This window comes from Diplodia seriata, assembly GCF_021436955.1.
Source record: "Diplodia seriata strain FDS-637 chromosome Unknown scaffold_1, whole genome shotgun sequence".
NCBI classification, from domain to species: domain Eukaryota; kingdom Fungi; phylum Ascomycota; class Dothideomycetes; order Botryosphaeriales; family Botryosphaeriaceae; genus Diplodia; species Diplodia seriata.
The window spans coordinates 3,021,739-3,292,420 of record NW_027117308.1 but is presented as its reverse complement, the minus strand read 5'-3'; the positions used below and the strand labels follow the sequence as shown (position 1 = coordinate 3,292,420).

General features: G+C 55.2%; 68 protein-coding genes and 2 non-coding genes across 70 annotated transcripts; 37 read left to right on the top strand and 33 right to left on the bottom strand.

Annotated features, from left to right (window-relative positions):
• Positions 1 to 26,570: 26,570 nt before the first annotated feature.
• On the bottom strand, positions 26,571 to 28,446 carry SIT2 (Siderochrome iron transporter 2; the record flags this gene model as incomplete). The annotated part of the gene is made up of 2 exons (XM_066772453.1): positions 26,571 to 28,119; positions 28,169 to 28,446. The coding sequence occupies 2 exons, from the start codon at positions 28,444 to 28,446 to the stop codon at positions 26,571 to 26,573; spliced, it is 1,827 nt and encodes a 608-aa protein (XP_066637732.1).
• Positions 28,447 to 30,716: 2,270 nt separating this feature from the next.
• SLS55_000947 (uncharacterized protein) lies at positions 30,717 to 32,507 on the bottom strand (the record flags this gene model as incomplete). The annotated part of the gene is made up of 2 exons (XM_066772452.1): positions 30,717 to 32,282; positions 32,340 to 32,507. The coding sequence occupies 2 exons, from the start codon at positions 32,505 to 32,507 to the stop codon at positions 30,717 to 30,719; spliced, it is 1,734 nt and encodes a 577-aa protein (XP_066637731.1).
• Positions 32,508 to 33,712: 1,205 nt separating this feature from the next.
• On the top strand, positions 33,713 to 34,100 carry SLS55_000946 (uncharacterized protein; the record flags this gene model as incomplete). Its single annotated transcript, XM_066772451.1, has 2 exons — positions 33,713 to 33,720; positions 33,890 to 34,100. 2 exons carry the CDS (start codon positions 33,713 to 33,715, stop codon positions 34,098 to 34,100), a joined length of 219 nt encoding a protein of 72 aa, XP_066637730.1.
• Positions 34,101 to 34,177: 77 nt separating this feature from the next.
• Positions 34,178 to 34,731, top strand: SLS55_000945 (uncharacterized protein; the record flags this gene model as incomplete). The annotated part of the gene is made up of 2 exons (XM_066772450.1): positions 34,178 to 34,381; positions 34,438 to 34,731. 2 exons carry the CDS (start codon positions 34,178 to 34,180, stop codon positions 34,729 to 34,731), a joined length of 498 nt encoding a protein of 165 aa, XP_066637729.1.
• A 5,965-nt stretch (positions 34,732 to 40,696) lies between these two features.
• Positions 40,697 to 42,494, bottom strand: SLS55_000944 (uncharacterized protein; the record flags this gene model as incomplete). Its single annotated transcript, XM_066772449.1, has 4 exons — positions 40,697 to 41,118; positions 41,950 to 42,049; positions 42,103 to 42,219; positions 42,270 to 42,494. The coding sequence occupies 4 exons, from the start codon at positions 42,492 to 42,494 to the stop codon at positions 40,697 to 40,699; spliced, it is 864 nt and encodes a 287-aa protein (XP_066637728.1).
• A 2,581-nt stretch (positions 42,495 to 45,075) lies between these two features.
• SLS55_000943 (uncharacterized protein) lies at positions 45,076 to 49,195 on the top strand (the record flags this gene model as incomplete). The annotated part of the gene is made up of 4 exons (XM_066772448.1): positions 45,076 to 45,903; positions 45,990 to 46,793; positions 46,849 to 49,113; positions 49,169 to 49,195. The coding sequence occupies 4 exons, from the start codon at positions 45,076 to 45,078 to the stop codon at positions 49,193 to 49,195; spliced, it is 3,924 nt and encodes a 1,307-aa protein (XP_066637727.1).
• Positions 49,196 to 49,266: 71 nt separating this feature from the next.
• SLS55_000942 (uncharacterized protein) lies at positions 49,267 to 54,800 on the bottom strand (the record flags this gene model as incomplete). Its single annotated transcript, XM_066772447.1, has 3 exons — positions 49,267 to 50,954; positions 52,043 to 54,343; positions 54,794 to 54,800. The coding sequence occupies 3 exons, from the start codon at positions 54,798 to 54,800 to the stop codon at positions 49,267 to 49,269; spliced, it is 3,996 nt and encodes a 1,331-aa protein (XP_066637726.1).
• Positions 54,801 to 55,889: 1,089 nt separating this feature from the next.
• On the bottom strand, positions 55,890 to 58,340 carry SLS55_000941 (uncharacterized protein; the record flags this gene model as incomplete). The annotated part of the gene is made up of 1 exon (XM_066772446.1): positions 55,890 to 58,340. One exon carries the CDS (start codon positions 58,338 to 58,340, stop codon positions 55,890 to 55,892), a length of 2,451 nt encoding a protein of 816 aa, XP_066637725.1.
• Positions 58,341 to 58,720: 380 nt separating this feature from the next.
• Positions 58,721 to 59,492, bottom strand: SLS55_000940 (uncharacterized protein; the record flags this gene model as incomplete). The annotated part of the gene is made up of 2 exons (XM_066772445.1): positions 58,721 to 59,433; positions 59,489 to 59,492. The coding sequence occupies 2 exons, from the start codon at positions 59,490 to 59,492 to the stop codon at positions 58,721 to 58,723; spliced, it is 717 nt and encodes a 238-aa protein (XP_066637724.1).
• A 2,304-nt stretch (positions 59,493 to 61,796) lies between these two features.
• On the bottom strand, positions 61,797 to 63,057 carry SLS55_000939 (uncharacterized protein; the record flags this gene model as incomplete). The annotated part of the gene is made up of 6 exons (XM_066772444.1): positions 61,797 to 61,883; positions 61,934 to 62,270; positions 62,321 to 62,418; positions 62,670 to 62,736; positions 62,788 to 62,963; positions 63,025 to 63,057. The coding sequence occupies 6 exons, from the start codon at positions 63,055 to 63,057 to the stop codon at positions 61,797 to 61,799; spliced, it is 798 nt and encodes a 265-aa protein (XP_066637723.1).
• A 4,381-nt stretch (positions 63,058 to 67,438) lies between these two features.
• SLS55_000938 (uncharacterized protein) lies at positions 67,439 to 69,621 on the bottom strand (the record flags this gene model as incomplete). The annotated part of the gene is made up of 2 exons (XM_066772443.1): positions 67,439 to 69,259; positions 69,313 to 69,621. 2 exons carry the CDS (start codon positions 69,619 to 69,621, stop codon positions 67,439 to 67,441), a joined length of 2,130 nt encoding a protein of 709 aa, XP_066637722.1.
• A 3,124-nt stretch (positions 69,622 to 72,745) lies between these two features.
• Positions 72,746 to 75,106, bottom strand: SLS55_000937 (uncharacterized protein; the record flags this gene model as incomplete). The annotated part of the gene is made up of 2 exons (XM_066772442.1): positions 72,746 to 73,914; positions 74,485 to 75,106. The coding sequence occupies 2 exons, from the start codon at positions 75,104 to 75,106 to the stop codon at positions 72,746 to 72,748; spliced, it is 1,791 nt and encodes a 596-aa protein (XP_066637721.1).
• Positions 75,107 to 75,749: 643 nt separating this feature from the next.
• Positions 75,750 to 76,442, top strand: SLS55_000936 (uncharacterized protein; the record flags this gene model as incomplete). Its single annotated transcript, XM_066772441.1, has 2 exons — positions 75,750 to 75,885; positions 75,940 to 76,442. The coding sequence occupies 2 exons, from the start codon at positions 75,750 to 75,752 to the stop codon at positions 76,440 to 76,442; spliced, it is 639 nt and encodes a 212-aa protein (XP_066637720.1).
• A 680-nt stretch (positions 76,443 to 77,122) lies between these two features.
• SLS55_000935 (uncharacterized protein) lies at positions 77,123 to 78,698 on the top strand (the record flags this gene model as incomplete). Its single annotated transcript, XM_066772440.1, has 4 exons — positions 77,123 to 77,126; positions 77,201 to 77,464; positions 77,520 to 77,533; positions 77,592 to 78,698. 4 exons carry the CDS (start codon positions 77,123 to 77,125, stop codon positions 78,696 to 78,698), a joined length of 1,389 nt encoding a protein of 462 aa, XP_066637719.1.
• A 2,484-nt stretch (positions 78,699 to 81,182) lies between these two features.
• On the top strand, positions 81,183 to 84,457 carry SLS55_000934 (uncharacterized protein; the record flags this gene model as incomplete). Its single annotated transcript, XM_066772439.1, has 6 exons — positions 81,183 to 81,206; positions 81,259 to 81,383; positions 81,433 to 82,004; positions 82,094 to 82,862; positions 83,891 to 84,012; positions 84,081 to 84,457. The coding sequence occupies 6 exons, from the start codon at positions 81,183 to 81,185 to the stop codon at positions 84,455 to 84,457; spliced, it is 1,989 nt and encodes a 662-aa protein (XP_066637718.1).
• A 386-nt stretch (positions 84,458 to 84,843) lies between these two features.
• Positions 84,844 to 85,754, top strand: SLS55_000933 (uncharacterized protein; the record flags this gene model as incomplete). Its single annotated transcript, XM_066772438.1, has 2 exons — positions 84,844 to 84,849; positions 85,275 to 85,754. The coding sequence occupies 2 exons, from the start codon at positions 84,844 to 84,846 to the stop codon at positions 85,752 to 85,754; spliced, it is 486 nt and encodes a 161-aa protein (XP_066637717.1).
• A 329-nt stretch (positions 85,755 to 86,083) lies between these two features.
• SLS55_000932 (uncharacterized protein) lies at positions 86,084 to 88,693 on the top strand (the record flags this gene model as incomplete). The annotated part of the gene is made up of 7 exons (XM_066772437.1): positions 86,084 to 86,368; positions 86,417 to 86,511; positions 86,561 to 86,772; positions 86,878 to 87,527; positions 87,762 to 88,250; positions 88,331 to 88,357; positions 88,409 to 88,693. 7 exons carry the CDS (start codon positions 86,084 to 86,086, stop codon positions 88,691 to 88,693), a joined length of 2,043 nt encoding a protein of 680 aa, XP_066637716.1.
• A 1,989-nt stretch (positions 88,694 to 90,682) lies between these two features.
• Positions 90,683 to 92,019, bottom strand: SLS55_000931 (uncharacterized protein; the record flags this gene model as incomplete). Its single annotated transcript, XM_066772436.1, has 2 exons — positions 90,683 to 91,544; positions 91,607 to 92,019. 2 exons carry the CDS (start codon positions 92,017 to 92,019, stop codon positions 90,683 to 90,685), a joined length of 1,275 nt encoding a protein of 424 aa, XP_066637715.1.
• Positions 92,020 to 92,666: 647 nt separating this feature from the next.
• Positions 92,667 to 94,655, bottom strand: SLS55_000930 (uncharacterized protein; the record flags this gene model as incomplete). The annotated part of the gene is made up of 1 exon (XM_066772435.1): positions 92,667 to 94,655. The coding sequence occupies one exon, from the start codon at positions 94,653 to 94,655 to the stop codon at positions 92,667 to 92,669; it is 1,989 nt and encodes a 662-aa protein (XP_066637714.1).
• Positions 94,656 to 95,996: 1,341 nt separating this feature from the next.
• SLS55_000929 (uncharacterized protein) lies at positions 95,997 to 96,953 on the top strand (the record flags this gene model as incomplete). Its single annotated transcript, XM_066772434.1, has 2 exons — positions 95,997 to 96,002; positions 96,444 to 96,953. 2 exons carry the CDS (start codon positions 95,997 to 95,999, stop codon positions 96,951 to 96,953), a joined length of 516 nt encoding a protein of 171 aa, XP_066637713.1.
• A 248-nt stretch (positions 96,954 to 97,201) lies between these two features.
• Positions 97,202 to 97,829, bottom strand: SLS55_000928 (uncharacterized protein; the record flags this gene model as incomplete). Its single annotated transcript, XM_066772433.1, has 2 exons — positions 97,202 to 97,235; positions 97,288 to 97,829. 2 exons carry the CDS (start codon positions 97,827 to 97,829, stop codon positions 97,202 to 97,204), a joined length of 576 nt encoding a protein of 191 aa, XP_066637712.1.
• Positions 97,830 to 98,772: 943 nt separating this feature from the next.
• MIA40 (Oxidoreductase) lies at positions 98,773 to 99,649 on the bottom strand (the record flags this gene model as incomplete). Its single annotated transcript, XM_066772432.1, has 3 exons — positions 98,773 to 98,941; positions 99,001 to 99,373; positions 99,448 to 99,649. 3 exons carry the CDS (start codon positions 99,647 to 99,649, stop codon positions 98,773 to 98,775), a joined length of 744 nt encoding a protein of 247 aa, XP_066637711.1.
• Positions 99,650 to 99,996: 347 nt separating this feature from the next.
• On the top strand, positions 99,997 to 100,084 carry SLS55_000926. Its single transcript has one exon. It is a non-coding gene; the product is annotated as a tRNA-Gly (tRNA).
• Positions 100,085 to 101,889: 1,805 nt separating this feature from the next.
• On the top strand, positions 101,890 to 103,674 carry SLS55_000925 (uncharacterized protein; the record flags this gene model as incomplete). Its single annotated transcript, XM_066772431.1, has 3 exons — positions 101,890 to 102,031; positions 102,078 to 102,476; positions 102,545 to 103,674. 3 exons carry the CDS (start codon positions 101,890 to 101,892, stop codon positions 103,672 to 103,674), a joined length of 1,671 nt encoding a protein of 556 aa, XP_066637710.1.
• Positions 103,675 to 104,570: 896 nt separating this feature from the next.
• Positions 104,571 to 106,625, bottom strand: SLS55_000924 (uncharacterized protein; the record flags this gene model as incomplete). Its single annotated transcript, XM_066772430.1, has 6 exons — positions 104,571 to 105,144; positions 105,252 to 105,408; positions 105,734 to 105,979; positions 106,084 to 106,102; positions 106,224 to 106,347; positions 106,468 to 106,625. 6 exons carry the CDS (start codon positions 106,623 to 106,625, stop codon positions 104,571 to 104,573), a joined length of 1,278 nt encoding a protein of 425 aa, XP_066637709.1.
• Positions 106,626 to 107,689: 1,064 nt separating this feature from the next.
• SLS55_000923 (uncharacterized protein) lies at positions 107,690 to 109,533 on the bottom strand (the record flags this gene model as incomplete). The annotated part of the gene is made up of 7 exons (XM_066772429.1): positions 107,690 to 107,843; positions 107,901 to 108,061; positions 108,118 to 108,388; positions 108,435 to 108,548; positions 108,602 to 108,782; positions 108,831 to 109,223; positions 109,518 to 109,533. The coding sequence occupies 7 exons, from the start codon at positions 109,531 to 109,533 to the stop codon at positions 107,690 to 107,692; spliced, it is 1,290 nt and encodes a 429-aa protein (XP_066637708.1).
• An 849-nt stretch (positions 109,534 to 110,382) lies between these two features.
• On the top strand, positions 110,383 to 111,673 carry END3 (endocytosis defective-related protein; the record flags this gene model as incomplete). Its single annotated transcript, XM_066772428.1, has 2 exons — positions 110,383 to 110,622; positions 110,699 to 111,673. The coding sequence occupies 2 exons, from the start codon at positions 110,383 to 110,385 to the stop codon at positions 111,671 to 111,673; spliced, it is 1,215 nt and encodes a 404-aa protein (XP_066637707.1).
• Positions 111,674 to 112,253: 580 nt separating this feature from the next.
• Positions 112,254 to 114,914, top strand: IRC5 (putative ATPase; the record flags this gene model as incomplete). Its single annotated transcript, XM_066772427.1, has 1 exon — positions 112,254 to 114,914. One exon carries the CDS (start codon positions 112,254 to 112,256, stop codon positions 114,912 to 114,914), a length of 2,661 nt encoding a protein of 886 aa, XP_066637706.1.
• A 2,448-nt stretch (positions 114,915 to 117,362) lies between these two features.
• SLS55_000920 lies at positions 117,363 to 117,434 on the top strand. Its single transcript has one exon. It is a non-coding gene; the product is annotated as a tRNA-Arg (tRNA).
• Positions 117,435 to 118,372: 938 nt separating this feature from the next.
• Positions 118,373 to 120,877, bottom strand: SSE1 (adenyl-nucleotide exchange factor sse1; the record flags this gene model as incomplete). Its single annotated transcript, XM_066772426.1, has 4 exons — positions 118,373 to 118,663; positions 118,716 to 120,663; positions 120,718 to 120,749; positions 120,803 to 120,877. The coding sequence occupies 4 exons, from the start codon at positions 120,875 to 120,877 to the stop codon at positions 118,373 to 118,375; spliced, it is 2,346 nt and encodes a 781-aa protein (XP_066637705.1).
• Positions 120,878 to 121,966: 1,089 nt separating this feature from the next.
• On the top strand, positions 121,967 to 123,833 carry SLS55_000918 (uncharacterized protein; the record flags this gene model as incomplete). Its single annotated transcript, XM_066772425.1, has 3 exons — positions 121,967 to 122,068; positions 122,129 to 123,355; positions 123,417 to 123,833. The coding sequence occupies 3 exons, from the start codon at positions 121,967 to 121,969 to the stop codon at positions 123,831 to 123,833; spliced, it is 1,746 nt and encodes a 581-aa protein (XP_066637704.1).
• Positions 123,834 to 125,103: 1,270 nt separating this feature from the next.
• SLS55_000917 (uncharacterized protein) lies at positions 125,104 to 125,909 on the bottom strand (the record flags this gene model as incomplete). Its single annotated transcript, XM_066772424.1, has 2 exons — positions 125,104 to 125,799; positions 125,904 to 125,909. 2 exons carry the CDS (start codon positions 125,907 to 125,909, stop codon positions 125,104 to 125,106), a joined length of 702 nt encoding a protein of 233 aa, XP_066637703.1.
• Positions 125,910 to 126,222: 313 nt separating this feature from the next.
• Positions 126,223 to 128,089, top strand: PRS1 (ribose-phosphate pyrophosphokinase 1; the record flags this gene model as incomplete). The annotated part of the gene is made up of 5 exons (XM_066772423.1): positions 126,223 to 126,355; positions 126,407 to 126,458; positions 126,513 to 126,586; positions 126,637 to 127,409; positions 127,463 to 128,089. The coding sequence occupies 5 exons, from the start codon at positions 126,223 to 126,225 to the stop codon at positions 128,087 to 128,089; spliced, it is 1,659 nt and encodes a 552-aa protein (XP_066637702.1).
• A 3,202-nt stretch (positions 128,090 to 131,291) lies between these two features.
• On the bottom strand, positions 131,292 to 132,229 carry GZF3 (GATA zinc finger protein 3; the record flags this gene model as incomplete). The annotated part of the gene is made up of 2 exons (XM_066772422.1): positions 131,292 to 131,954; positions 132,011 to 132,229. The coding sequence occupies 2 exons, from the start codon at positions 132,227 to 132,229 to the stop codon at positions 131,292 to 131,294; spliced, it is 882 nt and encodes a 293-aa protein (XP_066637701.1).
• Positions 132,230 to 132,757: 528 nt separating this feature from the next.
• SLS55_000914 (uncharacterized protein) lies at positions 132,758 to 133,291 on the bottom strand (the record flags this gene model as incomplete). Its single annotated transcript, XM_066772421.1, has 2 exons — positions 132,758 to 133,024; positions 133,256 to 133,291. 2 exons carry the CDS (start codon positions 133,289 to 133,291, stop codon positions 132,758 to 132,760), a joined length of 303 nt encoding a protein of 100 aa, XP_066637700.1.
• A 1,302-nt stretch (positions 133,292 to 134,593) lies between these two features.
• Positions 134,594 to 136,818, top strand: lsb6 (Phosphatidylinositol 4-kinase LSB6; the record flags this gene model as incomplete). Its single annotated transcript, XM_066772420.1, has 2 exons — positions 134,594 to 135,988; positions 136,144 to 136,818. The coding sequence occupies 2 exons, from the start codon at positions 134,594 to 134,596 to the stop codon at positions 136,816 to 136,818; spliced, it is 2,070 nt and encodes a 689-aa protein (XP_066637699.1).
• Positions 136,819 to 137,893: 1,075 nt separating this feature from the next.
• SLS55_000912 (uncharacterized protein) lies at positions 137,894 to 141,251 on the top strand (the record flags this gene model as incomplete). Its single annotated transcript, XM_066772419.1, has 2 exons — positions 137,894 to 138,434; positions 138,490 to 141,251. 2 exons carry the CDS (start codon positions 137,894 to 137,896, stop codon positions 141,249 to 141,251), a joined length of 3,303 nt encoding a protein of 1,100 aa, XP_066637698.1.
• A 1,619-nt stretch (positions 141,252 to 142,870) lies between these two features.
• MCM3 (MCM DNA helicase complex subunit) lies at positions 142,871 to 145,777 on the bottom strand (the record flags this gene model as incomplete). Its single annotated transcript, XM_066772418.1, has 6 exons — positions 142,871 to 145,225; positions 145,274 to 145,379; positions 145,431 to 145,477; positions 145,529 to 145,580; positions 145,636 to 145,654; positions 145,705 to 145,777. The coding sequence occupies 6 exons, from the start codon at positions 145,775 to 145,777 to the stop codon at positions 142,871 to 142,873; spliced, it is 2,652 nt and encodes an 883-aa protein (XP_066637697.1).
• A 609-nt stretch (positions 145,778 to 146,386) lies between these two features.
• On the bottom strand, positions 146,387 to 146,791 carry YOG1 (Zinc-type alcohol dehydrogenase-like protein YogA; the record flags this gene model as incomplete). The annotated part of the gene is made up of 2 exons (XM_066772417.1): positions 146,387 to 146,683; positions 146,783 to 146,791. The coding sequence occupies 2 exons, from the start codon at positions 146,789 to 146,791 to the stop codon at positions 146,387 to 146,389; spliced, it is 306 nt and encodes a 101-aa protein (XP_066637696.1).
• Positions 146,792 to 148,047: 1,256 nt separating this feature from the next.
• Positions 148,048 to 150,953, bottom strand: SLS55_000909 (uncharacterized protein; the record flags this gene model as incomplete). Its single annotated transcript, XM_066772416.1, has 3 exons — positions 148,048 to 148,062; positions 148,449 to 150,465; positions 150,517 to 150,953. The coding sequence occupies 3 exons, from the start codon at positions 150,951 to 150,953 to the stop codon at positions 148,048 to 148,050; spliced, it is 2,469 nt and encodes an 822-aa protein (XP_066637695.1).
• A 331-nt stretch (positions 150,954 to 151,284) lies between these two features.
• On the bottom strand, positions 151,285 to 152,253 carry SLS55_000908 (uncharacterized protein; the record flags this gene model as incomplete). Its single annotated transcript, XM_066772415.1, has 1 exon — positions 151,285 to 152,253. The coding sequence occupies one exon, from the start codon at positions 152,251 to 152,253 to the stop codon at positions 151,285 to 151,287; it is 969 nt and encodes a 322-aa protein (XP_066637694.1).
• A 1,272-nt stretch (positions 152,254 to 153,525) lies between these two features.
• SLS55_000907 (uncharacterized protein) lies at positions 153,526 to 155,951 on the top strand (the record flags this gene model as incomplete). The annotated part of the gene is made up of 6 exons (XM_066772414.1): positions 153,526 to 153,735; positions 153,798 to 153,889; positions 153,945 to 154,038; positions 154,362 to 154,444; positions 154,518 to 155,679; positions 155,736 to 155,951. 6 exons carry the CDS (start codon positions 153,526 to 153,528, stop codon positions 155,949 to 155,951), a joined length of 1,857 nt encoding a protein of 618 aa, XP_066637693.1.
• A 1,154-nt stretch (positions 155,952 to 157,105) lies between these two features.
• Positions 157,106 to 159,122, top strand: SLS55_000906 (uncharacterized protein; the record flags this gene model as incomplete). Its single annotated transcript, XM_066772413.1, has 7 exons — positions 157,106 to 157,268; positions 157,328 to 157,439; positions 157,508 to 157,634; positions 157,705 to 157,862; positions 157,921 to 158,100; positions 158,166 to 158,800; positions 158,884 to 159,122. The coding sequence occupies 7 exons, from the start codon at positions 157,106 to 157,108 to the stop codon at positions 159,120 to 159,122; spliced, it is 1,614 nt and encodes a 537-aa protein (XP_066637692.1).
• An 892-nt stretch (positions 159,123 to 160,014) lies between these two features.
• On the top strand, positions 160,015 to 161,489 carry SLS55_000905 (uncharacterized protein; the record flags this gene model as incomplete). The annotated part of the gene is made up of 2 exons (XM_066772412.1): positions 160,015 to 160,022; positions 160,238 to 161,489. 2 exons carry the CDS (start codon positions 160,015 to 160,017, stop codon positions 161,487 to 161,489), a joined length of 1,260 nt encoding a protein of 419 aa, XP_066637691.1.
• A 744-nt stretch (positions 161,490 to 162,233) lies between these two features.
• SLS55_000904 (uncharacterized protein) lies at positions 162,234 to 162,991 on the bottom strand (the record flags this gene model as incomplete). The annotated part of the gene is made up of 2 exons (XM_066772411.1): positions 162,234 to 162,558; positions 162,954 to 162,991. 2 exons carry the CDS (start codon positions 162,989 to 162,991, stop codon positions 162,234 to 162,236), a joined length of 363 nt encoding a protein of 120 aa, XP_066637690.1.
• Positions 162,992 to 164,838: 1,847 nt separating this feature from the next.
• Positions 164,839 to 166,825, top strand: SLS55_000903 (uncharacterized protein; the record flags this gene model as incomplete). Its single annotated transcript, XM_066772410.1, has 8 exons — positions 164,839 to 164,942; positions 164,995 to 165,189; positions 165,249 to 165,684; positions 165,737 to 165,763; positions 165,820 to 165,916; positions 165,985 to 166,252; positions 166,314 to 166,478; positions 166,738 to 166,825. The coding sequence occupies 8 exons, from the start codon at positions 164,839 to 164,841 to the stop codon at positions 166,823 to 166,825; spliced, it is 1,380 nt and encodes a 459-aa protein (XP_066637689.1).
• A 798-nt stretch (positions 166,826 to 167,623) lies between these two features.
• On the bottom strand, positions 167,624 to 168,315 carry RPS19A (40S ribosomal protein eS19; the record flags this gene model as incomplete). Its single annotated transcript, XM_066772409.1, has 5 exons — positions 167,624 to 167,912; positions 167,968 to 167,999; positions 168,058 to 168,086; positions 168,169 to 168,207; positions 168,261 to 168,315. The coding sequence occupies 5 exons, from the start codon at positions 168,313 to 168,315 to the stop codon at positions 167,624 to 167,626; spliced, it is 444 nt and encodes a 147-aa protein (XP_066637688.1).
• A 1,225-nt stretch (positions 168,316 to 169,540) lies between these two features.
• Positions 169,541 to 170,033, top strand: SLS55_000901 (uncharacterized protein; the record flags this gene model as incomplete). Its single annotated transcript, XM_066772408.1, has 2 exons — positions 169,541 to 169,810; positions 169,866 to 170,033. The coding sequence occupies 2 exons, from the start codon at positions 169,541 to 169,543 to the stop codon at positions 170,031 to 170,033; spliced, it is 438 nt and encodes a 145-aa protein (XP_066637687.1).
• Positions 170,034 to 170,078: 45 nt separating this feature from the next.
• On the bottom strand, positions 170,079 to 171,806 carry SLS55_000900 (uncharacterized protein; the record flags this gene model as incomplete). The annotated part of the gene is made up of 1 exon (XM_066772407.1): positions 170,079 to 171,806. The coding sequence occupies one exon, from the start codon at positions 171,804 to 171,806 to the stop codon at positions 170,079 to 170,081; it is 1,728 nt and encodes a 575-aa protein (XP_066637686.1).
• Positions 171,807 to 172,328: 522 nt separating this feature from the next.
• Positions 172,329 to 175,119, top strand: SLS55_000899 (uncharacterized protein; the record flags this gene model as incomplete). Its single annotated transcript, XM_066772406.1, has 2 exons — positions 172,329 to 175,025; positions 175,096 to 175,119. The coding sequence occupies 2 exons, from the start codon at positions 172,329 to 172,331 to the stop codon at positions 175,117 to 175,119; spliced, it is 2,721 nt and encodes a 906-aa protein (XP_066637685.1).
• Positions 175,120 to 177,466: 2,347 nt separating this feature from the next.
• On the bottom strand, positions 177,467 to 178,678 carry SLS55_000898 (uncharacterized protein; the record flags this gene model as incomplete). The annotated part of the gene is made up of 1 exon (XM_066772405.1): positions 177,467 to 178,678. The coding sequence occupies one exon, from the start codon at positions 178,676 to 178,678 to the stop codon at positions 177,467 to 177,469; it is 1,212 nt and encodes a 403-aa protein (XP_066637684.1).
• Positions 178,679 to 183,461: 4,783 nt separating this feature from the next.
• SLS55_000897 (uncharacterized protein) lies at positions 183,462 to 186,448 on the top strand (the record flags this gene model as incomplete). Its single annotated transcript, XM_066772404.1, has 3 exons — positions 183,462 to 183,548; positions 183,601 to 183,767; positions 183,820 to 186,448. The coding sequence occupies 3 exons, from the start codon at positions 183,462 to 183,464 to the stop codon at positions 186,446 to 186,448; spliced, it is 2,883 nt and encodes a 960-aa protein (XP_066637683.1).
• A 2,165-nt stretch (positions 186,449 to 188,613) lies between these two features.
• SLS55_000896 (uncharacterized protein) lies at positions 188,614 to 190,229 on the top strand (the record flags this gene model as incomplete). Its single annotated transcript, XM_066772403.1, has 7 exons — positions 188,614 to 188,676; positions 188,861 to 188,953; positions 189,006 to 189,128; positions 189,361 to 189,402; positions 189,474 to 189,634; positions 189,755 to 189,980; positions 190,059 to 190,229. The coding sequence occupies 7 exons, from the start codon at positions 188,614 to 188,616 to the stop codon at positions 190,227 to 190,229; spliced, it is 879 nt and encodes a 292-aa protein (XP_066637682.1).
• A 5,042-nt stretch (positions 190,230 to 195,271) lies between these two features.
• Positions 195,272 to 196,173, bottom strand: SLS55_000895 (uncharacterized protein; the record flags this gene model as incomplete). Its single annotated transcript, XM_066772402.1, has 2 exons — positions 195,272 to 195,679; positions 195,745 to 196,173. 2 exons carry the CDS (start codon positions 196,171 to 196,173, stop codon positions 195,272 to 195,274), a joined length of 837 nt encoding a protein of 278 aa, XP_066637681.1.
• A 1,401-nt stretch (positions 196,174 to 197,574) lies between these two features.
• Positions 197,575 to 198,777, bottom strand: SLS55_000894 (uncharacterized protein; the record flags this gene model as incomplete). The annotated part of the gene is made up of 1 exon (XM_066772401.1): positions 197,575 to 198,777. The coding sequence occupies one exon, from the start codon at positions 198,775 to 198,777 to the stop codon at positions 197,575 to 197,577; it is 1,203 nt and encodes a 400-aa protein (XP_066637680.1).
• Positions 198,778 to 200,834: 2,057 nt separating this feature from the next.
• On the bottom strand, positions 200,835 to 202,445 carry SLS55_000893 (uncharacterized protein; the record flags this gene model as incomplete). The annotated part of the gene is made up of 3 exons (XM_066772400.1): positions 200,835 to 201,630; positions 201,691 to 202,132; positions 202,304 to 202,445. 3 exons carry the CDS (start codon positions 202,443 to 202,445, stop codon positions 200,835 to 200,837), a joined length of 1,380 nt encoding a protein of 459 aa, XP_066637679.1.
• A 7,963-nt stretch (positions 202,446 to 210,408) lies between these two features.
• SLS55_000892 (uncharacterized protein) lies at positions 210,409 to 212,838 on the top strand (the record flags this gene model as incomplete). The annotated part of the gene is made up of 1 exon (XM_066772399.1): positions 210,409 to 212,838. The coding sequence occupies one exon, from the start codon at positions 210,409 to 210,411 to the stop codon at positions 212,836 to 212,838; it is 2,430 nt and encodes an 809-aa protein (XP_066637678.1).
• Positions 212,839 to 215,051: 2,213 nt separating this feature from the next.
• SLS55_000891 (uncharacterized protein) lies at positions 215,052 to 216,870 on the bottom strand (the record flags this gene model as incomplete). Its single annotated transcript, XM_066772398.1, has 3 exons — positions 215,052 to 216,256; positions 216,307 to 216,679; positions 216,730 to 216,870. 3 exons carry the CDS (start codon positions 216,868 to 216,870, stop codon positions 215,052 to 215,054), a joined length of 1,719 nt encoding a protein of 572 aa, XP_066637677.1.
• Positions 216,871 to 217,879: 1,009 nt separating this feature from the next.
• On the top strand, positions 217,880 to 220,180 carry SLS55_000890 (uncharacterized protein; the record flags this gene model as incomplete). Its single annotated transcript, XM_066772397.1, has 2 exons — positions 217,880 to 218,134; positions 218,216 to 220,180. 2 exons carry the CDS (start codon positions 217,880 to 217,882, stop codon positions 220,178 to 220,180), a joined length of 2,220 nt encoding a protein of 739 aa, XP_066637676.1.
• Positions 220,181 to 228,599: 8,419 nt separating this feature from the next.
• SLS55_000889 (uncharacterized protein) lies at positions 228,600 to 229,841 on the top strand (the record flags this gene model as incomplete). The annotated part of the gene is made up of 1 exon (XM_066772396.1): positions 228,600 to 229,841. One exon carries the CDS (start codon positions 228,600 to 228,602, stop codon positions 229,839 to 229,841), a length of 1,242 nt encoding a protein of 413 aa, XP_066637675.1.
• Positions 229,842 to 230,081: 240 nt separating this feature from the next.
• On the top strand, positions 230,082 to 233,673 carry PMS1 (ATP-binding mismatch repair protein; the record flags this gene model as incomplete). The annotated part of the gene is made up of 5 exons (XM_066772395.1): positions 230,082 to 230,114; positions 230,173 to 230,254; positions 230,324 to 230,410; positions 230,465 to 230,843; positions 230,892 to 233,673. 5 exons carry the CDS (start codon positions 230,082 to 230,084, stop codon positions 233,671 to 233,673), a joined length of 3,363 nt encoding a protein of 1,120 aa, XP_066637674.1.
• A 1,646-nt stretch (positions 233,674 to 235,319) lies between these two features.
• Positions 235,320 to 237,717, top strand: SLS55_000887 (uncharacterized protein; the record flags this gene model as incomplete). Its single annotated transcript, XM_066772394.1, has 3 exons — positions 235,320 to 236,620; positions 236,680 to 236,948; positions 237,005 to 237,717. The coding sequence occupies 3 exons, from the start codon at positions 235,320 to 235,322 to the stop codon at positions 237,715 to 237,717; spliced, it is 2,283 nt and encodes a 760-aa protein (XP_066637673.1).
• A 209-nt stretch (positions 237,718 to 237,926) lies between these two features.
• Positions 237,927 to 238,656, top strand: MNAT1 (CDK-activating kinase assembly factor MAT1; the record flags this gene model as incomplete). Its single annotated transcript, XM_066772393.1, has 2 exons — positions 237,927 to 238,218; positions 238,616 to 238,656. The coding sequence occupies 2 exons, from the start codon at positions 237,927 to 237,929 to the stop codon at positions 238,654 to 238,656; spliced, it is 333 nt and encodes a 110-aa protein (XP_066637672.1).
• Positions 238,657 to 238,865: 209 nt separating this feature from the next.
• On the bottom strand, positions 238,866 to 240,314 carry SLS55_000885 (uncharacterized protein; the record flags this gene model as incomplete). Its single annotated transcript, XM_066772392.1, has 1 exon — positions 238,866 to 240,314. The coding sequence occupies one exon, from the start codon at positions 240,312 to 240,314 to the stop codon at positions 238,866 to 238,868; it is 1,449 nt and encodes a 482-aa protein (XP_066637671.1).
• Positions 240,315 to 243,042: 2,728 nt separating this feature from the next.
• Positions 243,043 to 246,393, top strand: TEF3 (translational elongation factor EF-1 alpha; the record flags this gene model as incomplete). Its single annotated transcript, XM_066772391.1, has 3 exons — positions 243,043 to 243,230; positions 243,334 to 246,285; positions 246,342 to 246,393. The coding sequence occupies 3 exons, from the start codon at positions 243,043 to 243,045 to the stop codon at positions 246,391 to 246,393; spliced, it is 3,192 nt and encodes a 1,063-aa protein (XP_066637670.1).
• A 3,132-nt stretch (positions 246,394 to 249,525) lies between these two features.
• On the bottom strand, positions 249,526 to 249,983 carry SLS55_000883 (uncharacterized protein; the record flags this gene model as incomplete). The annotated part of the gene is made up of 4 exons (XM_066772390.1): positions 249,526 to 249,613; positions 249,758 to 249,826; positions 249,878 to 249,918; positions 249,969 to 249,983. 4 exons carry the CDS (start codon positions 249,981 to 249,983, stop codon positions 249,526 to 249,528), a joined length of 213 nt encoding a protein of 70 aa, XP_066637669.1.
• Positions 249,984 to 250,545: 562 nt separating this feature from the next.
• On the top strand, positions 250,546 to 254,215 carry BMS1 (Glycoside hydrolase 2 (Mannanase, beta-galactosidase); the record flags this gene model as incomplete). Its single annotated transcript, XM_066772389.1, has 4 exons — positions 250,546 to 250,606; positions 250,661 to 250,731; positions 250,783 to 250,872; positions 250,928 to 254,215. 4 exons carry the CDS (start codon positions 250,546 to 250,548, stop codon positions 254,213 to 254,215), a joined length of 3,510 nt encoding a protein of 1,169 aa, XP_066637668.1.
• Positions 254,216 to 258,855: 4,640 nt separating this feature from the next.
• Positions 258,856 to 260,649, top strand: ACH1 (acetyl-CoA hydrolase; the record flags this gene model as incomplete). The annotated part of the gene is made up of 4 exons (XM_066772388.1): positions 258,856 to 258,998; positions 259,054 to 259,780; positions 259,871 to 260,350; positions 260,422 to 260,649. The coding sequence occupies 4 exons, from the start codon at positions 258,856 to 258,858 to the stop codon at positions 260,647 to 260,649; spliced, it is 1,578 nt and encodes a 525-aa protein (XP_066637667.1).
• Positions 260,650 to 264,378: 3,729 nt separating this feature from the next.
• On the top strand, positions 264,379 to 265,596 carry SLS55_000880 (uncharacterized protein; the record flags this gene model as incomplete). Its single annotated transcript, XM_066772387.1, has 1 exon — positions 264,379 to 265,596. One exon carries the CDS (start codon positions 264,379 to 264,381, stop codon positions 265,594 to 265,596), a length of 1,218 nt encoding a protein of 405 aa, XP_066637666.1.
• Positions 265,597 to 265,808: 212 nt separating this feature from the next.
• On the top strand, positions 265,809 to 266,753 carry SLS55_000879 (uncharacterized protein; the record flags this gene model as incomplete). The annotated part of the gene is made up of 2 exons (XM_066772386.1): positions 265,809 to 266,464; positions 266,543 to 266,753. 2 exons carry the CDS (start codon positions 265,809 to 265,811, stop codon positions 266,751 to 266,753), a joined length of 867 nt encoding a protein of 288 aa, XP_066637665.1.
• Positions 266,754 to 270,682: the final 3,929 nt, after the last annotated feature.

Genomic DNA, 270,682 nt, shown 5'->3' with positions numbered 1-270,682 from the left:
TAGTTATAATCTAGTGTGTCTTTTCTTAAGGGCATTATTATTTAATGCTATTTATTAAGGGCATTATAAGGTATGCCCTTAGTAGAGGGTACTAGTAGGTTGTACGTAACCTCGGCGCTTCGGGCAGTTTCCGAAATTTCGACTTTCGGCTTCTAGCGCTACTAAGCGGTCGTAATAACCGCCTTACTTACGTTCGTACCTTCGCGCCTATTTTCTACTTTCTAGATCCCGTATTTCTTATAGGACTATAATTCGACTAGATTATTAAGTCTCTACGGCTCTACTTCCCGCGCGATCTTTTCGTTACGTATAGTCTTTCGTTCTTCTTAGGTCTCCTATGGGCGTTCTTTCCGTGCGGGCTTTAGCTACTATCTAGGCTTAGTCCCGTAGGCGCTAAGTTCCCCTACGCCCGTTCTTTCTATGCGGGATTTCTACCTATACGGCTTTGCCGTCCGTAGGGCTTATTAGTTCTTATAGTGCTTTCTCCCGTATAGGCTTTTAGCCCTTAGGGTTATAAAGCCCTTATACCCTAGGGTTCGTAATAAAATCTCTTTATTATTTCTAAGTAAATCTCTCTTTAAAGATAATACTTATTTATTATTATTTATTTATCTTCGTTATCTTATTATACTATAGTATTTATCTTATTATTTTATACTTCTCTACTCTTAGGCTTATTAAGCGTAATAGTCTAATATTCTACTATATATAGTATCGTTACTACTTAGACTATAAATATTTCTATAGCGAGCGGCGAATCTACGATCCGCTTAGTCGGCCTTTACTAAGATACTAAATATAAATAGATTATCTATTAATAATAGTAGATTTACTAGTTACTAAATTTATTATTACGTAAATAGATTACCCTTATATATTAATAATATTACTATTAATATAAATAGTATTTATATTATAAATAAGGCTACGTAGCTATAAGACACGTCGATAAATAGAGAATTAAATAGTAAAAGAAGATATATTCGTAGCTAATTAATAGATAAATTTATAAAGAGAGAAAGTCTATAAATTATCTTCGTATAAAAAGTTTTCTTTTCTTCGCGCTCGGGCCGCCTACGAGCCTTTAGCGGGCTATCTAAAAACCGTTAGTAGTTCGAGTATTTCGGCCTTCGGCCTAGTTAACTATCTATAGATTACCGGCGTATAATAGTATTCTTCTCTTAAAAGAAATCGTTTTTAGGCTCTAAACGTCTTATTAAAAAAATCTATCTACTAATCGTTCGAGCGAACGAAAAAAAATATTATAGAAAAAAAGTACGTTTAGCTACCGTAAAGTCGTATCTTACGCGTTACTTATATATATTAGCGTCTAGCGAAAACGCTTCGCGTAGTCTATTTAAAGTTTTATCTTCTTAGATTTTCTTTTTTTTCTCTTAGTAGTACGTAGAAGATTAGCGCTAAGGCCGTTAATAGCGGCTCGCGGCGCTATTTATAGTACGGCGACTATAGCTAGTTACTAATATTAGTATTATAATTAGTTATTTAGCCGCTATATCGTTTTATATCTTTAGCGTCGCGTATTTTTTTTCTTAGCGTATACTTTTAGTCTTTTCTTAGAGTCTTAGAAGTAGTATTTTCGTCTTAGTAGATTACGCGGCCTACTATTTAGCGCCGAGTTATTTTTATATTTCGCGGTATCGTCTAGCGGGTAAGACTTTATCTTCGCCGTATTTAAAAGTACGACGTCTAGCGCTAGATCGTCTTCGTATTTAATAGTATTAGAGAATAGATCGAGCTCTATCTTTAATATATTTAAAAACGCGACGTCTAGCGCCGAGTCGTCTTCGTACTTAATAATATCGAAGATAGACTAAGCTCTATTTTTAATATACTTAAAAACGTAGTATCTAGTACTAGATCGCCTTCGTACTTATAGTATTAAGAGGCGAGTCAAGCTCTATCTTTAATATATTTAAAAACGTACTTTTTATCTTAACTTATTTAGTTTATTTTAAAGATATTTCGTCGCTTTACTTTTAAGTCTTATTAGCTCTATTAAATTCGTTTCGTTATCGCGCGCGTCTCTATTTTCTCTAGACTTTAAGCGGGTACTTCTCGCGCTCTATTCTTCTTTTTAAAGAGATAGAAGCTTAAATAATAGAAGATAAATCTCTTACGTCGTCTAAATAGCTACGCGCCTTCGCGGTATTTATATATAATAGATACTCTAATAGTCGTAGCTATACGTATTACGCGCGTAACTAGTTTTTCTTAGATAGTAGAGCTAGTATTTAGTAATCGAATATAAAGTTTAGTACGTAGACGTTAGATTATTATTAGCTTAGTAACGAACGCGATATTTATCTCGCGGTTTCGCTTTATCTTTACTTCTTTTTTATACTTTATAAACTTATCTACTTCGCTTCGAACTATCTATTATATCTTACTTTTTTACTTTACTACTTTAGCGTCTTTCTAGCTTCTTAGCCTTTACTCTACTTAGCTATTCTACTCTACGTCTTAGTTTCGGCTTTCTTTTAGACTAGTTTTACTTAGTTATTTTACGTACTTCTTAGTAGTATTAAGCTTACTTTTAGCTTTACGTAGCTCTTACGTATTTACGATATTTTCTCTCTTACTTTAGTAAAGTACTAGATAGTATTTTACTTTCTTATTAGATTTCTAGTGGTTTTAGATCGTTTAATCGTTTTATCTTATATCTTTAGATAAGTAAGTTCTATTTATTTTTTACGTAGCTTAATACTAACTCGCGTATATAGATATATTAAACTCGTTCTCGAGCGGCTTTTAGCGTACGTAAAAGCGCGAGCGCCTAAAGCGTAAGTATTTAAAGCGTAAGCGTTTGCTCGCTTTATCGTTAGTTAATCGTTACGACGGCTCTTTAGACTTAGCTTTACTAACTACGTTCGCCCGCGATTTAGGCTTTTATATTAACTAGCGCTTTACTCTTAGTTCTTTTATAATATCGTCGTCTACTCGGCCTACGAAATTAATTAAGACGCTAGATAACGTATCGATACTAAATATTTTTACTACTTTATAGTCTACTTTAGTCGCTTTAAACGCCCTTACGTTAAGCTCTAGTATCGAGAAAGATATCTCGTTCGCCTTTAAAGACGAGAAGATAGATAAAGATAAAGATAAAGATAAAGAGAAAAATATCTAGATTTTTAGTTATTTAGCTTTAACGGCGTTAAGGTCTTTTAGTTAGTCTATAATAACGCGCGCTATTATTATTTTTAAGAAGACTAAGTTAGTCTTATTCTTAAATTATTTTAAGAAGACTTTCTCGCGAAAGCGTTCGTCTATTAAGCTAACTATAGCTAGTAAAATAACGAAGGCTTCGTCTTTAAAGCGTATTACTAAGTCGTCGCGTAAGGCGTCGCCGTCTAAATTAGCGGCTACTAAGATATTAGCTTCTCGTAAGGCTATTACTAGTAGTACTATTACTAATAAGATTAAGAATCTTTAGATTAAGCTAGTTAACTTTAAGTTAAACTCTTTAGTATTCGCGTCTAAGATACTTATCTTATTCTTTTAAAAGTAGTATAAGCTTAAGGCTCGCTTCGCGTCGCGCGTTTACTTTAAAAATATAGACGCGTTACTATAAATACTTAGCGTTATTAATATAGCTTTAGTCTTAGAGCTTTTACTACCGCTCTACTATCGTTATTTAAACTATTAGATAGCGACTAACTTAAACGATCTTAAGACGGCGTTTCTACGGCTCTTTAACTAGTATAACGACTATTTATATATAGCTAACTATAGTTATTATAGCGCTATTAGTAAGTCTTACGTTATGTCTACGCCGAAGTTACGTCGTATCGATAACTTACTCGTTATATTACGAAATATATTAGCGATAAACTATCTAAATAATAACGATATCGTCGATTAGGCTACGTAGTACTAGCGCTATTAAAATAATATTTACGCTACGTATAAATACGCGTATCGTCTATATCGCGTCTAAAGAGTCTATAATAGAATATTAAAGAGCGATATCGAGGCGGCGAGTAGTTATAAGACGTATAGCTACGCTCGCGTAGTATTTATAGAGATAGTCTAAAAGCGCTATAAGATAAGCTACTTCTTCTTATTTATACTACTTATTCGCTTTACTAACGGCGTTATTTTTTATATATAGCTTAGTATTAGCTAGCGCGGCTTATAGCGTCCCGCTAACGTAGTAGTCTACTTATAAATAAAGAAAGATTAGCTCTATTATACGATTAAAGATAAAAAGTAGTAGAATCTACGCTAGTATTACGTAGGCTAGATACTCTAAACGTTTAGAAGTTTAAGATCGTTAAGTCTTCGACGTTTCGCTAAAGACTTATTAATACGGCTAGACTTTACTAGCCTTAAAATTAATCTTAATACTAAGATTAATCGTAGTTCTCGTAAGAATCGTAAGATAAGGGCCGCTTTAGCTATCTTATAAGATAGTAGTTTTTTTCTTTTTTTCTTAAGTTTTTACGTCTATTAATACTTACGAAGGGCTAGTAAAATATTAGCGATTTAGTTTTTATTTATAATTTAGTATATAAAACTAGAGGGCTTTTCTCTTCTTTACTTCTTTAGTAGGGCGCGGGTTTAGATTCTCTTTAGAAATAATAATATTTACTAGCTATCTCTTCTTATTACTAAGTTTAAACCTTCTATAATATAATTTTTTAAAGTTTTTTTCTTTCGTCTTACGGCTATACCGCGATACTCGTAGGCTCTAAACGCTTTTTATAGATAAGCGTTATCTAGTTATAGGTCTAGTATTAAAGGCTATCTATTTTTTCTACTATTCTATCGGCTTCGCCTCTTATCTTTAGCTTAGACTTTCTTATTAAAAGAACGTTTACGTCGCTTTACTAGAGATACTTCGGGCGCTAAAGCGTCTTAAAACGTCGATAAATATTTTTTCTTTCTCGACGAGTTTTATTCGCGCTACGAGCTAGTTATTTTTAACGAGTTTACTACGTTCGCGCGATTCTTATACGTCTATAGTAACTTTTAGTAGTTTTTAAGTTTATTCTCGTACTTTTATTCGTTATACTCTAGAGGCTAGTCTTTTTACTAGACGAGGTACTACGGTTTTTCTCGCTTATTTATATAGCTTACGATATCTTTAACTTTCTAGTAGTCGTCGTCGTCGATCTTATCTATCGACGACGGCTAAAAGCCGAGCCGCGGTCGATACTTCTTAAGAAGTACGATGTTAAATACTAAGTAGAGTTTAGAGAGTTATACTAGTAGATTAAAACGATACGCCGCCTTACTAATACGCTCTAGTATTCTAAACGGCCTAAAGTACTTATAATTAAGTTTTTTATAGAGCCGCTTAGTATAAATATTACGTACTAAGAGTAAAACTTCGTCTTCGACGATAAATTATATAGTCTATTAATAACGATTATAGTACTTTACTTAGATCTTCTACGCGAGTCTTAAGTATTTCGCTACTCTCTTATAAAAGTTATATAGGCGGCGAAGATATTTTTTTATAATAAACGCTATAAACTTATCGTTCGTTAGATTCGCGCTATCTTTTTTTCTTATAGCGGTCTCTTTCGAGACGCTATTAGAGAAATTAAGTAGTACGCCTATTATAAGTTCGATAGACAAAACCTTTATAACGAAGTAGACCTTACTATTATATATAAAGAAAGCGTATAGTAATAGCGTAGCCTAGTTAAATTACTTTTAATTTACGTATATACGTAGATACGCTTCGAGCTTTTAGTTTTATCTTTTCGTCTAGCCGTCGATCTACGAGTAGAACGTAGTGCTTATCTTTCTTTATATCTTTAAATAGAAGTAAAACGTCTATTAGTACGTACTAATAAAGATACTTTTACGATTCGATACTATACTATTCGAGACGCTAATCTTTAAAAATACGTAAGTTTTAAGAAGTTTCGTAAGCGTAACGGCGTCGATTATCTTATAAATAAAAAAGTAGTAGACGAGCTTAGTAAATTAATCTATAAATACGAGAATCGCGTTATATATCTTTTTATTAAAATCTACGAACTCTAAAAAATTCGTAATAAAGTTTATAAAGTAGTAACGCTAGGCCTACGTAGATATAAGTAGAGGCTAAAGTATATTATACGGCGTATATTATTAGCTCTTATATCTTTAGTACGCGTTATATAAGTTAATATACTAGCGAATATTCTTTCGAAGCGTTAACTAGTCGTATTTAGCGCGTACGACGGCTAGTATTTAGTTAATATTAAAGTATTTCTTAAGCTAGTTATTATAGTTACGTATAAAAATCTTCGTCTTAAGCGATACGTAGTTTAGAATATATACGCGTTCGTCTTTATAAAAAACGCCGTTAGCGTCGATCTTATAAAAGTCTTCGGCGGGTCTTTAGTAAATCTTTAGATTCTTACGAATTTTCGCGAGCTAGATATTCTTAACTTACGCTTCGCGAATAAGCTTAAGAAGATCTTTTAGAGCGTTAAAAAATATTATTTTAGCTATAGCGGCTACCGCTACTATACGCCGTAATATAAGGCTTTATATAATATTTACGCTAGCGAATATCGTCGCGATATATTTTAGCGGCGTCGTAGGTTTGTTATAAGAAGATCGCGGTTAAAGGTCTATTCTTAACTTATTCGCGCCTTCGATCGTCGTAGAGATAGCGAGCGTTCTATCGACGAAGCTAGTTTAAAGCTCTAGCGGCTTTAAAGATATAATAGTATTCTAGAAAATATATTCGCCTTCGAGTCGTAACTTCTACTATAATATAAATAGTATAACTTTAAGATACTTTCTCTTAATATTATTCTTAAAGCCGTTTACGTAGTTCGGCCGCTATAAGATAAAATCGATCGAGTTACTTACGCCGGGCTTATATTCGATATTAAAATCGAACTTAGCTAGTTCTTTAGCGTAGCGGGCCTATCGCGCGGATAAAGTCTTAGTAGTTATAAAGTAATAAAGATTATTATAGTTTAATAGTACGCGGATTACTTATAAAACGTAGGCGAGAAAGTATCGCTATTTTATAAAGTAACGAATAATCGCGAGAAGTTTTTTATTATACGTATTATAGTTAAGCTCTACTTTAGTAAACTTCTTACTAAGATACGTAATCGAAAACTAGTAGATTTAATTATCTTTCGCTAAATACGACTAAAGTAAAATGCTAGCGTATATTACGTTCGATACGTTTATAATAAGTATTAGAGAAAGACTAGAATCGTAGTAGTAAAGTAATAATAAGTATAAGAACGCGTCGCGTAGCTTACGAAAGACTAATATAGTATTAGCTAACTACTTTTAGAGCTAGTACTAGCGCGTAGGTCTTCTCTTTATTATCTTCTTAGTAACCTTCGGCGGAGAGCGTACGGCTTTATAAAGAAGTTCGTATAGAGGCCGCGTAATCTTTAAGTAGTTCTAAATAAACCGTTAATAAAAGTTCGTAAATTCGAGAAAGACCTATATATTTTAATAGAACTTAGATTTAGACTATTTCTAGATCGCTACTATACGACGAGGGTCTATCGTAACTTTTAAAGAGATAATAAGAAATTCTAGAAACTCTACTAACGTTATATAAAAGATATACTTAAAGCTTTTTACGTATAGACTCTAGTTACGTAGGCGTTATAATATTTACTTAACGTACTTCTTATATTTCTCGATCGTTTATAAGAAGATTAGAATATCGTTAAAATATATAATATACGTATAATCTATTAGCTTCTTAAGAGCGCCGTAGATATACCGCTAAAAAGTAGCGGGCGCGTTAGCGAGGCTAAACGGTATTATATTATACTTAAATAAGCCGAAACGTATTTTAAATATCGTCTTTTACTTATTACCGACGCGGATACGAATACGATAGTACGTATCTTAAAGATTTAGCTTAGTAAATACGCTAGCGCCGCTTAGGCGTTATAGTAGCGTATTTACGAGTAGTAGTAAATATCGATCTTTTATAGTAACTCTATTAAGCCCTTAGTAATCGACGTAAAGTCGTATAATTTTATCTATCTTTAATATAAATAGTATTAAGACATTCGTAAAAAACTTATTAAGGCGAATCTAGCTCTTTATAGTCGCGGTTTTAATATACTTCTAAAGAGTCTCGAGTTCTTTCTATAAGAGGTTATAGATTAAAAGCTAAAAAGACCGCTAGTTCTTCTTTAGCTTAATAGTATAGTCGTGCTTAAAGTATTAAATAGGCGTTCTAGCTATTTTATTTAAAAAGATATTCTTATACTCTACGTAATTCTTCGGCTAGCCGTCGGCGGTACGTAGATACGCTACGAGAGTTAATACGGCGCTCGATAGCTAGTCTAGATTAAGATATACTACGTAAGCGTCGGCTACGCGGCTTTAAACGATAATTATACGTACTATTTTTAAATTTAAGGTTTAAGAAAGATCTAGTTATTAATTATCGTCTATTATAGTAGATTTATTCTCGTTCTCTATTTCTTCGACGTACTATCGTATCTAGAATATCTTCTAAGAAAAGAAGACTACTAGATATATATAAAGACTAGTAAAATTAAAGGCGTATATCGTCTCGCCTAGCTTATACTTAGTAACGAACTCTTTTAGCGAAGCGATAGTAACGCGTTAGAAGTTCGCTATATCTTAAATAAAAGTTCTATTATAAAATAAAATTATCGAATCGGCTTTCTAAAGCTAGTCTTATTTAAGAATAAGGTCGTAATCTTTAAACGAGGTACTTTAATAGGTCTATAGACCTACTATCTTTAAAGTACCCGCGAAGTCTTTAGTAGTAATAGTTATCTAGTAGACTTACTAAAGATCTATAGAGTAGTTATTAAGAAAGCGTATATTCGAGCGGCGAGCTTATAGATTAAAGATAAGGCCTAGACGTTACGCTAGATTCGCTTTAATTAAATTTAGTTTACTATCGCTATTATAAAGTATTCGTAGTAGAATATCTTCGTTAATACTAAGAATATATATATTAATTATAATACGCTTAGCTTCTCTCGTAGAGATTAGCTCTAAGCGTAGCTATAAGAGGCTCGCTACGAGGGCTAGTTTTTTTTCTTTAGCTTACTAAAGAATCTCTACTACTAATAAAGTTTAGATTTATATTTATCGGCGTTAGCGTCGCCTTAAGGCTTCGTTTAATCTACGCTAGTAATAGACTACTAGAACTCTCTATTATTTTTAGATTAGTTACTTAAGACGAGTCTCTTCTTTATACTATTCTAATTCTTTTAGAAGTTAGAATAGCGCTAGCGTTTCGTCTTTATTACTTCGTCTTTAAAGAGTAGGTCTAAGCGAAGAATTTACTTCGCGTTATAATACTTCTTTATAAATTTATTTTTAATAGTAATAGTTTTTAGTATTTAAAGCTCGTATAGCTTCTTATAAAGACTAGATAAAACTATCTATACGAGAAATTTAAGATATCTAGTAGCCGACGTCGACGCGTTAGATAATTATTATCTATCGCGAATTAAGAAAAACTACTAGATATTAAACCGCGCGTCGTTCGCTATCTTATTCTTATAATATCGCTAGATATTCTCGAACCGACGTAGAACGAGATTAACGACTATCTACTAGAGAATATTCTTAAAGTTATTCTATAGAAGAGGTTCTTTAGCCTCGAACTTACGTAGCCGACGTCTCGCCTTCTATTAGAGTTCGAGCTAAAAGCTAAGTCTTTAGACTATCTAAAGAACCCGGCGCTCGTAGTTATAATACGTACGCGTAAGGTTAAACCTCTCTTCGTAGTCGGCGATCTAGTTATTAAACGCTCGTTAGTCTTTTTATTTTAGCTTTAAAGCTAATAATATCGAAAGATATCGTTACGAATAGTAGAAGATAAAAAGTAAATCTTATATATAATAATATTTAGGGCTCGTGCCTCTAAGAAGTACGATTCTATTTAACTACTTCGTAACTATCTAAACTAGAACTCTACTCTAAGATCTCTATTTAGAATTTTAATATAGAAATTTAATTCTAACTTATAATTCTAAAACCCGATTCTAACTTATAATCTAAAAACTCGATCTTAACTCGTAATTTAGAAACGAAATCTTATTTTACGATTTAAGAACGAGATCTTATACTCTAATCTAAAAACGAGATCTTATTTTATAATCTAAAAACGAAATTTTATCTTTTAATCTATACTCGTAATTTAGTATAGTAATATCGAATTCTTCTTTAAAAACTAATATCGTAATATCTTCTCGGCCTTCGTTTAATAGATTTTATCTATTAGATTCTCTTATAACTCGATAGCTCTATATAGTAGTAGTACGTAATCGTTATTTCGTTATTTCTTTAGTACGTAGCGGTTTACCTTCGCTACTATTACTTATTACGCGAAAAAATTTAAGGCCTACGCTAGAAATCTACGCTCGCTAGTTACTTAGTTACTAAAATAAGAAAAGAAAAAGAAGAAAATAGATTAAAATAGAGAAAATTTAAACGGTTTTTATTTTATTACTATGTAGCGGCCGTATTAACTACTATTATTAGTTTTTAAACTTATCTTACGAAATTAAAAAAAAGAGAAAACTAAATAGAAAAAGATAAGTTTCGTATCTATAGTATAGTTTAACGTCTCTATCTTTTAAAACAACTTTCGCGGCCTAGTATAACAGCGTTTACTAAGTTTTTAGCCTCTTAAATAGAAATTTTTAATTAAAGATTATTATCTATCGTAGTATTTTCGTTAGTTTTTAATACTACGCCGGTATAGTAGATCTATTTTTAATATTATACGCTAATTCTTTATTATCGATTAGTATTAGGCCGAGCTATTTTCTTAGTTTCTTAAATATCTTAGATACGATACTTTTTCTTATTAGATTCGTATTTATCTTTAGAATCTCTTTAATTTTAGCGTCGCTTAGTTTATTCTCGTATAATATCGCTACGTTAATAATATTTCGCGCGGTTTAAAATATATTTTACTTAGTCTCTCTCTTAGTCTTATTTATTACGTCGATAGCGGCTTTAGCTTTATTAACTATATCTTACGCTAACTTAATCGCTTTAACTAGTATTTCTTAGTTCTTTATAGTGGCGACTAGTATTACGGCCGATATCTAGTTCTTTATTAATATCTTCTAGACTAACTTTTTTATCTTAGTAACGCTTCTCTCGTACGTCTTATCTATTTATATAAGAATTTATAGCGCGAAGCGTAAGATTCGAGACTTCTTTTCTTATAATAATAGTAAGATAGACGTCGCTTAGTTTTTTAGCGTCTTATACTTAGATTAGATTTTACGTTTTAATATAAATATTACTAGTACTTTAGCTCTTATTCTTTCGTCTTATCTCTTAGCGAGCGAGCTCTTTAAAAGCTTAGCGAAGCTACTTTATATCGCTTCGGCCTTCGATTTTATTATTTTTAAGATTAAAGTTCTATTAATAATATTTTTAACTAAGACTATAATTTTCTTAAAGATTATCTTCTTAGCGTTCGTCGATATCTCTAAATTCTCTTAATTCTCGTTAACTTCGTCCGCGTAGTAGACTATATATATAGTATTACTACGAACGATAGTAGTAGTTATAGCCTCGTAGTCTCTCGCCTACTTTCTAAACTCGAAACCCGAGCTAAAAAACTTTAGTAGCGTTTCTACTACTATAATTCTATACTTTTTAAATACGTCGTCTAGAACGGCGCTTAGGCCGAAGAAGTTATTTATAGTAAGAGCTTTATTATATTCTACGTATATAAGTATTTAGAGAGCGATTTTCGCCCTTCTTTTTAATAAAGATTTCGTCGAGTTAAAGGTTTTAGTTAATATTAAAAAGTCTATCTACTTCGTTTTAGCTATAATCTATCGATACGATTACTTAGTCGAATAGATTACGAATTTCGCTATAGACTTAACTAGTATATAGCCGTTCTTATACCTACGATATAAGAATTACTAATTCTTAGTATATAGAACTTCTTAGTTCTATCTTTCGTAGTCTATTTCGTAGTAGTAGTTAGCTAGATCGACCGTATCTAGATCGTTAGTTATTACTATATAGAACTCTCTTTTCTTACTCGTTAAGTTAATCTACGGCTTTATCGTTCTTATCTTATTAATGTTCTAGAAGGCGTTCTCTACTTCTAGCGATTTTATAAATATATATTAATCGACCGCGGTATATTTAACGACTCCGCTAAGACGCTTAATTAAAGCTAGAGCTCTAAGCGGCTCTATACTCTTAATCGAATTACTCTTTATATTATAATTACTAGGCTAGTAAAGGTAGAGAACGAATAGCTTAATAATCTTAGTTTTTTTAATAAGCGCTAGCACTTAATATATAATATTAAATAATAATATAACGTAGGCTAAAGATAGATAGTTAGCAATAACTCTTATTAATATATTATATAGCGAGTAGCTTAATACTTCTAAAATATCGATTTTATACTTAAAGATATTACTTACTTAGAAACTTCTTATAATCGACTATCTATAGATATAGCCGAAAACTTATCGAGGAAATTAAAATTCGTTAGATACTATTATTTTATTATTCTCTTATAGCTCTTTAAGATTTTATAGAATTACTAGGCCTACGGCTTTCTCGTCGTCTTAGATTAGTAATTCTACTAAGCTAGCCGAGCGTTTACTTATTAAGAATATTAATACTACGTTTATATTCTACGTTTCGCGCGATGGCTTATTATTCTTAACTATAGCGTTAATATAGTTAAAAGCCTTCTAAAGAGTTACTTAGTTTAACGGCGATAGCGAAGGTTAGTTAGAAACGCGCTATCTCTTTTTCGTAGTAACCGCTTTAGCGTTTCTTCGATTTAGATACTTTTACGTTCTTTAGTCGAACTTTAGAACGCCGTAAGTTTCTAGATAAATCTTTTTAAAAGACTCGTAATTAAGCTTTCTAATAAGCTTAGAATAGTAGTATCTAAGAATTTATATTATTAACTCTATAAAAGCCGCCGTAAGCTCGTAGTTATACTAGATATTCGCGCGAATCGCGATCTACTTAGTTAAAGTACCGTATACTAGCTACTTAAGAAAGTTTAAGAGGTACTCTAATATATAATAATAGACTTATTAGTTCTTTTATTAGACTACTTTTCTTACTAGCGTTTCTCGCGCGCGATTCGATAAGACTATTATTATAAATAAAGTAGTACGCGCGCGTCTCTATTTCGCGATATCTTTTTTACCGCGCGCCTTTTAATCTTAAAAGCCGTAAAATTCTACGAATACGCTAAAAGACTAAAGAAAAATAAAGAAAAAATAAAAGAAAAATAGAGAAAAAATAACGAAAGAAACTAAATAAAACTATAAACGCTAACTTCTTCTATCTCGACTATAAAATTATACTACGCGTATCTAATACTCTATTTCTTTTAGATCTTATTTTTATATAGTAGCTTCTTCTATACCCGCGGTTTTATTTTTTCTCTAACTTTATTCTAGTTTTTAAAACGTCTTTTTCTCGCGCTTCTTCTCTATTACCGCTTCGTTAGATACGCTTTCTCGTACTTCTATACTAATTCTCTCGCCTTTGATAGCGCCTCTTTTACTATTTATATATTATAGGCCGAGCTCTATTCTTTTTATTATACTAGATATTTTTTTATCTTTCGCCCTCTTATTTCGGCTTCTCTTCTATCGAGAAGCCTAGCGATTTTATATAATAAATCTTCGGCGTTCTATTTTATAACTAGTTTTAGCTCTAGATACTTATTTTTTTCGTACGAATTCTTTTCTCTTAGTACCGATTCTAGATAGACTATAAATATTACTAGATAAATTCTTTATTTAAACGATATCTATAGCTCGTATACTAGATTATTAATCTTTTAACTAATAGTAAATAGTTCGATTCTTTAATACGAGAACTTTCTATTCGTATATTCTTTTATTTTATATTCTTAGTAAAGCCGTATAAATATCTAATCTTCTTTCTTTATTCTTAAAGACTTATATCTTTTATTATACCTTCTCTTTTAATCTATCGCCGCGAACGCGATCGTCTCTTAGATTTTTCTTTAAGCTATATCTCTTCTTAGCTCTCTATTTTATAGTATTTTCGCTATTATCGCTAAAGGATTAGTTCTCGCGTTTATATCTATAAGTAACTAGTTTAGAGTAAACCTCGTAGTCGTATTAACCGCGTTATTTATTAAGGCTTAGATATATAGTATTACGAACCCTAGGGCATAAGGGCTTTATAACTCTAAGGGCTAAAAGCCCGCACGGAAGAAAGCACTATAAGAACTAATAAGCCCTACGAACGGCAGAGCCGTATAGATAGAAATCCCGCACGGGAAGAACGGGCGTAGGGGAACTTAGCGCCTACGGGACTAAGTCTAGGCAGTAGCTAAAGCCCGTACGGGAAGAACGCCTATAGGGGACCTAAGAAGAACGGAAGACCATACGTAACGAAAAGATCGCGCGGGAAGCAGGGCCGTAGAGACTCGATAATCTAGTCGGATTATAGTCCCGTAAGAAATACGGGATCTAGAAAGTAGAAAATAGGCGCGAAGGTGCGAACGTAAGTAAGACGGTTATTACGATCGCTTAGCAGCGCTAGAAGCCGAAAGTCGGAATTCTAAAAACTATTCGAAGCGTCGAGGTTACGTGCGACCTACTAGTGCCCTCTACTAAGGGCACACCTTATAATGCCCTTAATAAATAGCATTAAATAATAATGCCCTTAAGAAAAGGCACACTAGATTATAACTAGCTTTTCTATAGTATATAGATATACTTTCTTAGCTAGCATCTTAACCCTTCGTAGTTAACTTAAAGTTCTAATTTAAACCTTATTAATTTAGAGGTAACCGGCTCTCTATATATCGCATAATTACGTAATACCTTCTTATCTAATTATTATTATCCTTCTCTTATCTCTTTAAGGTAAAACCTTCGGTTTAATCTACCTGCTAAGCGACTCCGAAGCTTAGTAGAAGAAGCCTACCGTTATATATAGTAATATCGTCGTCTATTCGATATTTAGGTATAATACGACGTAATAACGTATTACGATCTTAATCGTTTAATTCGTACGTTTTAATTAACCGTCCGCTTACGGGTAATATACGATAGTTATATACTAATTAATTCTAAGCCTTTTATAGACTTACTTCTAAAATTTAAAAGTAAACTTCGAATTACGGTCTATTATTTAGATTCTTAAAAATTTCTATCTATAGACTAGTACTTTTCTTATATATTTATCTATCTATTTTTCGGCTAACTAGTTTTTTTTTTCTTTAATTAGGAGAATCTTCTTCGTTACTTTATATATAATAGTTAATAGCGTGTTATAGACTTTCTAAGTCGATAGTAGTTAAACTATAAAATTTATCGTTTAGTATTTTTGCGGGCCTATTATATCTTAAATTAGCTATAATTTATCGTAGGGCGTATATCTCTTTATTAAATAGATCTAGTATATTAAATAGTACTTTAGATAAGTTCTTAACTTCTTAGCTAGTTTTCGAATTAAAAATTTTATTCTAATTTTATTATACGCTCGCTAGAACTCTTCGTAATACTAGTTATTATACGCTATCTAGAAGACTTCTTACTTAATAGAACTAGAAATATATAGTTTATATCTTCTATCTTTTAAGTCTACGTAGTAGATTAACTCGTTTCGTAGAAAAAACCTTAGACTCTATATAGCCTTCGACGCTTTATTAGCTTTCGAGCTCTTAGAATTATCTATATATAGCGTTCTTACTAGTTATCTTTAACGTACTCGTCGTCGGTCTTTTTATCTTTTTAATTTCGATAGTTCTACTAGTAGATTTAGTTTTAGACTTACTTCGAGTATTTCTTAATCGAGCCTTTCGCTTACTAGTTTTAGCGTTAATATCTTTTAATTCGTTTATTCTCTTAGCGTTTTTACGTTTTACGCCGCGGCGATTTTTAGCTTCTTTAGCGCGTTTAACTACTCTATCTTCGACTTCTATACTTTTTATCGTACGTTCTTCTCTATATTTTCTAGCGAATTATTATCTTTATTTACTATCTTTTACGCCGCTTCGTTATCTACGGCTTTATTTTAATCGTATTCTTCTATACGTTTTTACGCCGCTAATATCTCTACTAGATTCTCTCTAGCTCTTTTTTATACTTCTACCGCGTCTCTCTCTTTAATATCGGCTAATACCTCGAGTATTCTCTTTTAGTATAAGTCTTAATCGTAGTTCTACTAGATTCTCTTCTTTATCGCATTAAATATCTCTACTATCGCTATCGAGAAAACTCTAACCGAATCTAAGATTTCTTTAGACTATTCTAGTACTAGATTTTAGCGATCTTCGATTAATTAACTTAGTACGTTCGAGACTAGATACGTCTTACTAGAGCGGTAGAATATTTTAAGATTAAATTACGATATATATTAACTCGCTATTATAAGCTTTAGATTTATCTTATTTATAGCTAAGATAGTTTATAAGTTATAATACTACGTAATAAAAATAGCTACGTAGTAATCTATAAAGAAGTAGATACTCTTTCTTAATTTTATATAGAGTATATATTTCGCTTTTCGTAGCACTTATACGATATCGATAATTTCTAATTTCGTTAGCTAGTATCTTATTTTAGCTAATTTTAGAACTCGTAATAGAAAGATAATCGATTAAATAAAATCGTCGGTCTACGACTATATCTTTCTATTTTAAACGTTCGATTCTAGATCTTCTTTTACGTAGTATAGTAAGACTCCGAATTCTTACTTTAACGTATTAATATTTACGTATAGCCTTCTCTTTAAATTATAGTAGATTAACTATAATAAATTTCGTAAATACTCTTTAATTATCTTATAGGCCGCCTAGCGATTCTCTATAGAAACGACTTTTATACGTCTAGTATAAGTCTTTCGAGCGCTACTCTTTACTAGGCTAGACTTTAATAACGCCGTTTTATAATCGATAAGCGGTTTTACTATCTCGGCGTAATAAGAGATTTTAGACTATAGCTACTTTATAGCCTCGATCTAGTACTCTAGATTCTTTAATATCTTAAAAAAGAGTATATTTATTAGAGCCTTCGTTTTTTCTTTTATTAATTAGAGTTTAAATACGTTTATCCTCTATTCTAATAAGATAGTATATAGATAACCGACGAAACTCTTTTTAGAGTTTAGAGTAATTTCGAACTTATTTATCTTTTAAAATATCTTTTCGAGATAATCTAGATAATTCTCTAGTATTTTATTATAGATAGTTAAATCGTCGATATACGCTCTCGTAAACTCTCTATATTCTCGTAAAATCTAGTCTAGCTAGCGCTAAACGTACGTAACTAAGTTAATAAATTTTATAATCGTAACGTTAAACGACTTCTAGCCTTTATATAAGTTAACTATAAGCTTATAGCGATCTTACTTCTTAACCTTCTATTAATAAAAGAAGGCCGTTATATTTACTACTATTATATATCTAGCGCCTCTTACTACGCTAATAATATTCTCTTAAACTAGAAGAGAATATAAATCTTTCTAAATAATTTAATTTAATTCTTAAATATCTACGACGACCCTTAGCTTCTCCGCCTACTATTTATTTTTATAGATTTATCTCTACGCTACGAATATCGAAAATTCGAAAACGATATATTTTTTAGTTTAATATATCTTTTCTTACTTATATAGCTTATCGAACGTTTTATTAATCTATTCTTTATCTCTTATCGCTATTAGATAGATCTTTATAGATAGTTTTATATTATTCTTCTAATTCTTCTTTAAAGAAATTATTATAAGTCTTTCTTTTAGAATTTAGATAAAATCGTTCTTCTTCGTCTAGATCGTAAAGTACTTATTAACGACTTTAGCTAACGCTTCTATAGTTATTAATTTTTTATAGACGATTACTTCGTTTCTTAGACGAGTCTTCTTTTCGGGTTAAATTCGATCTACGTTAAAATCGATCGCTTTATAATTTAAACCTTTCGCGATTAACGTACGTACTAGCGATACGTCTACTATCGTTTCTATTAACTACTTTCGAGCTACTCGAATTAGCTCGTCGAAATTATTTCTTAATTATACTACTTTAGTTTTTACGTCTATTATATAGGCGTACGTAATTAGTTTTAAATTTAGACTACTTATCTTTTACGTCTACTCTAAAGTAGGGGTATACTCGAAATCTCTATTTTAGAGTAGAGTCTTAGTAAAATTTATTCGTACTAGTACTATCGTTCTAAATAAAATTATAGTTATCTTTTTTACTTTTACTCTTATTTCTCTTATCGATTCTTAGAACCTAGATTTAACTATAATTAGTATTTTAGCGCCCTTATAACTCTCTATTTTAAGCGTACTTCTTAGCGTATTAATAACGATCTCTTTTAGGCCCTAAATATCTATTTTTATTAGTAGGGCTTCTTAGATATCGTCGATAAAATAGACTTCGCGATAAAATATAGCTTTAATCTAAGATTCTTTCTTCTTAGCTTAAAATATAAAGAGTATTATTACGTATTTCGTACTAGTAAGCTTCTCTCTATTAATTTCTTAGAGTAGTATAGGCTACTTAGTCTTTAAAGCCTAGTATATAGTTTCGGCGGTTTAAAGATATACTTTATTTATTACGTTTATATTCGCTTCGATATTAATAATTATCTCTACTTTCTTCTTTCTATTACTAAGCTTAGCTATTGCGATTATAAAGTTTTAATTTTAAAACGCTATTTTAAAATTAGTCTTTAAAGCTACTTAGAATCTAATCGTAGTATTCGAATTAAAAGATACTTCTTTTAAAATTAGTACGGGCTTCTAAGATCGCGATCTTATATATAGTTAGATACTTTTCTTCGATAGCGCCTTTAATCTAGTTTTCTTAGTTTCTTTTAGATAGCTCTTACGAATATACGTATATATAGCGTTTTTAAACGGCTAGATTACGTCGTACTTCTTATAACGATACTTTTCTTTTATACTTTAACTTTAAGACTCTTTCTTCGTCGCGGCCTTTACTAGCTTTTACTTAATTACTTCTAGTTTCGATAGTTTTACGATGCTACCCTAGTAATTAGATACGAATAAAGTCTTTAATATCGTTTATAAGTAGCGTACGTATTCTTATACGCTATTAGTATCTATTTCTATAAAATTCTTCTCTTATTTAGACTTAAAGTAATTCTTTTACTTATCTTTCGACGCGCTTCTTTCTTCTATAGAATTCTTTTTAGCGTTTATATAGTAGGCTATTAACTTTCTCGTCTAATCTCTATTCTCTTTATTTCTATTTCTATTTCTTAATCTATTTCGATTTCTTTCTCTAGAATAATTTTTCTTTTTAGATTAAGCTCTTTCTTCTTCGCGATTTCTTTTCTACGAGCGAGCTTTCTTTTTAAAACGGTTTCGATCGCGGGGTAAAAAAGATCTTTAATCGCGATCGTTTGTTTTATAGATATTTCTTAATTAGTTACGACGTTTTTAATCGTTTATTTAAAAGACGTTTTTTAATCTTTCGCGATTCTCTTTACGCTTTCTTCGATATCGACCGCCGCGATTATTATTTTAGAAATTATAAGTTCTCTTACTTTCTCTATTTTCGCGTTCGTTAAATCTAGTCTCTTTCTATTCTTTAGGTCTTTTAGACCTTTTCGTCTATCTATTACTCTCCGCCGCTAGATTCGTTTATAAAATATATTAGTCTTTAGCACGCCGAATATATTAATTTACCGTAGTTATATCTAACGAAGTCTTTAGATCTTAACGTAGCTATACGTTAATTCTCTCGTAAGCTTAAAGTAGCTAGCCCTTAGTCGTAGTAATATCTATATTTTTTATAAAACGTATTACGTTTATAATAAAACGTTCTATAGACTATTTATCTTATACTTTTTAAAACCCGAAGCTTCTTTTTTAAAGTTCTCTCTAGGCCTTAAATAGACGTTTTCGAAATCTTAATATAAGTTTCTCTATTTATCTTTAAACTTTTTTATTCTCTTATAGAAACTTTCGTTTCTTAGATAAAAGCTAGCTCGTATATTAGACTTATACGATTTCTTTTAGATACTTATAGATATTTCTTCGTACTATTTTACTAGTCGTTAAGAGTAATTCAAACTCGATAGCTTCTACGAACTACTAAATATTACGATAGAATAACTTACTCTTTCGCTTAATTATATTATTATTATTATAGTCTCGTAACTTTATTAATAGATTAAAGTAGCCTACGTCTTTAGACTAAAAGCGCTATTCTTATCTACTTTCTTTTAAGTTCGAGTAGCTTCGCGTAGTACTTTACTTTTATTTTCTTACGCTTTTCTTTCTCTTCTTACGTAGAATTTCTACTAATAAAGCCTTTAGATTATTCTTAAATAAGCTCTTTCTTTTTTTTTAAGCGGTACGCTTATTCTTTCTCTCGCGCTCGTTCTCGAAACTTTCGCTAGATCTTAAATTATTATTTAACTACTCTATAGTCTTTCTCTTTTCGAATTTCGAATTTTTTTCTTTACGGGCATTCTAGCTATTCGAGACTTAGATTTAAACGAATAGTAGCGATATACTACTCTACTAAACTTATTCTAAAACGGGCGGCTATTCTTTCTTTAAATCTATTTTAGATAGTCGTTTCGTTCTCTTTATCTTCTTAATCGCTTTATTCGCCGCGTTCTTAAACGTCTCTTTAACTCTATCTAGTAGAGAGCTAATTTATTCTTTAAATAAGAAGACTAGCTTTATCTTCGCTTTCTTTAAAGCCTTATCGCGCGCTCGTTTTATTAGTAGACGTACTTACTCTTTAGTAAAAACCTTAGTTAAGAATTCTTAATTTTATCTCGTAGCCGAACTCTCTTCTTACTACTTTATAATTACGCTAACTATCAGATATTTAATTAGCTTAAAAGAAGATAGCGAGGTTTTAATAGACTACTAAAAAAAAGCTTATAATTCTAACTAAGCTAGCTTCGTAGAACTTTAAAATTATATTTAAAATTCTAGTCTATCGATTTTCGTTTCTAGTTTAGCGATCTTCTTAAATCTATCTAGTTTTAGAGCTAGAGGTTTCGGCGCTTTTTAACTTTTAGAAGATTAGTTTTTCGAATTAAACCTACTTTCTAACGGCTTAGTTAACTAGAATAAGCTAGAAGAATAAAAGAATTAGACTTTATTTTAAATTCTCTAGATTCTTTAGTTTAGATACTCTCTCTTTAAACGAAATAGTAGACTCTCGAAGCGGCTTACTCTTAGTCTATCGCTTACGTTAAATAATATTTTAGAATCTTATAGGCTTTCTTCTATAGCCTTCGCTTTCTAGGCGTACTACTTATTCGGCGTCGTTAACTATTTTAAATTCTCTCTCTTTAAGTTCGAAGTCGCTAGCTCTTTTTCTAACTACTACTTTAGTTAATTCTACGCTTATCGAAACTTCGATTATTCTTTCTAGAACTCGAACTAGTTAGAAATTTTCTCGACTTCTTATAAGAAGACTTTAGCCGCGATAAGAATCGGCTATTTATCGTTAATTTAAACGCTCTAATCTAGTAGATACGAAATAACTAGTATAGACTTTATAAAGAAACAAGTCTATCTTATATAGTCTTTAGTAGTTTAGAGTTTAATAGAACTTCTTCGCTAGTAACGTTTTACGATTACGACCGCCGCTAGAAGAGCGTTCTTAAACGATAACGTTACTAAAACTTTTTAATTTCGCTCGCTCTCGTTAGCGAAGTTTTAAAGACTATACGCGGTATAAATAAGTTTCTTTAATATCTTCGTCGTTATCGACTTTAAAGTAGCCGTTAGAGCTTAGTTACTTAGAGTAATAGTTAAATAAAACGACTTTCTAGACTAAGAGTCTTCGCCCTTAGTAGCTATTAAAAAAGCTACTTAGATTAGAGCTTATTCTTTTCGTTTAACGCGATAAGCGTTTCTTTCTTCTTTAGCTAGCTTATCTTACGTTTCTTAATCGAATCTCGTAAAACGCTACTTAGCTCGTTAAGGGCGCGGCCTTTAGTATTAAGAGATTCTAATAATTCTCTTACTACGTTCTTAGAGGTATAGTATTTCTCTAGTTCGAAAGAGGCTTACTATAAGTTAGTACTTTAAATAGTCTTCTTAGTACTCTTACGAGCTACGTTCGATTATTCTTTACTATAGCTAGTACTCGCGACGTAAGGCTAGCTCGTTAGTATAGGTTTTACTATATAAATAGGGCGTCGTAGAAAAGATAATTCTAAACTAAATAGTAGTTATAAAAGCGTAGGTTTAGATTCGTAGAATCGCTAGTAGAGAGAATTTCTAGTACGATTTTAAAGACGATTTTAGGTCTAGTAGCTTCGTATCTAGCGGTTTAGAATTTATTCTCGTAAATACTTTAACTTTTAGCTACTATCTAATATCGAAAGGCATCGTTACGAATAGTAGAAGATAAAAAGTAAATCTTATATATAATAATATCTAGAGCTTATATCTCTAAGAAGTATAATTTTATTTAATTACTTTATAACTATCTAAACTAGAACTCTACTTTAAGATCTTTATCTAAGATTTCGATATAGAAACCTAATTCTAACTTATAATTTTAAAACTCGATTCTAACTTATAATCTAGAAATTCGATCTTAACTCGTAATTTAAAAACAAGATCTTATTCTATAATCTAAGAATAAGATCTTATACTCTAATCTAGAAACGAAATCTTATTCTATAATCTAGAAATAAGATTCTATCTTCTAATCTATACTCGTAATTTAGTATAATAATATCGAATTCTTCTCTAAGAATCGATATTATAATAGCTAAGTTCTTAATAAGAAGATCGATACGCCGCTTAATAAAAATTAATATTATTTCGCTAATATCGTTATTTTAGCGCTCTATCTATAAAGCGCTCTTCGCGGCTATAGTCTTAAAAAGATTACGTAGGCTAGAATTATTAGCTAGAAATACGACGACCTACTTTATTAAGATAGACGAGTTAGCGTTACGCTTAACTTTCGCTAGCGCTAAGTTAAAGGCTCGACTTAACGTTTTAAAGACGCGCTATAAGTATAGTAGTTTATTAACGTCTTATTAGTTTACTTCGCTATTATTAAAGAGCGAGCGAATAAAAGACGTCTTATTATTAATAAGCTTTTTAACGAACCCGCTTTAATATTCTAGATTAGTAAGAGTTATACTAGAATTAAAGATTACGCTCTAGCGAAGCGCTTACGCTTAGCCGTAAATAATTCGTAGAAAGTTCGCTATTTCGATTAGTTATCTTTATCTAAAGAATTTAAGATAGATTTAAATATAAGACACGTTAATAAATAGAGAATTAAATAATAAAAGAAAATATATTTATAGCTAATTAATAGATAAATCTATAAGAAGAAAAAGCCTACGAATCGTCTTTATATAAAGAGTTTTCTTTTCTTCGCGTTTAGGCCGCCTACGAGCCTTCGGCGAGCTATTTAAGAATCGTTAATAGTTCGAGTATTTCGGCCTTCGGCCTAGTTAACTATCTATAGATTGCCGGCGTATAATAGTAGCTACGAATAGTACTTCGCTAGATAGCGTTTTACTAGATAGCGTTCGCTAAATAGCGTTCGCTAGATAGCGTTCGCTAAATAGCGCTTTATAAAGTAGTACTTTCTCTTTCTTCTAATTAATTACTATTTTTTTAATTAAGTAATCTTTTTTTTTCTTCTTTTTTTCTTCTTTCTTCGGGCTTACTACTACTACTATTATCGAATCTACTACTATATAAGATATAAGTAAATATCTTATATATTTATATATAGAAAATTTACTAACTATTCGTTATTCGTTATTCGTCGATTCGTTACGAACGTAGATAGAGAAGAAATATACGCGATTTATATATACGATAAAGTCTTATACTAACTATAGTACGCTTTTAAAAAATTTTACGTTATTAAATAATAGATAATCTATTAGTAACGATTTAAGTAATAGATAAACTATTAGTAACTATTTAGATAATAGATAAATTATTTAAATACGTAGCTATTTAATATTATTAATAGATTATCTACGCGTTAATAGTTCTACTATTATCTACTTTAACTAGTAGCTTCTATTTTATAGTAGAATATAAACGTTATAATGGCTAGATATAGTATTACTAGGTATTTTATTAAAAAGCACGGGCGCTAGGTACCCTAGTGCTTAATAGCTATAAGGACTATAAAGGCAGTTAATGCCTATTCTATTAAGCCTAGGAGGCAGCCTTCTTTAAAGGGGAGCGCCCACCATACCACGGTGCGGACATGACGTCGGGCGACAGGTGTCGATGGTCTGGGCTGACTTGGGAATCTCACGTGTCTTCCTGGCTTCGGAGCCACGGGTTACGATCAAAATCGGATCTCTCGGAACTGGGTTTACCTGGGCAATACCCTCTTTGCCTCCGCCCAGGACGGGTTTTGGTGCACACCAAATGTCCTTGCTTCCAATACACCCGAAGCTGCTTCGATGAATGGGGAGATCTGTTGTCATTGCATCTTGACGAGGGTTATGTAGAGGGCCGCAACTCTGACATGGAATATTTACGAGTGGGTCCGAGAGAGCCTGGGTACGCGGAAGTAATTGCTCTTTCCATCTTCGATGAGAAGGCTTACAAGATCAAACAAGATCCTCATTACGACATTGACCAGTCCAGGCACAACAGATCTGGCCATTTATCAGACGAGGAAGATTCTGACTCCAATCTCAACGGATTCAGAGACGAGGTTTCTGGTTACCAGTTGGACCGTTTGGGGGGCCCGACTGTCGGTGTGAATATCATGCTGATCAGACGTATTGATGGCGTGGCGTATAGGACAGGGCTTGGAACGATGCCCTTGGAGGCATGGCAGAGGGCGAAGCCTGTTTTCGAGACTATTGTACTCGGGTAGAAACGTTTCTTTGGTAGTGTTACTTCTTTTGGAGTATAATTTAAGGCCATGCGGCTAGATCCAAGGACGCGGGGGTGGTGCTGGCGTTGATGGCGGTGTTCCAGGATGCCGTGACGAGGGACGCAGTAGGCCAGGGGTTACGCGGTTGTCGCTTGCGGGGGCTGGTGTGGTACAAGCTGGGGTTGGAGGAAACGAAGGGTGGCCGTATTCGGGTGAGGGATACGTGGGTGGAGTGCTGTGAGGAGCGTGGTGGGGAGGAGTTGGCGGTGTCGATGACGGCTGCGGCGTTCGCCATGTTCTTTTTTGGGCACATATGTGGCGTTTCGGTTCGAGTTCTGAGGAGTTCGGAAATAGTAGTCCTGTTCTCGGGGCGGTGAAGTTTTTCTCGTGGAAGTGTGATCCTGCTCATGCTGCAGGGCGACGCGATGCCCCCGGAGACGATGCTGTTTGGTTTGAAGAGTTTATGCGTGGCAGGCTGCTTCACAAGCGGGGCCTGCCAGAGACGGCTTCTGCCGGGCCGTCGGGTGAACCACGTGTTCTTGTATAATGCAGAGACCAATGGTGGCCTAAGACCCCATTGATCTTGCACGCCTGATGGAACTTGGTGGGTGGAGCAAGTTTCGGTGGGCCACGGGAACGAGTACGGATCAGATAGCTCGTTTGGGACCACCTACGGCAACCTTCGGATCTAATCTCCGGCACCGGAAGCTTCTCTGAGCATGGTCGAGTGCCGTGGGCGGCCATTGGATCGTTGTCCGAGGGATACGAGGTGATGACGTTATGTCGATATTTATATCGGATCGGATCGGGAGAAACCCATCAACAGACCTCACCATGTATGCCGGCTGTAGTAACAATCTCTCCTTTTCACTTGTTTCAAGTGTCTCCAGGCTTCCGTACAGAGAACAATCACGATGTGGAAGAGTTCCTCCGTATTGCTTGATTTTTCAGAATCAACCAATCAATCCCTATAAGACCATTGTACCGCCAGTGACTATATTCCTCTAAGCATTATTTTGGTTATCTAGCTCAACTTATGCGTCGACCGTGTCGTACCTGCTTCTCGCTTGAATCCTCGGGCCCCATCTGAAGAAAACCAACGGAATCAGCGGCATCACGCTCGCGAAGAGGATGACCCATTGCGGCCACTGCCAGTTCTTGTATTGGGCGGCGAAGCCGCCGATGAAGGGGCTGCAGGAGGAGACGATGCATGTGTGCTGTTTGTCAGCAGCCGTATTCCACGCGTAGCGGGACGAGATGGGTGTGTGATGCCTACTTACCCAAGAGACGGGCCGGCAAATGGCCACAAAACGAAGGATGTCACACCAACGGTCGCCAGGCGCAAGAGGTAGTCTACTGCATAACCATGGATCAGGATCTCTCAACATAATAGTATTCTATGTCGAAACTCTTCTATTCGTGGAAAGTAATCCCCCAGCAAGAAGCATGATTACCATGGTCCACGCCTCGCCGGTGGGTGGACGCGATGGATTATTAAACCCCGCACCTCTTACCGAGGACACCGCCGGCATAGACAATTACGGCAACATTTCACCGTGTTGACGTGTTTGCATTGGAGAGACGAATCTTGTGCGCGAAAAAACTCAGATTGGATATGCGGCTAATGAAAGGTCTCTGTACACCTATTTACTCCCGTCCCCCATGCCATCGTTCCCCGTTTTTGGTTGGTATCTCATTAGTATTATCAGAAAATTCTTTCTCCACTAAAAGGGAAAGAAGAAAACAAAACAGCCGTTTAGATGACGTTGCCCTTGACCTGCTTCCTGTCGACATTGTAGTTCTTCCAGATGGCGATGGAGGGGATGGCCAGGACGAGAATGGCGGTGGCGGCGATGCACTCGTACTTCTGGGCGTAGCCGTAGGCGTAGTTGATGGCGTCCCTGGTCTGCGAGCCGACGGGGTAGGTGAGCTGGGTGGTACTACCACCAAGGTAGATGGTAGACCAGTTGGCCTGCTGGTCGGCGGGCAGGCGCTCGATCAGGGCCTTGGGGAAGGTGTGGGAGTAGATGGAGGCGCCGACGGCCTGGCCGATGGCGCCGCCGATGCTGGACATCATGCTGAGGATGGACAGCATCATGGGCACGCCGACGTGGTCGGCCGCCGACATGACTGCCATCTGGTTGCCGATGACCAGGATGCCACCCGCGAAGGCGATGAAGATCTGGCACATGATGACATACCCGATGTCGCCGTCCGACCCGCGGAAGTGTATCATCAGCCCCGCGCCGAGGATCATGAGCGGCAGGCCGAAGCACAGGCACGTGTACTTGAAGTGCTTGGTCCAGCGCACCCACAGGCCGAAGATGGGCGAGATGAAGCACGAGCCGACGTTGTAGATCTGCGTCATGTAGCCCGTGTCCTTGATGTCGAGGTTGTAGACGACCTGCACGAAGTAGTAGTAGTACAGGTCCCACGAGTAGAAGCTGAAGTAAAGCACGGCCGAGGTGATGCACGCGCCCAGCACGGTGCGCTCCTTGAGCAGCTCCCACGGCACGAAGTGCTTCTTGGCGAAGAAGCGCTCCCACACGTAGAAGACGGGGAACAGCAGGAAGCCGATGACCACCATGGCGATGAACTTGGCGCTCGCGTACTCCGCCATGCTGTACGAAGTCAGGCTGAAGGGCAGCAGGAACAGCACAAAGGCGGCGATGATGATCAGGCAGCCGATAATGTCAAAATCCTGGATGTAGTGCACGGTGGACTGGATCCAGGAGCGGCCGCTGGCCTCCTTCTTGTAGATGCCCAGCCGCTCGGCCTTCTTCTGGTACATCTTGAAGACGAAGACCAGCGGGAAGAAGACGAAGCACTGGATGATGCAGAAGGCGCCGTACGCCCAGCGGAAGGACGTCATGGCCAGGAAAGACTGGGCGGCGAGGGGGCCGGTGAAGGCGGTGCAGATGAAGGGGGTGGTGACGAAGCCGAAGGCGAAGGCTCGGTTCTTCAGGCCGGAGGTGTCGGCGATGAAGATGTCCAGGATGATGTAGATGCAGTCGTAGCCGATCCAGTAGAGGGTGTAGCCGGCGGCGTAGCCGTCGGGCCCGTTGCAGGCGGCGATGACGATCATGCCCAACAGGTAGACGCAGGTGAAGATGAACAGACCCTCGGCACGGCCCCACACGTTCAGGATGCGGGCGGCGGGCAGCCTGAGGATGCCGCCGACGATGTTGGACAGGATGTTGGCGGTGGAGATCTGCGGGGCGGCCGAGAAGCCCGAGTAGGCGTAGTAGTTGACATTGTTGGCGATGGACTGCTGGAAGGCCAGCATGAAGAAGCACACCCAGATCCTGGCGGGGCATTAGCGGGCAATGGGTGGACAGCGGCGAGGATACTCACCAGGCGTAGATGCAGTAGACGGTCTTCTTGGTCCACACGAGGGCGGCGGCCTCGACTTTCTGCACACCCTGGTCGACGTTTTTGGTGACCTCGTCGGGGTGCTTCTCGACCTCGCGCTCGTTGCGGGCCTCGAGGCTCAGCGTGTCGGAGTTGGTGTCGGACGGGTGGTCGACGGTGTAGTCGGCCTTGGGCTCGTACGGCGGCGGCTGGGCGGGCTGCACGGCGGCCTCGGCAACCACGGCATCCTTGCGGCCTCTAACGTTGTCGAGAATGCCCATCTTGGCTTGAGGGAGCAAAGAGTCTTGGGGGGTACGCTGCGACTGGGCGGCCGGCCGCCGTCTAATAAGTGATCTACCAGCCCCGGTCTGGCTGCAGCATGCTTGCTAGCAGAGTTTTTGCCGACACGCTCGCCCCGGCTAGCCCGCAGTGTCGGTCGCGAGGCATGCAACGGCGTTTTCATCTAATAAGATAAGATAATCGTCGGTCCGGGTGGCTGGCCAATCAGGGTGGCTCGCTCTCGCCGACGACTGGAGCTAAGCACGGATCGGATGCATAAAAGGCGCCATCGCCACCGCCCTGGCCCCGCTTGACTCTGATGCATCGAAGGCGTCGCCGGATCTAATCTGATCCGTGCAGCCACCCGGGCCCGATGCGACGCTGCTCGTGGTGTGACGTGAAGATTCTACCACCTCGCTGGCTAGTCTACAGCATGTCGAAATCGAGAGCAACAGCAATGGGCGAATCCGCGCCGCACTCGCTTCGGCTGTGCCACGCAGCTGCAGGCCCCGTGGACGAAAGGATGCTTTTCTCCGAGCTCAGCTGCACCGAAGCGTTCGAGAAAGCTGTCTCGGAGCCGCCGAAGCCGCGTCAGCCCTGGGCAGTCAAGTCAGGCACCGCTCGCGATCCATCGCGCGACCAACAGCAAGTCACGCCCGCCGTCGATTCCCTCTTTCGGTCGGCGTGCGTACAATGGGCTCGCAAAAAAGGCACGGCAATTTCCGGGGGTGGGCCGACCATCAGACTGCAACTCCACCACCTCCATCGCCCGTCCAGCTGCAGATTTTACGCCAAGTGTTTTCTTCTGCGTGAAATCCGAGTCGGGTGTCGGTTAATGCCGACGATCAAGCGACAAAGTCCGATGGAGGTGGGGCAGCCGGAGCTGGCGGCGACATGGGACACCAGACCCTCTCCCCAATGAATGCGAGCCGTGCCGACCCGTCTAATTGCCTGCGTGTGATTGGTTTCAGATTGAGGGCAGTGTTTCTCCCTCGACAAAGTGGGGATCTCTCCAGAGTCGTGCTTAAACGTTAAAAAATAGTCTATTCTCTCTTTCGACTTGTTTCTCCTCCCACTCACTTCCTTCCATCAACACGTACACCACCAATGGTCTCGACGGCCCGCACACGTAGCGAACTACCACACGCGAGCGCCTCGGCCGGCACCACCGCCGAGGCGCTGGCCATTGGCTTCTTCCGCCCGTCTGGATCCGGGAGTGGAGCACAGCTGCCGCACTACCGCTTTCAGTAATAATCCGCCCCCTCCTCGCTTCTTTATACCCTTCCGGCCTCCTTCCCCATATAGCTCTGCAGCTGGGGAACCACGAATCAAACCCGGCCTGCCGTAAGCGGAACAATGAAACAGGCCAGCAATAAACGTTTCATTCAAGGCCGCCGACAGCCCATCCCGGAACAATCGCCCGTTTAAAGAATATGCGCGGTCACGCCATTGTTGCTTAATTCCGACAGTATAGCGGGAAACCCAACGTCAGCACTCTAAATTTAACGTTGGCGCTCCAGCCGGGACTCAACTCGACTCGACTCGCCCCGGCGAGCTTGATCATGCTCGATCCTCCAGCAAGGCGTACCAGCAGCCGCTCCCTCGGCACCTCCTCCAGTCCGACATCGGCATTCCTTATACGATCCCTCGATCCCGTCGACGATCTCGGCCGGGGGTCGGTTTCACAACGACGGAGCCGGTCCGTTTCTCTTAAGTACTTCATTTTCCAACGACAAAGGCTCGGTTTCATATATTCTTGTCAGCTGCAGAATAAGGAACGGAGCATCGAGCCCGCTGGAGAATATATGGAAACTCGAAACACGTCGTATCCCGCACCCCGGCAGCCAATCAAGCGTCGGCTGTTTGAAATGCATCCCTTCCTTTCGCCGCAATCGCCTTACTCAGCTCATCCGTACGTCGGGCCGAGATTGGAGACCACCGGTCCTCGGTGAACGTCTTACCGTCTTTTGGTGACAACTAGCAAGTGTAAGCCACTCGATGTCGAAGCGGCCAACAGCAAGACTGGAGTTGGTAGGTCCCGGGTGCGGCTTCGTCTCTCTCTCTCTCTCTCTCTCTCTCTCTCTCTCTCTCTCTCTCTCTCTCTCTCTCTCTCTCTCTCTCTCTCTCTGTGTGTGTGTGTGTGTGTGTGCGCCAGCCCTCGACAGTAGTAGCAAACGTAGTAGTAGTCGTTCCCACTTGCGGGCAACACCAAAGTCCATCCACCTCTCCAATCCGTCATCACCACCACCACCGCCGCCGCCCAGCCGCCCACTCACCTTTCCCCACCCACCACCTCCTCCTCCCCCTCCCCCTCCCTCACCAACCCCGTCTTAGTCTCAACATGCTCCTCACTCAACACCCTCCTCTTCACCCCCAGCGACGCCAACACGCCGACCGCAGCCACACACGCATACAGTATCCACATATCCCTCAACGCCTCCGCAAACACCCTCCTCACAACCCATCTCCCCTCCTCATCCGCAATCCCCCTCACACTCTCCACATGCGCCGCAGCCTCGGGCCCCGCTAGGAGATCCGCTAGCTCCGGCTCGATACCCGCCTTCACCAACGCCCCCCTGCCCCCCGCGACGCCATTCTGGAAGACAACAGCCCCAACGACGACAGACAGGGCATTCGCGAGGTTGCGCAGCAACTCCAGCGCCGCTGTCGCCGCCGCGACGTCCTGCTGCCGCCCCACGCCCGCCTGCACGGCGATGACGGGGGTCTGGAAGCCCATGCCGATGCCGGCGCCGGCCAGGACCTGGAGGCCGACGACAGTCGCCAAGGGCGTATCCGCGTCGAGCAGGGATGGTACGCACCACAGGGCGACGCCGAGGGTCGTGACGAGCAGGCCGGCCTGCAGCAGCCGCCTGTACTCGCCCGTGCGGTGGATGGCGAGGCCGGTCAAGGTTGCGGTGGCGGCCTCGGAGAGGATGAGGGGGAGGATGAGGACGCCCGACGCCGTGGGGGAGGCGAGCCGCGCGGATTGGAAGAACAGCGGCAGGTAGTACTCGGCGGCGATGGCGACGAAGGCGTGCGCGAACCCTACGAGCAGCGCGGCGATGGTGCCGGAGTCGCGGAAGATGTGCAGCGGGAGGATCGGATGCCGGGCGAAGCGCTTCTCGCTCGCGACGAAGGCGGCGATCATGAGCGTGCCGAAGACGAGGAGGCAGACGACCTTGGCCGAGGACCAGCTCGAGGGGGAGGCTCCGCCGGCCCCGCCGAGCGTGAGGCCGAGGAGCAGCATCACCGTCAGCCCGATCATGGTCGTCGCGCCGAGCCAGTCGACGGCGGCGAGGCCGGTGCGCAGGCGCGTGTGCGGGTCGTGGACGTCGAGGAAGAGGAGGGTCAGGGCGAAGGCGGCGCCGGCGACGGGCAGGTTGAGCCAGAAGATCCAGCGCCAGCTGGCGTGCTGGGCGAGGGCGCCGCCGAGGACGGGGCCCGCGCCGCCGGCGACCGCCCAGATGAGCTCGGTGAGGCCGATGAAGAGGTTGCGGCGGCGGAGTGAGAACATGTCGGCGATGGTGACGTAGACGAGCTGCATGATGCCGCCGCCGCCCACGCCCTGCAGCGCGCGGCCGGCGATCAGCGCGGCCATGGTGCGCGCGGTTGCGCACACAATGCTGCTGGCGAAGAAGAGGAAGAGGTTGGCCAGCAGGATGGGCTTGCGGCCCCAGATGTCGGACAGCTTGGACCAGATGGGCATCACGGCCACTTTGGCGAGGAGGTAGGCCCCGCCGATCCACGTGTAGCCCGCGGCCGAGTGGAGCTCCGACGTGATGGTGGGGATGGCCGTGGCCACGATTGTCTGGTCGAGGGCGGCGACGAAGAGGGAGAGCTGCGTGGCTCAGCGTCTGTCCGTTGTGTAAGGGCGCGGGAGACATTTGTGACTCACATAAAGGGCCGTCAGGATGGCAAACATGCGCAAGTTGCTTCGAGACGGCGCGGCATCGGGCTCTTGAAGGTCCATAGGCTCGATTCTTGGTTCCACGGCGGCGTTGGCCGGAGGGAACTCGACAGCCGGAGAGATCTCCAGAGCTTGATCCTGCTTCATTGCGGCCATTGGGAACGTCTGCGAAAGAAAATGTAGAAGTAATGGAGGTGAAGTTGTAAAGGTTCGCCGATGACTGGATAGGTTTTAAGGTTTGAGTGCGGGATGCACCTTCTTCGTCCGGTTAGCGCGTTGCCGGATTGAGCCGCGTGACTTGTCAATGGCGCCCTGTTAGCTTGTTATTAGCCCTAATGGACCGATGTAGATGGATGTTTTGAACTGCTGATACCCAAGCAGCCAGTCTTTATACGAGCATTGTAGCAGGTTCAATCATTAACGACTCGCATATCTTGCCGGTGAGTCACGATAGATTGTAATGCTACAACAGCGCCGGACTGCCAAGCCGACCCCGCACTTTCTTGGGCGCCATGGAAGGAGCGCGTCGCTGTAAGCCGCCACAATATGCAGTAGTTTCGCTCCGTCATGTTGGAAAGATAAGTTTTCCGGGATCAAGCATCGCCAGGTAGTCGCCGTAGGTCATTTACCTGTGAATCCTTGCTTGGTAGATCTAGATCTGTCGTGAGCAATCCGCTACCCCGGAGATACCGGGCATTCCTACCTTGCGACCAACATGCCGGTGTCAATTTTGAAAGCTCATAAAAAGCAAGCATGGCAGGTATATGGAGCGTACACCTGATAAACCATTTACAAAAGCCACTTCGCTTGGATAAATTAAGACGCATGTGCACTATCTTGTCCAGATTACCGAAGACCCACACCTGATGAATAGGGCGGCTTCATCGCACGAGCATGCCATGTTGCCGCCGTGTATTTAAAGCTGCGGTCCTCTATTCTGAGCACGATACCGCACGGCGAATATTCCAAGCTTCAGTATGGTAAACCTCTTGCTTTCAGGCCTTATCCACGCAGTTGTGTGTTATTGCACGGCAGCACCCAGGTATGAGAGCCAAGTGGATGATCTGGCGGCAAGGGCACTCATACACTTGACGGAGCACGCTTCGAAAACACCTTCGGCTTGCGATCTGTCCACAGCTCCAGTCCGGAGAGAATGGTGAGGCATCATCTATTCGCGATCAAGGTGGAAACTGACTGTTCCGACAGGGGAAGCTTATCTAAAGAAGAAAGGCTGGATTTTATCAGTGCAGTGCAGTGCTTCGCAGAGAAAGGCCCGTTGACAGCACCGGAGCTGGCTCCCGGAGTCCGCAGTCGTTACGATGATTTTCTCGCGACGCACATAAATCAGACTCTGAGCATCCATGCTACGGTGGGTTCCTTGGCTGCTCGAATGTGAATTTGATGGCTGACACCACCAGGCGAACTTTCTTGGATGGCATCGCTACTACCTTTGGGCATTTGAGAAGGCTCTTCAGGAGGAATGTGGATATCCCGGGCAACTACCCGTGAGTCAATGTACGCTTATGGATTCGTCATAGCCTAACCGTGTTCCAGTATTGGAACTGGGGCAAGTACGCGCTCGATCCCGTCAACTCTCCAATATTCGACGGAAGCGACACAAGTCTGGGTGGAGACGGGTCAAACGAGCCGTACGGCGACTTGTGCATTCCGAACTGTGAGACGCCAAACTACGTCTTTCCGGCCGGTAATGGAGGCGGATGCGTGACGAGCGGGGCTTTCAAGAAGTGAGCAACATGCCTTTCCTCCCCGGGTATACCGCTGACGGGTGCAGCTGGACGGTAAATCTAGGACCAGTCTCGAGCACGATGCCAGGCATTGCCCCGAACCCGCAACCGGACGGGCTCGGCTACAACCCCAGATGTCTTCGCCGCGACATCAACCGGTACGTGTCGTCGTCGTGGACAAAGGACAACGACACTGCCTGGCTTATCCGTGAGCACGACAGCATTGGCACCTTTCAAACTTGGATGCAGGGCATTCTCAGCTCGAAATTCTTTGGTGTCCACGCCGTAAGTACTTAGCTTGCTTGGATTTTCGCAAAGGAGAGATGGCTGATGCTTTGCAGGGAGGCCACATGACAATCGGCGGAGACCCAGGTGGCGACCTATTCGCGAGCCCAGGCGACCCGGCTTTCTACCTACATCACGGCCAAATCGATCGTGTCTGGTGGATCTGGCAGAACCTCGACCCGGAGCGTCGCACGCACACCGTCGCCGGGACCATCACGATTGAAAACACACCACCGTCTAGGAATGGAACGCAGGACGACTTGATCGATTTGGGAGTCAATGCGCCGCCGATGCGGTTGGGCGATGCGCTGAGTACCGTCCAAGGGCCGTTTTGCTACCTTTACAGCTGAAGATGCCTCGTCCCGGGACCAGAGAGTGTATTTTCAAACCTCAAAATAGCCGTCCAACCGGCTTTCCTAAGTACATTCCGATATTCTATGAATGATCTATGATTTCGCTTTCTTTTCGCAGACAAACAACGCCAGCCAATCAGAACCCCCGCACGCCGCAAGTACCCGGCGTCTCACGCACCCGCTCCGCCATCTCCAAAACCATGCCCGTTCGCCATGACCCACAGTCCATAACATCAAATTGTCATACCCCATCTCCACCTCCGTCCCCCCTCCAGCATCAGTTCTTCCAGTCCTCCCACTTCCACCCCTCCACCCCCTCCTCGACCGTCAACCGCCTCGTCTCGAAGCGAATGCTCTCATACATGGTCACCGCCGCGCCCCTCGCCTTCTTATGCCACGGGCCCTTCCCGCCCGCCGCCGCGTCTTCCCTGCTATGCCAGAAGCCTGCCCACCAACGTCGTTAGTCCCTCATCACCACTTATCGAGAAAGGGGGAAAGGGCCAAACACTTACACGTCGCAAGATTCCGCCTTTCCCCATCCGGCACGCCAAACCAATACTTCAACAACCCCCCGCTCTCCACCGCCTCCTCGTGGCTCTTCTCGTCCAGCAGCCCCAGCCGCTCCTTGTCGATGCCGTCTTTCAACACGCTCCGGAACGCCACGACGTAGAAACTCGTCTCTGGCCACGCGTACCCCGCGTCCTTCACCAGCCGACGCAGTTCGGCGAAGAGGGCGGAGTAGTCGAAGGCGGACTCGTACGGCGCGGTCGCATAGTCGGCGTTGACCGGGACGAGCGACTGCAGCGCCTGCGCGAAGAGGGAGGAGGAAGTGGGGAGGCGCGAGAGGTCGAGGGTGTGTGTGGGGGTGGGGTACGGCGAGGAGTAGATGTGGCCCGGGGTTAGGGCGGGGACGGCGGCGTCGGGGAGGGCGGTGGCGGGGTTGTTGAGGGCGTGGGTGAGGCGGAGGCGGTCGAGGGGTGGTGGTGCTGCCGCTTGTTGTTGTTGTGGTTGTGGCTGTTGTTGTTGTTGCAGGTGCTCCAGGTCTGTTGACAGGGTGGAGGGGCGACGCTCGGCGACGGCGGCGGCGCTCATTGTTGTGGCGGGTGGTTGGTTGGTTGGTTGGTTTGGTAGTCGGAGGCTCTTCGGGGAGTACGGCTGGCTGGGTGGGAAGGGATGGGTTGGGTCCTCCTTTTTTTTCGCTGTTTCTCTTCTTCGCGGCTTGGGAGGGTATCGAAGGTGTTTTGGAAGGCGTGTTTAAATGGCGGTGGCTTGGAGGAGTGGAAGCGTCGACAAAGAAACGGAGCGAGGCAGGCGAGCAGGTTCCCTTTTTGGGGATTTAAGTATAAGGCGGACTTGCGCGATTCAACAGTGGGATCACGCAAAATGATGCCTTTGCCGCGAAGTATGGCTCATCAGTCGGTTTAAGTAGGACCCTAAGAGGCGCATACCACTCCTGAAACGGCTCGTGTTACTAAAAATCGGGCGTCGGTGTGGAAAAATTTCCCTGGAGCACTCCCCACGTGGATGACGGCGGACATGCGTCCTGCCTATAGGAGAGCCCCACAATTCCTCCGCGCGTTCCCCGAGCTATTTTCCACGACGCCATTCGTTGCCCCTTCGCGACAAGCAGCCTTCAGGAGAACCTGGTGTAACGTGGGGCATAATAGAACATGGCCAATCATCGTCTCTGCTTTGTCTGTTGATCTTTGTGCTTCAGCCGCGTCGAGAATCCCCTCACTGCGAAACATTTGAGGCTGACGCAGGGAAAAAACGGTCTGAACGGTAAGTCGCCGGGCAGATACCCGGAGCTCGGCCCCTGCGCCGTCCCGGTGACCAAAAGGGCCTGGACCGAACCGTCCAACCACACTCTCTCTAGCGTTTCAAATCTACCGGCTATTTTTCAAGCTTCGGGAATCTTCTGCGGCTGATCCAACGCTAGCCGCGAGTCGTATATAAACAGCCCGGGTTGTGTCACGCATCACGCTTTTCCTGACCGCTATCTACGAACGGCCCATGTCATCATACCGCCAACTCCTCGCTATTCAATTGTCGAACTGGTAATAGCGACGCCGCACGATATTAGTGTAGGCAAGGGGTCTTGTATCTGACATTAACAGCTTTCAGTATTCTTTCCTCAGGTTAAATCTTGCCGGCTGCAACCCAGAGCCGAAGTAATCCATCTAGTATATGCGATAGCAACTGCCGTAATCCCGCAGCATCCCACCGACAACGACCATCCCACCAATGGCTGGCACGCTATAAATCAGACAGACAGAAACACAAATGAGAAAATCTGAGACAGGATGAATACCAGTAGAGAATCTGGACATCAAAGCGTATACGAAGGGGCCGGCGACGATACCAACAGCTAACCACGACATCGTCCAGGCCTGTTGAGCCACCGAGCTGTCTCCGGCCTTATAAAAAGACAAGCCTCCAATGACTGCGAAAGGAACCAAATTTATGCATATAGCGGATGCCATGTATACGTATTCTGCGGCCACTTTACGGCTCCTGTTTTTCAGCGAAACGGCCGAAGAGCCCTTGAATATGGTCCGATCGTTCGCCGCTGTTCTTTGGGTCACTCTCCCCAAGCTCTGTTTAAATTTCTCCTTGGATAGTTTATGAAGGGGTGAAAATTCGAATATTGCTCGGGCGACTACTATGGCCATGAGAGGGGGAGTGTAGTGGTCAAATGCGTGACCAAACATGAGGTGCATTATTCTGGAAGGAGATATATTGAACATCAATTCGACCAGTTTTTGCGTGTAAGGGTTAATCCGGCTGCTTGATCGGGAAAGAGTGCCTGTCAATGAATCGTCGGAAAGCTCTGCGACAATACACTCAAAGATTCCATCATGATCGATTGCCTCGTCCATTATGTGTGTATGGACTAAGTATAGCTTTGGATAACATGGGGTTACGAGTGATCCCACCAAGTTGATGGCGGACATAACCAGGTAAGGGGTTACCGTCAATCCAAAGGTGGAATAGCCGTATCGGTTCAGCTGATCTCCTCTGGTGTTGTATAGCGTCCAAGCAGCGAATACCAGCTGGGTTAACGCGATGAGAACACGGAGAAGAGGCTGGGAGCAGCTCAGATTGACAACAGGGTTGTCCTCCAAATTCTTCTCCGGAGACATCTTAGAGCATGTGGAGTGAAGACGGTAGGGTATGTTTCCTGCGTGTACTGGAAGGATTGCCAATGCGTATCCTTCTGGTAGCTTGCAGATTCCATGAACGGCTCTGCCGCCGAAGTGCCACCATTTGGCCGAAGGGAGAAAGCATTCATCAGGATAGTTTTCGACTATGATTTTCGCGGGCGAAGGTGGATTTATTTGGGTGTCTGCTGTCCCCTCTCTGCGCTCTCCATTGCCGGTCTGTGCAATGTCGTCATCATCTCCGTCCGGTGGAGGATTTCTCGATGGCCCTTCGTCGACAATGGCCACCTTTGACTCAGTGCCCATGTCTTCAGCGTCCCTCGTGGCTTCGAGGTTCATCTCATCTTGGAGTTTCGGGGACCATTTTTTCGTTCGAATGACTTCGCACAGTGCACCTGCTTTCAAAGCAGTTCGTAAAGGATCTTCCGTCCAATTCCACGGCCATGATTTCCAGGATCCCTTTGGCAATACCGCACCCCTGTGGATTGCTGCCAACCCTCTCATAACCCCTGATGAGGGGTAGAATAGAGTATTGGCCATATTGACAAGCAAGGTCAAAGCAGTCTCGCCAGGTACCGGAACAATGGTTGCGACGTGGGTAAGGTAGTTTCCCAGGAAGAAGGCGGCAATCTCAGAAGCTTTGGCCGGTGTGCAGAGTAGATGGGGATCTCCATGGTCCGAAGTTCCCTCGGGCACCGCAATGGTCATGTTCTGCAGCGGGGGCCGAGGTGCGGCCAACACAAGAGTCGTGAATGCGAGAATGACGAGCATAATAGACATGGTTAATCATGAAAGAGGTAGCGAGTTTGGTATGATCTCGAATAGAACTTTATGGGTTGTTGCTTCGCGGAGCTCGGTGCAAAACTATATACAGACGCGTTTTCAGCTGCAACTGCTATTTTACTCATGTTCAGCTGAGAGTGGATGAAGCTTTGACAGCCACCGGCGCCAAAAACAATGTGGTCATTATCAGTTCCCGGCCCGGTGTATGCGCTGTGTAACCTGCGATATCGTCTTTCTTGGTCAATGCTGCTTTGCGTTCGACGTGCGATACGCATAGGGCGCTGGCCCTTCAAGCTCGCTTGGTCCATGAAACCAAATTCATCGGTCCGTGCTAGTATCGCTTTGAGGGACAGCACAGAGAGCAGGTATCCCAGAGAGGTGTGGGTGAAGGTATCATCAGTAAGAAGATCTGGACGGGGCTGGAGTCGGAGCTGGGAACGACACTCGGGATGGAGCTGGAAGGTCAGGGCTCGTGTTACAATATTGGGTACCACTATGCCTGAAAAGACTGCAAGTGTTAGTGGTTTCATCGCTGAATCCCGTGCATACTGTGGAGCCTTGTGCGCAGTAGGCTCCATGCGACTCGGATGGCGGCAGCTTGGAATTGGCAGGCTGGCAAAAGAAAAAAAAATGGAAGCCATGGAAAAAGAATTGTTTGATTATCAGTGCCCGAGCTGAAGACTTACACCGCCTGCACAGATCAACTGGCTGCAGAAACTGATAGATTCAGACCCTGAGTACACCTTTGTTTTTGCGCACGCCTCTCACGCGATTATGAAGCCTTTCCGTACAATGCGCGCGCATCCAGCAGCAGCAGCCACCGCCACCGCCCCTTCGTGCTATCATCATCGACATCCTCCTACTCGTTTTTGCCATTGAGAAGCGCAATATTCTCCGAGATATAGTGGTGTAAGTGGTGATACAGCAACGAGCCGTGATGCAGGTGATGCAGTCAATCCGTAGAGCAGCATGCTTTGGGACAGTTGATGAAGCATGGCAGCGGTGTGGCGGTGGTGTGTGCAGCTTTTGTTACCGCATCAGCCATAGGTGCGAGAAGTGACATGCGGGTTATCGATGAGGCTAGGCATATTGCTGTTTCAAGACGTGGCGGGCTGCATCATGGATTGTGGTAGGGCATTGATGTTGGTCAGGTCGTAGGGTTGCGGGGTTGCGGAGGACCATGGCAGCCCGAACAAGGGTTGCGCATGTGAAATCTTCAGCTTCGTCGATTAGCGGGTAGGGTGGACTGTTTAGTCGGAGATGCTGTTGTCCACAGGAGGCCGACCAGAGCGAAAGTGGACGGAGGCACTGGAGCGATTTGACAGCGCGCTGAAAAGGTGGTGCAACGGGTTGTTGGGACGGCCTGCTCTGCGTGTCAGCGTGTCGGCTTGTCATCCATTGACCGGGCAACTTACCTGCATATTGAGACACGCTCTGAGTTTCGCTTCTGAGAGCGAGGAATGGCTTGTTGGCTTGTTGAGACCCATTGGAAGGAGCGGAGGCGATGTAAAGAAATGCCGCAGAGGGACATGCAGCTGTTGAATGAGCCGTCAGTGCAAGCTCAGAGCGCGGTATATATGCTCAGCTGCGGGATTTAGACTAGGGCAACATTGATCTCCTCCCCAAAGTTTTGTACGGCGAAGCAAGTGAATTAATCTCACAAGGCGGAGGCTGTGTGTTGCAGATCAGGCACTCTGCCAAATTGCAGTGAGATGCAACCGTCAGCTCGGTCTTCCAGAAGAGGGAACGACTTCCTCCGCATCTCCCCTGATTGCACCGTAAAGCGATGCGCAACAGTCAGCCTCTGCGGCACAGCCATCGTCCGAGTCGTAAATAACAAAGTGTGCATGTATGAGATCTCTTAGCTGCTGACCGAGGAGCCCGTTGCCCCAAACATGGCGAATGTCGAGGGGCATTCTGACGTCACCAGTCATCCTTCACATGTACAAGACTTAAGGCGCCATCCCCCATTCAACGCCCCGACACCTTGCCATACCCTAGCTCGTTCCCAGGCGCACCTACAGCTTCACTTCCTCCTTCCTCCTCTTGGCAGCCACCTGCAGCGTCGGATTGACGTATACGCTGGAGCCAAACGCAGCGCGCAGCTGGGGCTTTTCGTCCACGAATTTCCAGTCGTATTTCATGACGAACTGCGCCAGCATGAGCTTCATCGTGTTGGCCGCAAAGAAGCGTCCGGGGCAAGCATGAAGCCCCAAGCCAAACCCCAGATGCTCCGCGCTGGTGGTGACGAGCTGATGCCTGTTCTCCTCGCCAGGCTGCTCGCGCAACTTCACGAAGCGGTAGCCGTCAAACTCCTTCGCCCGCGGCCAGATGGCTTCGTCCAGGTTGTTCGTCGCGTGCACCATGAGCGCCGACCCGGCAGGTAGCGTGAGGCCGTCGGATAGGACGACCTCCTTCTCGACATAGCGATCCATGACCACTGCACGCACACAGCATTAGCGAACCGAACCCGCAACGAAAAAGCCAGACGCAAGACCGAGGGAAAGAAAAAAAAAACACCTACACGCATCAACCATATGCCTCCGATGCGACTCCTTGATGAAGCTATCGAGCAGCCTCATCCGCACCGCCGCATCCCCCCGCCACCCCCCGTCCTCCCCCAGCACCCTCCTCACCTCCTCCCTCAACGCCGCCGCATACTCCGGCCGCTCAATCAGATCCGCCACGACCCACACAAATGCCTCAGACGTGGTATGAATCGCCGCAATCGCCAACATGATCTGCGCATCCCGCACATCAAACTCCACCCCCCGCCCCCTCGCCACCTCCTCCATCCACCCGCCCATATCCCCCGCTCCCTCCACGCCCCTCCCCTCGTCCCTCGCTCGCTCCCGCGCGCTGACATGCGCCCCGATAACCCGCCGCCCCTTCGCCGTCAGCGCGCGCAGCTGCCGACACGCGGGCAAGAAGCGGTGCGCGAACGGCCGCAGCAATGGCGACCAGGACAGCAGCGCCTGCTGCGCGGCGAAGGCGGTGACGGCGTAGGTCGTGCAGAGCGTCAGCCATTCGGCGTTTTGCGACAGCTCCGGCCCGAGGAAGACGCGGGTGGTGACCTGCGCGATGGTGCGGGCGGTGAGGGTGCGGAGGGGGAGGGTCGTCCATTCTTTTTCGTCGTCTCCGAGGAGCTCGTGGAGGATGTTGGTGACTTCGGCGGAGATGTCGGCGGTGAAGAGGGCTTGTTGGTTGCGGGGGTTAGTCGGTCGGCGGATGGGATGCGGGGTGGGCGGGGCGGGGCTTGTGTGGTATATACTTAGAGACTGGGTGAGCTTGGTTTTGGTGGCGTCTTGGATGATGTTGTGTTGGTTGAGGGTGTCGAATGGCTCGAAGCCGGGATACGAGGAGAAGAATTCCTGCTTGTGGTTAGAGGTTGGTCGGTGTGGCCGATATATATAGAGATGCGCACCCGCGTGATTATCTTCCCGAAGCTCATGTGTGGATTGTTCCTGATTTCGTTGGCGTAGCGGTTGGGAAGAACAATCTTTGGCCCGCTGGCGGTGATTACTTGGAAGGCGCCAGGAAACTGTATCGGTCAGATACGCTGTATCGTGCGTAATTTGGAGGGATAAATACCTGTTTTGCGCCTTGCTCCAGGATCTCGCAGCCGTTGACTATCCAAGCAGCTCTCGCCTTGGCCATTCTGAAGAAACCATGTTTTTCCAGGCCGACAACTGGAAAGCCCTTGTATGGTTTCTCGTCCAGAAAGTAGACCAGGTACACGAGAGAAACAGCGGCCAATACCACAAGCACCGCGGTCACGTTGGCCTCACTAAGGTGAGGGGCGAGGCTGAGGGACATTTTGTGGCTGGGCAAGCGACCGGGTGAAAGGACTTCAGCAGTGCAATTGAGATGCTGGTCTCTCCACCTTCTTATATCTACTACTCCTGCACGAGTGCGGCTCAGCTGTTGTTCCGCTTCATCGGACAAGCATGTCTAGAGGAATGCATGGGACCGCTCCGCGTTGCCCCGAAGGGGTTGGGGGGTAGCACAATGTGGCCCGGTTGTCGCCAAACGTGGCCGGCCCCCAACCCTTCGGCAAGGGCTCGAAGCGTGTCATTACTTGGCGTTTGACGCCTCATGCTGTCATCATTCAACTGTCACCGCCGGAGTGGATGCATGAGATACTGGCATGAGGACACGACAGTTTGAGATTAACTTTATGGTTTCAGATCAACTCACAGATGCATATCGATTGTTTCCACCAGACGTTGAGAGCTGCTAGTAGGGTATGTCGACAAGAAAAATATCGCAAGGCAACAAGGCTGAAGCTTCGCTGCCGCCTTCTCGTGCGACAGCCGAAGCACCGGCGTGGTCTTATCACCTGGGAACATGCATGAGAGGAGAGGAGGCGTAGATTTGTGTTACCCACAAGCTCCAGGCAGCAGCGCCATGATGTGGGGGCGCTCTCGCTCACCCCACAATGCTTCCGTTGATATCTCAGCCTGATTTGCTACCTTCAAATTGTGATCACTATGATTGGCCTCTGCCGCAAGAGTTGCGGACTGTGATGCACATATTGATCAGCAGTCTGTGGATCCCGAGAAGCACGGACTTGATCCTTCAGCCTTCTTGATCGCAAAATACCCCACACCGTTTACCCGGGTCGAAAGGAAGTCAACAGAAGCATATTGACATAGATCACGACACGGGTATTGCCTGATCGATGGTCACTAGCGCATTCAACAAACTTACGATGGACTACGAGAGTCAAGAAAGTTTCTGAACTGCTACCTTGCGTTCGTAAATGTAGAAAGACACCGCTTTTATTTGTTGAAACCTTAATGGATTGACCCGCGAAGGGGCTCCACAGCTAGCAGAAACTATTATATAACAGAGTGGGACTAAGCCCAATTGGTCTTCTATTCTGGGTAGATACTATGTGCGGCTCTTCGATCTTCAGCACTATTCATCCATAGGAGCTCACGCTTATGCTGTAATTGTTCCTCCCCAGTGTGGAATATTTCAAACGCCTCAGAGACTAACGCCAGATATTTTGAACGTAGAACTAACGCCTGCTCGTATTATCCTCCGACGCCCCTTGCTGAAATATGGGCCAGCTTCGATGGAGCAAATACTGTACTAAAAGCTTAGCCCAACCTGATCTGCTATTCCTCGAGCTCCAAGGACTCGAGAAGCTTGTCGCTGCTTCGGCTCACAACCACTCCGGTGAATACTCTCCCAAACCGTCGACGCCCGACCGCGGTGCATTTGGACACTCAATCTTGTGCCGTAGAGCTTATAGCAGCTCGCGCTTATCCTTCTTCGCAAGTGCCTCGACGTCCTCCCTTACCCATTGACAATACTTTCCCAGCCCCCAGTGGTGAACCTCGTTCACCTAATCGACAAGATTCCCGACACATTCTTCAACTTTTAACTCTCTCCCTAGTCAACTCTTCGGACTTTGCTTCCGAGCCACTCTCTAGTCTTAGAGACTTGGGCTTCTGCGAGCCAGACCTTAAACTTAGCGCCGCAGATAGTCAATCCATAGTGGCGGATAGCAAGGCTATCCTCTTTAGTCCAGGAAATATCTGAACGCGCCTTTATGGCCCCTATGCCGAAGCTTGTACCTGCTGTATTGGCCGAGACTAGCCGAGCATGCCATCTGATTCATCCCTTTTCGGTGGCCTCCTGGCTCTCTGAAGTCTCTCTTGTACTCAATCGACATATATGGCGCACTTCGCATAAGCTCAGGCCGGAATCGAGCTTGCTGTCGTTGCCATCTTTGTTCGGTGATAAAAAGCTGAGAATTAAAGAGCTGGTGAGAAGCGGAGGGGCCGAGCGAGCCCTTGCGTCGCAGCCGTAGCCGATGCTTGTGTGGGATTTACCTTCCGGAGCGGCTGTAGGCGAAGAATTTGCCATTTGCTCCCTCGAAAGCATTTGGAAGCGCTGGAGCCATAACGGCGGTCGTTGTCGTTGGTGGGGGCGGAGGAGGCTTTGAATGCGGGCGGGCTGGTCCATGGGCGTCGGCCAATCTCGCCTGGCAAACTGATCGAGACGGATTGGAGGGAACCATGCTGCACTGATTCGCTGGGGATGATTGCTTCGTCAGTGGTTGCAGGCCGCCATCTGAGAAAGACGTGCTAGCCTGATTCGGCTAGGTTGCGGTCGAGTGCACGGCTCGTAACATCCCTAAAGCGGTAAGCCCACCCTCCAGTGCACGGCTCGTAAAACATTGTGCCACAAAGCCCACCGCCGAGTGCACGGCTCGTAAAACATTGTGCCACAAAGCCCACCGCCGAGTGCACGGCTCGTAAAACCGTCGAAAGGGCAAGCAATTGCTTACCGTTTCGAAGGATTCCGAGATATAAATTCTCGACATCAGACCCGTGAACACCATCAACACATCCCTCCCCTTCGTTTCTGCCCGCTTGATCCAAAAATGGCCGAAGAAGCAGACCCCCCCAAGCGCACCCCCAAGTTCTCCGACTACCTGCGCGTCTTCACCTACGCCACGCGCTGGGACTTCTGCGTCTACACCGTCGCCTCGATAGCCTCAATCGGGGCCGGTGTAACGCTGCCTCTCATGAACGTCATCTTCGGGCAGCTCGTCAACCAATTCACCAGCTACTTCAGCACCTCCCCCACCTCCACCTCCCCCACCCTCTCCCGCGGCGACTTCGAGCGCATCCTGAACCGGCAAGCCCTCTACATCCTCGCCCTCTTCCTCGGCCGGTGGGCACTCAACGCCGTCAACAAGTTCTGCTTCCGCATGATCGGCATCCGCCTCTCCTCCGCCATCCGCCACGCCTACCTGCGCGCCCTGCTCACACAACCCATCCACACCACCGACGCGCTGCCGGCGAGCGCGGCGCCCGCGACCGCCATCACGACGACGTCCAACACGCTGCAGCTCGGCATCTCGGAGCGCTTGGGGACATTCCTGCAGTTCAACGGCACCATCTGGGCGGCGCTGGCCGTCGCCTTCGCGTGGGACTGGGCCCTCACCCTCGTCACGGCCTCGCTGATCCTGTACATCCTCGCCGTCCTGGCGGTCGTGCTGCCCGCGCTGGTGAGGAGCCAGACGGCGGCGGCGGAGGCCGACGCGCGCGCGACGGCCGTGGCGGGCGAGGCGCTTGGGGGGATTAGGTTGGTCGTGGCGTGCGGCGCGCAGGGGCGCGTCGCGGGTAAGTATCGCGAGTGGGTGCGGGAGGGTGCGGCGCGGGCGCTGAAGGGCGCGCCTGTTGCTGGGGTGCAGTTGGGGCTTATCGTACGTGCATGCATGCGTCCCCAATCCTCGTCGTTCGTTCGTTCGTTCGCTCGTCCACTTCATTGCCCGGACAACTGCTAACGCAGGAGGGCGGGAGGGAGCAGTTCTTCGGCGTCTTCGCCGCGTTCGGCCTGGCGTTCTGGTACGGCACCCGGCGGTACGTCGCCGGGGCCTTCGACGACGCCGGCGTGGTCGTCGTCGTGCTCATGTCCGTCATGATGATCCTCACGTCGCTGGAGCGGGTGACGACGCCGCTCATGGCCGTCAGCAAGGCCATGGTTGCTGCGTGCGAGCTGTTCGCCGTGATCGACGCGCCCGCGCCGGCCGGGGGCTCGCTGAAGCCGGACGTCGATGCCCACGACTTGGTCTTCGACGACGTGACGTTTGAGTATCCGAGCCGGCCCGGGGTCAGGGCGTTGGATGGGTTGAGCTTGCGCATCCGGCCGGGCCGGAACACCGCGCTCGTCGGCCCGTCGGGCTCGGGAAAGAGCACGGTGGTCGGCCTGCTGGAGCGGTGGTATGCTCTGAGAGACCCGGTCGCTCTGCCCCAGGTGATCGAGGCCGGTGGTCCAAAGGAGAAGAAGAAGCCTGATGGTGAGAAGGACAACCACCTTGGTGAGCAGCCGGAAGTGCCTATAAAGCCCACACTCGCGGGGTCCATTATGGTGGGTGGCGTCAACCTCGAGGACGTCGACCTCAAATGGTGGAGGGCGCAGATCGGTCTCGTGCAGCAAGAGCCCTTTCTCTTCAACGACACCATCTTCGGCAACGTTGCCAACGGCCTCATCGGGACCGAGTGGGAGAGCGAGCCCGAAGCGCGGAAGCGAGAGCTGGTCCGAGATGCGTGCCAGGAAGCGTTTGCCCACAACTTCATCAGCCGCCTTCCGGATGTAAGTAAAAGCTCGTTTGCTCAATCACTCTTTTCGTCTGACCAGTCTTCTGCAGGGATACGACACCCGAGTCGGCGACGGTGGCATCAAGCTGTCCGGCGGTCAAAAACAGCGTCTCGCGATCGCCAGGAGCATCATCAAAAAGCCACGGATCATGATCCTCGACGAAGCAACCAGCGCCATCGACGCCAAAAGCGAAAAGATCGTCCAAGCCGCGCTCGACCGAGTCACACGAAACCGCACAACCATCACCATCGCCCACCGCCTCTCGACGATCAAAAAGGCCGACCAAATCATAGTGCTGCAGAAGGGCAAAGCGGTCGAGCAGGGAACACACCACAGCCTCACTTCCGACCCGTCCGGCGTCTACAGCACGCTGGTCCGCGCCCAAGCTCTGCACTTCCCATCTACGCATGACAGAGCCAAGGCCGAGACGCCAGCACCCGCAGTCGACATCGAGGAGGCCGACTCGGAGGAGAAGGTCGCCGGCAACCTCGCGCGGACCGCAGCTCCCGACGACAGCAGCTTCAACGATCCTCAAACAGCCCCCAGCCGCCCGCGGAACCTGATCTCCAACCTCGCCGAACTCCTCCGCGACCGGCACGCGCCGTGGCCGCACTACGGAGCCATCGTCCTCTCGGCCATGGCGGTCGCGGCCGGCACGCCCATCCAAGCCTACCTCTTCGCCAAAGTGCTCGGCGTCTTCCTGCTGCCGCCGGGCCCGGCGCTCAGCGCGGCCGGCGACTTCTGGGGGCTGATGTGGCTCGCGCTGGCGGCGGGCGTCGGGGCCGCGTACTTCTTCCTCGGCTGGCTGAGCCTGCGGGCGCAGTACGCGGTCGGCGCGGGGCTCAAGCAGCGGTACCTGGGCGACCTGCTGCACCAGCCGCTGGCCTTCTTCGACGCCGACGCCCACTCGCACGGGGCGCTGACGGCGCGCGTCGCGGGCGACGTGAAGCAGCTGGAGGAGTGCCTGGGGCTCAACGCGGCGATGCTGCTCGGCGGCGTCTTTACTGTTGCTGGCTGCGTCGCCACGGCGCTGGCGTTCGGGTGGAAGCTCGGCGTCGTCGCCATGTGCGTCACCATGCCCGTCATGCTGGCGTCCGGGTTCTGGAAGTACCGGCACGAGGTGCGGTTCGACGAGATGAACGCCGCCGTCTTCGCCGAGAGCTCGCAGTTCGCGACCGAGGCGATTGAGGCGATGCGGACTGTGTCGGCGCTCGCCATGGAGAACGCCATTGCGGACCGCTACCGCGCGCTGCTGGACGGCCATGTCCGCGCCGCGTCCCGCAGGGCGAAGTGGACGGCGGCGCTGTTCGGCTTCGCGGATAGCGCGGGGCTCGGCTGCCAGGCTTTGATCTTCTGGTACGGGGGCGGGCTGCTGGCGAAAGGCGAGTATTCGATGGAGGCGTTTTTCGTGTGCTTCATGGCCATCATCCAGGGCGCGGAGGCGGCGAGCCAGGTCATTTCCATCGCGCCCAGCGCGGCACAGGCGGCGGCGGCGGCGCAGCGCATCCTGGACGTTCGAAGGACCGTCGAGACAGGTCAAGGCGCCGGGACGAAGGATGGCTGCTGCCGTACCCTACCCGCCTCAGACGGCGGCGTGCGCATCGAGCTGCGGGACGTCCGGTTCAAGTACCCCACGCGCGACGTCCTCGTCTTCGACGGCCTGAGCATCGCCGTCGAGAGCGGGCAGTACGCAGCATTCGTCGGGGCGTCCGGGTGCGGCAAGACGACCATCATATCGCTCCTGGAGCGCTTCTACGACGTCGAGCCCGGCCACGGCGCGGTGCTCTGCAACGGCGTCAACGTCAAAGACCTGGACCTCTACGAATACCGGCGGAACCTGTCGCTCGTCGCGCAGGAAACGACACTGTTCCGCGGCACCGTGCGCGACAACGTCCTCTTCGGCGTCGCGGACTCGAGCGCGATTTCCGATGACAGGATCCACGAAGTTTGCCGCGATGCCTTCATCCATGACTTCATCGTCTCGCTGCCCGAGGGCTACGACACCGACGTAGGCCAGAAGGGCGTCGCCATGTCCGGCGGCCAGAAGCAGCGCATCGCCATCGCGCGAGCATTGCTTCGCGATCCCAAGATCCTGCTCTTAGACGAGGCTACGTCGGCGTTGGACTCTGAATCCGAGGCTATTGTCCAGGCTGCGTTCGAACGGGCGCGGCGCGGAAGGACGATGATAGCGGTGGCCCACCGGCTTGCGACTATCCAGACCGCGGATGTCATATTCGTCTTCGATGATGGGAGGGTGGTGGAGAAGGGGACGCACGACGAGCTGGTGCGGAAACAGGGGACCTATTGGGAGCTGGTAAGCATCTGCGCGTTGGACTTGGACGTCTCCGTGCTGACAAACGGGAATGCAGTGTCAAGCCCAGGCCTTGGACCGGTAGATGGCTCGCAACGGTAGAGCAGACCCAGCGGACGGGACGCTCAACCGAACAGTTGTGGAGAAAAACAAACCTCAATCAGAATAAAACGCATACAGATCCGCCAAAAGCGGCGCGCCAGATCCCGTCAGCGGTTGGCGTCTCCAACAGACCTGTTCCTCGCGCGCCGTCACCTCGGCCACCTCCTCCACCAACCGCCACTCCCCCGACTCCGCGTCCCTGTCCAGATACCGCAGCAACACGCGCTCGCCCGCCTCCTCAAACACCATCTCCCTCCTCCACAGCCGCCGCCACCGCTCCTCGTCCGTCCCCTCGACCGCGTTCGCCCTCTCCACGACCCGGTTCCGCGCCGCCAGCGCGTGCAGCGCGCGCGTGTTCCACAGCCCGTCCTGCCCGGGATACCCCTCCAGCAGCCCCACGGCCTGGTCGCGCACCAGCGGGTCGCGGCAGAAGAGGGCCAGCAAGCACAGGTTGAAAGCTACGCCGCACTGCAGCGACAGCTGCGCCGCCGGATTCGCTCGCTGCTCGCCGCGCTGCTTCGCTGCGCTCAGAGCCGTCGCCGCCAGCGACACGTACTCGCGGAACACGGGCGTGCGCGCGCGCACCGTCTCGACGCACGCGTACTGCGGCGGGTCCTCGAAGAGCACGACGCCCAGGTACTGCAGCCGCAGGTGCAGGGCCTTGAGGTAGGCGGGGTCGCCGGGCTCGGCGCCCGCGACGACGGCGTCGAAGAGCGGCGCGAAGGCGGCGTCGAGGGCGCACATTTCGCGGCGGGCGGCGGCGCAGAAGTCGCGGATGCGCGCGTTGGAGAGCAGGCTGTCGTAGAAGCGGGCGAGGGCGGCGTCGTCGAGCGAGCCCGGCGGCGCGCCGCCCGAGGCTTGCATCGTGTCGGCCATGATGGACGCCATGCGCGCCTGGCTGCGGCGCGAGAGGATCCAGTGGGCCTCGAATTCATCCAGGCTGCGGAATGTGGCGGGGATGGGAGCGGTGGTGCTGGGGGTGGTGGTGGCGGACCGCGGGAGCTCGCTGAGGAGCAGCATGAAGGACTCGAAGGTGTGGCGCGCCTTGCGCAGCCCGGTGACGAGGTGGGGGAGTGAAGGGCCCTGGCCGACGCGCCCGCGCAGCACGGCGCGGGCTTGCCCGATCAGCTGCGTGAAGACTTCGGCGACGGCGCCGAGCACGGGGCGGGGGTCCGGCGCGAAGTTGGTCGTTGCGGCAGCATCGGTCGTGACGGCGAGCAGCAGGGCCAGGCCGTGGTTGACGTGGTCTAACGCGGCCTTCCTATTGCCGCGGAGGATTTCGAAGAAAAGGGAGAGGATGGAAAGGAAGACGGCGTCCTGGAGAGACGGCCGTTGGCTCTGCATCTTTAGCGCTTGGCAGTAGTAAGTGACGGCTTGGAAATAATGAGCGTCTTCTATGGCTGTCTGAGACGCTGGCACGGTGACTGTGCGGAGAGCAGTGTTGGTGGACTGATACCACTTGCTCAGTGAGCCAATAGCCATGGCGGCATAGCGAAGCGTGCTGCTCCCGCGGGTGAGCTGCGGCAGTGTGACAGTCCACAAGTCACCTGTGGAGGCCGCAATGTTCCAGCTAGATCCTTGTAGCAGGCCCACGAACTCCTGGAAATAGAGCATGCTGGTGGCATCTTGGAAATCGAGAGAATCCCGGTTTGGCTGTGGCTGCAGCCTTGGGGCTGGGGCCTCCCTGGAATCCCAGCAGAGCTGGACAAGTTCCGCGGGCCTCGCCTTCGGTTCGACATAGCCTGCACAATGGTGGTGGTTCCTGGTGCAGTTGTCGCAGTGCGGTTTGGCCTCGTCACATTTGACGTGACGTCTCTTGCAAGTAAGGCAGCCTGTCCGCACCTTACGCGTGCTCGTGCGGAACAGCTTTGCTCTGCCAGGTTGGGATGACGCAGTTCGCAACACGACGGATCTTCCGGATCGTCAACTTGGCTGCTCGAAACCGCGAGAGATTCTCCGCTTGCTTACCGGGAAAGATTGTCAGACATCAGTTGTTGCCTGACGTGGCTCCCGAAGAGGACGCAAGAATAATTGACGTGCCTCAGGCTTTGAGTCAGTCAAGCCCCTACCCCGCTGCTGTAGGAGGGGGGTCTGTGGTACTGGGGTCGGCACGTAATGAGGATAAGGTCATGGCGCGAGTGGGTTGTATCGGTGAGGATTGCCGTCGAGGATTTGGGAAGCCTGGAGCCTGGAGCCCGGCTAAGCCTCGGTGGAACACACGTTAAGCTTCATTGGGAATAGCGTCGCAATACGGGCTCCAACACTCCATCGTCATATATACCCTAGAATGGAAGTGGAGTTCCTAAGGAGATTCTATAGAATTGTGTCTGCCCACGAGTACTTTTTGATCTACATAGAGGTAGGCGATGTTGGAATAATATGAGAAGTCAAGTCCACAGCCGTCTTCTACGCGATACGCACCGAGCCGTAAATCCAGGTATTCAAGAATCAGGAAACCTGATTCGATTGAAGCCCACGATGGGTCCACTCCAAACCCAGCGGCAGGCGACGAAACGATCAAAAGACGCTGCTCGATTCCACATCCCCCGAGTTCCGCCTCCGCATGCCTATCTCGCCAATTCCTCCGCACGCAGTCGCTACCAGACGATCGACTCTGGTGCCTCGCCGTCCATCCACTACTCCACATCCACCCACCGCCCCTCCAACTCCCTCACAACCGCCGTATCCCCCATCCCCTGCATCATCAAATCCACACCCTGCGCCCCCGCCGCCGCCGCCTGTCCCGCGAACGCGCCACCGCCGTACCCATACCCGCCGCCATACCCGCCATACCCGCCCGTCATCAACGCCATGTTGTGATACGCGCTACTCATCGCATTCGCAACCCTCTGCCTCTCCGCCCTCGCCCTCGCCGCGGCCAGCAACTCCTTGCACCGCGGCACCGTCTGCTCGTACACGCGGTGCCGGTGCCGCGAAAACTCCACAAACGCCTGCAGGGCCGCCTGTCCGCCGTCCTCGGCCACGCTGCAGTCGTGACACAGCGCCTTCCACCGCGCCCGCATGCTCGCGCTGTACATGTCGCACACCCTGGGCACGGGATCGCCCTCTCCCCCGGGCGGCCACGCCTCCAGCAGCCCCGCGAGCGCCGTCCCCTCGATCGCGGCGTCGAAGCAGTCCGCGCACGCCACCAGATCCGGCGCGCCCGCGCCGCCGAGCAGGTGCCACCGCCCGCCCCTCACGGGGTCGCGCCGCGCGCAAGCGGGGACGCCAGCGAAGCGCGCGATGTAGTCGACGTACGGCTGCACGCGGCCGGGCTGGTTGACGGCGGCGAGGTAGCGCAGGGCGTAGGGGAGGAAGCGCGGGGAGGAAGACGAAAAGTCGCAGGCGCGGCGGGTGGGCTGGGGGGTCGTGATGGGGACGAGGAACCCGGTGGAGAGGGAGGCGCTGTTGGGGAGGGCGGCGAAGAGGCCGGAGTGGCAGGTCGTGCAGATGTCGAAGTCGGCGGTGGGGTGGGCTGCGAGACGGTACCACGTCCGGCTGGCGAGGGGTCCGGCGGCGCAGGGGCCGGTGGCGGCGAGGGTGCTGAGAGCGGTGTGGAGGGGGGTGGGGGAGGTGGTGAGGAGGGAGACTTCGAGGCCGGATTTGACGCCCAGCGCGGAGAAGTCGCAGGACCACGGGTTGGATGTGGAGGCGGCGTCGACGGGGCGTGGGGTGAATTCGCGCTCGAGCGGCGTGAGGGCGAGGTTGTCATGGTAGCAGGCGCTGCAGATGACGACGCCGTCGATGCGGCGGGTTGGCGTGTACCAGTCCCGCGAGCCGGCCTCGACGTCGTTGGCCTCGGCGCAAGGCGGCATGGTCAGTCGGTTGGCGGCCGGGGTGACGAAGAAGCTCCAGTTGTGCGTGGCCAGCGCGTGGGCGAGGGCTCGGCGGAGGTACCCGAGGGCCATGTCGCACGACCATTGCTGCTCTTGCCCTTGAGGTTCGAGGTAGGGGACGAACATGTCGTTGAAGGCCGTGCCGATGACCTGGTCTTCCAAGCAGGCTTCGCATATCAGCAAGTGGGGGACTTCGCCGTCTCTCATCTTGAACCAGCGCACGTGGGTCGCGTCCTTGCCCAGTACTCCCTTCGGCCCATAGCACTTCGTTACTTGCGTCCGTCCCTTCATGTACTTTACAACCTGGTCAATACTGCGTGCGCGAACGGCCTGAGGCCAAAGCTGCTGCAGCATCCGCGGCGCGCCGAAGAAACACGCGGGCTTCAACTCCTTCGATTCCATCTTCCCAACAAAGCAGTGGGCGAACTCGGTCTGGCGGATGTGCTTCTCAAAGCAGTAGCCGCAGATGCGGAAGTCCGGAACGTCGACGTGGTGGAACCAGAATATGTCGGCATAGTCGATCGGGACGGGGTGGTAGCACTTGTACAGGACAGAGTAGTTGGCCGCCTGGTCCGTCGGGATGTTTGTAGGGGCGTCCGCTATCTTCAAGAAGTAGCCAAATGGTTCCGCCCCTTCCAGTGGTAGCTTCTGGTCAGCGGTGGGCTGGGAAGACTGGACAGTAGACTCGGCAGGTTGATGTGCCGCGCTTGACCGCTCCTGTGCAGGTGTCCTGTCAGGTTGCTCATCAGACGCCGAATTCCCCGACTGTTTCGGAACCGCTGCAGCCTTTCCAGCATCCTCTTCTTCCTCGTCCTCTTCCACAGTCACAGCCGGCGGCACGTAGAAATACGGACCCGCCTGCCTTAACGTATCCGTAAACGTCCGCTGCAACTTCTCAGGCGGCTTCTCCTCCTTCTTCCCCTCGTCCTTCTTCACCTCCGCCGGTACCGGCACCTCCACTTCCCCTTTCGACTCCCTCTTCTCCTGCGTCGCTTGCGCATCCGCACCACCGCCAGGCACAGACCCCTCCATCTCGAACACAAACGCCGGCGGCTGAGGGACTGGCGGGCTGGCAACCGGCTTCCGCTGCTGCGCCTGCGCCACGGGCGTGCCGGACCCTTGCTGCTGCTGCTGCGGCGGCGTTTGCGCCGGCGACCACGCACTACCCGGCTCCGCCGGCGGCGGGTAGTACGTCTGCTGCTGGAGTCCCGGCTGATACGGCATCGGCACCGGCACCTGCTGCTGCTGCTGCGAATACTGGAACGCCGTCGAAGACGAAGGCGTCGGCGGACCGGCTGAGGGGGGCGAGACGGGCGAAATGGCGGGATGCGCGTAGCAGTGGCCTGGCCGGAAGGAACAGTTGCAGGGCGGCCGGTATTCAAGAGGCGGTGGCGATGTGGTGGTGGTAGTAGGGGCCTGCGATGGTGGAGGGGGAGGCGGTGGGCGGCTGTAAGGGGTTGCGAGTTGGTGGTGTTGCTGCTGCTGCTGCTGTTGCTGCCATTGCGAGGATGGGGTTGGTGGGGAGTACGGCTGGTGTGGGAGTGGAGGGGACCAGGGCGGTGGATGTTGTTGCTGCTGCTGCTGCTGCCAGGGATGAGGCGACGAGAAGGATGGCGGAGCGGGGGACTGGGGTGCCGTCTGCCATGGTGCGGATGCTTGCCATGGCGACTGCGACTGCGGGCGTGGAGGGAGCGGAGGCGGCGGAGAAGAAGAAGCGTATTGATTTGAAGCTGTGCTACCACCACCGTTCATGGAAGCGCCGTGATCCGTCGGCCACGTGAAGGCCGGAGGTGCTTGAGCGGCAGCAGCCTGGTGGTGGTAGTCGGCGTGCGGCACGTAGGGTTGCGGCCGCTGGTCGTAGGCCATGCTCAGCCGCCCGAAGCCGGCCGTGACGTCTTGCACGTTCGGGGTCCCCGGACTCGTTGGCGATGGCCGCGGCGGGAGCGCCGGTGGCTGCTGTTGCTGCCCCGCATCATAGGGCGGTGCCGATGAAGTGTTGCGCGGAGGCGGCGGGGGCGGGTAGTGCGAGGGTTGGTAGGTGGGCTGGTAGTTCTGGTAGGGGTAGTTGTAGCTCATCTTGCCGAGTCGTCCGCTCACATGTTTCCCCGTGTGCAAAGTAGCGAACGGCTGCGTTGTGAGTGTGGGAGAAACAGGCGGCTGAAGGCTGGAGTCGGACAGCAATCTTATTATTATTGGTTTACGAGCTTGTCGTGAACAAGCCCGCAAGACGCCCAAAGTGGGTCCGGTGCTGCCTGTGGCGCTGGAGGCAGCATCTTGGCAGCTGAACAAGGGAAGACACAACGCCCTTTGGTGCAGCTGATCGTGGGGGCCAAAACGCGACAACACTATTGGATAAGCAGTCATGGCTATTTGAGGATGCGCATCGTTGAACAATAAGACTTGAGAGACTATGATGTTAGCCAACTGTCTTACTTGTCGGCATGAAGATTATTGAGATGATATTTTCCTACCGCCGACTTTACGGCATCCCATACAGCGTATCCGTGGTCTGCCGAACGTCAAAGCATCACGAAGTCGGGACAGAGACTTTTTGCATTGTAAAAGTGAGGGTAGAAAGAAGTGTTTTAAACAAAATGGGGCGCCGGAATGAGCGGAATTGAATACGAGATTGGGGATTCGTTTCCACACCTCTCCCTTGAACACAGCGCTGGGGTGTCGCGCACTATTGCTATCTAAAAATGACCGTTACGCAATCGACAAGGAAAGTCCCGTGCCATAACCACCATATTTCCCATCGTTATGGTGGAAGCCAAACAAAGGTATCATACTTGATTGCCATTGACATTAAAGCCGTTTGGTCTCAACGCCCAGGTGCGCACATCAAGCCCTCAGCCGCTTTCGGGCATGCTGCCGAGAAGGAAGCCAGTTGACAATGTAGTGGAGCTCGTTCTCCTGAGCCAGCTTGATCGCGCAGTTGAGGCACAGCTTTGACGGGTTGCGGATTACAGCCCCCTTTTGGACAAGGCTAAGTACAGTGTTGATCTTCTCGGGGTCTTCGAAAGTTTTGGTCATGTAGATGGTCGAGGACAAGGCCGCCTCCGAAGCCAACCAGTCCTTCAGAATGCGGTCGAAATCATCCGTCACGACGTTGACATCTCCACGTACAGGAGAATTTGGATCGTGCTTGCATTGACCAGGCCGCGAATGTGCCAATCCCGTCACTATTTCACTTGGATCAACGATGCGCAGAACCTGTCCCGCTTCCACGATTGTGAGAAGACGGTAAAGGAAATTGTCCGATCGAAATGCGGTTCTGGAAGTATTGACCTTGAGAGTATCTGCTTCTCTGCAAATATCCGGGAGATCATCATGAGAGGTTGAAAGGCCATTGTCGGTGGGTAGTTGCTCTGCAGGGCTCAATACGTCCGGAAGGTGTGAGACAGAATGATTTCGTTCGTCTTTTTCGCATCTCAAGTAACCAATGGTATCGGGGACATCGGCGACGCATCCTTCCTCTACCACAATTCGAAAAGAACCTCTAAGTTCCACGGTTCTGCTGAGGTCAATCCACGCTGCGTGTACGACAAGGCTGCCATACTGCACGCCTGCATAACTTGATAGACCTTCGGCGTCCACGTTGTAGAAGGTGCCCCAATCGAGGCCGGTGGTAACACATGCAGAGAGTCGGAACCATGTGTCCCAAGATGTTCGCTTGTGTTGAATGATTTCCGCGAGGACGTCTATTGTACCGAGAAGCGTATCCTCGGAATCGCACCTTCCGGAGACATCTGAGGCGCCCATAGCTTCAGCGATCGCATGAGCTAGTAAAACCAATAGTCGTCTCCGAGCCCCCTCGCGCAGGCAGCCTGGTTTGCACTGGGAAAGTTTGCTTCCGTGCGTGCAGTGATAGCAGAAGCATCGGTCCTGAGCAATTCGAAGCACATCCTTCACGGCCGGAAACCACATCAGGATTTTCTCCGCAAAGACCGAATCGATCATAGGATCACCCTCATCACTGTATGATGACTCCACTGACATGTAATCATCTGCATCTGGCTCGGACTGTGCTGGCTCTGGAGGGACCAAAACTGGTTCAGGTATGTCCTCCAAACCGGTCTGCAAGTTGAAGATGCCGGGGTGACGGTGGAGCAGGTCTCCGATGCGGATTTTGTCCATCCTATCGTTCTTGTTGCTTTCCAATAATGTAGCAAAACAAATTCCAGACCCATCATAAAACGGTTCGATCGTGATGTTGAGAATCCATTTCATGATGCCCTTTGCGACGCGATCAACTGCCTTAGACTCGGCCGCATTCAGGATTTTTGTCGATTGGTACTTCGAGCCAGAATACAGCCCGAAGCGATCCGGATAGGTGCCGGAGAATTGTTCGTCTCTGTACTTGTAGAAGTCGCGGCGTGTGGAAGGCTGCGGAAATTTCCTGTCATTATTCCCTCGAAGGAAAGTGAAGACCCCATCGTTCCTGGAAACCGACGCTTCGACGGAGCCTTCGGTGCGTGAGCAAAAGGACCGGTCGGCAGAGCATTCGTCCCTGATCATCATCTTCAGGTTTCGTGATTCATTACCAAGCTCTTTCCGGAAAAGCAAATTTCTGCCGACAAAGATCTCGAGGCGACCGTGGAAGTGTGACAGGAGCCAGAAAGTCAAGTCGGACAGGAAATAGTCGCTCCGTAAGACGACATCTCCTGTTTCTCGCTGAACACCCATGATGATTCCTGCCAGCGTCCGATCATCCAAGTAATGGTGATGTAAGTTTCCCAGCTCCTCTGGCAGAGATTTGAGGTCGTGGCCAGCATTGACAACATTGACGTAGATGCTTTCAACGATTTTTGACATGACTGCCAAGATCGGGGCCCGTTGAACGTAGTATTTCATCGAGACACCATTCTCATGTCCTCCTTGGTCGAGCATCATGGAGCAGATTGTATCCGTTGCGAACCGTACATCCTGAAATTTCGCCAGGGCTGCCACGGTCGACACGAGGTAGCAGGTTTCTGGATTTTTTGCAAGGAGACGGCCGAGCGAGCCAGACGTTGTAAGTCGTAGAGGAGACCTTTTGCTTGCCTGGCTGGTCTTCTTGTCTGCGTCTGTGAGCTGTCGCTGGATGTCCATTCCCCTATCATTCGGATACGCAAGCCCGTTCGCCATTTGGCAGCACGTCTTGTATGTCTCCTCGTCGACCCGTTCCCGAATAAGCCATTGGTATGTCGCGTTGGCTACATCGAAACCGGGACCGTGCGGGGCGACGATATCAAGGAGCGACTTTACAAGCCCCACAGAGTTTGCAGCCGTCGCCCCAGATGAGCCCGACATGTCGAATGAGTCTCGGTGAGTTGCACAAAACGTCGAGTAGAAAACAGAAGAGTAGATCTGAACAAGAAGTCAGACGGGAAGGCTGTAAAGAGGAGGCCTACCCTTAAGTTCAATGGACATTGACCGGGCGCGGCTCGTTGTACGACCTGAATGGCGCATGTAAGCCTCGCTGCACACGCGGATGGCCAGTGTAAGCCTTGTTGACAGGGATGCATGCGAGGAAAACGAGGCAGACACGGCTGATTACCTGTCCACCTTTGATTTGTAGATAACGTCGGATCGCAAACAAACCGAGACTTCTTCAGCCTCGCCCTCCAACAAATCACATCGTCGAGACCACGATTGGGTATGCCACCACTCTAAGCCGCATCTGAAGTCCCTCACGACTTCGGAAACTCAAAGTACACACCCGCCGCCCCACTACTCAACAGCTCCTTAATCCTCTCCTCAGCGTTCTCGCACTCCTCCTCGACCGCCTCCCTCAGCTCCTCCTTGGCCGTCATGAAGCGGTCTTCCATCCGACACTCAGCCTCGTCGACGACCTCGTCCCTACTCCGCGCGAGCAGATTCTCCATGTCCTCCATGATCGACCACCGCATAGCCTCTAAGTCCTGCTTCCCCTGCTCGCGCAGCTGTTCCAGGTCTTCTTTTCGTTGCTCGCGAAGCTGCTCAGCAAGCTCCTCCCATCGCGTATTTGCGGCCGCGACGTCTGCGCGCACCGCCGCCATCTCGCTCTCTAGCCGTGCCAGGCGGGTGCAGACGTCGTCGGCGGCAGCATCGCTGGGTTGATTCGCTGCGGCGGCGGCGGCGGCGACTTCTGGCGCATCATCTTCCGACGCTGTCGATGGCGTTGCTGCCGCTGTCGCTGCCGCTGTCGCTGTAGCTACCGCCGAAGCTCCGCCACCGACGATGATCTTCTTCAGCGCCTCCAGCTGTCCGCTTAGTAGCGCCACGCGCTCATCCACGCCTCTGCTCCACTCGTACCCGGTGATTTCGAGCGTCACCGTTTTGGTATCACCAGCCATCTGCGTCCTACCACCGCCCACCTTCTTCCGCGGCCGGCGGTCTCCCTCGCAATCCGACGGCGACGAGCCTGGGTAGCAGAGGACGTACGTCAGTATCGGCGAACCAGGACAACAAATCACAACCCATCAACGAAAAATAAAGGAGAAAAAGCACTCACGAGAACCCGTCCCCCTCTTCCTCCCCGCCCCCGCCCCCGCCATCCCCATCCCCCTCTCCCCCCTCCCGCGCGCCGCCCACGCCCCCGGCTCCGGCAAAACCCCCAACTCATCATACGACGGCGGCGACTCCGCCTGCACCACCCGTCCACCATCCCCCCCATCCCCCTCCCCCACCGGCGGCCACACCACCACCTCCCCGCCCCGCCCCCCATACAAACTCCCCCTCTCGCGCGGCACCGCGAACAACCTCCCCGGCCCCGCACTCGCATTCGCGACGATGGCCTCGACGAAGTCGTCGGGGATGGCCGGGCGGCGGAAGTGCAGCGACAGCGACAGCGACTTGGGGCAGTGGCACAGGACGAGCGTGCGGAGGGCGGCGAGGGCGCGGGCGGAGGGGCCGGTTTGGGGGATCGGAGGGGTGGGCGAGGGGCCGATGAGGAGGGGTGGGGTGGTGAGGGTAAAGGTGAGGCGGGTGGTGGTGGATGCGGAGGCGGAAGTGGTGGTGGTAGGGCGTTTGAGGAGGGTGGATGTGATGGGGGATGGGGCGGTGGGCGAGGCGGTGACGCTGGCGATGGCGTCGGGTGGGATGAAGAGGTAGAGGGGGACGCGCTTGGCGGCGCCCTTGAGGCTGAGGACGATGCGGAGTTTGAACGAGGCGGTGGCGTTGGTGGTGTCGAGTTTGGCGTCGAGGGTCAGGGGGAGCGTGTGGCCGAGGTGGTGGGGTTCATCGCCATCCTCGTTGTCTTGCCATTCGAGGACTACGGGCACGTTGGAGACTTGGAACTTCTTGTTGCTGTCCCTTTTTGTTGATGGAGAAGAAGAAGGAGAAGCCATTATAGCATTGACTACCTAGCACAACACCGCGCGAGCAACCATCAGCCGCATGCACAACAAGACGGTGGTAACAGCGCCCCTCGCAACGGCGGCAGCGAAAACAACACGAAATCATCACAAAGAAATCAAAAAGCGCGATCCCGCACTCGCGTCTTGGCCGCCGCCGATGTCGACCACGGCCGAGACGCGCGCGCGATGCCCACCCTCCCAGGCTTTCTCTCCGCCACAGCAGAGACGAGCAGCCTTGGCTCCCACAGCAACCACAAAACCCTCGCACAACCTCTCCCTCATTGCTACCCTGCCAAGAAGACGCAGGCTCCGCGAAACGGGAAGCGACACGTCGGGGACGAGGCGCGATAGTGTTGAGACTACCGCGCTGTCTGTCCCCTAACAGACCTCCAGCCCTTCCGCCAAAGGGAGCCGCGCACCGGGCGCGGACGTTTGGACGGGTAGAGCTGGAACAATGATCTGCCTGTGCGCGTCCAACAAATTGGCGGCGCTGACGTTCTCCGGCGAGCACGCGCGGCGACGATGACGTGCCTATGAGGGGGGGGTTGCCGAGGGTGAGTGCGGTTGGGCGTGTGTGAAACGACGAACGAACGGACGACCTGCTGCGCGGTCAGCAGGCGTCGAGGGGGATGAGAGAGAGGCAGTGCAGCGGATGAGTAGGTAAATGGGTACCTACCGGGGGTCGTAACGAGCGGAGACGGGGGGTAGCGACGGTGGGTACAGCGACGGTGGTGATGGCGAGGGAGATGGACGGGAGCAAAGGTGAGGAGAAGCTCGGGCGAACTGACGAGGCTGGGGCTTGGCGCGCAATCACGTGAAGTGGTCCGTGCGCGTTGATTTCCTTCTCCGACGCGACGCGAGAACAGTCACCGACGCGACAACACCTGCATCCAGCCGTCATCCCTTCGTGGTTCAGAGCACACCGCCTTCGGGGGTTGGGCTTGCCGTGGCAGAATCGCGCGACTTTGATTGGCGAGGTTACACGCTCCGATGCGCGAGAAGCGGGTGTTCTGCCTGATTCCACCCCAAATCAGGTTTAGCCGGCGGACTTAAGAAAATTGCTTGAAACTCGTGAACCACAAAGGGATATTCAACACACCTTGGTACCCTGCTTTCTATATACGACTCAGTGGGATCGTAGCTCGGAACTACTTCGCGAACACCCGTGGGCTTGATGTCAGAAAATGATATATCGCCGGGTAGCGTCTCAGTGGGTGACCCGCCATGGCTGACAGTCCATCCCAAATCCTCACGCCACTCCTCCAGGAGATTAGAAAATGTCTCTACAGAATCCACTACTGTTACCGCCTAGGGAGTTGTTTGCGAGCACCGTCACCCCAAAGTCGTGCATTAACGCTCCGGCTTTCGTCCGTACACGACAGAGCTGTCCAAGATTAGCCCCGACGCCCGCCCATTCCTTTCCGAACACTTACAATTCCCAGTACGAGTGCACTTTCGGATCCTTCAGCGCCTCTTTATACCTCTCGACCAGCTTCTTGACCTCTTCAATCTCCCACTGCTCACTCGTCAGCAACTGTCATCGACCGTAAACACAGGTAAACCTACCCCCATGACATGCGTCAGCAAGTACAGCGCCCATCCTTCGCAGCCCTGGTAGCAATACATCAAGTCCCACCTTCCGATCTCCTTCAGCTTCGGGTTGCTTGGCCATGTCCCAAGTGGTACCTTGTACATGACCTCTGTCACATCTTCAAACCCAGCTTCGACCATGCGTTGCTTCATGTCGTCAATCACCATTAAAGACTTGCCGAATTTGTTGGCTGCTTCCACAAACAGCCTTGCCCACTCCAGCAGCGTATGATCCGCCGCCAACGATCCGTCATCCGACTTGGGCACGATGCTCGTTTCGAATTGGTTGATCCAGCCGCCGGGCTTGATGTGGCTGTCATCCCATCAGCAAGGAAACCCCAACGCTCCGGTTCCGAGGCTTACTCGTACGCCTCTTTGTAGAAGGCAGGCCAGTCGGAAACGCTGCCGAAGAGCGCTCGGATGTGCACCAAGTCGAATTCATCTTTCGGGAAGGACCATGACTGCGTGCAGTCATCCACTACGAATGTACAGTTTGACGGTACAACGCTGGGCTGTATTGGCGACAGATCCACCCCGACCACCTCCGCTTCGGGGTATTCTTCTGCAAACTCACTGTCTGGGGTGAGCCCACGCCTACCGCAGAGCCCGGAGGAGACTCACATCGCCCAGATACCCGTCCCGCAGCCCACGTCCAGCGCTTTCTGCAGTGCTCAAGTCAGCCCCATTCAGCCTTCCCAACCGCGAAACGCACCTTTACGTCATCTCCAACCGGCGCTAGCAGAAGTCTATCATCCAAGACGAGCTTGTACATGTGGTGGCTGTCGCTCATCAGACACGGCTCTCCCACACGTTGAGGAATCCGCGCTCACCCAATGTCCAGCTGTTCGTTTTGGATATCATCGTTCGGTCCCCAGTAAGCCCCCTCCCGGAATTTATGGTATCGCCTGCCGTGCTCATACCGATGCTTCATGATGGACGAGGCGATCGATGTCGTGTCGCTAAGGTCATCGTCTCCCAGTGCCGAGTCGCCATCGTAGTTCTCGTCCTGTCGAACGGCATGTCAGCTGATAACCTCCTGAATCTCTCACAACTTGGTAGGTACCTACCACAACGATAAGACTGAACTCGCCCGCGTCCATGATTGTAGCTTCCATCTGTCACTGCGACTTGATGAATACCACCGGTCTCCGGATCTCAGCGCTGCGACAACAGCCTTCCGTTGCAGCTTTATATCCTTTCCTTCCTTTTTCTCGGTTCAAAGGGTCTCGAAGAGCCTCGGCTGTCAGCTACTCTTACTGGCAAATGTTCCTGATCGACGCGCCGTATCTGGCAGCCAATGCAGGCGGCGCAGCAAGGATCGGGACAACTTCCGAGCGCCCGCTCCTCAGGCGTGAGCTGATCGGATACTATTTCCGACGCGTGTTTCAGCCATGAATTGCTTTGCTACTTCAGCTTTCACCTTGCTTCTTTTGTACCTGCCTTGTTTTGCGTCGCTAATGGTCCGAAGGTAAGTGTTGGAGGGGCCGCTTGGTGCACAGTGCTTATGTTTTTCCGTGGCCCTTCCTTCGTGCTTCTGGAAAAGTATACATCCTTTTTCCATGTGCTTTGGAGAAACATGTCCGGTCGCGCTTTGGTCAAGTTTGGCATGCTGTCGGCCTCCAATTTTGGACTCCTCTCTGCATTGGCCGCCACTTTCAATTCCAACGACTTGTTTGGTGCCTGTTGCCTGCGATGGGATATTTTTCCTCCAGTTGGTGCTTGTGCCCTACTACCTTTACCCCGCTTTCCTAAGATAAATTGCCTAATCTGTGGAGTTTTAGGAGAAAACTGTATCAGATCGCCCAAGAAATCTGCCGTCGCCGCCTGTCAGTATGAGACCCATATACAGCATGTATTGCTCATTTGGCGCCGCATTCAGCGATCACTCCAATTAAATTGAGACCATTACGACTATCTTCGTATCTCTCGCGTATGACCAACTCTGGATGGTCAAAGTCGGCTACAGCATCAGAAGATCCACCGTACGGCAGCGCAAAGCTGGAGCCTGGTTTTGGCTGATGCGGCGCAGCACGGCCGACCTATTATAAGTCGATTTGGCCGTGATTTACGAGACAAGCCTCTTCATTCAAAAGCGATCCCACGAAGCTCTGTCGCCACTCTCAACAGCTCACCATGGATGTGATATCATGCGATTGGGGCAGGATACATGTCGCCATACTAACATCTAACTCAGTAGTTATACTGAGCTCGTTGGAGCGTACATTGTTTCAGTAAAGATAAATGCATACAAGGCTCTTGAGCAAGTGCTTCGAGGATACATGAAAAGGTTGGCCATCATCCCTGTGATCTTTGCGGACTGTGATTGGCTCTCTGAGATCGGATTTAACTACATATGTAGGAAGAGAACGCATTCCTTGCTGTTCTCAGAAGGCTCAAATCTTCTGTATGCTCATAAAAGACTTTACGATGCGTAGTACTGCGAAGGTCGGTGAGAGGCAAGGCTGATCAAGCTCACGTGGTATCATGCATAAGCACTTTTGCAGAGGCTGACGTGTCCCCACATCAGTCTGATCGAAGTCAGCAGCCAAGGCAGAGGATGGAGCCCCGCACTCTGTGCTTTGATTGTTTTCCTTCATCCACAACCTTCATCGTCTCTGCACTTGTTCCGTCAGACCAGACCCAAACATACACACACACCTCCCACCCCCAAGCCTACAAACATCACTTCGCAAGCCCAGCGACGACCTCCGTTTAGCCCCAACCCGCTCGCCACCGTCACTCTCTCGCTTTATACCAATACCGTACTTCCGGTGTCCGGCACTCCACCGTCGCTCCGCAGAAAGGACCCCTCAAATTCATCAGACGCGCAGCGCATATATCACCTCGGCGGCGGGTGCCATCGCACAGAGTAACGCGGGAGATGCACAACCAGCCCTCTCGCCATCAGGGGCAGCAAAGGCTGGAGAGAGAGGAGGAGGCGTAGCAGCCGCCAGAGCAGCAGCTTTCGATCGCACTCAACCCACTGCAACCTGGACAGACCTCCTTAACAAAGGCACGAACAGGACCCTCCTTGAACACTTTCTGGGTGGAGCGACTTGGGATGGAGCGTGCAAAATTCAAGGAGGACTCCGGTCGGAACACTGCCATCGGGCATGTTCTCGGCCAGGTTGAGAACCATTCCTCGGACCCTCAAGGCACCAACTCAAAACTCCCTGACGAACCAATCTACTCCCGAGACTCACAGCTCTGCCGGAGGTGCGAGGATCTTCACTTCGAAAGCAGAATTGAATCCATGCATGATTTCAGTTCCATTAAATTTGACATAGACATGAGAGAGCTGAAGCCTGCCTGCAAGTTATGTCAATTCCTCGAGGATGTCTACCCGATAGGTTGTCCTTGTTTCATATGGGAAACCCCCAATGGCAACAAACTCATTGCCTCCATCACATTCCGTCCTAGAGCCTTCGAAATCTTTAAAAACTCCGGCTCTTCGTCACGTGAGGAATCATATTGGCCCCAGGACATCGCTAAAGCCAACCTCGAGCTATTTCGTGGAATGTTCGAGCACTGCAGAGCCAACCATTCAAAGGTTTGTGACGGCAATCGCACACCTGTAAAAAACCTCCGCCTTGTTAACTGCGTCACCGGAAAATCGGAGGATGCCGCTGCCGAAACAAGATACGTAGCTCTAAGCTACGTTTGGGGATCTCCTCGGACCGATGGCAAACTTCCACGAACAATCAGCGACGCCCTCTTTGTTGCCCAAGCACTTGGGTTCGAGTACATCTGGGTGGACCAGCTGTGCATTGATCAAGGCAGCGCCCACAAAATGGAGCAGATACGGCAGATGCACAACATATACCAGAATGCAGAGCTCACAATAGTCGCTGCCGCGGGAGATGACTCGACATACGGCATCCCGGGGGTCAACAGCAACATTCGGAAGGCACAGGTAGATTTCCAGATAGGACGCCATCGTTTCCTGGAGATCTGGAACGATTCCGAACATGTCATTAGCTCGACAACTTGGTCAAGACGAGGCTGGACTTATCAAGAAAAGATGTTGTCTAAAAGACTACTTATATTCACAGAGCGTGAAGCTTGGTTTTCTTGCTGCATAATGGCCCGATATCGGGGACGGGAGCACGCTGATCTCAACACTTGCAAGAACAGGGTCGGAACGGAAGGATGGGATAAAAATTTCCGACATTTCCGGTTTTTTACTTATCCGAGCGATTTCGTAGAGCTTGTCCTAGACTACTCCTCACGAAGTCTAACCCACGAATCGGATATCGTCAACGCAATCTCTGGCATACTTGGAAAACTAGAAGAGGCTGCAGTCCCTATATACCATCTATGGGGCTCTCCAATCCCGTTTTCATCGATGAGAAACGATGGAACGAATAGTAAGCGAACAGAATGCCTGGTCGGCTTCGCGCTCGGATTAGATTGGTATAGCTATCGTTGTTTGAAGCGAAGAGCTGGTTTCCCTAGCTGGTCATGGACTGGATGGATTGGTAAAGTGGTCATGAACGGCCTCATGTTCCACGAGAGGGAGTTCCAGCTTGCCGAAGTTTCTGTTGCGTTAGAACTTGAGGATTCTACACAACTTCCATGGTCAGACTTCGAGAATCACTTGCGCCTTCGCAACCAGCCCGGATCAATATCACGATTCATCCACCTCAGAGCCTGGACCATCCGGGTAAGACTGAAGGACAACGACAACGCGCAGTATGGCACCAGTGCGGTCGTTCGATCCACAACTGGGGAAGACGTTCGTGCCGCAGTTTCCCTTGATTCAGTCGCGAGTAACCATCGCCGTAGCGAAGAACACATGGCCGAGGTGATGAAAAGGGAGTACACAGGCATAATCATATCTTCGACCAAATACGACGTTCGGTCTGCGAGTGAAACAGGGCTTATTCTGCTTGTAAGTGATATGGGCCAATATCATGAGCGGGTTGGTCTATTGCGTCTCGGAGCAGAAACACGTCTCGAGTCTTTGGAGCTTGAGAAAAAGCAGATCAAGTTGGGCTGAGCTTCCAATAACGTATTACCCCATCCAATCAAATAATGAAGACTCATTCTTTAGCAAGCGGGTCTTGAGAAAAAACACGGGTAGCCGTTAGTTCTATGTTATGTTCAAAACACATAATGTCAGTCTTTACAGCATCTGGAGCATTCCAAGCTCGGGAGAAACCGCGATAGTAAACAGAATTATCAACAACTATCCCCACATACTCATTCTTTCCGGTTTCCTCCCAAGTCCGTTTAGGTGTATCACAAATGCAAAGAGCGCATCCCCTCCCATGCCGCACGGCATTCAAGCTGCACACCACAAGATTTCACCATTCACAACCATACACACAACACCACGACCTTCATATAAATGAGACGTCGTCCCCATAGCATCCTTGCTACAATACAAAAAACGCTCACGCGTACACCAATCCAGCGTAGCGTCCATACATTCCGCCCCGCAACAGCCCTCCACAGCGCCGGGCCGCCCTTCCGCACGCCTCAAACCAACTCCACAACCCCCACCCACGTCACCACGACGGGCCCCAGCAACCCATACTCCTTCCACGCATGCCCCTCATAGTACTTACCATTCTCCTCATCCGCCATCACGCCCACACTCCACGTCTCCCCCGCATCCGCCTTAACGCGATTAAACAGCGACGACGCGATCTCAACCTCCACCACATTCACCTCTCCCTCCCCCTTCACCACCCCCGTAATATCCGCCCTCGCATCGCTCACATCCAACGGCCCCACCTGCACGCCATTCACCCACGCCCGCATCGACCCCCCCGTCGCCGGCCCGAGCGACAGCAACGCGCCCTGCGCTCCCGCCGGCGTCGCGAACGTAGCGCTGTACCGGCCGACGCCACTCACACCCACCAGCGCGTCGCCGTCGAGTTCGGTCCAGGGCGCGAGGGTGGCGTTCGTGTAGTTGTGGTAAGTGATGGCGGTGGCCATGCTGTAGGCGTCGGGTGTGCGGTGCCAGTCGGCGATTGAGATGGACCAGGCGCCGTCGAGGGTGGTGGCGGGGGGTGGGGAGGCGGTGGAGTTGTGGGTGGTGCCGTTGGAGAGGGTGAGGGTGGCGGGGCCGGTGAGGTAGGCGGTGATGGTGGAGGGGGAGGAGGAGTTGGAGACTAGGCCGGCGATGGCGCCGGTGGTGGAGGTGATGTAGGTTGGCGGGGCGGCGGGGAGGGCGGGATCGGCGGCGGTGGTGGTGTTTGATGGGGCGGAGAAGAAGCCGAGGATGGTGGTTTGGTTGGAGGCGAGGGTGATGGGGATGGTGATGGAGGAGGGGGAGGTTGTGTATTGCAGGACGGGCGTGATGGCGCCGGTCCAGGCGTCGAAGTGGTAGGGCGTGCCGGTTGTGGCGAAGGTCACGTCGACGGTTTGGGCGGACTGGTCGTCGTTGTAGATGAAGGCGTAGTCGAGGCCGTCGTCGGCTCCGCGGCGCCAGAAGGGGTACCAGGATGTGGCGTTGGAGAAAGACACCTTGGGGAGGATGCCGGCGCTTGACAGGGCTTCGGGGAGGTCGGCTGAGGAGGCGACTGTGTGAACGTTCTCGAGCCCACTGTTGACAACTGAGCCGATGGTCGAAGCCACCTCGGCTGCTGCACCGGGCTCTTGGCCGATGCTGGTTAAGTTGGTAGCTCCGACGAAGAACACAGGGAGGCCGGCTTCGGCGAACTCCTGAACCTTCGCTGCACCGCCCGGTGTGATGGCAGATGCGTTCGAGAAGATGAGGGCTTTGAACGACTGTCTGGTGGGAGCGAGGACATTGCCCTCCACGACAGCTTCGGGCGCTTGGAGATTGTTCGACGAGAGGTACTCATACGTATACCCGAGCGCTTCCAGATTGGTATCCATGTACTTTGCACTCACTGTCCATGGCGCCTCATAGAGATAGAAAGCCAGATCCACACTCGGTGTGCCTGATTGAGACACGTATTGGTTCCTGGCAATGTAGCGGATCGTCTCGTTGATATGCATCCAGCTGGGCTGATGTTGGTTCCACATTTCGCTAAAACGGTAGGTGAAAGTGGTGTAAGATGGCCAGGTGGTGTTCGTATAGGGACCAGAGTACGCGAAGCCGTGCAACACATGCATTGAGATGCCGGCAGCCAATCCACGCCTTACAGACCAAAGAAGATCATTGAACGTCTGCTGATAAGGCGCACCGCTGAGAGCACCGCATTCCGACGAAATTACTGAGATGCCAGAGAGATGAGCGGGACCAGAGAACTGGCGATAAGTATCGATTATGTTGTTGAAGCCCAAAGACTCGCCCTCAGGGGCGTCGAGAATAGAAATATCGTCAAGCTTTTTCACGTTAGCCAGATCGGTAGGGAGAAGTTCCGGGGCAAAGATCCTACCATATTCAGGGGAAGGTTGTATGCTGGTTGGGCGGAGTACTCCACACCCAGACCATGAGACCAATTCACGTACGCAGCGAGGTACTCCTGGTAGCCTTCGTTCAGCGTCGTTCTGTAGTCCTCATTGCACTTGGCACCAAAGGTCGCATTCTCTGCCACGAAGCCTTCTCCGTACGGCAGAACCGCACCGTTCCAGTAGTTGGCGGCTGTGATGAGGTACGGCAGGCAGAGCGTTATGTCGTAGCCCCGCGACTCGTTGAACATCGACTGCAGCTCCGGGGTCCACCACAGCGACGAAACCAGCTCCATGCTGTCCTCCCACGCTACATGCCAGTCAGTTCGATCGCACTTTCACGGCTCCTGCTTTCAACGGGAGACACTCACCATACTTGCCAACGGAAGCCAAAAGCTCCCTCGTCTCATCGTCGGGGATGACATGCGCATCGAAGAAATCGGTCAACTTCTTGGAACCTATTGAGAAAGCGTCAGCAATCGCCGCAACGGCGAGCGCAACAACGGAAAAGCCACCATCCCCTCCGCCACCCACTCACCAGCAGCACTGAAATGATCGACCGTCCACGACCCATTCCCAATATACTCGGTCGCGTTGGGGCCGCCCGAGCAGCTCTTCTGGTTCGTATACCGCTCGTACCACACCATCAGCCTCCACTCGCTCTCGCCCTGATCCGGCGGCGTCCAGCTCAACTCCCTCGTATCCGGATCAACCTCCGCCGACAAGTCGACAACGCGTCCGAGGGTATTCTCCACAAACGTCGACGTAAACCCGGCCGCGCCCGCGGAAATGTTTTGCGCTACCGGCAACAAGTCAGTCAGCATAATCGCCACCATCGCCTTGCGACCACCACCACCACCACCAAACACCGTGCAAGGCAAGCGAAGGGGGAAAACAAAGGAGCGGAAACTCACACCCCACAACCTCCACCGCCACCACCTTCTTCAACACCTGCCCCCCAAACGCCTCCGCCCCATGCATAAAGCTGCTAAACGGATTCGCCATCTGCCCGCTCTCCGGCAACACGCCCGTCCACCCCTTCCCCTCCCCCGCCGGCACCGACACATTCACATACGCCCACTCCACCGCCAGTCCCTCCTCCCCAGGCACACTCGGCACGCCCGCGCCCTGATTGGCGCCGAGCGCGAAATCCATGACCAGCCCTTCGTCCGCGACCGCCTGCAATGCCGTGGAGAAGATGTCGCGGAAGGCGGGGGTGCCGTAGCCGTATTTCGTCCAGTCGGTGGGTGGGGGGATGCCGCGCGCGCTTTCGGGGAGCCCGTATTGGTAGTAGGGCAGCAGCTCGAGGCCGCCGGCGCCGGCGGAGGCGATGGTGCGGATGTCGGTGGTGAGGGTGGTGGAGGGGATGGAGGCGTCGGGGAGCCTGGGGTTGTGAGCGGGCGGGTTGATGGGTTGGTGGGTGGGAGGGTTATGGGGAGGGGGAAGTGGGTAGGTAGGTGGAGAGAGGGTTGGGGCGGGGGAAGGTGGGTGTGAGTGTCGGGAGTGGATGGGATGGGGGGAAACAACAGGAAGAGAGAGAGAGAGAGAGAGAAAGAGAGAGAGAGAGAGAGAGAGAGAGAGAGAGAGAGAGAAAGAGAGAGAGAGAGAGAGAGAAAGAGAGAGAGAGAGAGAGAGAAAGAGAGAGAGAGAGAGAGAGAAAGAGAGAGAGAGAGAGAGAGAAAGAGAGAGAGAGAGAGAGAGAAAGAGAGAGAGAGAGAGAGAGAGAGAGGATACTCACCAGTATCGGAACTTGGGCCTGTACTGTACCTCTGGTTCCGCGAAGCTGGCGGCGGCCGGATGCGGCGCTGCCGCGAGGAGCAGCAGCAGCCCGAGGGCTGGTGAGAGGAGACGGGAGCTATGCATCCTCGAACGACCCTCTCGAAAGCAGAAGGAAGGTCAAGCAAAAGCCAAGCTCCGGGAAGCAGCAACTGTCTGTAGCTCGCCGAGGAGAGAAGAGGAACAAAAGGCGCCGTTAGCCGCACCAGCAGGTCTCACACCCATCCGTACCAGAGTTCCCCAGCTCTTATACCAACCGCAACCCCAAGCACAGAACAAGAACTGCCACCACAGAAAGGATTGCGTGCCTGATCGACCGCCGCCTCATCTTCGTTCGGTGCATCGACGCCCGAGCCGGAGCTCGGAGCTAAAAAAGCGGGCATCTGATCTTGCCTACATACTACACAAGCACTAGTAGGTAAGAGGCGGCCGGGGGGAGCGCGCCTGCCTCGTGCCAATGTGCCAAGTAAAGAAGAAATAAAGCGGCCGCACCCATGCATCCGATACGCTCCCGAGCTGTACCCCAGCTTTTTCCTTGACATCATTTGCCGAAAACGAACGCCAGATTGCGGGGAAGGGTGGTTGCCGGCAGTGTGGGGAAACCCGGCAAACTACCCAAGTACCGCTTCGTACGCCGCGAATTCGAATACGTAAAAGCAATAAGCCAATCCGGTTTCAACATATGGGGAGGGAGGGAGGGACCCGGTGAGCGATGCACCGAGAGACAGACTCCAGTGCTCGTGACGTTGCCATCGGGGCGTGCGGTGGTGGGTGGTCCCGATGAGAGAGAAAACGCCCCTTATATGCTCGTTTTCGTTGGCTGAACGCCCACCCGCATACGACGTCCTATCCAAGCATTTCGCGGACCGGCCGCCCCCTCGGCATACCCGCAGTCAATCAGCCTCGTAGGCGGCTTTTTTTCCTGAGAAAGGCACCAGGCATGGGGTGCCTAGTGGCCGAGGCCAAGAGTCGTGGCGATCGTTCGGATATCCCGAGGTGGAGGGGCCAAGAGAAAGAAACGGCTGCGTAATCGTGTTCGACAATGCCGGGGAGAATGATGAATCCATTGCTCTTCTGAAGATCGAAATTAAAGGCAGGCAGGTGGCCACTTGGAGTTGCTATGACCAATTCGTCCTACTACATTACCAATGACCCCGTCAGGTCAACCATACTATCGGCAGGGGTTGCATAAGCGTCATCGGCCATCACAGCGGACGTGGGCCAGCCCGGTCAATTCAACAAGGGCACTTCCGCCCGTTTCAATTACGGCGGAGAACAGAGAGTGAAGGAGTCCCCATCTTCGACCGCGTCCGTATCCAACAAAAAACAAAGAGGAGAGGGCCGGTATCCGTCATCCAAAAAAGTGCCCAGCTGACTAAGGAAAGCTAGAATGAAACCTGGACACCCCACACGCCCAACAGTCTATCGTGTCTATGGATTTTCCCCCAAACACCGTTCCATGAAAGAGACGACAACTCCTTGCGTATGCACTGTGATAACGACACGACTGGACAAATGAATGACAGAAGAATAATTCTGTGCGCGAATCTTGCTTTTTTCAAAAAGTCTTTCAACCCGGCGAGAAGAAGAGGAAGAAGCAGCGTCATCAAGTACAAGACCTACCTTGTCTCTCGCTTGACCTACCTACGCGGAACTATTCGATTCATTTTTCGTATGCGCTTCGTTGGTTGATGTTTGCAGGCCTTTGAGCCTCTGCGCAAGCAGTCCGGCACCCGTGTGCGAAGGAGGGGGCGAGAAGGAACCGGCGGCACGCTTTTCCCACGTCTGATCTGAGCCAAGCGATTGACTCGACAGCGAACCGGCATGAGACGTCCTCCGCGAAGAGCCGTCCACATCCATTTGGTCCCTGCTGCCTGGACGAGACTCGACCGGCTCGAGCCGTCGCGAGAGTTTGAAAGGAATGGGTGCGATTGGTTCCATGGGGCAGGCATACGTCTGACAGCCCACGTAGCTGTCGCTCGGGCTGCCAAAATCAAGTTCGTCGAAACGATCGTAGCGCGCCTGGCCATGGCTGAGCGAGAGTCCTGCGCTCCGTCGTCTCATTGCTTTCTCAGAAGCCGACGTAGACGGAGCCTTGGACGATTGCGGAGCGCTCTGGTTCTCGCGGGCAGGTTTATAAGCACTGTATCGGGGCTCGGGTAACTGGATCTCGTTCCGAAGCTTCTCCTTGCCGTCGGGGACGCGGTTGGCGAATACAACGCGAATGCTTTTGTACAGGAAATATCGCCCCTTGGAGGGGCAGCATATGTGCAAGTGAATTAGATAACGAAGAGTTGGTCGATCGTTGGGATCTTCAGATGTTGAAAGAGAAGCCTCGGGACGATCAGTGCCAAAGTTGGTACGTTTGTTGAGAGGCATGTCGATGATTGGGCCGGCAGAGTAGCTGCGCTGGCGAACGAAAGTCTTTTGTCCTGGTTCCATGTCGCCCAAGTCGTAGGGCACGAGGAACAGCTTCACCGCGGTTTTGTTGGGGTTCTTGATGACGATCTGAAGCTGGCCCTTCTGCGGGATGCGGTAGCTGCCGCCTGGCGGAGACTTTGGCGACGTTGACCTGCGCTTCATCTTCTCCCTCTTCCGATGTGCCGACCTCTGCTGCGCATCGCCAACGCCTTCATAATGGTCGTGCTCTTCGTTCTCGCCCTGATTGTCGGAGCGAGCGTGCCTTCGGCGTCGGCGCTTCTCTTCTTGCTCTTCTGCAGGCTTCAAGTGGTTCTCCAAGTCCACCAAGCCAACGTACGGGCTGGGCTGGTTGTCGGCAATCCTACCATTCCCGCTGTTGTAGCTGTAGAATACTGCTGGAAAAGGCAGCGTCACGTGTGCAGGACAGCGCAGGTTGGCCTTGCAATCTCCCTTCCCCAAGACGCCTATTTGCGCTATGAAGTTGAGCGGGCGGGAGGGCGTTGTTGACATCCTCCCGCGCAAGATGGACTCCTCGTAGGAGCCAACCATTGGAGCGTGCTGCAATGGAGAGGTCTCGTTCGTCATCGATGGACCGCGCGGGCGGAGCTGTGGAGACTGAGGGGTTGAGCTCGAGTGCGGACCGAAAAATGAAGACAACGAGCGGCGAGGCTGGTGTGCTTGATAGGGAAACGATTTCTCTTGGCGCAGAGAGGGCTGCGAGCGTCCCGGAAATTGCGAATACGTATGCGACGTGTGGTAAGTCTGCAGCGAATGCGGAGAGAAAGTATGACGCCTGTTGTCCCTCTCCCCCTGGCGCGAACTGGGCCGATGGGAAAAGTCGAGGTCGGTGTTGTTTGTCTGCTGCACCAGTGGGCTCGACGGGGGAAGCAGCACAAAGCTGGAGGGGAGTGAGGACTGCGAGGGCTGGCGAGAGAGACAAGACGTTGTTTGGACAGATGCACCGCCGCCTCGGATGCGCGGCAGAGCAGCATTGGGAAAGCCATGGTGCCAGGGCGCAACAGGGGAGGTGGAAAGCGGAGGGTCCCGGCTGACTTGATGGTAATCGCGCTCCTGTCTAAAGTCTCCCGAGTGTAGCGCAGACCTGGGCCGCTCGATGGACAAGCCGGCGGCGGTGTTGTCCTGCGCATTCTCCTGCGATTCGCCCTGACTGCTCTCCCACCCATGTGCAGAGGGCTGGCGCGACCCCGTCCTCGGGCGGAAGCGTTCTTCCCTTGTGCCGGCCGACTGCTGGTCGGCATGGGTGGGCTCCTCGCGCGGCTTCTGGGTAGTGGCGGGACGGATGCTGACGGTGTGGTGATGCTGCACTGGAGGGCTCTGGCTGCGCTTGAGTCGCTCGATCAGGGCTGCACGATCCAGCATGGTCTGCCCATAGTCGCCACCATGTCGCTCGTCATCCCAGCCGAAGAGTTCGGCATCGTCGGGGGCGCGCAGGTAGTCCACGGACCAGACACGGTCCCGCGGGTCGGCCAGCGAATCGCGGGCATGGCGGAGGCGGTGGTCGTGGGTGCGGGCGGGCTGGGGGGTGGTTGGCTCTCGGTCGTCGTGGAAGATGGGCATGGGCATAGTCGGTCGGTCGGCTCGTGGCTACGAGCAGCACGTCGAGGGCGCCAAACCCGCTTTTGAGGGAGCTCTTAGCGGCAAAGGGCGGCGGCTAGTGGCGGTTTCAGGGCGTTGGCTCGGGGTTGTATGCGCTGGCTGGGCTGCGGAAAGTTGCGTTGTCGTGGGCGGGTGGATGGAGCGACGTCGGAGAGCAGCATGCGGTAGATATGATGGAGCGATGAGTAAGAGCGGGCGAGTCACAGCCGTGAGCCAACCACACCTGCCACACGCGGGGACGATGCCGAAATTGAGCGATGCGGGTGAGGCGTGCGCGTGCAGGGCCCTCGGAGTGGCAGCACGAAGAAACAGGCGTTGGGCCGGTCCCCTCGTGAGGTATGACGGCAGACAAAGGCTGTAAGTCACACGCCCATGGGCCCCGCCCTCCAGCCACGACAGCGCCCATCTGGCGGGCTGCGACGGGCTGCGCGGCTGCAGCTGATGCCGCAACGGGCACGCCTTATCTGATGTGCACCGTGATGGCCGCCACCGCTGACTTGGCCTGCTGGGGCGCCGCGGGATCGCCTGCACGCGCCGGGCTGGCCCACTCGCGGCTAAGCTAAACCCAAGCCCGAGAAATTTCATCATCTCCCAGCCCTATCACCACAAAATGCCCGCCAAACGCCAGCACGACGACCACGAATCTCGCCCGCACTTCAAGAGGCCGCGCCCCGGCAATGCCCCCACGAGGGGCGGCTTCTCCGTGGGCCCTGCCAATCTGCCCGACGGCACCCACAGGCGCAAGGGTACGCGACAGTCCTCGCCACGCTTCTGCGCCCGCGCCTGCTGACACAACCAAGTCCAGAAAATCAAAAAGGACCTGATACACAAGGCCAAGATCAAGAAGCAGTACGCCAAGATCCGCGAGCACGAGCTGCACGACCAGAATCCCCACAAGCCCGACCACGACGAGGACGGCAGCGAAGGAGACGAGAAGAAGTCGCCCGGCCCTGAACCCACCCTTGAGCTGCACGCCGAGCGCCAGGCTATGCTAGACGCGCCGTCGCCTGAACCCGAAGAAAACACAGGCCAGCGAGAGCGCCGCCCGCGCAAGAAGCAGCAGAGGCCCCAAACCTTCGGGAAAGAGGCTGCTCTGGGTCAAAAGCGCAAGGAAGAGGCCGAGGCCCGCAGGGCAGCCCGTGAGGAGGCCGACCGCCAACGTCAGGAGAAGCTGGCTGCGCGTGAGCGCATGAGGAAGCAGATGGCAAAGGCGCGCACCCCCGGCAAGGACGGGAAGAGGAGGCTGGGAAGAGAAGCACCCGTGCTGCTCGAACGCGTCAAGAGAATTGTGGGAGATGCTTAAGGTGTCGTGCTGCCTTTGACAACAGAGCGTGAAACCAGCGAGCAACGGCCGAAGGATCCAACAGCGTCAATCCTGGGGCACGGGGATCTTGGCAACATCTTCGTGCCAGACTGATGATCGTTCCCGAATACCCTGAGCATGCGGGTGGAACACACCCTCTTGTTCGTGTGGAACAGAAGATGCCCTTTGACGGCGGTAAAACGTGAGCTATGACGGCATCTTCCGAGCTGACAAGAAACCATGTCTCGGGTAAACCACGCCCTTATTTGAGGCCAGGCCACGGGATGCCTGTTTGCTTTTTTCGTGCTCGATATTATTAGTGCTCGGGTTAAGCACTTGTTTGTTTCAGCAGCTGGCCCTTCCTCTGCCGCCTACTACTGCCATGTCGAGAACGGAGATACAAGTCAGGAAATGCCCGGCTTTTCCGGGAATGCCGGCAATTCGGGCCAAGGCCGTTCGGCAGTTCATTGCTTGCCTGACTGAGTGTCGCCCTATGCCCTTGGAGTTTCACACCTCCGCTGGCATCGGACGCTACTATACGGATCTTTCTCTAGCATGTTTCGAATTTGTCCAGCGTGCCCCATCTCTAGCTCCGCAATCAGCCAATTCATCTACTTCACTCCACATATTTCCATGTCAGCCGTGACTTTTTCTGGGCGCTTTTGTTTCTTATCGACCCCATGGGTCCAGTTCATGTCAATCAGCCGTGTTCTTAAAGTTAATCTCACAAGCCATGTTGTCTCGCTCAGTATTTTTAGCATTGGCCTTGGAGCTTGTCGCTGCTTCGGCTCACAACCACCCTGGTGAATACTCTCCCGAAGACGAGTGTTCGGGGGTCAATGCCATCTCGCCTACCTGTTCGACCGGCGAGTCCTTACACTACCGCGACATCTTCTACGTTGGTGGACACTACGTCGAGACCGCTGCTGGCAATCTTACATACGACCAACTCTATGTTGAGAAGTTGACGCCTGCGGATGGAGTCTCCCAACCAAACCCCGTCATCTTCTTCCACGGAGGAGGTCAGTTCCTATCCAAACACTCTTCGATCTTGATCTTTCGCTAACATCTTGAAAGGAACATCCGGCGTGGTATGCCGTCTCTATTCCACCCTCGTGACCAGCCACTAACCAAATACGTCGTCTGCAGACATGGCTCAACACACCGGACAACCGAAAGGGCTTCGCATCGTACTTTTTGGATCTCGGCTACCAGGTCTACATAGTGGACCAAACCTCAGTCGGTCGTGGATCTGAAGAAGACCTAACCGACTTCCCGATGCGCATCGGCTCGACGGCCGAAATCAGCGAAGACGGCTTCACAGCCCCCGAGCAAGCCAACCTCTACCCACAATCCCAACTCCACACCCAATGGCCCGGTGTACGTCCTGTCCCGTCCACTTCACCACCGCCACTAACACACCAACAGACCGGCCTCAAATCCGACCCCACCTTCGACGCCTTCGAATCGACCTTCATCCCGCTCACCACCAACCTCACCGCGCAGGAGCTCTCGATGCGGCGCTCGGGCTGCGCGCTCCTCGCGCTCCTCGCGACGCCCGCCTTCCTCGTCTCCCACTCCATCGGCGCCCTGCACCCCCTCCTCCTCTCCAACGACTGCCCCGCCCTCGTCGCCGGCTCCGTCAACCTCGAGCCCGCCAACACCCCCTTCACGTCCTACCTCGGCAACGCCTCCGTCCCCGGCACCGGCAGCTCCCGCACCCGCCCCTGGGGCCTCGCCAACACCCGCCTCACGTACGACCCCCCCGTCCCGCCCTCCTCCTCCGACGCCGACGACGACGACGACGACGACGACGTCCCCGCCGCCCTAGGCGCGCACCTCGTCGGCCTCGACGCCCCCGCGAAGCGCGCGTGCTACATGCAGCGCGACCCGCCGCGAAAGCTGCCCCAGGTCGCGAAGGTGCCGTATGTCGCGCTCACGGCAGAAGCTAGTCCGCACGCCACGTACGATCATTGCGTCGTCGAGTACTTGAGGCAGGCGGGGGTAAGGGCCGAGTGGATCCGGTTGGCGGAGGATCTGGGCGTCAGGGGGAATGGGCATTTCATGCATCTGGAGAGGAATAATTGGGAGGTGGCGGGGGTGGTGCATGGGTGGATGAGGAGGGTGGTTGGGGAGGGGGCCTCGTCGGGGGGGACGGTGGGGGAGGGGGAGGGAATGGATGGGGGAGATGGGGGAGATGGGGGAGGGGAAGGAGGCGGGTGGTGGGGTTGGTTGGGTTGGTGGAGTAGGTGGTAGTAGTGTGCGGTGGTGCGTACGTCAGTTCGGAAGATGGTGGTTGGCGAGAATTCCATAGGTTAAGAATTGTGCGACGCGGCACATGCAACTTGTGAGTAACTGCTGACTGAATAGATGCTTTGATTACCCCGCTCTGTCTCACTTCGTCGCTATACTGGGACCCTGCACTCGTAACGATTGCAGACGGGATTGCCTCGTTCCTCGGAATCCGAAAACAAGGACAACGGACATATGCTTAGCCACCGAATACGACTTCCGCACCGAAAGGTGGTGCAGGATTCAAGACTTCACGACAGAGAAAAGATGTCCGTAAGATTATCGGCAGCATCCCGCCGCCAATGGGCTGCCTCTGTGGAAATGTGAGTAACTGGCCAACACCAATAATGAACCATACTGCCCATTTAGATTCACTTTTATCCTGTTGGCCGCTGTTGATCTTTTGCTTGTCATCTATGAATATAGTGACAGTTCCCGGGGATGGTTCTCGACTTCAATTGCTCCGAATTTGCTCACTATTGGTGGCAAAATGAGCAAAACGGCGCTTCTGATGATTGCCAACCTACCTCAGCTGGTCCCTTCTCCTCAACACTACATGTTTTTCAACCAAGTCAATGGCAACATCACACGAATGGTACGCATTTGCACACCAACGCAAAGGCTTACGCACATCCCAGTCACGCGGTGAACAGCGTTCCACCTATTGGCTCCAGATTCCCCTTAAATACGGTATACCGCTCATGATAAGCTCCACCACCCTTCACTACCTAGCTTCGCAATGCCTCTTCTTCGGCTCGGTGCGATACTACGTCTACGACAAAACAGACGTCGAAATAGAGGGATACACAGGTCTTAGCTACTCGCGCGATGCCATCCGGCTCTTCATGGCAGCTTTCATCATCACGCTTGCGGCAGCTGTCGCGTGGGGTGGTTCGCGCCGAGTAGACGGCGGAACGAGGGCTGAGGACGGCTCCGGCGCGGGTTTTGTATAGCCGACGCGGCATCATGTTCGATTCTCGATCAGGACCTCGCAGACCCACCTACTGACATGTTAGTTGCAAGGATGCTGTTGCATTCGCGACTGCTTCCAATCATCAAGAGCGACCTTCTCAACCCCTTGTTCTACCTTTTGCCGTCACCTCGAAGACTATATCTTCTGTTCGGTTCAAAGACTTCAGGAGAATGGAGCTTGTGGTATTCAAAGTGCACCGCAGTCATTTGTTTGATTACGTGCGTAGCAATGAAACTGTCTCACAGTATAACGACTCATGCTCCCACTCCAGCGTCGTATCCATGCAGCTGACAGTGGGGCGACCCTCGAGTGGATATGTAGGAACCAAAGACATGCCGAGCGCCACGGCAGTTGTTTGTTGCGCCCCATACCGTATGTGGCGCAACTGATGGAGCTCGTACGGGTGGGTACGGATTGGTGCCTCTTTGCTCGTACCCATTTCCACGGAACGTTGCAGTACTATAATGTTCGCAGCAGCTTCAGACAAGGCCGGAGTACGACGGAGGCTGTGGTGGCTGAGGGCTGCGGGAGAGTGGAGCGGCAACGGCCAACCAGCGCCGTTTTCGATCGAAAATATCGGTTCTAGAACATGAATCCGACGAGTCAGAGAACGATACAGGACCGGCCAAGAAGCGATGTCCTGGATGATCGACGTTGTGGCGCACGAGTGCACGCTTCTGGTTTCCCTTCAGATCTCCCGACGACGTCAACGAGGCTGTCTAGCGCGCGGTAGCGAGGACTAGCACCCTAGCCCCTCGTATCCCCCATATCTTGCCCTCCACCGCTCCCCTTTTCCCACTTCTCCATCCGGCTATCGAAGCGGATCGGTGCGGTCGTGCCGACATGTGCCCCGGTGCCTGATCGTGTCGATTGATTGATCTCACTAGTCGTTGCAAATTCTCGCAACGGCCCCGTGAAGCCCGCGGCTCTCCATCGTTACATCACAACGTTGGACGTCATGTCAACTTCGAACTAATGTCCTTTCCAGATGGAGTGCCATGCAGTCTCTACACAGGCAAAATTGAAGAGCGCGCGTCTGAACGAACTTTACAAGATAATGAAGGATGACACCCACTTGTCAAGGACGCGAAGCTCTCGTTCCACCACTATATACAGCCAAGCGCCAAGCCAAAGTTGGTATGATGGGTTCCGAAGCACCGAGTGGCCCAATCCCGTGCCCAAGGCCCGTGTACTGATTTTGGAACCCGAACAACCACCTGCCGAGCCAAGGCTAAGCAACCATGTGTGGATCCCGAGCTACACACCAGCCCTACTGACTCGTAAATCGCCTGTTAGTCCAAGACGGCTTTCAGTCAAGACTTCGATATTAAAAGGCGGTGCCCGCCGCGCTCTGCAATCAGCATCGGAGCATTGCAATCAGCAATCGCTCACTCTTTCTTCTAACGGCCGTGATCTTAATACCATAGAGTTAAAGACCTCTGTTTTAATATTTCCTCCTCTATAATACTCCCAACATGCAGTCTCGTCTCCTCCAGGCGGTAAGTCAGACTTCCATGCCGGCTTCTGTGGCCCTTGCTCACTTTACTACAGGCAGCCCTATCTGCCGTCGTCCGCCATGCCGCAGCTGCCGGATTCAGGACAGTGGGTACATCTGGGTGCACTGCTCAGATGCTCTTCATCCCCTCTTTCACCGAAACAGCCGTTTTCCTTGACAAGTGAGTCTCGAAAGCCATCCTCTTCCAACCCAACTGACGAAGCCCACAGCTACCACCCCAACTTCGGCGGCCCAGGAACAAACCTCACCACTGGGGCCCACTCTCCAGACGCTTACAACTACGACGGGACGAACACGGCCGTGTTCGCGACCGAGTACGACCTCAACACCAACGCGCTCCGCAAGCTGCACCCCAAGAGCAACACCTTCTGCTCGGCCGGCGCCTTCTTCCCGGACGGCACCATGGTCAACTTCGCGGGGGCGGAGCCGGACGCCGCGGCGGGCGTGGGCGACGGCTTCGACGCCATCCGCACCTACGCACCGGGGCCCTGCACCGGCGCTGACGGCGCCTGCGCCATGGACTTCGCGACGGGCGCGGCCAAGCTGCAGGCGCGCCGCTGGTACCCGACGGCCGAGACGCTGCCCAACGGCGACGTGCTGGTGGTCGGCGGCTCCAACGTCGGCCTGCTGGTGCTGAACGAGGCCAGCATCAACGTGCCGACGTACGAGATCATCAAGGCTGATGGTTCGGCGCCCCCGAAGCCCGTCACCCTGCCCATCCTCGAGTTTACTGAGGAACAGAACAATCAGCCCAACATGTCGTACAATCTCTATCCCGTCCGTAAGTGTCTCTTTTCCCCCGCCCCAGAGAGAGTGTGTGAGAGAGAGAGAGAGAGAGAGAGAGCAACAGGGACAGCTAACCCCCACCAGTCCACCAACTCCCCAACCCGCGCGCCGCCAGCGAAGTCTTCACCCTCGCCGGCAACCGTGCCGTACTCTGGGACTACCACGCCGACGCCCTCGTCAAGACGCTCCCGGACGTCCCCCTCGAGCCGCGCTGCTTCCCCTCCTCCGCGACCACCGTCCTCCTCCCGCTCGAAGCCCCCGCCTACGAGCCCACCGTCCTCGTCTGCGGCGGCTCCAGCGCCGACATTCCCGATCCGCAAGCCCTCGACGACTGCTACACCATCGCCCCTCACGCCGCCGACCCCGTCTGGACCGCCACCGACCCCCTCCCCAACGGCCCGCAGACCATGACCGACGGCATCCTGCTGCCCGACGGCACGGTGCTCTTCATCAACGGCGCGCACCGCGGGTCCGCGGGGGGCTTCATGGCAGACGACCCCGTGCTCGCGCCGCTCATCTACAACCCGCGGGGTGCCGCCGGCGCGAAGTTTACGTCCATGCCGCCGACCACGATTCCGCGGTTGTACCACAGCGTGGCGTCGCTGCTGCCGTCGGGCGAGGTGATCGTCGCGGGCAGCAACCCGATGGTGTTTTACACGGCCGACGGCGGCGTGCCGGGGGGGTGGCCGAAGTTCGGGAATAACGGGCACCAGGGGTTCCTCAACCAGCAGCAGCGGAAGGAAAACAAGTATCCGACGGAGTACCGCGTCGAGATCTTTAGCCCGCCGTACATGGATGCCGAGGCGAGGCCGGTGCTGTCGGGGGCACCGGAGGCGGTGGTGTACGGGAAGAGGTTTGGGTTGACGAGTAGTGTGCAGGGAGAGAAGGTGGAGGTGGTGTTGGTTAGTCCCGGGTTCCATACGCATGCCGTGGCGATGGGGCAGCGGATGGTGAGGTTGGATGTTGTGGAGGGGGAGGGCGTGGGCGCTTGGAGTGCGATGGCGCCGCCCGGCCCGAGCACGGCGCAGCCGGGCGTGTATTTGTTGTTTGTCGTCGTGGATGGGATTCCGTCGGAGGGGAAGTGGGTGAAGTTGTCGTATTAGGCATGGAGGGTTGGGTGCACTTTGCTCTCTTCGATGATGACGATCTTTTTTAATCTTCTTTTGGGGGGCTGGATCATGTGAGTGGATGATGTTGATGCCGGTTTGCTTTGTTGTAATAGACTAGAATAGAGAGACTTATAGACTAGAATGTATGGCTTATTGCATGGCGATTGTTTGGTGTGTTGGTGAACGTTGACGGACGTGTCGATTTGGATGTTGACTACTCAACCTCGACCACAGAGGCTACAGATGCTCCCTATAGCCCCGTATGCCCAAGAATAGACTCATGTCATGCTGGTTTCCTCGTATTGTCGGCCTTCGAGTAACAACTCATTCCATCACGGTGTTGCTGCTGTTTGAGGCTGAGCCACCACCATCCGCATTTACATCTCAACAGCGGATCTCAAGCTGGTGAAAGCTGAATGATACCTTAGGCTTACGCCGTGGATTGATGCGTCCCAGTAAGCCGCAAAATGTCAGCATTCCAGCGTGACGGCCTGTTACACAAGCTTAATTCCTGGCCCAAAGGAATGAGAGAGGCCTCGTCGTAGGAATTTCAGCCGCACCAGCTGAGTCAATCCTTTTGGCTTAGCCCGGGAGACTGTATGCTTGGAGCAGCTCCTATAAAATCTTCCACTTCCTCTCTACGTTTCGATCCAGCACCGCAGCTTCCATTCAACTGCCGACATCTTTCAACTATGCACATCAACTCCCCAGCTTTCGCCTTGGCTGTTTTAGCCTTGGGTGCAGCAGCATCAGTCCTACCGAATACACCTAGCTCGGCTCCGAAAAGTGCTCCTCGCTACGCCATCCTCGACCTAGACCAATTCGGAACCAACAGCAGCGATATTCAGAAGAGGACACCAATCGATTACTGCTGGAACAGTCCAGACAGAACCAGTAAGTACCTTGCGGAAATAGAAAGAGTACCCAAGCACTTTGTCGTAATTAACAAAACCATCTCTCAGCCAACTGCATCCTTCTCGGCAACATGCTCCAATCCGTCGGCTTCTCCATAGCGTCCCTTTTCAAAGACATGTCCAACCGCAACGACTGCTCCGCGCACACGGGCTCGCTCGACAGCGTGCACTGGTACGTCTACGCCACCACCTCGGGCAACCGCTGCGACAGCACTGCCGAGCTGGCCACCATCCAGGGCGCCGTCGACCACTACATACGCGACAGGAAGGAGCAGATCTGTGACGTTCATTGCATCAAGCTTACTCATGGTGGTACTTGGACCGGCTATCTTGCTCTGGCTCCTGATGGGCAGCAGGTCGATATGTCCGTCTGCCAGTCGGCGAGTTGGGTGGGGTGCAATAGCGCTGGGAAAAATGATGTGTGAACGGGTGTGCGTGGCTCTTGGATGACCTCTAATCGCAACCATTGGCTGTTGTTTACGGTTCTTTCGTGTCTTCGAATTGGGGGGTTTTGCTGAAGTACCAAGCAACAGCACCAGCGCGTTTGTATTTTCACATCACTGCCGCCACGCTCTCCTTGTTTTCTTTCAATTGGCTGAGGTTTTATGTCAAGGAAGCAACAGTATCTTACTTAGAAGGATAGTATTAGGTAATTCACACCTCATTTACTGTTTAACAAAGGTGGACACCACTTGAATCAGAAAAACCAGCGCCAAAACGCATTTATAGAAATCTTCTAGCCTCTTTACCTCCACTGACACCTTGAAATTACACGGCCTTTACCTATAGTGGGGGTAGAACTCCAGCGGAAATGTCCGTACGATAGGGTCTGGACAGTAAGCACTTGACTTTCCTTTCGCCCCAGCCCCGACGACCGCTGCTGTAAACAAAAGATATTTATGGCCAAGATAGCTTGGAAAACACCCTAAGCATAGTTCTCAAGAGTAGATAGAGTCAAGAAAGGAGAGAAGCTAGCCCGGGAAACGAGTATTTTGAAATGACATGAATGCTCCCATTTTTTGTATTATGAAAGCAGGCGCTCGTAATCCAACGTAGACTGACAGTAAGCGAATTGTTTCATAGCGACTGGACGGATCTCGGTGGGGTAAAAGGACACCCTTGCTCTCGAGACACAAGGCCACGAGGCTGTGCCCCTCACTCAGCCTCGCTGCTGCCTAACCCCATTCTCAACAATTTTACCTTATGAACCTCGACATCACTTGAATTCCAATTCGTATCTAGCTATCACGAACCATCTCGGGTATTTCCATCATGGCAGACCCTGTGTCCGTACTGGGAACTGTTCCAGCGCTGTTCACTCTCCCGGCGGTTCTGCTCCAGGCGGTACAAACCATCCAAAATTTCTCCAAGTCCGTCAAGAATGCGCCAGACGACGTTCGAAAGCTCTTGAACGAGGTGGAGGCGATGCAGGTTTTCATTCAGGATATCCGCGCGCAATGCGATGATGCCTCAACGACCAATGATCATGACACTTTGCAGGACTTCCTCAAAATGACTGGGTTGCTACAGGAGCGTTTAAAAGGCCCGCTGAAAGAACTGCAAGAGCTTCAAGCCGGATTGGAGAAGCCGTCGCGAACACATCGCAAAATCATGGCGCGCATACGAAAGTATCTTTCCGAAGGCGAAGTCAAAGACCATCTGGACCATCTCTCGGGTCAGATGATCACATTGCAGCTACTCTATCTGAGGGAAAACGAGTGAGTGATCAAGAGGTAGTCTTTGGAGGTAGCTGACAGGATAGCAGCAAGCGAATGCAGCTCCTTCTCGCCAAGATCGACGCCATGCAGCGGGGTGTGAATCATCTCGCCCTCTGCTTCCCCGATCCGTCTGACCCGGCCACAGAGCCATCGCTTCCTCTCACTATGATGCAGGCCCAGCCGGAGCAGCCTTTGGGAACACGACCCTTCAACAGGCTTGCAAGGAGGTCTTCCAGGAAATCAAGATGCGCACAGGGGCTGTGCGGCTGTGCGTGCCACCACACGAGCACTTATCGGCGCAGATGGCTTGTATCGGGACCAGCCACATATATGATGGCCTGCGGCTGCGAAGATTTGAAGTACCAGTGGACCATCTCGCTCTTCGGCAAGCTGATCAGGATTACCGCCGGGATCCGGGAAGGTGGAGAAATGTCGATTGGCTGGAACATAATGCCACTGAACACTGTACGACGCACTTCTCCCGGCTTTGTAGTCATCGAGAGATGCAGCGCCGGGACTTTGACGGCTGCCGCTGCTTCTCACCAAGTAAGGGCTTTGCTTGATTCTGGAGTCATCTCGACCAAGGACCAGAACTCGGACGGGGAAGGCTACATTGACGTAAGTTGTTGGAAGTTGTTGCTGGAGGGTGTGCTGACTGGTGGGTAGTACCTGATCCGGGCTCCTTGGGTGGGGATTGTAGACAGGCAGTTCGACCTTCTAGGGACTTTCGCCCAAGAGGGCTTCCTCCAGGAAAATGATAGGTGGGCACAGTCATCCATCTGGGGGTTCATGCATCTAAACCCATTACAGGCTCCTGAAGTGCGTCTTGCGGTGGGTGGGCGAAGGTCCGCATATGTGTCTGCTGAAGGAGATGCTGCGGTTGTTCGATTTCACTCAGGGGTTTCGGCCAGAGACTATGGTTGAATGGCCCATGCCATTCAACCCTGGTTACATCGACCCTTTCATGTATCCGGATCGACTCTTCATAGAAGCCATTGGAAATCTAGCGGCAGAAGACTCTGGTAAGCGATTCGCCTTCCCCGTTGCTGTTTAAGAAGCTCACTTGATATAAGATTTCGGCGGAACAACCGCTCTCCAAGCTGCAACACTGTCCCATAATTTCAAAGCAACCGAGGAAATTCTGCGTTCAGCATCCCCTTCGGACCTACTTGCCAGAAACTTTCGCGGCCAATCTGCGCTTCACCTTGCCGTTCGCAATTCAAAGATGGTTGGTCTGCTTCTCAAGTCACGCTTGGCCGCTCATGTAGACTCGACCGACAAGTTTGGCATGACTCCACTGATGTATGCCGCGAGCTACGGGGACATCAACACCACAAAGTCTTTGCTCCAGGCTGGAGCAGACCCCTTTCTTCGGGACGGACTGAGCTACCAGTGCATGTGGTATTACGCCTTTCTCTGCTCTGAACCAGGATTCCTCGAGGAAGTTTTGAAATTCTACATGGCAATGAACCCGGATGATGCAGGCGATGCAGTAAAGGTCTGCCTGTGGATCCGCATGCTGTTCGATACATCCGATTATTACGGGCAGACCCTCGAGTATTTGCTTCAGACCCTTTCTGCGCAAGGGGAAATATCCTGGGATGGTTTCCCACTGCTCCACGTCTGCAGAGATACCGATGAAGCACAACTGTTGCTGAAGTACTGCCACGGTAGTGTCAACCAGCAGAATCGCCGCGGATACACCCCCATGATGGTTTTTAGCCATTTTCCCTCATCAGCGCGCGTTTTTCAGAAGTTGATTGAGCACGAGGCTGATGTGAGTATAACGGACAATCATTGCATGAGCGCGTTCCATCACTCGAACGCAGCCATGATGGACGGAATCTACTGGGGCCCATGCGACAGAGACGAGTGGACAGATTGGCTCGATGCAACTGCCGCGCTCGTATCAGCAGGTGGCGACATCAACCAAGGCGATAGATGCTCCTGCCCCTGTTCCTCCACCGGGTGCTCGCCCATACGAGGACTCTTTCGGGAATACGACAGCCAGGATTCCGCCCTGCAGTCTATACCATGGGTACTGGAGTATTTCATGGTCCTGAAGCATACCGCAGCGAAAAGCGCTTTAGTCCACGCCACCGCCGATCTCCACCGCTTCCAGACGTTCGAAGAATTGGAACTGAAACACACATGTTATTCCCACAGCAAAAACTACTACGGGGCGCGGCCTCAGGTACACTTCTACCGGCCGCGCGACGATATTTACGAGCCAGTGGACTGCCGAACCGGCAACGTCCTGAGACAGCGGAATTGCGACTGGGACGCCGAGTCGGCTGAGATCACAAACGAGCAGGAAGAGCTGGCGCGTCGCTTAGACGTGGAATGCGCCAGCTACACCGCGGTGCTCAATGATGTCTTCGAAGATCAGTGGGTCGAAGTCTTGGCTCGTCGGGCTGTCCTGCTCGAGCATCGACTTCAGCTGGTTCTGGCCAAACAGAAGCAAAGAAGGCCGCGGAAGCCGTCGCGAATGGGCCCGGAAGTAAGTTTGTTTCTTTCCCCAGCAACTTCGGCCTTGAATGGCTCTTCTCTCTGTTGCAGCTACTGAATAATTGCCGTTAGCTTCCTCCAAACGAGCTGCTGATTTCCGTATGTAAACTGCACTAAACGCTGGAAAATTCTTTCTAATGACTTCCCTAGGAAACCCCGTTGAGGTATATTGACAGGAAAGAAGACGTATTCACCGGTATATGCGTCGATATTAGCTTTGATTTGAAGCAGAAGAACTGCCAATTCGAGCACCATTATCGCACATTTGTTGACCAATTCGCCACTGACTCACGGACCTACGCATACATGATGGGTCGAATAAGGCAGGAGTGGGACAGCGAGAGGCAAGAGATGCTGTCAAGATTGCATCAAGAGATTCAGCGTCTTCGGAAAGTGCCATCGGAGGCAAGGGGATGGGACGTAGACTTGGAATAGCCCAGTTACAGGTCCTCCGGGTGAGTGGGTGGCGTGGAATTTGTACTGAAAGTGGAGGTTGGCGTCGGAGGGTAGGAGGGTGGTGGAGCAATCAGAACATATTGAGAAGAAAATGAACATTTTCCGACGTTACCTACATGTTTCTATGCGTAATATCTCCTCTCGTCCGGCAGAAAACCCTCCTCACTGCCGAAAGCGTGCCACACTCCGTCCAGATGCTTTCAAGGCGTCTCCCCCATTGGACGCACTGTAGGTGCGCATCCTCCGCCCCCAGTGGTCGATGACATGCGGTAGAGACAGCCAAATTAGAGAGTCCAGCTAGGTGCATCGGGATTCTAGTCATCGGGCGGATCAGCCGGTGTTCTTAGCGTCTCGTTTCCTGCGAGGAAAGCAGGCTTTGAAGGCGTTGGACAGCTTCTCGGCAAGTTTAAAAGGCCGGGTTGGGTCGCTTTCGAGGGGCTCTGCAGACCGCCATCTATAGAACTTGTGGCAGTGGCCGCCTTGAGAGTGCGCTGGTTAGCATCGTCCTCAAAAGGCGATTTGGGAAGACTTGCACGTCACAAGGCCACAGCCGCCAGCCTTTATAACAACATACTTGCAGCGTGGGCAACGCTTGGCGCCGACTCCCTTGAGAGACCGGATCGTCTTGTTTTTGCACTTTTCCGACGAGCTGAACTCGGCGCATGAGTGGCCTCCTTGATACGGCTCGCGACAGACTTGGCAGCTCTCTCTCGCGCAATGGTGGCACTGCACGCGCGGGAAAGCCTCGCAAGTGGTGTCGTGAATCTCCCCTGCGGTACAGTCGGGGTACGGGCAGAAGGAAAAGTCCGGCATTTCCTCCAGGTGCCGCCGGGTGAGGAGTTTGTTGTAGGTCGCTGCAGCTTCAGGCGGGAGGAGAGGTTCCGCCAGATCGAAACTCCATTCGTGTTTGCAGTGCATGCATTGAAGCGGCTCTTCAGGCTTGCTGGCGAGCCTGCCAATCATGTAGCGGCTCGTGCATTTCTTGCAGGTGGCCGTGTTGGAGCAGACTTTGTAGCAGTGACATGGACCCACGGTAAATTCCTCTCGAAGCTTCTTGTAGGCGCAGATATCGCAACGATATTTGATATTGTCCTTTTGAGATAATTGGGCCATGGCTGCTGGGTTTGACTGAGACGTGGAGTTGCGGGAGAAAACAAGTCAAAGGGGAAAGACGTAGCTATGTTGACGAAAAAGAAAACGTTGGGGGTTGAATAATGCTAAACCACGGTAGAAGCTTTGCGGGGAACCACAACGCTACTCCGTTCTCCTTCTAAGCTTCCATATCTTCCTCGGGAAAAGAGGTGGACTTCGTGCCTACCTTTGTCTTGTGAAAGGCACAGCATCAGCACTATTTCCTGTCAGTGACACCACTCTCCACAGCAGCATTGCGCAAGTATGGCTTGTCCACGGTTGGAAAGTATGCCCCGCATGTTTTCAATCACGCAATTACAAGTGACTTCATGGCAGCATCAAAGCAAAAGGTAGATCCAGGTGTTCATTGGAGCAATTGTCGCAAAATCCGATGCAGCTACATTTTCCCTCTTCCCAAACCGGCCTTTTCAACTGAGTCTCCTCGTGGCAACATTGCACGATACAGTCTCAATTAAAGTGGTCACTTTTTCTCAAACCGGCTTTTTGCATCACTATCAATTCGATTACGCGCTATTCCGACGACGGGCTATGGTGTGCCGAGAGAGAAAACATCGCACTTCAACTTCACCGTATACACCGTCCACGCCAACGGCGAAGACTCTACTTCCTACCAATTATTCACCCATCCGCCTTCTCACCACCAAAATAGACTTCTTGTATAGACTTCCTCCCTTCCTTCCCTTTTTTGGTTTTCCTTTTTTCTCTATCCTTCCCTTGACGCCGCCCAACATACAAAACGTGCCATCGACATCGCACCAACCGCCTCCACCCTCCGTCCCCTCAATCACCTCCACAACCACGTACACCTCCCTCCTCCTACCCAAACATCCACCCACTCTCCTCCTCCGCCCCATTATTAACCAAAACCAGCCCCTCCGCCTCCTCCTTCCCCATCCCCTCCCTCCCCACCAACACTCCCCCAACCGCGCCACCAACAACCCACCTCTTCACCTCCTCCGGTCCGTCCTCCTTCGCGGCGCTACTACCCAGGCGATACGCCATCAAGCCAGCGACATGCGGCGTCGCCATACTCGTCCCAGACTTAACAACGTACTGGTTCGCATCTTCGATGCCGGCAGAGACGACCCACACACCAGGAGCATAAACGTCGACGCAGCTGCCAGTATTCGAGAAATCCGCGACTTGGTCGTCATAAGTAGAAGCACCGACAGTGACAACGGGTACAGCCGACCCGCGCCCGCCGAGAGCCGCGGGCGTGACGGTGCAGGCGTCCTTGGCAGAATTCCCAGCAGCGAGCGCAGCATGCACGCCGCCCCTCACCATCTCCGCCACCGCGGCCTCAATCGCCTCCGAGCGCTCCTCAAACCCGAGCGACATGCTCATCACGGACGTCCTGCCCTCCCCTTCACCATGCCTCGCGGCAACCCAATCCAGCCCCGCGAGCAAGGCGTTCGACGGCCCGGGGCCGGCGTCCGACAGCACCTTGACGCCGACGACGTTCGCGGCGCTGGCGACGCCGACGGTGGTGCCGGCGATGGTGGCGGCGCAATGGGTGCCGTGGCCGTGGCCGTCGGTGGTGTTGGCCGGCCAGTACGTGAAGCCCATGGAGGCACGGCCGTCGAATTCGGTGTGGGAGGTGTAGATGCCGGTGTCGAGGACGTATACGTCGATGCCGGCGCCGAGGGGGGTGGAGGCGGAGGGGTAGCGGTATGTGTACCTGGATGTTTATCAGTATGCGGGGGGTTTTTGGAGTGGAGGAGGTGGGAGGGGGCAACTGACGTCCGGTCGAGCGGGAAGTTCCTGCTGTGGATCGTGTCGCGCTGCGAGATGCGCTGCAGGCCCCAGGGGACGCCGTCGCGGGTCTCGGTGTCTTCAGCGACGTTGACCTCGACGACCTCGGCGACGGCGCGGACGTTGGGCATGGCGCTCAGCAGCGTCGCCTCCTGCGGGGTCAGGGCGCCCGAGAAGCCCTTGAAGAGCGTGTTGTTGTATGTGCCGAGGATGTCGTCCATGTGCGAGTTGAGGTTGAGGACGGCCAGGACCGAGGCGATGTCCGCGTCCGGGACCATGACGATGTCGTAATCCCTGGTGTTGCTGCGGCGGCCCTTGGTTGTTGGCGGCTGCGAGTGCGGCGCCGCGAGGACAGTGCCGAGCGCGACGGCGCTGAGGCAAATGAGCGAGGTGAGCTTCATCTTGGACGGCTTCTTCTTCTCCCTTCAGCGAGCTAAAGTGAAGTTCTCGCCGTTGAAGCTGTAGGGGCCGGTGGTACCGAGCCGCTGGCTTTTATACTGCTTTCTGCTCTGCCGATCTCCTGAACCCCTGATGCTCTACGGGTCGGCCCTTCATGGCGTCGATTAGTTGCTTCTAGTGGCGTAAAGCCACGCTCGGGATGTTGCGAGCCGTCTTGGCGGTGGCTGTCCTGGAATCAATTGCTGCGGCAAACCAGGTTGAAGTGTTCTCGTCGGGCTGATATCGTGGTGCAAACACTATATGTGAGAGCATGCAAGATGGCGGGCAGGTGACGATCGATTGGTAGACGTTGGGAGAAGGTGTGCGGCTTGGCCCTTGCCGAGGGTGGAAGGTTGTCAGTGCAGCGATCTAATTTGTGGATCCAGTATATCGCGCCCGATCACTTTCCTGTTTGGGACGAGCACGTTGCGCGCGGTGAACCGGCGGGCGGCCCGAGGTGTAGCGTAACAGCCGTTTCCTGGCCCTCGGGAAGATTGAGGAAGTAGAAGAAGGGGTTTGCTATCAAAAGAAACAGACGGGGAGGGGTTGAATACGACACTTCAGGCCAGCTTCTGAACACCCACCAAGAGGCACGGAACAATAGTCTCTTTCACTCAGCCCCATCCCTCAACACCACATCCCTCACCCACCCCACAAACCCCTCCCCAATCCTCCCCACCGGCGCCTCCACCGCAATGCTCTCCCAAACAAAACTATTCCCCAAGATCCCCATGACCGTCGTAAACTCCATCCGCTCTCCCCCCTTCACATCCAAAAACGTCCGATTCCCGCTGCCCACGAGGCTCACCTCGCTCCACGCGCCCAGCGGCAAGCTATAATTCAGCGCAAACGCATACCCAGCAGCGACCAGCATGACGCTCTCGCTCGACCCGTTCCCAGCGAGCAACGCGGAGCCATCGTCCCCACCGCCGCTGCCGAACAGCGCGCCGCCAGGCGCCTCCGGCCAAACCCCAAACGAAAGCGTATAGTCGCGGCCCTTGCCCTCCACCAGCGGCGTCTGCACGAAGCAGGCGCCGTCCAGCCTCAACGCGCCCGCGCCCTTTGCCGGATCGACAACACCGCAGACGACGTCCACGTCGTCGCCGCCGCCGACAACGACAACGGCGCCGTCGTACCCGTTCCCGCTCGCATCTGGCACCACCGTGCCCGCCACGTTCGCGAAGTCGTACTTCAAAACCGTCTCCGAGACCGAGGGGATACGCCGGTCCAGGTTCTGCGCGGGTACGGCGTCGTGCAGCGGCGCGAAGACGGCGTCATACTCATCCTCAACCAAGTCGCCGCCCCACTGCTTATCGGCGAGGGCGGGCAGGCCGTCGCGCCAGGCGTAATACGCCTCGCTGTACGTGGTGGCGTTGGGGCCGCAGTCGTTCCACAGGGCGGCGACGTGGCCGAGGACGCCGGGGTGATTGCGGGGCGGGTTGTTTGTGGCGTTGTTGGTGTCGAAGACGTGGGGGTCGTATGCACCACCAGTCTGCGGGTCGCCGTGGAAGATGCGGGTGCGGTTGAGGGACTGCGGGTACGAGCCGGACCACTTGTTGACGATGTAGAAGGCGTCGTCGGAGTTGAGGACGGAGTAGTTGCGCGCGAGGTAGTCGCGGAGCGGGTCGTCCTCGAAGAACTCCCAGTGCTGGATCGAGGCTGCGGCGGGAGGGATGTTGTTGGTGTAGGCGGCGGACGGCGGGAAGGTGCCCCAGATGCGGGTCGATTTGGCGGGGGTGGTGGAGCTGCGGATGTAGGCGCTGAGCGCGTTGACGAAGTCGTTGTAGTCGGCGGCCAGCGTGGCGTCGTACTCGTCGGCGCCGATGTGCACGGTTTTGGTGTGGAACCACGGCAGGAATTCGTGCCAAATGGCGCGCACGGTCGGCAGCGTGTCGGGGTGCGAGAGGTTGAGCATGCTGTAGTCGGTGCTGAGGGCCAGCTCGGGCTTCCACTGGGTGATGACGAGGGCGTGGCCGGGGGTTTCGATCTCGGGGATGATGGTGACGCCGCGGGAGGCGCACGTGTGCTGCATCGTCTCGAAGACGTCCCTGGTGTACGACTCGTTCTTGCGCCGGTTGAGCCCGGTCAGCGCAGGCGCGTCCGAGTCGAGCCGGAATGCGGCGTACAGGCTCATCTCGAAGTCGTAGTCGTCCAGGTAGACGCTGCCCATGTTGTCGCTCAGGTGCAGGTGGAACGTGTTTTGCTTGAAGAAGCTGAGGTACGAGCACATGTCCATCAGGAACTCGGGCGGGTAGTAGTGGCGGCCGGCATCCAGCATGACGCCGCGCGTTGCCCACCCTGGAGCATCGACGGCAGAACCGGCGGGGATGGTGCCGTTGTTGAGGACTGCGGCTTGGAGGAGAGTGCGGGTTCCCCACCATGCTCCCAGAGGGCTGGCCCCGCCAATCGTGACGCCATCGCCCGACACCGAGAAGCTGTAGCCCTCGGACGTGTGGCGGCCGGCAGCATCGAGGAAGTCGGTGGTGTTGTCCAATGTCAGGAAGATGGAGCCTGCCTCAGCCGCGGTGCCAGTAGCCAAAGTCAGATTCGCCCCGAGCGTTTTGCTGAAGTCGGTGGCAAACGTCCGGGCGAACTCCATCAAAGTAGGTGGGATGAGCGTTTCTCCATCTTCATTCACCGCATCGACGTGTTTCTCATCGACGACGATGGACCGGAGACTGCCGACCGATAGGGAGCCGTTGGCGGGCTCGAAGGGGACGGTCGGGACCGTCAGGAGCCGCGCAGAGCCTCAAGATTGGCGTCAGCATTGTGGAAGTCAATCGCGTGCCACGGATGCTTACCGGCGGTGACCAATAGGACCAGAGATGCTGCAGTCGGGAGCCGCATTGCAAAGTAGTTGCCGCGGGTAGAGCGGTAGAGGAAGCAGATGGACGGAGTGTTGGCTTTTTAGATGACCCCGACCAATGGGCCAAAGAGCGTTACACTCCAGGTTCCCAATGGTGATGCAACTTCATCGTTGGAATGCTACACTTGTGCGTGTGGAGAGAGGGGATGGAGGTGACGTTGTCGTACGACGACATTATCCCGGGGAGTAGATCCGGTGCTAAGCTGGCATGCGTAAATTAAAAAAACAGGTACCCGGCTTTCGAAGCCAGGAACGGCGTGGGCGGATGCTGAAAAGGTGCAAGCGATGTAACACTCGATGATAAAAGATACGGGTGCCTATCTTGCGGGGTTCTTGCGAAGCGGAAATGATTGACAGGCCGGGAAGTGGGAGATGCAGGGATCACGCACTAACGTCGTTTGAGCAAACCGTAGATAGTCAAAGTGACTAGACTCACTTGAACGACATCTTAGAGTTATCGCACATTACGGAGGAACAATCTTGCTTGATAACCTACCACGGGCTGGCGAGAAACGAATGTACATACAACATGTATTTGGATAAAAGTTAGGGCTTTTGACTGTCTTTTGGGTAATAGCAAGCGCTAACATGTCAGCAGCAAAGCCGCATATACAAAGAAAATCACCAACAATCAGTAGACAAATCCATACCAACTACGAACTAACCATCGCATAGCAAATAAAAACACCTTTTCCAGCAACTTCCAGAAACCACAAACACCATACAATCAACTACATAAGAATCTACCCTCTCTCGCTAACCTCCCCATCTCTAACCTAACCGAGACAGACAACCGACGCCATGAACGCAGAAGCCATGCAAGACGAACAAGACCCATTCCGCGATCCGGACACGTGCGGCTCATCCACCTCCGAAGAGTCCATCTCGTCACCAAGCGACCGAGACTACAGTCCCCCCGACGACGATGACGACGACGAGGAGGAAAACGGGTCGGTCTCGCCCACGCCAGCAGCAAGAGCAGTAGCAAAGAAAGAAGGAGATAACCACAGCAACCCCGACCAGGAGCTCCCATCTTCCGACCATCTCCCTTCCAACCCTCCCACAGCCCCCAGAATGAGGGTGCAGGAGCAGCAGCAAGTGCAAGAGCAAGGAGACCCCCGAGACCGAGGCCGCCGCCGCACCCGCTCCGCCGACGAAGAGCATTTCGCGCAACAACAACAGGAGCAACACCAGCAACAGCAACAGCAACAAGCCGGCCACGCACCCCCTCCCTCCCCTTCCTCCTCCTCCGCTACTAACTCGCCCTACTCGCCCTACCCACACCCCCCTTCCTCCTCACCCCCCCTCCCCCTCCCATCCTCAACCCCCCCACCAACCGTCCACACGCCCCTCGGCCCCATCCACATAACCCTCACGCGCCTACCGACGCCGTCCAAGACCGCACGTCCGACCATCCACATCCGGCTGACGACGATCCGGAGCGGCGTGGCCGCCGAGCAGCAGCAGCAGCAGCAACAATCATCTGTCACCTCCGCCCGCCACGCCCTCCGCGCCCTACAGCGCCACATCATCCGCACTTACCTCGAAGCCTTCGGTCTGGCGTCTCGCTACAGCCTCAGTACCGCCGCCGCCGACCGGGGGTGCTACTACGACGACGCCGCGCCGCCGCGGTTCCGCGTGTACAAGCAAGCGTACACCACCACCACCAGAAACACGGACACGAACGCAAACACGACCACGACGGGCATGAGCATGATCAAAGGCGAATGCGGCATCACGGCCGTGCTGCCGAGCGAGGCGGCGCTGGTGGCCGTCGTGGGGGGTATGATGCTTTCTTTTGGTAATAATTTGGTCACGGGCGGCGGCGGCGGCGGCGGGGAAGGGGACGAGGACGAGGAGAAGGTGCGGATGAGGGGGTTGGTGGTGCGGTGGTGGAACGGGGAGTGGGCGGGGGAGAATCCGGACCTGGCCATCGACGGCGAGGATTTGGGCATGGGGATGGCGTTAGATGTGGATGGGGTGGTGCCGGTGGAGGAGAGAGGGGTTGGGGAGGAGGAGTACTACGAGTAGTGGTGGGGGGAATGGTCGCGTTGGATGGTGGTGGGAAAGTAGTGGCGGGATGGTCACGCGTGGACAAGGAAACGGAAATGGTTCTTGTTGGAGGTGAATAGTGTATTGAAGTGGTATTACAAAATCAAGTGACACGGTTTTGGAGTGTCACTGAGCCTGAACCAGCAAACCCCGGCAACAAGTGGAGAAAAGTCAACAAAGGAAAAAGTCCGCAGAACGCCGCCCGCGTTGGTATCATAAGAAGTCGTCTATTTCTTGGTGGGGTACTTCTCGAACAGGAATCTGATCATGTGTCAGCCAAGGCCAAGGCGAAGGCGGTCAGCCGAACACTTACTTGGAAACGTAGTAATCGGCAACGCCGAAGAGACCCACAACACCGGCCCAAGCGCCGGCAACCTTCCAGTTGAGCTGGCCTGCGTTGTACTTCTTGTAGGCGCCGAGGCCCAGCACGGCGCCGAGAGCGCCGATGGTGACAAAGTTGCCGATAACGACGGGGTTGGCGGCGTTGTCGCGGATGCTCTGGCCGGCCTTGCGCCCCTTGTGCTTGGCCTGCATGTCCTTCTTGAGCTTCTCCGTGGCCTGGCGCTGCAGGGCGTCGATCTCGCGCTCGACGCGGTCGGCCTGCGTGTCGGTCTTTATCGTCTGCGACTCGTAGTCCGAGGGCACCGACGAGATGTGCGGCGAGTCGACATCGATCAGCGACTGGGTGGATTCGTCGGTGTGGGCAACCTGGGGAACGGGCGGGGCGCGTCTGGATTCAGGAGTTAGAGTCGGCGGTTGGACCAGTTCGGCCAGCAGCTCGTCGGTGATGGATATGCGCCGCAACGACGACGGGAACAGGTCCCACGCGACCTGGGGCGACAGAGTGGCAGCCATGGGGCGAAGGAGAGGGGTTTTTCTGCAGCAGGAGAGGCATGCCGCGGCTTGCGTTTGAAACTGAAGGGTTGGACGATCCGCACGGCTGTGCTCTTTGGGCTCGCCTTCAGCCCTACGTTCGCTACCGTGCAATGCGCGCCCGAGGAATCGCGCAATGCCTCTCTGCTGCCCAAACACCGCCCCGTCGTCGCACGGCTTGCTTATCTCTGCGCCGGGTGCGCGCGCGCCTGCTGGTGCAACAAAGGTGGAAAAGAGCAAGACTTACGCCTGCAACACAATTAGCTTTTGCGCGTCCAGCAGCACCGGCAATGGGCGTGACTTACATCTTCAGCGGACTGCGAAGGGCCGCTAGCAGCAACATCGGCGTACGACATGATTTCGTGGGTGTGGAGGGTGCGGAGTGGGTGGGGTGGTGGTGTAGAGATGCAGGTGCACAGTCGCAGATGCACAGGAGCACGGTGGGAGCTGGCTGGAGATGGCGAGGAGACTGGTGAGCTTGACGCGTGATGGAGAGAGTCACACGATGGACGAGGGTTTAAGAGGAAGTGCAGGTTCGCATGGCTTGCAGCTTCAAGTGGCTAGCTCGCAACGCCTACGTCATCGCTTGGCGCAGAACCCGTTGCCGCCCGGGAAGGCCTCGAAAGAATCCCACCAGCAACGTCACAGCTCAGATCCAGCCCGTTCGCACGCCCCGCTCCGCCATGTCTGTGCACGCAAACTTTCCCCAGACTTCTCTCGTGATCCGCTGGGAACCCAGTCCAATTGCACTCCCGCTTTTGCCCGCTCTACATGCGCCAGATGCTCCCGCTCGTCTTCTATTATACATGGTCCCCTGCAGCACGAGTCTGGAGCTCTCGGTGCCCCACCCGCGCCATGAGTGTGGTGTTTTCCGCCTATCCTGCTCTCTATCAGAATGCATCTCTCAATACAGTAGTCACACATCTTAGCTCTCCGCCGCCGGCCTCGGCGCTTCAACCGCCTTGGCCGACGGCTCCGCAAGGTCCTGGGCCACGGCGGCATCCACGCCCTCGGCGGCCGGGCCGTCCTCGTCGTCGCCGTCCAGCTCCTCGCCATAGATTTCCGGGTATTGCCTGAAGCAGTCCTGCATGCCCCTGTAGCCAGCGTCAGCCAATCACTCCGAATACCACCGCGTGTTTTCCTTGCCACGTACTTGAACTTGTCGATGCAGTCCATGCCCTTGGGTTCCTCCTTGGAGAAGACGAAGCAGCTGAAGGCCGCCTTGAACTGCTCGCCGCAGGGCCCGTGTGCCATGCCGCCCAGGCACGGGCAGTCCCAGTTGATCTCGCCCGTCTCGGGGTTGAAGGCGCCCTGCTGGTCAGCCTCGGCCTCGAGCTGCTCGGGCGACGACGCGTCGGCTTGTGATGCGGCGGCTTCTGCGGCGGCGGCTTCTTTGGCGGCGGCCTTGCGCGCGGCCTCGGCCTCGACGCGCTTCCTGCGCTCCGCGGCGACGGATTCGAGCGTGGGCAGATCCTCCTTGTCAACGGCGGTGGCTACTGCGGCGGCGGCGGCGTGCGGCGTGACGACTGTGTGGCGGAGCTGGTCAATGGCTTGTTGTCGGCGTGTGGGGAGGCGCTAGCTCGGGGGGTGTTGTGCGTACAAGTCTCAGGCTCGTCGGCGAAGGCTTTGCTCGTGTTGTAGTAGTAGATGGCGGCGCCGGCGAGACCCCAGCGGGCGGCAGAGCTCTTCCAGCTGCGCGACTTCTGCGTGGGCGGCGCGGTGCTGACGAGTCTGCGTTGAGCGGGAGCTCTGACGACCGACGAGGCTTGGCGCACGGCGGCGCGCGATGCTGGGCGGAACATGGTGGGCGGAAGGGAATTGGGAGAGAAAGGAAAGGGTCGGGGTTACGGGCGATGGACAGGCTGCTGCTGGGCAATTGACGTCGACGACGCGCTGCTGGGACTTTTCCGTTTTGTCAGCGGGCGAAAGCCGCAATCTTCCGATCGCCCGCCGTTCCTGCAGCGGCCAAACAGCCACTCCCGGTCCAGCCTTTTTGCCATCACCACTGTCATCACCGCCCTCGCTTCGAATCCGCTCGTGTCGCGTCCATCTCGCATCACCCTGTTAGAGGTCATCATCATACGTCACCAACAGCGCGTCACATACCTCACATCATATTCTTTCTCAATCAAATTTCATTCATCATTGAGCGCCGATGGTGTAATGGTTAGCATTAATGCCTTCCAAGCTTCAAAGCGAGTAAGCATTAGATTCGGGTTCAATTCCCGATCGGCGCAATTTCCTTTTTATTTTTTGCCTTTTGCCATTTGCATCTCTATCGTCGCATCTACCGTCTTCATCTTGTAGGTTCGTTCGAAACACACTTTTTCGGTAGACGCCTGGGATCATTCTTTTGTTGGGGAAAGAAAGACAAGCGGCAGACTGTATTGCTGAAATTGTAATTGTCAAAGAGCCCAGATCTGGTGGTGGTTAACCGGGAAGAGCTGAGTTATGCCTACTGCCGCTAAAGGAGAAAAGATAGCCACACCTACTGATCACAGTGCCGCGACTCTCATGTTGCACCAGAGTGAGCAGCTTATAAGCCCTCATGGATTATGCAGATGGAGATGCCGTGTAAGGGGTAGGTAAAGGACGAGTAGCAACGCTTAGGGCAGGCTGACGATTAAGTTAACAGGTCCAATAAGGTTCGCTCTTCTAGAGCATCCATTTTGGGACTATTATATGTCAACAAGCGCTGCCGCGAGGCCGCTTTTTTAGGGTACTTTGTGCTATACGATAGCCTTTACCCCAGCCTTAATGTAGTGAGTTCCGCCTTCTAGACGAGCTTTGCATACTACTTCTTACTACGTTGCTTAACCTCGCAACCCTTAAGCGCGCCAATGAAGCTAAAGTGTTTCTCGATTTTCTGCGAACACACATTGTGAAGGTCGACCATTAGCGGCCAGAATCAATCTACCCGCCTATGGAAGACTCTTCCAGGCGTTCTTAAACCTAAAGCTGCGCTGTCCCTCCTTCACATACTCCTCAGCGGCATATTTACAGCGCTCGCCGCCGAGTAGAACCGCTACGACCTCCGGCCACGGCGCAGCACACCATGTGCTTCATACAAGTGCCGTGCAGGATATGGGTGCCGGGAATGGCCGCTCGCACTCTACTGCAGTGGTTTGTTCATCTCGCAGGCCACCTTCCTCGCCAAAACCGAGGTGGCAGATGATCAAGTGGGCGACACCAGGATTACGTCTCTTATCAATGCCTAGATCATTGCTTCAATTACCCACGTGTGAAGAGTGTAACACTCTCCACAGAGCACGAAAAACTGGAATATCTTGCAAACCAAAGTGTTGAATCGCACCACGCTTTTCCGTACCCGAGACGGGAAAGAGGAAGGGAAAGCGACAAGGGGCACTCCGTGTGGGAACTACCGTGCTGCTCCATGCGCTCGTGTTTTCTTTCTCCAAAAATCGCCATCCAGACAATGCGCGGGTTTCTTGAGACGGCCTCGGCCGTTCCGCACCTACGCTCGGATATCGGATTGCCTCGGGTTGATTCGTTTTCCCTGCACGGAACGTGCATACACGATTGGAACGGAGTGGGCACTGATGGTTCTCGTTCTCTCAATGCCTGCTGTCACGACGACAGTGGCCTGCCATTTGACGTTGTACTTGATAAGTGCTTGATCGACCCCTTGAAGTCGCATCCGCGTATCGTGCTCCGACACGGTAGGGCTGCAACAGGCGCTTGTGCTTTAAAATGCCCGACCCCGATCTAATTTAAGAAGACTGCAGCGGCGAAGGTTGAAACAAGGCTAGCCTGCGGTCGAGAAGAGAGCCGCACAGCCGTGCGCGCAGCCGATGTTACCCTTGACATGGCACCAGCCAATCATGCGCCTCCGAAATACGAGAACACTATACTTGCACTTGTATGGCTCCATACCGAAACCTCCTTCCCGAATCTTAAGTGCGAATGCTGGACGGTCGTATTGAGTTTAAAACCCCATAGCGCGCCATGGACTATCTTTGTGCTTTTCAGTATCGACAGTCGCTCGCTTTGCAACTCTTCTTCCAATATTCCGCTCGTTAAAATGAAGACTGTTGCTCTCGCGGGGCTCGGCCTGCTCCAGGCCCTACCATCTACTGCCGAGTACGTCTGGCCGTCGAAATACGATTACTTGGAGGATTTGCGGTACCTGCAGACGGGCTACATCCGTAATGGTTTCATTGACGGTACGTACGCGCACAACTCAGTGACTTCCCAACTAACACGCCACAGGTGTGAATCCTTGCTCGTTCTCTTCAGCCGGAGCAGGCCGTCAAACAGCAGCAGAATGGGTGCGCACTGCCTACCACGACATGTCCACCCACGACGCCGCCACCGGCACCGGCGGGCTGGACGCCTCCATCATGTTCGAGACGGAGCGTGACGAGAACGTCGGCGATGCCTTCAACGGCACCTTCGGATTCACCAACAACTACTACAACATCCGCGCCTCGGCCGCCGACCTCATCGCCCTCTCCACCGTCATCGCCGTGGGCAACTGCGGCGGACCAAAGATCCCTTTCCGCGTGGGTCGCATCGATGCCACTGAAGCCGGACCGACGGGCGTCCCCAAGCCGGACCAAGACATCGACACGCACACCCAGATCTTCGCCAAGGCAGGCTTCAACACCAGTAAGACCCTCTCCCAGCCCCAAACCCAGAAAGAAAGAAAAAACACTAACATCACCCTCCCCCTCCAGGCGACATGATCGCCATGGTCGCCTGCGGCCACAGCCTAGGCGGCGTCCACGGCAAAGACTTCCCCGAAATCACGCTCAACTCGTCCGAAACCAACTTCGTCCACTTCGAAACAGACCCCCACTTCGAGAGCTTCGACAACGCCGTCGTGACCGAGTACCTCGACGGCAGCACCACCAACCCGCTCGCAGTCGGCACCAACGCGACCACCAACAGCGACGCCCGCGTCTTCGCCGCCGACAACAACGCCACCATGCACACCCTCGCCGACCCCGCCACCTTCCAATCCACCTGCGCCGACATCCTCGCCCGCATGATCGACACCGTGCCCGCGACCAACCCCGCCCTCGAAGACACCTTCGCCACCGTCCCCATCGCGATCAAGCCGTACATCGACGCCCTCGCGCTGGTCAACGCGACGCACATCTCCCTCACCGGCCGCATCCGCGTGCACGCCGCCGCCGACGCGTACGCCGACCAAACCGTGCACCTGACGTACGTCCCGGCGCGCGACACTGCCTCCAACGACAACAGCACGTTGAACACCACCATCGCCACGACCCGCGCCACGTTCCAGCTCGGCACGAGCTCCGGGCTGCCGTCGCGCGCGCAAGACGAATTGTTCGCGTGGCACGAGTTCGCCGCCGTGCTGCCGGCGGCGAATGGGATCCGCGGGTTTAACGTTACGGTGGTGCGGGGGAGCACGGGGGAGGCGGTGACGTATGATAATGCTGGTACTGGTGGCTACGCGGTCGATGATGGTGTTATGTATCTTCCAAAACGCTCGTGTGCGGCGGAGGTGGCGGGGCAGGATGCGGCGAGGGATATGACGATTAAGGTGGCGGTACGGAAGGATGTGATTGGAGATGAGAAGGTCGCGGTCGAGGTGGTGAAGAAGGTGGCGAGGCAGGGCGTGAGGGTGCCGGCGTTGGTGGTTGAGAGGTGGGAGGAGGCTGAGGGTGGGGCCGGGAGGGTGGACGAGGGCGAGTGGGTTGTTGTGGAGGTTGGGGGGAGGTTGGAGGGGGATAGTTTGAGCACCACGTTTGATGTTGTTGTTGGGGAGAGGAAGGTCGAGTTTCAGAAGACGGGGCCGTTGCTGGATCAGGCGTGTGGCGCCGCCGCGACGGTTTGAGGCAGGCGAGGAGGATAGATACCCATTAGAGGAGTTAGAGGGGGAGTTTTACTTATCCTTTTTGAGTTAATATGGATTTCTTGAACGAGATTGATGCGTCGAGGTTGTTGCGCTTTACTTACGTAGGCTATTGGAATTCAAGTTTGAGCGCTCTAATAAGAGTCTTGACAACTGCATTCTGACAGAGTCTTTGAGTGAGGTGTGACTGATGACTGTGCCTTCTCTGAGAAGAAGTGGAACAACTGGTTCATGACAAGAGTCAAGACAACTCAGTGTAGTGACCCATCGACGAATGCCGTCCAAGTGGGGCCACATCTCTACAGTATTCCACGCCAACTACCTGCTGGACTTGATCCCAAAATGTATCTGTGTGCAATGGCAGACTAGACCTCATGTCACGTCGCAGTCGTTGGAACTTTGCCAGTTTCGGCGTCCTCGCCGCAGTTGTTGATGCCGCTACAACGGCCAACCTACGCCTTCCCGCCAGAGCAATTCCGGGCCAGTGGTCAGACTGTACGAGTAAATTCGGATTGAGCGTTCAACTAACCCATGTAAGAAGGATGCAGCGTGTCGGTAAGATGTACGTGTGAAAGCTCGATTTCTGTGCAGCCTGATGTTCCACCAGGTCGCGTCCCACTTGAACGAGGACCATCCTTTGATGGGTTGAGTCGGCTGGAGCTCCCCGACAGCAACTGATCCGGGACGTGTAATGCTGATCATGACTGCGCAGAAGGGTATTTGCATTCGCTCTCTAAAAGAAATAAGAAAAAACCCCGCCAGAAGCTTACAAAGTAATAAAGAGACACCCATTCTTCCCCTCAGCCTCCCCCAACCTCCCATAGCGCGCGGTCCTCAGACTGCATCGAATTTCCATTAGCAAAACCACATTCCCCGTCTCAGAAGGGATCAATCAACAACGCCCTTACATACCTCCAGTAGTAATTCCCGGTGCACCAAGTCCTGCAACCGTCGATGAACCACTGCAACTCCTTCGTCAGATGGTCGTCGAGAAGCCGGCCGTTGCCGTAGCGCAGCATCAGTTTCCGGGCCAGGTCGTCGACCTCGCCGACGGTTCGGACGAACATGGCGACGGCGCGGTCAGTCGCGGCTTGCATGCGGTCGGATCCGCTCGGCGCCGCGGCGTACCAGATCGGGATGGCGTTTGCGATGGACTCTCCGGCCTGCGTTCGGGATGTCTTTTGTGTCAGTGACGCCTTACCCATCGATGCGATGCGCTTCGTGGTAGAACGGGATGATTGGTTACGCACGAGCTCCTTCTTTGCCGAGAAAACGTCGTTGACGCTGGGACAGCAGCTGGTCAGTTCCGATTCTCCGAGTTCTCTCCTGTGACGGGCGGGGTGTTGTTGGACTACTGACAGTGAAACGTTGGTGTTCGTGAGAGTCCACAACTTCTTCATATCGGGGTCGTCGAAGACCTGCTTCGGGAGTCCGCTGGCGTCTGCGAGGTACCTGTCGGGGGCTTTTCGTCAGCACGAGCCCAAGCGGACGGAACTTCCCCCCTCTCCAAGCCGACAGACAGCGCTTCCAAACTACACCGGCAGGGGCGGTGCACTTACTCGACCATAGCAAGACACACCTCGACGGCGCTGGCGCCGTCGCGGAACTTCCAATACTCCTCGGGCGACGGGATACCGCCGGCGAGCCGCGAACACTGCTCTTCCCTCGTCATGCCGAGGTAGAAGATGACGTTGTCGAGAAGGCGGTGCCTTTGTTCTGCGAGAAGCGAAAAGCAACACACTGCGTTAGTCAAAGTCCCGCTCATGGTATCCGAGGTGGCACACCACACGCAAGCAGGCGAACAGAAGAATTGGACGCGGCCCTCTCAGGTCTCCTATCGGCGACGCTTTCATAGGTAGTTGAATCCAAGATCGGGACGTGGATGCGAGTATTATACGGTGTCCGGATGTTGGATTCAACTCCCTACAAGCACGTTGCCAACGTCTTTGGGGGGAGGGGAAGATGCGGGTACGTAGGCGACGCGATTGCTCTGCCACCTGCTGTCGTGGCTCTCTATCTGTCTCTTTTTTGCAGTACTGACCAAGATTGTATGCGGCCTGGATCTCGCGGCCGAGCATGGCGAAGCTCTGGATGATGTGGCTGTATCCGGTATCATTGACGCCGGACTTGGGCTGCTGGCGTTGTTCGTCGACGTCGTCGTCGTCTTCGTTGGCATCGTCGGCATCGGCAAGCCCGAGGCATCTGCGGACGAAGTCGACGAGTTCGGCGCGGTACCGGTTGGACGTCTCGAGGTCGTCGACCATGGTTCCGCTTTCCATGTCGAGCTCTGTTTGGCCGAGGAAGACGGGTCAGCACAAAAGAAGTGGTCTGACAACCCCCCGCCCACGCCGACGGTTCTCCGGGATGATGTGTGTATCGTAGGTAACTCACCGTCATCTACGATGAAGATCTTTCGATCCCGGTAACAATAGCACATTGCGTCAACAACATGTTCCACGTCCCAACAGAGCGGAACAGCACAGCGGTCTGGATCAAGGACCAACCATGACGAGACGGAGACGGCAACATACCCAGATATTCAGCAACGCCGCGATCCTCAAGCGATCATAGCTCGCGAAGGGGTAGACGCAGGCGCCCAGCAGCCCGATGTCAGCAATCTTGAACGCCTTGCGCAGCTTCTCCGACGGGATGGCGCTGAGAAAGATCAATCCTGGTTAGCAGCAGTTCCACCGTGCCGGGATATGTTTGGACACACGGTGCAATGGGCACACACTGTCCCTCTCTCTCTCCACATCCTCGCTGTTGGTTGCTCACCTGTCAAGCCAATCGTTCACGTCCTGCCTCAGCCGGTCGAGTCCCGGGTTCACTGCCTGAGGCCAGTGGCTGCAGTACTGCCACAGGTCCGGAAGCACGAGGGTCTGGCCTCGAACCTCGGAGAGCAGCTCCTGTCTGGTGGAGAGGAGGCCGGGCATGGTTTCCTCGTCGGCTTCGACTTGGGTAGATGGATGGATAGGGAAAGAGTTGCCGGTACACGCGGGAATAAGGGTTGGGGGGAGCGAGAATCAAAGAAGTGATGGATGGGCCTTGCAAAGCAGCAAAAGAGAGAGCAACCCGGCCAGCCCTCCATCGACTCAAGCTCACTTATACCGAGAACCATGTCCCATACGCCGCAATGGCATTGTGCGGCGCAGCAGCGACAATGCTGATTCACTTCTACCTGACTGATGCCGCAGCATTGATCGGCGCCGAATGGCCTGACTGAATGACTGACTGACTGACTGACGGGCAAGAAGTGGCCAGTAATAACTCCACAGCACACCTCGCGAAAGCATGAGTTCCTTCGGTTAGCCGCGCCCCACGTGGGTTTAGCTCGAGCCATCCCTTCTTCCGCGCGGCTAGCTCGCTTGTGCGGTATAGGGGGGAGGGGAACGCGGTCTGACCGTTGGCAGAAGCTTTACCATACTAGTCGAAACGGGAAACCTGCTAATAGCCGAGCACTGCTGCTGTGCCACGCGAGCGGGTGCGTGCCAGAAGTTTGGATCTTGGGGCCTTATTTAAGCGGTGGGCAGCATTGGGTGATAGTAGGCTAGAACATCTGTTGCTGCAAAGGGGCAAGTGAGCGGTGGGGCCCCCCACACTGCGAACGGCGCAGTTGCATAGGACATGACTCCGACGCTGGCGCACGGACGGGACTGTGAAGAAACATATCCATATATGAGTTTTCTCTCGGCGAAAAGGCGGCTTGGGAGGAGATAAGGAGCAACGTTCAAGAGGAAAAGAAGTCAAGGCCGGGGCGGTGAACACCCCTGTATCTCATTTGCCCATCGGCGATTCAGTATAAGCTCTCGGACGTTGGTGGCGACATTGGATTACCCTTCCTTAGCCCTGGCTGTATTGGATGCCTATTTCTCGGGGTGGTTCGATGTCAAAGCTTCCGATCTGAAAGCCTTACCGGGTAAAAGGACGCCCACATGGCATGGTCGTACCGATCGACACCGGTACATGGACGTCAGGCTGACTACACCGACCCCCTTGCTCATATCGGCTGAACTTTCACCCTCATCGCCGGCTTCTTCCAGAGCACATGCATTTCCACTTCCCGGTGCCAGTCGAGTGTCGGATCTACCAGGGTGAGGTCGTACTTGAACAGCATCTTGGATAGAACGGTGCGAAGTTCCAGAAGACCAAGCCTGCGTGCATTATGCGTCAGTGACGGGGCTCTTTTCCTATGCCACGACAACACTTACGCTCTTCCGATGCAAACGCGCGAGCCCAGCGAGAACGGTTGGCTGGCGTCTAAGCAATCTCGGTTATCTGGCGAGAGCCACCTCTGCGGGTCGAACTTCCATGGATCGGCGAAGTTGGACTCGGAAAACGTGGCTGCAAGGGGGTGGGTCGACACAACCGTCTATTGATACTGTGAGTAACCATGGCCAAGGCGAAGTAATAAACAGGGATACATACGCCGTGGGGGAGGAATTGCCCGTCAACTGTGTCACCTCCCGGAGGAACTATTCGGGGAAGACCAAGGGGCACGGGCGGACAAATCCGCAAGGCTTCTTGGCAGACGGCGTGCAGATAACGGAGCTTGGCGGTGCTGGTCGAATTGATAGCATCGTAGCTGTCGAAGGAGTTCCGAACTTCCCGCTGGAGTTCTTCCATGAGAGCCGGGTCCTTGCAGAGGTAAAAGACTATCACCGCCAACGTCGTAGCGGTGGTCTCACTTCCAGCAATGCTGTGTGCCATTAGTCAGAGCACAGTTTCGCTTTGGCTCGACTTACACAAAATCGGAAGAGTGAGCGGCCAGCTCGATTTCAGACATCTGCTTCTGGCCTTCGCCGCCCTCCAAGAGACATGTGACGAAGTCTTTGCGGCCCGTATCTTGTGCGAGCCTCCTGTTGCTGATATGAGACCTAACGCCCGCACGTACACCCATTGCTCAACTTACTTCTTGATAAGTTCCACCGTGAATGCTTGATGCTCCCTCGCGGAAGCAAGAAGCTTTTCGACGGCGTCGCTGTTCAGCGTCATCAACGCCTTGCCAATCCAAGGAAACCGGCCAAAAGTGTCAGCCAACATGAACTGGCCCATGCTCCCAATGACAGCCTCAATCCAGCTGTTCGTCTTTCCTACAGCCCGTCAGCCAAGTCTCCCCGGGTCGATTCCAAGGCACCTACCAGACTCAATGCCTCCAAAAGACTGACCAAAGGCCAAGTCTCCGATAATGTCCAAAGTGAGCAGGTGGAACCAGCGGGTAAGATCGATGCCGTCCTTAGCCGATCCCAGCTCCCCAACTCGGGCGATAAAGGCGTCGACGTGCCCGCCGATGATGGCCTCCTGCTCACGCAAGGACCGCTCGGTAAAGGCGCTGGCGAGGTATTTCCGCATCACGGCGTGCTTTGCGGGATCGCACTCGCTTGCAATGGATTGCGCCATGTCGGCGAACATGTTTCCATCGTAGAAGGGCGCTTTGACGAAGGGGCTGTGTCCTTTGCGTTGGCCGTAGATGTCCTTCCACGATTGGGCCGTGTTGAAGGAGAGCTCATTGGGGGCGATGCGGACGATGGGGCCTACGGCGGACAGTGAGCTTTGGTGGCCGTGTTGTCTTGTATAGACTGACCGTATTTTTCGTGCAGCTTTAGGAGGCGGTAGGGCTGTCTGCCGCTCAGATAGTCGATGGAATATGGAAGCTGGAGGGTCTGTTTAGTCACTCCTGACTCGGTGCAGGGGGCACTGGACCAACATTGGTGATTGCTGCCAAACGCGGTCCGGGATATTTTGCAAGGGGATGAAACCACAGCCTGTGAATGGCCAAGCCAAGGTAGAGAATAAGGACCTGTCGATCTTAAGATGAGCTGTGGGACCCCAGATGATGTTCATCTGTTCGTTCTTACAGCAAGTGCAGTCACAAGCAACAGGCGAGGAGCTGAGCCGAGTGCAACAGAGGGTGAGTCCATGATGACAGATTCTGGATGAGAAAAGACATGACTTCTCAAACAAGGTGTGTGGTTATTTATGTTGCGCGGCAAGGCGGGAGTCTCCACTCTGGCGAGTAAGGATTTCTGGCAGTGAATTGGGCTATTGGCATTGGTCCGCATGAGGGCGGATATGGGGGCACGGTGTCGCATACGACTCGCGGCCGGGTTGGCAAGGGTGAGCAGTCTTCACACCGTGCCGCAGGGAGTGGAGCTGCCGCGGTCAATCTTTACCACTGCTGCGCCGACGGTGAGGCGCGGGCCGGATCACCACTGCGGGTGGACCTCTTGACTAAGGGTGCAGCGACTCGTAAGGTAACGCCATCTGCAGCGCTGCGGCGAGGGTCACCTCAGCTTCCCACAGTTCGCCTAGGCTTGCGGGGGCGTCGAAGCCGTCGTGCAGACGCGATTGCTGGCATTCTGAGTCGTCCCGCTCGGTAGTGTTGCTGTAGCCTTGAACGAGCCGGTCTCGGACGGGGTGTCTCGTGCCGGGCGCCGTTCGCTCGGGGCTTGCTCAGCATGTTGTGGATGACCACGGATGCATGTCGTCGCGGATGCAGTTGATCGGGCGGAGCGAGGGCGGAGGTGAGCAGGGAGCGGAGCGGCGCGGGTTGGGGACGCGGAGGCGGCGGGGAGGGGAGAGCTTGGCACATCTCATCGGGCAGCTCGGGGGGCTGCCAGCTACCCTCAATCACCGCCATCGATCCCCGACACACCCACACCCACCCCCGCCGCCGACCGCACACCCCGAGCCATGGCAGCCAAGCGGATAGAACAATGGGAGGTCGAGCGCTACTGGGAGATCTTCGCCTCGCTGGCCCAGGGCGGCTCCCACCTCGACGGCCAGCAGGCCGCCTCCGTGCTCAAGAACAGCCAGCTGCGCGACGACCAGCTGGAGAAGATCTGGGACCTGGCCGACGTCGACAACGATGGCCGCCTGGACTTTGAGGAGTTCTGCGTCGCCATGCGCCTGATCTTCGACCTCGTCAACGGCGTACGTCCCGACTCCGCTCGTCCCGACTCCGCTTCGGGCACCAAGCTGTGAGGGAGGCTAACCACGCCGCGCGCAGGAGTACAACGACGTCCCGCAGACCCTCCCCGACTGGCTCGTCCCCGAGTCCAAGGCCCACCTGGTGCAGGCCACGCGCGCCATCTCGGGCGGCCAGCCCGAGTTCGAGCGCGTCGACGACGACGACGACACCCCCGGCCTGAAGGACGGCTTCGACTGGTACATGTCGCCGGGCGACAAGCTCAAGTACGAGGAGATCTACTCGGCCAACAAGGACCACCGCGGCGACGTGAACTTCGAGACACTAGAGCCACTATACGATTCGCTCGACGTGCCCGACACCGACGTGCGCAGCGCCTGGAACCTGGTCAACGCCCGCGGCCACGAGGGCATCGGCAAGGACGCTTGCCTCGCCTTCCTGCACATCCTCAACATGCGCCACGAAGGGTTCCGCATCCCGCGCTTCGTGCCGCCCAGCCTGCGCGCCAGCTTTGAGAAGGGCAACATCGAGTACAACCTCGATCGCGTGGCGAGCCCGGGCGCCAAGAGCCGGTGGGCCGTCGACCGCGACGAGGGCACGACGGCCGGGCGCAAGGCGCGCTTCGGCGACGCCTACCTCAGCCGGCTGGGCGTGGGCGACCGCGGCCGCTACCTGCCCAAGGGCACCGACTTCGGCGCGGCCAAGACGACCGAGGACTGGGAGGAGGTGCGGCTGAAGAAGCAGCTGCGCGACCTCGACGACAAGCTGGCCAACGTCGAGCAGACGATGAAGGCAAAGGGCCGCGACACGCGCGAGGACAGCAAGCCCGCCCTGGTCAAGCGCGAGCTCGAGCAGCTGCTCGAGTACAAGCGCCGCCAGCTGCGCGACCTCGAGCTGGGCGAGGGCCAGGCCAAGGAGGGCGCCGGCCTGAAGGGCATGCAGGACGAGATCCAGTCGGTGCGCGAGCAGGTCGACGGCCTGGAGTCGCATCTGCGCACGCGCGAGGAGGCGCTGGAGGACCTGAAGAGGCAGATAGAAGACGAGAAGCGGAGTTGATTTCGGTATTCAGGCAGGTAAAGACTGTATAGGGCATAATCGGCGTTAATTCTACATCTTCACACCCCGGCTTTGAGCGTTTGTAGTTCGGTGGTGGCTGCGGGCCGGTACACGCCAGAGATCCATAGACCGTAACACCACCGCCTGAGGAGCACAGGAGGATCAGGAACGGCGCAGCATGGCCTCGCAGCTAGCAAGCGGCCTCTCCCAATAGGAAGCGTCAGGGACTCGATGCGGCTTGTGGATCCACGCGCGCTCGATCGCCAAGCCCGCCGCTCGCTTATCTCTTTGGCGTCGCGTCTCCCGCCATCCGTGACGTCGACGCGTCTGTAGCCCCGGACATAGTAATTGAGCCATTGGCCACTCACCTCACACACTTTGTGTTTTCATTCCTCCACCCATCATCCACGCTCGACAGAAACACCCGCACCGTCCCACACACGGCGGCTGTCCCCGCGCCAAAGGCAGACAGAACGCGAACTTGCCTCGCCACCCGCGTAGAGGGAAAAAAACCGAGCCAAACGCCCACCACCACCTCACTTCCACCACCGCCTCACTCCCACCTCAACCACATCCCAAAATGGCGTCCGACCAAGCCACCGTTACCCCCTCAGGCGTCTCCTCTACGATGCAGCAAGAAGAAGACGCGATGCGGCGCGCGCGCGAGAAGCGCGACGCGGCGGCCCTGGCGAAAGAGCGGCGCGACGTTCCCGCCGTCGACGACACCAAGTTCAAGGCGCTCGAGTACCTGCTCAGCCAGAGCAAGCTGTACAGCAGCATCATGCTGGCGCAGATGCAGCGGGAGGAGGAGGAGCGAGAGGAGGGCGGCGCCAAGGATGAGAAGGCGGCGGCGGCGAGGGTGAAGAGGGAGGAGGAGGCTGAGAAGGTGGCGGAGGTGGGGCAGAGGAGGGCGACGAGGGCGAGTGGGGCGGGGAAGGCGGAAGGGGAGGGGGAGGGGAAGAAGTTGCCGACGAGGGGCAAGGCGGGGAGGCCGTCGAGGAAGGCGAAGGCGCCGGCGGCTGCGAACAAAATCTCGAGTTACTTCAAGAAGGAGGACGTTGAAGCCAAGGCGGGCAAGGCCAGCGTGTCAGACGCGCTGCAGGAGGCGGCCGAGGCGGACGTCGCGACGGCGGATGTGGGCATCCAGAACCTGCGTTCGGCGCGGCAGCCGGGCTTGGTCACCGGCGGCACGATGAGGTCGTATCAGCTCGAGGGGCTGGAGTGGCTGACGTCGCTGTACGAGAACGGGTTGAACGGCATCTTGGCGGATGAGATGGGGTTGGGCAAGACCATCCAGACCATCGCCTTCCTCGCCTTCCTCAGGGAGAAGGGCGTCTACGGGCCGTTCCTGATTGCGGCGCCGCTGAGTACGACTATGAACTGGGTCGAGGAGGTGCGGAAGTGGGCACCTACGATTCCGGTCGTGCTCTATCATGGCAGCAAGCAGGAGCGCGAGCAGATTCGAAAGGCGAAGTTGAAGAACCCGGGGTCTCCGCAGTTCCCCATCGTTGTGACGAGTTACGAGATTTGCATGAACGATCGGAAGTTCCTTGCCGGCTTTGGGTGGAAATTCATCATCATTGACGAAGGGCACCGCATCAAGAACCTCAACTGCCGTCTCATCCGCGAGCTTCAGTCTTACCAGTCCGCCAATCGCCTTCTCATAACCGGTACGCCGCTGCAAAACAACCTGCAGGAGCTTTGGTCTCTCCTGCACTTCCTCATGCCCACAATCTTCGATAAGCTGGAATCATTCGAATCCTGGTTTGACTTCTCCGCTCTCAAAGACCGCCAAGGCTACGAGCAGATCTTCTCCGAAGAGCGGAAGCAAAAGCTCGTGGCCAGCTTGCATGCCATTCTGAAGCCGTTCCTTCTCAGGAGGGTCAAGGCCGATGTCGAGAAGCTGATGCCTCGGAAGCGGGAGTACATTCTCTACGCACCGCTCACTCCCATGCAACGTGAGCTGTACCAGGCCATCCTCGACGGAACCAGCCGTCAGTACCTGGAGGACAAGGCAGTCGAGCAGATGAACAGCAACGCCGGAACCCCTCGAAGCTCTCGCAGCACCACCAGCCTCAAACGCAAAGCTCTCGACGGCGATTCAGCCACACCGAATAAGAGCACCAAGACGAGCAGGGAGGCCACACCCGCTTCCGCCACCGGTAGCGGTCGTAGCCGTCGCCGCGCAGCCGCCGGCCGCAAGACGTACGAGGAGGTCAGCGACACCAAGTATTTTCGGGAACTCGAGGCCGATTCCGACGTTACGCCCGAGTCGCGCTCCACACCAGACACGGAAATCGAAGAAGAAGACATGCGAGCAGCAACACTCGCCATGGCGAAGCGGCAGATCGGGGCGAAGAAGCTGCAGAACCCGGTCATGCAGCTCCGGCTGTGCTGCGACTCGCCGCTCAACTTCTTCAGCCCCTTCGTCGACGCCCGCACGGGCGAGGAGGGCGCGCCCGACGAGACGCTCGTGGCGACGTCGGGCAAGATGCTGCTGCTGGACGCGCTGCTCCCGGCGCTGCTCGCGGATGGCCACAAGGTGCTCGTCTTCAGCCAGTTCAAGACGCAGCTCGACCTGCTCGAGCGCTACGCCGAGGAGCTGCGCGGCTGGCGCACCTGCCGCATCGACGGCAGCGTCAAGCAGGAGGACCGCCAGAGGCTGATCAAGGCCTTCAACAAGCCCGCTGACGACGATGACGACGACGAGCCCCCGGCCAACCTCTTCCTCCTCTCGACCCGCGCCGGCGGCCAGGGCATCAACCTCGCCGCCGCCGACACGGTCGTCCTGTTCGACAGCGACTGGAACCCGCAGCAGGACCTGCAGGCGCAGGACCGCGCGCACCGCATCGGCCAGACGCACAACGTGCTCGTCTACCGCCTCGCCACGCGCAACACCGTCGAAACCACGCTGCTCGACGCCGCCGAGGGCAAGCGCAGGCTCGAGAAGTTGGTTATCAGAAAGGGCGGGTTGACGCGCAATGATAATAGTAATAGCGAGAAGGACGCTAGGGAGGAATTACAGCGCTTGCTGAGGAGGGAGGATGGCGTCGGCTGGGATGTTGGGGCGCAAGAGGGCAAGGTGCTGCTGGGGGAGGAGGAGTTGAGGATCCTGATGGATCGTAGTGAGGAGGCGTATGATCGGGCTGAGGAAGGCCTGGATGTTGGCGGCGAGGGGAGCGTGTTTAGAGCGGTGGGGAAGAGGGGGGAGGGGGCGCTGTTGGAGGGGTTGAAGGCTTGATGGGGCTTGGAGGTTTGATGGGGCGTGGGTTAGGGAGTTTTGTTTAATTGTAGCGGCGGCGTTGGTTGGGTTGGCTTTATTTTTTTTTTTCTCCCTCTTATTCGGGATCCGGGATATCTCAAAAGCGGTGGTTGGGTGCTCAGTGGCTTATAGCTTTAGAAGCCGAAAAGTTTGATAGAACAAAAGGGCAATGGAAGAAGTATTGCATGCCTTGCTTTAGTAGCTGCACTGGTCTGTAGATAGGAATAGTATTCGTTCACCACAGCTATTGCTAATCAACCTAGACAGGACAACAAAAAGACATCAAGCCGGACAGAGACGGTTCAGTGCCGCGGCAGGCTTGCATCTATCTGGCTAGGCGAGTACAAGTCCAAGCGTACACCATTTCTATACCGCTTCCGCGCCGACGTCTACGACACCTTATGCTGACCTCGTACTTTTTGCCCGACATGAGCAAGCAGCAAGGATAGAATCCCGCCTCTCAGCTACTTAAGTGCATATGGCCCTTCCGCAGGCCGGACACGACTGGATGCCATGGTTAATTAGCTGAGGCGGGACACTTCAACTTACTTCCCTGCCTAGCAGCACCATATGCGAGCCTTGTGTAACGTTCATATTAGTGGTGCTGTTTTTTTTTTTTTTTTTTGCCGAGCTGACAGCGCATGCCAGCCGCGATCCCGCCATGACGGGCCGTCGCTGTCCCCCCTTACGAATAGTAAGCACTTCCCTTGTGCCACACGGTTGCACTGCCTCCATCTCATGCGCCAGACGAGAATGATGAATACCGTGCACATTAATGTGAACAGATATAAATCCATCCGGATGCCATTTTCTGGCAAGCTTCTAGTGATGCTAACGTTCACTTCCCGCTGAAACTTCTTCCCACTCTCGGGCTACGTCGGTGTCCATCGTTACGACAAGGCTGCGACCCAGCCTTTCATCCCTGCAGTTCACCCTCGGCTTAGTTATCTTGGTGTCACAGACGGCGATTACCCCTACAAGGAACCGCGTAGGTCTCACACCAGAGTCTGGTTAGTAATTGCTCTCCTGTTTGGGCCACTCGCTGCGCATCCTCACAATTTGGTTGGAAAATTCTCAGGTCCGATATTCTTCACTCTTCACACATAAGGAAGAAAAGATGACAGTCACCACCCGCGCCATCTCCGTTGGTGACGAGATCAACATCATCGGAGTGGTCATCGCATTCGTGGCGGGCATCATATCGATCAGTATCGCGTATGTCACCTGGCGTTCAGTCAGGCCAGCGAGGGCGCTGATAGGTTCTTCATCCAACCCATCGTTATTGAACCGATGAACTGATTTACAACATAGATCCAGAGGGCCATGAATTCGTCTTGCGGTTCGGATTTGAACGGCGGATGGGTTGATGGTTACGGTGGTTTACTGGGATTCGGGCAGTGATCAGACCAATAAGAGTGAATGATTCCATTCGCGAAATTCAAACGACAAGAGATGAGGAACGTTCAAGCACTTGTCATGTGGAACGGGATTTGGTAGCGCTTAATGGCATCCTCTTCCCACAGCTAATTGCAAAAAATTGTGTTTCACAACATTCGTCTACACATAGAGATTGCACGCCGCATATACAAGCAGTGGAATCCAATGTCTGGATGCATTTGTACAATTTTAAACCTCGCATCCACGTCCCAATATCTGCTCCCTATCACCATCCTGTCAGATTTTCCTGAACCGTTACCTACGCCCATTTCACTTCACTTCTGCATCTCAACGACATTAGTGACAATAGCAACACATCTTCCTTCGAGACCCCTCCCCGCATGCTTGATGCTATTTTCTCTGGCGACGAGGAACTCGCTAATTGGTTTTGCTGCGGATGCTGCTCCAGCCTATCCTTCAGGAGTTCGCTGTGTCATCCATGGGTCAGTTGAATGTGTACGCAGCGTGTCGGGACAGCTGCAAGGGAATTTGTTCATGAGTCGTGGGCTGGCTGAAGGCAAAAACTCTTGCAATGAGCATATATATGGTAGGGTAGCACCGGCCTGCTGACCTACTGGGAAGGCTGTCGCCGAAGGGTAAGCTTTCTCCGCACAAAAAAAGGAAAAGAAAAATAACCTTAAAACCGCAAAATGCTCACCAACTGTCTCATACGCAATGCCACAAGCCCTCTCCAACAGCAACAGCAGCAGCAGCAGCACCACAACAGCCCCAAAACCAACCGTCCAAGCCAATCAAGCCGTCTGTCCGGCCAAACATCGTCCCCACCCCAAAGTCCCCGTACCCAAACCCCCAACGCCAACGCGCCCCTCCCCTGCCCACCCCCCTCTTATCACACCACCCCTCCACGCCCCCAAAACCCCCCATCCCGACCTCTCCGCCCCGCGCATCCCCGTTAGCCATCCCATTTCCCCCTACATATACCGTCCCGGCCAATCCCTCACCATCAAAGAAGCACAACAGCTCACAACTGGCCGCATGGCCCAATGGCAAGGCGCTTGACTACGAATCAAGAGATTCCAGGTTCGACCCCTGGTGTGGTCACACGATAGTTCTTTTTTTGCGTTTGGATGCAGGATCCCTGGTTAATGGTTAGGGGTGGTGGCGTTTGAAGAGATTTTTTTTTTTCGCCCTCAGGTCTCAGGCCGGTCGGGGATGTTTCGGAGATAAACGTGTAAGTGCCTGATGAGTGCCTGGATGCCTGAGAAACATACATGGGAGGGAAGATGATTGTGAGTTCACCGGGGACGATGCGACTTGCATGGGTGGGTGGGTGGGTGGTTTGGATCTGTTGTCTGGCTGGATAGGTGTGCACGTGTTTGAGACGTGCGTTCTCGTCCGGAGACTGGATTCAACTGCCTACGTACATGAATATGGATACAAGTGATGGAGGGACGGACATGATGAGGACCGATGATGCAAAAGGGGGGAAGGGGGCACGGAGGAGGGGTTGGTTGGCAGGGGATCTGCTGAGGGGCTGTGGGGGTGTGTGACGTCAAGTGATGACGGGGCTGTGGGTATCGTCATTCACAAAGTTTTTTTTTCTCCCAACTCCCTGTTGGAGGAGGGGACTACAGGATGCGCAGGTAGTCACAGATGCATTTCCTTCGGAATCCTTGGGACATTGACGGAGCGCGAGAACAGTGATGAGATTTACTATGTTGCAAGTTCATCAACGAATGCGTAACATGTAATTGTATATCAATCACATCCAACAGAATCTCAACATCACATGGCCCCGATTTGAAGTCGTGAAATTTTACCCGTCATTGTCTCTAGAAGATCGATCTATCATGAAGCCCCCATTGCCGTATCCGAATATCGATCCTACGCAGTCGTGTCAAGAAACTGGAAAAGTTTAAAAAAGAGCATAGGGAATAGAGGAATCAATCATCAAACCCCCAACGACCCAGTAATGCATCATTTTCTCGTGCATCATACCGAACCGACGCCTGTGACTGACTTTTTGCTTTTTCTTCTCCTTATTTCGCCTCCTCAGTCTCGGCCGGCTTGTCCGCGTCCGCCATCTCGGCGTCCTTGGGCTCGGCCGGCTTGTCGGCCTGCTTCTTTTCCGCCTCGGCCTTCTGGCGCGCCTCAATCTCAGCACGCTTGGCGGCAGCCGCCTCCTCCTCGACCTTCCTCTTGGCCTCAAGCTCCTCCATGAGCTTGTCGTTGTAGCGCTGGATGACGGGGCCGGCAAGCGCGCGGATCTCTTCGATCTTGGCGACGTAGACGGCCTTGGTGGTGTCCTCACCGTCCTCGTAAAGCCAGTCCTATGGTCAAGTTAGCTGTTGAAAATGTCAGATGATATTCGGGCAAACTTACCTCAGAAGCCTCAAGCTTGGCCTTGATCTTCTCCTTCTCAGCCTCGCTGACAAACTCGGCGTACACGTCGTCGAGCTTGCCACGGAGCTCGTAGATGAAGCCCTCGAGCTCGTTCTTCATGTGCTCCGTGTCGGCGACAAGCTTGTCCTCCATGATCATGGCCGACTCGCGCTCAGCGGCCGTCTCCTTGGAAGACTGGTCCAGCGATGCGGTTCCGGAAGAGAGGGGAAGGTCGCCCATGCGGACCTGCTTCTTGACCTTGCGAGTCTTGGGCTTGTCCGCGTTGTCCTTGGCATCGACGTCCATGGCCTGTGCACCGGTTAGTTTAGCAGCTTCTTTATTATCGGTGGGAAGAGCGAATGAAGGGGAAGAAGGACGCGGGAAAGGCGAGTATTTGGCTCTCTTCGTTTCGCGGGAGTTGGGGGATTCGTTCAAGCGGACAGAACCCCTCATCTCCGGGACTTCACTTAGAGAGCCAACGCCAACAGAATCGGAATGTTCACATACATCACCCTCCTTCTTCTCCTCGGGAATGGGCTCCTCCACCTCCTTGTCCTCGACGTAGTAGCCCTGCTCCAGGTTGAGGATACCGTGAAGGTTCAGGCGAGCCTTCAGCTTGCAGATCATGAAGTCATCCTTGGCATCCGCCTTGACACCCTTGACAGAGAAGCGGCCGATCCAGGGGTTGGTCTTGCCGGGAAGACCTTCGGGCTTGGCGTACCTGGCCTCCAGGTCGAAAGGCTGCTTCCTGTAGAAGGTGAGGATCTTGGTAGAGGGCATGGTGTTGCCCCTGTTGAAGACGGTGAGGTTGGTGTCCTCATCCGGGATGTCGGGCGACTTCTCCCAGGTGAACTCGATGGGGTAGTTGACAATGTCGTGAACGGAGAAGTCACGGACACGGAAGACGGGCGAAAGGATGGCACAGCTGAAGGCGCAACCGCGAGCAATGGCCTCATCGGCGTTCTGAGTGAAGTTGAGCTGCTTGCCGAAGAAGTCCTGGATCGCGGCCTTGAGGGCGGGGACACGGGTGCAGCCACCAACAAGCTCAATCGAGTCAATGTCCTCGGGCTTGAGCTTGGCCTCGGCGAGAGCCTGCTCGAGCGGCTTGGTGGCGCGCTCGAGGAGCGGCTTCATGAGCTCCTCCAGCTCCTCACGCTTGAGGAAACCACGGACATCGACGTCGTTCATGATGGACTCGACGCTGATGGGGGCGCCAGCATTTGCGGACAAGACCTTCTTGAGCTTCTCGCAGGCAGCGGTCAGACGGACGCGGGCCTTGGGGTTCTCGTTGATGTCGATCTTGAACTTCTCCTTGAACTCGGTGACGAAGTGGTCGACAATGGCCTTGTCGAAGTTGCGGCCACCGAAGTGGCGGTCGTAGGCAGTCGACTTGACGGCCAGCTCGCCCTTCTTGAACTCGACGATGGAGCAAGAGTAGTTGCTGTGGCCAATGTCGACGAAGCAAGTGCGCCTGGGCTTCTCCTCAGGGCCGGGCAGGTCCAGCTTGGTAATGCCGTAGCCCAGAGCGGTGGCAGTGGTGTCGTTCATGAGGCGGAGGGTCTTGAGGCCGGCGATGTCGGCGGCGTCGATGATGTTGCGGCGCTGAGCATCGGTGAACCAGGCCGGACAGCTGATGACGACGTCGGAGACGGGCAGCTTGAGCTCGGCAGAGGCGGTCTGCTTGATCTTGGTAAGGTACATGGCAATCATCTGGGTGGCAGTGAACTGCTCCTTCTTGCCCATGTAGGTGACCTCGGCGCCGACCTGGCCGTTCATGTCGACCAGCGGGGCCGAGATGTACTCCTGCTCGATAACGACATCGGGGTCCTTCAGGGTGCGGCCAGCCAGACGCGGCAGGCAGCCAACGGTGTTCTTGAGGTTGGAAATCTCCTGCGTCTTGGCGGCCTCACCGAGGTATCTGCTCTTGGGACCGAAGCCAACGAGCGTCCTGCGCGCGGTCAGTGTGTGTATGGCGGGGGAGGGGCAGCGGCGGGCGACTTACGGCGTCGAGCGGTTGGAGACTTCGTTGGTGACCTGGACGCGGCGGTTAGCTGTGGGCGGGGGGTGGTGGGAGGCAGCAGACGTACGACGTCGACTCCACGGTTGCGCGCGACGGCGATAACCGTGTTGGCCGTCCCCAGATCAATACCGACGACAGACATGGTGTTGCGTCACTCGGGTGCTTGGGCGGGTGAGCGTGTGGGTACGGATGGTACGGCGGCGCGACAAACTTTTCGAAAGGAGAGACCGCGTCGCGGAGGGGGTTTATACGCGTGGCAGGGAGCCGGGCGGAGAGCAGAGAAGTTGATGTGGCTGCACGAGGCTGAAAACTGCGAGGGTGTTCTAGGGCCGACTAGAAATTTCGATTCGATAAGCCCCGACTCGCTCGGGTTTGGTGGGGCAAAACCAAGCAAACACGTCAATCGTGCCAGCGACGCCGCGACCCAAGCCACTGCCACTGTGGCCACCACCGCCGGCGCGCACACCGAGACGAACCGCTTCGCTCGCGCGTGCCCTCCGTGCCCTCTCTCCCCTGTGCGCCCGTGCCGTGTTCGGCCAGCCCCATGGGGCGCATGGCCTCTGGCCGCCAGCTCGGGATTTGCGCCTCCAGGCCGCAGGCCCAACCGCCGACGTGCAGTTTCTCTTATTAAATTTCTGTCGCGATTCCCTTGGCAATGTGTAAACTGATTCCCTTCGCCTGCCGCCTTTCCCGGAGGCCTTGTCTCTCGCGCGTCTCAGCCGCTCTTCACCGTGTTTTTCGCTGCCGGGAAATCATTGGCTGCCGGCTTTAGGAGCGACGGGACAGCCCTGCGTCCGCCTCACCGGCCGCTCAACACCTGGCGCGCCGTGAAACATCATCTCGTTTCTGACGAATATTTAAAGTAAAGTTTGCGCTTGGGTCGGCATGGTCAGTATATCGGTTCCTCCCGGATCTCGAAGATGCGCCTGCCTGGAAGTGCTGCCTAGCTACACCAAGGTGCTGCCTGGATATGCCCATGTCTATAAAGCAAGCAAGACAAGGCAGGCTCAGCTTCTTTCTGTCTCGGGCCAGTCTGTCGTAGTCCGTTCTTCAATTTCATTGTTCACGGGCAGTTTGTTCACCCTGCGTTTGGTGGTGGTGGTGATTGACTCCCATGCGCGCCTGCCATTCCTGTCGGCGCCTCGCGTCGCTTACTGCTGCACTGCATTTATATCACAACTGACATCTTGGCTTCTTCCCCCTCCTCCATGCACCGCACACCGTCGCCGAGATGTCCACCCCGTCCGCGCCTTTCCACCCGTCACTCAACAGCCCGGCGCTGCGTGCCTTTGGCGGCGTCCCCAATGAAATCGCGCTGAAAATCATCGAGTTTGTGAGAAGCAACCGCACCCCGAATGTTGGCCTCGACCGCACACTGACTACACGTGTCTAGATCACGCGCAAACGAGATCTCGCAAACTTGGCTCTCACCTGCAAGGACCTTCGCCTTCTCACCTTACCATTTCTGTATGAACACATCTACATCAACGAATGGGACTGGTCCGCAAGAGATCTTTACAACCTCACCAGTCCTTCTAACCCAGTCTCGAAGGAGATCCGTGACATAACCCTTGATCGCCCTCAACACCGCGGCCAGTTTTTCTACGCCCACTGGCCGCTTCTGTTCGCCAACATCGCCGACAATCAGCTACGGAGCATTCGCATCATCTGCTCAACTACTGGTAGCACCGAGTTCCCCTCAGACTTCCTTGACCACATGTTCCAGCACCAGCGCAATCTGCTAACTCTGGACCTGCGCTGGCCACCACGCTATCTAGCCCGCACCCCTCTTGAAGAGTGGATCTTGCCAGACACATCGATGCTCACGTCCTTGACGATAAGCGTTCACTGCAAGTCTGACCCGTGCATGGCCGAGGCAGCCGGCATGTTGCTTGCAGGCGCTGTCAACCTTAGGCATTTGTCTGGCGTTTGTTGCATGCACCATACAGTTGTAGGCGTAGGCAGGCCTAAAGACTTCGCACTCGCCGCACTTATGATAGCCCGCTTGGGCGTCAGGTTTCGGCTGAAGACTTTGACACTGACAGGTTGTCCCGAGAAATTCAACAGCACTGCCATGTTCTGCAGGGTTTTCAAGGAGATTCTTAACTTCTCCGACCTTCAGTCCGTAACACTCCGCGAGTGTATGCGGAAGCCCGGCAATTTTCTCTTTATGATCACAAACCTCCATCCAGATAACAAGATCAGAGACATTGTCATTGAAGGTGGGTGCCTTGATGAGACAGAGATTCACAAGTTACACAGATTCCGCAACCTCCAGCATCTTGTGCTGGCGGGTGTCGATATCCTATACTCATGGGGCGCCAGCATGGGAATGCCGTATACTGCAAAAGAGGGATTTATCCAAGTGTGCGAAGAACTTTCACAGAAGAAGACAGGGACGCTACGAACTCTGTGTGTCGAGGTATGCCGCGGAAGCTTTTCGAAAGCAACCTTATCTCTGGGCAGAAGCTTTTCCGCGCTCGGGAAAGACATGTCCCAGGCCTTCACCAAGCTCGTTTCCAGCTTCCCCGCATTGGAAGAACTCTGGGTCAGCCTGCCCGTTCCAGCGATTCGAGACAGAAACCCCAACCTCGCCGGGGCGGAAATGCAATCTTTCCTGGTAAGTTCTCTGCCGCTCCAAAGTCCCATCACTTCAACACCTACACTAACACCACCGCCAGAACACAATTGCCCAAGCACCCCGCCTCCGTCTCGTCTGCACCCTCCGCACGCCCGAGAACAGACAGCACATCAGCGCCCCATACGACACCCTGGTGGACTTCTACGAAAGCAACCCATGGCTGCCCAACGTCGCATACGCCATGTTCCGCCAGTCGGCCGCCGCCAACCCGGCGCTGCGGGTCGTCGCGTTCGGCTGCCTGCCCGCAGGCCGCGAGAAGGGCCGGCTCAGGGCGTTCGTCCGCCGCCCCAAGGTGGCCGCCTCGGGCCGCTTCGAGACGCTGATCGAGGAGATATCCGCCAACGACCTCTTCTTCGAGGAGGACTTTTACTTCTGGGACATGTTCGAGCAGTTCGAGTTCGAGGGCCAGCACGGAACGCCGACGTATATCGCGGATATGATGGATACGAGTGCTTGAGTTCGTTGCCCGGGTCGGTTTCGATCGATCGATCGATGCTGCGGCATGGTATGGCCTCTGCAACAGGCGGGGCCATATCGAACGGCGGCCATCAAGACGGACATATGCGGTATATTATGGTGTTGGGGATGTCCGGATGAAAGTTTTGGCTAATCGACAGTTGTGATACGAGGATGATTGCGCTTATGGCATGCGAAAAGGTGATGCGTGATTTTCCCAACCGATTGGGGTTGTGGTCTGGGTAGGAAAGGCGAGCAAGCATGCAATTTCCTCTCCGAGCCATAGTCAGGATCCTAGACGTTCTCGGGGAAAATATTCAGTCACAGTCTCATTAATAGAAACACTTCTGATTTCTCACTGGTTCTCACTAAATCTTGCCCTTCTGCATTCTGACTTGGAGCGGTACAATCCGTCACCAACGTTAGATAGGTGTCTGCATATCATCAATGACGTCAGCCGTCCGAATCCAAACAGACCACCATTTCATTTGACCCGACGGTACCACGCCGTCCGAAACGCCGTCCACTTTTCGAGTCCCGAACCTGACGAGGCCACTGCCGTCGCCATCCGCAAAACACCGCGGACGCAGCTGGCTCCTCTGTTCTTTTTTCCCCGCCCCCCCCGGCTTGCTTGTGCGTTGTCCCGGGGTGGTTGTTGTTGTTGCTTTTTCTCTCTCCTTATCTATATCTTTACTTCTCTCTAACTCTATGAGGCTAGAATGGGTGATGAAGAAGAAGCTAACGGCCAACAACAGCTCTACCCCGTCGACTACCACCTCGCGCCGGAGCACCAGTTCCCCGTGCAGCTCGACGAGGGGAAAAAGAAGAACCTCGCCGGGCAGGTGCTGCTGTACCCCGCTGCCGTTCGACACGCCGGCGGCCGCCGAGAACAACTCGGGCTGCCATCTCGAGTGCAACGGCATCTTTTCCTTTGCCGCCCGCGCACCGCTACGTCTCGCCCGGGATGCAGTCCGTCGAGAACTTGAGTGATCACCCGCCGGCGGTGGTGTTGACGAGCGGCTTCGATCGATCCGCTGCGGGATGTGGGCGTCGAGTACCTTGCGAGGAAGCTGGAAGAGGCGGGCGTCGAGGTGCGGTGGCGGCACTACCAGCGGATGACGTACGGGGTGGTTGCAGATGACCGCGTTGGATCGAGGAGAAGCGGTCGCAGCGGTGGGTTGACGTAGCTAGGCGAGGAGGTGAAGAGGCAGGCGTATGGCGTGGCGAGGGGCGAAGGGACGCTCTGTATATATACATGCACTCCCCGTCCGTCACAGAGAGAGCTGGACGTAGACGGTATCGATCCACTTCCCAAACTTCCGCCCCACCTCCTTGAGGGTGCCGGCGTGCTCGAAGCCGAAGCCCTCGTAGTACTCCTTCAGCCCCCACCCGCCGTTCTTCCTCTGCTCGTCCAGCGCCATGACCCCGATCACCTGCCGCACCCTGCCGTCCTCGCCGCGCCACGCCTCCCCGATCCAGTCCTCGGCCCATTCTTCCGGGCTGCGCAGCACGTCCAGGAGCCGCTGCAGCAGCGCCGAGCCGATCCCTTTGCCTGCGTGTGCGGGGTGGCAGAAGAGGCTGAACTCGACGGTCTGGCGGTACGCGGCTTTGGCGGCGCGGAAGGGGGAGACGTAGGCGTAGCCGACGGGGGTGTTGAAGGCGTCGGCCGCGACGAGGTAGGGCAGGTCGGCGGCGCGGACGGAGGTGTAGCCGGCGAGGAAGTCGGCGTCCATGAGGGGGGTGGTGATGAAGGTGGCGACGGTGTTGGAGACGTAGTGGGCGTGGATGGCGTTCAGCGCGGGCATGTCGGACTCGCGTGCGGGGCGCACGGTGAAGTCGTGGGACCTGAGGGGGTGCGAGGTCAAGGCTTCCTGAGCCTCTGGTGACTCCATCCTGTGCTGCGGTCCGGGATGATGCGTGGTATCGGTTGAAGACGACAGCGCCCTTATAGAGCCACCAGGCACGAACTGCAATAGAAAAGGAGAGAACCGAGATCTGCGGCTGGCAGTCACATTGCAACTTTATTTACACTCTGAAGCTCCCGTCAGTCTTAGCACTACGTAGGATCGACGTGCATCCTGCGGCGATATGCGGGGGATATGTCATTGGCTGCTGGAAACGCGGGGGGCGTGGATGGAAGCTCCATGGAGATTGTGATTGGCAGAGTCCTGCAAGCGTGCGCCGGCCTAGGGCGGTGTTCGGGAAGTAGGCGGAATCATGTGCGGTGGGGTTGTTATAGCCCAGTCCAAAAGTCGTGGCCGCTGTGGCTCCCAAAAATTCATCTCCCCGCAAAGCGCGTGCGCGCATTTTCTTCCGCTCCAACTTCACTCCCCCCTTCACTCCCTCCCTCGCTCCCCCCACCCACACCTCTGAGCGCACACCTCGCCACCATGCGCCAGACACAGATCTTCTCGGGTCTATCACACCCGACTCTGGTCGAGGGCATCTGCGACCGATTGGGCCAGCGCCCAGGCAAGGCCGAGCTGCGCAAGTTCAGCAACGGAGAGACCAGCGTGCAGATCCGTCAGTATGAAAGCTGCCGTCTGCCCTGCGCTTGAGCTTACCAGTCACAAGAGTCGTCTGTCCGCGACCAAGATGTCTTCATCGTCCAGAGCGGCAGCTCCAAGTACGTCTTCTCGCCGTGCCCAACCACGTCCGCGCTGCGCTAACGCCGACGCAGGATCAATGACAATGTCATGGAGCTGCTCATCATGATCTCGGCCTGCAAAGGTGGCTCTTCGAAGTCCATCACTGGTACGTGGTGACGCGACTTGAACGCGTGACAGCGCTAATGCGCCCTGCAGCTGTCATGCCCTACTTCCCCTACTCGCGCCAGAGCAAGAAGAAGTCGCACCGTGGTGCCATCACCGCTCGCATGATCGCAAATCTTCTGCACGTTGCAGGCGTCAATCACGTCATCACCATTGATCTTCACGCCTCTCAGATGCAGGGCTTTTTCAAGTGCCCTGTCGACAATCTCGTCGCCGAACCGCTGCTCGCCCGCTGGATCCGCAACAATGTGCCCAGTTGGAGGGACACCGTCGTCGTGTCCAAGAACCCTGGCGGCACGAAGCGTGTTACCAGCTTGGCCGATGCTTTGAAGCTCAGCTTCGGCATTGTCACTACCGATAGGAGACGGCCTGGTCTTGGAGAAGGCCTAAGCTTGCAGGGCAGCGGCATATTCGAAAGGCTCGGCTTGGATGGGACTTACGAGACGGAGGGCCTGATTGAGGAAGAGTTGGATGCAGAGGCCAACATTGCCCCGAACGACACCGTCAAGGTCACACCCAGTGAAGATGTCCTCGAAGACGCTGCCGAAGAGGCTGAGGACGAGGCTGAGGAGAAGAAGGACGAGCCGGCAAAGGGTCGTGGCAGGGCGACCTCTGCCGCTCGCCGACTCAATGGCAATGCGGTCAATGCTGTGCCTTCGAGCCCGCTGGTCAAGTCGACTAGGGCTGAGTCGTTCATTTCTGAAGATGGCCAAGACTCTCCTAGGAAACGCCTCATGCGGACGGCCACAGCCCCGAGTGCGTCTCACTCTCCCGCCGATCCTGCTGCTGATGAGTACACGGATGAGGTAAGTGCCGACAGCTCAGTGAACGACGTTTCGATCCAAGCTAATATGTACAGCGTGCTCGGGACGTCATTCATGGCCGTCTAGTCCATGGTCATATTGTGGACGATGATCATCCTTCCCCTTCCCTGTCGGCTGTTTCTTTCAAAAACAGACCTCAGCGCAGCAACTCGGATGATGATGAGCCTCCGGAGCACATGCTCAACTCCATGATGTCTACCTGCTCTGTTGAGGAGCCTGAGCTTGCACAACCTATGGGTGGCACCCATGATGCCGGTGATACCTCTGAAGCTGAAGAAGAAGACCTCAAGAACCCCGAGCTCGAGACCACAGTCACGCTTGTTGGCAACGTGCGGGATCGTCCTGTTTGCGTCGTCGACGACATGATTGACAAGTCGGGATCGTGGATCGCAGCTGCAGAGACGGTAGTGAAGCGTGGTGGCGCTACCAAGGTGTACTGCATGGCAACGCACGGACTCTTTGGTGGTGACTGCCTTGAGGAGATGGAGGCCTGCGAGTGCATCGAGCGCATCGTGGTCACCAACTCGTTCCCCATCCCTGAAGAGAAGAAGGCTAGCTGCAGCAAACTCACCATCATCCCTGTCGAGAGTCTGCTTGCCGAGGCTATTCGCAGGAATCACCATGGCGAGAGCATGTCGCAGCTTTTCTTGCACGGATGGTAAGCGATGGAGTAAGTTGATTTCATGCATAAATCTCGGAGCTTTTCGGTTTGGCAAAGGTTGGGCAAATGGCCGATCTGCATGGGCGTACATGGATCAAATGAGAAGCAGTCTGGTTCGTATCTTCACTTTTTTCATTCTCAAAACTGGCTGGGAAACCCGAGGTGCCGGGAGATACGACTTACAGGCTGGAGGAGAAAAGGTCTGCTCACATATTAGCGTTGGCGCTATGGCGTTATGTTTTCGGTTGCTTCTGCAGGCTACGGAGAGGGAATCCTCCATTGAGTCTACGAGGGTCGTCCATGTAAACGCTCTCATGAATCACGAATTTCCGCCGACCAGGTTTTGACCGGCCGGCAACCCACCTTTTCCCCTGCTCTTTTCCTTTTCAGTTTTCTTTTCCCTCTTCTCGGCAACGAGAACACAAACATTACCCAACGATGCAGGACTTCGGGTCCTGCAGGGGCCTTCCGCTCTTACCACAAGAGCAACAGGTCCCTAACGGAGCGTTGGTAGAGCAAACAAACCCCGCGTCCTTCTCTCTTGCTTCTTGATTGAGGCGAGAGGGGAAGATGCGGGCTTCGGGAACAGAAGGCGTCTCGTTCAGGGAGTAACATCTCATATGGACGAGGCGCAAGAGAACCTCCCGTACAGACATACATCATTCGAAACCTTTCTCCCATAAGAATAAAAGAAAAATGATGGGAGATTCTTACCACGTCATCTCATCTAGGTTCCTTTAATTTCAGACTTTTTTGTTGTGATGACGGTCGGTCGGTCTGGTCTGGGCTGGACTGCGCTCTGTCTTTGTTCTCTCTCTCTCTCTCCAACTCAGGTGGAATGCAAAAGTGTCTTTCATGCGGAACCGTCTCCGTCTATTATTATCGAATTCTACGCCCCGATCCAGGCCCCGAGGCGCCAAGGGTAATCCCGCCATTTCATCCATTCCTCCTCCCTCGCGTTGTTGGATTCTTCTTTTTCTTCTGGCGCGTGCGCGCACAAACACGCACACATGAGCGGAGATGATTCCGAGTTTAAGATTTTCGGGAATCCCATGAAATGATGCGAAACCGCTTCGTCGGGAGAAAGAGAGAGGGGGCGGCAGTGTTGTGGTAATTTCCGAAGGGGAGTTTTTTTTTTTTTTTTGGCACGCTGTCATATGCCAAGGATGATGGAGGAGGAGACAAGCAGCGGCAAAAGGGAAGAAAAAGAACAAGAATTCGTTGTCTGTTCCGTTACCGTCGTCGATGCGAGGGGGAAAAGAAAAAGGCGGGCGGGCGGGCGGCGTATGTAACGGCGGCGGGGCGGCCAATGAGCGAAGCGGCGATGTTGATGATGATGATGATGAGCAGTAGCAACGGGCAGAGGACGATCAAAACGTCATATCTATCCTTTTCGAAAGGAGAAGAGGAGAAAAGAGATGTAGGAAGCAAAAAGTAGTACAGAGCACATACACATCGTAGTACCTAGTATTCCCGCGCCCCTCCACTCCCTCCTTCATTCCTTCCCGTCGTTCCAAAAAACCCGCCTTCCGTTGCCGCTGTGCCGCTGCCGCTGCCGCTGCTTATCGCTACCCGCATCCCTTCCCTATCGCCCGCCTGCGCCTGCGCCAGCGCCAGCCCAGCCCAGCCCAGCCCAGCCCCCCGCAAACATCATTGGTTGGTCCGTGAGAGAATACAAATTAGTGGGGAAATCGATCACAGCTCACACACACAACTGATAAGATTTTTGCTTCCGGCTAGGGTAGCTTGAATGGAAAATGAGAGTGAGGGGAAGGAAGAGGAAGAGAGCTGATTGCGATAGCCATCGATAGCACTGATAAGTGACTAGTCGGTAATACATAGTGGCATTATAGCTGATAAGAGAAAAGAAAAAACAAAACACGAAAATAGGGATCGACTGAGCTGATTCGGTGATGATCGCAACCGCCGCCGAGCCCGCCGCCGAGGTCGTCGCCCATTTCCTACTTTGGTTGAGGTGGTCGCGCGTGAGTAAGCGATTGCCGATTGCCGATTGAAAGATTACTGGCTTACAGGATGAAAAAAATGGCGCGGATCTGTTGAGAGCCTGGCTGTTGTGAGACATGATGCAATATTCGATAGATAAGGGTAGCAGCGATTCCTCTGTTCCTCCCACATCCACGTCGAAGGCACCTTCTGGATTAGATAGGGCAGTGTCACATCACAATCGAAACGGTCAAAGGAAAACGAACGTCATCGGACCAGAGAGCAACCTTGGTTCTTCATGCGCTTTTGATTATTACTTTTTTTCCTTCTCGCTTTCAGCTGCTGCCCATCTCCGCGCGCAAGTCCTGAGCATGTCGGGAAGGCAGGAGCTGTACTGCGACAGTGACAGCTGTTTGTCCCATTTGCCATGCTAGCTAGCCCCCTCTCCTCTCGCCTCAAACCCCGAGGTATCAAGAAAAAAAAAAGAGGATCGACTACTTGTTGAGGCGGACGAGAGAGAGAGCAAAAAAAAATGAAGAGCGAGAAAGCAAAGGAAAAACTGCAAATGTAGACGCCAGCAATGGACTTTTGGAAAAAGTGATTCCTTATCCCGATAATCATTGTACCTCGATTGAAAGGTCAGAAGTACTCGCAGTCCTGTAGAAAGAAAATTTTTGTTTTTACCCGCCGCGCGTTAAGAGCATAAGGTGGACAGGAAAGCCCATGTTTGAAAGGCCCCCCCGAACTTGGTCGCGCATTCAAGAGAACCGGTGGAGAGGAAGAGGCGTCCCGGTGGTCCACCGTGTCGATTGTGGGGAGATTTTCTCATTCCTTCGTGGTGCAAAGAAGCAGTTACGATCTGAGGAGGCCGGCAAGGCGGGTTGATCGGGAGGAAAGAAACCGTGAGTTGGATTCAGTACCCGGATCTTTGGCGTGAGATGATAAGGCCGCAGTCATAGTACTACGGCGGGATATCAGACATTAGGGTAATTTATACTGTTTTCGTGCAGCTGGGCTTCCCGCAGACCCAACACCATCGCGCAGGGAAGGACCGCGAAACTGTTTTGGAGTTGGACTGCTAGAGGAGGCGGGAACGCGGCAAAGCTCCATTGGAGGACGCCGCTGGATTCCCAGACGGATGGACAGCAGCAGCGCAGGCAGGGACGTAAAAGACATCGTCAGGAGGTATCGCTCTGTAAGGAAAAAAGACAACGGCAAAGTGTTGTGTGAGAGAATGAAAAGGTAGCCGAATGCCGGACTCAGTTCGATTGCGAGGGGGTCGATAAGGGCGTCGACGCCGCGCTCTCGTCAACAATGTCGGACAGGCGCATTCTCTTTTGGCGAGGGCCCTCACCCCTGTACTCGGCCAGCTCAGCCTCCAGCTCGTCGACACGGCGTTTCAGCTCGGCCTCGCGGGCGTGCGAATCTTCGAGATCCTGCTGCAAGCGCTTGTCATGGTCGCGGACGTGAGCCTCGTCCTGGCGTGCGCGCTGCTCGCTTTGCTCAAGCTCTGTGACGCGGCCCCGGAACAGGTCGTTGATGACCTCCAGCTCGCTGACGCGTGTCTTGAGCGCGGTATTGGTGGTAGCCAGGCCGTCGTACGACATGGGCGGCTCCAGGTGCGAGCCGTTTACCGAGGAAGCTGACGGAGAGGGCTGGCGATGGGGCATGAAGGAGGGAAGCGAGGGCGAGTGGAACTCATGGCCGTTGAGCGTCACGCCGTCGAACATGTGCTGCGGAGCAATGTTGGAGGGGTGGTGGTGGCCCAGGCTGGGAGTGCCGGTGCGCGACAGCGGCGAAGTCGAGCGCTCGGATGCGCCGGACGAGACCTTCTGCGCCCGGCGGTGGTTGGAGAGGGCGTCGACGGGCGGCGTGCCGGCGGCCGCGCGGACTTGATCGAGGCCATTGTCGTGCTGCTGCTGCTTCGCGCGCGGAGTGAGCAGGGCGCGAGAGGAAGAGCGCAGGCGACGAGACTTACCTTCTTCTTGGGGCCCTGGCCGGACGTCTTGACGCGGTTGCGGCTCTTGATCACATCGGTCTTGAGGCTTATCGGGCGCGGGCGGCCGTGCAGCTTCAGGAACAGGCCGCAGGCGTTGCACAGCACGGAGCCGACCTCATCGCGGCGCCAGAGCGGGGTGGTGCTGGTGGTGCAGTTCTGGCAGATGGGCTGTTGGTTGTTGTCAGCGAGCGTGGCCATGTCGAGGTGGGCGGTGGTGGGTGTTGAGCGATAAGCTGGATAAGGAACGGGCAGGGCGAGAGAGTTTTCACACTGGCTGGAACACCACTCAGGCCCGGGTCCATGCACCCGCTGCCGACAGACACGCCGCCCACCATCACACGTACTCACCGGGTTCTGCCCGCCAGACGTGGCCGGGGCACTCGTCGCGTAGGTCATGCTGTGCGAAGCGGCATTCGGGGGCCTGTGAGGGAGAGGGAGTCAGCGCTGCGGTCCGCAGGTCTTTGTTGTCGCGCGCCAGGGTGGAGCTCGGGGCCGTTATCAGTGATGATGCGCCAGGGTTTTATCGCGAGCTCTCGCTCTGCCCAACCCCTCTGCGATTGGCACGCGTCCGCCGCTCCGGCTGCCAGCACGCGCACCCCCAATTGCCGGCGCCTGGTGCATCTGTGCCCGGCTCTGGCGCCCACACCGCGGCCGGTGCGACGCGTCCGCCCCGGATCCAATCACCCTCGACCAAGCGACACACAAAAATAAAAAATAAATATCCACCTACCGGCTGCTGATGTTCGGCGACGACGTCGACGACGCCGCCAGCGACGCCAGCGACGACACGCCGGGCAGCTGGATGCCCGGGCTGGTCCCCCGGTGCAGCTGCTGCGGCGGCGGCAGGTGGGCACCGGACTGGGACGCTGCCGACGATGGCCGCGAGATGGTCAGGCCGATCGACGGCAGCGACGGCCGCTCGTCCAGGGCCGGGGCCGTGTTGAAGGGAGCGAGGTCGCGCGGCGACGGCGGGCGGTTGTGGTAGTGCAGGTTCTCAATGGCCACGGGCCGGTTGAGCAACGAGATGGCGAGTGTGGAAGCCGTGGTTGCGGTGGAGGGGAAAACGCGTGCAAGCGCTTCCCGGCAGGCTCAAAGCAGGTCGTAAAGGCGTGGATGGGAGGATGTCTGCGGGCGCGAGACGGCACAAAGGAGCGACGGGCGGTGGATTAGGTAGAGAGCGTGTAGGGCAGTTCGCTTGGTGCTAAAGGAAGGTAGATACTGCACTTGATGAATGCCAAAGAGACGCAGGTACGGGAGCATGGACACAGGGGTAGGCAGGGATGGTCGCCAGCGCTAATATTAGATTGAAGCTGACCGTGCATCCGGCATGCTGTTGAGCGCGTTGTCGCACAAAGATGGCCGCGCTGGTGGATCTGCGCCGTGGTGTTTACCGCGAGCATTGGCTGTGATCTGCCCCTCAGCATGATCTGAAGGCTTGCCGAGTCGTCCAACGCACCGCGAGCCAGCGCAGGGCTGAGAGGCCGGAGCAGAGCCAAGTTCTCCAGACCGGCAAGAAACGACCGTGTGATCGCGGGCGCCCGGCGCCAATCGATAGATTCTCACGCTCAGGGGTACAGTAGCTCCACCGTTTCAAATTGCCTTCCGGGACTCGCAGCTACTCCATATTCTCTCGTGTCACGAGCACCACAACGCCCGGCGATCCTCGGTCTTTTGCGCCGCCCACACAGGAGCCCGCTGTTGCTAAGACGACCTCAATGCCAGCGCCCGCCTGGACGCCGTGGCACGCACAAGTGAGCCTGCGGCCGTGTCTCAGCCTCCTGAAAAGCAAAAAGGTTGGAGCTTCTGCGTCCGCGCTCGGACGCGGCCAGGGAGTCTGATAAGAGAGATAGTGCTGGCCTCCCGCATTGGGGCGGCACAGATGCTGAACGGGAACATGGCCAACGGCAGGGCACGCAGCCCGAAATGAACGCTCCCGAAGCGACGATTGCCGACTCGCCGAGCTCGAATCGTCTGTGTCGCCATTGGCGCGTGTTCATTAGACATGCTCGTACTTCAACGGGGGGCGTTCCTGCCGCGGGACGAGGGGCTGATCATTGCGGATGATGAGCCAAAGGGAGGGGGCAGTCTCGCCAATTGCCTGCCCGCGTGCCCGCCGGCGCGAAACGCTGCCAGCACGGGCCGTTGCGCAATGTCGAGTGCATATGCCCAGTCGGGGGAGGCGGGATGCTCGGTGTCGAGGCGACGGCGCGCTGGACCTGCGGGCGGCGCGGTGCGGCGTCGTTGCAGAGGTGTTCACGCGTGATGCTGGGGGAGGCTGAGAGCCGAGCTTACGACGGGGATCGTCCGGGGGAGATTATTTGATAACAAAGCGCGTCGAGGTCGGATAGTCGGGAGTCGCGTCCAAGCGCAAAGGCCCCTGAGCCGGTCTGGCGCCAAGGCGGCGGGCGATTGGCCAGGCGCAGCGGCCACGTTTTGTTTGCGGCCACCGTCACAAGCCGCTCGTCATACCTCCGTGGCCGGGTGAGCTGTGCGGCGGGCGAGCCTCAGCCCGCAAGCACACATGCCACCAAACCACCGTATTCCCTCGCAGTGACCTCCACCATGGCTAAAGGCCGGCCGCCCACCTCTGGATACGCCCGCATCGCCCAGGCCGAGGAGGAGGAGGACATCTTCGACGACTCCGAGGACGAGGACCTCCACCGCGGCCAGAGCTCCCTTTCCGGCCGCTATGCTCCCATTCAGCCTCATCGCCACGCGCGCATGACCCCGGGCTCCGGCTCTCCCCCACGACGCAAGCCCGGCGGACGCATTCGCAGCAATTCCGGCGTCGACATCAAGGCCATCAACGCGCGGCTGGAGAGATGGGCAGACGAGATCGCCTCCAAGTTCAAGATCAAGAAGGGCCGCGGCAAGGCACAGCGCGAAGATGACGAGCCGGAAATACACCACTCGGTCTTCCAAGCCCCGGACTGGATCCGCCCTGCCACCGCCGAGACATTGGCCAAGGACTACGACATGTCCCATCCTGACCGCTTGACCAAGATCGAGTTCGATGATATTGTCGAGGGTGTCCGCACCGCCATCGAGCTCGGCACCCACCCCAAACTAATCACCCAGGGCAGCTCTGGAAGCTACTTTGCCCGCAACCCAGACGGCAAGGTGGTAGGCGTCTTCAAGCCCAAGGACGAGGAGCCCTACGCCTCCAGAAATCCCAAGTGGACCAAATGGATTCACCGCAATCTGTTCCCCTTCGCATTTGGCCGAGCTTGCCTGATCCCTAACCTTAGCTACGTGTCCGAAGCCGCAGCCTACGTGCTCGATACCCAGCTCCGAACCAACATCGTCCCTTACACCGAAGTTGTCGGCTTATCTTCCAAATCCTTCTACTACGACTTCTGGGAGAGACGGGCATACTACAGGAAGAAGAAGCCGCTGCCGGAGAAGCTTGGAAGCTTTCAGGTCTTTTTGAAAGGCTTCAAGGATGCCACCCTGTTTCTGAAAGAGCACCCTTGGCCGGATCAGCACAACACCGCGCTCCGAGAAGCTCCTGCCCGACGGAAGAAGAGAAGATGGGCTGAGGATTGCAGGCCGAGCGGTCCAGCATCAGATGACGAGGACGACGATCGGCCCCCGACTGCCGACGAGACGCAAGTTCGGCGAGGCTTTTGGACGGAGCGTTTGCAGCAGTCTTTCCGCGAGCAGCTAGAGAGGTTGGTCATTTTGGACTACATAATGAGGAATACGGATCGAGGCTTGGACAACTGGATGATCAGGATTGACCCAAAGACGGAGGAGGCCACCATCGTGGCTGAACCGCCGAAAGACCGCCGCGCAAACGGTTCCACAGATGAACCGTACAAGCGGCAGGAACAGATGGTCGCAACCAGCAGATCAGGGACGCCGGCGAACGTGCCGCCTTCCAAAGATGACGATCCTCAGGTGTCACTCGGGGCTATTGACAACAGCCTGTCATGGCCATGGAAGCACCCAGACGCCGTAAGTTATCAAAGTTGTTGTTTGAAGCGCGGACTAACAGTGATCAGTGGCGAAGTTATCCTTTCGGTTGGCTGTTTTTGCCAGTGTCCTTGATTGGACATCCATTCTCCGAGGCAACTCGTCGACACTTCCTACCCTTGCTTACGTCGACACAGTGGTGGACCGAGACTACGCTTGCATTGAGAAGATGCTTCAGCCAGGACGCCGACTTCAAGGAGCGCATGTTTGCTCGGCAAATGGCAGTCATGAAAGGCCAGGCGTGGAACGTCGTCGAGACGCTCAAGACACCTGATCACGGCCCATTGGAACTCACTCGCAGGGCGAGGGTATGTGTGTGGGACGATGTGGTGGATATTCCGGTCGCGGTTCCGTTGCAGCGTCCGTCGGCAGAGATGCGGCGTCAGACCGAGGAGCTCGCAGCCCACGACGAAACGGAAGAAATGGACATCAGCAACGCCCTGGCATCGTCGGCTCCTAACCCTCATTTCGACCTACTCGGGCTGGAATCGCCTCCACGAAGCAACCCGTTCAACATGTCAAGGCAGTCCAGCAACATGAACATTCAGGAGGCGTCGCGGCCGCCAGTCAGCCTCAAGTCTCGGATGAGCTACGATGGGCCGCGCCGTAGCATACCGACTAGCCCGGTGCAGCCGAAGAAGCGGCGGTTTTCGTTCACGATCCGGCGGAATAGCGGGCCGCTTGGGTTGGAAGACGATGAAGGTGATCTTGGATATGCGGCAGCAGACGACATGGACGGGCACACGAAGCGGGTGATTGTGGAACGGTTGGAAATGGTCAAGTCCAAGAACCCGCTGTTCACGTGGTGTTGATGGGAGTGTTTGGTTTCCTTGTCGTCTCGGGCCTTTCCCTTCTTTGGTTCCCTTAGAGGAGCATAAGCGGCATTTTTGGGGTTCTTATCATGAAGAAAGTTGTATACCTACGGCTGGGAAAATGAACTAAAAACTTGTATGGCTTTATAGGCGAAGGCGGGTCCAAGGCAGCTTCTGTGTAGTATAGGGTATTCAGAAAACAGGCGCACAAGACGGATTCAGGCTCTCTATTCGACTCTGCATAGCGCGGACAATGGGACATCTGGGTTGCGTTTGACCAGAAGTGGTGTGCGGATTCGTGAACTTGGATGGACGTCATGGATCAAGTGGTGGTGTCCTCGAGTTCCTGCACTATGCTCGATCGGGCTAGCGCGGGTGGACTCGAACGATGGGCAACAGCGCCGGCGACGCTCGACGGTGACGCGAGCCACATCAACCAGCCTTCTCCAGCGATCCCCAGTTCTCACGCCATGATCCGGGGGAACTAGTGGGTCCCCTCCTCATCACCGCTCGCTCGCTTGACCCGTTGCCAGCTCGCGCGAACATGATAATCCACTCCCAAATCGCCGCCCCAGCTCCCGACCCGCCACCGCGCTGACCGACGCCCACCTCGTCCACTCTGTTTTTGTTCGAAATCCAAGCCAAATCTGGCCTATCCTGTAGGAAGTAAGTTGTGTGCCGCTGTGTGCCCGGACCTGTGTGTAGACTCGACGAGGAAGAGAGAATTCGAAATGAATCCGGCGCAGCTTTTAAATCCCAAGGCTTTCAAGAAGGGTGAGCATCTTTTTCTAGCACTCCTTTTGTTCGTTCCCAGCTCTATCGGGGCTTGGTTCAGTTTCTGCGCCTCTTCTGGTTCTGCTTCCGCTCATGCCTTTTTTGGCTACCCTCTCGACCATCACATGCTGCCTGGAATGCTCTAATCTCGTCCACTTCACATTGCAACAAATATATAGCCATCTTGGCACTGGCCGGGCTTCTTTTTCTTCATCCTCAGCCTCTTCACCCAACCCTCCCACTCCTCCACACTTACCTTTCTTCCCTTCCACTCCACCACCTCATCGTCTTCTTACCTACCATGGACGCGATGGATACGATCCGCGATCCGTCCGTCACTGATCTCCTTGAACACCTACCTGAGCCTGTGTCACCTCGCTCGCCGTCACCTCACTCGTTGGCGGAAGATGACCAACTGACACCTTCATCTCAAGCTCAAGCTCAAGCACAAGCCTCCTCACGGGCCTCCTCGCAAGGTGCCAGCAGTAGCACCTCCAACGCCTCACGACTTGCGTCGCCTGCTCATGACCCGCGGGCATTATTGAATCCCAAGGCTGCCGCCAAGCGTGGCCGTACCGAGTCCACCCAACCCGGAGATGCGCCTGCAGAGGAGCCGACCGAGGAAGCTGTTGGCATGGGCTCTTTGATTGAGCGCATGCATGGTGTGCAGCATCGTGCGGACCAGCCCATCAAGAAGCAAAGGCGCGACCCTGCAGATGAGCAAGCCGACAGCAAGACTACATTCGAAGGCGCCGGTAAAGGCACCGTTCTTGGAGAGTACGTCAACGACCAAAAGAAGCTTGGAGCGCAGGAATCGTCCTCGGTTGTGGACCTCACTGCTGGTATGTTGCGCTTATTCGAACATGGGGTATTTGCAAGCAGCTAATGATGTTGTAGATGACGACGATGATGTCGTCCTCGTCAAAGACAACGGTGACCATGAGGTGTGTCTGGGTAAAATTCAAGATGCTCTCATCTCGGTCTGCATGATTCCGTCCCCGCTGCCTTCCGGGTTCCAAGGTTCTGTCAACCAATGGCCTGCCTTCAAGGTATCTCTTCGCCGGAGACCCGCAGCCGCGGATAGGCTGATCACAGTCACCGACCCTTGCGGCCGCGACTTTGCTTATGTCCACGCTAGCCTGGCCATAGGACTGTCGCACTTGATGGATAACAAGCTTTTGAAGCTAAGGATTGATGCCCGCTTAGATTCTCGGAGGAGAAAGCCCGGCGAGAATGCGGGATCTGCAGTCTCCATGCAGTTGCCGCTAAACATCCATCTCTTTGCGCCGCGCAAGTTTGCCAAGGACATCGGCCGGTTCCTTAGCCACAGCTCAAGGCAGATTTGGCTTCGCGATCCCACTATCAACATCAGAGGCATTCCCTACGATAACCCACAGGCCATCAAGAGTACAGTTCCACGCGTGCAACCTGGTCCAAGCAACAGTCAGCCTGGATATGGATTCGTGGCCCGGTCGGTCGAGGAGATTCGCTCAGATGTCATCAGCATGTTCGACTCTCTGACCAAGTCAGATGATATCCCTGCGATGCAGCAGCCCGATATCATCGTTACGAATCTTCTCCCGCATCAGACTCAAGCTCTGCACTTCATGACCTCCCGCGAGGCGGAAGACGCGGAAGACAAGGGTTCCTTGTGGAAGTCGAAGTTACGGGCTAACGGCGAGCGATACTACTACAATATCATCAGCGGACAAGAGACTCGCACCCAGCCGCCTCCGACTCGCGGCGGGATACTGGCCGACATGATGGGTCTAGGCAAGACTCTGAGCATCCTGTCCCTCGTTGCTACGACAATGAAAGACGCTTCGGAGTTCGCCTCGAAGATGCCACCGCAATTACCTGGATCACAGCAGCTCATCAAGTGCAATTCCAAGGCAACCTTGCTTATCTGCCCCGTGAGCACCGTGGCCAACTGGCAGGAGCAGGTTAAGACACACGTCAAGGCGGAGGCCATGTCATACTACATCTACCATGGCCCCAACAGGATTGTCGATCCCAAGGAGCTCGCCGGCTACGACCTCGTCATTTCGACCTACAGCGTTGTTGCAACCGAGCACGATAAGGCGGCTTCGAAGAAGCCTCTGGCACTCATCAACTGGTTTCGCATCGTTCTGGATGAAGCTCATATGATTCGTAGTGCTGCTACGAAGCAGTCGGTTGCTACATGTGCATTATTGGCACAGCGTAGATGGGCTGTCACTGGCACCCCGGTTCAGAATCGCTTAGATGATCTGGGCGCGCTGATTAAGTTCTTGAGGATTAAGCCGTTTGATGACAAGGGCGGCTTTGCGCAGTACATCCTCACTCCCTTCAAGAATGCTGACCCGGAGATCCTTCCTAAGTTGCGTATTCTCGTAGACTCGATTACTCTACGCCGCCTTAAGGACAGGATCGACCTTCCGCCCCGGTACGACCAATTGGTTCGTCTCAACTTCTCCTCAGAGGAGCGTAGGCTGTACGACTTTTTTGCCAAGGATACGGCTGCGCGCATGGCTTCGATTACAGCCGGCAGAGACAAGCTGGCCAAGAACCAGATGGGCCATATTCTCCGTGCCATTGGCCGCCTTCGCATGATCTGCGCCCACGGCGCCGAGCTTCTAAGCAATGACGATATGAAGCTTACAGAGGGCCTTTCGCTCGACAATGCGATTGAACTCGGCGATGATGATGACGATGGAGAGAAGCCGGCCATTTCTAAGGAACAGGCATACGACATGCTGCACCTCCTCCGCGAAAGCGACATGCACCACTGCGGCATCTGCGACCAAGCCATCATCGGAACGAACTTTACCGCCACCGCCGCTCCCGACACCTCTTCCGACGACGACAGCGACGTCAAGAAAGACACCATCATCGGCTTCATGACGCCCTGCTACCAAATCGTCTGCCCCACCTGCCTCGACGAGTTCAAACAGCGCATGAAGCGGCGCGCCGCTCCCGACTGTTACATGTACTGCCCGCTCTGCGACGCCTACGTGCGCCAATCCATCTTCGCGCTCTCGAAGGAAGAAGCCGACCGCGACGAAGCGGCGCGGCAGCGCGTGCGCAGCAACCCGCGCCTCGCCAAGCAACTCGGCCGCTACGGCGGGCCGCACACCAAGGTGAAGGTCCTGATCGAGAACCTGCTGGAGAGCAAGGCGTGGAGCGACGCGCACCCGACCGAGGCGCCGATCAAGAGCGTCGTCTTCTCCGGCTGGACGTCGTACCTCGACCTCATCTCCATCGCGCTCGAGGACAAGGGGCTGCGCTACGCCCGGCTCGACGGCACCATGTCGCGCAAGAAGCGCACCGCCGCGCTCGACGCGTTCCGCGACGACCACTCGGTGCAGGTCATGCTCATCTCCATCACCGCGGGCGGGCTCGGGCTCAACCTGACGTCGGCGTCGCGGGCGTACGTCATGGAGCCGCAGTACAACCCCGCGGCCGAGGCGCAGGCGGTCGACCGCGTGCACCGGCTGGGCCAAACGAGGGAGGTGACCATCACGCGCTTCGTCATGAACGACAGCTTCGAGGAGAAGATGCTCGAGCTGCAGAAGAAGAAGAAGGACCTCGCGGACCTGAGCATGAACAGGAACGCGAAGCTGGACAAAGAGGAGGCGGCGAAGAAGAGGTTGGCGGATCTGAGGAGCCTCTTTCGCTGAGGGAGGGAGAGAGAGAGAGGGGCATGTGGATCTTCCATATACGTGCCTCTTCTTCGCATGCCTCCCATCGCTGGTCTTTTTTCAATCAAATCATCAGCGAACTAGAAGGGAAAGGAAGCGAGAAGCAAATGATAGCGAACAGCGGAGAGCTTTACTGCGGCTCTGCTCTGCTCTGCTCTGCAACCGCCCGCCACCCAACAACCGAAGCCCTCAGCAGGGCAGAGGCGTAGGTACAAACGCGCCTGCAACCTTGCATACCACACCTCCTCCTCTTCTTCCCTCCCTCCTCTTTTCTTTTCCATGCAGCCTTTTCACCACCCCACCAGCGAGAGGACAAGCATACATGCATAGACGACAACGGCACTTTCACACATACACCAACCACCATAATCAACACATCCAAGCGATACGGACAGCAGCAACCCCGCAGACGGGTGGCTGAACTCTTTCGACCTCCTCAGCATTCCCGCAGCTTTCTCCCGTCGTCGGTTCTTGACTCCCGTCCGACGGAAAGCTCGCCCGGGAAAGTGCCTGATATAGTTCGATCCTTGCTTCTTTCTTTCCTTTCTTTCTTTTTTTTTTTTCGATCTTTGCTTCACTCGGTTCTTGGTATACATACGTACGTACACACGGCATGGCGTGGCATGGCGTGGCATTCAGCGGCGGCGGTGAGGGGGGAAGGGGAGAGGGCGTCAAACTCGGAAAAGGAGAGAAGACTTTTTTTCGGATAGACGGACGGACGGACGGGCGGAATGCGTGACAATTAGCATGGTTTTTTCATCGTGGCTTTGGTTTTATCTTCTCTTCTTCTCTTTGCCTTTTGGAGGGTGCGGTGCGGTCCTCTCTAGTCTGCTTTTCTACTTCTACTTTTGATTCTCTCTCTGCTCACCACCGTACACATACATACATTTTCTTTCTCTCTCTTTCTTTTCCAAGGGGGAAGGAAGAAGAAGAGGACGAGGAAAAAGTTGCTTTTTACATCCGGCGGCGGAAATTCTAGATGATTAATCAAGACATTGTACGTTCTAATAAGATCTGATCGACTCAATACAAGATCCGGACGTTGATGTGAATTATAAATGCGCACATTTACGTGCGGATCTTGTGTTCCACTGCGTAGAAAGATTGGTCGGTGGGGTTAGAAGGCCCAATTCTTCTGTCACCTGCTATGCTGGCATGGGCGTTTTCTCCCCACCCCTTCTCATCCACGCGTTCGCACGCACGAAAACAACAATCACCATCATCAAGCCGTCGAGTCGAGGAATTGGGAATCTTTTCGAATTGTTCGTCGCAGCTGTCTGTCCGAAGCTCCGTATGGATGCATGCATGCAAGATTGCAAACGAGCCTGCCTACGTAGAGACCATCATCTCATCTCATCTCACCACTTCCCTCGCCCATTGAAAAAAAAAAAAGGAAAAGGCATGCAAAAACCCCATCCATCATCCATCATCCATCTCTCAAACACCACCTCCAGCCCAACGAAGGTTGGAAAAAAAATGAGAGAAAAAAAGAAAAGAACGCCCACCAATTTTCCTTCCCCTCCCTCCCCCACACCATACCACACCATACCACACCACGACGACCGACAACAGAAGAAGAAAAAGAAAAAAAAAAGTATCTAAATCTTATACACAATCCCCCCCGAAAACATGACCTTATTCCGCTCACTCAACACCTCCAACGCGGCCTCTGCCTCCGGCAGCGCGAACGGCGCCTCTCCTCCACGCAAGCGAGCGTTGACGGCCGCGACGAGCGGCTCGACGTCGGCGGCGTCGTTGGCGAAGAGGGGCCCGTCGATGAGCTGGCCGAGGGCGGTTTGGAAGGCTTGGATGCGCTGGGGCGCGATGTTGTTGTCGCCTTCTTCTTGCGATTCGTCTTGTTGTTGGCTCTGTGATTGGGTGGTGCCGAGGAGTTGGGAAGCGGGTTGGGACGAGCCGATGGACATTTGGGAGGAGGAGGAGGCGTTGTTGTTGTTGTTGTTGTTTTGGCGGGTGCTGCGGGTGCCGCGCGGGGTGGCGGTGTAGAGGTCTTCGTCGTCGTCGTCGTCGGCACCCGCGGCTGCGGTGGTGGTGCCGTTGGTGGCGCCGTTGGTGGAGACGCGGGTGCTGCGGGTGGATGGGCCCGCTGTTCTTTGGTTGCGAGGCGTGAGGTTTTCTCTTGTTTGCTGCGTGTTGTCGTCGTCGTCGTCCGAGTCGGACGAGTCGGTTGACATGGCGTCGTCGGCCCTGCTGACCTTCCTCCTCTTCCTTCGCTCGTCCGCGACGACTTCCTTGAACAAGGCGAAGCGTAGGATCGCCTCAGCCACCTCGGCGTCCTTCTGTTCGACACGGTTGGACAATCTCGCCTTGGCGTGTGCGGTGGCGAGACGGATGAGGGTTTCGAGGGTACGAGCAGTCATGGGGGAGGTCTTGCGCTGGTTGCTCTCCATCTCATCATTGCGGAGTGCAGAGTAAGTGGTGACAATGTGGTTGGCGGCTCCTGTAGTCAAGACAGGCTTGATACGAGATTTCGCGTACTGGATGTACTTCTTGACGAAAGGTATGCTCAGGACTTCAGTGCGCCGAGCAGAGCCCCTGCCAACGGTCACATTGACACCGGCGTGAAGCATGATGTTGAACTTCTCGTACATCTCAGTCGGGCGGTTAGCATCCGCATCCTCGTCAAGGCCAACACCGAGCATCTGGTTGCCCTGCTCACGGACAGGTGCACCCTCCTCGGTACCGGGCTGCCTGTAACGGTGCATACGCAGAACGTGCTCCGAGACTTGGCGGTCCCTGACATCCTCAATGTCGTCTGTAACAACGAAGAGCAAATCGAAACGGGAGAGGAGAGAGTCGGGGAGCGCGATGTTCCTGTGGGGATCCTTGTGCGTATCGTACTGTCCGTAAATCGGGTTTGCTGCGGCAATGACACTGCAACGAGCGTTCAGAGACGTGTGGATTCCGGCTTTGGCGATTGTGACGGTCTGCTGTTCCATGACTTCGTGGATTGCAACACGATCGACATCGCTCATCTTGTCAAACTCGTCAATACACACCACACCGCGATCACCGAGGACCATGGCACCGGCCTCCAGACGACGCTCGCCCGTTTCCTTGTCCTGAGTGACTGCGGCCGTCAAACCAACGCCAGATGATCCCCTACCAGTCGTGGCGATTGCCAGGGGCGCAGTGTTCAGGACGAAGCGCAGGAGCTGCGACTTTGCAGTCGAGGGATCACCAACCATGAGGATGTTGATATCTCCTCTCAGATGGGTGCCGTTATCCAGGTTCTTCTCCATACCTCCCAGAAGCATGAGCAGGATCGCCTTCTTGATGTAATCGTGACCGTGAATGCTGGGCGCCAGGGATTGCGAAAGGAGGTCGAAGACCTTCTTGTGCTTGGAGATTTTGTTGATGTTGCGGATATCGGTGTCGGTAATGGTAGCCTGCGCAATGCCGCCGCCCGACTTGGAGGAAAGCAGGATGATGTTGTTGGCCAGTATGAGAGTGCGGAAAGTAGAGCTGGCATTCTGAGCGTTGCGGTTTCCGAGAGATCTGTAGACACCAACGAGCTGGATTCTGTCACCGGGCTTGACACGGTCGACCAGGTCGTCGTCGAGGATAACGTCAACGCCACGAGGCAGCTGGCCTGCAGGAGCTCGCTCAGGCATTTCTTGGATTGAGATGGTCTGATGGTCGCGGTATGTGCTGTAGCCGTACTCGGTGATCAACGGGTTGCCATCATCGTCCTCGGTGGGATAGACAGAAGTGCTCGCGGCACCCATTGTCATAGTCTGGTCCCTGTATTCTCTGAACTGAAATATCGACTTGGCTTCGTTCCAGTGCACCGACTTGACGACCTTGGGGCGCACGAGCGAGCACTTTGTGACGATACCCTCGAGGGAGACCATGTGGTTGAGGTGCTGGGAGCTGAGGGTGCGGGGGTTGCAGGAGAATTCGCCAAAGCTTCCGACGAATGCGCAGTAGTAGACCTACACGGATCAGTATTGCAGAGACTCATCATATCAAAGTCAACTCACCACATCGTCGGCAGATTCTTTGGAAGGGCGGTTGGGCAAGGCGGCGACAATGTTTTTCAAGGCATTGTCGAATGCGAAGGTCCAGTCGTGTGGCTGGTTGAGGAGACTGCTAAAGTCAGTACCAGTCTCTAACTGCGGCCAGCGCTGGTCGACTCACCCGTCGGCCATCTCCCTGTTGTGTGCTCTGATCTCATCCAAGCTAACCTGCGCTCCTGTCAGCGCTTGGTGTCTTGTATAACGGTATAAGCCTCTTACAATTAATCTTCTCAGACCGCGGTTCAGCATAAGAATGACATCGGTGCGGTAGCTACGGCGGCATTGTCAGCGGCAGCCAAAAGTCGGACTGAAGCAGCGATTCGTACGTTCGTGCGCGGGGGTCATCTAGAAGCAATTAGTTGCAGGCCACGACTAGTGAGCAGGAACAGACGTACTAGGATCCAAGAACTCTTCAGCAGCTCTGATGCGGTCGCGCACCGCCTCGTCTCTCAGCGCAATGCCGTCCATTGTGCGGTAAGGCTCGGATGTATGGGATGAAATGGGGGTTGAGAGAAGATAAAGACGGCTGCAGCACCCGGGCGACGGATTCGAGCGGGGTTGTGTGGGGTATCAAAGGGCGAGGCCGAGTGGTGTTGGTGGTTGAGCGCAGCGGGCGAGCGACATGTTTTGCGCGGCCTAACAAGCGACCGGACGCGCGACGCGTCAAGCAGCAAAGAGCACATCGCGCGACGCGTCTTAGCGCCTTGGCACCATTACACTTCCAACCCAGGCCTAGCGCTCTTTTCTTCCCCACCTCACTGCAAATATCTTCGAACATGTTCATTCTCGACAGAATGATGTTGCACTGAGTAATCGAATGTGCGACTTGGTAGAGGGTAGCTTACACGAAAAAGAAATCATTGCGATAAGCTCCCTCAAATAGTTTAGTCATTAAAAAAGGCCCCGTTCGTTTCTCATGCCACCTTGTCTACCACATGACGACCACAGGCACTTTCATCCTCTGTTCCATCAAAAGCTGATAGCTTAATGTTGTAACACTTCATTTGTTGCATTGTGCTTTTGTTCCGATTTCATTCTATCATTACTCATAAGCGCATATCGACATTCCCACCCCATTTACAACTTACTGCTCTCCCCCTCCTTTGCAATCTCGATGACCAACTTTCCAAACTGACTACCCTTCTTCATGTCCTCAAATAGCCCATCAATAGCTTCAATGTTGTCGATTCCCGACACGACGCGCGAGACAACGGGCTTGAGCTTCTTCTCGTTGACGAACTCGACCATCTGCTTGAACTCGAGACGCGAGCCCATAGTCGAGCCCTTGAGCTCGATATTCTTGAGCACGGCGCTCATGAGGAAGGGCATCTTGGGGCCAAGCGTCATGCCGTAGGACACGATAACGCCGCCATTCTATACTTTCGTCAGCAACCGCCTTCTCCACACGACTCCGCTCCCCAGAACCACCACTTACCTTCAGCAACCTCGCCCCCTTCTCCACGACATCCCCACCCGCCCCATCGATAATCGCATCCAGCTTTCCCCCCTCCCCAAGCAACCCCTGCAACTTCTTCTCCCACCCCTCCTCCTTATAATCCACGCCCCCCACCGCCCCCAACGCCCTCGCCTTCTCAATCTTCTCCTTACTCCCACTGCTCACCCACACCCTCGCCCCCAATCCCGTCGCAAACATCAACGCCATCAGCGCCACCCCGCCGCCAATCCCCGTCACCAGCACGTCCTGCCCCGCCCTGACCCCCGCCTTTGTCACCACAGCCCGCCACGCCGTCAACCCAGTCAGCGGAAACGCCGCCGCCTCCGCATCGCTCAAAAACGCCGGCGCCTCTTCCAACTCGCTCTCGTCCACGACCACCTCCTCGCACAGCGTCCCCACCGGATTCGCCTTCGTGCCGCCGAGGATCGCGTACCCCTTCGGGCTCTCCGGCCCCGCGGGATCCTTCGCCCAGCCCGTGCCCGGGTTGAGCACCACGCGCTTCCCGACCCAGCACGAGGCGGAGGGCGAGGAGCCGGCGGCGGTGACGACGCCGACGCCGTCGGCGAGGAGGGGCACGCCGAAGGTGGTGCCGGGGTACAGGTGTTGGCGGATGAAGAGGTCGCGGTGGTTGAGGGCGGCGGCGGCGATGCGGACGGTGACGGCGGAGGGCGTGGTGGGGGTTTGCGGCGGGAGGGACAGCTTGTCGAGGGGGTAGTAGACGCTGCCCGGCTTGCCGTCGACTTTGCGGATGGCGATGGCGGTGGGCATTGTTGTTGTTGCAGTGGGGTTGTCCGGTTGCTCTCTCTCTCTTTTTTTTTTTTTTGCGTTTTGTTGTTTCTGGGTTGTGTTGGTTGGTTGGTTGTTTGTGGCCGGATGCGGGGTTGGACTGGTGGGGGTGTTGGGAACCCGAGGGATCGAGAAGGGTGTTGCTTGGGTGGTGGCTCGATGGGGAAGGGGGTGGGTAGTATATAAGCTCTCTCGGAAGAGTAAGCTAAATGATTAGTCGTCGATAATGAATAATGGTAGTCCCGGATGGAGGGGAGTTGCATGGTCGACGTGGGGTTGATGCCGAACCCCACATCGAGCTGACCCTCGGACCAGCTGCCGAGTCGGGGCCGAGGTAAAGTGCCATAGCTTTAGTGGACACCACGACGGCAGGACACCAATTGTTGGCGAGATGTTAAATCCCTCAGGCTCCAAAGTAACTGTGGAGAGTTAAGTGGCTCGCTGGCATTATGCAGAATGGACTGACGGTTGTTGTAGTTCGCTGAGAAATGGCAGTTCACTTCAGATCGCCCTATCTCTGACGCAACGCAAAGTAAATGCAGGAAAACCTCAAGTACCATCTGACCATTATGCCCACAAAAAATCAGACAGACGTAACAATTCCCGAAACTTCGACATTTTCAGAGACAGGCCACGGTGAGTCCATCGCCAATGTTTTCGTGCTGGGCCCAGAAATCGACGTGCATCCTCCTCCGGGATCATGCGTCTCAGTATGTCTCTGGCAGACAGCTTTTCTTGGTTGACGGGCAGTTCGAGCTCCACTGCAAGATCTGCTCCATACTGGAGTAATAATTCGATAGTGGTAATGAATTCTTTCGAATTATACAGTTGTCTCGTGGTCGTATGAGCAGAAATGGAATGATGCTTTGACGCGTGGAAGAACATCAAAAACATTACCCAGGGGGTGAGCCTTTCACGGGTCTTTGAAGGCAAGTTCGGATCTGCACCAAGTTTCAAAAGAGTGTGGACCATGCCGGGATCCAAAGGAATTTCAGTCTCGACCAATAAGCCAGACTTGGTCACCAGGTGAGGGCGTAGCGCGTAATCAAGATACGGTCGACCAGTCTTGGATTGAAGCAGAGAACGGTCTTTGGAAATTTTCTGCTCCACGTACAACCTCTGCCTTGTTCGGATAGCAAGACCCAGAAAATCGCACTTCTCGCCGTCGTCCTCCTCTATCAAGCTGTGAACGATCCGGCTCGAGTTTGTTCGGTTGCAGTGAGACTCCTTTTCGCGTTGACTCACGTATCTGTCGACCTCCTCGAGAACGTCAATCTGCGCAATCCGGTTGTGAATCTCCGCCTCACGTGTATAGTACAGTAGGCTATACACCAGTGGAAGATATCTCCGAGAGGCGAAGTCTCCGGGAATCGTCTTAATTACGGCGAGGAATGACTTGCAAATCGAAATTCTGGGGTCAAATCCTGGGGTCCGTTCTCGGAGCATGGCAACAACATCGGATGATCCTTCGAGGAACTCTTTGACAGTACGATGGAGAAAGCCTACGTGGGTCGTCCCGCACGAATCAGAATCACCAAGCGGATCGACTTCCAGGAGGTCCTTCGCGTGTGCATGAAGCCGTCTTCTCATTCTCTCGTAGAGATCCTTATCATCTTCAAGTGGATCCATATCTCCCATGGCGTAGTTGCTGTTCTGGACTTCCATATCCAAAAAATGGTAAGCCAGGATGGAGAGGGGTTCATCAGCGGTAACTGCAACCTGCAGAATTCGTGCAGATTGGGCTTGGTGTGCCGGCTCAATCGATCGAATTGATCGCTCGAAAAACTCTTCGAGTCCTTCCGGCAAGGCATCCAGGCGTCTTTGAAGCTCCATAGCTGTGTCGTGGCCCTCAAGCGCCCTGATGAGGGATCTTACGACAAGAAAGACCCATAGAAACACCCCTTGGGCCTTTGCAGCTATTTGTGCAATGAAGTTTATGCACTCCGGTTCCCGCAACTGGAGGCTCGTGAAGTCTTCATTGCTTTCAAGTGTGGAGCGTATATATGTCTTCATGTCATTGACGGTGAGATCTTGCATGAAGATCTTTCGGTTGCTTCGAGAGATTTCGTTCAACACGAAAGGCCATGGACGGGTCGATAGACAAAGCTTGATATCCGGCGATCTGGAAACGTTCTTGAGGATCTGGAGTAAGTCTTTATGATCCCCATTTTTAACACTGGGCTCGAATTCGTCCAAGCCATCCACGAAGAAGCACAGTCTGACAGGAAGCGAAGTTTGCTGTGCAAGGGCTTGAAACGAGCGAGAGAGCTCGCTCAGTGTCCACACGTTCTCGCGCTCATTGGTGTCATTCCAGCGGCCGGGACAGACGGTCGAAACTAACTCGGGAGCTTGTTGAAAGATTTGGAACAGTAAAGACCGTAAGAGCCCTTCTTGGGACTTTTGCTCCCGGTAACCGGCATTCCAGAAAAAGTATGACGCAGGTATAACTCTTTTCGGTTTTGCCCACCGTTGGAGTGCTGTCATTGTCTCTTGTTTGCGGCATAAGAATTTCATCAACGTGGATTTGCCGGAGCCAGCTTTGCCCGACACCCAAAATATGCCGGCTTCAGCTTCAAGCCACCGTCTCAGGTGAAGCTCCTCGTCGTTGAAAGCCCACTCGAAAGTACTGGCGTGGGCGGGCTTGATCTCTTCGAATCGAACCTTGATAGTCCTGAAGTGGAGGCTTCGGATTATCGCTTGTTCTTTGGGCGCCCGTATCCCCGCATCACCGAATCTGGCCATCCTGAGTGCAGTCATGAAATGATCATGATCGCCATCCTGCTTTTTCAATTGCCGTATTTCACCAATGATCTCAGATTTTGTCGTGTCAAGCGCGTTTGCCGTGTAGATCCGGAGGTCTATGTTCTCGTTACAAATCTCTGCGACTTTCCTCGCGATGTCTGATTGCTGGTCACTTGGTAGGATTAGTACTACCCACATATAAAAATGTGATTGCAAGTCTTACCTAAGCTGCCTCAAGACGTGGGTGATAAGACTGGTCTTGAAAGAGTCCAGGCGGCTTTGAAGCGCATCGATTTGCTTCCCTCTCCTGGACATGCGGAACGCAACCCGTACAGATTCCAACTTCAGGTGTCGAGAGCCTTCGGGGAGTTTTAGTTCTTGTACCATCTGTAGAAGCTCATCGGAGGTCCTTTTGCACGCTGCTGCCAGTTTAACGAGATGCTTGTCGTATTTCGAGGCACGTTTTGGTGGATTGCGAGGACTTGTCAGCGGATCGGTGAGTTGTTTCAAGTCGAGCGTAATCAGCTCCAAGTCGACATTCTCTTGGACTGCGCCGTTGGCTGAACGATAGACCTCTTGGCCCTCCTTCACGAGCTTGGTCGCGAATTCGATGAACTGCAGGATGTTGCCGGCGAAACTGACAGCTGCGAAGGGGTCCATTGTTTTGCTCTCTGAAGTGAGAGAGGAAAACGATGTCTTGTGGTCGCGAGGCTGCCACGCTGGTTATCTCCTCGATCGACGCGATCCAATGCCACGCTGGTTATGGCGGGGCCACCATACGGCTGTGCCCCGCTGCGCCCAATTTGTGTAACACCAATGATTGGGGGTTCGTTGGACAAGGCTGTCAGAATACTCACCAGATCTTCCGAGCCTCGAGTCCACCAATCTGGATTACTACCAGTCAACTTCCCTCAAATGAAAACTGAGAACTTCGAGAGAATGCCAAAACATAGCTTGTAGGTATATTATTTGTACCAGTAATTATACCACCCTACAGCTCCCAATCTATCAGCGCCTCCTGGAAGACCGACTTCTTGCTCACGGGTCCAAAGTACTCGCGGAAAGCATCCTCCAAATCGTCCTCATCCAAGCGCATGTGCTCGCCGGGAGTGTTCTTGAAGATCAAGGCGCCCTTCTCATCGAGCTGTTTCAGTCCAATCCAGTCTTCCTTGTAGATCGTCCGATCCTGGATTTTCGTGACCTCCTCCGACGTCGCATTGACCTCGGCGAACCAGCCCGTCTCCTTGGGTATGACCGTCGTATCGTCGGCGAAGACGAACATGACAAACTTCTCCAAACTCGCCAGGTTCTTCTTGTACGTCTCGTTCTTCAGCGCGCGCTCATTGTTGATGTCGGCGAGGAAGTTGGAGTGCTCGAGGTAGTTGTCGGAGCCGAGGCCGGTCGTCTCGTTGAGCTCGCGGTAGTACTGGGCGGGCACGACGCGGTTCTGCACGAAGCCGCTCCAAGCGTTCGACCGCAGCAGGCCCATGGCGCCCTTGCACAGCCAGTCGGTGGGGCCGCAGGCCTGGAACTTGGCGATGCCGTTGTGCTGGCTGCCGAACGTCACCAGGCTGCGCACGGGCGGCTTGTTGCAGCGCTCGATGTAGCCGCGCAGGAACTGGCCGCCCTGCGAGAATCCGAGGGCGTCGATGGCCGGCGCCGACGATAGGATGGGGTGCGCGGCGAGGTCTTCGCACACCTGCTCGAGCTGCGTCGTCACGTTGCCGAAGAAGGTGGCGGTGCGGTCGCTACCGGCGTCGTTGTCGAGCCGCACGTTGTAGACGAAGGTGCCTGGGTGCACCTTCTCGGCCAGCTCGCCCACCTCCTGCAGGCCCTCAGCCAGGTAGTTGTCGCCCAGGCCGTGCCATATTACGAGCGGCAGGGGGTCGGACGACGTCGTTGGGAGGGCGGTGGAGGGCGAGAGGAGGGTGAGAAATGCGGCGAGTGTTGTTGGGCGCATGGTGGGCAGCTGTCGAAGTCTAGGTAGCTGCGATACCGGAGCTGCAGGCCTGGGTAGAGCTGCTGTAAGCGCGGGGTGATGCAGGCGCAAGCAGCGGTCGATGGCCGAGAAGTTGAATCACTGAAGTAGAGCTCAATGAAAGGTTGTCTTGGCCACAGTGAGCACTGAACGCAGGCAGCTGTAATGGAGGAGAATGGAAGTTGGAGCTCCGTGATGACGCGCAAGAGTCCGATAAGGACTAGCGCAAACCTTATCGATTATGACCGCGGCACAGGCCAGAAGCCAGGCGCTCCACGCGTCACGGCTGACCTGTCATCGCATTTCCTTCTCTCACGACGTGTGAAGAAACGCGTCAGCACCTCCATACCGTTTCAATTTCACGCTACAGTGGCATTCGATATTGGGGCTAACTACTGGCAAGAGAAAGGCGGACAGCTACTCGCAGTCTGAACATTATTAAGCACAGGTTTCAGGCGTTGCGGAATCGGTTTGGCCGCCCTTGCTGGTTGCTGGTCGAGACCAAAGTGGGCGACCTAATCTCGGCCCTTGGCGCGAGAACCACGGTGGGGTTCGCGCTGCATTTGGCTATAGGGGATGAAGGGTATAGGTCAAGTAGAAAAATTTGTTACTGGAGCTCCAATCACGTCGGGGTTGACACGAGTTACGGAGACGAACATGCTGGCCAGTGGCGGCTCGCGTGCATGAGCGCAATGTCGAGCCGTGCCTGTGATTCCAGAGCGTTCATGCAGTGTGGCTTGCGGGCTGCAGGCTGTGGCGTGGCGTGGTGTTGAAGGGATTCCGCTGCTTTCCGGCGTCGCGGCACAGCGCCTGTCGCAACCCAGACGGCGGGCCCTGTGAAGAAATACTGGGACGTCGCGCCGTGGTGTGAGGGGGCGATCCGCTCAGGACGGCACGACGGGATCGATCTGGCTCTCGGCGCTAGCCGCAGCGCGCAGCACCGACGGCGCTGATCCTGCGCGAGGTTTGGCGACCAATCGAGTTGGCCGCGGAGGGCCGGGCGGCCAGAAGCGTCTTGACGCACTCCCTGTGGTGTGGCGCCCGATCCTCCGCTCCCGCTCAGCTGCTCGCTCCCTTTACTTTTATTCCCGGGCGGACCCTCTCCAGGCGCAGCTGTCCCCAGAGTCTCACACCCATGCAGCGCGAGCGGAGATCCTCACGGTGACAGGAGGAGCCATGGCCACGTCGGCGGATGCGGCTCAACCCGCCGCCCTTTCCGCTGCTGACCTCGCGCCGCAGCCCATGCCCCACGCGATGGACGAGCACCACCACCACCAAGACCACCAAGACCAGGACCACCACCACCCGCCCCCGCCCTCCACCGCCAGCGCCGCCGACCTGACCCCCACCGCCTCGCCGTCCGCCGACGGCCATCCGCACCCCGCCGACCACCCGCCGCGCAAGAAGCAGAAGCGCAACAAGCCGACCCTGAGCTGCGACTGCTGCGTCGAGCGCAAGACCAAGGTCCGTCCGCCCCGCTGAGACCAGCGCCCCCGTGCCACGGCCGCGTGCTCACCACCCTCCAGTGCGACCGCGGCCGCCCGCATTGCCTGGCCTGCATCAAGCGCCAGTCCGAGTGCCGTTATTCCGAGGTCGCCAATCTCATCGCCTCTGCCGAGTAGGTGCGCCGTCGCTCGCTTCGTGACTCGCCCCGCTGACTGCCCTTCTCCAAGACGCAATGGCGGCCGCGCCACCAGCAAGGCCCGCAAGAAGGCCATGGAACAGGCCCAGCTGGGCGTCGTGACGCCCTCGGCGTCGTCGTCAGAGGTAAGTCTGCGCCGCTCCGTACCGCTCCAGCGTCTCCCAGCGCGCCGTCTCCCAGTGTGCCCAAGCCTTCGGTGCGAAGATGATCACGTGCTCATGGGTGTTGCAAGCATGCCTCGAGCCGGCCGCTCTCCCATTTCCTATTTCCTTATACGCTTCGCTCCTTCGAAGCTGTCATGCATCAGGATTATGGATTCTGGATCTACTCCCATCATCCGGCAAATGATCTGCTGGGGCTGACCGAACTGCATGAGCATCAGGGTTGCCCCCGCCCGCAACAGTATCGCAGCCAGTCAACCTCCTCCACTTCCTCATCAGTTCATCAGCTCCTGTCCAATGTACCCTACACCAAGCACACCCCGTCGTTGGTCTTCGGTCTGGGCTCCGAGCACCCCTTTTCTAACTACTGGTACTGCTTCCATTCCCTCCCTGCCCGAGTCCACCCTTGCCCCTTGGGCTCGTCACTAACACCGCGTGTGCAGGACGATGCGTGGAGGCCTGCAAGAGGTCATAGGCGTGCTGCCGCGTAGGGAACAGGCAGACATCCTGGTTGCAAAGTACTTCGAGGCGGTCGACCCCGTCTACCCCATGATCCACCGACCCAAGTTCGACGCCGATTACGAGCGCTTCTGGTCACTTTCCCATGAAGACAAGTGCCAGGCGGACTCGGCTCTTCTGGGACTGCACTTTGTTGTGTATGCCATGGGGACGCAGTTCATCCAGATGCCCGACTTGCAGGAGCGCGCCCAGATAGCCGAGTTCTACGTATCAGCGGCCCACCAGGCTCTCCGAATCTCGGGATACCTTAGCCGCATATCTCTCCGGACGATCCAGGCCATGGTACTCATCAACTACTTCCTCATGAACAACAACCACGCCTCAGATGCGTGGTCTTTTGGCGGAGTTCTGATGCGCCAGGCGTATGCAATGGGTCTCAATCGCGACCCTGAACTCATCGTGCCAAGGGCATCAGCACTAGAGAAGCAGCAGCGGCGGAAAGTGTGGCAAGCGGTCTTGTTCCAAGACACTTTCCTGACTGTACTGCTGAAGCTGCCACCAACGGCCACGATATCGGATGTGCATGTAGACTCCCTAACAGATGAACCGGAAGGAGAACACGACAACGGAAGCAACCCCCGGAACACACCAGAAGTCCTACCGAATCCGATGAGGATAAGCAATATTGCACCACCGCCGACCAGCCTTCTTCCGCATGAGTTAGCAGATCGCAACTACATACGCACCATGTGGAGGCTTGCGAACCTGGTGCAGCGAAACATCTGTATCCCGAGATCGCTGAGCCGACCACTGACGAACTCGCCCCGAGAGAAGAGTAACCTGCTCACGTCTTTCCGATCTCTGCACGCCAACCTTCCACCCAACATGGCGCAGGAAATCACGGAAGAATTCGTCGCCGCAAACCAGCGCCTTGCGAAGCAGATGCTGTTCTTCCGCAGCAACTACCACCACTGCGTCATGCTCTTGCTGGCCGACGAAAACGAGCCATGTGGGGTCAAGTGCGACGTTCGTGGAGCATTAGAGTCGGCGAGACTTGCGATTCGCGCCTTTGTCGACCTCTGGGAGTATCTGAGGGTGGACGCGGGAGTGTGGTGGGTGTTTCAGCACCGTGCTTTTGAAGAAGCAGTATGGACTTCCTCCCTCAAACTTGGTAGTGAAGATTGTCTAACGAACACGTTCAGCTCATGATGGCGCGCCTCCTCGTGATTCAGCAACAAGAAGACTCGCCGTACCAACGGCAGACCAAAGCGCCGATCGAGGAGCCGTTGCTGGTTGCGGCGAAGCACGACATTCGCAAGGTGATTGAAATCCTGGACCACGTGGGCAGCGGAGCGCCTGAGATGCAAAAGACCAGGACTGAAGTGCTCAGAACTGCGTTTGAGGATATCGCATGGTAACAATACGTGTCTCGACCCTTTACCTTCGAGCTTGTTTTACTTCTTCGGCTTTCCTTGCACCGGTGTCGGGCCAACTCTGGTGTATATGGGGATATCTGACCGGCTTGATCAGCACATGGCGTTGATGGCTTTCTGTGAGATGCCGAGAATATTTGCATCTAGTTTTGCTTTTTCTCATTCACGCCCTTACGGGAAGTGTATATATTGTCGTTTATATATAACACCACGAATTACAACTTGCTGAACGAACGATTAGACATGGAATCAAAGCAGTTTTGTCTACGCCCTGAGATTTACGTCTGTGGTTGCTCTTTCCGTCGTATTTAATACTTCCGCGCCACGGTTTCCCGGCGATGTTTAGCTCATCTAATAAGTTTCCATTACCTATTAACGTTTCAACCCTGCGTTTATTTTTACCTAATCCAGCTAACCATATCTTCAAGGCGGAGGAAGCCCGAAGTCGCCCTACATAGAAAAGCGCGCGGCGGTCCCTCAAGGCCGTCGGCGACGTCGCAAGCATGGGTGCCAAGGCTGGGCATTCTAGAAACACGTCCCTTCCGCCGTGAAAACCGCGTGCCAAGCCGGTCCAGGGCGTCATGGGCGGCGAAGCATGAAATCCCTTCATCCATTTGAGTCCGAGCTGAACGAAACCCGGGGGGACAGTGGAGTCGCAGTCGCACCGTGCGGGGTAGGGGCGTGCGAGGGAAAACAAAAAAAATAAAGATGGAAGGGAAGGAGCTAGGACGCGACGGCCGGCCGGATTCAGCAGCTCAGGGTTCGCCAACCACCGACCGACCGTCTCGTGGGATGGCGTGCTCGACCACGCAACCAACACAGGGCGGAACATTCAGCCCTACCCTCGACAGCATGCGTCGGCGAAGCTTGACGGGCTTGGAATGGGCTCGGTGCCAAGAAGCTGGTCGACCCAATCGCCGCGTCCAAGCACGCCATCTTGCGCTATCAATCGCCGCCACTCTTCTCGTGCGCGACAAGGGCCATGTCGACCGCCAAGTGCCCAGACGTCCGCGGTGAGGTAACACCAATTTGTCGGCTTATATTCGCCCACACGGCCAGCAGGCCTTTATAGCTTCTTTTGCGCGGCCTTCTGCAGCATAGGCTCCAACCCCACCAATCCCTCATCCGCGCCTGGCATCATGGCCGACGTCGACGGGCAGAAGAAGAACGATGGCATCGTCGTCGACGCCGAGGCCCGCTCTGGCGATGAGCAGCAGCAGCAGCAGCCCAACGACGTCGAGGCTGGCACCGGGCTCAAGCGCGCCCTCAAGTCCAGGCATTTGCAGATGATTGCCATCGGAGGTGAGCATTATCATTTCCCTCTCCGCAGCACTCACGCCGCCATCTGACGCACCCGTCAGGCATCATCGGTCCCGGTCTGCTCGTCGGCTCTGGAAATGCTCTGCGTCTCGCCGGTCCAGCGGGCATCCTGATCAGCTTCTCGCTCGTCGGAATCATCGTCTTTTTCGTCATGTAAGAGATCGATTCTTCCCCACGGGGAAGCGTTCCGTCTGGGCTGAGACTAACGCCCGTACGCGCAGGCAATCCCTCGGAGAATTGGCGACGCTGATTCCCGTCACCGGCTCCTTCACCGACTACGCTGGCCGCTTCATCGATCCTGCACTTTCGTTCGCCTTGGGCTGGGCGTACTGGTACTTGTGGGTTACTGTAAGTAGTGGCCCGATCTCCCTAGCTTCCTTTTCTGGGTCTGTGCTAACCGACCGCTGGCACTGGGTAGGTTCTGGCGAATGAGTACAATGCCATCTCTCTTGTGGTCATGTACTGGACCGATGTCGTGCCGCAGTGGGCGTGGATCCTGATCTTCTGGGCCATGTTCATCTCGTTGAGCATGCTGGGGGTGCTAGCATACGGCGAGGTCGAGTACTGGCTGTCCTTGTAAGCTCTACCATCCCGCGAGAGATGCATTCTTTTGGCTTTGGCTGACAACTTGTAGGATCAAGGTCATCTCCATCTCCATCTTCTTCATCCTCGCCATCTGCATCTCCTCCGGCGGCATTGGCCCGCAGAAGATCGGCTTCAAGTACTGGGAGGACCCCGGCGCCTTCGCCGACGGCATCAACGGCGTCGCGAGAACCTTCGTCATCGCCGGCACGCTGTACGCCGGCACAGAAATGTGAGTGTCGTCCCGTCTCTGCCTGTCTCGTCAGCAACCAAAACTGACTCTTTTCCCCCGCCCAGGGTCGGCATCACGGCGGGCGAGTCGTCCAACCCGCGCAAAGCGGTGCCGCGCGCCATCAGCCAAGTCTTCTGGCGCATCCTCATCTTCTACATCGGCATGATGTTCTTCATCGGCATCCTCATCCCGGCCGACGACGCGCGGCTCATCGGCAAGGGCTCCAAAACCGCGTCGTCGCCGCTCACCATCTCGCTCGCCGACGCCAACATCGCGCCCGCCGCCCACCTCATCAACGGGCTCATCGTCATCTCCGTCATCTCCGCCGGCAACTCGGCCCTGTACGTCGCGTCGCGCACCATCGTGCATATGGCCAAGTCGGACATGGCGCCGCGGTGGATGGGCGTGACGAGCGCGGCCGGCGTGCCGTGGGCCGCGCTGCTGGTGTCGAATCTGGCGGCGTGCATCGCGTTCCTGTCGCAGTCGTCGAATGCGGGCGTGCTGTACGAGGCGCTGATCACACTGTCCGGCGTGGCGACGTTCATCGTGTGGGCCGTCATCGAGTGGGTGCACATCCGCTTCCGGCAGGCGATGCAGGCGCAGGGGCAGAGCGTCGACGAGTTGCCGTTCAAGGCGTTGTGGTATCCGTATGGCACGTATGCGTGCTTGGCGGCGAATGTGTTCTTGATCTTCTTTCAAGGTGAGTCGCGGGGCATCGTTCGTCGGGTGCGGGCGATGGGCTTTCGGACAGACTGACTGAGTGACTGACTTTTTTGCGACTAGGTTACACGGCTTTTCTGAACCCGTTCAGCGCGCAGGACTTTGTCATCAACTACATCCTGATACCCGTCTTCATCCTGCTCGTCGTCGTGTACAAGTTCTGGAAGAAGACGGAGTTTGTGAAGCTGGAGGAGATGGACATCTACACGGGCCGCCGCGAGGATCTGGTCGTCGAGACGGAGGTGGAAGAGGTGAAGAAGAGGTCGCTCTGGTACCGGGTGAGGAACTTGGTCGTAGGGTGAACGAAGGTGGTTTCGCGTCGGCGTGCGCAATATTTTCACAATTTTGGGGGGACGGAGGGGGTTGTTTACCATCATCACTTCCCGCAACTCAGACTCGGACTCACTCAGACTTGCTCCTTCCTCTTCCTTCTCCCCGTGCTTTTTTTTCTCGCCCGCCGCTTCGTCGTCGCCCGCACCTCCTCACAGCCACCCACCGGCTTGACCACCAGACACCATGACCCACCGCGACATGAGCCCCGTGTCATTCGCTACCGCCACAACATTTCTATCTCTTGACGACGATGACGATCATGCCGCCGCCGCAACCACCACCACCACCAACGCCGGCGTCGTCACCCCAGCACAGACACTCTCACCCACCGCTTCACCCTCACCCCGGTCACCAGCGTTCCCGCACGCCTACCCGCCCTTCTCACCCCCAGACACCACTGCCGGCAGCAGCACCTACAATCCGTTCCCTCCTTCGCCCGCCGCGACAACAGTCGACAGCGACGATGACGACTATGACGATAACCGCGTGCGCACCGCCTTCTTTCGCGCCGCCGGGTTCTTGCAGGAGGCGTTTTACATCTGGCGCGAGCATACGTATGACCAGCCGTTTGTCCCGGTGTTGGTTGCGTCGGGTGGGGAGGGGGATGGGGATGGGGGTGGTGGCGCTGGTGCTGGTCCGAGGATAGGGGAGATGAGGGAGGGGTCGAGGTCGAGGACGGTGGCTAAGCGGAAGAAGGGGAGGAAGAAGGGGAAGGGGAACAGGAGGAAGAAGAAGAAGAGCAAAAAGGCGAAGGCGAAGAGCAAGAAGAGGAAAAATAGAATGAAGAAGACGGAGGAGGAGATGAAAGATGGGCAGCAGCGGCTGGAGAGGAAAAGAATCCACCTCGTCCACGACCCAGACATGCAGGCGTACGACGCGCCGTGGAAGCTGTGCGAGATGGTGCTGTACGACTTCCCGCACGACAAAGTGGTGGCGCCGAGCGATCAGGTGGAGCTGGTCACGAAGGCGACACTGGCGAGCTGCATGTGCGAGGATTCGGCCGTGGTGATGGCGGGCATGATCGGGAGGGTGTTGGGGCGTACGTTTGACTGAGACCCTTTCCTTCCTTCCTTTCTCAGCGTAGGTATATGAGCTACCGGCTAACCCATACCTCCCGGTCTCTAGCCTTCCCGGCGACGATATCCGAAATCGCCATCCGCACAGTCCCCGACCCGCCGCTCACAGTCCACGTCATCAACTCCCCTCCTTCCTCACCAACGCCACCACCCTCGCCCGACCCCGACGGCCCGGACGGCGGCGGCGGCGGCGCATCACGCAGCACGGCGGCGGCCGCCGCCGCCGGCACGCCCGACCCCGCCGTCCTCAACCACTACGCCCACCACATCCGGCTCGCCCTGCCCTCGGGCCGCACCGAGGAATACGCCTTCGACCTGACCTCGGCGCAGTACGGCTGGGGCGGCGGCTCCTTCACCAACACCACCACCACCATCCCTTCCAACTCGGACCCGCACTCGCACTCGAAACACCCACCGCCACCGCCGCCCCCGGCCCCGCCCCCCGGCTGCCCCCTCGTCCCCTGGCACACATACACCATGACCCGCATCCAAACGATCCACTACACCGCCCCGCTCGGCTCGCTGCGCCTGCTCGACGACATGTACGTCGTCCTCGGTCTGCGGGGTGTCGTCGGCACCGCTTCATCTTCTTCTTCTCCCTCCTCCTCCGCCTCTCCTTCTCCTTCGTCCTCTTCTTCGCCGTATTCGGGGTTCGCCTCCTTCCGCGACGAAGATGCTGATGATGATGATGACGACGACGAGGACAGCGCGCATGTCGCGTGGTGGGCGCTGACGCGGCATTGGGACGATGTGCTTGCGGTGTGGGAGGAGGAGGGGGATGAGGGGGGGGAGGGGGAAGGGGAGGGGGCGTTTGGTGTTGGCGCTGGGAAGGTGGCGGGGTGGGCGGGGCTGGGGCTTGGTGGGGCGGCGACTTCTCCTTCGTCTTCACCTTCGTCTCCTTCTCCTTCGTCGTCTTCGGCGGCGGCGGGGGGAACGGGCGGCGGCGATGGCGACGCCGATGGCATCTGGCAAGCGAAACAGAGCGACGCATTGGCGTGGCTGGAAACCAGCGCGCGGGCGTTGAAGAAGGATGTCAGGGACGTGGTCGAGGTGTACGGCGGCGCGGTCGGCGAGGCGGAGAGGGCGGAGGTGGCGGAGCGGGTGCGCGCGTGGGCAGGCGTGTGGTGGCCGCCGCTCGCGGAGGAGCTGGCGGCGGTCGGGCTGGAGGAGGTGGGGAGAAGGTTGAGGGAGAGGCGGTGGGATGGGGTCATGGATGGGTATCGGGGGTGGAGGTATGGGGCGGAGAAGGGTGGAATATAAGGAGGGGAGATGGGGGTGGGGGAGTGGTGGTGGCTCGCACGGATGGTGATTGCGGCGGCTTTTTGCGAAAGACCTTCGGTGGGTCTCTGGACGCTGTCACGAGAGATTTTTACGCACTGCTCGGATGGGGAGTATAGCCACTGTTTGAGTGCTCTTGTATTATTTCGATCAATCATTCATGCTTGGATGTTTTCTCCAAATGGTGCTACATGTAGAGAATGTGGTGTCTTTCATGGGACGTGAACGGGTGGAATGCTCTTCAACCCACGATGGTGACTTGGGCTTGAGCGAAAGATTTTTCGTACTGCCAAATAGGAAACCATCCTTTTTGGAACTTTCAAGGTCTGGCGGAGTCTGGGCAAGCAGCTCTCTCGAGAAATGACTCAAGGCGTAGTTTAATCTTGCTTACCAAAAATGTATTCATTTCTGTTCCTACTTTGCTCTGATGATCTCGTTCTGGCAAGCGAGGTGAACTGAGGCGCTGGGACGTTTGGAACGTGGGGCACGTGTAGCAAGCGTGATCCAGGGCACACTAAGTGGTTGAAGTGAAATGATGAGGCTTGATATGTTCAAGATTTCGAGCCGATGAAAACGTACTATCAAACTCAACAGCAGCCAATAGCCCAGCTATGGCAGGGTATAGAACATAAGTAAATGACACCGACCACACCCAAATCTCGTCCAAACAGTCGCAAAAAACCAAGCGACACCACGCACACCCTCACCGCCAACCCCTCCTCACCATCAAACAACACTCCCCGGCATAGCAGCCGGCTCCTGCGCCTTCCTCTTCAACTTCTTAAAAACGCCCGGCCCTTCATCGTCCCCTTCCTCCTCGCCATTCAGTCGCCTCTCGCGCTTCTCGTCGGCCTCGATCTGGCGCTGGTGCTTCTTCTTCACGCGCAGCAGCAGCAGCTGGTGGACGACGAACAAGGTGCCGAAGACGAGCGTGCAGCCGGCCGTCACGCCGACGGTGACCTTGGCCGTGATGCTCAGCTTGCCGTCCTGCGCCGAGTAGATGTTGACGAGGGTCGAGACGAGGCCGGCGACCGAGTTGGTCGCGCCGGGTCTGTGTATCCCTGCATGTTAGCATGACGGATCTGAGTGCTTATTTTTTTTTTTCAGATGGGAGGGAGGGAGAGGGAGAGGGGGAGAAGGGGGGGGGGGGGGGGGGGGGGGGGGGGGGGGGAGAGAAAGCCAAAAAAAAAAAAGGAAAGAAGAAGCCACACAGTGCACACTCACAAAAACACCCGATTAACCAACCAAATCCAATGCCACCACCACCGCACCCACAACCACGCCAACCCCGCCGCGCCCAGCACGCAACACGCTCCCGCCACCCACAGCAACCCCACGTTCTTCACCGCCCCCGCCACAAACACCGTCACCACGTCGTTCCCGTCGTCCACCTTCGTTTCCACCCTCTCCTGCACCTTCGTGAAGGTCGCCGGAAACACCAAATACCCCGCCAGCAGCAGCCACGTGCAGAAGGCGCACAGCATGTTGTGCCAGCGCGGTATCTCGTCGAGCCGGACGAGGAGGTCGATGTATTGCGTTTGCGTTGTTGGGGCGCGTGTGAGGGTGGGGCGGGAGAGGGTGGAGGGGGCGCGGGAGGGTTTGGGGACCGGGACGGGTTTGCGGCGGGGGGGTTGGGAGGGTTGGCGCTGCTGGGGCGGCGGGGGTTGTGGGTGGTACGGTTGTTGTTGTTGCTGCTGTTGCTGCTGTTGTGGGTGGTACTGGTATTGGTGGCTGCGGCTGCTGTTGTGGCGGCTGATGGTGTTGCGGTTGTTCGCGACGGCGCTGTTGTGGCGGCTGGGGGTAGGGGTGGTTGCGGCGAAGGAGGTTCGCGGGGTGGTGGTTGTGGTTGTTGTGGAGCTGGCGGTGGTGTTTTGGCGGGAGGGGCGGGGGTGGTGGAAGGTGGGATGGCCGCTGCTGCTGGTGGTGGAGAGGGCGGGCGGCCTGGATGAGCTGGTGGATGGAGGCATGTTGAAAGAGGCTCAGGACGGTCGTCTTCGTGCACTCTGCACTGAAGGTGTGCTGGGCACGAGAGGCATGCAGAGAGTCATACGCCAGGCGCGACGCAACCCTGTGTACATATGTAGGGCGCCGGCATGCAGGGCAATCCCGAGGCGGGCTTTGTTCCTGACCCACATGGCGCATTGCAAGTTTTCTTCGAGTCGACTTTCTGGAAAAGCGTTGAAGCTTGTTGCTTATCCGGGGAAGAGGCCGAGGCTGGTGGCGGCTTAGCAGCCAATCAGTCGACTCGAAACAAGCGAGAAGAAACGCAGCAAGTTTCCTGCCCCTGTTTCGCAACTTTGTATGACGTGGACCGCCCAACTCTTCCTTCGAAGGACGCGGCGCTCTGCCGCAACCCCAACCCTCCAACCTGGCAGAATCTCGAGCCGCCGAGCAGGCGTTCGCGCGAGCTTGAGTACGACTGTAGGATCCAGCCGGCCGTTCCAGGACACTCAATTGTCGGAATTCGGGAGACCGGCATGTTTGGAGTGGCCGCCCGAGCCGATCGGGACCGAGTCCGTCCATCCTACGGCCCGAGCCCGAGCCCCGGTCCGGCCTCTTTCTCCACAAGCCATGTGCCCACAACACTGAGCTTCAGGGCTGCATTGGTTGGTTCGCAGAAAGGATGAATGACTTCAGGGCTGTCCAGCCTCCGCAATCTCCAGTCGCTAATTGCAAGGTTGATCTGGGCCGTCAAACATACAACTGGAGGATCCCGAGCCTGAGCTTCCTCGTTCGTACCCCACTGCAGGCGTGCCTCTACATACACACAAGTCAAATAAGAATGCGGCTACCACCTGTCTATTTTGTCCGAAATGTCAAGGACATGTTCTTGTAGGGTCGGTTGAATAGATCCGATGTTATACAACAACCCTGATAATGCGGGGTACGGCAATGCGAATCACAAACTTAAACGCCACTTGCGACGACGAGATCTGATCAGCATGCTCCTCTGACTCTCTGAATCTTATTCTTCAGCCCCAGAATGCCTCTCGGAGTTGTGGATACATCCGTCGAGAACGTCCCGGGGACGGTCTCTCTCATCGACGAGGGGACGGGAGACACTGTCCAGGATCTCAAGCACGGCAGGGGCAAAGTGCGACGAGCCAGTCCACACATCGTTCTATCCGCTGACTTTTCAGAATTCACACATCGTCCTAGTCCCGCAGCCTTCGGATGATCCGAATGATCCATTGGTGGGCCCATTCCCCTGCATGTCAAAAGATCGACTGCGAATGGCTGACGACAGCAGAACTGGCCGTTGTGGAAGAAAGACGTCGCGTATGTATCCGTATTCATAGGTACCATCATCTTCGCGGCTGTACCGGCCCCGATGCTGGCACCGGCCACCGTCGTGCTGTCAGGCATCCTTGGGGTCACCCTGGACGAGGTTGCCGAACTCTCGGGATACCAGCTTCTCCTCGTCGGCTGCTTCGGGTACGTCCAGACCCTCGGACCCCCCTAGAGAAAAGATACTCAACTCCCAAAGCCTCATCGTCTCGGCGCTGGCGCGAAAATACGGCAAACGGCCGCAGTTCGTATTCGCCGCTGTGATGGGCGTCATCGGCACCGGCATCTGCATCGCCGCGCACGAGGACTACAACATCCTCCTCGCAGGGCGCTTGATACAAGGCTTCGGCACGACCGCGTTCGAGAGCCTGTCCGTGGCGATGCTGGGTGACATGTAAGACAGCGCACATCCCAAGTGTTCTAGCGGCAATGTCGCTGACGTACAGTCGACAGGTATTTCGTCCACGAGCGCGGCGTCCGCACCGGCATCATGGTCCTCTGTCTGACATGCATGTCTTCGCTCGTAGCCATCATCGGCGGGCCCATAACTTCGAGACTGGGGTGGCGGTACATGTTCATCGTGCATCTGCCATTCGCCATTATTGGCGCACTGGCTGTTTTCTTTCTGGTGCCCGAGACGCAGTTTCGCTGCCGGGACAGAGAGGGTAGGCTGCCAGCGCACAGTCCGGATGCGTATACAGGCTCGGAGCAACGCCCGTATAAGGGCGAAGGGAATGTCGAGCGCATCGAGAGCGTCAGCGTGGCCACAATTCCGCAGAAGTCATATTTGCAGAATCTCGCACTTTACAACGGAAGCTTCACGGACGAGTCTCCAGTCAAACTCGCAGTCGCGCCGTTGGCAGTGCTTCTGAATCCAGCAGTGTTCTGGGTAAGCTCACTTTCCGGTTACTCGCATTATCGAGGCGCTCACGACTTCGCAGACCATCCTAGACGCCGGTATCATCGTGGTAACGATCGCAGCAACCTCCCCCACCAAGAAAGCGCCACCCGCTCACACGCTCAGGCATTCTACGTCAGCCTCTCCTACGTCCTCGCCCAAATCTGGTCCGTCCCGCCCTACAACCTCACCCCAGAAGGCAACGGATACTTCTACGTCGGCGGTAATAACCTCCCTTTCTCCCTCCCCCACACTCCCTACCCCCTCCACTGACCCATGAAAACAACACAGGCCTCATCGGCGGACTCATCGGCGGAATCGGCTCGGGCAAGCTGTGCGACAGCACGTCGCGGACGCTCGCGCGCCGGAACCGGGGCGTGTACGAGCCGGAATTCCGCATCCCGGCGCAAGCCCTCGCCGCGCTGCTGCTGGGCGTCGGCTACTTCGTCTTCATGTGGGACATGCAGGAGCAGCACGGCTACTATCTGGGGGCGTTCTGCCACGGCTGCGTCTGCTGCGGCGTCACCGTGACGTCCAGCTCGGCGGCGCTGTACATCCTGTCAGTCGTCTTCCAAAAAGGAGGGGGGGTTTTTCAAGCTGACGATTATGTGTTGTGATAGTGACTCGTACAAGGAGCAGGCGACGGAGATCTTCATCCTGCAGATGACGGCGAAGAACCTGTTGTTTTACGGCTTCTCCACCTTTGTCAACTCCTGGGTCGCGGACGAGGGGCCGGCGCGGATGTTCATGGTCTACGGTGTCGTGTCGTTGTGCATTGTTGCCACGTGCGTTCCGATGTGTGAGTATTCGGCATGTCTTTACTTGCTTGTCGAAATACGGTTGACTGATCTTTTTCTTCTTCTTCCCAACGCAGACGTCTTTGGGAAACTCAATCGACATTGGATGCATGGTTTCTCTTTGATCCAGAGGCTGGGGGCGGCGTATGTGTAGACCGAGAGGTGGAATACATGACGGCGGCTACCGCAATGCCGTTATCCATGCGGGAACTATTGACCGGGTAGTTTTCTGTTGCTTTGCGACTAGGGAATCACTCGAAACCTTCTCGACCGCTGTGCTCGCAGAGTCCGTTTTCGAAAAACCGGATGATGAAAAGCTGAGATCGAAGTATTGATTGCGGAAGAGCAGGGTATTTGTTCCCCATCTCATGTGTAAGACCATAAGACTTGGGGAGCTCCGCAGTTTTAGGAGTGCATCGCTGAAAATACGATGCTGGTGACTGTTGGAGGGACGTAGGAGAGGTCCTAAGGGTGACTTTTCAGCAGTGGTTGAAGGCTTTTCCGGTGGGTTTGGCAGGCATGGCTGACGATGAGTTTGATCGAATCGTGTTTGCCACAAATCCGCCACCAAATCAAATTGGTGCATTGAATGAACTCTGGAGTCCATACAAATCTCCTTGTTTGTTACCTGGCTAGCAGTCTTCGAAAATTCATTCAATACGTACCTACAACTAATCAAATCAATATATTGGCTTATTTCAAAAGGTGGACAGTTCACTTGACGTATTTGCGCATGTTTGCATCGAAAAATCACTGATAGGTGATTTGCCGTATCCTTGACTGTGCACAAGTCTCTAGATGTTAGGGCGAACCTAATACTAGGACCGGTAGTTGCTCAATAACGAATAGGGTATACGGAAAACGGTGCGCTTCCCCAAAGATCCCTTTCCCATCATCTTACAAGACATGGGTAGGCGAGAACATGGGTGAGACGAGCAGGATGGGCATTCAACTGGCGAGAAATTGAATGGATGAAAAGTTGATTTTTGGCTGGGAATCACTCCGAATATTGCCCGTACCCTTCCATCCTCCATCCAGGCGCGAAGTGCCCTGGAGTTCAAGAGCGCGTAACCTTGCAACTCCGATATCCCATGCCCGTTATTTACCCCATTTTTACCCACGGAATAACAAGTTTACTCGTCATCCTCCTCAGCCTCAACGGTGCTCATGGCAATGCGGTCCAAGTCACGCTGGCCGGACTGGGTGATGCGGCGGCCACCCTTCTCCTCGTCGTGCTCAAGGACACCAATCTTCTCGAGGGACTGCATGACCTTGCGGTCGACGGAGCCGGAGGCATCGACGTGGTGGCTGGGGCGCGAGCCGCGGTTCTTGGTGCCACCGTGGACCTTGCGGAGACGGCCGACACCGACGGTCTTGCGCATGTAGATGTGGCGGGCGACGGCGGCAGCGCGGACGTAGTACCTTTGCGAATGTAAGTATGCGGTGATTTTGGGTGCTAAAACGCGCGCAGTCGTACCAGTCGATGCTCTGGGGAGGGAGCTCCTTGGCCTGTTGTTTGTTAGCGATTTGCGCACAGACTTTGGGGACGATCAGGAGTGTTTCTTACGTGCGAAGTCTTCGCGATATCAGTCCAGGCTGTAGATGGAGAGGCTCTTGTTAGCTTTTCCGCCATTGTCATCCCCCAGTTACGGGATTCAACCTGGACGAGATCACGGACCTGGGATGGGAAGACGGCCCTGGCGCTTCAAGAAGTCGGCTGCAACGGTCGTTAGCGGAGGCTCTGCGCGTGCGGAATGCTCAGGCGCGTACCGTAGGCATTGATGAACTTGGACGCCTCAACGTCCCTGACCGTGACACCGCCCATGGCTGTGGATTTGGAGATGGAGGATTTGTCGTGGGTGGGTGGGTTGTGGGTTGCGAGTCGCCGTCGTCGTCGATGCGAAAATTGAAACGCGGTGCGAAGGTAAATCGCGAGGGAAATCGCTAAGCCGGTCCGACCTATCTCCGTGCGCTGCGCTAGACCCGGCGAGGCGGCTCAAGCGAGCAGTCTTGCAGCCCCGCCCGCACTGACCACTCAACACCAACCGTCGTCTTCATCACCACCGCCTCAACTTCACAATCACACCTTCGCACTCACCTCACAACCCAAGATCAGTAATCTGGGATGGGTGGCAGCATCGGCTCCAGCGAATCGGCTGTAGCCTGAGCGGCTCTCCACTCTGGCACAGTGAGACGCCCGCTGTCCAGGATCTCATTCCTCCCACCTCACTTTTGTCGATCCGTTCAGCGCATGCTCTACCACTCGGCGGATACCCAGAGGCTCATCCCGCTTCATTAGCTTCGATGTTGCATATCCTACGATTTATGATTACTACTCAAATCGTCGGCGACGCCACGTCTGGTCTCCGCATTCAGCCAGCCCCTCAGCACTCGCATGAAATGTTTAGTATTCTGCGTTAGGATCCATCACTGCGCTGATTGGTCCGATGCCACTGTATCAGACGGGCAGAATTCTGCCAATGCCGACGATTACTTATCACCGCATTACCGTTAGCTCGTCCTGTTATTGCCTTCATTCCAGTAGTATTCGTCCACTATACTTACAACAGTGCCCATTCCCCATGCTCGTAGTAGTTCTACTCACCAGCTTACAGTGGTCTCATTGACCGTACTCACAGTGGCCTCATTTACCGCACTTATCGTAGTGTTCATTTGCCATGCTCACTGCTTCTCACCATCACCTGCCTCGGCTCAAAGCCGCAATGATCACATAGAGAGGTGCAGCATTATTATTATTCCTCGGTTGATCACTTTTCAACCTTTACCGCCTCATGATACAGACCAATGAGACACGTTGATTACTGAACTACTGCAGCTAGCGTGCTAGGCGAACCATGGTCCTAAGCAGATGATCGGAGCTGTCAGTAGGGAGATCACATATTGCGCGGGACTACGCGGCACTGTGCCATCCAACGTAGGATATATAACTCATTGAAGCAATCGTCTACAGCAGCATCTCAACGGCATCACTTGACAATCGCAACCGTCTTTCCACGAATCCAAGTCCACCAACTGATCAATACTACAACATGCCTCTGTGGCGTATCTTCCATCCGGACAACACCTTCACCACCAGGGAGGAGCGTGACGCCCTTTCCTCGGACATCACCAAGATCTACACCAGTGCCGGCCTCCCGGCATTCTACGTCGTTGTCATCTTCAACACCGTACCGGCGGAGAAGATGTATGTCGGCGGAGTGTCGAATGACAAGGGTGAAGCTCCCTTCATTCGAATCGTGTACGAGAACATTGCTCGCAGGCAGCCGGATGACAAAAGCAAGAGCGGTTTCCTTTCACGGGTCTGTAATCAATTCTACCTTAAGGCCCGTACGCACGACTGACATTCTGCAACAGATCGACGCTACTCTGAAGCCGCATATTGCGGACAAGGGCTACGACTGGGAATACCATGGCCTGGAGACGGACCGTGGGCTCTGGAAGATCCAAGGCCTGGTCCCTCCAGCCACGAACACCGAAGCTGAGCAACTTTGGGTCAAGGAGAATAAGGCAATCCCCTACTAGTATGCATGCCGAGCATGACTGTCATTACGGCCTCGTCTTTCTCTTCTAGCTTTCGAACATGAAATCCAATCGCTTGTTCCCCTGATCCGTCGTCGTCGCCAAATAGTGCTGCTGCTGCTCCTTCGTCATGGCCTCCCACTTCGCTCTCTTCGTCTTATTCCGCCACAGATAGTACGCCTTCGCAAACGCATACGCCGCAATCGTCCCGATGGTAATGCCGATCAAATCCCTATTCCCGCGCCTGTACAACGGCTTATCGTCCGCGCGGTAGATGTTCGACGACGCGATACCGGACAGCTGCACCGTGATGTTATACAGCGCGGCGCTGACGGCACGCGTCCGCACCGCATTACTCAGCCGCGAGCACCACCCAACCTGGGCGGCGTGCACCGACGGCTGGCCCAGCAGGAAGAACAGCACGGCGTACTGGCCCCAGTGCGACAATGTCCCCGCCGACGTATACTCAATCACCAACAGCGGCAGAATCCACAACTGCGCGAGCAACCCGAGAACCGCGATCTGGCCGACCCGCTCCGTCAACCACGTCACCAGCAGCATGTTGAGCGCCGCATACACAGTAACGGGGATGCCCAGCAGCGTCGTCTCAAACGTGCCGAAGCCGATCTGCTTCAGCGTGAGGGTCAAATACGCCTTGGGCGGCGCCGCCGGGATCTCGAACAGCAGCCCGATGGCGTAGACGGGCCACAGGTCGTAGTCGCGCAGGCTGCGCCACAGCATGGCCAGCGAGAGCGGCTGGCGGTTGTGCATGTCGCCCTTGGACGGGTCGTCGCGCAGCACGCGGTTGACGACGATGCGTTCCTCGCGCTCGTCGAAGATGCCCTCCTTATTCCACCACGTGCGCGTCTGCGTCGGGCCGGGTACGAGGAAGACGAAGCTCAGCAGGCCGATGGCCAGGCTGATCAGGGCCTCGACGAGGAACAGCCAGCGCCACCCTTCTCGCCCTTGCACGCCGCGCATGTGCAGCACGCCGTACGCGATGAACGACGCGACGACGCCGGACATGGCGTCGACGAACCAGAAGAAGGCGAGGCGCATGGGCATCTCGGCGCGCGTGTAGAAATACGACAGGTACAGCACCGCGTCCGGGATGAAGCCGCCCATGAAGGCGCCGAGCAGGAAGCGGCACGCGAAGAAGGCCGCGCGGTCCCGCATCCAGAACTGGCCCGCCGAAGCCACGCTCCAGAGCACGATCTGGCACGGGATCCAGCGGTCCGGCCCGAGCCACTTGCCCAGCATCTGCGACGGGATCTCGCTGACGAGGAAGCCGACGCGGTACATGTTCTGCGCGTTGTTGTAGTCGTTCGTGCTGATGTTGATGTCGTCGAGCAGGTTGTCTGCTACCGCGTTGGAAAGGTTGCCGCGATCGATGTTGAGCGCGAAGAACATGACGAGGATCCACAGGAAGATGCGGGCGTCCGTCTTGCGCCGCACCGCGCGCTCCTCGCGGTGCGTCCAGCGGAAGCCGGGCGAGAAGCGGTGGATGTTTTCGTGGTCCGCCCGCGGCTGGTAGAAGGGTGCCAGCGCCGGGTCGTCGAAGACGCTGCGCTTGGTGGCGATGGCGTCGAGGTCGATCGGCTTGCGGCTCTTGCGCTCCCAGGGCCAGCGGGAGCCCGAGGCCGGGTCGTCGGGCGGGGCGAGGTCGTCGGAGTCGACTTCGGTGGTGTTGATGTGGCCGGGATCTTTCTGTGTTGGCGTCGGCGCATCATCTGCCCCTGTTGCTTCTGCTGCTTCTTTTTCTGCTGGCTGTGCCATTTTGTCGGGATTTAGGCTGAGAATGCCAGGATAGATCCCGGCTCTGGTTGAAGAGGGGTGGTGAATTGGCCGACCACCGCTTCACGTCGATTCTACATTTTATTTGTTTTCTCTGAGATGGCTCACACACTTCAAGATGTAACGTTGATCACGTCAACTACCACGCCATGTGCGTACAGATAACGCTTCGTTCTTCCACCGAAAAGCGGCGGGTGGCGCATGGCCATTGCCACGACGTCTGCCGGAGACACTTCTTGATTCTGTCCGTGTAGACGGGTAAATCCGTACATCGGGCGAGGTTACAGGAAGAGTTGGCATCACCAAGCCTTTCTTGGGATGTTGCTTGGTGAGTAAGAGGTAAATGGCAGATCATTGCCGGAAGCGAGAGGGTGATGCCATTGAGCCCCTCAAACGCGCAACCCCGCAAGCGAGAGAGGACGGGCAAATGACAACCGAAGCAGCTCGGAGAAGCTTAAGGGTGTACCATACACTTGCATCTGCATACTCTTACTCCAATTCAACATGCCATCCGAATCGGTCCCGGTGAGGTGGCTAGAGCCGCCTCCTCAACACCAGTACGGAACCACATTCGGTCTACCCTGGCACAAGGGCAGATACAAATCAGGTGACACCACTTTCACTTGCACCACGCACAACGGCCAAGAAGTCCCACTCCAAACCTGGGTGACCGCGTACTGGCCCGACGACTCGATCAAATGGACCGCGCACGCAATCCCCGCCGGCGACGCCCCAAAAGACGGATACACCGTCCACGCCGGCCCAAACGATGAAGTCCCGCCATCGAACGAACCCCAAAGCGGCGGCCTCCGCATCCAAGACTCGGCCGACGCCATCACCGTCTCCACCGGCGCAGTCACGGCCACCTTCCCCAAAGCCGGCCACACGCTCATCTCCCGCCTCGTCAACAGCGCCGGCCGCACCGTCTGCACAAACGGCCACCTCGTCCTGCTCACCCAGTCTGCCATCCCGGACGACGACGACGACGTCCCCGCCTCGCCAATCACCCACCGCAAACTCACCAGCACCATCGCCTCAACCACCACCCTCTCCCACAGCACCGGCCCAATCCGCACCACCATCAAAATAACCGGCCACCATACCCCTCATACCCCTCCCCCCCAGCACCAAGAACCCGCCCACCCCCTCCTCCCCTTCACCCTCCTCATCACCCTCCACGTCCACTCCCCCCTCCTCCGCCTCCACCTCACCCACACCATCTCCCTCGACGACGACAACAACCACAACCACAACCAGGCGGAGGCGGAGGCGGAGGGGAACGGCACCACCATCCGTGGCCTCGCCCTCCGCCTCGCCGCCATCCCGCTCGCCCCGGCCGCGCCTTTCAACCACCACGTCCGCCTCACCACTGCCGCCGGCGCTCCGCTCCTCGCCGAAGCAGCGCAGGGCCTTACGGGGCTCTGGAAGGACCCCGGCGCGGCGGTAAGGGAGGCGCAGGTGCGTGGGCGGGTGGTGGCGGGGCCGGAGACGTGGGAGGGGGAGTGGGGGATGTCGTCGTCGTCGTCGTCGTCGGACGGGAAGGGGTGGCTGCGCTGGGTGCCCGTGTGGCGGGAGTGGCGGGTCTTGCAGGGCGGACCGGACGGCTACGCGGTGGTGCGGAAGCGCACGGGGCGGGGGCGTGGATGGGTCGGCGTGCCCCCGGCAACGGCGAACACGGCGGCCGGGGGCGTGGCGTACGTGGGCGCGGCGGGGCTGGGTGGGGTTGCCGTCGGGCTGCGCTGGTTCCGGGAGAGGTGGCCGACGCGGTTGGATGTCAGGGTCGGCGCCGACGACGGGGAGGTCGCGGCGTGGATGTGGAGCCCCGAGGGCGGTCCGATGGATCTGAGGCCCTGGCGCGGCGGGTTGGGGGAGGATGGGTACGATGAGCAGCTGGAGGCGATGCGGGTGACGTATGAGGACTGGGAGGAGGGCATGGGGAGCGCGCGGGGCGTGGCGCGGACGAGCGAGTTGGGTTTGCTTGTGACGCGGGACACGCCAGGGGAGGGGGAGTTGGCGGCGCTGACGGGGTGTGTGAGGGAGCCGCCCGTGTTGGTGGCGTGGGCGGAGAGGATCAGGGAGACAGGGGCGTTGGGGACGTATTGGTCGCCGGCCGGGGAGGGGCTGGGGCGTGGCGGGTTGCAGGAGGGTTTGGATTCGAAGCTGGACTTTCTGTTCAACTTTTACAAGGGGCAGGTGGAGCAGCGGAAGTGGTACGGCTTTTGGGACCATGGGGATATAATGCATACCTACGATGCGGACCGGCACACCTGGCGATACGACGTGGGCGGTTACGCTTGGGACAACTCCGAGCTCTCCCCCGATCTGTGGCTCTGGTTGTACTTCCTCCGCACCGGCAGAGCGGACGTGTATCGCATGGCTGAGGCACTGACCAGGCATACCGGAGAGGTCGACGTCTATCATCTCGGCAAGTACAAAGGTCTTGGAACGCGGCATGGCGTGCAGCACTGGAGTGACAGCTGCAAGCAGGCTCGCATCTCGAATGCGTTGTACCGACGATATTTCTACTATCTCTCCGGTGGAGACGAGAGGGTCGGGGACTTGATGGAAGAAACGCTGGAGACTGAAAAGACATTCCTCACTTTGGATCCATACCGCAAGGTCAGGAAAGACCGGGACACATACCGGCCTGACCCGACGGCGCTTACGATTTCTCTTGGGACGGACTGGTCAGCGCTTGCCGCAGCATGGTTTATCGAGTGGGAAAGACGTGGTCCGAAGTGGGAGGAAGCCAAAAACAAGCTCCTCACCACGATCAAGGGGATCGGTTCCCTGACAAATGGCTTTGTTACTGGCCAGGTTACTTACAACCTCCTCAAAGGAGAAATCTCCCCACCGGCTGAGGATCCGGAGAACAACGGTGTTGTAAAAATATCCCACCTCTCGGCCATGTTCGGTCTGTTTGAGATTTGTTCCGATATCCTGGATTCACTGGAAGTCGATACGCCTCCGGGATTCAAGAAAGCCTGGTTGGATTATTGCTACTACTTCAACGCTCCGGCTGAAGAGCAGATCGCGCGCTTTGGTGTCAGTTTTGGGAACTTGCAGTTGAGACAGGGCCACTCGCGACTGACCGCATACGCTTCCCGAGAACCTAATGAGCCATCCTTGGCCTCGCGCGCCTGGAACGAGCTCCTCTCCAGTGATGGATATAGGGAGGATGCTCCGTGGGTAACTCAGAAGGTCAATGGTCATGGAATTGAAGAAGCACCATGGATTTCAACCAACATCACTTCTTTATATGGACTGGCAGCAATTCAAAACCTGGCTTTACTAAACGAGAGGAAAGCAGGAAGCTCAGAGGCTGAGCTGTGAAGCTTTCAAAAAATATAGATGTTCTCTGGCTTGGTTGAGTCTCGCGAAGGGTAGTAAATTCCAACCAGCTCTAACGAATAATCCCGAACCGATCGTAAAAGATGCCTACTGAATTTGCGAAAGTGTAGGGATTGGAGTGAAGCCACTCCTCCACTTCTTTGAGACTGGCTCCGGACTGTGTTCCACTACACAACTGCGGAGTCGGATCTGTTTAGCTTTTCAGGATTTCTGCTCATTACCGCTCAATCACCATCACCCCCTCCTAACAACAGCCACCGAACGCAAACGACAGCCGGCCCCAGCACAACAAAAGCCGCACAAACACAACCATCACCCTTCTACAAAGTAACAACCAACTTCTTCGCCGACACACCCCCCTTCAGAACATCAAACGCCTTCTGCAAACTCCCCAACCCCTCCCCCACAACCTCCGGCCTAGGCAAACACTTCATCCTCCCATCCTCCAACGCCCTGGGCAAAAACCTCTCAAACACCGCCGGCCCCACCTCCGTCTTCGCACTCATACTCCCCCACATCCAATTCGCCTCGACCCCCTCGGGCAGCCTCGCCCTCAACTCCTCCGGCAGCATCCTCACACTCGCCACATACTTCCTCCCCTCCGCCCTCACCTTCCCGGCGATCTCAACACACGCCTCGACCGCGCCCCCCACGCTCGCGGCGTCGAAGATACCCGCAAACCGCCTCCCCTCGAACGCGGCCGCAATCTTCCCGACGACCCCTTCGTCGCGGTAGTCGAACGCCCGCGCCGCCCCCAGGCCTTCCGTCGCGTACCCCGCGTTCGCCGCCGACGCCACGCCCCACACCTCGTACCCGGCGGCGCGCGCGAGCTGCACGGCGCAGCTGCCCACGCTGCTCGCCGCGCCCCACACCAGCAGCACTTCTTTCCCTTTCCCCCCCTCCTCCCCCTCCCACTCCGCAGCAGCAGCGGCGTCGACGAACGGCAGCCGCAGCCCCATGTGCGCCTTCTCGAAGAGCCCGGCGGCCGCGGTGCCCGTGGCCAATGGCAGGACGGCGGCGTCGGCGAAGGGCACGTTGGATGGGAGCTTGGTCACGAGGGGCGGCCGCTGCTTCACGTACCGCTGGAAGGCGCCGCCGGATGCCTCCTTGGTGTCGAAGCCCGGCGTGAGGGCGAGCACGCGGTCGCCGACGGCGTAGGCGTGTTGGTCGGGGCCGACGGCGTGGACGGTGCCGGCGGCGTCGGTCTAAGTGGTGGTGTGTCAGTTTTTTTTTTCATCTTTTTTTCTTCTTTCGACGCCCGAGTCCCGCGGTTTACTCCCAGGACCAGAAATAGGAAAGAAGGAAAGAAAAGGAGAGGGGGGGACGGGAGGGGGATGGAAAAAGGAAAGGGAGGGTTACGCCGAGGATCCATGGGTAGGAGAGGGGGTAGAATGCCGTTTCTTGGAGAAACCAGCTGCGTGGAGGAGCGGTGATTAGCTTGGTAAGTTTCGTTTCGCCTTGGGTTCAGCCGTTGGGGTGAGTGAAAATGGGAACGTACTCGACGGGGTTCACGGCCACGGCGCCGACTTTGATGATAATTTCATCGCCGACGGGCTCGGGAAAGGGCGCTTCCTTGACCTCGAGCGGGTATGCTTTCTCCGAAGTGAGCCAGGCGGCTTCGTTCTTGGGCTGAGTAGTAGTAGCCATTCTGAAGATGAGGCTGATGAGGCTGGAATCTGGTGAGTAAGCAGGCGGAAGCGGAGAGACCTGAGAAGCTTGAGATGCTGACCTACGCCTAGCTGACGAGACTTATATATGTGCCTGGAATCCCAATTGCACGCATCAGGCATCTTCGAGATGCGGTGCGACCATCAGCGCCGCAAATCCTCTTCAGCAACTGGTGCCGGACTTAGTGCGGCGTTAAGCTGTCCAGCGTATGGGCTGGTGGTGGTAACGCCGTCAGCTTCATCCCCCGCCCCGCGGCGTAAGCACTAGCCGTTGCTTCTTCACTTCCAAGTCGGAGGACAAGTCTTAGCCCCCATCATAAGTGCAAGGCTACCTTCGAAGCGATATTGGCGCAAACGGTGTTGGATTGTAAAGCCGGAAACTCCTATATCCGTGGACAGTTGTACTGTAGCTCAGTACATCGGGCTTCGGCGCCTATGCACGAGACGGAGCTTCAATTGCACCGGTCTGGAGATTTTGCGGTTCAGGCAGGTACAGATTTAGGCCGTACATGCCATATTCTTTCCCCTTTTCACTGGTCACCGATAGTCAATGCTGTCTGCGGAAGCTGGAAAAAAAACTTAATTCGCGATTGAAGAAGAACACTTCCAACTCAACCCATCCCCTCAAGGACCCTGGGTAACGTCGAACATGGCGCCCAGAATGTCGGGGAAGCTGGTGTTCCTCCACGCACTCCAATCCTTGTTCACCAACCCAAACGTCTCCTCGAAATCCGTCTGGCCGTCGCGGATGTAGTACGTGCCCTGCAGCGCCCAAAACGCCCAATCGGCATCGTTGCCCGTCATGTAGTCGACCAGGCACGTGTAGTACGCAATCTCATCCGCCGACGGCGTGTCCAGGTTCCAGCCGAACTCGCTCAGCCACAGCGGGCCGGTGTAGTCGTTGCCCTCGGCCAGCAGGTAGCCCGTCTTCGACCCCATCTGCGCCTGGTGGTCGGCGCAGTCGCTGTACGACCACGACCACTGGTAGTTGTGGAACTCCCACACGACCTTGTCGGGAAAGGCCGAGCGGTCGAGCGGGTTACCGTACAGGAACGACAGGTCCGTCGCGTACGACGGCCCGCCGACGACGAGCAGCAGGTCGGCGTTGGCGGCGTGGATGGCGTCCAGCCCCTGCCCGACATACTTGTACCAATCCGCGTGGTCGCTGCTGTCCTGGCCGGACCCCGCACGCAGCTCGTTGCGCAGCGACATGCCCACGACGTTGGGGTGCCCGGCCGCGAACTCGGCCATGGCGCCCAGCCCGGCCAGCCACGCCGTCGTGTTGAAGTAGCGGCTGCTCGCGTCGTTGTAGCCCGCCGCCGCGTCCCACCAGCCGTTGCCGTCGTCGCCGCCGCAGCACCACGACGCCCGCGACACGTGGTTGTCCAGCACGACCATGACGCCCGCCGCCGCCAGGTCGTCGATGACGCGCGCGAACGTCGACTGCGTCGTTGCGCTCTCGATCCAGGAGTTCGCGGCGACGACGCCGTCGTACAGCGCCGTAATGTCGGCGGCCGCGATGCTAGCAGACTCGCCAGCCTCAGTGAAAGCGTCCGAGACGGCCTGCGACGGGTTGAGGGCCATGTCGATCGAGTAGGTGAGCCGCACGCAGTTGAAGCCGTTGTCGGCGAGCCAGCCGGCGATGTAGGACGTCGCCTGGTGGTTCAGGCCCTCGGGGATCTTGGTCTCCATGTGCCCCGCCCAGTTGGCGCAGCGGAGCTTCACGCGCGCCCCGCTCGAGTCGACGATCCAGCGGCCTGAGGTGCTGAGGACCTGGGCCGCCGCCTGCGAGGCCAAGAGGCCGAGGCTTCCGAGGTGTTTGAGGCTCGTCCGCATGATGTTGATTTGGCTCTCCGGGTTGCGTTCGGTTGCGGAATGAGGGCCGACTAAGACAGACGGCGGCGGGTCGTTGCGAGCCCTTTATACTGTCCGTGGTGCTGATCATTGGCAAGCTACCTCGTTTCCCTGATAAATGGAGATCCGGACGTTTTGCATGATGGTAGTGTGGAGCCGACGGACCGGAGTCCCGTACGAGCGAAACAAAGGTTGGCGGGGGTCGTAGGGCACCCCTACCAGGGCCGACCGTTTCCCTTCAGGGACTCTAAGCATGGTCCGAACGTGATATTTTTGGTTGTTGCGTAGGACGCCGGATCCACGCGGCCGGGTGATCTGCTTGAGTCGTCTCAGGAACCTCAATGTCCGCGATTGAGCCGATTCCCAGCACGACTCGCTAAAGACACTTTAGGATTCTGCCTTGTCGCGTAGCTTTTTATCCCTCCGGAAGCTTGTGTAGGCGGCGCGCTGCATGCCGTGTGAACGGCTTGGCGATATGTGGAGAAAACATGGTGTGGAGAGATGTCGTTGCCCCACGCTGTTGGACTGCGAGCGGTGGGCTTCTTCTTGGCGGCCTGACAGCTCGTATCTATGCTTTTCCCACAGTCCTTCACATCAAAGCTGCAAGGGTTTGCGGCGTCCAATGCAGAATGATGATATACAGCCATTGCTGTTTCTGGTAACTTGTATCAGTATTGCATTGGCCACAGCATCGAAGCACAATTCAAACAGGAAACAGCAGAGAGAACGTACCGTACCCCCACTACTTGATGACGTCACTCTCCGGTGGGAGAGCGCACGCCTTCCTTTTACTGAATATTGGTGATAGCACCAGGTTACATTGGAGTGGGTTTAGGATGCTACTAAGGTAGCGTGTAATGATCATGCAAGGAATCAGGCTGCAGCCTGCACCGAGAGAAAATCAGGGAAAAGAAGAAAGCTTTGGGTGGCTATTTTGCGGGGTGGTCTGGTGGGGCAGATTGAGAACCGGCGACTGATGCTCCGAAGCCGAAGCCTTTAGCCAAAACCCAGCCAGGCCCGCGGGTTGTCAGCTTTAACGTTTTGATCGTTAACATTCATTTACCTGGTTTTCGTTCGAGTTGCGAAGCAACGGTTCATAAGTTCTCCCTGGAGTACGGAAAGAATGCCCTGGATTCACCTTGTATGAATGCCGGTCCTTATTGCTGCAGCTTTTGTCACCGTGCCGTTACGCATGAGGAACCAAGCAACCAGTCCCGAAAGAAGGACCTGTCGCTGTTGAAATAAGCTGCCAGATTAAGAGTAAGAGTGGCTTCGAGTACACCACCGGTAGAAGGGGGATGGCGAGGCCCGTTATATTCAAGTCTTTGGGCTGGAGAAAACTTCCCATTGACTTTAACAACGGACAAAAGCCCAACTACGGCAGGCCGGACTCTTCATCCACGAAGCTCAGGGCAGAGGTCCACATGCTCCAAACTCGTGTGGATTCTCGTCAGGTGGGTCATTCCGAGCGATGGAAAACACCCTCTTTTCCACCCTTGTCGGCTTTGACTCTGACGCATCGCTTTCTTCACCGGGAAACTCAGGATCCTTGACAGATAGAACGATGGCGTTCATCTTTGAAAGGGCGCACTGCCGATCTTGCCTGCTGGGAGTCACGAAACCATAAAAGAAAGGAGGAAAATTAGTGTGCTAGAATGCGTACTCCGGGTAGTTTGGTGCAGACGTCGGCCGCGTCGTCCAAGACCGCAGATCCTATGGTTTTACTGGAAATCAGGCAGCTCTCAGTCCCTGCTCCTTTCCTTTGGATCTGGGCCTCTTTTCCTTTATTTTCATTTATTTGTCTGAAGCAGTCCGACGACACGATTTTCGTATCGTTTTCCTAGACTGCCTCAAGGATCGTCTTTGAGAATTAACCCCCCGGTCGTATACGCTCGAACCAGTTTTTGCGAAGAGGGATGAGATGACGATGGCAGCAGCGGCGGAGGTGTAGGTGGATGTGGGGCGAAGAAAGAATCTTGTGGGGCTAGTGGAATGGAGTGGCGATTCGAAGAAAGACCCCAGTTTCGAGGATCGAGGCTCGGAAGGATGCATTGAAGGATGGGACGAGGCGCGATCAAGCGCACTTTCCGCGCCGCTTTCTTCGTCCTGGCGCTGTGGTTGTCGTTTTGAGTCTTCGCTAAACTGTTCATCACGGCCGCATTCAGTTCCCAGTCCCAGGTCGGACTTGAGACGATTTGTTTGTGGTTTGGGGAGTGTGCTGCTCATCATGTCGCTGTTGTGCACACCCAAGCTTCAGAAACGCAATGTTTGGTACAAACAGCCACTAGCTGTACGATTCGTCCAGAAATACCTGCTGGGTATGCACTTGACTCAAAAGTGGTGCGAATAATGGATCCGATACGATTACGTAGCTTGGCGTCGGCATTAGAACGGCGGCCTCGGCACTAACTGCATTTTGGACGGCGGGACTGTTGTGGAGATGAGTTGATGCCACATGCATCTCTCCTGCGAGGGCGCTGGACAGTGCTTGCTTTAAGAATCCGTCGTCGGACAAGAAGCAAACAAAGGCACATGGCAAGTGATGAAGGTAGGTTAAGTTGAGGTTCGTTGAGGTTGGCCAAGATGGCGCTAAGATGCGGGCGTCGGGCTCGGGCGTTTAGCAGCAGCACGCAGCGAGGTAGTGCGACGCCAAACCGCACGGCTGACAAGCCAGGAACCACGCCAGCGCCGACTTAGTCCTGGCGAGGCAGTTCACTATCGTAGCCGGCGCCGCATCCGCTTTGCTGAGCGAAGAGGCGTGCGCCAGCGTGGAGCGTTGGCCCGAGGCGCAGCCTGCGTGACGATGCCTGCAATTATAGTGGCGGCATGATGAAATTAGATTGCCTCGACCAAATGTTTCACGCGGCAGCAGCAGCTGAAGGCGGCTGCAAGTGTGACGAGCTAGCGGCGTCATATGGAGTGATGGAGTAGAGGGTCTGCGCGCCAGGGACGTGGTGGACAGATCCGGGCCATGGATCGGCAGCAGATTGATCAAGGCGGGGTTGTCGCAGCTTGAAACAGGAAACAATAGAGGACTGCCCGTTCCCGGCGGGCGTTCCCCCAGCTTGCGCGGCAGAGACGGGGGAGGCCCAAAGAGTGCGGTGAGCGGAGGGTCGGAGGTTGATGGCGAGGCCGGATGCACACAGAGCGCTCAGGGTCGATGATTTGCAGAAACCGATGGAGCTACCGCCACGAGGCCGGGGAAGATGCTGGCAAGGCGCCCACTGGATGCCGTCTGCCACTATTGCCTGCCCACCCGACCCGGCGTTGTTCAGCTCGTTGGAGGCTGCTGTCAGCCGCGGCGTGGGAACATGGATGGCACCCGGCATCGAGAAAATCTCGTCGAAAATTCAAAAGTATCGGTTCCATGCGGCTCTCAGGAACGTGCGCGCGGCAGGGAGAGGAGTGGCCGAGAGCCGGCGGGCGACGAGGGGCGAGCGGGGCTGGGCGCGCGTGGACGGGACGGCATTGGTGGTGGTGATTCCTGAACGGGCGCGGCGAGGGCTATTTTTGGCGGCTCGCGGTCGCATTTGCGGTGGTGCGACGCGGCGGGCGAGTCCTGATTGCCCGAGCTCGCTGGGCTCAAACGCTGGCCTGCCAAAAGCGGCAGGCTCCACCGCGGCCGGGGAAGGCCAGCCAGTGCGCGCCTCCCGCCATCAAGCGAGCGCTGCCAAAACGTCGCCCGCGACTTGACGCCATGCCAGCACACCCGAAGCCATCCTACCGCCAGGCACCACGCCCGCCCGCCCGTGGCGCTGGCCTGCGGATCACTGTGAGCGCGCGCGTGAGGTGGTGATCGCCGGCGCAGCGCGCGTAGAGAAGTCGAGCAGCGCGACTGGGCATTCCACGGGCTGCGACTGGCTGCGCGTTCCTCGCCTCGCAGCGTGCGGGAGGTCTGCTGGCGCGCGTCCCGGGGACCCCTGCTAATAACCCTGCGCAGCGCATGCACACGAGCCGTGTCGATGGTGCCGTGGTAGCAGGCCCGCAGTGCGCATACACGACCGCCAAGATATTGCTGCCGTTAGCCAGGCTCTGCATCCAGCATGGCGGCGGACGAGGGGCCTCTTGCGGCCTGCCGTTTATATCCCAGCACGACGAGCCTGGTCGCCTGCAGCTTAGGGGTCTGCCTGCCTGATTCTTTTACTGTTCGAGAGCCGCCTGGCCGCAAGAGCTCTCTCCCTTCACCTCAGTCCTTCGTTTGCCCGTCCTCCAAGATCGCCGCTAGCCGTCGACGCGCTCGCAGATCTCGCAGCTGATCGTGCACCCGCCGCGGCTGCCTCGCGCTCCACCCACGCGATACGAGACATTCCAGCGCACCAAGACCGCGCTGCAGGTGGCGCCTGCTTTGGCCCTTCGAGAACAAAACCCAGGACCAGCCGCCGCAGCTCCGTCCGGCATACCCGCGCCTCTCTCGTTTTCTTCTTTTCTAGCGCTGTGCGACACGCCCGCCAGACGGGTAGCAAGCGCATCTGCCGTGCTACAATTGAGCGCCCTCGCCCACGTCAGTGCAGCCCTCAACCACCGCCTTTCTTTCCTGCTTCTTCAGTCCCGCGAGCTGCCTCCCTGCTCCAAAAATACGCTGCCCCGTTTCGCATAAACACGCTAACCCCCCGCCTGAAGCAGTCGCCCCTCTGCCAACCCTAATTCTTCGCCGCCTGGATTGCGCCCGCCTACTTTACATGCTCTTTCTTCCCTCCGCTTGACCCACCACCCTGTCACTCGCTTCGACGCTTCCAACCCTCACCCTCGCTTTGTGTCCGTAAACATGTTGTCCGAAGCCTTGGGCCTGGTGGCCCGCGAGGCAAATGAGAATGGCGTCATTGCCATCACCGACCCGTGGCCCGTCAAGGACGTGAGTTGCCTCGCCCGCAGCCGGAATGCCGCCCCGCTGATGTCTCTCCCAGATCGTATACTGCGCCATTGTTGGCGGAGTCATGCTCATGGCCCTTCTCGAATGGTTCCTCTGGGTCGCTGCTTTCCTGTACTGCCTTGTCAAGGTGTACCAGAAGGCTGAGACCACCAGCATCAAGGTTCTGGCCGTCATCATCAGTATCGTCTTCACTTTGCTCAGGTATGTGGCCCCGCTATCCATGTTCCATATCGGCGACTAACCAGATCACTAGATGTATCTTCCTGCCCATCATGGTCGTCACTCTCCCGCTTCCTTCACAGGTCACCCAGACCTTCCCCCAGGTCATGGTCGAATTCTTCCAGTGGTTCGCTTTCTGGTCCTTCGCCGGTCTGCTTACCATTCCTTGGCTATTCTGTGTTTTCCAGCTGGTGACACACTCCATCGGTCGCACAAAGAGGATCAAGCATGTCTTGGACGAGTCTTCCGCTCCCAAGGTCGTCATCATCTTGCCCTGCTACAAGGAAATGCCCGAAGTCCTCATGCGCACCTGCGACTCCCTGGTCGACTGCGAATACCCGCCCTCGTGCCTGCACATCTTCCTCTCTTTCGACGGTGACCAGGAGGACGAGCTTTACCTGAACACTATCGAGAAGCTTGGCGTGCCGCTGACCCTGGACACATACCCCAAGAGCATCGACGTCACCTACCGCAGCTGCCGCATCACCGTCTCCCGGTTCAAGCACGGCGGTAAGCGCCACTGCCAGAAGAGTACCTACAAGCTCATCGACAAGATCTACTCCGAGTACCTCAAGCGCAACGACAACCTCTTCGTGCTGTTCATCGACTCGGACTGCATTCTGGACAAGGTTTGCATCCAGAACTTCATGTACGAAATGGAGCTCAAGCCCGGAAGCAAACAGAACATGTTGGCCATGACTGGCGTCATCACCTCCACTACCGAGAAGAACAGTCTTATTACCATCCTGCAGGACATGGAGTACATCCACGGTCAGCTTTTCGAGCGTTCGGTCGAGTCCGGTTGCGGTGCCGTCACGTGCTTGCCCGGTGCCCTCACCATCCTGCGTTTCTCTGCCTTCCGTAAGATGGCCAAGTACTACTTCGCCGACAAGGCCGAGCAGTGCGAGGATCTCTTTGACTACGGCAAGTGCCACTTGGGCGAGGATCGCTGGCTGACCCACTTGTTCATGATCGGAGCAAAGGAGCGGTACCAGATCCAGATGAACACTGGTGCTTTCTGCAAGACCGAGGCCGTCCAAACGTACAAAAGTCTGCTCAAGCAGCGTCGCCGGTGGTTCCTGGGATTCATCACCAACGAGGTTTGCATGCTTACGGATATCCGCCTGTGGAAACGATACACCATCCTTTGCATTGTTCGCTTCATGCAAAACACCATCCGGACGACGGCCCTGCTTTTCTTCATCATGGTCATCTCCATCATCACCACTTCCCAGAAGATTTCGAACTTGCCCGTCGGTTTCATCGCCGTGTCTCTCGGCCTCAACTGGGTTCTCATGCTCTACTTCGGCGCCATGCTCGGGCGTTACAAGATCATGCTCTATCCGATCATGTTCGTCGTGAACCCCTTCTTCAACTGGTGCTACATGGTTTACGGAATCTTCACTGCTGGACAGCGCACCTGGGGTGGTCCCCGTGCCGACGCCGGATCGGCCGACAGCAGCACTACTCCCCAGGCTGCCATCGAGCATGCCGAAGCGACTGGCGACGATCTCAACGTGGTTCCCGAGACGTTCAAGCCCGCCGTCCAGGTTGCACGCCAGAAGTCGAAGAAGGAGGGGCGTCCGGCCCAGCTTCCGCTCCAGCCGTCGGACCACTTGGAGGGTCGTTTCGCGCCTGCGAACAGGCTTCCAGGAGGTTGGTACGAGCAAGGAAACGATTCTGGTCTCACGCTCCCAGATATGCTTCCTCGCGACCCGAACGCGCCGCGCCTGCCGCTCCACCCTCGCGAATCCTTCGATTCGTTCGTTACGCAGACGTCTGGTGGCAACAACTCGATCTACATGCCTCGCCGTGTCGAATCCGTCATGGACGTCGAGGGCGTCGCGGCCTACCACCTCGCTCAGGCTGCTCAGCGTCCGGCAGGTGGTGCTTTCTATGAGCAGGGTCCTAGCGATGCACAGTATGGGCCCATCAGTCAAGGCAAGCCTGGTTTCCACGAGTCTATTGACTCGCTCGATAGCTCCAACTACGGCTACTACGAGCGCAAAGACCTCCGCGACGTTTCTCCAGTCCGCGACCAGGCTGATCGCCAGCAGCACACGCGCGTCGCCAGTGACAACAGCATGTACTCGTCGCGTTCCAAGTCCCCCGGTCCCGGTTCCTCTCCACTGGCGGCTGAGCTGAAGGAGTACAGCAATGCCGAGGCCAGCAGGGGCCACCCAGCTTTGGCTTCAACCCAGCAGCCCAACGACAACTCGCCTTACTCCAACTCTGCCGCCAGCAGCTCCGCCTCCAGCCTTACAGTGCCCCCGGCCAGCCATCGCCCCACGGCTTCCATCGGCAGCGCCGGCCGCCAGGGCCGCAGCCCGCTCGCGCGCGCCAGCTTCGTCCGCACGAGCGAGCACATCGACCAGGAGTACGAGATGCAGATGCAGCAGCAGCAGGCGTCGTTGATGGACCCGCGCGACCGCAGCCGCAGCCCCGTCGTCTACAGCGTCCCCGACGTCCAGGTGCACCAGCCCACGATGCCTTCCGATGACAACAACACCAACATTCCTCCCACCGCAGCCGAGTCCAGCTCTGCGGGGGCCGAGCAGCAGCAGGGCCACTCTCGCACCGACAGCCGCGACAGCCAGGGCAAGAGGCGAAAGAGGTTGACCAAGCAGCCGCCCAGCAGCCGCAGACACAGCCAGGCCGACTGAACGAGGACCTGAACCTGCTGCACCTCTCTTCCTTTTTTTGTTTTCTCTGTTTTGCGTCTGCATGGAATCGGCGTTTTATCGAATAAAAAGTGGGTCTTTTTTTTATTACGGCTTCGAGGGATCTTTAGTCTTGGCATTGATGTGCATTCGGCTGCTGTTGCACATACACACATACACGGAAGCATGAGCACGGGGGTGGCTGTTTTTTCCCATTTTTTTTTCTTTTCCTTTCTCTACTACTATACATGCATGCATGCTGGGTCCTCTTTTTTTTGGAACTTTGCTTACCTTGGGAGGTCATTAGAGCTGGGCTGGGCTGGGCTGGGCTGGTGGAACAACACGATGGGTTCTTTTTTTGTTTCCTCTCTCCCCGAGTATCATAATATTGGGACAGCAGCACCGGCGGGATTTTGAGTATAGTCCGAGGGATGGAGAGAGAGAATTAGGCGGCTAAGGAGGAAGAAGAAGAGGAAGAAGAAGAAGTACCTATGCCTGATGGAAGAATGGGAGGTATTTAGGTTAATTGGAAACGTATGATATGATCGTCATGATTGCTCTGCTCTGCCGTTTTGTTTTGGGTGATATACACACACCGCCCCGTTTATCCATCCGACGTCGTCGTTGTCGTCGTCGTGCAGCTATGGGTTGTTGTGACTTCGTGACATGTCCGTGTGATTGTTGCCATTGCCGGAATCTGCCCCTGCCTCTGCCCCCCGCCGTCGCCGCCGCCACCGCAGCAGCAGCAGCAGCAGCAGCAGCGGGAAGCAGTGTGGATGTGATGTGTGAAGGTAAGTTGTGGAGGTAGGGGTTGGTGAAGGTGGCGGATCAGAGACAACGGACCGCCCGCGCGCGGGGGGCGGGGGCGGTGGTGGCTACCGAAGGGGGCGGGGCGGGGCGGGGGCGACCTGAGACGAGACGAGACAAGGCGGTAGAGCCACGGAATTTTGCTTGTCCCTCCCCCATCCGTTATGCAAGGGGTGGGTTGTCTCGGGTAGATGTGGTCGGGCGGTATGTCGGACGGCGTGGAGTGGCGTGGCGTGGCGTGGTTGTGTGGCTGGAAGCTTATTTGTTGTTTTGGTCGTGTGCCGGTACGGGGGGAGGGGAGGGGAGGGGCGGTTGTTTGGGTCGAAGGCCGTGGTTGTGGTGGCGGTTCTGCTGCGGGTGGTTGGGAGTGTGGTGGGGATGAGGACGGGATTGGGGTAGAGTAGAATGTACACCTTCCGAGGACAAGGGTGACTTTGCTAATGTGAAGATGTTTAGGTCCCTATTGGCCTTCTGGTGTGTCTTGTGTCTAGGGCTCCGGTTCTACTGCGGAGGTGAAATAGAGCGGGAGAATGGCGGGGTGAGGGATCTATTGACTCGGGCAGCAGGTACAAGGGATTATCAGTAAGAATATATATCGGTCTCGTCGAAAAACCTTCCTGGAATAAGTTTTTGCGGCTTCCGTGTTTCCCTACTTATTTCTTGCTTTCAGTGACATATTTAATGAAGCTTAACAATGTAGTGCTTAATATGGCTGTTTGGGTCTTAGCTGGGAGGTAGATATTCGATCGAACATATCTTTGATGGAAACCGTATCAATCAGTAAAACGTTGGGGGTCGTATTCAAGATTCATGCCAGGAACCTTAAGTCCACCAAATTCGTATTCGGGTACTTGCCGTATACGAAGTAGTACAACAGTTGCTCTCGCCATATACATTGAAAGTCTTCACTGGACTGAGCTAACCTAATCTGGAAGGTATGTGCACCCCCTCTCCCCGCGCTCATCGGCTTGTCGTCCACGTTCTAGAAAGATCCATCTTCCAGTTGTCTTTGCTCATCCCATCGCACGCAAACATACATGGTCCAGCATGAGATGCTTCATGCGAGCACGGACTCGTTCCCGGCGGGTCTCCTGAGGAGTGGGGCATGTGGAGTAGCTTAAGCTGTTCGAGTCTATAACATCGATGATCGAGTCCACTGCGCCGCATGGTGAACCGCAGCGTCGGACGCCCATCTGCAGCAACTGTGCCTCCCACGTTTACGCACGCGCACAAAAAGCTTTCGCGGCCCGCCCCGCCCCTGCCACGTTTCACTCCAACCGTCTCACCTCCCCCTTTCTTCTCCCTCGCGATCAGCAGCGCTTGCGTCTGAGGGAATCCTCGCGCGTGCTTCTCCGGCCGCAATGACGTCTTCCGATCAGGTCGTCCACACTCCCGGTGTCCAAGAGATCGAGGTCGATACCAGTGTAAGCGCCGGATGCCTTCGCATGCAAAAAAAATCTCGGCATCTGACGACCCCACCAGTTCGAAAACGATTCCGCCGTCGGCAGTCTTGAAGATCAGCTGTAACTGACCCCTTCCCTAGCCATCCATCAGTTGCAATGATTGGGAAGGGTGCTGAGACAATGTTGCAGTTCCCGGTACTCACAGTCACTGACGTCGAGTGTTACCGCCTACCCCGTTGAGCATGGCCGCCGCTACCATGCGTACAAGGATGGCTCGTACATCATGCCCAACGATGAGGTTCGTGGTCCTATGCTTTGCAGCAGGAATTCCAACTAATGCATCCTCGCAGAACGAGGCAGACCGCCTCGACCTGCTGCACCATATGCTGATGATCTTGTTTGACGGGAAGCGGATTCACTCTCCGGTTAAGAGGGAGAACCTGAAACGTATCCTTGATGCTGGTACCGGAACGGTAAGAATTTCTTTTAGTTGCAAAGCTGGCAGAGGGAAGGGAAGAAAAAGGGAACATAGTGTAAAATGAAAGCTGACTCGTCACCAGGGTATTTGGGCAATCGATGTTGGTAGGTAAATTGATGTAGCTTCTTTTCCAATTGGCTTACATGTATCCAGGCGATGAGTATCCCGAAGCAGAGGTATTCCACCCAACATACCGCTCTAAAGACACGATGGTTAACACAGTGCAGGTTATCGGAAACGATCTCAGCCCCACTCAGCCACAATGGGTGGTACGTATCCACAATCTCCCAAGCAAAAGGACAACCCTAGCGTCTGACATCGAGCCCCCAAAAACGGACAGCCACCCAACGTCAAGTTCGAAGTCGACGACATCGAAGAGCCCTGGACGCACGCCGAACCGTTCGACCTCATCTTCTCGCGCTACATGGACGCCGCCATCACCAACTGGCCCGCGCTGGTGGCCAACATGTACACCCACACCAGGCCGGGAGGCTGGGTCGAGTAAGTCGCCATCCCCATCCCCATCCACATCCACAGCCAAATCCCTCCCTCCCTCCTTTTTCCAATCGCCCGCAAATGTAAACACTCACCATTCCTCCTTTCCCTCGGCACCGCACGCAGACTCCAAGGCTTCGACACGCATTACAAGTCCGACGACGGCAGCTTCCCGGCCGACGCGTACATCAACAAGTTCGTCGCCACGCTCGAAGAGGGCTGCACGAAGCTCGGCAAGGAGGTCTACACGGGGCCGACCTTCGCCGGCTTGCTCAAGGACGCGGGCTTCGTCAACGTGCATGTGCAGAAGTACAAGCTGCCGCTGGGGCCGTGGCCGAAGGATAAGAAGATGGTACGTTTTCATCCCCCCCCCCCCCTCTTCTTATACGTTTGAGTTTTTGAGCTGACTCAAGGGATTGGGGACGGTTAGAAGGAGATTGGCACGGTGAATCTGATGCAGGTCCTGGAGGGCATGGAGGCGTTTTCGTATCGACTATTTACGGGGACGCTGGGCTGGTCGCTCGAGGAGGTGCAGGTGCTCATTGCGAAGACGGTCAAGGAGCTGAAGACGATGAAGTTCCATGCGTACAACGAGTTGTGAGTTTTTTCTCGTCCTGGAAACAACGGTTTGTGTGGTTTTGCTTGCTGACACGCCTGTCGATAGCTACGTCACGTATGCTCAAAAGCCAGAGTAGAGGTATCGTAAGATGGCTGGATACGCGGGAAAGAGGCTTTGACCTGTGCCCGGTATGGAACCGATTCGAATCAAATAATACACCCCCGGAGTAGTTCGGTACTGTCATCAAAGAACGTCACTTCTTTCTTCCTTCACGAGGAATTCCTTGATAGTATGTGGATGGCTGCCAAGTGAAAGGATCAAATAAGTCAGGCCTGTGATGGTAGGCTGGTGCCATCACAAGAAGTTGTGAAGTGACACGGGTGGACAGCCATGGGGTCTTATGGGGTGGTTGGTGCTATACTACAGGAACCAATACAGTGGCCGGTAACTACCAGTGGTCAAAGGAGTGATTAGATGGTGTTCGAAAAAAGATCAAAAAAGAAACCCCACTCGGATTTTTGCATCTGGTCAACAGCCCTATGTACGAGCCCGATCCCTCAGGCTCAGCGCAGGAACCGAAGTATGACGCTGAAGCCAGGATCGAACTCGTCGACTGTCACCAGGTGCTCACTTTATTAATGAGGAAACCTGCCGGATCACAAACCTGTAGGTTTTACAACTGTAAGGTTCCGGTGGCGATGTATAGAGCCGGAGCCTGCCCATCACACTAACCGTCCGATTTGATAGTGAGGAGTTCATCTTCGCGATACATATATTGAGGTTGAGCCCATGGAACAAAAAGTCTATTGCTGGGTATCAAAAGAGCTGGTATGAAGCCTCGGACCGCAACATTGGCCCCGGAAAGAAACTGACAGGCTCGCCAGCGAGCGGAAAGATATTGCTGTGAGTCCGTAGCCTCTTTTAGACGTTCAACTTCCCCTCGTTGCCGGCTGGAATCCAAACCCGACGAAAGCGTCCGCGCCACGCAATCACACACCACCTGCCCGCCGCCTGTCACCCCTCCACCCTCCTCGCAACCCGCACGCCCCTCCACCCCTCCCTCCACACGGGCCTTTCATCCCTCTCGGGATAATCGCAACACGGGCAATACACGGGCAACCACCACCCCGGCCACGCCTCCTCCTTAACCCACGCCCACTCGTCCGCCCAAAACTTCTCATCGCCCCACGCATCCCGGACCCCGCCCTTCCCCGCCCACGCCCTCACATCCCTTCTCACCCGCGCCATCTCCGCGTCCTCCACCGCATCCCTCCCCACGCGGATCCAACACTCCGCACACACGCCCCCGGCACCGCCCGCGCCCCTCCGCCCGGCGCCCCAGCCCGCATCAAACGCCGTCGCGCACCCGCGACACACCTGCGCTCCACCGTCCACGCGGACCTCCCTCGCCCGCGTCATCCGCGCCGCATGCGCATTCGGCACCAACGCCCTGCCCCTCCCCGGCGGACCCGGACCGAGTAGGTAGCCCTGACACGTCTTGCAGGCGCGCCACTCCGCCGCCGAAGAAGGCGAAGACGGAGAAGAAGGAGAGCGAGAAGAACGCGCTTTCGTCTTCGCGCCGTCGGCGAAGCGCTGCGCCGGGAGCAGGCGCGCGCAGTGCACGCAGGCGAGGCGGTTGCGGCGGCGCGCCCACAGGCTGTGCTCTGCGGCGAGGAGGACGCGCCAGTCGGCTGGGGGTTGGGGCGGGATGAGGGTGCGGAAGTAGCGGTTTGTGGCGCGGAGGTGGGACTGGTCGGGAAAGCGGTTGGCGGCGGCGAGGTGGTGCAGGATTTGGTGGTGGAGTTCGGGGGGGAGGCGGAGGAGGGGTGGGGTTTTTTGGGGTTGAGGCTGTGGTGAGGTTTGTTGTTGTTGTTGATCTTGTTGACGTTGGCGGTGGTGTTGTTGTTGTGAAGTTGTGGAGGCCGCTTTTTGTGGACCCATGGCGGCCATTTCGGTGGGAGGGATCGGTGGTGTTTTGGTGGTTGGGCTGACCGGCGGGAGGAGAGAGAGCTGGTGGCGGACTTGGAGATTTTGGGGTCTGTGGGAGGTTTTTGTACGTATAGCGTGGGGTGCTGCTGCGCCACTTTGACGGTGACGGTTGATGGTGGTCCTGGTGTTGCGGTGACACAGCCTCGCCGCCGGGCGGTGTTCTCCACGTCATGGTTGGGGGCCGTTTCGAGCATCCACGGAAAGACAACTGACTGATGGGCATGCAATTGAGTTTCATACATGTTGTTTCGATATTCGCATTTGCTAGTTCTCAGTACCTCAATTGTCATTTTCAACAATTCAGTCAAGGCCGACGAGTAAGCAGCCTGGTTTTTGTTCTGGATATCTACCAGAGCATTGACCCGCAGGCTATCTTTAGCGCGAATCCTTCTCCGAAAGTACCTATTCTTGCGACGCAAACAAGCGAAAACGACACCCTATAAATCGCAGTCACTTAAAGGTGATGATTGCATCAATTTCGCGTTCCTCAATTCATCTCATTATCACTGAGGTTGAATATCTTAATGCCAAAGTAATACACATATATCAGCTCGTAAAATTAAAAACAACAGCAATCTTTATAAACATTGGCCTCCCTTGATTGACTTGGAAAGTTGGTTCATGTCGAATGCCACAAGAGAAATTCCGCTTTGGAGAGGGGAGTGAGTGGGACTTTGGTTGTTAAACCGACCAGAGCTTGAAGGCAGATGGAATCATGCACTCATCTCAACGAGTGAGATCCTTGAGACTATTTTCGACACAAGTTTAGTCATGTGGCATGCTGTGTCCTGAAAATTCTTCAACAAACCTTGCTTGTGCGTCTGGGACAAGTCAAGAAGAGTGCTTGTTCATGCCAATTCAAGACACGACACGTACAGCATAGAAGTTGTGCGACCTAGCCAAGCTGCATCCTTGGGGAGAAGATACTGAGAAGCGAGCGCGCTGCAACGCTAGGGCAAAGTGCTACCCTATTGATCCGGCCGACAGGAGCATGCGGGAGTCGCCAAAAGCATGCGTAACACTTCAGCTGGTGCAAGCAGCAGGGAATCGGTATGCAGCGTTGTTGCACAGTTGCGTGTGGCTGCATGCATGTGACCGTTTGGAGACTGCAGGCGCGCGGTAAGCAAGGCTGAAGCTGATGCCTGCCCTCCCAAAAGCGGGCGCACATCGGCTGCTAGAGGACCTATAAAGAGAGGATACTGCGTCATTTTATCGATTCCATAGCAAACCCATCTCTCCCCAGCTTTCGCAACAAAAAGTAAGAAAGGGAAAGAAAGCTTACTCCAGATTCAACGGTGGGCTAAGCGATGCTCGACCATGCTCGTCTCCTTTGGTTGCTCAGAGACGATTGCGATGATGCAGTCAGAGAACGGTTCCTTAAGCCAAGGGAATGCGAGTCCATTGAGCTTTGGCAGCTCGACTCTGGCGAGGTCGTCGACGATGTAAACAGCCATGGGCCAACCGAAGTGGAAACTTGGATCAAAAATTCGGTGACAAATTATCGCCCCTTTTGAGGTCTGAATTTTGGCGCTGACACATACGTGTGATAGAGTGCTCCTGACAATGCAATTGGAGGACTGCGTCTTCTGTAAGTGAAAACACAGGAGCAAACTCTTTCGAACACTTGACTAACTTCTGCGCGGAATCTTCGACTACCCGATCAACGATCAGCCCGATAGTATTCCATTTAACCTAGCCGGTCTCAAAGCGTTTATCGAGGTATTTAATATACCACTTGAATTCATGGATAAGGTTGTGGAAATACATCATGGGATGTTCAGGTGGCGCGAAGACACCACAAGGTTTTGTAAGTGATTTCTTCTGACATTCAAAGTTGTGTTATTGAAGGAAAGCAACATTAGGTTGGATCGTAAAATACATCTTTGGGAACGCTGTCATCTCGTATTTGCCGGACGAAAATCTTATGGTAGGTCTGGTGATGGAATCTCTGGGCAGGAGCAGCACCTTGATACGCAATATCCAGGCTGCGCGAGCTTATTTCTGCCACCCGATGCTGGTCCCGACTTTGCTCTTAACGGAGTGTATCAATCATGCCTATCTCACGACAATGGTGGAGGGCGCTTTGATAGCTGAGGTTGATACCCTCGAGAAAAATGTTGGCTTGCGAGAAGGGTTTCGGGAAAATGACGAGTTCCTAGAAAGATCCGAGGAGGCTCTCAGAGTAGGAACCGATCTAAGAGCGCGTACTACCAGCTTGTTGGCGAGAGTCGCCGATTTACACCGCCTGTCAGAGAGCATACTCAAGGCTACTCGATGCATGGACGATATAGTCGGATCCATGGACGCTGGATCTCTCAGTGTTGGTCCTGCCGGGTCTACCCGTCGACTCGAACTTGCGCGCTGCGCAAGAGCCATTGAAGATCGCGTGGAAGGCTTGGTTACAACTACAGAAAGTCTAACGACGCATCTCGAAAATCTACAGGAGAGATCGGCTTTGCAAATGACCGCCGTGAGTAAACGAGGCAGGCATAGTAGTGATGTTTGGCTGACCCTAGCCGATACAGCTCTACACTCTTTTCGCCCAGAGGGATAGCCGCGCAAATATCGAATTGGCGAAGGTCAACACCCAAATAGCGAAGGACTCCGCAAGACTTGCCAGCGCGGCAAAACGCGATAGCTCATCCATGAAGACCATCGCTATCTTGACTACCGTGTTCCTTCCTGGCACATTTGTATCAGTAAGTTCAATTGGTCCAACAATCACGGACGTCGCTGACCAAGATTTCAGGCACTCTTCAGCACGCCGATGGTGGAGTCCAATCCGTCCAATTTCTGGGTGTACTGGGCCATCACCATACCACTGACAGCGTTGGTAATAGGCATCTGGGCGGCATGGATGTTCTGGTCAAACAGAAGGAACAAGGTCCGGGACGAAGAAGCAGCAGACGCAGTGGGATCCGACGAGAGCAAGCAGAAAGGAGCCAAATCAGAGAAGAACGACTAGGGGACAATTTCCTATTTACAATCATGGAAAGAGTCTACATCTCATACCCGTATCCAACAGACATGACGTCCCAAAGAGAGAAACAATTCTTCAACCTCTATCGTCTATTCCCAACCCTCACTCACCCCATCTACAACTTCCTCAACTTCCTCCTCATCTCCCCCTGCGCCTCCGTATCCACACCAATCGTAATATACCCAACCATGCCCTTCGTCACATCGTTTCCATCAAGCGGCACGATATCCAGCACGGGATCGAAGCCGTTCTTGGTCTCGTCGGCGTAGATGTCGTCGACGGCGTTGGTGGTGCGGTTGATGGCCGTGTGGCCGACGTAGGGCTCTTGGGCGACGATCTGCTGCGTCAGGTCCTCGGCGGTGAAGATCTGGCCGGTCGACACCGTGTCGGACGAGGCAATGGTGCCGTTGGCGCGGACCACCCAGTTGTCGTGCACCTGCACGTGGATGTGCACCGTGCGCTCGACGTAGAAGCCGGGGAAGATAGTCTTGAATTCGGTGATGCCGTTGGCGTCGGTGGGCCACTGTGTGTGAGGTGTTAGCGTTTGGGACAAGGGAAAGGGAGATGGGAAGGGGAAGGGAGTCGTACCATTCCGCGCAGGAACGTCGTGTCGTCGGTGTGCAGGTCGTCGCCGATGGTGGCGTTGAGCTGGTCGAGCAGCGTCTCGAACGGCGTGTCCGGGCTGAGGCCGGTGAAGGACGAGTAGCTGCCGGTGGCGTTGCAGTGCCAGATGTCGACGAGCACGTTGGGCAGCGGCTCGCACGAGTTGACGTCCATGACGCCGATGTCGAGGTACAGCGGCACGCCCGCCTGGCCCTCGACCATGTCCTGCCGGAGCGTCTGCGAGCGCGGCCAGATGTACGGCCCGCCCGTCACCTCCTCGGTCAGGATGCACGTGTTGTTCTGCAGCACGTCGTAGTACGGCGCCTCGGTGTTGATGCTGTACGTCGTGTTGGCGGCCGAGCGTGAGACCAGGTCGCGCTTCGAGTTGCGCTTGGCCCAGCGCTTGCGGTTCATGGACGCCGCGGCGCCCTCGCAGCGCTTCGACAGGTGCGAGCGGCGCGTGAGCTCGGCGTGGGAAAGATCGTTGTGGTGGGGGTGGGCCACGACTCCGGATAGGAGAGAAGCCCCGAGGGCGAGGAGAACGGCGGGCTGCATGTTTGCTGCTCAATGGGCCAAACGAACGGCTAGAAAGAGAAAGAGTGAATGCTGAGCGATGGAGGAGAAGTTGGGGTCAAGTGTTGTGGCAGCGGTTTATAAGGAAAGCTCGCGGAGAGGACTTCTTCCCCAAGCTCCACCTTCTGGCCGCAGCGGAGGCAATGCTGCGGCCCCAACTCGTAGGCATTGCGTGTATCCGTTCTCCAGTGTCTGGCACCCAATCAGCGCGAGGATGATTGGAAACGTCCACGCGTAACTAAGAAACAGTGCCGAACATCCTGCCTGAAGGCGCCTAAGGCGAGCTCAAGGTGCTCAGTGCACCTATACTAGGTGATATGGGTTTGGATGCGCAGCAGCGATTATGCTTACCGCTATCGGAGATCTGGGGGCGCCAATTGGTGTCTCAAGTGCCGAGCCCCACTAAGGCTTACGACTGTTTACTGTTTCTGAGCCTGCATTGTTTGCTTGCCTGCCATTGCGGGATTCAGCCAAGAAACAGCCAAGACTTTGTGCGGCCCGAGATCCGATTGCTTCTTGTAGAGGCATCGAGTGTGGCTAGACGCGCATACTGGGAGGCTGTGACGAGGCTCGGGGAAAGGTGACGAGCTACGGGGAAAGGTGACGAGCTTCGGGGAAAGATGACGAGTTTCGGAGAAAGGTGTCGGCACAGCATTCCAGGGGCCGTGGGTGTAGAACATTACTTGATTCTAATAGACGTTTCTATTCTGTATTCTTCGCATGTTTTTCCAGCGCAGAGTCGACTGTCCCGTCAGGTAGGTTCAGGAGAGCCGCAAGCCTTCTGAAACGGAGTTTCGTAGACCACGGGCACATTTTGACTCGTCGGGATTGTCTGCCTTGCGACCTGCCCTATACATCGTTGCCGTTACGCGTCTCCTTATGCTGTAACAGGGAATCGGGTCGGTGATCTTCTTGTTCGGTGTTTCCGAGATCCGGCCGGATGTGCTAATGGCCCAGACACTATTGGTCGACTCCGAAACTCAGGCTACCTTTTTAGGCCGAGGTCAAGTAACACCGAGAGGAATCTCCAGAGAACAATAGGTATAGGAGTTCTTTGAATCTTCCCTGTCTCGCTAAACTTTAACCCGCACCAACGTCATTGGATCTGGCACTGACGTATGCCACGAACGAGCCTGGACGTGCATGTTCGGCAACCAGTGCAAATTGGCAGAAGGCACTTCATCAGGCAGTCAAAGGCGGCCACAAAGCTGCGGTAAGTTGCGAGCACCGAGGCCTCCAGCGCTATATTCTCAGAGCCACCGAAGCCAATGCCGCTGATACCTGAGGATCCCTTGGGAGGTACTGAGCAGCAATGCGCAAGAGCTTCCTCGCCTGTTCTGTTTCGTCTAGAGACCTGCAAGCGAGGCCTGTCCGATAATAGATCTTGCCCATCTCGTTGGCCGCAGCGAAGCCCAGCATCGGCTCGTCGTCGTCGTCATTCTCGATGCCCATGCCCTCGCGCATGAGCTGGATGCTACGCATTCCCCAGAACTTGGCCATGTGGTAATCCTCAAGCTTCAAGTAGGCCAGAGTGGTGTTCGCCACGAGCTTGACCCGCAGAGTGAGGCGTACCAGCTGGCCGTACTGCTCCGCATATTGGCCCGAGTGCACGTGTACCTCGAAGAAGGCGTTGCCCCAGATGGACCGCCTCTTGCCAGACACGACAATGTGCATGGCCAGGAACGCCTCTTCGTACAGCCGCAGCGCCTCGCGAAACTGGTTCTTCTGAAGAGCAGTGTTTCCCTCGTCCTTGAGTCGCGTCGCTTCCTCCAAGCACTCCGCCGCAGTCTTGTAGGGCACGGCCTGGACATCGCGCAGTTCCTTCTCTATCGACTCGTCGCCCTGGCCCTCTATGCGCAACTCGTGCAGGCCCTTGATTTCCCCGAAAGGTTCTAGCATCTTGCGCTTCAGCGATTGCGGTATTGTCTTGTCGGAGGCATTCGGCGCGAAAGGTTCTTGCAGTGTCAGGGTGAGGCGCAGGTGGGCGTTGAGGCCGGGATGGCTCAAGTCCGAGTAGTACCACATCCTGCAGAAGGAAGGCAGGTGGTCGACTAGGATGACCAGGTGGTGGGTGTTCCCCTCGCCGAAGACGTATTGGTATGCCTCAATGTAGACGCGGAGGTGGACGGCGGAGAAGCCGGCGGCGGCGGGACCGGATGCGATGATGGGCACGCGGCCTTCGTCGGAGATGTGCTGCTTCGCCTCGGGCCATGGCGTCTCGATGCGCGCGAAAACATTTAGGCGGTGGAAGACCTGGCTGGCTTCGTCGTGGATCTGGCGGTTGACGCGCAGGAGTCGCAGGTCGTACTTGTAGTCGACGTAGTCGTCATCGCGCTCGACGCAAAAGTTGTGCGGGGCGAGCAGAGAAGCATACACCTCATCGCGGAGCTCGCGCGGGAGGCGGAAGAAAGGAGAGACGATGGAACCTGCGTCCGACGCCGACATGGCTTCGCTCGCGGCGTGAATGAGTGCTGAGACGACGGCAAAGCGGAGGGTCAGCAACGAAGGCTGCAGCTATGATGCTTATCGCCGATAAGATCGGCCACGTCTTTTCTCTCGTGCCTTCCTTTTGCGACGGCCTGCGACTCACGAACATCGACTTTCCTTTGAGACCGAAAGCTCGAACAATCAGCGGATATGGCGCGACAACCATGGATTTACATAGGAGGACAGGGGTTCGTCACGGTCCCGGCAGCGCTCTGTGTCTATCTTGACCACACTACGCTCTACGCAGGCCACGGACAAGCTCCCAAATCACTCATCCGTCCTGGCTGATAGCTACTTACCACTTCTAGCTCGCTTGCATTCTGCGCGGTTGATCGAGAATTTACCTGGGCCTTTACGGCGCAATGCCTTTTTTCGTATGCGGCACAGCCAGCTACCCACCGAACGTAGGATACCTTCTAAATTCGACAGTACACCATCCGAGCACAGCACTGAAAAAACCAAGGACCGGAAAGACAGGCAACACGAATGGCTTCAACTGCCATCCAATCTCCGCCAACCGGGCATGCCGCCCATCAAACATTGACCTCAATCGAAGTCGACAGTGAAGTCGCCAACACAGCCGACGCCTCGTCTCGACATCCTTGAGTTCAAGCATTCGAGACCACTCGTTCGAATTCGTAAGGCGCCATCACCGCTACCATGTCGACCTCGGCACGGCACGGGCATCTGGTGTGTTGAGAGTGAATTACTTTCTACCTTATTGCCAAACCATTCTCATGTGACATCGCAGGGCGTCGACCTCAGCCCAAAATCCCGCCGTCCCGTGAGGTCCCACCAAACGTCAAATTCCCGGTCGACGGCGGCGCCGAAAGCCCCTGGGTATGTATTCCCCAACCGACCACTTCGACCTCGACCTCGTCCACGCGCTGCCCACACCGTCCGCGGGGGGGGGGGGGGGGGGGGGGGGGGGGGGGGGGCCTTCAGGAACCTACCACCTCGGCACGCTCACAAGCAAGCGCACAGGCAAACCCTCCTTCCCTCCCTCCATCCCTCCCTTCCCTTCCATCCTCCCAACAACAAGCCCAAGTCTCCCAGCCAAACCCGGGCGGGGGCCGGGGCAGACAAAACAGACACCTCCGACCCGACCCGGCGGCTGGGTCTCGCGAGCTGTTGCACGAGACGAACCACTCCACGCCTCGCAGCGACGACACGACGGAGCGTTCCTCCCTGCCGGCCACCTCACCTACCAATTTCGGCAAGATGGATGCTGGAGAGCACGTCAGCGACGCGACGCGCCTCGCCTCGCCGCCATTGTCGATCAAACTGGGCGGTGGTAGCGTTGCACGGGGCGTCAAAGTCGCAGCTGCGTGAAAAAGCCGAAGGGTTCGCGGACGTCTGGAGTGCCCTTCGGGCGGGGCGGGCGTGGCCGAAGGAGTCGAGGTGCTGAAGAGAGGTGGGCGCGTTACTGCCAGGTCATCGCTCATGGAACGGGCCTGCAAGCGATTGCGTTGCGCGATGGGTTGTTGGGGGTGGAGCACCGAGGGGATCGGTCGAGTTGTTTCTGGCGTGGACCTGATGGACTTACGACCTGGCTATCTCATGCGTGGTACCAGGTTCTACATGTGATTTCAGCCCAGCAAGCCGGAATCATGATGACGGGATCTGGTAAGTAGGGAGGTTTGGTTGAGACACGTCATGGACACACCATCACTGTTTTGGGTTGGAAAACGTAGTCAGAAGATGCGCTGATTTTTTGGTTCTAGTGATGATGCAAAAAGTCGTACGTATGGAAATCGCTGACTCTAGGTAGGTAGTCCCGAAGAAAAAAGAAACCATGTGAACACCGATGATGCCGCCCAGTCATGCATACATGAAAAACGCCGCCGTCATGAGGTCTATACGCTGGAAAAGCAGACATGAAGAAGTAGAAGAAGAAGAGACAACACAAGGAAAAAGTAGTAAAGAGAGAGAGAGAGAGGGAGAGGTATACAAGTGAGGAGAGAAGCAACTGAAGTGAGCGACCAAGAGAGATGGAAAGAAAGAAGAGCCACGAATCAAACAAGCTCGATCGTACTCGACGCCCTCCCCTCCGACACCACTCCCACACTAATCCTACCCATCCCAATCCCATCGTCATAATCATCATAGTCGTCATCAACGTCATAACCACCCACCTCCCTCACCCTGACCGTCGTCGTCCCCGCACTCGGCCTCCGGCTCGCCACCGCCAGCAACTCCTCCCTGCTCCTAGCCTTCTCCATCCGCGCCGCGACGAGGAAGCCATCCAGGCCGGCATCCCCCGTCAGCCCGGTGAAGCCAGCAAACTCGACCAGATCGCTAAGGGCATCGTCGTCATCGTCATCGTCATCGTCGTAGATGGCCACGCCATCGGCAGTAGTGACAGCAACGCCCACGCTCTCAACACGCTTGTCGCCGACCACCGGCGCCAACTCCACAGCGCTCTTGTTGCTGCGGTTGTGGTCGTCGCGCCGCTGCCACAGCGTCGGCACCGCCACGCCCGCCGCCGCGACCATCGTCACCGACCCCGCGACCAGCGGCAGCGGGAACATGATGGCCGTCGGTGAGGCGGGCGGCGGCGAGAGCACCATCATCAGCGTGTTGCAGGGGTCGTCGTCGCCCGCTTTGGTGAGCAGGGCGGGGCGCGGCAGGTGGGAGGCGAGCAGCGTGTAGAGGGGGCCGAGGGCGGGGCCGCAGGCGCAGATGATGGCGGTGCTGAGGTCGAGGGCGGTCCAGCGGATGGTGGAGGGGGTGGCGGTGATGAATTGGTGGGGGGTAGCAGAGGAGATGGTTGTGAGGGCGTGCAGGCGGATGGAGGAGGGGATGGTGGGACTGTGGTTTTGGTCGTTAGAAAGCTGAAGAGACGGAAGTGGTGGTGATGGTGGAGCTTACATTAAACCGAGGGCGAAGACGGCGGTGAGGATGCGCTTGCGGCGCGCGGCCAGGCGCAGGTTGGCGATGACGCGCAGCGGCAGCAGGGTGATGAGGACGTCCAGGGCGATGTTGATGCCGCAGTTGATGTAGAGGAGGGGGAAAGGCGCCACGCAGCTGCCGTATAAGCTGCTGCCGTCATCCGCGGGCGGCAGGTGGCAGGCAATGAGGGCCGTCACGGTCCGCCAGATGCAGAAGAGAGCGACGAACGAAAGGAGCGTCAGGCAGGCGGTGCGCACGCGCGGGATGGCGAAGACGCGCAGCATCTGCAGCAGCGCCGACGCCTTGACCAGGCAGAGACCGACGTAGTAGGGGAACAGCACCGCCCACGTCATGGCGGCGTTGATGGCGCGGTATTCCGGCGGGATGGAGGCGAGCTGCTCGCCCAGTCCGTAGGGAACTTCTGCGTGGGGCGTCAGCAACGGATCGCGGATCGGGGGGATTGATCGGGTGACATACGGAAAGACCAGATGAGAGAGATGGTGAGAGAGCATAGTAGAGCCAGGAGGATGGTGCAATCATCCCACCCGAGACTCCTTGCGAGAAAGGCACGCGTGCAGATGCGCAGAGTCACTGTCGCTAATGCCAATGTCGAAGAAATCCATATCACGGGTAGAGTGGTCGCTGAACCAGCCGTTGCCATCCTCGTGGTGAGCCCTCAGCCAGTAACGGATGGTCGTCACGCGCGACGAGAGCTTCGAGAGGAAGCGGGCCATGGAGAGTTGTGGTGGTTTGATGTGTTGTTGCGTCGTTGGTACCCTCGAGAGAAGGGAGGCAAGGTATCAAATGGTGAAGTTGTGCTTGTGGAATCGAAGCTGTCGATGATGCAGTGGGAGACCCTGGTGATCAAGGCTGTCTATATAATCCTGAGAGCTGCGTGGACCAGGGACGGGCTTCTCTGCTAGCTTGCCTCCGGAGACGGGCCTATGTGGATGGGTGGAGGCTCGCCAGCCTCTCCGTCGCGCCGGCAGGATTGGGCGTCAATCGTGGGTTGCATGGCTGGGCCCGGCACGGCAGAGAGCAGGGACAAGTGCGACGCTTGGACGGGAGGTACCAACGGGGAGACCCTTAACGGCTCCGCATGTCGATACCTTGCTCGGTTGGGCCAAGTGGGCAGCCGGTGCCGATTCAGGGTCAGCTCGAGTCTTGGGCACGAAGCCGCGTAGTCGGGCCTTCGCAGGCCATGTCGTGCTGCACGTCTTGCCCAAACAGGTAATCGACCAGACCAAAGGGGCAGCGTTCGTAGATCATCCGGCCTTCCACCCGCAAATCCAGTCCAGGCGCGATCGCCAGCCGAGCCCATCTCGCAGCTCCCGACAGCTCGTCTGCGGAGCGGGGAAGGATTCGATGCTAGCCGCTGCTCGCTGGCCGAGCGTCGCAGATGCGCCCATCCACTGCCATCCGCGAATCTCCTGGAGCGGGGTTGGGTGTCAACGGACATGCAGCTGCAGCCCGCTATCGTCACGCACATGGGAGATAGATCTAGCGCACTAGGTACTCTCAGCTCTCAGGCACCGCACACCGCGTGGCAAACACCCTCTTCCCACGGGAGCAGCCCAGCACTGCGCCATGGGAGCAAACACCCAGCATTGCAGCCTCGCTCGCAGCTGAGCGCTAACCGCGGCGATTGCTGGCAGGCGAAGGGTCAGCGCACCCAAGCTACTGTTTCGAGCCCCCACCATTCCGTCTTCCCCCCGGAAGTCAGGGACCTAAACGACGCCCGTCAGCCACGGCCCAGGATGCAGGCGAATAGGCGAGCATTCCGCAAGCCTCCCGCTACTCGCTAGCAGCATCCAGTCCCGAAAACTCCTCTTCCCTCCTTCCCCTCCCCCTGCAGCTGGGCTTCACTTGCACTCCCCTCGCCGTCGCCGAGTGGCACACGATCGCTCGCTATCGTCAGTCGTGCTCCACTTCTTCAGCAATGACCTTTTTTCGAGTCTTCCATCTCCAACACCACCACCACCACTGCTGCTCGCGTGAAGCCCACCGGACCGACCTCCGCTGATCGGCTGTGGGTCTCGCAAGCATTGGCCACGACGAACGAAGACCCTTCGCCTTCAAAAGCAAAAACACCCAACAAATTCGTCGGCGTGCCCGTCAGTCAAGCAACACTGACCCAAAAAACTCCGTCGGCCCCGCAAGCCCAGCTCGCCTCGCCGCGCGCTGGCTGGGTGGGTGGGCCGGCCGGCCGGCCGGCGAATTCCCCTCTTCATGCATAAGCACAAAAGTCTTGTCAGGCAAAAAAGCAAAACCAACACCCATGGAACAGCGGAACCGGTGGTGTGCCACCCTTTCCCCTCCTCCCTCCTCCTCCTCTTCTTCTGCTTCGTCTTCTTTGGTAACATCCTTCCCGCGTCCGGCATTAGCGGGCTTCTAGCGGGCTTCTATCCCCTCATTCTCGCCCAAAAGTAAGCTTCTAGCCACCCACTCTTTGCTCGAACCACTACAACCCATCCACGCGAGAACTTCGCTTCCCAGAAACCGAGAAAATAAGCAAAGACTGGGACGGCCACGAGGCGAGGCGCCGCCGCCGCCGCCGCCGCCGCCCAACCCCTCAACCCCTTCCAATTACACGCGCTCATTTCGGGCCGCTGCCGCTTGGGGTTGACACATGGAAGCTTTTCACGTCTTCCACGCGATGGTAGTGCTGACGCTTTACGGACGGGCGGTTCGAGTTTTGCTTCTTTCTGCGCAGCCTCCCACACCTCCCCTCCAGCACGCGACGGACGGCAAGAAGCGGGCAGCTGCCGTGACGGACGGATGATATTGGTACGCACCGCGCGCACATGGCAGAGAAGCCGGTGCCATGCCATGCCATGCAGTAGTTAGCACTTGCGTGCGCGTGCATGACGGGAAACGTCCTCCCCCCCTCCCATCTCATGCATGGAACATTCCATGCTAAGACGAAAAGAAAAAAACGTGCAGTTACGCATACACACACGTCTACTATACTCGCAGGCACACGTTATCGCGTTTGTGTCTCGCGCATCTGTCCGGAAGGAATGTGGCATTTGGCTGGATGGCTGGCGAGAAGGATTCATTGCCTCGCCTCGCCTCCACAAAGGGTCGACGGATGTGCATATCACCATCCCAAACGGTGTATGCGCGCGCGAGAGACGAGAGAGAAATGGTTTGGGTCTGAGGAGAGTACGTAGCAAAGTGAGGGGAAATTGCCGCAACCACGCGCGCATCCTCCTCCCCTCTTCCTCTTCCTCGTCTCCGTTTCTGCTGCAACTCTGCAGCGAGCGTAAGCGGAAAATAGAACGATCGACGCTCTTGGTGCGGCTGTAGTGAGTAAGAGCGAAAAAGCGGGGGCACAGCAGTACGGATTAGCAGCAGGAAGCCCAGGCTAGTCGATGGGAAGCAAAAATAAGCGCAGATCACCCAAACAAAAAACACACGGGAACATGCGCATGTGCGTGTGCGCACGAGGCGAGCACGCGTCGCATCGTGCCATGGTGTGGGTGCGCACATGGCATGCCCGTCTCCAGTACAATGGAGGTGGTGGTGGCGAAAGAGCTGAAGATCATGAGATCCAACAACCACAAACCACTCACGAACCACTCTACCCTCTCTTCATCTACTTTGTCCCCTTTCTAGCCGCCCCCGCCGCCTGCCGTCCATAGGTAAATGGCTGCCCAGGGAAAAACGGAAGGCGACGGCGGCCGCGCCGGCCGGGGGTGTTCCGCGTTAGTGCGTTGGGTGCTTAAGCGGTGGCTGAGAGGCTTGTGGCTGTGAGGCTGAGGGGAGGGTGGAAAGTGGAGGAGAGGAGGAGGAGGAGGAAGGGTAGCAGAGCTAAGCAGAAGCAGCAGCATCACGCAGAAAGCACGCAAGCACGCAAGAATCAGCAGCATCGCCGCCGCCGGTCCGTTTCTACGTAACAGGCGTCACGGACAAGCAACCTCCTGCGTCACCTCGCATGGCGACGTAGCGGGTTGCAGCTGAAACCGTGCCTTGCTTTTTTGTATCGATGATGCTTCCCAGAGATCTAGAAGCCGGGATCGATCTGAGTTTCGGTGGTGACGACGATATAGAGATGGCGATGGCGATGGCGATGGGGGTGTGGGTGGCTGCGATGCCGATGCCGATGTCGATGGTGGGTGCGAGGCAGAAAGTTGTGCCTGCTGCAAGCCAACGTCACGTCGCCCATTCTTCCCGTCCTTCTCGAACCTGCTAGCCTGCGTTGCCGAGCCGTCAATCGTCACGACCGTACCAAGATCCAGCTAGCTTCCTGCACGCCCGGATGAACTCCGCACGGCATTAGGCGTAGCCGAAAAGTGCCGTTTGGCATGTGGTCCCGCTACCGATCCGAACGATGGGGAGGGGTGGACCGCTCTCCCTCAGCGCTGGCTGTCATGGACTTCACCATTTTGCCTTTCGATATTGGGAAGGTCGCAATTCGCGCTAGCCATCGGAACAATACAAGATGGTTGTACATAGTACAGTGTGAGACTCGAAGTGCCGGAGCGCCTTCGGCGGGATTAGCTACGTGGTTCCCGGACTTTTATTCCCGCATGCGTATACTCTCATAGCGCGCACCCGCTCGCCCGGGTCGGGCATTCAGTTGATTGTTTTCGTTTCCTGGTTCGCTATGTTGTCATGGAACTGTATCGTTGTTTGGGGTTGTGGGCCATGATGTCTTCCAGAAAAGGCCGGTGTTTGCTCGAGGAAGCTTGATCGGCTGAGTCGGTCCGCTGAGATAGGAGGCTTCGGCCATGGCTCTAGAGACTCGCGGTGGTGGCGCTGCCAATGAGTAGTCGTGAAACAACCACTGTCATGGACACGAGAAGAACGAGAAGGAGAAAGAGCCTGCGCGTTTCGCCTGTGAGGCTCTAAGCCGTCATGGACCCCTTGAGCATCAGTGGCTTTTCATTCAGGGTTCGAGGGGTGCTGCTCGTCATCCGTTAGCTGGCCAGGGCAGCGGTACTACTGCCCCAAATCCACGGTACAGGCCACTTCCACCCCACTCGCCCTGGTCCTTGTCTCTAAATTCTTATCGGTGCAGCGGGGTTTCTGGGAACTGCGCGGCCTTAAGCGCACCGTGCTCTCCCGGGAACAGGGTACGGAGATCCTTTGCGGAGTCGTGGCCAAGGATGGCTGACAGCCACGACAGGGAAAAAAGAGTGACCGTGACCAGGGAGGAGCGAAGCGGAACGTCGGGGAACAAGGGTACGAGATCCGTATCTCCACCTGGCGCTCAGCCAAAATGCAAGTCGCTTTTCCAACGTCCTGGTCCTGGGAACATGGTCTGGAAGCATCTTTTGTACAGACCCTGTACGACGAAGGAGTGAGTGGGGTGGGGTGGATTAGCGGAAAGCGATGCGATTGATTGGCTGGGCGACGATCGTGGAGCTGTTAGCTGTAGGTCCGTCGTGTGCGATAGATTGAAGCTGAGCCAAACAGGACGTCTACTGTCGTTGGCACTGGAAAGAGGCTTGTTTCGCTCGAAAATGCTTTGAGTCAACGGTCGCGTGGATGCTTGAAGAAGTCATGGGCGGAGAGTAGGCAAAATAAAATAACGCACGATGAATGACAGTGGAATTTAGTATGCTCATGGCTATTCATGCCAAGTATGAACAGGAAAAGAAGGAAAATGCGACCAAATTACGATGACATGACTGAGACAAGGAGATGGTGGCCGAACTCGTTGATCCTTGGGAGAGGACTCTGCAAATGAGGGGCAGGTATAACATCAATGTTAACGTTCCAACTTTTGCCAAAGAAATTACGAGAACAAAAAATCGAGGAAAGCCGCATACTAAACTAAAACTCGAAGTAGAGAAGATCTCAATGAGGCGCGCAGCGCGTGATGCGGTGAGTAGGCGGAGACTGTCCCCCTATCCTTTAAGTGGGATCTGCAGCGCAATGATGGACTGCACGCCTAAAAATGCGACCGTGATATCGCCTCCGAGAGGCGCGGGGGATAACAAATGATGCAGATCAAAGTATCAAGGGAACCAGCGGTGCGGGGCAACTGTCCGGAGATGGTAGTTCATGCGTGAGAGTTTGCAGTCGTTCTCTGAACGTCCGGAGCCGGTGGTGTTGCATCAGATGCCCGTGCCTCCGCTGAAACATCCGAACCCGGTATTCAATGCAATCCCTTGGACCACTTGCGGTGCAAGAATAGTGTCTGCGCCATACTCGCAAAGCTTAGGCACAGCCTGGAAACTCTTCGTGGAAGGCGACAGTCGTGACCGGCAAAGGACAAGCTCGCCGCCTCTTCGCAAGATCAAGAGCTTCCTGCCCGATTTTGTGTCTTCCTTCAGCTCTGACGTCTCGTAGGCATGCTGTCGCCAAGGAATTCCTCGATAGAGCGGACATAAAAGCCCTTTGGCGAGCTATGCTGTGCACAATCAAAGCTGAATCCACCCCATTTGTCGTAGCCCCCGGGTGATCGGACGGGTTCGCTGTCTACGCTGCTCTTGGAAGCAGAGTCTGGAACCTCAAAGATCGTTGAGCGCAAGGTAGTGTGGGTAGCCGAGGTAATTGAGGGCCCTGAAGTCCATGAAGATTGTTTTTTAAGAGTCTTCGTGCCAATGGAAGAGCTAAAAGAAGAGCTATTGGAACCGAAAGAGGAAATGGTGGAGCTGGACGATGGTCGAGGCTCGTAAGCGAAAGTAGTGGTGGCGCTGAGTTTTGGATGGACTCGTTTTGGAACCGTAATAGGAGAAGGAAAGGCCGCAGGCGGGGATGGCGAGTTGGATCTCCGAAGGGCAAGTGTGCCGATGGAATGCATGGTTGTGGTTATAGTTGATGGTCGAAAGGAAGGACAAGGGTCGGCGGTACTGGCGACAGCCACAGGCAACTTCAAGCCACAATGAGGGTAATTAAGTCGTCTACTCTGGTCAGAATTCGGCCTCTCATGTGGCGTTGAGGCATACATGTATAGGAAACGCCTCAGTCACAGCCACATGGCAAAAATAGCCAACCGGTAGGGCTGAAACACGCGGAGGTGAAGGTTTGGGTTCGTAGGGCTGAGCATTCACGGGGCAAAGAGCGTATGCTGAGCTTTTGAAGGCGCACTGCCCACCCTAATGTCTTTCGGGCGGCAGCCGGCAGCGGTGTGAAACGGCAGGGCTGAGGGCATGACGGCATACAAGTGTGGCAGGTGACAGTGATTGGGCTCGTTTGACCGGGGATGCCAGAAGGAATTGCCATGATAGGCGACATCAGTGGCGGTGCACATCTAAACCTCGAGTGCCGGACATGAGGCTTCCTAAAAGAGAGAAACGCCGGCCTGATCGGGTAGGGCCCGGTAGAAGAGTGGAGACGCAGGGTCGTATCAAGCAGTCTCAGCCACACGCCAAGGCATTTTGCAGCCGTTGTGAGAAGGAATTGAGCCACAGCTGGGCTGAACACGAGAACGAACGGGGTCAGTGGGTTGCTGGGCTGGTGGACATCCGGAACAGCCGGCCAAGATGTGGGGATAAAAAGCACGCTCGGCGGCATGGGGCGCGGGAGAGGCGGAAGGGAGTTCAACGCTCAACGCCCGACGCCCGGAGTGGGCGCTACCGAGTAAGGGAGGACATGTTCTCTTCAAGCGCAGTCGTGGGATGCGAGCGAGAGACATCGGCAAGTCACAACTTCGGGGATCGAAGGCGGCGACGATTGATCGGTAGTCATGTGGGCGGTGTATGGTTCTTCAAGCCGACAGCAGGCGGAGCAGGCCACACGGCGGCCAAAGGGCGGCGAGTGAGGGAGTTGACAAATTTAGCAAAATGAGGTCCTGTTGATCACTTTGGCCTGCCGGCAACCCGAAGTCGTCGCGGCGAGCGGCGCGCGAGCAGGATGGCCGCCGCCGCTGCTTCCTCGCAGTCAATCGGACATCGGGATGGAGGACTCGCTCGGTGTGCCGTTTGGATTCCTAGGATCTTAGAGATACGAGAGCGGTGGGCCGAGTCATGAAAGGGGGAGCGGTCGACGCCGGGGCCGGGTGGCTATGGCGGTGGTGGTGAAGAGCGCGCCCTGCGCGAGCGCGACAGTTGGAGCCGCGCGTTTTGCCGGGCACAGAGAAGAGCAGCGACGGCCAAGGGGCAGATATTGGCTTAGTCCCGAAGCGGACGTGCTCATTTTGGCAGTGGGGAGCAGTCATTTTGGCGCTTGGGGGAGGCGCCACCGGTTGGCGGCACGTGTGCGCGCGCGCTCGGCGCGGACTTTCTCGCTGGCCCGGCGCCCATGCGCTCTCCACCTCTCCACCACCGCAATCACACCAGCGCTCATGCTGCCACGCCCAACTTGCGATCATCGTATCCCCTGAGCGCTCGCGCCAATGGGGCGATACGGTTTGTCCAGGCCGCGGCCCGCCTGCCGCCTCTACGCCGCAACCGGCAACCCTCGCACATCACGACTCCAGAAAAGGCGCGCGCTCGAGCCCGCCAACGGCAGCAATTACGCCTCGGACGCGCCAAGCCCTTCCAGGCACCCCGGTCCTATGCGGCGCCCGTAGGGCTATCATGGACTGGGCCAAGGCCAGCTTCTCACGACGATCGTCGTCTCCCTTCGCGTGCTGTATATCTAGTCGTCCCCGTCGCTCCCCAGCTGCTTTCCTCCTCACCCCTCTTGGCTAACGCGGCCTGCCCTTCTTTTTTCCCAACCTCGTCACTCGTTTCACGAATTGGGTTTGCGTTTCTGTCCTTACTACCCCATACACTCATTAATCCTATAATCTAATCATCAAAAATGGCTTACCGTGGTGCCTTCGCCGCGGCCATCCTGGCCTCGAGCGCCGTCGCCTCGCCTCTGCTCAACGCCGATCTGTCCCTCAACCTCGGCGGCAGCGGCTCCTCCACCAGCAGCGCCGCCTCGTCCGTCACCACCTGCGGCGTCACTTGCCAGATGCCCGCTTCCCCCGGTGGCTGCCGCGACCAGTGCTTCCTGAAGGCCCTGGCTGAGGTCTGTGTCGACGACTCTCCCGAGTGCCGTTGCCAGAACGCCGTCTTCCTCAAGGCCCGCGTTGATGCCTGCGTCGACCTCGTCCCGCTCAACGCCTGCCTGGACATCGACCTCACCCTGTTCGGCTCCACCTGGGACGATGCCTGCTCTTGCATCGAGAACGCCGCTGCCTCGGGCAACTGCGCCAACCAGGACAACGCCAACGCGACCCCCGCTGCCACCTCTGTCCCGACCCCGGCCGCGATTGAGACTCCCGCCGGCAGCCCCGACTACGGCGCGCCCGCCGCCGGCACTCCCGCCGAGGCTCCCGCCCAGACTCCTTCGGTTGCTGTCGACACCCCCGTCTACACCCCGGCCCAGACTCCCTCGGCCGCTGTCGACACTCCCGTCGAGACTCCCGCTGGCAGCCCCGACTACGGTGCTGGTGCTCCTTCCGTCGCCGTTGGCACTCCCCTCTCGCAGACCCCGTCTGTTGCCGTCGGCACTCCCCTCTCCCAGTCGGCTCCCATTGCCAGCGATGTTGAGGGCGCCGCCGCGAGCACCCCCTCGACCCCGGCTGCTCAGACCACCCCCAAGCCGATGACCCTGTCGACCGTCTACGAGACCCGCATGAACACCATCACTTCTTGCGCGCCCTCGGTCACCGACTGCCCGGCCAACGAGAAGACCCACGAGCACGTCGTGACTGAGACCGTTGCCGTTTCGACCACCTACTGCCCCGTCGAGGATGGCCCTGCCTCCACCCCCGCTCCCTCCGCCGCGGTTGGCACTCCCCTCTCGCAGACCCCTTCCGTCGCTGTTGACACTCCCGTCTCCACCCCGGTTGCCAGCTCCCCGGTTGCCAGCTCCCCGGCCGCCAGCGATGTTGAGGGTGCCACTGCCCCTGCCCCCTCGACCCCGGCCGCCATGACCACCCCTAAGCCCTCGAAGGTGTCGACTGTCTACGAGACCAACGTCAACACTATCACCTCGTGTGCCCCTGACGTCACGGACTGCCCGGCCAGCGAGAAGACCCACCAGCACACCGTTACTGAGACCCGCGCCATCTCTACCACCTACTGCCCCGAGGAGGACGAGACCACCGCCCCGGCCTCTGCCCCCACTGCCCCGGCTAGCTCTGCCCCGGCTCCCTCTGCCCCGGTCTCTGCGGCCTCTGTCCCGGCCCCGTCTGCCCCGGCCTCGTCCCCGGTCTCTAGCCACGTTGGCGGCGAGACTGCCCCGGCTCCCTCTGCCCCTGCCAGCTCTGCCCCGGCTCCCTCTGCCCCGGCTAGCTCTGCTCCGGCTCCCTCTGCCCCGGCTAGCTCTGCCCCGGCTCCCTCTGCCCCCGCTGCTGGCCCTGAGACCTCCACCTACCACTCTACTTCCTACACCACTGAGCTCCGCACCATCACCAAGTGCGATGCCTCTGTCACCGACTGCCCTGCCAGCTCCACCCAGGTCCTGACCACCTCGCGCCCCGTTGGCAGCAGCCCCTCGGCCCCGGCTTCTTCTGCGCCCTCTGCTCCGGCTTCCGCGCCCTCTGCCCCGGCCTCGTACGCTGTTCCGTCTGCCCCTGCCAGCTCTGCCCCGGCTCCCTCGGCCCCTGCTAGCTCCGCCCCGGCTCCCTCTGCCCCGGCCTCGCAGCCCCCGGTCTCGGTTGAGTCTGTTGCGCCCCCGGTCAGCTCCGCCCCTGCCGTCTCCGCTCCCCCTGCTGGTCCCACCACCATCATGACCACCCAGGTCATCACTGTCACCTCGTGCGGCCCTGAGGTCTCCAACTGCCCCGGCAGCACCCCCGCTGGCACCCCCGTTGCTACCCCCGTTGGCACCCCCAAGGGCTCTCCCTCCGCCCCTGTCAGCTCCGGCGTCGAGGGCTCCTTCCCCACCCCCACTCCCGCTGTCCCGGCCTCGCAGACCCCCGGCAAGCCCATCTCGGCTGAGTCGGTCCCGTCTTCGCCCAAGTTCTCCGGCTCCGTCTACGTGCCTGCGCCCGCCCCGTCCGCCGGCATGCCCCCTCACTCCAACAACGGCACCATGAGCTACGCGGTCCCCTCGGTCCCCGTCGCCTCGGGCACCCCGGTTGGCACCACCCCTGGTGTCTCTGCCGCCACCTACTCGCCCAACGCCACCCCCAGCGGCACCACCACGGCTCCCTCGACCCAGTGGACCGGCGCTGCCGGCCGTGTTGAGATTGCCGGCGGTCTGATGTTCGCCGCCGCCGCCATTGCGCTGTTGTAAGCGGAGGGAGAGTTGAAAGCTTGAAGGAAAGCCTTTTGTGACGGATTTTCTTGTGTGATGTGAACTTTGCAGCCTTTTTTCGATTTGTAAATATTATACCACGGGAGGAAGCTATTCGCTTTGTTTGGAGATTTTGAGCTAGGAAGGAAAGGAAAGTAGAGAGAGAAAGTCATTTGATCGAAAGAGAAGAACATTGTCCCCCAAGTACCTGTCCTCGCTGCTGAAAGCCTATTTTCTTTGTGTTACCCATCTGTTGCTGGTGTTTTTCGTCCGCCCTCCTCCCCCTCTACCCCTCCTAACCCGAGCCCCATCCCCTGGCTGCTGATCTCAATTTCCTTTGTCTATCCCCCTTACTGAGTCCCATGGACTGTGCTTTGCACTCTGCTCTTTTTCCTTGTGTACTTTGCTGTTGCTGTTGCTTTTTGGAGATGTGTATGCGTGTGTTGTACTAATACGTAATATTGCGTACCAACGACCCGGAGCTTTGTCATTGAAAAGATGATTCCGTTCTCATGTATTGTGCTGGATGGATTTGATGCCCGAGGGACATTGGATGTCGTATCTTAATACTGAAGAAGAGAGCACGCATGCGGGGACAATGATATGTATGCTCAAACAGGCAGGTACATGGTGGTGCTGTTTGGGGTTTTTTGATGAAAGAAGTCTTTCTTGGCGAATGCTGCAAGTTTGATGTAGGGCTGTATCTTCTATAGCTGAGTGTGACATTACTCTGTGTTACTATCGTCGCGGAGAATTGTGGAGTGTTGCTGTTCCTGCGTAGGCAGCCAAGTAGCAAATGTATCTAGAAGTGTATGATTTCGAAGTTGACCATTAGGTCTGGAATATTGCGTATTCAGCCGATGCTGACATTAATCCACTCACAGCGGGGGACAAAATAAATCCACCCTCCTACAAATAGAGCATTGCTTTTATAGTTAATCAGATTCAAGATCTAGACGTACTTGTGTATCTTTAAAAGTCTTGTCTACGTCCGGATACTAGATTTCGACCACCTACTAGTAACCTCGTTGATAGGGCTTAGAGGTCCGGGCCGATTTTTTGTCACCCACTTTGTACTCGTAACCCAGCCTTGTGCGACCGTTTTTCCCCGAAAAAAAGAAAAAGCAGTTAAGCCTTCGGTGAGCCTCGTCGAACTCCGCCTTAGTGATGCCTTAGTGGTGGGACACCCCCGCATGCACAGCCACATTTCCGAAACCCGACTCCATCCTGTTAAGAAGGCAGTTCTACTTACTTAAAAAACAGCCTGATGCCTCCACGCGGCTGACGCAGGATACCTACAAATAAACATAAAACCCCGTACACACGTCCAGTCGCCCATCCCATTCAATCCCATCCGCAGCCAGCTACACCTCTCTCAACCATCGGTTCAGTGCGGAAACCCAGGGGGGGCGGGGATGGTGGTGGGTGGAGGACGAGGAGGAGGAGGGGGAGGAGGGGCATGAGCAGGGACAGGCGTCGTCGGCTGCCGGGGGGAGGATTTGGACGGCCTTGGAGAAAGGGGGGACGAGCATTGTTGTTGTTGCGGATTGTTGTTGTTGTGGGGGAGGTATGGCGAGTTGAGGGTGGGGAGGCTGGGGTTGCTGGGGAGGCCGTGGGTTGCGGGGGTGTTGGGGGTGTTGGGGTCTTCTGCGTCGTCGTCGTCGGCATCGGTGCTGGCTTCCTCGTCCTCATCCTCGTCCTACATCCATCGCCCCACAGCCACGGCCGACTTCTTCCGCCGCAACTTTGCTTGGCTGGTCGCCGTGTTCGCGTACGCGACGGTCGTGCTGAGCGCCATGCAGGTGGCTCTCGCGACGGGGGTGCTTGGAAACGACGCGGGGTTGCAGAAGGCAAGTGCGTGGTTTGCGGTCGCGGCGATGGTGGCGGTGGCGGGCTTGGTGGGAGTGATGGCCGTGGTATGGATTGGGGTGACTGTTTTCCACGTGGTTTCGACGCTGATGTTTGTGAGGAGGGTGGAGAGGGAGAGGGAAAGGGAGATGGTGCAGGGGGGCTGTGGAGGAGGAGGAGAGGTGTAGCGGGAAGGGGGCTTGTTGATGCATGTGGTGTGCCACGGATGTTTGGGAGTGTATAGATATATTTAGATATTAGCTTCGTGCAGCCCATGCTACGTCGTTATTAGAATTAGAAGCTCCATCCTCTTTCTTCGACCCATGCCACGGCGTCATTAGAATTAGAACTCCATCCCCTTTCCTTTAATTATACAAACCCAATTGCCACCACCTGCACCTCTCATTCACCGCCGGATCCTTCGCGACGCTGATGGCGCGGCTCGTGAAACCCACCACACTACCTTCCTCTCCATACGCTGGTACCTCGGCCGGCGCACCGTTCACGTCGGTCACCGGCACACCCCCGGTCGCGAAGCTGGTGATGTAGTCTTGCAGCACGAACGCGATGGTCTCATTCGCCGCGCCGAGCGACACTAGCCCGCCGGTGGTGTCAGGCTCGCCCGGGTTCTTGAACGTGAAGGGCACGTCCTGGCCGTGCACGCCGAAATCGACGGCGAAGACGTAGGCATATGTGTCGTTGCCGAGGTCAGTGTACGCACGGTCGAGCGCATTGGCGTTGCAGATTACGGACGACTCGGCCAGCGCCAGCGCCACACGCTGCAGCAGGTCAGTGTAGCCGTAGCTGCCATTGTAAACAGGCGGGTACAGCGTGTCAGTGATATAGGAGATGACGGCGGGCTGGGCGTCCGGAAGGGCGGATTGGATGAAGGTGCCGAACTGGGAGTCGTTGGTGAGGGGCGGGGTGAAGAGGATGCCCTCGTTGCTGGTGTGACCGGTGAAGACACGGATGGACTTGTCGAATTGGCCGTGGTTCAGCAAGTATTTGGGGTCTTGCGGAACGATGTCGCCGTCGACAACTGGACCAACATTGAAGCTGGAGTACGGAGAAACACCGATCAGAGCGACGTTGCCGGCGATGAGTTGCTCCTCGGAAAGGTCCCGCGCGTCGGCCAGGCTGGTGACGTTCAGGAACTGGAGATAGCTTTGGAAGACCTGCTCCTGCGCATAAGGAGAGCTGACCTGTAGCCAAGCGGGCGACTGGGGAACGGCCTGGTGGAAGAGCGATGGGGCGGAACCTCCGAAGGCGGTGATCTGGTGCATAATGGAGCCGGCACCGGCGGATTCGCCAACGACGGTCACGCGGTCCTTGTCACCACCAAATAGGTGGATGTTCTTCTGAACCCATTCCAGGGCAAAGCGTTGATCGTGCAGACCGAGGTTCGCAGTGCCGTCCTGCTGGAAGGTAGGCCCCGAAAGCCAGCCGAAAGCGCCAAGGCGATAATTGAGCGCAACGAAGACGACTCCGTCCGAAGAGCCGGTCTGGCTTCTTGCAATAAGACCAGCGGGATTGCCGTAGCTGATTTTCGAGCCCGAGGTGTAGCCACCACCTGCGCATCGAGTCAGTGTTGTGATTGAGAGCTAGTGCGGCCATATTCACCGTGAATCCAAACAACCACCGGCGCACCGGCCGCACTGCCGGCACTCTCGAAGATCTTCTTGGGCACAATGACGTCCAAGAACAGGCAGTCCTCGGTCTCGGCGGCGGCAGTGGTAACGTTAGCAAGGCTGGCAGTGCCGGCAGTCACGGTGGTGGAGACGTTCGGCAGGATGCCGGCGAGAAGGTACTGCGGAAGCCATTCGGCGGCAATGAGGGCCCAAGCGGGATTGGCCTGGTGGCAGATTCTGAGGTCGGAGCCATCCTGCACGCTGGAGCGGTCGGTGGTGGGCGAGACTGGAGCACGGAAGCGCAGGTCGGCGACCGGAGGCGCAGCGTATCGGATGTTGGAGAAGTTGTAATAGGCCGCGGATTCCTTGGTTTGGGTCAGTCCAATTTCCACGTGCGGAAGATGCGCAGGCATACATTGAAGCCGGAAGCCTGCTGCAATTGGTAGCCCAGGTCGACAATAGGAAGCTGGGACGAGCTGTTCTGCGCAGAAACGAGGGCGGTGGCCAGCGACAGCAGAGTTGCTGCCGCGCTGAAAGACTGGCCGGTGAAGCGCATGCTGGCTAGTGATGGGTGTTGAGCTAGGGAGCCGTCGAAATCTTCAAGGACCTAGCGGGGTCCATCGCCCCTATGTATACGATGGGTGGGACATGCTTGGTAAGGCGGCTTGCTCGGAGCTCGATGGCAGCGGGACCTAGAGGATACTGTCTCCCCCTGCCTTTCCCGAAGCAGTAAGGACGGCGGCATGCGGGTAATAAACGAGACGAGATGCGGGGAATGGTCCAATGGCGCGGCATCGGGCATATCGGGTGCGTTGGTGGCGGAGTCGTAGGAAGCAGGATGCAGCAGGACGGAGCCGAGTGCGTGGCTGGATGGGTGCCTGATTATGCACGCGTAACTGGTCTCACCCGGGCGAACACAGGGCATCCATGTGCACCTCCAACAATCGAGCCCGCTATTCTGGCGCCGGGCTCGACGCACGTACTGTGCAGACGCACAAGCGATATTAACGTTGCTGAGCGGTGAAGACGTGTGCCGCTTCGTCCGGCAACGCTTGCGGGATGAGCCCAGGCTGCGGGCTTGTGGCTCCGTTGTGGCCGGGCGGCTGACTAAAACGGCAACTGCGTCATCGAGTGCTCTGTGGCTCCACGGGAGATCGGCACCTCACCACTCCGCGACTCAACACCATTCATGGCATCACACCTCGTCCAAGAGCTGTCGTTTGCATTTGTGCCTGTGACGGATCCGGTCCGGTCCGGCCCGTTGTCGCGCAGCCGAAGGATGCCGCCCCCGTCGTGGCGCGTTTCAGCATCTCATCACCGCCCGGCTCGGTTTTCCGTGCTCTCCATCTCTTCAACGCTTTCTCGTTCAGGAGCGGGGGCTTATCGACATTAGAGACTGCTGGTTCTGTTTAGCTTCGACCAAAGGATGCCGCCCTCTAGCGCGATGCTCACTGACGTCATGGCCGAGCTGGAATTCGACAACAAAGGGGGACCCCCTCCTCTCGCATTGTTGTCTCCATCAATTCCTCCGACCTGAAACAATCGAATCGCCGCAAGCCTTGAAAATGCCGCCACTTTCGTGGACAGTCAATGTGCGCCAGCATCCCGGTTCGTCTGCCGACGACATTGCCAACGAGCCCGACTGGGGATCCGGTCCAAAGCATTTCATTGGCCTCAAAGGTGGCCAGGGCGTCAAGGCTGGTATAACTCATCAGCAAGAAAACGACCATGAAGGCTTGGAGAGGTTTCGACGGGGCCGCCAAGAACGGGCAATGCGTGGAGAAGTCATCACTCTCCGCGACATCTTAAGAGACACAGAGGTAAGCATTTATACCTGCTTGAACTCCGTTTCAGATTGTACCCCGCTTTCACTTGGAAGCAAGGGGGCTGATGTACTTCAGGCGTTGTCCGAGAACGGTAGACACGTTCTTGAAACACCCGAGAGCTTGAGAAAGAGTGCCGACCATCCACCAACCAATGTCGAGAGGAACCAACTGGGAAAATCCAAGCATGATCCGACAAGCAACCAGCAAGAGCATGAGTGGAGAAGATCCCGCGGTGAGAAGAAGCACAACAGCGCCTACTTCGGAATTGAAGACACCGGATATGATTCCGGAATCGAGCAGAGCGGCCCCGCTGGTCTCCAGGATCCCGAGCCGGATAAGTTGCTCGGCAAGTATTCGCCACAAGAGATTGCGCTTCTCTGCAGCGTCCGACATGAGAGGGATTATATTTCACAGCTTCAAGTCAACGACGGCAAAGGCACATCTCCGCATTCCGGGATCCATCGCACGCAGATTTCCATCGACGACCGGGATCAAATCACCCCTGACAATTGGCTCCCGCGATCGTCGCATCTGATTCGCCTGACCGGCAACCATCCCTTGAATGCCGAACCTAGTCTCTCACACCTGTTCGACCCTGGCCTTATCACCCCCAATGAGCTGCATTATGTGCGCAACCATGGCCCGGTCCCGCGGCTGTCGTGGGAACACCACAAGCTCGTGATCCAAGGCGGAAAATTGACCCTGTCGATGGATGAGCTGAAGAACAGCTTCAGCACTATTAATATCCCTGTGATGCTTGCATCTGCTGGAAATAGGCGAAAGGAGCTCAATGTAACCAGGAAAAGCAAAGGCTTCGGATGGGGGGCTGGTGCGGTGGGTTGCGCCTTTTGGAAAGGCCCGCTACTCCATGACGTGCTGCTCTCTGCAGGCGTGTCACAGGACACGCCACAGGGCGACAGCAGGCGTTTCTGGGTCCATTTCGAGGGAGCAGACGAGCCGAGTGAGGGCAAGTACGCGACCTGCCTTCCTTTGGAATACGCAATGGACCCCAAGAATGATGTCTTGTTGGCCATGGAAATGAACGACGCACCTCTTCCGCCGGACCAAGGCTACCCTCTCCGCCTTATAGTCCCAGGATATGTTGGCGAGCGCAGCGTCAAGTGGCTCGAAAACATATGGGTCAGTGATCGGGAGAATGACTCGCACTATCACGTCTGGGACAACAGGCTTCTTCCAAGTTTTGTAACTGAGAAGGACGGCGAGTTTGCCGATGCTTTATTCCACCTTCCGAGCACCGTCTGCAACGAGCAGACTCTCAATTCAGTCATCGTCAAGCCAGCACACGGGGAGATGATTCCATTCGCCCAAGTGCAAAAGGGTCAAAGCTATCGCATCGCCGGGTTTGCATATGATGGCGGCGGGAATGAAGTCCAACGTGTGGAGGTGTCTCTCGACGATGGACAAACCTGGCTCTATTGCATCCGTCAATACCCTGACTACCCCATCAGGCACGGGAATAAGTTCTGGACTTGGCTACACTGGCATATTGATGTCGAGCTTTTGCACTTCCTCCGGGCAAAGAGCATCACCGTGCGCTGCTTCAACGTTTCCAAGGCCACGCAGCCGGAAAAGGCAGATTGGAATGTCTTGGGTTTAATGAACAACAGCTGGTACGTTGTTAAAACGAGCATCACGGATAGTGAAGATACAGATGTACCTTCGATCCTCTTCGAACACCCAGTCGAGCCAGGGATCGCGGACGGAGGATGGATGAAGCCGAGTACTGGGATTGATGTCGAAAACGCGAGACATCAGGTTACAGCTCCGCAGAAGCAGTTCACTAGAGAAGAGATCGAACTGCATGATAGGGAAGAAGACTGTTGGATCGTTGTCGATGGCAGAGTGTACGACGTAACCAGCGTCTTATCCTGGCATCCTGGTGGCAAGGTGGGGATTCTTGGTCATTCAGGAAAAGTACACCAGGGGACAAGTGATGAGTTCGCAACCATCCACGATTCCTACGCTTACCAGAAACTTGATGGTAAATTAGCCAGAACTCACCTGAGTCTTTCAAGCTGACCTTGCCTGTAGAATGCATCCTTGGTGTTGTCACAGACAGAACCGCCAACTACATCAGGGAAAATGGCGCATTCACCACGAAAGCGCGAGCAAAATCCTGGAACCCTCACGACGAGGGAGATAGTCAGCTCACACTACGTAAAGACAGATGGGTACCCATCCGCCTCGTCACCCGGCAAGACACCTCTTCCAACACGCGAACCTACACCTTCGCCTTGCCAGAAGGCCAGTCTATTCTCGGCTTGGGGACGTGTCAGTACCTGCAGCTCGGCTTCCACCTACCGGAACGCATGCTCATCAGATCTCTTACTCCCACACGGCCCCTTCTACCTGCCCCCAAACACGGTCACCACCATCACCACCACCACACCGATCCTCATCACCCCACCTCCCCCAGCGCCCCCGTATCCCCGCTAACGACCCGCTTCCCCTCCCTCCCCGAAATTCATTCCCCCACGTCCACCATCACCACTGCCAACCGCCGCGAGAGCCTAAGCCACAGCCTCCGCGATGGGCTCGACGGCACCTTCGACATCACCGTGCCAGCCCTACCCCATCCACAACCACAACCACCCTCCTCCTCCACCGACACCACCACCGCAACCACCACCGCCGCCGCCGCTGCCGACGACCCCTTCACAACCCTCCTATCCCAACTCCCCATCGGCTCAACCGCCATCTCCTGCCGCGGCCCCCTCGGCCCCATCATCTACCACGGCTGCGGCGTCTTCACCATCGACGACAACGACGACGACGGCGACATTGCCGACGGTCATGTCAACGGTGATGTAGTAGCCGCTCAACCGCATCGACACTCCTCCTCGTCGTCCTCGTCCTCGTTCTTCTTCTCCCGCATCTCCCTCGTCCTCGCCGGCGGGCCCGAGGCCGTGGCGCGCGGCTACGCCCTCATCGCGCGCGTGCTGCTGTGCGCGGATCCGACGCCCGTGCGGGTCGTTGTGGTCGTCGATGGGCCGTCCTCGACGTCGTCGTTGCCGCCGAGGAAGGACAAGGACGAGATGGGAGAGGTCAAGGTTGCGGATGATGATGATGAAGGAGAACAAGAGGGTTTCTTGAAATGGGAGTTGGAGCAGGCGGTGGAGAGGGGCAGGGGGCAGGTGAGGGTCGCGTGGGTGAAGAAGAGGGATTTGGTCGTCGCGGGTGATCGAAAGGAGGATGGGGAGGGGGAGGGGGAAGGGGTGCTGGGGAGGGAGTTGTTCAGGGCGGGGGATGGCGCGGGGGTTTTCGTTTGTGGCGAGGGGGGCGTCGTGACGGGGTGGGCGGTGCCTGGGTTGAAGGGTGAGTTGAGTGCACTCTGCGCGTTCCGTTCCGCTCCTTTGTGTGTTTTTGTGGTGTGTGCGCTGACTATATGTGTGTGGTGCAGATTTGGGGTATCGGGAGGGGGTGGATTTGTTTGGGCTTTGAGGTGGGGGGGTTGGTTTTGGTGGGGGTGCAGCGGGTGGAGTGGATGTCAGGGGGATGTGGGAAGTAAATTTACTTTGTTCATGCTTTCTGTTCTGGATTTCTCTTTTGCGCGCGCATGTGTTCTAACGCTCAGGAGATGGAAACAAGACCTCAGTTTTTTTTTTTTTTTTTTTCTAAATCATTCACGACAAGCTACCATGATGCAGTTACGCTTCAGAGAGAGGTAATTGATCCCGTTCTATCAGAGTGAGAGATTATGCAAAGGCAGGCAGCAACATGGCAAGTGACAAGAGAATTGGGCCTACCTGCAACCTTTTTCGAAAAATATCGCATCATAAGGAGTCCGACGTTAACACTCTCCTCTGCACGGAGCTGATTTGCGACTTTGCGGAAGGCAAGTACCGAGACTGAGCACGGAAGGCGACGAGAGACCAAGGCCCTTGTGCTTGCCACCGCGCTCGGCCGTGTCCAACGCCCGCGGCCGCGCGCCGCAGCTAAGGCGGCACGCTCGAGCTTCCGGGGCCAGGATGGCTGTACATCGACAGACCTACGCCAAGAGGTGCGCACAGCCTGCAGGCAAGCCCTAGTTAGGGCAAACATCATCAGCTGCGACCGACGACGCCCAATCATTGCGAACTGGTTGGATGCACTGCCTGCAAGGCTGAGTTCGCGAAACGCTTTAAGTGGCGTGGTTAGCCCCCCATCCCGTTTGGATTCTTGAGTCTTTCCTGCCTCTCGTTTCTCGTTTTGCTGTACAGCTTTCCTTGCAACAGCACAGCACTGTCGAGATGCTCAAGAGCTACGAGGCCACTTCATGATGACAACACACAGTCAAAAAACTTTCAGGCTCCGAGGCATCCCTGAAGATTTCCGCGATGCAAAGTCCGTCCGTCACCTCGTTGGAAGCACGCTTGGGCTACCCGACATTGCCGGCGTGAAGATACGCTCGGTGGCGCGTAGTCCGTACGACAGCCGCAAGCGAATTGCAACTTTGGACTTTCGTGGAACTGCCACCTGCTCTTTCCGACGAATGCAGGTCAGAGTGGGAATTTGAGCTGATCAAAGAAACCTCTGAAGATGACGATGAAGATCTGTCCCCGGATACGCTCACGTTTGACACACACTTCGTTGGTTTCACGCCACTGCATCGCAATGATGATGGGGACTGTTCCTTTGAGTAAATATTGAGCCCACTCATCATTGTAAGGTACTAATGAGGCCGTAGTTGCGTTGCTTTATCTGGGCTGAATGGCCATGCGTTTGGCTCTTTCAAGAGGAAGGCAGACCTCTTCATGTGGCTTCGAGACGGTCTACCCATCGACATTCCAGCCGCAAGGATCCTCGTCTATGGCTACGACACAAGGCTAGTGAACAGTGCCTCTTTTCAAAGTCTACAGGACTTGGGAAGAAGCCTATTCATGAGCATCCAGGATGTCCGAACAAACGCAGATGTAAGTTTCTACTGATTTCATTCTCCTTGCTAAACCATACCTTTGATCCGCAAGATACTAAGTAAATATGTAGGGAATTATCTCGACAAGGTCGCTTGTTCTCATCGGACATAGCTTAGGTGGACTTGTTATCAAAGAGGTGAGGCGAGCGGGAAGGGCTTACGTCTACGGCAGCTGACAAATCCCGATGGAAGGGAATCATCTCTCTGGACCGCTTTGACGAGGCCGATCGGGTTATTCTACATTCGATTCGATTGTTTTATTTCTTCGGTGTTCCTCACGAAGGAATGGCTATCGAGTCACTTGTTCCGCTCGTTCGTGGTCAGCCGAACGAAGCACTGCTTCATACGCTAGACAAGAATTCCGTGGTCCTGAAGCGCCACAAGAAAGAATTTCCAGATGTTCTTGGGAAAACCTCGCCAGAGATAATAGCTTTCTACGAGACGATGAAGTCGCCGACTGCACGTCAGGTAAGAGTCGTTAAAAAGAAAGGAAAAGAGGTCACGTAATGTTTCATTTCTAACTCAATCCAGCGCGCAGGTAGATGGCGGATGGATGGCCCACTCGCCACTTTGGTCGACACGAGTTCGGCGACCTCAGGTTGCGAGAAACAGTGTCCAATCAATCGCGACCATTCGGAGATGGTCAAGTTTCTGGGACGTGACGATGTGGTCCGTCATTTCAGAAACTTGATGAGAGTGTCTGATCCAACCCTTGGCAGTGCAGCTAAAGAAAAGGAAACCCCAGGCAAGCATACGTGATCGTTTATTGATATTTGTTCTAATTCGCATAGACTGCCCAACGACCAAGAGGACGTACGAAGAATTCAGTGAGCAAAAACAGCTCCAAAGAACTGTTGAGGAAGAAAGCATGCTAAGGGGTAAGGTGTAATACACTTGCCGGAAGCTCCTCACTAAACTCTTGTAAGGTTGTCTCCGGTCTCTCGCGTTCCCCGAACAGGATTCACGAATGATTGAAATACTCCCGGAGAAGACCACCTGCGACTGGCTATCACGAGACTTGGACTACCAGAAATGGACTGCCGCATCCAGAGGTATGGTCTGGATCAAAGGGAAACCGGGTGCAGGGAGATCTACAGTCATGAAGTACGCGTATGAGGAATCACGACGCCTTTGTCAGAGCACACACGAACTAGTGCTTGGCTTTTTCATCCACGGACGCGGAACACCGCTTCAAAAAACGCCTCTCGGAATTTTCCGGGCGCTGCTCAACAAGATGCTGTATCAACCTGTATTCAAACCGTATCTGCAAGAGCTCGCAGAGACATACAGGGACAGAGAGGAAAGAATGGGGCACTACGCTCAGCAAAGATGGTCGTGGACCGAGGCAGACCTTCGAACATTCATGGCTTCGGTGTTTCCTCGCGCAGCAAAGATCCGTCCAATCACTTTGTACATCGATGCGCTCGACGAGCTTGGAGAGGAAGCCGCAACGAGACTCGTGGACTATCTGGAGAATCTCTTGGTCGACGTGGAGCTGTCAGAATTGTATGCAAAAAATCTGCTTCTCTTGCCGGAATTACCCTATCATTCGCCTTGACGATGGCTGTACGATTCATGTGGATCATCACAACTTCGCGGATGTGTCACTGGTGGTTCACGGGCGTCTGGCGAGGACAAATCTAAAGCCCGAGGCAAGAGAAAAGCTGGAGAATGAAATTGCAAAAGGGGCTCGAGGGGTATTTCAATGGGCTATCCTGGTTGTTCAGAGAGCAATTGAGATGAGCAGAAGGGGTACGAAAGCAGAGACGATCATGAAGGTTGTACGGGAGATACCGACCGAATTGGACGGTCTGTACGCAAAGACACTCTCGGAAATCCCCGAGAATGAGCGACTGAGGACGCTCAAGCTGTTCCAATGGGTATGCTTCGCGGCAAGACCCTTGGCGCTCGACGAAATGCGTTACGCAATGGCTGTCGATCCGAGATGCCACATGCCACCATGGAGCAACTTGAAAAAGGCGAAAATTTCAATGAAACTGCACAAGATGCGGAGGTTGCCATTAACCATCTTTCTAGGGGCCTTATCGAGGTCAAACACGGCTTCTCTGCGACGAGGCGATATGGCGAGATCCTTAGTCCGGTACAATTCATCCATCAATCAGTCTCGGATTACATTCTCAGAAGCGGAATTGCCATCCTGCAAGGAACACACTCGAGCTCATCGCCGATTGGGTCGGGTCATTACGACATCTCACGATCATGCCTCAGGCTCGTAGCCTTGCGGATCGCAGCAACCGAAGTGCAGGATAAACCTCTTTGGAGCTACGCAGCGGACTACACCACATGGCACCTTCGTTGCGTAGAAGACGAAAAGATTGCACAAAAGGATCTGCCGAGGCTTCTGGCGTGGATGAATGATCCACAAAACTTTTCAACATTAGACCAACTCAGCCACAATGTGAACCCATTTGCTCATCGGAAAATGTACAGGCTCAGTCATGGATCAGGGTTATGGCATGCCGTTGCCGCCTGGGGAATTTCCAGCGCATTCGACGCTTTGGAGCAAACGGAAGACCCGTATATTGCCTCCGTGGACGCGAATGGTGATACCCCATTCAAGTTATCCGTTAAGTATGGCCAGGAAGCGGTCGCACTCAAACTCGTTCAACTTATGTCCGCCAAGATTGACCAGGTGGATCGTGGCTCCGTGCTCCACCTTGCAGTGTCGAAAGGATTACGGAAGCTGGTTCCTTGGCTACTGCAACATGACGCAAATGTCAACTCGCAAGTCGAGGGGTCGATCGAAGTCCCTTTGGCCTAGCAGCAAAAACCCAGGACTCCGATATGACACGCATCCTCCTCAAAGCCGGTGCCTCTCCGAATGGATATTGTGAGATTTCCGCTATGGAAGACCGTTCGTGGGGATGGCATACTTACGCGGATAAGAGGGGGTTCCACGCAGAAACTAGACTCTCAATCCTCAACTACACCATACGCCTAAAGAACCTCGATATCTTCTGTCAGCTTCTACATTGGAACGTCACAATAAACCGCGGAAATGCACTTCACGAAGCTATATCCTTGTGTGATCCCAGGGCGTTGCTTCGTTGGTCTGGCCGAACCACGATATTAGAGGAAAATTCCTCTAAATATCAACAGAGTTTGGAAAAGACAAGAATGAAAATGGTAACTATGCTTCTCGCTAAAGGAGCAGATGTACACCAGCATGATCAGCATTTCCGATTGGCCTCTCCATTACCGTTAGCAGTAGCTGTGAGATCAAAGCAGATCTCTATAGTGCAATTATTGCTAGAGTACGGAGCTCAGCCAAACATGGAAGACTTTCGAGGCTGGACCGCAATGGATCAAGCTGCCTCCCAGGGCTATGTCGACATCGTGCAGGCTCTTCTGGAAGCTGGAGCATCACCACATCCATTGAAAAATGGGACAATAACGCCTATCGTCCGCGCTGCCATGAATGGGAGACAAGAGGTTGTCAAGATATTGTTCAGTGCAATCAAGGCCAACGCAGAATCGCCCGGAGCCCCGAGCACACGGACTTTGAGCAATCACATCACCCAGTTCGCTCAACCCATTCTTGAGATGCTATGCACATTGCGGAAAAGGTGCGCTGGGTATAAGCGGAACTTGTCAACAGAACAGGATCGAAAACTTTCTCCGCTAAGTCAAGCTGCCCGCTACGGTGACGGGACCACTGTGCGCCTACTCCTCCTCCTGGACTCTTCTCACAAAGAATTCATTGAAGGAGATGACTGGAACGATCGAAGCCCACTTTCGTATGTCGCGCAATCAGGCCACGTCGAAATTGCAAGAATGCTCTTGCCTACCTCAGATGTATAAGAGGAACAAGATTCTTCGAGTCGCACTCCTCTTGGATATGCGATCGAGAGCCGTTACCTTGAGATGATACAGCTACTTCTGACCGCGGGTAATGCAACCCAAACGAATGTTTAGATGGAGGAGTTGTGCACACTTTCTTCGCAAAGGGGGTCTGGAAAGAGGATGAAGAGTTGGTACGGGTGCTCTTGAGCTCACCAAATCTTGATTTGGACCCAAGAGAAATGGATGACTACTCTCATACGTCATCCTTTTTCAGGACGCTTCCGGAAGACAAGGGGGTAGCGAGAGGGTATATTAGGGACTTCATGCACATGGCAAAACTAATGATGAATATCCCCATAACCCCGTTTTTGTTCGCAGCAGCACATGAAAAGACGGGGATCGCAGGGATGTTACTGAATACTGGGAGGATCAGTATCGAGTCTCTCGATGAGGGACACATAGTGGCTAAAGCCTACGGTAATGCAGAGTTAATGGACCTGATTCAGGTGGCGCGCGGGCGGTTTTAGTCGGAGCGTCGCCTTTTAACGTTGTTTGACATCTTCATACAGCTCATCCATAGAAGACCACAGCATGATAGACCCACAAGCATTGAACTTTGATCTTCTGACACAAATTCTTAATTTCTTGATAATAATAAGAACATTGAACACAGCTACTGCCGGTAGCAATTTTCCATCAAATGGGCATCTCGCAGACATCGACCACCCAGCCCTCAAATCCTCTCCAACGCCGAAACTCGCCCATTGTCAAATGCAAACCCGGAACACCCATCGCTAATGCACAAACACCCACCCTTCACAAGCACAATCCCACCCACCATCCGCCCTCACGGCCTCCTCGCCTTCATAATCCTCTCATCCAACAACCCCAACAACCTCTCCTTCTCCCCCCTCGCCGCCTCCAACCTGCGCTGCTCCTCCCTCAACTCGCGATCCAACTCCTCCAGCCTTGCCAACTGCTGCTGCTCGCTGAAGCCGATGCCGGGCAGGCGGTCGGCCAGCGCGTTGATGCGGGCCATGTTGAGGATGATGTCGCCCGCGATCTCGTGCTGGGTGACGGCGAAGGCCGGGTCCGGGGGCGGCGAGCGCGGGCGGTCGCCGGTGATGCTTGGGCCGCCGTTTTCGGCGGCCGAGGCGGCCTGCGCGGAGGGGTTGTTGATGTCGCGGTCGGCGTCGTGCGGTTGCGCGGCGATGTCGCCGTAGGGGTGGCGCGTGTGCGTGTACATGAGGCCGGCGTACATTTGTTGGACGAGCTGGGGGAGGGAGAGGGTTAGGAGGGCGCGCGCGGGTGGGTGGGTGGTGGGGAGGGCGGGCGTACGATGTCGATCGCGTCTTGGAGTTGGGTGAGGATGTCCGACATGGTTGCGGTGTGGGGGATTGCTTGCGGAGGATTGGAGGAGGGGCCGGTTCGAGCGTCGAGAGAGGTCGCCAGGAGGCAATTGTTGCTATGCGGTGGGATGTTGAGAAGCGGAGGACGAGGGTAGGCTGTGGGTGAAGCTCAAGCTTCAGCAGCTCGGCAGATCGGCGCTGGTCCCTGGCCGCCGCGCGCGCTCCGGGCACTTTTATTTTGCTCCCTGCGTCATCGCCCTCTAACCCACACCATCCATTGAGCCATTGGCGATGCTAAGCCGCTCGAACAGCTGTACCGTCTGCATGCCATAGCAGCTATGCTTGTCTCTTTGCCATTGCCATCACCAAAACACCACCGCAACCGTTCACGATGAGGCCGCCGCTCCTCCTCCGCTCCTTCAAGCCGCCGCTCCTCTGGCCCATCCTCACACCCACCCGCGGCGCCGCCTCCTCCTCCTCCAAGAAGAAAACGTCCGCTACAACCGAGCCCGCCATCGCCCCCGGCTCCGAACACCACCATGACCTCCCCTCCTTCCTCGCCTACGCCTCGCGCGTCAACCTCGAGCCCAACCGCAGCGTCTACGTCGGCACGCACTACGAATACACCGTCGCCGCCACCCTCAAGCGGCTCGGCTTCCGCCTCACCCGCACCGGGCGCGCCTCCGACTTCGGCATCGACCTGCTGGGCACATGGCACCTGCCGATCCCCAAAACAACCCGCACCAAAAGGCGGATCGCGGTCGCGAGCGACGACGGTGCAGGCGGTGACGATGACAGCAGTCGCAGTCGGGACGGCAGCCAGGCGCCGCTGCGCGTCCTAGTGCAGTGCAAGGCCAGCAACACGATCCTCAATCCCAAAAACGTGCGCGAGCTCGAGGGCGCGTTTACGGGCGCCCCGGCGCGATGGCGCGAGGAGGATTTTCTGGGGCTGCTGGCCACGACCAAGAAGGCGACCAAGGGCGTCATGGAGGCGCTCGGCCGCAGCCGCTGGCCCATGGGTTTCCTGAAGGTCGAGCCCGATGGGCGGGTGGAGCAGTTTTTGTGGAATGCCAGCGCGAGGGCGAGGGGGCTGGAAGGGCTGGGGGTCACGTTGAGGTATATGGTGGACGAGAGGAACGAGGATGGGCAGGTCAAGTCGGATATTGCTCTGACGTGGCTGGGGAGGCCGCTGCCGTATGTCGACTTGACGGAGGAGGCGGAGGCTTTGCCGGCGTTGCAGATGAAGATTGCGGATATAGTGGAGGAAGAAGCATCTGATACTGCACCCGAGGGTGTTGAAGAAAAGCCGGAAAAGAAGAAGCGCGGCAAATCAAGGAAGGGGGCAACTGATACTGCATCTGAGACTTCATCCGAAGGTGCTGAGGAACCCCCAGAAAAGAAAAAGCGCGGGGGCAGGCCAAAAAAGAAAGCACCTGAGCCTGCATCCGATGTTGCGTCCGAGACATCATCTGAGGCGCTTGCGGAAAAGCCGGAGAAGAAGAAGCGCAGTAGAACGAAGAAGGAAGCACCTGAGACTTCACCGGAGGTTTCATCTGGGGATATCGAAGGAAAGTCGGAAAAAAAGAAAGCTGGCAGGCCAAAGAAGAAGAAAGACGCTGACGATGAAGTTTGAGTGTTAAGTGTACAAAGTTGTGCTATACTCTGTGGACATTTGGCGTCATTTCCTGAGCCTATTCGAAGAGATACCCCACTCGAATTTATATTTGCATCCAAAAGTAGGCGGGTCGATGTCAGTGGTGCCTGAGGCAACAAGACGGGTAGGCAACAATTAAGTGGGGCTGCGCGCGCATCACGCGTCATGCATCGCGTCTCCCGCGAACGCGCTTCGCCTCCGCAACCACCATGACCTGAGATGGCGACCATCAAGGCCATAGAGGGCCGCTCGGTATGTCCCACGCGTTGCTTCATGCCACCGATGCATATGCTGACCCGCGACTGCTTAGGTACATCAAATCCAGTCTGGGCAGGTCATCGTCGATCTTTGCTCCGTCGTCAAAGAGCTCGTCGAGAACAGCTTAGATGCCGGTGCCACCTCGATAGGCAAGTAGCAGAAGACGCTTTTCGTGGGTACCGCGGGCTGATGTGCCGAGTCAGACGTGCGCTTCAAGAGCAATGGTCTCGAGACAATCGAGGTGCAGGACAACGGCCACGGCATTTCGCCAAACGACTACGAGACAATTGGTACGCTGATTTCCGAGCATGCGCTTCTTCTGACCTGCTGATATTGAATCACAGCTTTAAAACACTACACCTCGAAACTTTCGACCTACAATGACCTTTCCTCCCTCCAGACCTTCGGTTTCCGTGGCGAAGCACTGTCTTCACTCTGCGCACTCTCCAAATTCCACATCCTCACTGCTCGTGCCACCGACGGCCCAAAAGGCACTCGACTCGACTTTGAGACCTCCGGCAAGTTGAAAGGAACTTCGGTCGCGGCGAGCCAGAAGGGAACAACCGTAGCCGTAGAGAACCTTTTCTACAATCTGCCGGTCAGGAAAAGGGAGCTCGAGAAAAATGTCAAGCGGGAATACGGAAAAGTGCTTGGTCTCCTCCATGCTTATGCATGTATCAGCGTTGGAGTGAGGTTCTCCGTGAGCAATCAGGCTGCTAAAGGGTAATGATACTGTGCGGCGAATCTGGTTAGGTGCTAACTGACTGCCAGGAAGAAGGTCACTGTCTTCTCCACCAAAGCAAACCCCACTACACGGGAGAACATTGCCAATGTCTACGGCGCGAAGACACTAACCGCTCTAATCCCACTTGATCTAAAATTAGAGATGACGCCGACCACTATCGGGACGCAGAGTGCGAAGAGCTGGAGTACCCAAGATGACCCGCATTCAAGAGAGGTCCGCCTGGACGGCCATATCTCCCGTCCTGTTGTTGGGGAAGGTAGGCAAACTCCGGACCGCCAGATGTTTTTCGTCAACTCCAGGCCATGCGCATTGCCTCAGGTGTCCAAAGCCGTCAATGAGGTCTACAAATCTTTCAATATCACGCAATCTCCTTTCATTTTCGCCAATCTCGTCATGGACACCAACGCCTACGATGTCAATGTTTCTCCTGATAAGCGGACCATCATGTTGCACGACCAAACAGCCCTTTTGGAAGCGTTGAAAGAAGCGCTGATCGCCTTATTCAATGAGCACGATCAGAGCGTCCCACAAGCACAGTTGGGCATGAAGAAGCTGGGTCAGTTCAAGCCGTTGGATTTTGTCAGACAATCATCAACGACTCGAGAGTCTGAAAGTGGAGGAGATGCACGACATGCTCCGAGTGAGGACCACGAGTCAAACAATGGGTCGAGCTCCCCGCGCCCTGATAAGGAGGGCGACACCTCTGCCAGCTTGATCCAGCAGTTTGTTGGTCGAGATGCAACCAGCCGAAGCCAGCTTCCCCCTGCAGGCGAGGTGCGGCGAAAAAGCGTAGAAGCCTCCAAGGACAAGCAGAAGCTTGCACGTTTTTTGGCGAAGGGCGATGAAGAGCCTGGCTCCCAGCCACCAGGAGACACGGATGACATGCAGCTCGATTCTTCACCTCAATCACCCGTTCTCCCCCGAGCGGTGCAGGATTTCAATGAGCGTATTGCAAGCCAAGAAGCCAAACGCAAACAACCGCAGGAGCCGAGGGAACCTTCTCCGGAGAGTGCCAAAGACAGGGAACAAGAGCAAAGCATTGCGGTCATCCGGACTTCGTCTCAAAAGAACGTCCAAGGCCCGGTTCAGAACGCCTTTGATCGAATGCGGCCGAAGCGTGCGCCGGCAGAAACAGCCACGATCACCATTGGCGACAAGACCACGACGATGAAAATCGGCACCCCTGAAGCAAAACGTCGGAGGATTCACACGCCGAAACATGGCTTGCAGGGTGGATTGCTGCCCTCTCCAGGGAAGAAGTCTGGTTTTGTAAGCAGCTTGAAGCTGTTCCAAGCTCCAGGGACTCAGGCCGACGATGAAGACGATGAGATATCGGATGACGCATCGAATGGCGAGGAGCAGGAAGAGAAGAGCGAGAGCGGAAATGAGGAAACGCCGAGCTCTTCTGCGTCGGAACAGGCTCAAGAGGGTGAGAATGACGTTGAAATGGCAGAATCCAGCGATGAAGCGTCCAACGTGGATGCTGAAGAGCCTGTCGCTGATACGTCAGAGAAGATGGACAACAACAGCGAGCATCACAATGGAGCTGAGCATGAGGGGCAGAATGGGGAAGACCTGCCGCGCGCGGAATCTCCTTTATTTGTGCAGCAAGAGGAAGATGAGGATGACGAGTACTTGGACGAAGACGAAAAGAAGGCGCGAGAGGATGCTCGAGTCGCCGAGATCATTGCAAAGGCTGAAGAGAACTCTGCTCGACCATCAAACGACAATATGAAGCGAGCTACGAGCATTCTTAAAGGAGGGGTACGAAAGACTTCGACCTTGCAGCTGATCCAGCACCTGGAGACGTCCGTCTCGAGGATTGAGCAGACATTGTCTCAGCTGAACGAACAGCTTGGAGCTTGTGCCAAAGCCGCCGACGAAGACGCAGTGCCATCGGACGGCAAGACGGACCAAACACCCGAGGAACGTCTGTCCCTGACCGTCTCGAAATCCGACTTCGGCCGCATGCGCATCATCGGCCAGTTCAACCTCGGCTTCATACTCGCCGTACGGCCCGCCGCCACCAACGACGACACTTGCCGACCAACACCCCCCAACCTGCGCTCCTCTTCCTCTTCCACACCAGCACCGCCGTCGTCATCCTCGCCCACGTCCAAGTCAGACGACGAGCTCTTCATCATCGATCAGCACGCGTCGGACGAGAAGATCAACTTCGAGCGGCTGTCGACCTCGACGGTGCTCGCGCCGCAGCGCCTCGTGCACCCGCACCCGCTCGACCTCACCGCGATCGAGGAAGAAACGATCCTCGCGCACCCGGCCGCCTTCGCCGCCAACGGCTTCCAGCTCGCGACCGACACGAGCGGCGACGCGCCCGTCGGCCGGCGCTGCGCGCTGCTCGGGTTGCCCGTCAGCAGGGAAACGACGTTTTCCGTCGCGGATTTGGAGGAGTTGGTCACGCTGTTGGGGGAGACGTCGTTGGTGGAGGGGGCGGCGGCAAAGGGAAGCAGAAGCAGTATTCCGCGCCCGAGTAAGGTTAGGAAGATGCTGGCGATGAGGGCGTGCAGGAGTAGTATTATGGTGGGGAAGACCCTGACGATGCGGCAGATGGAGCGCGTCGTGCGCGCCATGGGCGAGATGGATAAGCCGTGGAATTGCCCGCATGGGAGGCCGACGATGAGGCATCTGGCGAGTTTGAAGGATTGGGGCGGGTGGAGGGAGGGGGATGGGGTTGTGGGGTTGCAGGACGGGGGTGGTGGGAGGGCGGTGGGTCAGGGGACGACGAAGACGACAACGACGACGGGTTGGGGGAGGTTTGTGAGGGGGGAGAGGAGGGGGGTGGAGTGAGTGAGTGGTGGTGGTATGGTTTGTGGATAGGTGTGTATATTGATTGACTGGTTTTGAAACTGAGTCCAGCCTCGTACTTACGAATCCGAATGAAGATGACAAGGGGTATTCAAGCACCGCTTCATGAAAATCGAACCACCGGCTACCTTGCAATCCAGGATCGAGAAATGGCTTTCATTTAAACAAGTGGGTTACAACCTTTGGACGTGTTAAGTCTGAGGTACTGACCTTGGCAGTCTCACAACAACGCCTTCGACCACAAGAATGACGTCTCCTCTTACCATTTGCTGGATGGACATCACGAATGTTACATCCATCAACGTATGTCGGCATTTTGAATTCCATCAGTTCACCCTTCTGTGGCTGAAAACCCCCCACCGCGAAGCTCACCGCTGCTGGGAAGACTGCAAACCAAGCGACCTTCTCCCTCGCATTTACCCCAAGAATCTCAGCTACATACATAAACTTGTTGCTCAGCCTTCCACAGCACCGTCCGCGCTGCCAAGACTACAAGCACATCCACCACGTTGTCGTTGAAGCCATCGGTTCCCCGCCGCCGGCCGGCCTCCCATAAACTGACCCAGCTCGTATGAATAATCAGCCAGGTCTGCTCCCCCACCAATCCGCTACCATCCCACACTACTCACCCAGGGCACTGGCTCCATGACTCAGCATCGAGTAGCCTAAATGAGCCACTTTCGCGCAGGCGAGCAAGCGATCTACAAGGAAGCGCGGCTGTGGCGAGCACTGCGCCACCTGCGCGGCGTTTCCAACAAACGCTCGAGCGAGCAGAGAGCCCCGCTGCCATGCAAAGCTAGCAGCTCACTCTCCGAGGCTTTCTGCCAAGTGAATTTCAATACAAGACATAATAGGCCTATTGGTCGGACCCGGCATATATGCAAGGCAGATCAGCAGTGAAAAGGGCTGATCGCAGCAGGATCGCGAACCCCGCCTTTGCAGATCGTCCTATTTCGGAACTACCCAATCATGTCTGACTTGGTCGAGCTATTGTCTGATGGGAGCGCTGCTGTAGCCTAGGCCACGGCGAGGATCAGATGCCATGCATTCCCTAAACAAAACTACAAGGCTGTGCGCGATCCATTTGGGGCTTCGGACGTTCACCCGCCAACCTTCTTGAGGAACTGCTAATAATAACCGGCAAGCCTCGTCTTGAAGAACGTATCACAAGAATACTTTGGAGGTGCACCTGACTTGCTTTCAGCCTTGCAGCTGCGGGTATTAAAGAGTGCTATATTGCAACTGGAAAGGCGATCTGACCCCACAATAACAGACCACTAGCCGCCATGCAATCGCTAAACGGGAAGTCTCCGCAAAATAGCCAGGTGAGGCGGGATTTTTGCGAGATTTACGCGTTCTACTTAACTGACACTTGACAGGGCCGAGCCGCAAGAACAGTCGAAATGCGATCCTCAAGTTCAGCTACTCTATACGACAGGAGGGGGGATCACAATGCTCATGGACTTGCGAGCCTCCCAACCGCATCAAGCGAGTTCACTCGTCGAGTGGAAGACAGTGCAGAACTCGTCGACCTATACGACGGGCCTTCTCATAGCCTCACGTCCACGCCTGACATGAAACCCCCTTTCCCTACGTTTACGAAGCGAGTTGGTCGCTCTGCTTTGGCCATGAATGTTGCAGCCCTAGCATTGCTGGCAACGGCCATTCCAGCGCTTACATATCTATGGTTCTGCAATGGCTCCAACAAGGTCTGGCGACGCATCATGATCGACGGCGGGCTCGCCCAGGCGGTGACTGTTTTGACCCTCGCCGTCCGCCTCGCGGTTGCCACTCAAGCCGGAACGGTGACTTCAATGCTCGCCTGTATATCATTGGAGTCTCGGGCACTCGGCGGAACGTCTTTGAAAGATGGAGCCGCCCTGTCGATAACACGCTACGTCAACTCTGGCCCGTTGTCAACCGCACCTGCTTTCTGGAAAAACACGCAATGGCGAGCAAACGGTCAAGTGTTCCTCGTCGTCCTATCAGTGACGCTGTTTACCGTCGTCTCGCAATTCACATCTACTCTGCTCCTTTGGGATGTGCGCCAGGGCAGCGTCTTGGGCTTCAGCGACCAGCGTCAGATGGACGTCGGATTCCGCATGCAGAGCTACGTCGAAAAGTTCGGCTTCGTCATCACACGCAGCCCGAATTATTGGCTCTCGTCGCCCCCGGGATACCCTGCATTCGCGGAGCACAGCGAGGAGCCTGCATCAACCTCGGACGTCTTCGTTGACACAGGTCCCTCGATCCGTGCACTTTTGCCTTTCGGCTCGGAGAATGACCGCAGGGCGCTATCCGAATACACCGGCATCGCTTCGGTGTTCGATACCAGGGTCATCTGTGTCAGGCCGAGATTTCCCTCTTGGAACTTCTTCCGCAATTCGACGGACGACGTGAACGTGGCCATCTTCAACGGGACCGTCTTGCCGAGCCATGTCGTTAGTGATGTTGCAGACATCCTCCGGTACGAGCATGCAGCCGAAGGGAATCCTTTCGAATGCCTGCTGAACGAGCTCCTCCTCCAGGACGACCAAAGTTTCAAGATTTGCAGGATAGGAGCTGAATCGGGAGGCTTGGTCAGCAGCGTCGACACGATGCAGAATACGACGCTGGGTTACACCTACGATTCCGCCAGTAGGCAGTGGAGAGCGCAAAACAACGAGACAGCCCAGACTTGGCCAGTGGAGCTGGGACACGCAATACTGATTATTAGTGCGGGGGATCCCGGGACACCGAAATCCCGGACAGATGATTCCGACCTTCGCTACTTGGCCTCATCTCTGCCAATCAATGAGGCAACAACTAGTTTTACCATTCATGAAAGGGACGCTTGGCTGGACTTTGTACCCAATCTGGCTGGTGACAGTATAATGAGCGTTCATCATCCAAAGGCCAATATTAGCATGACAATGTGCTATGATGCCATGTGAGCTCAAAGTTTCGTCTCCGCGAGTACTTGCGAAAGCGCTGACCGCCATGGTGTAGACCGCTGAAGACTCCGGGTCGTCGCATGAAGCATCGATATGATATCCCAATCAAAGCAACCAGACGAGCGGATGTTAGCGAGCCCCGTCTACAATGGGACTCGACAGCCCAAAGATTCGACACAAGAGCAATTTTATCGCAGCTTCTTCCTGGCCACCACGAGTTTTCACAACGGGCCATTTTGGATTTGGACGTTAATGAACTGAAAGAAGGACTGCATCTCATGAGTGCATTCTGGAATCCAGCAGTCAATGCCACGATTGAAGGCGGTAAGTACACGTAACGTCTGATATCTTCCAAGCCGAGACTCATGACTGCTTCGCAGCTCCTGACTTCCTATGGTATCCGAACTCGACCCTCGGTGCACCGCCCGCGCCGGTTTTCTCTCCCGACTCGCTGCAGAACGCCACAAGCTTCCTCGCACGCTCGTCCGAGCCGGCGGACTTCCTGAGCAGCATCATCTGGGATTCCTTCGACGACCAGCCCTTCCAAATCGCCGTGGCCTGCGAGAACTGCAGCCGGATGGCGACCGAACCCGGCATCTCCAACCGGTTCCCGGGGAACTCGGGCCTCAACCTCGTGCTCGACTGCGTCTTCAGGGATGTTCTGGCGCAAACGGCAAACCCGGCTCTGGCTTGGCAGGCGTTGCTGACCATGGTGCTTCGCATTGCCTACTATGACTGGCTGCCTGCCTTCGATCTCTCTGCCGATGTGTCCGTCACGTCCATGGTCTCCTGTCAGATTCCCAGGCGTACCATCGGCTTCGCTGTTGTGATGGCGAACCTTGTCCTACATTCGATCGCCTTCAGCGTCGTTGTCTACTGGTTTTGTTTCACCACGCGATATTCGAGTCTCGGGCAGTCATGGCAGGTGGTAGCGCAGTTGAAAGCCCCAGCAACAGAAGACGTACTTCAGGAAGCTACTGTATTAGACGATGAAGAGGTCGAAAAGAAAATGGGCTCCGTGCTGCGGCACAGGCGGCTCAGGCTTATGGAAGACCGGGAAGGCGAACGTGTCTGTCTCCTACACAACAGTTGAGCCATCCATAACTCTTGAAGTGGGTTGCTCAGAAGACGAATACAATGCCATTGTATTAGCTCGGAGTCTTTGTTTTGATAATTATACCGTCCTTTGTGCAGTTACAAAGTCAAAACCAGTACATTGTTAAATCTCGAGCAATGCTTTTAAAGACACCCAACAGCTCACCCTGAAACTCATCACAACCCAACTACCACCACACCAAGGCCATGGCTGAAGAACTCTTCTTCGTGATCGGTACCTTCGAAAAGGCATCCCTCGGTACCAAGTGCCCGAGATGCCGTGCGGAGTACTGCGATTACCCCGGAGTGAACATCCCCATCTCCCTGGTGGAGTGCGGACACGTCCTCTGCTTTAGCTGCATTGACGCCATCTACCTGCGCCAGCTGAGGGCACCCCCTTATCGCTGCTGCTATTCCGACTGCGGCACTGCGTTCTCCCCTTACTGGGGCAACTCGAACAAGCTGCTTGCTTTGGATGCGGAGTATGAGCGGTACGACGGTATGATGGTTGCGCGCTACGTCTTTGGCGATGAGTCCAACCCACGCTCCGATGCTCCTTTGTCTCCCCAGCCTCATTACGTTCTTAGAGTGGACGAGCCCAGCCCACTTTCCGGTGCTTCATTGTCTCCCCCGCCTCATTACGTTCTTGGAGACGAGCCCAGCCCACTTTCCAGTGCTGCATTGTCTCCCCCGCCTCGCCCTTTGAGCAAGTCCAACCCGAGAAAGCGCAATTCAAGGAATCCCAACCCGAGAAAGCCCAGCCCACGTCCCGGTGTTCCCTTGCCTCGTCAGCCTCAGCCTTTGCGAATGGATCACAAAAAGCCTGCCAGGGTCCGCAAGAATAACAAGCGGCGCCGTAAGAACTCAAAGAAGCCACTTGCTGCTAACCGTTAAAGGCCCTCTTGATAAATCCAAGCAGATCAACTGCGATCCCTGAGGTCTACAGAGACCGGACACTTTCGCGTGGTCGGGTAAGTAAGAAAACCACCATTCCAATAGAATCATGCTCTCTTTGAGATTCTGTACTTGAATTCCATAACCAATCTACCTATCCAAAATTATGTCTGACGATGCATCCCAACTTTCCTGAATTAATCTTTCCATTTCTCTCCGTACCAACACACAATTCACTACAATCCCCTGATACTACCATTTCTTCGGCTTCCTGTCCCTCGTACTCCTCCTCAGCCCCGTCTCCAAAAAGGAAACCTTCCCCTTCTTTTTGATCGCCTTCTCAGCAGCGTCCGCTTGTCTCTTCCGCTTCAGCCCTCTTGCCTTTGCCGTCGCCTCCTCCCTCTGCTTCTTCTTTCTAGCCGCCTTCTCCCTCTTCGCCTTCGCCTCCTCCTCCCTCTGTGCTTCCTCGTCGTTGTTCCTTTCCCCCTCCTCTCTCTCCTTCTGCGCTTCCTCGTCCTTCCTCCTCTCCTCCACTTCCCTCTCCGCCTCCTCCATTTCCCTCTCCGCCTCCTCCTCCTCCCTCCTCGCCTCTTCCTCTTTCTTCCTCTTCGCCGCCTCCTTCTTCGCTTTCGCATCTTCTTCCTTCTTCTTTTTCTTCTTCGTCGCGTCCTCCCCCTCCCGTCCAGCCTCCCCCTCCTCCACTTCCCCCTTCTTCTTCTTCTTCCCCTTCACATTGCCCTCCCCCTCCCCCTTCTTCCCCTTCCCCTCCACCTTCGCCTTCTCCACCGCCTTCGCCTTCCCCTTCTCCACCTTCGCCCTCTCCATCGCCCTCCCCCTCGGCTTCCCCCCACCCGCCGACTTCACCGCCACCTTCGTCGCAAACCCCGTACTATCCTTATCCATCGTCTTCTTCGTCTTCGTCTTCCTCGTCTCCTCCACCTCCATCGTCTTCTCCGCAGTCGCCGCACCCGTTTCCATAACAACAAACCGCGGACTACCCCCACTACTCACAACCACCGGTACCGCTCTGCCTTTCCCCACACCCGCCGCCGTACCCGCCGCCGCACCCGCTGCCGCACGTCTCCCAAACTCCGCCCCCGCCAGCTGCCTGTGCGTGGTGCGGCGCGGCGAGAGGGCGGAGAAGGTTGGGGTTGTGAGGTTCCTCCCGGTACCATGTTGGTGCTGAGGAGGAGGAGGAGTTTTCTTGGAGGAGGGCGGCGGCGCGTCGATGAGGATGTTGGCGAGGCTGGTGTGGTCTGCGGGTTTGCGTGAGGGGGCTGCGGCAGTGGCGGCGGTGGCGACGGCGGCTTCCTCCTGCTTCTTGGTTGTCTTGTGGTCTGGTGCGGGTTTGGGCGAGGGGGCGGGGGCGGCTTCTTCTTCCTCCTGCTTCTTGGTGGTGGTGGTCTTCTTCTTCGTCGTCGTCGTCTTCTTCTTCGCCGCCCCCGCCCCCTTCGCAGCGGTGGGCTTTGGTGCAGCGCGGGCGCGGGCCTTCGGAGCAGTGGCGGCCGTATTGGGTGCGGGAGCGGCCGTGTCGGGTGCAGGAGCGGTGTTTTTGGGAGCAGCAGTAGCAGTAGCAGCAGTGGTGGTGGCGGTTATCTTTTTGGGAGCGGCAGTTCTCCTTTGGATTTTAGATTTAATTTGTTGCGTGACCTTTTCGGCTGCCTTAGTTTTGGCAACGCGTGGGGCATTTTCGCGAACCATGGTGCAAGTCTCGTTGTCGATTCCCAGTTGCGTTCAAATGGGGAGTTGGAGCGAAAAACGAGTCTGACTTGAGCTTGGAATGTTGATCGCGGTCTTTGCGAGAGAGAAGTATTGAGGCTATCCTTTGTTATCATTAGAGGATAATGAGACGTACCGGAAATGGATTCCTGTGCTTGGCTGGTGGTAGTGATAATTTTTGTGCTCTTTGTGTGGCGGCCGGAAATGAACAAAGTATGCCAACAGCTCCTTCATGTACTGTGAAACGCTGCAGTGTTGAGATTCGGTAAAGACTCGCAAAAGATACGACTGTCTCAAGCAAGGGTTGTGTCGTCAACATTCAAGTCAGCCCTCGTCAGTCGACCAGAACCGTTCAAATGCACGTCTTTGTCCTGAACCCCTCCTTTCATGACTCGGTGGAAATATTGGACCCTTAGTAGAACACGACTGTTTGACAAGATAGATATGTCCCCTGCGAGAGGCTTGTCCGCGGGACTTCCTCAGTATTTTCAGTGTGAAGCTTCTCTTCGCAAGCGCGAGAAGAATTTTGTGATGTGTGTACATGGAGGGACACATACGACCGCAAATCACCTTTGCTCCAGCTATCAGATAGGTGTCTAAAACATTCAAGGGAGAGAAATACATAAATTGTGAAGCTGGAGGCTGGAAACTTTCGGTTCTTAGAAAGTGCACTTGAAAAGCGCAATGGTCTGAACAATGGGTTTGAAAGCTACTTCAAAGTAAGATAAAGATGTTATGGCTGTTGGCGAGCATAGGGGGAAAGCGTGGCAGGTAAAGGGTCAGATGAGAAGTTAAAAACAAGCTTCCGATATTTCACTAGTTGGGAGGCTTCCGCAGCAGGAGGCTGGGTGACTGGCTTGACCAAAACCTATGTCGGTTCGCTTGCTTCATTTTTGAGGCGCACTATGGCACATCAGGGCTACCACGTAACGCGGCTTGTGAGTTCGCAAGCCGTGAAGTCTGGGAAGATCAACCTCGAGAATCTGCAACACCGTGCATGAGTCGGGCCCACAGATTAACGGTGGCTCTCGCTCCAAGAGTGCTATTCCTGGATTAAAGAGGGTGTTCGCATCAAGACAGAAAAAAAAAAGGCAGAAGCTGAGGTGAGCTGTTGGCTTGGCTGCTGTCAGCATAAGGCGGCATTCCCACGCAGCGACCTCTCGGCGCCACCGCCCACTGCATTAGTACAAGCGTACGCGACCAAGAGCCTTATCTTAAAATGTGGAGAAAATCCGGGGTATCGATATAAAAGGGCGAAGAGCGTCGGTTGAGGTTGTCACGACACAGGCAGACATTTGCAGCATGCGGCTGACAAAGCGCCATCGACGACGGACAATAATGGACAAAGACAGCCGGGTTCGTCAGGCAAAATGCCAGTCCCAGAACGGGCGAGGAATGCGCCGGCGTGGAATACAAACCGCGGCGCCGGGCTGCCCTTCCGGGATGGCGCGAGCGATTTGGGAAGCACGGGCAGGGCTGGGTACAAACTTTTTTTCCGCAAACCCTGATCGCCGCTCCGAGTGGCCAGACCCGCAGAAATTATGGCAGGGTGCTGGAGAAACTTCAGGAACGGAAGGTGAGTGGCAGCCGTCGCCACCACTGCAGCCACCGCTCCACAATATGTGCTGCTGTTGCGGTTGCGAGTCCAGAGAAGGCGCGAGCCGGCGCATGCAGCAGAGGCCAACGCAAGGGCGCTGGCAGGTGTCGCCAACGTGTTCTCGAAGGCTTCGATGCAGCTGCCACTACCGGGAAGAGTCGGTGAAAGTGACGATAAGCGCGGCGACGCGGTTGGCTGGCCCCGACTAGGGATGGCCGAGCGGTCGCAGCCAAGTAGGCAGGCGGCGCCTGGTCCTTTCCGGCAGCGGTGACTCGGCATACGCGCCGACGCCCTTGCGGACGAGACGAGACGAGCGAGGCCTGGGGCAGCCGGGCGTGTGCGGGCTGCGGGCTTGTGCTGGCTGCGGGGGATAAGGGATAAGACAGAGAGCCGTGCGGCGCTCCGTGTTGCCCCGCGTGCCGGGCGGGTGCAGCAGAGAAGAACACGTACTCGCTGGATGCTTGATAGCGTGGCAAAAATAGCATGCTGAAACGCAGCTGTGCAGCCAGGGCGGCAGGAGTGCGGTCAGCCAGGCGGGGGCGCACAGCTGGCGGGCCGCCGGGCAAGCTGCGTGCGGCGAGCGAGCGACGGCCGAGGCTGGCTGCCGGGTGCTGAGCGTTGGGCGCTGGGTGCTGGGGCGCCTGGCTGCAGCTGTCGTCGCGGCAAAACTGGCATCGCAATCGGCACGGCGGTCGGGCGGCGAGGCCACGGGGCGATGGGGTTTGCAGCGAATTGCGACGGCGGCGTTGAGAGTCGGTCGGCGGCTGCCCTGCTGGGGCCGTGCGCGACGCAATCCCTGCAACGCTTACATGCACAGGAAAGGATTTTTTGTGCTGATAGTACAAAAAGCGTCGCCCCCTCTGGCTCGCCCTCTCCTCCGCAACGCTCTCCCTCTCTCAATCCCACCTTTTCTCTTTTTGCTTCATAGAAGGGTCTCCAGCTGCGCGCCGCAGTTTGCAGACTCCGTGGCTGCGTCTCGATCGCACTGTCGCGTCGCCACTGATACCCGACCGCTAGATTTCGACTTTTTCACGGGCCCCACCAGCCCTTAATATTAAAGCCGGCGACGCCCCCGACCCTCTCTCTCTCCAACCTTCGCATTCCTCCTTCAAAATGGCTCCCGCCGCTGCACACCCCACCGCCGGGCAGGTCAAGTCCGAGAACGCGAAGAGCGTCAAGGTCCTGGAGGAGCTTCTCCAAAAGCTCTCCGTCTCCAAGGAGCAGGATGAGATCCTCTCCACCTCGCAGGACCTCGCCACCTTCATCAACGGCGACATTGAGGAGGGCGACGCCCCCACCCAGTAAGTTTCCCCAACCGTCCTGGCCGCCGCCGGCCTGCAGCAATGCTGTTGTCGTCGCCCGGTCGCACTGCCCCTCCTGCAGCTGCTGACAGACTCGCTCCAGGGCCGTCGCTCTGCTGAAGAAGCAGCTCAGCAACAAGAAGGATGCCCTCGCCAGGGAACGCGCCCTCGATGCCATCAAGGCCATCGCCTCGCACTCGACCGTCTCCCCTGCCGTTGAGCCCTACCTTGTCGCCCTTCTGCCCGCCACCCTTACCGCCATTGGTGACAAGATGGTCCCGGTCAAGAACGCTGCCCAGGCTGCTGCCCAGGCCATCGTCCAGGCCACCAACGCCAACGCCGTCAAGGCCGTCATCCCCGCCATCATCGACTCCCTCCACACCGCCCAGAAGTGGCCCGAAAAGATGACCGACCTGGCGTGCATTGAGCTCCTCGCCGAGAGGTCTCGCGCTCAGATGGGCTACCGTGTCCCCGACCTCCTCCCCGTCGTCTCCGAGGCCATGTGGGACACCAAGGCCGAGGTCAAGAAGGCTGCCTACACCACCATGGAGAAGCTCTGCGAGCTCATCTCCAACAAGGATATCGAGCGTTTCATTCCCGAGTTGATCAAGTGTGTTGCCAAGCCTGAGAACGTCCCCGAGACCGTCCACTTGCTCGGTGCTACCACTTTCGTCTCCGACGTCCACGAGCCTACCCTCGCCATCATGGTTCCCCTGCTCGAGCGTGGTCTTGTTGAGCGTGAGACTGCCATCAAGCGTAAGTCGGCCGTCATCATCGACAACATGTGCAAGCTGGTCGAGGACCCCAACATTGTTGCCTCTTTCTTGCCCCGCCTGTACCCCGCGCTCAAGAAGAACTACGAGACCCTCGCCGACCCCGAGGCTCGTGAGAAGACCAAGCAGGCCATCGACACTCTGGCCCGTGTTGGTCACATTGTCGACGACAAGCTCCCTGAGCGCTCCCGCTCTGGTGACGTCGCCACCATTCTTCCCGTCCTCAAGACTGTTCTCGGCGAGAAGGCCAACAACGCCAAGTTCGAGCCCATCTACGAGTACATCTCGGCTATTGCTGGTCAGCTCATCGACGAGAAGGAGACCGAGTCTGCCGTCTGGGCTGCCAACGCTGCTCCCTACTTCACCGCCATCCTTGGCGAGGAGAAGGCCAAGGACGCCGCTGACAACCTTCGCAAGAAGACTCTGCCTGGCTTCGTCGAGGCTGAGGAGGTTCCCTCTGACGAGGAGGAGGGTGAGGATCTCTGCAACTGCACCTTCTCCCTGGCCTACGGTGCCAAGATCCTGCTTAACCAGACCCACCTTCGTCTGAAGCGTGGTCAGCGTTACGGTCTGCTCGGCCCCAACGGTTCCGGCAAGACCACCCTGATGCGTGCCATCAACAACGAGCAGCTTGAGGGTTTCCCCAAGCAGTCCGAGGTCAAGACCGTCTACGTCGAGCACGACCTCGACTCCGCCGACACTGAGCAGACCGTCATCAACTGGACCATGAAGAAGCTCGAGTCCGCTGGTGTCACCAAGTCCCAGACCGAGGTCGAGAACACCCTCGAGGAGTTCGGCTTCGTCCGTGAGCAGCTTGGCGCCCCCATCACCTCGCTTTCTGGTGGTTGGAAGATGAAGCTGGCTCTTGCCCGTGCCGTCTTCGAGGAGCCCGATATTCTTCTGCTCGACGAGCCCACCAACCACATGGACGTCAAGAACGTTGCTTGGCTCGAGAACTACCTCATCACCTCTCCTTGCACCTCCATCATCATCTCTCACGACTCCAAGTTCTTGGACAACACCATCCAGCACGTCATCCACTACGAGCGCTTCAAGCTCAAGCGTTACCGTGGTAACATCTCCGAGTTCGTCAAGAAGGTTCCTTCTGCCAAGTCCTACTACGAGCTCGGTGCCTCGGAGCTGGAGTTCAAGTTCCCCGAGCCCGGTTTCCTTGAGGGTGTCAAGACCAAGGCCAAGGCCATTGTTCGTGTCAGCAACATGACCTTCCAGTACCCCGGTACCTCCAAGCCCCAGATCTCCGACATCACCTTCCAGTGCTCTCTCGGCTCCCGTATTGCCGTCATTGGTCCCAACGGTGCCGGCAAGTCTACTCTCGTCAACGTCCTGACTGGTGAGCTCATCCCCACCTCGGGTGATGTCTACCACCACGAGAACATCCGTATCGCCTACATCAAGCAGCACGCTTTCGCCCACATCGACCACCACTTGGACAGCACCCCCTCGGAGTACATCCAGTGGCGTTTCCAGACTGGTGAGGACCGTGAGACCATGGACCGTGCCAACAAGCAGATCACCGATGATGACGAGAAGGCCATGGACAAGATCTTCAAGATCGAGGGTACTCAGCGCAAGGTCATCGGCATCCACGCCCGTAGAAAGTTCAAGAACAGCTACGAGTACGAGTGCTCGTTCGCGCTCGGCGAGAACGTCGGCATGAAGAACGAGCGCTGGACCCCCATGATGACTGCTGACAACGCCTGGATCCCCCGTAACGAGATCATTGCTTCCCACGCCAAGATGGTCGCCGAGGTCGATCAGAAGGAGGCTCTCGCCAGCGGTCAGTTCCGTCCTCTGGTCCGTAAGGAGATTGAGGCTCACTGCGCCAACTTCGGTATCGACGCTGAGCTCGTCTCTCACTCTCGTATGCGTGGTCTGTCTGGTGGCCAGCGTGTCAAGGTCGTCCTTGCCGCTTGCTCGTGGCAGCGTCCCCACTTGATCGTCCTTGACGAGCCTACCAACTACCTTGACCGTGACTCTCTCGGTGCTCTGTCCAAGGCCATCAAGGCTTTCGAGGGTGGTGTTATCATCATCACTCACTCTGCTGAGTTCACCAAGGATCTCACTGAGGAAGTCTGGGCTGTCATGGACGGCAAGATGACTCCTTCGGGCCACAACTGGGTCGCTGGCCAGGGTGCCGGTCCCCGTCTGACCGAGAAGGTCGATGAGGAGGACAAGTTCGATGCCATGGGTAACAAGATCGAGGGCACCAAGAAGAAGGTCAAGCTTTCGTCTTCGGAGCTCCGCAAGAAGAAGAAGGACAGGTACGTTGACCATTTCTCATTTTCGTCCATGGACAAGATGCTAACGTGTTGTATAGGATGGCCCGCCGCAAGCGTGGTGAGGAGGTCTTCTCGGACGAGGACGAGTAGATTCGTGCGTGAAGGATTCTGCGAGTCTTTCGTGCTTTTTCTTCCTGTGTTTTTTCAGCGATTCCCTGATGTGGACGATCAAAAAAGCATAATGGTGACGGTTTGTCTAGATGCCGGCTAAGCACGTCATCAAGATGGCATGCGTGATGCTCGGCTGGGGTTGGGTTCGGCGTCTTTTTCTCCTTTTGATTATGGTGGATTAGAGTCATGGCTTATGATTTCCCACTACTGCTATCGCGACGCGCAAACAGCAGCTTCTTCTTGGCAGATTAGACATAGATCTCGCTGCTGCGAAAAAAAATTGAAGACATTGATGAATTCATTCCATGTGTCGAAATGCATGATGTCGCGGTTTCGCAGGTCACGTGCGTGGCAAGATGAGTTCACTCTTGCCCATTTCGACTGGTGTCGATCAACGTCAGGTCGTGTAGCTTTTACATCACGCCCAGCGTGGCAAGGCAATCTGCGGTTCAAGCTAGTTACATGTAACTCGTTGAGAAGTGTGTCAATAACTGGGCCGGCAATAGTGTACCGGAGACCCCACTTGATAATGCAGAATGAGATGTGAGGGTGTGGCGTTCGGGGAACCATTCTATTGCACCAGAAGAAAGCTAAAACACACTGTGCTAGTAATAAGAGAATGCTTAACTAGTTATATCGTCAGTGGTATGCTTTACTCCGTTGTATGTTTAGCTATACAGGTCGGGTTTTATCTGTTCATACATCATACAAACAACCTGGAATGCCGCGTATGACCATAGATCGTAGAAATTCGGGTATCTCAACCGCTCCCATGAGGAATATTAGTACTGACGTAAGACTTCACAGACGTGGTGTAGCACTTACACGATGAATCGGAAGTCTTGGCATTCTACACTCTTTAAAACACCGATGGCGAATGATTTAGACGCTTATACTTATTTGCACATGCTTTTCAACGGTGAGAGAACTGTAAGTTGAAGCAGATTACTTAGCGAGGCCAATGGGAATCGTAGAGCAAGGACGTGGTATCTCAAGAGCCTGTATTGGTGAGGCTCCAAGGTCGAGCTCTCGGTATAGTTTGGGCTGACTTTTTTTTGGAGCTGCACTGAACCCTACATTGAGACACGGCTTGTGACGTAAGAATCTTCTTTTTGAGCAGCTCGGACGTGCTTTTCTCCGCAAGGCTGGTGAAGGATTGTTCGGAATCAGTAGGTGGCTGCGGCCGTGGAGGGTAAGCCGACCAATCGAGCCAATCTGCCAGCGCTTCACCCCAGCCTTGCCCGACAGGCAGCACGTCGCCCCATGTCATACGGTCTTCGTGACACGTCGCACGCGCTGTCTGGCTGCTGCCTATCCAGTAACGCCAGCCGGATGAGCCATGTCAGTTCAGCCTCGCGGGACAAACGTTCTTGGCCCACGTCAACCCAGCCTTGCCGAAGCAGGGTCCCGGTCCAGCCTGCCGTTTAAAAGGCCTTGAGCATCGAGCTCAGTTGCACCCGGCCTTCTCAGCCTTCACAGCTCTCAACGTTTTCCTCATCATCTACTCACCATGGGAAACGACCAGGTCGCCACATCGGCAAAACACTCCGACGAGGACACGGTCATCCAGAGGGAAACGATATGGCACCAGAAAAGCTCGGATGAAGTCCAATCCCAGCAGCAGGCGGTGCGTAGCCAAGGTTGTTGCATTGGCGAGTGATTCAAAGCTGACGGTGAAGTGAAGCAGCCTCAGGACTCGGTCGCCACGCAACCGACCGGTTCGGGCGGTGCCAGTGCACATGCAGCCAATGCTCAAGCAAACGAGACTGGCGCCCGAGCTAATGCTGCTGGTGCCCATGCGTTTTGAGGTCTATGTTGGCAAGTGAGAAGACAAATAGTGGGGCAGAAAGGGGAACATTGCAGGAGGTGTGGACTGGAATAAGACACTGCAGATAGAATAACGAATAACCATCTCAGTGCATACTCATTCTGCGGAAATGGCTCGATGTCACCAAAGCTATATTAAGTTACTTCTTCGTCCTGGATGTGCACACGCGGTGCCATCTTTCGGAGCCGACGGAACGGCATTGACAGTGAAATGGAGCGGCAACGTTAGATATTCCACGCATCGAAGAAACTATGAATCTCCATTCAGATGCTCTCTTCTGGTAAGGTGAAATTGGGGGTGAATATAAAGATGTTACAGCCTTAGTGCTCGTCCGCTTGCATTTTCTCACTTACCGTTGAAGTGGAAGCGCCTGTCAGCATGGCAGTCGACAGCCAGTCCGCAGCTTGTTAACTCGCAGTTATAGTTTGAACAACCCGCAGCATCTTTCACGTACGACCATAGGTCGCAGAATATAGGGCTTCCCGTCCGCTCAGCCGTACTCAAGCTGCGAACCGGCCGATTAGTACTCAAGTGGGTGACCATTGGGGAATCCCGGCTGTTGTACGTTTTGTTTTTTGCCCGTGCGGCGCGCCAACGTTTTGCCGAGCAGCCGCATCCAAATCCTACCTGCTACTTCCTTTGGAAAGAACCCTCTGTTCAACACCCGCTGGGATGCCGCAGCAAGAGTGGAGTGAGCTGCGGTTGTGCATGGATATATTGGAATAAGAACGGTAGAAGACTGAAGATATTAGCAGTAAGTAGCACCTCTATAAGGTATCCATGTTGGCAGCACTTTGTTCGCAGGGTGCTGTTTCTGCAAGCGTAGGCCGGAATGCTGCTGCCGGTGTGGGACGTGACGACCACATCTGTCGTGTGACGCAATCCAAGCCACCGATGTAGACTTGCAGGTGCTTTTTGATGAGCAGACTACGCGATAAGCAGGGCAACATTCGTCATGCTCGGCAATAGCGGATGGCAAGCGGGCATCATGGGACTGCATTTGCCCACTCATGTCTGCATGTTGCATGCCTCGTTGATAAACAAGAACACACGCCTTCACTTGAAATTACGTACGACAGCTTGTCAACGAAGAGGCCGCGCAACACATTTATGGTCTCTCAAGAACCAGCGGCAGCAGTGGTGTATCATGGTCATAATCTTGTCCATTCGTGAGGGTATCTAAAGTATGCAGTATGCCTCCCACACGATCCCCATCTGCGTGTTCAGACCAGCTCGGGACGGTGTATCTACATCGCAGCGCGGCATCGATCCCTTCGATAAGCCTACTGGGTCTTGACGACCTGGTCGGCCTCGACGGTGACGTGGTCGTTGGTCTCGAGGCTGTGGACAGAGTCTTCGGGGAACTCGGCACTGCGATGGCTTTTTGTCAGATGGATGGACAACAAGGTGTTGGATCTGTTGAGGTTGTGATGGAAGGGTGGGAATCATGTCTCGGACCGGAGTCTTGTCCGGGACGGAGAATGGCTCGCGGGTGGAGAGGTGGGGTAGTCGTACGTGAAGCCCTTGATCAGCTTGAACTCGTGAGTGACCTTGCCGCCCTGGTCCTGGACCTGCTTCTTGGCGCTGCGGCGGGAGTCAGCGTTGGTTTGCGAGGCGAGATGGCAGCAGTCTTACTTGTCGAGCTGGTCAGCGCTGGCGCCTTCCTTGAGGGTGACCTGATCCAAGGTTAGCAACGACAACAAGGTGTCTGCGGCCAAGTGCGTACGTTGATGACAGGCATTCTGGCAGTGGTGGTCGTGTATCGACGAAGTGTTCTGGAGAGCAGGATGGAGATGGGCGTGAGATGTTGGTGAGGGTGGTGAGGATGGGGAAGAGGGTCCGAGTGAGTGAACAGGCTTATGTATTGTATCAGGCTGCCCCTCCCCCTCCACACAATCAAGGCCGCTGCTAGGCGCTCGATGACGTGCGCTGGCCCAGCTGCGGAGCCAGCGATAACGTGGCGGTCAGCTGGGCGCCGCAAACCGCCTCATGTTCGTCGTCTGAGACGCGGGGTACTGGCTATCGCATGGGCTCTAGGTCGTATTGCCGCGGCATGGCATTCCGCGAGACGCGTACGAAGCGCAAGCTCCCCGCGAGCACGACCCCAAGAGTGCGGCGCCGGCTGCGCAGTGCAATGAGGGGCAGCCAGTCCCACCAACCGGACGTCGGCGAGTCGGCGACCTTCTTATCGATAACGTGCGACCCTTGCACCCTTGCGGCCTAGCGCGGACCTCTCCAGCCAAAATTTCCTCCGCGAAGCTGTCGCGACTTGCGATCTGCGTGAGGCTCACAGCGCAACCAACATGTCCGAACAGACTAACAAGCCTCATCGCACGGGCAAGGAGAAGAAGAAGCCGACGGGGGGTATGTTCTGCCGACTTTGCCATCCCGGGACGCTGGACTGACCGCAGTGCACAGGAACAAACCCCAAGGCCTTCGCCTTCGCCAACCCGGGGAAGCTGCAGAAGCAGGCCGCGCGCTCTCACGATGTACGCACTCCAGCCACTCGAAGTCGCATGCCGATACTGACCCCGGTCTAGATCAAAGAGAAGCGCCTCCATGTTCCCTTGGTGGATCGCCTCCCCGAGGAGGCACCACCCATTGTCGTCGCTGTCGTCGGTCCTCCAGGTGTATGTGCCCCAGTGCGCCGCTGGATAATGGGACGAATCGCTCACTCTAGTACAGGTTGGCAAGTCGACTTTGATCAAATCCCTCATCCGCCGCTACACGAAGCAGACGCTGTCGCATCCCATCGGACCTCTGACCGTCGTTACCTCCAAGCGCCGCCGACTTACCTTCATCGAGACCCCGGCAGACTCTCTTGCCGCAATGATTGATATCGCCAAGGTCGTGGACATTGTATTGCTCATGATTGATGGCAACTACGGCTTCGAGATGGAAACTATGGAGTTCTTGAACGTGCTGAGCTCCACCGGTATGCCTGGAAATGTCTTCGGCATCCTGACCCACCTGGATCTGTTCAAGAAGCAGTCAGCGCTCAGTATCCAGAAAAAGCGGTTGAAACACCGCTTTTGGAGCGAGCTGTACCAGGGCGCGAAGCTGTTCTACCTCTCCGGCGTAGTGAACGGAAGATACCCAGATCGCGAAGTCCTCAATCTGTCGAGGTTCCTGTCCGTCATGAAAAACCCGAGACCACTAGTGTGGAGGAATTCTCATCCTTACTGCGTAGCCGACCGCTTCCTTGACATCACACCGCCGACCGAGATCGAGGAGGATGCAAAGTGCGATAGGACTGTCGCGTTATACGGTTACCTGAGAGGCACAAATTTCCCGGCTCAGGGCGCCAGAGTACATGTGCCTGGTGTGGGAGACCTGAATGTGTCAATGATTGAATCGTTGCCAGACCCATGTCCTACGCCGTACCAGGAGAAGGCCGCTCAGCAGATTACCGGGAAGTCGAAGAGCAGGAGACTCGGAGAGAAGCAGAAGGTCCTCTTCGCTCCCATGTCCGACGTTGGCGGTGTTTTGGTCGACAAAGACGCTGTCTACATAGACGTGAAGAAACCAACGTTCGACCCTAATGCGGACTATGAGGAGCGAGGGTTGGGCGAACAGCTTGTCGTTGGACTGCAGGGTGAGAGAAGATTGCTAGGTGAGGCCGACAAGGGGTTTAAGCTCTTCAGCAATGGCGAAGCAGTCAGCAGGAATGCGGCGGAGGATGACACAAATGACAAGGGGCGAACTAGCCAGCGCCACGCTCGTCTTGCGAGCAGAGTTGAGGAAGAGGACGAGGAAGAGTATGGCAGCGAGGATGAGGAGGATGAAGACCAAGAAATGCTCGAGAGTGGCGACGAGGATGAAGAGGACGACACAGGATACGTTGAGGAAAGCCGGCTTGGACGTGCGTTCCGCAAAGATGACGACAAGGCTGCGAGCGGGGATGGTCAAGACGACATTGCATTCGCCGACAGCGATTCAGATCTCGGTTCGATTTCCTCTGTCGAAGATCAAGATCTCGAAGACCCCGATGATCTTAGCGACGAGGATGATGAGGAAGAAGACTCTTCGGATGACGAAGGCGCGCTGAAGTGGAAGGACAACCTTGCAGAGACTGCGCGAAAAGCTCACGGCAGGAAACGACCGTACCGGACCACTGAGCTCGCGCGTCTAATGTATAATGACTCCATGTCCCCAGCCGAAGTTCTAAAGACTTGGAGGGGAGAGCAGCAAGATGAGAACGCCGAAGAGCAAGATCCGGACGAGTTCTTCAAAGCTGTCAAGAACAACTCCTCAACGGAAAGCGAAGACCGTGCTATTCCAGAGTACAACTATGAAGCTTTGGAAGAGAAGTGGACCGATGAGGATAACCTGGAGGCTCTACGCCGGAGATTCGCATCGACCAGACTTGGAAAAGACGGTGACGATGACGAAGGCTCGGATGACGAGTTCGAAGGCATTGAGGATGACGATGAGGGCGACGGCGCCTTCGAAGACCTCGAGACCGGAGAGGTTGTGGGTGACAAAGAGGGTGAGGAAGACGAGGAGGCTAAGATGCAAGAAGAGCGTGATAAGAACGCACGGAAGAAGGAAGAACTCAGACTCAGATTCGAAGAGGAAGACCGCGCCGGGTTCGCCAACGACAAAACCAACGAACGGGCAGATGGCGGGGAAGACGAGGAGTTTGGTGAAGACGACTGGTACGACGCGCAGAAGGCTGCTATCCAGAAGCAGCTGGACATCAACCGCGCCGAGTTCGAGCAATTGGACGACCAGTCCCGAGTTCGCGTGGAGGGCTACAGGGCAGGCACATACGCTCGCATCGTGCTTGAAAACGTGCCCTATGAGTTCTCGGCGAACTTCAACCCGCGCTTCCCGGTCATCATCGGCGGTCTTACGCCTACTGAAGATCGCTTCGGGTACCTTCAGGTGCGCATTAAGCGCCACCGTTGGCACAAGAAGATCCTCAAGACAAACGATCCTCTCATATTCTCTCTGGGCTGGAGGAGATTCCAGAGTTTGCCTATCTACAGCATCTCAGATTCGCGAGTGCGCAACCGCATGCTCAAGTACACTCCCGAGCACATGCACTGCTTCGCTACATTCTACGGACCACTAATCGCACCAAACACCGGTTTCTGCTGCGTGAACAGCTTTTCCAACAAGAACCCTGGTTTCCGAATCGCGGCGACTGGCGTTGTCTTGAATGTGGACGAGAGCTTTGAGATCGTCAAGAAGCTCAAGCTTACCGGTCATCCTTACAAGATTTTCAAGAACACGGCTTTCATCAAAGACATGTTCGGCACATCCCTGGAAATCGCCAAGTTCGAGGGAGCCAGCATCAAGACTGTGTCTGGCATTCGTGGTCAGATCAAGAGGGCGCTCAGCAAACCGGAGGGATGCTTCCGTGCAACGTTTGAGGATAAGGTGCTGATGAGCGACATCGTCTTCTTAAGGGCGTGGTTCCCCATCAAGCCCCACAAGTTCTACAATGCAGTCACCAATCTGCTGGATCTACAGGGCGCAGAGGATGGCGAAGACAGCGCTTGGAAGGGTATGCGCCTTACCGGAGAAGTGCGCCGTGCGGAAGGCATCGAAACACCACAGGAGAAGAACTCGGCCTACCGCAAGATCGAGCGCACGGAACGCCACTTCAACCCGCTCAGAGTGCCGAAGAAGCTTGCGAAAGACCTGCCCTTCTCATCGCAGCCGGTACAGATGCAGAAGCAGAAGAGGGAAACGTATATGCAAAAGCGTGCCGTTGTGGCTGGCAAGGAGGAGAGGGTTGCCAGGAACCTCATGCAGCAGGTCATGACGCTGCGCAACGAGAAGGTTGCGAAGCGGAGAGACGCACAGGAGAAGCGGAGAGAAGGCTATCGGAAGAAGGTTGCGGAGAACGAAGAGAAGCGAGCGGAACGCGAGAAGCGCGAGAAGGCGGAGTACTGGGGGAAAGAGGGCCGGAAGAGAAAGGCGCAGGAGGCGGCGGCAAACCGCGGCGGAAAGAGGCGCAGGTGATGGGTCGCATCTTTTTGGTCAATCGTCTCATACTTTTTTTCTTCGCAGATCGATCTGGGCGAGCTCGTGGTTATCTGGGGGCGGTTACGTGCATGGAGGCGTGAGCTCGTTCTTGCAAACAGGCATTTCCCGGCGTTGATTGGGGGCGGCAGGGGGGCTACCCGAGATCTAGAGTTGCTTTTTCCATATGCACATCATCGAAAAGCGGACAGCAGCAGCGGCCGAGCATCGGGCGGCAGCAATGTGAAGCTCAATTGACGCGATGGCCCGTCGCGGCGGCAGCGCACAGGCACCCGCGTGGGCGTCCCGTCGGTGTTTATTGCGGCGCGCGCGGCTACACGGCGGACGCTCGAGGCACATGAGCACGCGGCGGAGACCGCGTACGTCTCGCGCCGCCCGTCCAGAAGACGCTCACCGTTCTTTGTTGTCCGCTAGACATCGGACGCTTGCATCGCGGCACGCGTTTCCTCTGCACCCGCCAGTCTCCGCCTTCACTTCTGCCCGGGATCCCGATTGCGCGGCGTTGGACGACCGCTCGCTCGCATCGCATCCCGCACACCCCGGTCACGCGTCAGGCGGGTCCGAACAGCAACGACACCGTCATCCCCCATCGACTGCAGCAGCGCGAACACGTCCCAGAATCGTGTCTCGGCCTCTCCCACCACTGCGCCCGCCCGAAACCGCCCGCCATGGCATCTGTCGCGCCCGACGCGGCCATTTCGCTGCCGCCAGACGCTGCCGCCGCGGTTCCAGGCTTGGCTCCCGCGGCGCGAGCTCACCCCGCCGCCAACAGTGAGTCCATCGCGTCGACTGCATTCTGCAAATGCCGTGCCGACCGACCCCGCGAGACTGACGCGCGCCGCAGAGAGCCATCGCGACGCCGGTCCCCAGCCCAGCAACGCGACCATCACCACCGACGTGGGCGTGCTGCCCGCCTCCCAGGAGTCTGACATCTCGGCGTCCAGCAGCGCCAGCTACGCGCCGGCCCTCCTATCCTCCCAGAGCAATGTTTCCACCGAATCAATCGTCGACACGGAGTTGACGTCGCCCGCGACCTCGAATGTCTCGAGCCAGTGCCCGCCCTTCAGCAGCAGCCAGCCTGTCCCGCCACCCGCCAATCAGGAGGACGCCCGGCCACCACCACCATCCCGAGCAGTCACGCCTCAGCCCGCAGCCACGACGAGCGAGAGGCTCCAGAACGCGTCGTCCGCGAGCCCCATGGCCGTCGACACCCCTACAACAACCATATCGCAAGGAACGAAACGAACAGCAAGCGGCGCGGTGAAGCTCCCCAGCGCCAGCGCCAGCAGCACCAGCCTGATCACCACGGGACTCTGCAGCAGCGTCCCCTCTGCCGCCGCGAACATGGGCGCGTTGTCAAGCCTGAGCAGGATAGGAAAGGTGAGAACACGACGCGACGCGACGCGACGCCCGAGACGCGTCCTTGACAAAAACAGCTCATTGACTGTTTGGCGTTTCTACAGCTGTCAGCGGACTTGAAGACGCGTCTTTCGTATGCAATGGTCAAGGTGCAAAATGGGTGGGAGCACCAGTCGATCGAGGAGCTGGAGACCGCAGCCACGTCGCAAAGGACGTCACGGTCGGCCACTCAGACCCCTACCTCGGCCAAGTTCAGGAATGCGACGGACTCCCCCCACGCGCATGATCGACGTAGACGCCCAAGCGCGTTGTCCGACCCGTCAGATCGGTATCTGGGAACACCAGGCGCGCAAAGAAGCCCGTCATCAGGGATCCGGACGTTTGGTCCAACAGGTAAGGTGGGCCCCTTTTGATTATTCCTTTTGAACATTTTAGTCCTCCGCGGCAAGATATGCTCTTTGTTCTTTTTTTTTTTCGACCTAACCATCTTTTCTTGCTCTTTCACCTTACAGGAGGCGATCCAATCGACGAGGATGATGCACGCCCCTCGACCGCTTCCACCTTCAGCAGCTCCGCATCGTCGGCCCCAACCCTCGCGCCGGCATTAGACATCAGCCCCACCAAGCGACATCGCCGCTCGACGGTACCATCATCTCGCGCGCCGATGCTCGGGGCCACCACCACCACCGCCCACCCCAAAGTGAAGATCACCAAGCCCTTCACGGAAGGAGGAGGCCCCGCAACGCCCATGCCGGCGGCGGGCGGCAAGCAGCAGCGACAGCAACAACAACAACAGCAGCAACAACGGCCCGTCGGCATCCTCCGCATGCCCAGCCAGCAGGCGGAGATGGACGCCGTCGACTCGCTGCTCTTCATGAGCAGCAGCCCGAACAACTCGGCAGCAGCAGCACATCTCGCGCATAACAACACGACGAGCGCGTCGTCGACGGCTAACCCCAGTCCGTTGAAGACGGAGTTTCCGACGGCGAAGAGGGTCGCTTTTGACGATCGGAGTAGCAGGAGCAGTAGCAGTAGTAGCGGCGAGACGGAACGTCCCGAGAAAAGGACGACGACGACGAGCTCGGGCCGGGTGCGAGTCGCGTAACCCGACCCGACCGGGGCCTGCCCCGCCCGCCGGCGAGGTCGGAGGTGAGAGAGCGCCGGTCGCGGCGGCCCGGCCGCTTGCGGGGCTTGGGGCGGGGCGGTTGAGGAGTCAGTATCACAAGTGTTGAAGTTTTTTTTGCTAAACTGTTTTAGTCTTTTGAGGGAAGGGGATGGTGCGTGGGGGGATTTTTTGGTTGGGAAGCTTTGGGTGAGAGCATCATGAGCAGAGCAGGCGTTTGGGTGATACCATTCTGCGTGTGATTGCATATATTTCTCATTTGGTCGGGGAGAACAACACATATCGTATCTATTTCCTGGGGGTTTCTGGGAAGTGGGCGTTTATTCAAGGAGTCGGTTTGAATTGTTTGCATAGCGGACATGGCGGCGGCGGGAGCTATACTACCTACGTGTTGCATCTGGTTTTTGTTGTCTTGTCTTTTTGCATCTCGGATCGCCTCTTTGGTTGTCCCCTCTTTTCGTTGTCTGGCTGGCTTTCCTTGTCTAGGCGTGCATGCCTTACATAGTCTCTGTTCTCTCTCCCTCCCTCTCCCCCTCTCTTTATCGAAAGAAGCATCCAGTGCTTTTGTCTCCGGTCAGGGTACTTAAGGGGGGAAAGGGAAGGGATTGGTAAAGGGAAATCGAACTAGGTAGTTGGGGGAGTACAGGCGCGCGATGGAGTCAAGTCGGTCGTTGGCAGATACATATAGAGATCTCAGAGTTCATCAATTGGGGCAGTGGAGTGTACATAACGAATGCGATGGTGACACATCAACTGCAGGCGTGGGTCATCTTATTACTCTACCACGTACTTCTTGTCACCGCTCCTGTTCACGTTGGGTTTCGCCTCCTCCTCCTCCTCCCCCTCCTCCCCTGAATCAAGTGGGTGCAGTGCGCGCTGATTTATTGTGTATGTTTTATTTTTTTCGGGGGGTGCGTGCACACACCGGCCCGGTATGTTAGGGCCGATGATGAGGGCTGCGCGGTTGATGATTTGTGCCATCCCGGGTCCGATCACGGGGTTGCATGGCATTGCATCACGGTGAGGAGGGGGATGGAAATTGGAGCGTTCTGTTCATATGAATCTTGGTGTAACGTCAGATTACATGAAAGAGGTGGTGTCTACAACTGGGTCCGACCAGGAGCTTCAACTGGGTCCCCATGATGATGTTGGCAGCTTATGACTGCGATGATGGGGATTATCTCGTCCAGCGAAAAGAAAAGGAAAAAAAGAAAGAAAGAAAGAAAGCAACGTCGAGCGTCTCGTTCCCGCTCTCCGGCGCCGGGTACATAGCTAGAATTGGGCTCCGCCAGGACCCCGCGGGGGTGGTCGCGTAGAACTGGGTCCGTTCGAGAATTGCTGACGGTGGGGTGGCAAAGGTGGTCAGCTGGAATTGTGATGTTAAGTCTCAGGGGAGTGTGGTTGGCGCGGCCGCCTCACTGAGTCGTGAGGCCACGAGGCGCCGGCGCTAGCGACGGGTGCGATATCACAAGGGCCTAGTGATACAAATGAGGCTCATCGGGAGGCGGCCCGCCCGCAGGTGGTTCGACGTCAACCGCGTCTTGGGGAACTGGACGGGGGACGTGGAGGCACCCGGGCGGAGGGTGTTTGACGTTCTGTTGAATTCACGCGGATTGGTCAACTGCAGCACTCATTGGCTGGGGCAGGGGCGCGAGATGCACGCGCAACGCGTTCTGGCTGGCTCGGCGGAAACTCGGCGGGATGCGGCGCTGTGATATCATCCCACCTGGCCAACTCCTTCGACCTGTCGGCCATGCCCCTCGTCTGCGCTGCTCGCGCGCTATCGCTGAGCCCTGTGCCGCACGCATTGCATCGCTCTCGGACCCATCCCGGCCACACCCCGGCCTGCTGCCCCGGAGTCGTGGGCAATCGCTAATGCGCTTGTGGGGTCGCGCGCGCATTTAGTCTGTCGCACCCAAGCTCCACCTCTTCCATTCCTCCGTCCGAGCAAATTGTCATAGCTTCTGGCCGCTGCTCATCTCCCGCCACACCTCTTCCTCCCCTCTCTTCTCCCCGCAGCGCCCGGCGTCCTTTTCAATTGCCCGTCTCTCCACTCTCCACTCTCCGTTCTCCTTCTCCCACGCTGTCTTTCCTTTCCGTCCCTTCCGCCGCGTGATTTCCGACTGCTTCAGCAACAATGGCAGCCTCCGCACTTCTCAGGAGCAGGGTCAGGCGGCCGTCCTACCTGCAGAAGCTCGCAAAGGCCGAGGACCTCATCGACCTGTTCCCTCACAACTCGTACATCGGCTGGTCCGGCTTCACCGGCGTCGGCTACCCCAAGTAAGCCCCTCCTCCACCCGCCATTGCCGCGCCAATTGCTCACAGCCCGCCGCAGGAAGGTGCCCACCGCCCTGGCCGACCACGTTGAGAAGAATGGGCTGCAGGGCAAGCTCAAGTACAACCTGTTCGTGGGCGCCTCGTCGGGCGCCGAGACGGAGAACCGGTGGGCGCGCCTCAACATGATCGAGCGCCGCAGCCCTCACCAGGTCGGCAAGGAGATTGCCAAGGGCATCAACAACGGCAACATCAACTTCTTCGACAAGCACTTGTCCATGTTCCCCGTCGACCTGATGTACGGCTACTATACGCTCAACAAGCCGCACAACAAGCTGGACGTGACCATCGTCGAGGCCTCGGCCATCACCGAGGACGGCGGCATCATCCCCGGCGCCAGCGTGGGTGCCAGCCCCGAGCTGATCCAGATGGCCGACAAGATCATCATCGAGGTCAACACCGCCGCCCCCTCGTTCGAGGGCCTGCACGACATCACCATGACCGACCTGCCGCCGCGCCGCAAGCCCTACCTGATCATGGCCCCCGAGGACCGCATCGGCACACCGCACATCCCCGTCGACCCAGAAAAGGTCGTCGCCGTCGTCGAGTCCGACTACCCCGACCAGACCCAGCCCAACACGCCCGCCGACGAGGGCTCGCAAGCCATCGCCTCGCACCTGATCGAGTTCTTGAAGCACGAGGTTGATCGCGGCAGGCTGCCCCAGAACCTCCTGCCCATCCAGTCTGGTATCGGTAACATTGCCAACGCTGTCGTTGGTGGTCTCTCCGTAAGTTTCCTGATTTTGTCCCTGGAAGTTTTGGGGAGGAAATGTTGAAATGGCATGTGGAGTGAAAACAAAAACTAACGAACCACACAGTCCGGCGGTGCGGACTTCAAGAACCTGAAGGTCTGGACCGAGGTTCTCCAGGACTCGTTCCTCGACCTCTTCGACAGCGGCAACCTGGACTTCGCGACGGCCACTTCGATCCGCTTCTCGCCCGACGGCTTCAAGCGCTTCTACGACAACTGGGAGCGCTACGCGCCCAAGCTGCTGCTGCGCTCGCAGCAGGTGTCCAACTCGCCCGAGATCATCCGCCGTCTGGGCGTCATCGGCATGAACACGCCCGTCGAGGTTGACATCTACGCGCACGCCAACTCGACGTGCGTCATGGGCAGCCGCATGCTCAACGGCCTCGGCGGCTCCGCCGACTTCCTGCGCAGCTCCAAGTACTCGATCATGCACACGCCCTCGACCCGCCCCAGCAAGACCGACCCCACCGGCGTCAGCTGCATCGTGCCCATGTGCACGCACGTCGACCAGACCGAGCACGACTTGGACGTCGTCGTCACCGAGCAGGTAAGACACATAAACATCATCCCCATTCTTTTTTTTTTCCTTTCAAGAACAGCGAAACTGACAGCAACCAGGGTCTCGCCGACGTCCGCGGCCTGTCGCCCAAGGAGCGCGCGCGCGTCATCATCAACAAGTGCTCGCACCCCGACTACAAGCCGATCCTGGAGGACTACTTCAACAAGGCCGAGTACGAGTGCCTGCGCAAGGGCATGGGCCACGAGCCGCACCTGCTGTTCCAGGCCTTCAACATGCACAAGAACCTGCAGGAGAACGGCACGATGAAGATCAAGAACTGGGACTGAAGTATTTTCGAGTGAAGAGGAGGGGAAAGGGGAAAATTTTTGAGAAACAAAAAAGTGGTTGATCGTGGATAATTGCATAGGGATGGCGAAACTTTTTCTGATGAAATGGGTATATATATATATACACTTGAATGTTGTGTGTAGGGTAGATTCTTTTTTTTTTCTGGAAATGATTGATGGCTTTCCTTTTCAGTGTCGATGTTTTGTTCCTGATTGCTGCGGAAGTGTTTTGTCTCGAGGCTCGAGGCTACTTAATGCTGACATCCTGCTCTCAAGATCTCGGATATCTCAGGCAATCATGTTGCTTGTTGGACCTGGACCTGCTCATGCCTTCCCAGGAAATTCACCGCCGTTGCGGGCGAACGCCGCTGATCAGCCAATAACATCACTACCCAGGCCAGAATGAGAATGAGAGGTAAGGGTGCCTGCTGGGCCGGGAATGCGGAGCTTGCCTATTTGGATTGAATTGTTCACGCCCACAACGTGCCTGCTTCTGTCGGCGAAATGGACGAAGAGAAGCGCTCAGCTCCAACGTCTCCCCGAAAATATTTATAACAGTGAGCATCTTTCCAGCACATACAATTTGATCTATCTCTCCCTATGTCTCTCTTCATCCGAGATCTTGAAGCTGACGCAAGACTGCTGTCAGATTACCAACAGAACTGATAGTGTTTAGGGACCGAATCACTTCGCCTTCTTGTAACTAAAAACCCGCAACAGCCCGAGCAAGGCTGGGGATATTATCTGTTTGACGAGTACCTAAACAATGGCAGGTTTCACGTGCTGTATGACTAGGCCAGTCCTTTACAAAGAAATCCGCCTTACGGGGCATGTTTCTCAGCCTATGCCGAGTTTACCAATAGGGTAAGGCTAATCGCGGCCCACATGTCTGACTGCCATTGGCGCACAACGGCATGACGTCCTAGCCCTGTGTGATTGGACTATCATAGCTGCTGCGCGACAAGGCATCTGTTTCCCGTCGCAATGAAGTGAAGAGGGGCGTGCATCAAAGTCGTCGAAGAATCGCGCGGTGTTATTGCTATCCGGAAGTACTCGCGTGCTGCCCTGATTTGGCCCATAACAACGTGGTTTTCTCGTCACGATCGAGTTGCCACGCGCTGTTGCTGCCTTCTGATATTACTTTACTTTGGACCTCTCCGTTGTATCCTCAGCCTCAGCCTTTGGCAAAATCGACCCTGCGGTGTCCCACTCTACCCAAGCTTGGTGGCGGCGGCTTCACTTTCGTGATTTGTTGCCCACCTTCGGCCAATAAGAACGTGAGATTGGCGCGCACTTGCATGCTGGGCAAAAAAAGAAAACCTCGTGTAACTACGACAAATTAAAGAAGGCGCTGTGATGCTATTGGTAGATCCGGTAGTCGGCTGCCAGCCGTGCCATTGCATAAATCGATGCGACCGTCCATAGATATCTTCATTCAAATTTCTACACTCGACTTTGGCCTTGTCAGAAGAAGGCTGCTTCAGATTCTTGGAAGGCGCTCCCCGAGTCAGCTTCATCCCCCTTGCTTTTGAGTGCCATTCTCAGGCTGTTCTATTCCGGCCTCTCGTAATGATTCACGATTTATTTCAACGATCATCCATGCTCTCGCCTGGAGACTACATCAACCTCGTCGGCGTCTTTATTACACTCTTTGGAGTATTTTTCAGTGCTGTACTAGGTTACCTTACACTTCGCCGCATCCACCGTCCTTCAACGAACCAGGGTATTTTACTAAACCCTCCAAATTGAAAGATGTCAAGCTAAGCTTTTAAGATCAAGACATAGACGTTGGTTCAGTCGAACTGCAGCCTTTAGGTACTGCAACGCCTATCAACTCGCGCAACGATACTGTAGACTTCAGATCAACAAGTCCAGATACGTCCGAGAGAAATACCACGCCGATGGCGAACCTCTCTACGGGTCATTTAGTCGATATCCATACCAGCTACCCGAAGTTCACATCAGGAGCGTCGGGGCAATATCAGGACACGGCCGATGAAGTTTTCGAGCTTCCAGCATAAGCGCAACCATTCAGAAGACATCTACTACAAACGTTGTTATGGAAAGATTGCAGTCGAACCACCAGATGTATGTGTTTGCGGGTCAGCGTAGCAAATGGGGGCACTCAAATCATTCTGCTGGTTGCAACAACCGTTCGTGGCGTTCTTGGTCACCTCTCTCCCTGAAGGCCCCATTTGTTTTACCTTCCATCTCCCCCTTCAGCGCCTTGAGTATCTCAGATGAAAAGGCTCTTACATGAATCTAATCCGGCGCGCTCGATAGCATGCAAAGCCAACGTTAAATATTAGTGTGGGTTGAATGCTCAAGACCATAATGAATACCTGAATTGTATGAAGCGCACGGCTGCGCCTACCTACCACACCCTACATACAAGTCTCCACGTTCAAGATGAAGTGAGTGTTGCGTTTTGTGCTAATGATCTACGTTGAAATGAAACGTTGAATGCTCTACGATTAACCTAATTCTTGGCCAAACAGGGTCTCGAACGCGACGTGATACCGCGCCACTTTTTGCTAATGCATCCTACCATCATGCCTGTACCTTAATACCAATTCTCAGATCCGAGGAAATATCCGCGTCGTACCTCAACTTCTAGAAACTATTGTCTCTTGCGGATTGCCTAGGTGCACTGATGTGTCAAGACGAAAACATGGTGGGCTATGTCCCTTGATTTCCACGGTTGATCAACCCCCTTGAGTGGTTATAAATATCCATCCACTTCGCCACCTCAACACAATTTACGTCTTCTCCAGGCAACTCCACGATAAATCATTCAAAACGCCACATTGGATACACGATATTCCGTCGACGTAAAATGGCTGCTTCGAAAACGATCGAGCCAAAAACGGCACCCCCGTTCCATAAATGGATCATTCTTATCGTCATGATAATTCGAGAAGACGATCTTTCGCAGTTCGATTGGTTCTGCTTGGTCGGGAGTTTCGTCGGGCTACTCTACTCGCTATGGGGCATGGCCCGATCTCGACAAAAGTTAAAGAAGAATAAGGATAGCGAAAGTACTCCAGAGAAACATCAATGCCGCGTAGCATGGAAAGGTTGTTGACCTCTCCGTGTAGATATCCATCTCGAGATAGGCGCCAGCGAAAATGATGACACCCTTTCCAGCCACGCTGGAGACACTTTGATGGGGATTGGTGCGTTGCGATATCCTCGTAGCGTGGACAGTATGCTGACGACGCATCCATTTTCCTAGATGGCAATGGAAATTGGCAACATGACAGCTGGAAATATCTCAACTGGCACAAATTTGGAAATTTGGGTAACAATTCTTGTGGTGGGAATAGAAATTCTCATGCTCGGGAATACACGCGTCTGTTACTGAAGACTGCGAATGTCGTCCAAACCCAGAGCGCGGTAACACAAGGCCATGGCTCATAGTTGCCGCCGCCAAGGTTCATCCACAAGAGGAGGGTGCCCAATTATGTTGCTCTGCTCCGAAAGCTTATGAGAGAGGATTTGAAGAAGCTGTGGTGGTGATCATAGAGTGGTCCAGTCGTGTATTTAGATGGCTCATGCTGAGCGTGTTGGGAGATGAGGTTATTGAGCCTATAACAGTGTGTATGCTGACATACTACTGTGTGTGATTGATCGGAGGAGAGAGAAGAAATGGTGTTGACTTCGGCGACGGGGAGACGAGGACGTCATCGGTTCGGCTGCCCCGCTCTTTGATTTACACAACACCAAACAATGCCGCCCGCACCCACGAAGCCGCAAATTGTCGGCTCTCGCTCCCCGTTCGATCCCGACGAGTTCCTATCCTCATGGAGCGCGGAATCACTTCCCCAAGATGACGATCTTCGTGGCTCCCTCACAAAAGCTTTCGATCTCCCGCCGAGGGACAGCTACGTCTACCGCGCCATCGCAGAGGTCACCCTAGATCAGGTGCAACATGCCATTGGCTTCGGCGGCCAACATGGCCTGCATGGCTGGTACATCGACGATGAAGGCAAACCAGTAAGCCAGCATCACCACAGCCTCTGCGCCCAGAACCGGGACCCTCGGCTCGAGATTGCAGCACCCATCCTAACCCATCCATCTGCAAAGGTCCCACCTCCTCCCACCACAGACATAGCCGCCTACACCAACATCTTCTCGCCGAGCACCTCCACCGCCTCCGCCCTGCGCGGCCTCGCCTCCAACGCGAAGAAAGACTCCCTCCGCGCCGCCATCGCCGCACACCTGCAATCGCAATTCCACCTCGCGCCCGCCGCCACCTCGCCCGCGCCTCTGACGCTCCCGAACAAGCGCAAGCAGCCGTTCGCGAACCCATACTACGACTACTGGGCGTGGTCGTGCCACAACCTGGAATGGGCGGGGCCGTGGCCGGCGACGGCGCAGACGCGCATCTCGCACCACGTGCTGCCCGTCTTCTACCACCACTTCGGCTGCGCGGTGCCGACGTGGGACGCACTGTCGCTGGTCGCACAGCTGACGCAGCACGCGCCGCCGGCGCCGAAGCCCAAGGGCTGGCCCGGCCGCGACGTCGTCGAGATCGGGTCCGGGAACGGGTATTGGGCGCTGCAGCTGCGGCGCGCGGCGGGCTGCCGGGTCGCGGCCGTGGACAACGCGCACAGCGAGTGGCGGACCATGTGGATCGGGGATACGGTGTGGGCAGACGGCGTGAAGTACTTGGAGGGCCGCGGCGGCGCAGAGGAGGCGGTGCTGTTGCTGGTGTATCCGCAGGTCGGCGCGGATTTCACCGCGAAGGTGCTGAGGGCGTATCGGGGCGACTATGTGGTCGTCGCGGGGACCCAGAATGGAAATGGATTCACTGGGTTCAAGGACGAGACGATTGCGGAGTGGATGGCGAGGGAGCGGAAGGAGTTTGAGCGCGTCGCGCAGGTGCCGCTGCCGAGTTTCGCGGGGAAGGATGAGGCGCTGTTTGTGTTTGTGAGGAGGAAGTAGTAGGGGTGACTCACACGTGCTGCTTCCATTCATAGACTATAAAGACTCTCCTGCCTCAACCTTTTCAATCCCTCGGGGCTCGACATTGTTGCATCATCAGGGTGGCCCAAGCTCCTTTGCACAGCTCCAGGCTGCCTCTTCCAACCCAAGAATCCTTGCCACAACACAAACACACACTCGACCACCTCGACCGATCAATCACGAACCACCCCATGCCCTTCCTCGCCAAGATGGCATCCAAAATCGTGCCACTCGCGGACATCCCCACGCTCGCGGCCCTCCACGCCAGCAAGAAGATGACGCTCTTCTCGGCGCCCTCGCCCGCCTTCCCGCCCAACGCCTCGCACAACGCGCGCGTCGCGCTGATCCGCACCGACATCACGACGCTCGGGGTCGACGCCATCGTCAACGCGGCCAACGAGTCGCTGCTGGGCGGCGGCGGCGTCGACGGCGCCATCCACGCCGCCGCCGGGCCGGGGCTGCTCGACGAGTGCGAGACGCTGAACGGCTGCGCCACGGGCTCGGCCAAGATCACAAAGGGCTACGAGCTGCCGGCCAAGCACGTCATCCACGCCGTCGGCCCCATCTACTGGGCCCGCAAGCGGCTGGGCGGCGCCGAAGAGCCCGAACGCCTGCTGCGCGGCTGCTACCGCAGGGCGCTGGAGCTGGCGCGCGAGAACGGGTGCAGGAGCTTGGCGTTCAGCGCGCTGAGCACGGGCGTGTACGGCTACCCGAGTGGGGAGGCGGCGGAGGTGGCGGCGCAGGAGGTGAGGAGGTGGTTGGATGAGGAGAAGGAGGGCGAGTTGGAGAGGATTGTGTTTTGCAACTTTATGGAGAAGGACGAGAGCGCGTACTTGAGGGTGCTGCCGTAAGTGTTTGGCTGCTGTTGTTTTTTTGGCGGTTGCGTGGACGACGTGTGCTAATGCTGGATGGCGCGCTGCTACAGGAAGTACTTCCCGCCCGCTGCCGAGGAGGCCCAGCAGGGCAAGGAGACTGAAACCGAAGCTGATGACCTGGCAAAGCGTCTGCCTGACCCTCCCACTGCTGAACCTAAGCTCGCTGGCTCGCCTGACACCAAGAGACAGAAGACTGAACACACTACACCCAAGGTCAAGGAGGCCAGGCCCGCTTCCGTTGAAGATGCTGAGGAGGAGTAAAGGAAGAGCTCCGGGACGAAGAAACACGACAACAAAAAACAGCACCAACAATGAAGTCAGACGATTATGAGACTAGGGAAGGATTTTCTTGGGTCTGAGACAGGAGTGATTACTGGAAGGAGCATTTGATATCCACCACTGCAGCTTTTGGCTTGAATTGAATTGAACCATTATTGGCGAACCCTTCATATCATCAAGCTTACCGGTAGACTTTTGGAGTCTCGTCTTGTGTACACTAAAAGTTAGTGCTCATTGAAGTTAATCCCCCGAAAGCTGCTATCGGATTTGGGCAGTAAACAACCCGATTTATTCTACCACTCGCATACGTGGCTGTAAGCTGACATCTACGGCTCGGATAAGTTTCTGAATCGAGGATCTCACCCACCTGTATCAAGACATAGCTTTAGGGCCGAAATCTGACAGGTGCCCATTGAGTATAAAACTGCACATCCGTATCTGCATGACTGTTGCAAAGCCAGGTTATTTAGCCTTGCAGCTTTCTAGATTCATTCGTTGCATTATTTGTTCCTCGGTTTACTAGGAACGGGACGCACAATAAGCTTATATGCGCTTGGCTCCAGCTGCCACACCGCAGATCTTATGCTTAGCCGGCCGCTTAGTGCTTACCCACTCGACTGGGATTCCACAAAAACTATCACTAGAATGGGCCCAAGACCGACGTGTACATGCATCTAGAGATGTTGTCTGAGTCTGATTCCGTCGAACAAAAGGCGGTCGGCTCCCTACCGTCTTGCTCATCTTCTGTCTACACACCCAAACCCTCGACTGTTGTCTGTTGTCCTGTTCAACAATGCCGTACCTATCTCTAGAGCACCCTGAGATCAGCCCTAAGGACATTTTGTCCTGGGGATTCGACGATGCAGAATACGATCAGGATAAGCCCGTAAGCTCCCCATTGCTCAAACTATACTATACGCGGGAAATCTGACAGAAGGCGCGATAGCTCTGGATCGATGCTTCGGACCCCTCGCGTTCAGTTTCGGCCAACGAAGCGCGTACGATAATCAAGCGACTGGTCGCCGGCTTCCGGAAAGCGGGTCTCAAGCCCGGAGATACCGTTTGCATCACTTCGTTCAGCGACGTACGTTCGCTCTCTTGCATCGCGGGACCATTCTATCCCCGTAGAATACCACCTCGAATGAACCCCCTCTCTTACCGAGCCTAGATATACTACTCCGTCCTCGTCCTCGGCATCATAGCCGCCGGCTGCGTCTTCACCGGCACCAACCCGGCCTACACGCCCCTCGAGCTCGAGCACCACCTGCGCGCCTCGCGCGTCAAGATGGTCATCGGCGAGCCGGAGCTCCTCCCGGCCATCCTCGCCACCTCCGCCGGGACCGAACTCCTCGCCCACGAGCAGCAGGAGCGCGGCAAAGACGGTGGAGGAGGAGGCAGCGCCGTCGACCGGCCCCGACGCATCCTGATCTTCGACCACCACGTCCCGGTCTCCACCCCGCCCGCCTCAGAATCCCCCAACACCACCACCACCACCACCACCCACCCCTCCTGGCGCACGCTCCTCCGCCACGGCTCGCAAGACTGGCACCGCCTACCCACCACTACGACACCACCCGCCAACGCCACAACCCCCGCCATGCTCCTCTTCAGCTCGGGCACTTCCGGCCTCCCCAAGCCCGTCCCCCTCACCCACGCCAACCTAATCGCGCAGCACGCGCTCGCCAACGCTTACACCTCCCCCTCCACCCCGCACCTCTCCTCTTTGCCCGATTGGCACCCTTCCATCCGCCGTCTCAGCTTCCTGCCGCCGTTCCACGCGGCCATCGCGCCGTCGCTGCACATCGGCGTTCTGCGGTCCGGCGACACGACGTACGTGCAGCGGCGGTTCGACGCGGAAAGCGCGCTGCGCGCCATCGCCGCTTACGGCATCACGGATGTGATTGCGGTCCCGCCGTGCGTGCTGGCGATCGTGAATTTGCCGTCGGCGGTGCTGCGGGACCCTGCGTGCGGGATGGGGAGCGTGCGGTGGGTGAGGTGCGGGGCGGCGCCGCTGTCGAAGGGGGTGCAGGGGAGGTTGCAGGGGTTGCTGGACGAGGCGACGAAAGGGCGGGGCGTGGTGTCGCAGGTTTGGGGCATGACGGAGACGGCGTGTCTTGGGTGCCAGTGGGCGCCGGGCGAGAGGGATGGGGAGGGCGGGGTGGGCAGGGCGATTGCGGGCTTGGATGTGAAGGTTGTGGATGAGATGGGGGTGGAGGCGCGGGAGGTGGAGGGGAGGGGTGGGAGGATGGTGAGGGGGGAGTTGTGTGTGAGGGGCCCAACGGTGGTGATGGGGTATTTGGATGTCGAGACGGGTGGGGTGAGCAGGAAGGAGTGGGATGAGGAGGGGTTCTTTCATACGGGGGATGTGGTTGAGGCGGTCGATAAGGGTGATGGGAAGGGTCCGGTGTTCTGGGTTGTGGATAGGAAGAAGGTATGTGCCGCCTGCCCTGATTGCGTTGCACCCTCCCTCTCATTTGGACTTTTAAGTAGAAATAAGCTCGGGAACACGCACTAATCAGTAGCAGGAACTCATCAAGGTTCGCGGCTTTCAGGTCGCACCGCCAGAAGTGGAGGGTGTACTATTGACGCATCCGGATTTGTTGGACGCGGCTGTTATTGGGGTATTCGACGACGAGACACAGTCTGAAGTCCCACGTGCATACGTGGTGAAGAGAGCTGGTGCAACAGAGTTGGGTGCGGATGGTGTAAAGGAATGGGTCAGTAAGCGGTTGGCCAAGTATAAGTGTTTGGATGGGGGAGTAGTGTTCCTTGACGCGATTCCAAAGACAGCAAGTGGCAAGATTTTGAAGAGGGTCCTTAGAGACATGGCAAAGCAGGAGATGGGGAGAAAGACAAAGCTCTGATTGCTGTGCTAGAAAGAGTCATTAGAGAGGGGTTGCATAAATGGTTTGCTCTTCACTTGTGGTTCTGCCACCATTCTTGATGGTTCTCGTTTCCGTCTGAGCTAGTCGAGACTGTGTTAAATATTGATGGTTCAACAAGTTGATTTGGTTTAAACCGATGTGATTCGGTATTCCGAAGACCTGCAAATTCACTGTAGAAAGCTCCGTATCATTACGTGTTTCTTGGTTTACAGAAGAACGGATAATATCATAAATGGCGTCAGCTCGTTGTGGATCCGGTAGAATTAGATTGGCTCCCGGAAATCTTTGCCTTCGGTAGCATTGTTAACCGCATAATTCCATATCGTATGAGATTTCTAACAGGAAGGTGATAATGAGATGGTGTGACGACATATGTGGAACGTCGATTGGAAAGTGGCTATTTGGCTATGCAGTTTCATGGGCCCAGGTGATTTAGTCCTGTTATGAGTCAGTGCTACAACAGAGAAGTGGCTCTAACTAGCATGAACGCTGAGGGAAGCAGGTATATCTCAGCGACACTAGGTACTGTCTCGAGTTGCATGACTGGGTGAACCTGCGCCTCATCACGTGAAGCGGGGTTCTGAATTTTTGAGCAGCTGCATCACTCGACCTGGCGTCTGATTGGCTGCGGTACGTTTCCGTAGGGTCAGCTCCATGACTGGACACACACGGCGGTATGACTCCGTGAGGCTGGAGGAGTGAGTCAATGGCAGGCGTGACGACTTTATAAGCTCGCAGCTGCAGACCATTCGTTCGACCGCGGTTTCAACCTGCGCGGTAAGCCGTGGGAGGTTACCGCACACCGGGGCTAAGGCCCTAAACGCCGAAACCCCGCCACACAACCACGATGCGCGTTGTTGTGACTGGTACGGAAGCCGTGGCTCTGGCGATGGATTGCGACGGCAAGAATTCGATTCCACGGTAGTCGTGCGGGTCGAGGAGCGACTTGGGGCGGGGTTCTGGGAGCGTCGTGCGGGCGATGGGCGCGACGGTGGCGGGCAGATGAGCTGTGTGGATTGCCGCGCT